Consider the following 267,071-nt stretch of genomic DNA (forward strand, 5'->3'; position numbering starts at 1 on the left):
CATTTTTACTAATTTTTCTCCTTCCTTCCTTCCTTTCTTCCTTCCTTCCTTCTTTTTTTCTTCCTTTCTATTTTCTGTTTGTTTATTTTCCAAGACAGGGTTTCTCAGTAGCTAAGGAGTCAGTTCTGAAACTCACTCTGTAGACCAGGCTGGCCTCGAACTCACAAAGATCCGCTGCCTCTGCCTTCTGAGTGCTGGGATTAAAGGTGTGCACCACCATCACTTGCAAATAAGACGGAGCTTCCTTTGTTATATTTAGCCCTTTGATAGAAAAGACAGCATGGGCCATTCACACTTCCCATAATACTTAGCTCTTCTCCCCAAACCACAGCTTAGTTTGGGACATAACTTACTTTTTCCGAATGGCCTAGAAATAGGCGAGGGCTTGGGGCCCAGTGGGGCCAGGGCTGGCGAGGCTGACAGACAGCTTCCTCACCCTCACTGGCGCTGTGCTGGAGCATGAGGAGGTTTATAGCCTTTAGGTAAAAAATAGCTCTGGACACCTTCCACCAGGAAGAGACTTTAAAGGGAATAAAGGAGTCATTTGCTAAAAGAGAAGAAGCCTACCACATTGCCACTGCAATTTTGGATTTTTTTTTTTTTTTTCAAATTGTGTCAGAAGACATCAAGGCATTCTTGTCCTTTAACTGGGTGACTCCATCCCTGGGCATTTGTCCCCAAGAAACAAATGCTCATGATTTTTTAGCTCAGCCCAAGGGACAAAGCTCTGACTACAGTCTTCTTGTTAGGAAGAGGGGTGCCAAGCAAGCCCCAATGCCCATTTGTGTGTTCACTGAGGCTCACCAAGCATGACGGTCCTGTGCTACCAGCTGTGCTAGGTGATGGCTCAGGCAGAGTGGGTGTGATGCTGACCTTACAGACAGGGTCTGGAAACCAGTCAGAGGGTGAGGGGAATGCAGTGGCAAGAGGAGGGACATAGGAGGAACCAGAAGCTAGAGCTGGCACCGAAGGCACACGTCCCACAGAATGTGACTGTGGAGCTGGGTTATGAAAATGATGACTGGTTAGGAATGACAAGAAGGAGAACGATGGGTATCTGAAGACCTTGTGGTGACAGAGAGCATGCTGTGGTGGGAAGCGTGGTGCTGGAGAGTGACCCAGAGCTCCTGAGCAAACCTGGGCATGGCGGTGTGAGGGACTGTGAGCTGGTCAGGCTGAGAGGTAAAAAAGCTTCCTTAGCCTGCCTGGAATAGCAAGGCCACGGTGGCACCAGCAGTGATAACTGAAGTCACAAGCCAGGGCGGGCATGGCACCTGGTGGAGACATGTGCCATGGCTTCCTGTGAGGTGGAATCAGCTTGCCTTAGGAAGGTAGAGCCGTGAGGTTGATCTTGGAAACGTGAGTCAGGGGAGTTACAATTTTTCTTCTTTGCTGTGTGACTTTCAGAAAGGTTTTCTTGGAGGAAAGAGACAATTGTGATCACCAGTCACTTCTTCAGGTTGTTGGGGTCTAGGAGCACAGCCCCCTGTAGCGCCTGAAGTGAGTGACTGCTTGCAAGTCACTGTGATTGGCAGTTAGTGGGACAAAAAGAGGGCTGAGAGGCATGCTTTCATTCCAGATCAAGGGTAGGGAGGAAGGGCTCCAGGGCTAAGGGAGTAGATTAATTCAGTTTGGGACATGGCGGATTGTGCCACCAGAGGGGTGAGCTCATGGGCACATCCTCAGGGTGCTAACTATTTGGGTTTGAAGAGACAAAGGCAGGTTCAGCTGAAGATGAGGATGTTGGCCTTGCCAAGGCTGAAGAAGTGCCTGGGGTTTTGGGAGCTGAGGTGATAGCCCAGGTGGTGGTGATGGGAGGGACAGCAAGAAGAGGACAGCAGAGCCCTGCAGGGGAAAATGCATTCCTCATAGTAGGGAAACTTTGCGCCTGGTGAAAGACGGTGAAAACTGCGAACGGTACTCAGTATGTGAGGCCGCTGAGTGAGTTACAGATTGTTTAATACGATGCACTCGTTCCGCTTACACACTGCACATCCAACCTGCTCAGGATTAAACGGCCTCCACTTTGGACTTCCGATGTAAGTAACACTTACACATAACTTCAAATATACCATGATCCATGATCTCTATCTTTGTTACCAATCCATGTCCCTGACTCAGAAAATTGTTTATGTGTGTGCATGCATGCCTGTGTGCATTTGTCATGAGCGGGTCTAAGGCCATGAGAGCATCAAGGAACTGAAAGCAATGCAAGCAACCCACAATGTTGGGAACAACGTGTAGATAGAGTGTGTTAACATCTACTTGTGGCTTTGTGTGGCATTCTGAGTCAACAAGGCCATAAAAACAATTTTTCTCTTCTTTGAGACTACAGAAGAAGGCTGGGACAAAAGTTGCTCGTTTCTTTTCATTACACATTTGCTGTGCTGCTCAACATAGAGAGACAATGCCATCGGTCCATGTTAGGTTGGGAGCCCAGGCCCCAGTCCCTCACATCTATCCCAGCTCCCAGGCCTGGTCTGGACTTCAAATCCCAGCAGGCCAGGTCCTGACCCCTCCCTGGGGGTGGGTCAGGACCACTCCCCAGGGTACTTAAGTGATCCCCCAAAAGAAGAACACGTGGTCTCCCATTCTTCCTCCTGGGGGTCGCTGTGGCTTTCCAGTTTTCCCCTCGGGGCCACCCGAGAGCACAGATCTCCCATTAAACCTGGATATTTTTTAATTTGGCTTGATTAGGAATTTTTTGCGTCGTCAGAGAGCTCGCTTAAGAAATATTCCTAACAGTCAGGACTTCTACTTCTATTTTTTATAATAGATTCTTCTTAGACTACTCTCTTAGAGTAGACTTCCTTTAGATTAGAATATAGAAGGCCAAAATTCTTCTGAATAAATTTATGTGGCATTGCCATATGCCATCACCATCACCACCATCAACATTGCCATTATCAGTGCCGTCATCATCATCATCATAGTTCTCATTACTGTATCAGCACCACCACTCTCATCATTATTATCACTAAGATCACCATCACCATTATCATCGGTCCTCATTGTTGTTGTCATCACCATCACTACCATCATCTTATCCTCACCACCATTATTATCATCAGCATCACTACCATAGCCATTAGCATCACCACCATCACCATCATCATTGCACCCACTGTCATCATCACTGTCAACAGCATCCTTATCACCAGGTCCATTATGTCATCACCATTACTATTGCCATCATCGCCATCACTACTGTCATTGTCACCACCATCATCATAATCATCATGTGAGAGTATCGCTCATCATACTATGTACACGAGTCGAGTCATTTATAACATTTATAACAAGCTATAATGGGAAAATACATATAAAATTATATAGCTTGAAACAAGCAAAAATTTCAACCAGCGAAATAGATCTAAAAATTGACTGATAGAAAATATAGGAAGAACATACACTAAAAGCAATTGTGCTATTTTGGGGTAGCAGGAGCAGCTGAGTCTCTTTTTGAGTTTGCTATAATAAGAGTGTACAATTTTATCATTTAAAGACACAGTACTTTTATAAAGAAAAGCAAACAGGGTAGTTGGTACTGCCTGAGAAGGTCTCATTGACCTTGGGTAAATCTACTTCTAATCTGTAGGAGAGGGGGCTGCAGATGCAGCACAGTGGGGGAGTGCTTGCTTAGCATTGGGGTAAATCTACTTCTAATCTGTAGGAGAGGGGGCAGCAGATGCAGCACAGTGGGGAGTGCTTGCTTAGCATTGCTATACCTTGAGTTGGAGTCCCAGATTCTCAGTATTGAAAAACAAAGAAAGAACAAATAAATAAGAAAAATAAAGCAAAACAAAAACCCTGTTGCTAGCAAAAGGGATTTGAAGGAAGCTGTCTCCCCAGGGACAGTGCTCTTGGCTCTCCAGGGCTGACTGCATAGGTAAGTACAGACTGGAGGGTTGGAATGCCCCGGGGTCTGAGGTGTCCCACAGAGGATTGCAAGGTTTAGGCTTTCTTTCTGCCACTGCCCTGACAAGGTCACGCAGGTGCTAGGCTTAGCCTCCATCCCTGCTCACCTGCCTGTTCTGTCTCTGTTACCATCTCCAATCACAGTTCCCATTGCCCCCTAGCCTGAGGGTGTCCCTAACTCAGAGGAAGAAAGGCAGCAGGGAGAGAGAGAGAAAGGAAAAAAGACGGGTTGGCAGACAGACACAGCACTCACTCTGGGCTTATGGTGTAAGTTAATACAGTCTTCTGAGCGCCTTTCAAACTAGGAGTCTCCGGCATCAGTTGTCTATGGAATACTTTGGGGATACTCCTCAAGACTATCCGCCCCTCAGTTTCAGTGTAGCCATGCCAAAAGAGGTCAGGGCATCTCTAGGGTGGTAAAGCGTATGCTGGCTGCTTGGCTAGCCTGAGTCCCACATCTTTCTATCTGACTATCCTGAGTATGCAGGGAATTCTCCCCCACCCCCCTTCAGCTTTCTGTTGATGCCTAAGTCTTGGATCTTCCCCTGCCTGGGAAGGAAGGTAAACAGGAGAGGACTCGCCAGGATGAGAGAAAACCGGTTTCTGAGGATGCTTTCATTGCCATGATCTGAGGGCCTTCTGGTAAACTCATTTGTCCAAAAATATCACAGAGCATGTGACATCACCTTCCCATGGCAGGGAGACATTCAACTTCCTAGTTCAGGTTTGGGAAGTGGGGAGTGATTGGTCTGCTAATGTTATAAGCAGAAATGATATCACCAAATTCTTTCTAGGGTCTTCTATGTTTCCTGCCCCTCCCACTTATTGCCATAGTAACTCACCAACAAGAAGAGAGGATTGAGTCCTCTGTGGGCCCATATTTTGTAGCGAGCTGCGTGGAATCACAACTGATGGAGATGTATAATCAACTCCTATGGCTAAAGTCTGACCTATGCTATGATCACGCAATGATTATCAGCTGCGTGCATATGCGTGAACCTATGGGCAGTGCCCACCTGGCAGTTCGGGGTTGGCAGTCCATGCCTACTTAAGGGCTGGGAGAGGGTTTGCCCGGGGAGAGAAAGAGAAGGAGAAGGAGATAAATTGCTATGAATAAAGTCCTGAAAACTGCTGCAAGAAGAGCTCCGGGTGTTGCGTTTTTCCTTGCTGGTCGAGGGTGGACGCGACAATATTTCATATAAAGTAATTTACAGAAGGCTCACTGACCACTAGGTGGATGCAATCCTGCCAAACAAGTAAGACAGCCACCTAACAAAGGCCAGGATGTATGGCTCCTTTCTCCTTTGTTAAAACTGTAGATCGCCCAGGGAGAGGTGCTTGCCAAAGCTGGTGACTAAGGTGCAGGTGTTTCCTTAGCCCCGCATCTCCCCCCCCCCCCAGAGAGAATATTAATGAGCTTCCACCTTGGTTCACCTGGGGGATAAAAGGTGTTTTGTATGATAAACACAGGTAGATCTTTAGGAGAGACGAAGACTGAAATGTCCTTCCGTGATGACTGTGTGAACTGTGTCTGGTTATTTCTTGCACCTCCGTACTGGTCCAGTTAGGGAAAATAGTTTTCTATGTTGGGGCCCACGGGCCCTGACAGTCTTCCCTTGTCCAGGAACCTGCTCCATTGCTGAAGAACATTTGTCACAGGACCCTGAAGAAGTTGATGGGAACTCTCAGGACAGCAGGAAAGCCTCACCTGCCTGTCCATTCCCAGCCAGTGCTGGAGAGGTGAGAATGGAATGATGGGCCCCCGGCTTCCCTTTCTCTTCTCTTTTAGGTTAGTCCTGTCTGAATGTATTTGTTACTTGTCTCGCTGCCACCAGTTAAGGAAGGGAGGGTTTATTATGACCCACTGTTCAAGGGCTCAGTTCACTATGGGCCGGAAGTCGTGGCAGGCAAGAACATGAGATGGCTCATCACACTATCTGTCGTCAGGGAGCAGAGAAGGCCACCTGCCCAGCTCCCTTGCTAAGCTCGGGATTCCCAGTCCATGGAAAAGTCTACTCGTGGTTAAAATGAATCTTCTTACTTCAGTTAACCTAATCTAGATAATCCCTAATAAATATGACCAGAGATTTGCAATGTGGTATTCCCCTCTGTAGGGGAATCATTATCATTGGTGAAGAAGCTGCTTTGGTCTATGGCAGGGTAGAGTATAGCTAGGCAGGAAATCCAAACAGAGATACAGAGAGAAAGAAGGCAGTCGGAGAGATGCCAGCAGCTGCTGAAGGAGTCAGATGCCAGAGCATTGCTGGTAAGCCACAGGGCACATGGTGATATACAGATTAATAGAAATGGGATAGTTTAAGTTGTAAGAGCTAGTTAATAACAAGCCTGAGCTGATAGGCCAGTTTGCAATTAATATTAAGCCTCAGAGTGGTTATCTGGGAACTGACAGACAGGAGAGAAACCTCCAGTTACAGATTTGTTTCCATGGTGATTTCAAATCCCATTAACTTGATAATCAACATTAACCATCACAATAATTAAATGTGTCCCATATGAGCACTCACCCGAATGGTATGTGCAGAGTACTGGTCCAATAATCGCTGTTGGGAGAGAAAATGTCCAGTTTTCTAGTCACACGGGTCTTAGGCTAAGTGGCTGGCACTCATTCTACACGCTGCAGACTGCACACAGAATGCAGTACTTTCTACCCTTCCCTTAGCATGGTCTCCAGTGGGGGCTGATGATAAGGCGCACATAGAACTGGAGGACATGGATTGAGAGGGTGGAGGCATCTTCCCTGATCTCTGCTCCACCAGCCGTGGAGAAACCCTGAGAAAGCATTTCTGATCTCTAACCGCCTGCTGCTTCATTTTCAGAAAAGACAGCCGGTTTACTCTTCTGGGGGTTGCTGTGCTGTTGAAACTGAATAGACATGTCTGGATGTGGAAAGGAAGTGGAACAGAGGGTACCTCTTTCTGCTGCTGGTCCATCCTGGGAGATGGGCTGGCAATACCCGTGTCCACCCAGAACACATCTAATCCTATTGCACAGATGCATGCAGAATACACCTAAGGCTTGTCACAGCAGCGCTGGTGATGTAAGCAGGTGTTGAACCTTGAGTCAAGAGCTAATAATGTACTTCAAAGACTCCATAGGTCGAGGTACAGGTTACAAAGGGCTCCCCTAGCCTCTTAGGCTCCCTCATGCACATTACAGACATACAAGGTCAGGAGTTAGAAATTTTAAAAAGATAGGCTAGAGAGATGGCTCAGTGGACAAAGGTGCTTCCTGTCAAGCCCAACGAGCCAAGTTCGAGCCCCAGAACCCACAGGAATAAAGAGAACTGACAGGACTTTAATCCCAGCACTCGGGAGGCAGAGGCAGGCAGATCTCTGTGAGTTTGAGGCCAGCCTGGTCTACAAAGTGAGTTCCAGGTCATCCAACATTGCTAGACAGAGAAACCTTGTCTTGAAAAACCAAAGACAGAGAGAGAGAGAGAGAGAGAGAGAGAGAGAGAACTGACAGACTGGCCAGCTGTCCTTTGACATCCACATGTACACTATGGTACACACACCTGCCCTCATTCCCACTAAATAGATAACTATAATAAAAATTGTTTTTAAAATATTTTAAAAGAATTTGGAGGAGGATTTCTCGGAGTGTGTGTGTGGGATGCTCTGTTGATTACACCATCTTCCTTTTATAGGGAAGGTCAGGGGTCATTTCTGTCTTCTCCCAAGTCACATGGGGAACGTGGTATGTGTTCCCTGGATTTGTGGACCGTGACGAAAATTCCAAAGCCAAAAGAGACACACTCTCAGCCATGTGCCCAGATGAAGCTAGTGTTGGCCGTGAGGCACAAACGTGTCCTTGGAATAGAAGTGACCCTCCTTAGAGCAAGAGAGCCAGAGAGCGGTGCCTAGGTTCCCGCCAGCAGCACCCTCTTCAGCCTCAGAAGGGGGACCCTCAAGGGAGGAAGCCACTCCTTAAACATGAAGTCTTTTCCTGGTTCCAGAAGACTGGAGAAATGTCAGGCTCTTTCAGGAACCCTTGAAAGCTCTTCCGAGCCCTCCGCTTGTGCACACGCTCCTCACAGCAGAGACCAAGCACACTGGAATAAGAGTGCTGTCCTCCTCCACGGTGCTGAGGGGAAAGACGGACTGTGTTCTGCTGTCTTGCCACTAGGTGGCGGAATGCATCTGACAGAGGAGCTAACTAAATTTAATTCCGAGTTCAAAGTGAAGCTAAATACCGCTACAGTGTTCAACTTACGGATGCTAAGACACCTACTTGCTTTTTAAGCCTAGAAAACAAATTTGTTTTTATATCTGCGTTACAGAGAATCTTAATTACATCCTTCTCTCCAGTTTCCTGAATACGAGGAAAGACAAGTCAGCTCCTTGTCTCCAGGATGGAGTGAGCAGTGGTAAGCTGTTATTGTGTACTATATGAATAATGAACAAATACTACCTGTAAATCTAACACTGGGCCACTTAAATACAATACCACCGTGATAGTGCTATTTGATACTATTCATAAATAATTACTATATACTATGTACTTAATAATGTTGTGATGGTTGGCTTAAAATATATAAAAACTTATCATTGTCTTCATAACTAATAAAATATAGAATAATACTTTGTAAGTACACATCTTAAGTATGAGCACATGTATATACATCTTTCTTCTTGACTTATAAGCTGTTATATGTGTTATGTGTGACATGTCACCCACAGGCTTTGAATGCTTGGTCCCGGTTGGCGTGCTATTGTGGGAGGTTCTGGAAACTCGAGGAGGTGCAGCACCAATAGAGGCAGTAGCTGCTGAGGGTAGGTCCTTAGATGGCTGGTATCTCTGGTCCCTTCCTTCTTGCTGTTTCCTATTATCAGACAACGAAGTTGCTTCTCCAATCTGTTCCCCTCACCATGACGTTGTCCCCAAATGCTTGGGGTCAAGTGACAGTGGCCTGCAGCCCCTGACACCATAATCTAAGCCAAGTCCTCCCTCCCTGAAGTGGTTTCTGCCAGGCCATGGTAATACCAAAGGAGCCAATATGCAACTTGTCGTGGGTCTCTTTCCCTTCCTTGATATCTAATTAGTCCTTTTACTATCAACTCAAAGTGACCATTTTGCCAGTACGTTTTAGAGTTGTCCCATCTGATGAAGATTTCCATACTGTCCACAGAGCAGAACTCCATCTGCAAGGGACCTAGTGAGCCCTCAGTGTGGGTCATATCTAACTTTAAATACTTTAATTGATACACTTTCAGAAACATAGGTCAATAAGAAATCCACGTTTAAGATTTTATTTCATTATAGAATATATCTGATAAGGGTTCATACAAACGGCTTCATCTTGAGTCACGTTGTTTCCTGGTGCCCCGCCCTTTCACAGCAGGCTAGAGACGGCAAAGGAAATGCCTCCAAAGTTTTCCTCCATCGGTGTGGTAGAGTTCAGGTAACTCGATTCGCTTGTTTGCTTAAGTGGGTTAAAAATCTCAGCATTTGTCCTTAGCTCTTTGTGATTCTTCTGTTTAGAAATCTGAGGTGCAGTCCCCAATGTAAACAATGAATTCAATCTGTCACACAGTGGGTAAGGCTTTCTTGATGCATTTAGACCACCTATGTCCTATTCGGCAGAGCACAATCTTAGTCCATATGATGTGCGCTGTCCATGCACAAGAGTCGGGAAAGGGGGATGCCCTTAGCACCGGGAGCCCCTGAGCTGCTGCACTCCCCAGGCCGCTGCCACACTGAAGACAGTCCTTCTCCGACTTGATCTACTTGGTCGTTGGGTACAAGTGGACAATGTCCAAAGCACGCACAGTGAGGCCCAGCCTTGGGCATTTTATCGTGAGTTACTAAACCCTATACAAGGACAATACTGTATCATGCCATTAATATACAGGGCGGTGGCTAAATGTCTCACCATTAATCAGGGCACACAAACAGAGATGGGCGGCGGGGGTGAAGTTTGTGGAGGTGCTGAGAAACTGGCTGTGCCCCGGGAAGGACAGTCTGTCCAGAGTGTGGAAGCACCGATACAGCCCACTGGAGCCCAAGGGTTCTGTAGTGGAAACCGTTTATTCAGAGAGTACACATTCCCTTTCTTGCCAGCCTCCCAAAGGGAGGGGTTAGTGAGATCTTAGTTACATGACCAAGGAAAGTCTGGTATTTGCATTCCTGATTCAGTTATGTGATTTATCCTTTTAGGACCAATTAATCAATGACCGCAGTTCGGTACTTCATTATAAATATCCGACCTAGCAAGGTGAAGCAGTGAAGACAATATACAATATTTTAAAAGGCATTCTGTGACCATTCTGAAGAGTTCATAGAAGTGACTATAAGGACACACCAGTCCCTTCCGTTGATGCCACTGCCATGTAAACCTTGGGAACTTTCTTTACCCAACATGCATTCTGTCCCGTCTTATATAACAAAAGCGGACACGAAACCGCTTATCTGGTGTGACACTCGCTGGCTCCCCAACTAAGGTAACCGGTAGAGGGACAATTTTCCTGAGGTTTGTAAGAGTTTGTAGACAAAACAGAAATCACAGTGACCAAGCGGAACGTGAGTCTGTCTCCTCGGGTGCCATCTGCTCCCAGAGCTCCCCTGGGGACTAAATGACCCGCCACTGCATGATGCTCGTGTCTTTCCCACCCGTGGAGATAAGGTGGCTGTCTTCACAGAGGAAGTCGACGTTGGTGACATGGCTGCTGTGTCCACCGTAGATGTGGCTTGGAGCCTGGAAAAATATGGCAAGGAGGAAAGCTTAGATGGAGGGGATGGGCATCAGGAATGCTTGCATTTGAGATCAGTCCATAACTCCCTTACTCCCCCGATTTAAGCTGCTCTTGTCTGTGCACCTGCTTCATGTGCAGGACTCAAGAATGGTGTAGAACTAATCCTCCAGGACAGAAGCAAACACATGATACACCTGAAATCAAGTAAGTCAATACCAGAGGATGCACCAGGTATGAGCCAACCCTAGGGTGGGACTAGGCAGTTGCTGGGGTGAGGGATAGGGTCTTCTGGCTGAAGGATGTTCAGATTCACCAAGGCCCAGGAAAGCAATCTAGGCACAGGCATGGTCAGTTCAGCAGGGATGGAGTGGTGTGTGTGTGTGTGTGTGTGTGTGTATGTGCGCGCGCGTGTGCGTGTGTGTGTGGTATGTTGGGGTTCCATATAGCTGCAGAAGTAGACATACCAGATATAGAGAGCTTTGTGGCCACATCTGGGTTGAGGTTGCTCCGAGGGCAGAGGGGAACCTCAGATGTGCTCAGGCAGCAGATTAGTTGGGTCATGCTGGCAGCCCTGACCCACAGTTCATTTCCAACAGGTCAGAGCACAGTGCCAGCCCTGAGGAAGAGTGTGAGTGCCTAAGGCCTTACCCTGAACTGTGAGCAAGGGTAGGAGAAGAGGTGCACTTTGCCAAAGTCATCGCCTGTGCACAGGAGCTTTTTCTCGTGGGCCCGGCAGATGGCGTTGATGTCTGTTCCGTCAGAGCCCTCTGGCCACACTCCTGAAACAGAGCACAGACATCACTGGAGACCCCAGACCCACAGCACACAGGACCTGGTCACCAGCACATCACAAAAAGAAAACCACCTTCAGCCTGGGCTCTAGAATCCAGGGCGAGGAGGATGCTCATTTCCAGCTCCTGCTTCTCTCTGCTTCCTGGTCCAGTCTAGCCTGGGCCAGCCTTGAGAAGCTCTGCATCGTTCCCTACAGCTTTGCTGAGCTACCTGCCTCCGTTGGGGCCCGTCTGGGTGCAATGGCAGAGTACCAACTGCCCTGGTTATGAAGAGGCGGTTTTCCATTGTAGGTTCTTGAGATTGCAGGGGTACCTGGATGGTAGGGGCACTGTTTCCAGGGAGAGACTTTTGGTTGAAAACTTTACATGTGAGGGGGCTGAGTACACCAGCTTCCCAGCAAGCAGCCCTGGTGTAAACCTAGAGGGCTTGAACTCAACATCAGGAAACAGAGTAGCCGCACTGAAGAGACTTACGAAGTCTTATCAGTCTGCTGGCTTCCAGCTTCTCAGATTGTAGCGACTCATGTTAGGCTAAGATGAGCTTTGAAGGAAGTGAAAATTTTAGGCTAAGGATCAAAGAATATAATAATCCTAACAAGTGGCAAATGAATCAAGTGTTACATGGTTCATATAGGTACAACATCCATGTAATCACTGTAGGAGGACCAGCCTGTGCTTTTGGGTCAATTCCTCCCTCATCCTTCTCACATAGCCTGAGCCTGGGAGATGAGAGAGTGTGTATCATGGCCCAAAGCAGTGATAGAGAAGATGGACAAGACTGAAGATGGTGAAGCTGGAACGATGGCTCAGTGGTTCAGGGCCTGGGTTCGATTCCCAGCACCTACATGGCTGCTAACAACTATCAGTAACTCTAGTTCCAAGGGGATCTGACGCCCTCTTCTGGCTTCCACTGGCACCGCACACACATGGTGCATAGTCATGCACACAGACAAAACACTCATACCCATAAACAATTAAAAATATATAAATTCTTAAAGAAAGATTTGAGGTGGTGTGATCTCATACGTTAGAACACATTTTCCATGTTCAAAGTCAATGACATCTGTGGACCCCTACCAAAGACATGGAATCCCAAGGTGCAGGTGTAGGTGGCCCACTCGATGTCCCTTGTGGTTTCCACACTCACAACTTGCTTACAGGCAGATGGGACCCCTGGAAGAAGCAAACAGCCTTGTGATTTTTCAGCCAAGGGCCCCCACCCTCCCTGGGGCCAGGCAGGGTCCTCGGAGCCACGCCCCATCTGGGAAGAACCTTCTCCTAGCCCTGGGAGCAGTGGTGCACAGCTGTCAGTTTGCCAGGGAAGGAGCGCAAATCTGGGCTTTAGGAGAGGCTGCCTTTCAGGGTTCAGTGTCCTTCTCTGAGATGCCCTCTTTTGCTCCCCACCACCAGCATGGCTTCTCCCATCTGTGGCCAGTCTCTGGTCCCCAGCCACCACATGACAGTTGTTATTCTTTTTTGTCTGGTCTGCGGGGTTAGAGAGTGGAGATGTTACACGAGACACACGGCGGTGCGGGGTTAGGAAGGAGACATGGACATGCAGCGGTCCCACGTGGGTGCACTTTAATGGGGGGGTAACAACAGGTGAGGGATGGGTGTGAAGAGACAAGAGGAAAGGGAGGGAGAGAGAGAGAGAGAGAGAGAGAGAGAGAGAGAGAGCTCGTGGCGACCCCTGTTTTTAACGGGGAACATAGGGGCATCTGGGAGAAATGCCCTGCACCTGTGCGGCTTCCAGTCCAGGGAGATGCTGGGAGCTGTAGTCTCCAAAAGGAACAACAGCAGTGTCCTCATGGCAGGCCTGAACCCTGCCTTGCTTCTGGACTGTTCAGCCCTCTTCCAGCATGTACACACACACCACACACAGACACACAACACACACAGACACAGACACACACACACACACAACAGACAGACACACAACACATACACACATGCATGCACATGCTCATCTCTTAGCCTCTTCAGCTCTGAGGCAGGGGTGAAAGTTCATGGAAACCAGTCTCAGCAGGTGCCAAGGCCTTCAGGCTCATCTGTCTGGGTAGGTTCTAGACTCAGGCCCATACCACAAGCAACTGCCTTCTTGTGCACCCGTGTGAGGCGGGACCCGTGGAGAAAGGGCTTCCTCCTGGAACTGGCTGCCTCTCTTCTCTGCCTTTCCCAGGCTCCTTACCAAGCAGGCAACAGGCCCAGGGGAGTAACTTCCTCCCTACCCCTGGCTGTAGGCCCCTCACCTGCATCTGAACCCTGATTTCTTTATTCATAAAAGGGGCCAAGAACTTTCAAAGTGCCAGAAATCACTGTGAATCATGAGAAAGTGTAGGCAAACAGCAGTGTGCATTTGAAGGAACGTTCTACGGGGGGAGACCTGAACACTGTCATATCCCACGGCCCCCTCCATTTTGCTCAGAGCAAAGGCTGCTGTTGGCATCCTTCCTCCTCCCAGGTACTGACTTCAAGAAAGGCTTGAAGAAAAGGAATAGGGCCCCGGGGCTTTTATCCACCCAAGTGGGAGGGACTTCATGGTCTCTGCCTGCTTGGGAGGGTACTTTCACCAAGGCCAGCCATACTGTGACATTCACCCACCTCCAGGATCTCCACATGGGGCTCACTTCTTCCCCAGGGTGGGGAACAAGATCCCTCCCAATCAACCCAATCCAATATCAGGCCCCACCTCACAGAGGACACTGAGAGATGGAGAGGGCCTCGTTCCACACAGACCTGTGGGAGTCTCAGAGCGAGTGTCCTGAGTCATCCAAACCCAGACAACCCTGCTGCCCCGCTACTCACAGTAAAGGATTTCGTAGTCCCCAGAATTGGACACCAGGAACTGTGAGTTCACGGACCAGTCGAGGTGGGTGATGAAGCTGGAATGGCCCTGGGGAGAACACTGGGTAAGTCCCTCGTGCCTTTCAGAATGGAGAAGACACCACGCCACCGTCATGAAATGACCACGTAAGCACCCCCAGGAAACGGAAAAACGTACAGAGCACTTGCCGACTCTTGTGTATCTCCTCCCGTTGTCGCCAACTCCGTAAATGTAGATGCAGTTGTCGTGAGAGCCTATTGCTAAGAAATTCCCATCTGCAGAAACAGGACAGATTATGAATGTGAAGTCACTGTGTTATTCATCACAAGAGAAAAGGGCACTTGCCACCATAGATTCGAACCAAGCAGCCCAATTAACAAACTATCAAAGGGAAATACATTGCTTTTCTTTCTTTTTTTTAAAAAAAAGATTTATTTATTTATTTATTATATATACAACATCCTCCCTCCATGTATGTCCACACACCAGAGGAGGGCACCAGATCTCATTACAGATGGTTGTGAGCCACCATGTGGTTGCTAGGAAGAGCAGCCAGTGCTCTTAACCACTGAGCCATCTCTCCAGCCCAATACATTGCTTTTCAAAGTTCTTGTTTGAAAAATGCCCATAGAATTAGTATATAAGTATAAGTATAGAGTCTGCTGGGTGGTGGTGGTGCACGCCTTTAATCCCAGCACTTGGGAGGCAGAGGTGGGCGGATCTCTGTGAGTTCGAGGCCAGCCTGGTCTACAAGAGCTAGCTCCAGGACAGGCTCCAAAAGCTACAGAGAAACCCTGTCTCGAACCACCCCCCCCCCAAAAAAAAGTATAGAGTCTAGTAAAAGTTTATAAAATCCTTCTTTTCAAACTTTTAAAGTAAAATTTGAAATCTTTATTTTTATTTTATGTGTATGTGTATTTTGTCCACATGAATGTAGGTATGTGCCCCATGTACATGCAGTACCTGAGGAGGCCAGAAGGGAGCGTCAGAACCCTTGGAACTGGAGTTACAGGTAGTTATAAATTGCCATGTCTGTGCTGGGAACTGAACTCATATCCTTTGCAAGAGCAGCTAGTGCTCTTAAACACTGAGTTCTCTCTGGCCCCTGAAATATAATCCTATAAATTGTATATAACCCTTCCCTGGCTGTCCCCTTCCCCACCTTTGCAAGGTGGAGACCCAGTTTTTCAGCCCTGGTTGTCTGAGACTGGGCCTCTGCAGCCACAGCCTTCCTCATAGGGCCTGGGCCCTAGAAGGAGTCCTTGTATCCTCCCGAGGCTCCACCTCAGTGGGTTCACTGCCTATGTCAAGGAAGTCTAGGATGCTGGGCTGCAGGGCTGGTGCCAAGCAAGGAGCTTTCGGTAAGGGTGGCAGAGTCCTCCCTGTAGCCGGCCAACAAACAGCCAAAGTTGATGATGGGGGAGACCCTAAGACCCACCAGGAAGAAACAGGATCTAAAGACTAGTCCAGAAATGCCAGTGTGTCCTGAGCAGGGCCAGCAGGAAAGACAAGGGAACGACAGCAGAGTAGTGACCTCAAGTGGTTGAGAGGGCGCTGAGGAAGGAGTGAGGGATGATGGGTTCCTCCAGCCAGCCAGCCTGCAGGCAAGTCCTGCTCCTACTGATCATCCATCTCTGCCCACAGAGCATGCTGTCTTAGTTGGGGTTTCTGTTGCTGTGAAGAGACACCATGACCACAGCAACTCTTACAAAGGAAAACATTTAATGGGGTGGCTTATAGTTTCAGAGGTTCAGCCCATTATCATCCTGGTGGGACATGGTGCTGGCCCTGAGAGTCCTACATCTTGATTGGCAGGCAACAGGAAGTGAACTGCCTCATAAGAACTTCAAAGCCCATCCCCACAGGGAAATACTTCCTCCAATAAGGCCACACCTACTCCAACAGGCCACGCCTCCTACTAGTGCCACTCCCTTTGGGAGCCATTTTCTTACACACATGTGTAGGCTGCCCTGAAGTCCTCAGTCAGGCTCACTAGGAAGTCCCTGGCACACAGGAAGCTTAGTTAGTTGATCATAAACTGTCCCCATAAATGCACCACAGGAATAAGGGAGACCAGGGCCCTACAACTGGCACACACCATCGCTTTGCCCAGAAGGTCAGTTCTCTCCCCATAGAAGGATTAACACAGGGGGGCATGGACTGCGACCACCAGAAAATGGTATTTTAGGATGCTCTAGCAAAATGTGGAAGAGGGCAAGATCGAAGCAGCCTAAGCAGTCAAGGAAGCCCAAAGGGAGGGGGCAAACATATTTGCTGGAGAGGGGGAAAGAAAGCATACTACAGAGGCTGGGATCCTTGACAGAGTGCCCACACTGCTGGCTCCAAATAGGGCCAGGGAACGTCAGAAGATCCAGTGTCCCTGTCCTGACACCCATCTGGTCATGACCACAGCGCTCTACGCTGACAACCACAGTAACAACCACTTTCCGAGCGGTGGCTGTGGGCCAGTGCTGTCTAAACTCTTCCCACAGGAACCCGAATAAACATTAGGAGGCAGGGGTTGCCAATCCCATATTTTAAGATTAAAACCATAGTGGCCCAGGGTGTATGTACGTGCACGTGTGTGTGTGTGTGTGTGCATGCATACATGTGTGTGTACACGTGCCACACTGCATGAGTAGAGATCAGAAGACAATTCATAGGGAGTTAGTTGTGACCCAGGGTGTATTGTGTGTGTGTATGTGTGTGTGCACATGTGTGTGTATGTGCACATGTATGTGTGTGTGTGCACATGCCATGCTGCATGAGTAGAGATCAGAAGACAATTCATAGGGAGTTAGTTGTGACCCAGGGTGTATTGTGTGTGTGTATGTGTGTGTGCACACGTGTGTGTGCACATGTGTGTGTGCGTGCACATGTGTGTATGTGTGTGTGTGCACATGCCACACTGCATGAGTAGAGATCAGAAGACAATTCATAGGGAGTTAGTTTGCTCCCTAGGGATCCAACTCAGATGGCCAGGCTTAGCAATAAGCACCTTCACCTGTCATGTGTTTCATGGCTGCCTGGGTTCAAATTTCAGTTCTGGTAGCTGAGGCCACTGTGGTGGTTTGAATTAAGAATGGCTCCCATAGCCGGGTGGTGATGGCACACACTTTTAATCCCCACACTCAGGAGGCAGAGGCAGGTGGATCTCTACGAGTTTGAGGCCAGCCTGGTCTACAAAGTGAGTTCCAGGACAGTCAGGGCTACACAGAGAAACACTGTCTCAAACAAACAAACAAACAAACAAACAAAGAATGGCTCACATCAACTCAGATTTCAAGGCTCAGTGACTAGGATTTGACACTATTTGAAAGGATTAGGATTAGGAAATGTGGTCTTCTTGGAGAAAGTGTGTCACTGGGAATAGTTTGAGATTTCAAAAAGCTCATGCTAGACCTAGCCAGTCAGTCTCAGTCTCGCTCTTACCTATAAATCAGGATGTGGCTCTCAGTATTGCTCCAGTGCTGCCTGCTTGCCATGCTCCCTACCGTAATGGTAATGGACTAAACCCTGGCACTGTAAGCCAGCCAATTAAATTCTTTCTCATCTAAGCAGTGCGTTGGTCATGGCGTCTCTTCACAGCAATAGCACTGACTAGGACAGCCACTCCCCAAAGCCTTTGTCCACTGCCCAGGTGCTGCTCCTGGGCTTCTCTGCGACCTTCTAGACATTAGTGCCATCTTTTCTCTCCCACACTCCTCTGTCAGAGAACACATGGTCACCTGCTTTTAGTGGAGCTTCTCAGTAGTGTGCTGCCTGATTTGTCAAAACCATTGGGTTGACAGAGAGCACTGACTCCAGATGGCTGGCTGGCCCAGGGCACTCACATGCAGTGGGCAGTTTGTGATGGGAGGAGGGAAGGCAGTATTACCCAGAGGAAAGCTCCAGGGACTGCCATTGGGATAATAGAGAAGAAATGGAAACACAGGCTCGCTCACATGAACAACTTTTGAGGAAGATGGGTTGCAGGATGATACTCTCTTGTACTGACCAATCGCTGAATAGGATAGTTAGGTAGGAAAACCAAACCGAGAGTGATAGAAAAAAGAAGGGCAGAGTCAGGAGTCGCCAGCCAGATGCAGAGGGAGCAGGAGATGAATGTGCCATGCTAATAAAGGTACTGTCACATGGCAGAGTGTAAATAAGTGATGTAGGAGGGTCATCTGTCTATGTGTTACTTTCATTGGTTAATAAAGAAACTGCCTTGGCCTTTTGATAGGACAGCAGCTTAGATAGGCAGAGTAGACAGAACAGAATTCTGGGAGAAAGAAAGCAGAGTCAGGCAGACGCCATGCTTCTCCTACCCAAGACAGACAGTGGCTAGACTCATGCCGGTAAGCCATAGTTGTTATTCTTTCTGTCCCTGCCCTAGCCACGCCCACTCCTTTTAACTTCTGACCTCCACCCCGCCATCGCTCTCTTTCTGTTTCCTCTCCCGGTGTACACACGGAGCTCTGCCTCTCTCCTCCTCTTTCTCCCTTCTTCTCTTCCCCCCTCTCTCTCTCCCTCCCCCTTTTTAATAAACATTTATGGCTATTTTCTGTGTTTATATGTCTGACCCGCCGCGTGCGTGTCCTCCCGCTGATGGGAGGCTGTAGCCACTTGCTTGGGTGCCGGACCCTAGAGCCGGCGCCCGGCACTGCTGGGACCCGCTGGAGTTTGTGCGGGGCAGGGGGACCTCAGGTATATATATTTTTTTAATATTTATTTATTTATTATATATACAATATTCTGTCTGTATGCCTGAAGGCCAGAAGAGGGTGCCAGACCTCTTTACAGATGGTTGTGAGCCACCATGTGGTTGCTGGGAATTGAACTCAGGACCTTTGGAAGAGCAGGCAATGCTCTTAACCACTGAGCCATCTCTCCAGCCCTCAGGTATATTTTTAATAACAAATGGTGCCGTGACTCGGATGATTCGCCCGCCCCGGACTTCCACCTGGGGCCGGAGTTCCAGCTTTCGGCGCCGTCTGGGACTCAGCTCCCTCCCGGGGCAGAATCAGGACCTGAGTACGACCACGTGTTCCATTTGCCTGGATGCAGCTCCTCCAAACAACAAATCAACTAATCGTGAGTGTCCCCATCTCGGCCAGCTTAACCATCTCTTTTAACCCAAGGGATTGACTGTTGAGCTCCCGGCAACCCTTCACGGTTTTTAGGGATGGGGGGACCTCCAACCGCGGGTTTTCAGGGCCTCGGTTGTTCCCTTCGCTGGCATTCAATCCGGCTTGTCTCCTGTGCTAAGCCTGTGCCTGAGACGGCTGGCCTTAGGCAGCCCCTCAGCCCACCCGTTCCTTTAGGCCCGGGGCCTCCAGTCTTTCTCTTTTTCTTTTTTCATTCTTTTTCTTCCTTCTTTTCGGTGTAACTGCTGCTACGGTGCAGCACGCCGCTACCGTGCGGCCTGACCTAGGCTGGATCCCTCTTGCCCGCGAGTCAATTCAGCTAGGTTATAGCCCGCTCCCCTATGGAATCGGACGCCTTTTCATAGGGCCCGGGGGTTCGTGCCATCTGCATCTCGCCTTAACAGGGAGCCGTTCTCGTTGTAGGCTTGAGGTGCCACAGTTTTTGCGGGTGTTTGCACCGCCTCGATCATGGGAGCCAAGCCATCCAGACCTATCACTCTGGCCTCATGCTTTAATGCCTTCCCTCTCTCTGCCTTTTTACAAATGTAAATCTCACCTGCTGAGAGCCAGTGTGGTCAAGCTCAGACCCAACTTTCCACGAATTCTATACTATAGTTATACCTGATAAACAGCCCTCAACTGCTCAGAGATCTGGGGAATGTGATATTTAAGTATTTAATTATTAAAAACGTTTCACAACAACAAAAAAGAGACAGGTTAGCTCCTAGCAGCAGCTCTCTGCTCCCTCCAAAGAAGTCAGAAGACAGACACACGCAGAACAACGTCCTTCTGCATTTAGCTTCAACTGCAGAGCGCTGACCATTGGGCAAAACTGCCTTTCGTCTAAAGTAAAGACCTCTAGACGTGGACGGAATTACTGGAATCGACAGCCTCGCTGCTCAGGTCAAGGTAGGCCTGTCTTCCTACAGATTTCTTAGCCCACAGGATTCTGGAGCCTGGCAGGCCCTGCGCTAAACAGCAGAGTTCAAGTGCAACCTTCAGTGACCATGGAGGACCCAAAAAGAGTAGCTCTGGGTGCCAACCAAGTAAGTTCTCTGTCATTTTTTAATCAATAACTCAAGTAAAATCTTATCCTTCTCAAAGATCTCTGACAGTTTGACAGCTGAGAGGTTTTGCAAGGTGACCTCACCAAACAAATTTCAAACCAAATTTATCTCTTATGCTACAGTCATTATATGTCTAAAACTTCTGTTTTCACAAACCCAAGGAGTTCTCGTGAGTTCCAGGGAGCCAAATTAAAGAATCCATCTTAAACAGGTCAGATACCCCCTCAATCCCCTGGTCCTAAAATTTTTTTTCCCTTAATTTAACTTTGTTCTTTGTTCTGCCAATACCTTAAACAGGGTAAGAGATACCAGACATTTCCATGCCACAGACATGGGTCAAAAGCAAAGAGACCAGCTATGCCAGGATGTTCCCAGCACCCAGCCTTCTCTCGTGCCCCCCCCAAAGACGACGCCCACAATCAGCCGGAAGCAGTCTTGAGAATTCGCCGCCCCAATTCCTTCAAACTGGAGTGTCTAATTTGCTTTTTATTAAAAGCAAGATGTGGGAATGTTATTCTTTCTGTCCCTGCCCTAGCCACGCCCACTCCTTTTAACTTCTGACCTCCGCCCTGCCATCGCTCTCTTTCTGTTTCCTCTCCCGGTGTACACACGGAGCTCTGCCTCTCTCCTCCTCTTTCTCCCTTCTTCTCTTTCTCCTCCCTTTCTCTCTCTCTCTCTCTCTCTCTCTCTCTCTCCCTCCCCCTTTTTAATAAACATTTATGGCTATTTTCTGTGTTTATATGTCTGACCCGCCGCGTGTGTGCCCTCCCGCTGATGGGAGGCTGTAGCCGCTTGCTTGGGTGCCGGACCCTAGAGCCGGCGCCCGGCACTGCTGGGACCCGCCGGAGTTTGTGCGGGGCAGGGGGACCTCAGGTATATTTTTTTTAATAACAATAGTCAAGCCGGGCGGCGGTGGCGCACGCCTTTAATCCCAGCACTCGGGAGGCAGAGGCAGGCGGATCTCTGTGAGTTCAAGACCAGCCTGGTCTATAAGAGCTAGTTCCAGGACAGGCTCCAAAAGCCACAGAGAAACCCTGTCTCGAAAAACAAAAAAAAAAAAAAAACAAAAACAATAGTCAAGTGGCAATACACATTAATAGAAATGGGTTAATCAAGATGTGAGAGTTAGCCAGTAAGAGGCTAGAGCCAAGGGGCCAGGCAGTGTTTAAATGAATACAATTTGTGTGCTGTTATTTCAGGTGTAAAACTAGCCATGCGGGAGCAGGGTGGGATGAAAAAAAACAGACCTGCTCGCCTCATCACTACAAATAAGGAATCTGGGTTAATTTAAAATGTAAGAGCTAGCTAGTAATAAGTCTGAGCTATTGGTTGAGCATGTATAAGTAATATTAAGTCTCAGTGTTGTTTATTTGGGAAACTGCTACCAGGACAAGAAAACTCTGCCTACACTCCATGTTTGTTTGTTTGTTTTTCAAGACAAGGTCTCACTGTATAGCCCTGGATGTTCTGGAACTCTCTTTATAGATCAGACTGGCCTTGAACTCACAGAGAACCTCCTGTCTCTACCTCCCATGTGTTGGGGTATTAAAGATGTGCACCACCATGCCCAACTCATTTTTTCTTACATTCTCCATAAGTAGAAAAGCATTTGACAAATCTCAACACTTCTTATGCAGAGAGCAATCAGGACAGAAGAGAATGCTCTCCCTACAAATGGTATCTCTGTCCCTAAAGATGAAAGACTGAGAGAAAAACAAGAGAGCCACCCTGGCTACCCTGGTCAATATTTTACTGGAGGAACCAGCTATGCAGTGAAGGAGAAGTAAAGCATCTAGATCTAAAGAGAAGGCAAACTTATTTACAGATGATATCACACTGTATAAGAAAAATCCTGAAGAATTACACACACACACACATACATAAATCAAACATACATACATAGACCACACATGTGCATACACACACATTCCACACACAAACACAACACATACACACACACTATCCATACACACATACACATATATACAAACCACACACACGTACATAGACACACATACATATATGACACACAAACTACACACACCACACATATATACACAAACCATGCACACAAATACATACAAGTCACACATGTATATATAGAAATCACACATACATACATATACATATGATACCCCACCTCTTTAAAACTGATTAGAGAGTTTAGTAAAGGGAACCTATATAAAAGAGCCATATGCAAAATTCAATTTTATTTCAATATACTAGTAACCATCTGAAAATAAAATTCAGAAAAATTTCATCCACAATCATAATATCTAGAAGAATAAATACCAGACAGGTCTGGGAAACTGACCATCTGGACTCATGCTTGCATGGCCCATGCTTTATGGACCGAGCCATCTCCCCAGCCCCCATGAACCTCTGAACTACACATCTGTACTGGGTAAATGGCATGCATCTTGGAAGGACGTGAAGGCAAGAGAGTGATCACTTCAAAACCTGCTGATGGGGTAGGGGCGGGGGTCTCACCCTGACACACTGTTTAATTCTGTTTAAGATTTTCTGTAACATAAGCCAGGAGGTGGTGGCACACACCTTTAATCCCAGCACTTGGGAGGCAGAGGCAGGAGGATTTCTGTGAGTTCAAGGTCAGCCTGGTCTACAAAGTGAGTTCCAGGACAAATAAGGCTACACAGAAAAACCCTGTCTCAAAAAATTAAAGGTGGGTGGGAAGAGAGTGAGGGGAGAGGGGAAGAGATAGAGATTTTTTTTCATACAAAATTAAAACACAGTTGCCCCGTGACCCGAGGGAGGGCAGCGAACGCTACAAACACAGCTATGTTATGCATGCTTAAGCCAGTCCCCCTTGGAGGAGTTGTCATCTTGTCCCTTGTGCAGAGCGGCACTGTTTGTGAAAAGTGAGAGTTGGATCTGACCTGGTGAATAACGCATCACGGACAGCTGCTCGTTTCCGTCGGTGTGGACGGTGACCAAGTCCTTTGTTTCCGTGTCGAACACAAACCACCTGTGGTAAACGTGAGACACACAGTGAGGTATCTGTAAAAACACAAGGCTGTCCCAATGCAGGGCGTTGCAAACGCGCTCAGCTCTTACTCGAGGAAATTCCCCCCCTCCATGCCAGCCTTCCCTTGGGAAAGGAGCAACACACTGACAACCACCAGAAACCCTTCAGAACTTAGCACAGAAGCCTCTCTTGAGATCTTGTTTGCTCTGCCTTGGGCAGGAAGTCCAGCAAAAGCTGGCACCAGGGCCTGTGGTCAGAGGTGCAGCAGAGAGTCATGAGCATGAGGTGGCTGCCCCAGAACTCCGGCCCAGGATGAGGATGAGGTGGGGGACTCCAGAGTGTGGGTAGAGAGTTGAGGGGTACAACAGTTCGACCCCCAATGCTCCCCACTATGCCAGGATTAATCAGTGCTTCTCCTAAGGCCAGGGAGCAGGAAACAAGGTGCGTTAAGCATCAGAGTGATGGAGTTCCCAGGCCCTTGGCTGTGGTCTGGCTGCTGTGGTTTCAGACCTGGATGACAGATGCAGAGATCCTGCCGTCCTGTCTATGTTCGGGATCTAACTATCTGGGTACCCAGGGGGCCTTCAGGAAACCTGTATATTGCTTTTAGCTGAGTATTTGGTCCTGGGACCAAAGATGTGGGAGGAGGAGACAGAGTGTAGGATTAGGTCGCAGGTGTCATCTATTTCATCCTAGGATACTTCAATTCTGAACGTTGTCACCTCCCTGTCAGTAGGTAAGTGATGGCGATGTCTGCCGGTGGAATTAAAACTCTGATGTCTCAAAGAGGGTCCCTGTGTGTGTGGGGGGGGGGGCGGGGGGGAGGGGGTTGGTTTATACACATGTAGTACCAGGAATGGCCAGCAGAGGGTGCCAGACTCCCCCTGGAGATGGAGTTACAGATGGCCGTGAGCTGCCTGATGTGGGTTTTAACTGTTGAACCATCTCTCCAGTCCCTTCCCTGCAAGCATTCTGCAGAAGGACTCTTAAGACACCTTTGCTATGACGTGTGAGTAGTTTTCTTTATAAACCCACAGGTATAAAAACAAAATCAGAGTAGTATGCTTTTAGGAAAGGACGATGGGCGGGAACATCTAAGACTATACAGCTGGGGCTATAACAGACTCAGTCTTCCTCATGCAGGGTTTTGCTCTCAATGATTTTGTCCTTTTCAACCACAGGCTTGAAAACATTGAATGGAAAATTTCGGAAAAAGAATCGTAAGTTTTACATTGTATCTGTTCTGAGGACACTATTTGCTTCATTTCTTCTCTGTGAGGAACCCAATCATTTTATTCCATCATTGGGGGAGGGTGAGTTCATCAAAACTAGACCCTTTGAGACAAAACCATGTGCACAGAACCTCTACAGTCTCAACAGACCCATCTGATTATTGGTCACTGTCGTTCACCGCTCACGTGAGTCACATTACGCCGTGAAGTTTTATCACGGGCGTGGATGAGAGGAAAGAGCTAGGTTACACGAGGTTCTGTAACAACATCTTTAGACATCCAGCAGGGGTCTTGGACCACATCCCTGAGGGCAGACTGCTCTACTGAGTCAAACAAAACGGAAACACAGCCAAACCCTGCCAAACAATAATACCAGCCACAGCCATCACTGGCTAGCCAGCTCAGCAGATGTCCCTGTGTACATGGTTCTTTCAGTCCACCGGTGTTGGTGGCTTTACCATAACGTACAGATCAAAAAGACAGTCAGAGAGTTTATACAAGTGGCCCATAGTTGCACTGATGCTCATAGGGAAGCCAGGGAGTGAGCACAGATCTACTGCCTAGAGTGTCAGAGGAGCTGGGAGAGGAAGCTGAATTGGACGCGAGGCCCAGGATCTGGGCACTTTTGAAAGCTTCTCTAGCTGGGAAAGCAGGCTTCGCTCCTCAGTTTTCTTGCCCATTTCTGCCACAGGCTCTGGATCAGTGGTTCTCAAGCTTCCTAATGCTGTGATCCTTTAGTACAGTTCCTCAGGTTGTGGCGACCCCAACCATAAAATTATTCTGTTGCTACTTTATAAGTGCAATATTGCTGCTGTTATGAGTAATAATGTAAATATCTGTATCTTCCAAAGAGTTCAGGGGTCGCGGCCCCCAGGTTGAGAACCACTACTCTCGGGCAGGCTCCCAGGAGCTCTCTGGAGTTAGAGGCAGATGGAATAGGGTGGGGGGGTGGAGCTGGGGAGGAAACACGCAAACAGACCCATGGCTTTCCTCAAGGTTTCAAATGGGAAGGGCTCAGTTTCACTTTTTGAGTTTTGACTTAATTCTCAGTAAATGAACAGAAAAGATGCCGCCAAAGCTGGCCTGCACCTGCCAGGCCTCTGGGGAGGCTGAGACGTCCAGCTGCTCTCCCAGACTCTGACAGCACAGGCTGTGGGAGGGGTGGGGTGGGGTGGGGGCGGAGCTTACCTCCCAGTCAGTGTCCCGACCGCAACCACAGACCCTGAAGGATGAAAACCAGAAGACTGAGCTGGATCCTAAAATATTTTAAAGGAAGTGTAAATAGACAGCCAGACACAGCAGGTCAGCACAAAACCCACCCGTGCAGTTCGCTTCCCTGGCTACCCTGCTCTGTAAAGCCTCCTTGCTCCCTGGAGGAAATGCGCTGAGATTCAGGTCAGACTGCAACCGCAGTGCAGGCCTGTCCTGGCCGAATCTCTCTGTGGTCTTATAGTCTGTCCTATCCACAGGAGTCACAAAAGGCAGACAGATAAATGCTCTTCTTCTGGGCCATAGCTGGTGTGTCTCACTGACCCCCCGGGCTCAGTGGAAAGTTGGTCAAATAGTGGGTGCCATCTGTCTGGGTACACCACCACCACCACCACCACCAGGGCAGGAGTGGACATCGGAGGCACAGAGGTGCTACCAGATCAACTGAAACCACAGAGCAGACAGACTCGATACCAGTCACACCACCTTCAGCTGATTCCAAAAGCGGCCATCCTCACTAAACTGGTGCTGCTGATACTGCAAACAGAACTCGGGGTCCCTTGGCCTGCTCCCCGACAAGCTGTTTCTATAAAACAGCTCTCCTGAACCACACAACTCTTTTCATAAGGCTAAGGGTTCTTTATCCATCGGGGATGGTGGGCAGAGGGTCGAGGACACTGCAGGGCTGTGGGTTCCAGCCCTGGTCCAAAAGTTATGTTAGGCCAGAGCAATTAGTTAATTGCCTCGTGAGGGCAGAGTGGTGGGGTGTCAGGGTTTTCAGTTGGTGGCCATGCTCACGGGACTGCAGGAGAGCTGCCCTCCCTCGATGCAGTGGGAATGCCTACCCTTCAGACCCTCAACCCTGGGGCTCAGCTGGGGCAGTGAGCAGCACCCTGTGACAGTCCAGACCCAGGCCCAGGCCCTTGCAAATACCAGCAGCTTTGCAGGAATAAATGCACAATCCCGGGCACTGCAAGAAGGCCGTTTCCTTATATGGGTGTGTGAGTTACCAGGAGACAAGTAACCTATGGAGGCTGCCTGTGTTTCACTACAGTGTGATAGAACACAGCCTGGGTTTAGGAGTCAGTCAGAGCTGGGCAACTTGCCACTTATTATTATTATTATTGTAAGTGTTTTGTCTGCATGTATATAAGTGCACCCTGATGCCCCCAGAGGCCAGATCAAGGCATTAAATCCCCTGGCACTGGAGTTCCAGATGGTTGTGAGTGGGCCTGTGGGGGCTGGGAACTGAACACAGTCCTCTGCAGAGCAGGATGTACACTTAAACACGGAGCCATCCCCCACTTACTAACTTAGTGACCTTGACAAGCAACTCAGCCTCTCTGTTCCCCACTTTCCTAGTGAACAGTCAGAGCAAAACTAAAATTCTTCAACCCGCAGAAGAGCTGTAAGAAGGAAGGATGATACGACACATTCACAGCCTGACGAGCCACCAGCACAGGCATGCCAGTCTGGTCTCCGCTGGGGAAGGGACGGGAGACTCTGATAAGAAATCTGCGTTTCCCCTGCAAAGTTCAATACAAGTGCTTTATCTCGGCCACCAAACTCCACAGAGGGGTAAGTGACACCATGTCCTCAGTGTAGCTCACAGCTCTGTTAGATATGTCATCACAGAACACGGGCTCTTCACCAGGCTTCCTCAGCACCTGGGTCAGCTAAAGCCCCTCTCAGGAATTCTGATCACCTGCTTGGAAATGCTAACTTGCTGTTGAGGAAGCTCAATGGTGAAGCAGAATGATATGGGTGAGAACACTGGAGGTATCCTTAAAAAGAAGGTGATTATTAAAAGGTAAAACATTGCTCTTAAACAACTCCTTATCACTGTTAATTTCATGCACAAATCCATCCCAGGTGAGTTTTTATAAGGAAACCAGAAAGGGAGCGTGCACGTTTACCTCTATGATTTTGTCCCAGACAGGCCGGTGACCAACAGCATCCCAGAGAGTGGCATGCTTGTCATGTCCACAGGTCAAGAACTGAGGTTTGGAGGCATGGATGGCCAGCCCCCAGAGTTCATCAGTGTGACCCTACAAAAGAGCCAAGACACAGGGACTCTGAGATCCCACGGACACAGAGGAGCCAACATCAGGTCTGAAAGATCGTCTCATCAGCTTCTTCCTCCCCAGCTTAATCAAGACACAAAACGCAGCTCTGAAGTAGGTCATCCCACTGGGAAACTCCGGGGCCAGCCGCCCTTCCCATGCTCACAGACATCTGCATTAATGGCAGGGTGTAAGAGTTTGGCATTTGCCAAGCTGACAATACCTGAGTGATGGGTGTGAAGTCCCCTGACAAAGTGCCTTGCAGGACAAAGTTTCTAGTTGTGCCTATCAAGATGACATTGCCCTTGCCCTCAGCCACTGTCCGTATCGGGCCAAACTGCTCAGGAATCTGTATGGTAAAAAGTAACATGGAAACAAAGATTTAAGATTTCATACAATTGACCTTTTTTTTTCCCTTGAGAGGTTTCACTGTGTAGTTCAGGCTGGCCTTGAATTTATTATGCAACCCAGACTGGCCTCAAACTCAAGGTAATCTTCCTGATTCAGTCTCTCCCAAGAGCCAGGATTACAGACGTGCACCAGCATTTTTTTTTTTTTTTTTGGTTTTTCGAGACAGGGTTTCTCTGTGGTTTTGGAGCCTGTCCTGGAACTAGCTCTTGTAGACCAGGCTGGTCTCGAACTCACAGAGATCCGCCTGCCTCTGCCTCCCGAGTGCTGGGATTAAAGGCGTGCGCCACCACCGCCCGGCTTGCACCAGCATTTATCTCAGGCATTAAAAATATGTGTAATGCTGGGCAGTCGTAGCGCACACCTTTAATCCCAGCACTCAGGAGGCAGAGGCAGGCAGGTCTCTGTGAGTTTGAGGTCAGCCTGGTCTCTGTAGAGTTCCAGGACAGGCTCCAAAAAGCTACAGAGAAACCCTGTCTCTAAAAGCAAAAAGACAAACAAACAAACAAAAAAAATATTTGTGATGCCCAGTAGTAGTGGCGACACATGCCTTTAATCCCAACACTCAGGGAAGCAGAGGCAAGAGGATCTCTGAGTTCGAATCCAGCCTAGTCTACAGAGTGAGTTCCAGGACAGCCAAAACTCCATAGAGAAAGTCTGTCTCAAAAACAAACAAACAAAAATTGTGTTGCATGTTAACTTTTAATGACAGTTTTATATATATGTGCCCAGAAGAGAAACTCAGTTGTATGGATATCACAGTTAGCTGTTGAGCAAGTGATCAAAACTCTAAACCTGTGTGTTTGTGTGTGTGTGTGTGTGTGTGTGTGTGTGTGTGTGTGTGTGTGTGAGAGAGAGAGAGAGAGAGAGAGAGAGAGAGAGAGAGCGCATATGTGTGTTTGCCTATTAGTGGTGTTAGAGGTGGACCTGGGACTTCTTGTATCTAGGCAAGTACTTTACTTTTTAAACTATAAACATTTTAACTATCTTAAATGAATCAGCAAAGATACAGTCTTAGCAGGGCATCAGGGCACCATGACCTTTAATACAACCCTGGGGAGGCAGAGGCAAACAGATCTCTGCGGGTTTGAAACCAGCCTGGTCTAGATAGTGAGTTCTAGGCCAGCCAGGGCTACATAGAAAGACTCTGTTTCAAAAACAGAGTAGGCGAGGGGGGATATGATTGGCTAATCTATTCTTTACTAGTTAGGCCTCCTGCCTCAGAAGCTGATAAAACTAGAGACTTGTAAGAGTTCCAAAAACCTCCTTTAACTTCAAAATGGCCCTAGAGGAGTGTCATTGTGCATGCTGGTAAGTATACAGGGGGACAGGGAGACATTCGGGATGCACCTGCTAAGAACGGTTCACTCTGCTAAAGTGAAGGGTGTTCTCTTGCTATAGTAAGAATGCGGGGGTAGCTGGGCCCAGGGGCTGTCATGAGGCACCCAGGCCTGGCGTGGTGAGGAGCAGACTGCCCGGCACACAGTCTGTACCTGTGGGCTGTATCTGCAGAGGCCTAAGGCAATGGCTGAGCTGGTGGAGTGGAGTGTGCCTGGACTCCTGGCACATGAGAGGCTGAGAAGGAACAGCTAGGGGTCAGAGGCTAGCCTGGCCTACAGAGTGAGATTCTATGTCAAAGAAGCTTGGGAGACAGCTCAGCTGGTTCTCAGGGACCAGAGTTTGTTTCTGTAGCCCAGGTAAAAGCCAGCTGTGATAGCAAGGAATCCCAGCACTGAGAAGATAGAAGTGGATAAATCCCAGATGAGTGGGCAAGCGCCACAGCTCGGTGAGATGCTGTCTCAAAGAATAAAGTGGATGGCTATTGAAGAATGGCACCAAAAGTTGACACCTAGCCTCCCCATTCACATACACACACACACACACACACACACACACACACACAATTCAAATCTAAAGCTTTTTTTTTTTTTAAAGAAAAGTTATAAAGAAGGGAAGGGATGACATTCTGTGAAGTGGAAGAGCTGCGTGGTGAGAGATGTCTTCTGAGATGCCAGAATTGGTTCCAGTACCTTCTTTACAGTTTAAAATAAGAACGCCCAGAATGTCCATGACTAGCAATGCACGGCACATCCCCTCAAATGCTGATTGAATCTTACTACAAACAACTCATGCTTTTATTTTGGTGCGGGTGCTATCGGATTGAACTCAGCATGTGTGATGTCTTGTCCTGGTGCCTCAGCTTTACTGTCCTCTGAGATGGGACAGCATGAGTGTGAGCAAGAACTTCAAATGCCAGAAGATGGTGGTAACTTATCTACACTGAGGCACAGTGACGATCGAAGGGAAAGAAAGCAGGAACAGAAAAACCAATGTCAAGGAAAGCGACCCCCAATGAAGAACTTGAAACAAAGAATTTGAAGGAAAGACCTAGAAAGGCAGTGTCTAACTCAGACACATAGTGACGTCTGTGCAGAACTGGTCTTCACAAACTGGGTTGCTGAAGATTTTTTAGGCATATCTAAACTCCTTTGTCCAGAAGACTTGGAGTCCAGAACATGCTGGTGACTGTCAAGCATGGTTCTTTAATGGTGAACACTGACAGAGTAACACTGAGGATGGAACCACACCCAACCGTTCAGTAAGACAGACAAGCACTGAGCTTCTCAGAATAATGTGGTGATCCTGTTCCCACAGGTCTCAGTCTGATCCCAGGACTCAGAGTTCTGTAAAACTTTAGGGCACTGCTCAACTAAGGAACAGGAATTAAACTAGATGACTTACCCAGGTCTTCTTGTAATGGTCTGTCTTGTCCCTCCCCCTGATCTTCAGCATCCAGCCTGAGTCCCTTCCTTCTCTCTCTCTCTCTCTCTCTCAGCTTCTGTCTCTCCCTTCTCCCCACTTCTCCCCTTCCCCCTCTGTCTCTGACTCTGTCTCTCTCTGCCTTTCTCTCTGCTCTTCTCCCCTTCCCTTCCATAATCCACTAAATAAATAACCAACCTCACTCTGCATGGTGTGCCTATCTGTCTCTGTCTCTCATCATCTATGCAACTTCCTGCCTGGGACCTGGTTGTCTTCGTGGCCTGCCTTGATCTTGGGACCCGCTGCCCACTGCCCGCTGCAGCTGGGGGACCTGCGGTGTGGTCTCATGGCCCGCTGCCCACTGCCTCCACTTGGGGACCTGCAGCATTTTACTTAAACCATTACACTTTTAAATTTCCTTGCAGTGATAAGTTGGGCAAGCCTGTCCAAAGATGTGTTCTTAGATCTTAGCAAATCTCCAAATGAATTAGTTGTTGTGGGAAATGCTCTTGTACACTGTAAAGATTTGTCACTTGTATTGGTTTAATGAAATGCTGATTTGCCAACAGTCAGGCAGGAAGTTTAGGCAGGGCAACCAGACTAAGAGAATTCTGGGAAGAGAATAGATACAGATGCAGTCATCAGCCAGATGCAGAGGAAGCAAGATAAGAATGCTGTACTGAGGAAAGGTACCAAGCCACATGGCTAAACACAGACAAGAATTATATGTTATTTTAAGTTGTAAGAGCTAGTTAATAATAAGCCTGAGCTAATAGACCAAACAGTTTATAATTAAAATAAGCCTTTGTGTGTTTCAATGGGACTAAATAGCTGTAGGACCAGGCAGGACAGAAACTTCTACAAACAGCCACCAAACATTTGGCAAGAATTTCCACATAAAGCCTGAGAAAGCTTTAAGAAAAAAGGATTCTAGACAGACAAGAACAGAGTTAAGCTGTAACCATCTTTTCTCTGGTAGGCTCTGTTTGCTGGCAGCAAGCAGAGGTATGGCTCCTTTAAGAAGGATCTCCTGACTCAGCAATAGCAGCAAAAACCTTGCAGCTCCTTTAACAGCCTCTGCCACCAAACACTTAAATGCTGTTTCTGTGCAGCCAGCATCAGGCTTCTTGGTAATAGCATGAACCTAGAAACTCTACAGAGTTGTGGCAAAAAATATGGCTACTGCCAGTACCCCTGCCATGAAGCTAGATTCTCGAAAAGCTAAGGAATGAAGTAGAGCCAGCCACCAAAGCCACAGCTTTAACCCTAGCCATATCCCTTAGCAGATTAAAGACTCGTGTGCTCAGGAAAAGAAAGAGATATAGTAAAGACAGATTCAGATTTAAAAAAAAACACCTCTAAATAGTTTAATGTTTTTAAAAATATATGTAGGCTTGGAAGAGAAAAGAAAAAGGATAAAGTCCTTTTAAAAACAATAGAGTAGTTGGGTGTGGTGGTGCACACCTTTAATCCCAGCATGGGAGGCAAAGGCATTATAACATAATGAGTAACTTGCCAGTTGACAACACACAGTCTCACCTCATTTGTTATTTACAAAATGCTTTCTCACATAATAATATACCTATTCACATATTCTTTCTTTCCTTTCATTCAAAGATTTGCTAAGTTTATTATATATATGAATGTTTGTCTGCCTGTATGCATGTGTACCACATGTGTGTAGCACCCACGGAAGACAAAAGAGGATGCCAGATTCTCTCGATTCTCTCAGACTAGAGCTACCGATGGTTGTGAGTGGCCACACAGATATTGAGAATTTAACCTAGGTCCTCTGCAAGAGTAGTAAGTGCTCTTAACCTCTGAGCCATCTGTCCAGTCCTCTTCATTTCTCCACCTCCTTTTTGTTTTGTTTTGTTGTTGTATGTTTTGAGGCAGGGTCTTTCTACATAGTCCTGGCTGTCTTGGAACTCTCTACGTAGATCATCAGGTTTGCCTCAAACTCACAGAAGTTTGCCTCTGCATTTGGAGTGTTGAGTCTTACTGAGATGTACTGTGAGAGACCACAGTTTTGACTCTGTTCCATCTTGACAAAAGGTCAGAGAGTTCAAACCCTTTCTTGTTTCACAAGAACAAATAACAGGATGTTTGGACAAAGGTGTGGCCACTGGGCGCTTTGCTCCTCAAAGGCCAGATGTGATGTTTGACTTAGGGTGTGGTTACGAGGTTATTTTTGAGATATAAGGAAGTAATTAAGCTTGCTTGTTCCTTGTATCATGGTAAGGAAGTCTTTTGCTCCCCCCTTTTGCTAGGGGTATATAGGGGCTATGAGAAATAAATATGGGCTGTTACAGTGTTCACTGGAAGCCCTCCCGACTCTATCTTCTGTCTCTTGTCTATTTCTTTCCTTCATCCTCACTCCCCTTTTCAGGTACGTGTGAACAGGTCGGACAGTCCTGACAATATACATGGCAAATAAAAACTATACATCTTTAAAGTATTCCATGATGTTTTGACATATATATCCAAACTCAGAAGGCTGAAACAAGAATATCCCTGAGTTTGAGGCTAGCCTATGCTACACATGAGCTTAAGGTTATCCTATCCTAGACTATGTAGCAAGACTCTGTATATATATAAAAAAAAACTCACCAAGGTCAAGTCCTTCATGAGCATCTGGAGATACCAGCTGGGAAAAAGACACAAGCTAGAACCCTGAATGCAGATCTCCAACACCCATATAAAAAGCCAGGCACAGCTGTGCACACCTATGGCTCCAGCACCGGGTACAGGTGGAGGCAGGAGGATGGCTGGGGCTTGCTGGCTGCCAACCTGGCTCCACTGAGAGACTCTGTCTCAAGGACTTAAGGCGGAGAGTTATAGAGCACACACCTGACATCGTTTGGCTTCAACAATTATGTGCATGGGCGTGCATTCACACATATTATATATATATATATATATCACATTCTTTCACATAAAAATATATAAATAAAGGTATACTATCAAATAATCACAGAAAGGGAATGTGGTGATATTTTGTTTGTGCTGTAGCAAATGAAGCCTGCCTGAAGATAAGAGTGCTGAGCTAGCCACGCTACTTACTCATGAAGGCCAGGGCCAGGCGGTGGTGGCACACATCTCTAATCTCAGCACTCAGGGAGACAGAGGCAGATGGACAAGTTCAAGGCCACCCTGGGCTACACAAGATTGAATCAGTATAAAAGAGAAACGGAGCCAAGCGGTGGTTCACACATTTAATCCCAGCACTAGGCAGGTGGAGATGAGAAGTGATATGGTTGGATGGGGAAAGGAATATAAGGCAGGAGGAAACAGGAGCTCAGGATTCAGTCTGAGGTTTTGTAGAGACAGAATATCCTATTCCGTCAGAGGAGTTTGTAGCAGTAAGAACTAGTGGTGGCTGCTCTGCTTCTCTGACCTTTCAGCTTTCACCCCCTAATATCTGACTCCAGGTTTTTATTATTAAGACCAATTAGAATTCGCGCTACAAGGGAAGGGACTGTTAATGAAAGCCTTTCTCTACCAAGTAACCATGAACCACAACTTCAGACTACCCCAAACAGTGCCACAGACATGGCGAGTGTGACTCAGAAGCTGGAGAAATCGACAAGCCTTTGCATGCTAGGGAAGGAGTGCTGCCCTTCACACTGATACCAGTTTTGCAGCCCGCCTGCTCCTAACCTGAACTAGAGGGAGAAACCTCAGCGGGGCTGAGGATGCCAGGGGTCTCGCTTTGGCTCCCATGGGAAGACAGTCTGCTTTCTGGTTCTTAGGTGGTGAAATGAACTGCAAAGGACCGGAAATGTGGGAAAGTGTGCGGGCCCTCAGCTGAGAGCCATGGACAAATCAGGCGCCAATGTACCTGGTTCACAGTGATGCTATATGCAAGCAGCATATGGGGACTGGAAAAAAGAGAAAGGGTCCCTTGGAAAATGAAGATTGTTTCTATTAAAACAATGTTCAAAACAGGAAGCATTGAGTAGTCAGAAATTTTATGTGTACATAAACTGCCTCTATAATTTTCCTAAGATTACCCCCCCCATAAAATTCATCTAATTTATTTTTTCAAAGCACTGAGTTGAAGATTCCAAACCATAAGCAGATGCATCAGGTGAACAGGTCCAGGGTCCACACTGGGGTTTACCTCCGTCTTGTGAAGTTTTTGATAGTTTCCATTCCAGGAAATGAGCTTCCGGTCTTTCCCTCCTCCTGACACCAGCGTGCCGTCTCTCAACATACAAAGTGCAAAAATGCCACCCTCGTGGGCCCCTTGAACTGCATAGCTTATCCGATTTGTACCTAAACACACCAGGAAAAGCACCATTAATGGAGAGCGTAGCAAAAGGCTAGCCTCTGGCCATTGCTAGTCCATTTCAGTTTGTTTTAAAGGTCTTATGATAGGTTATGGCGTTATGTTAATACATTCCTAGCAACGACTCAGAGTTTTGACCTTCTCGGAGTCCAGCATGCGTGAACCGGATCGCCTGTAACTGAGGAAAGCACGTGTCGTGGGAGCTGTGTGGCAAGGAACATGGCCTCTGCATGTGTTCTCTCGTTTCTCCCTAGTGGGCTGTTTCCTTCATGCCCACTTGTAGAATGGGGTTACGGCTTACCCTGCAGGGCTGTTCTAAGGGTCAAAAGAGCACTGTCTACAGTAGATACCAAAAAAAATCACCTTGCCATTTTGAAATTATATTGGGAGGCATATCTTCCCCTTCATTTCCAGGCCCAACTCTGAGACCCTGGAGGAAGTGGGGGGTGTCTTCCTGAATCTAGAAAACGCTTGTGAATTCTCATTGGCCTTAGCTGGCACCTCTTCTCCCTTCTCTAACTGTAAGTGACGCTCTCCTTTCTCTAACTGCAGGGATTCAGATCTGACCTGTGCACAAGTGTCTCGCTTAAATTGGTGTCTACAGCACTCCAGCAACGTCTGTCAGGTGCTCTGTGGATCAGAAAAGTTACCCACATAGGTCACAGCTCTATAGCTGTTAATAACGTCTGGGTTATATTTGCTGTTAGCTCTCTCAGCAACGTGATTAACTCCACACAGTATCCTGACCTTAAAAAGTCTTTTACAACAGTATATGCAAAGCCAACAACTCTTAGTGTTCCCCAGTTTTCTTCCAGCCTAACTTTATAGTTTCACTAAAATCACACACACGAGCACACCTATGTAACTTGGAACTTAGTGGTCATCCTGTATGTCACAACAACAGCTCCTTTCTATGAACATCACCTCCAATGCCTTAGTTACAGCACCACTGAACCATCCAATGGCTTTAGGAGAACTGCTTGTTACCTTTTCCCCACACCAAGATGTTGCCACTTGAATCTCCAGTAATGGTGTCCCCATTTTCGGAAAATGTCACGCAAAGGACAAACTTTGGCTTCTCTTGTTTCTGTGAAATGTAGCAAGCATGCACAGACATATCATTTACTGAAGACATCCTTTTATTTGTGCTAATAAAGCTAGGACCCCATCAAGCCCAGCTGGATGGTGCCAGCCAGATTATTGCTCTAAGAGAAAGGAGTTTCTGGCAACCCTAAATGTCTGTGGAATCCTAAAGCTGCAGACAGTTCAAGCACGGTGGCAGTAAGGGGGGCATGAGGGATGGGGGACAGAGCACAGACAATCCCCAACACCATTAGCAAAGCCAGGGTGCTGGTCCCTGGGAACAGGTCTTTGCCTCAGGCTCACTGGAGCTAGCTGCCCCATCTGGAGGTCCTGACTTCTCTTCCCATTTTATAACCAGGGAGCTTTTCAAGACACAGAGGATTTCTCAGCAGACTGGGGAACACCAAGGGAGCATAGCTTTCTCTACACTCATATCTGTCACTAAAACAAACACTAAGGAACTTTCTCGATGCTCCCTTAACACCCACCCAGTCCCTCTCACGTGTCACGCAGGAAAACTGAGAGAAAAAGTACAGTTTACCTCAAACAACCCTTGCTTCTTGTTAAGGGAGTTTCCTTCTAGGGTCCAAAAGTACAGATGTGACTTCCCACAGGTGACTATGATGTTGGTGTCTGTGGGGTGGAAATCCACAGCAAAGACCGCTTCATTCGAACACTTTAAGAAAAAAGAACACAGAGAATCAAACACCATCAGCCTCGAGAAGGGTACTGGGCCTCTCAAGCCCCACTGACTTCACTTCGCATGGTTATTCTGGCTGGTGCCTCTTTCCCCCTTTGTCTTCTGCCCTATGGCTGGTAGCCCCAGGAAGTGCTGGGAAGGCTGAGCAGGGGTATGTCCCCTTGGGTGGTGACATACAGATGTACCACCCCTTCCCTCTCCTCAGTGACTAGGATCTCTAGGGAGGACCCAGGACTCCACACAGCCTATGGCTGCCTTATCCTGGCTCACTATGGCTGCCGTGATTCCCCAGGAGTTCCTCAGTTTGGGGTCTCTTGAGGTGGTTCTCCGACAGCCACATCAGCCCCTCTCAACCCTACTCCTACTTCCAGGACAGGCGTCCCGGTCCACAGTGTCTGGCCCTGACTGTTGCTTCTATGTAATTGTTCAGTTCTATGGGCATGATCCAGTGCCCCTGGCTGCTTCTAACCTGGCACACAGGACAAACACCACACATCCCTGCTGCAACAGTGGACGACAGGGAAGGTCAGGTCTGGACACACATCTGGTTAGAATACAGGTCTGCACCCCAGACACAAGGCAGGGAGCTCGGCAGCTAACGGTGTCTGAGAGCAACTTCCCGTAAGGTACTGAGGCAGTCTGAGCAAGCCTACCGCTGTCCAAGGAGGGCTGAATGATGTTTTCTCTAGGGTTAGGTTAGCTGAGGCACAGATGCCAAGAGGAGAAACGAGAAGTCTGTTCTGTAAAAATAGGAGTCGAGGGGTGCTCTTGACAGAAGAAAAACTTGAGAGCTACAGAAAGGTCAACTCAACATTCTGGGCAGTTGATTAGAGTCCTGACTTCTGGGGTGCTGGCACCCTTCTCTCCTGTAGCCCTAGAGCCTGGCAGGGACTGAGCATACCCCAGTTCTCATCCACCTCACAGGGGCAGCCCGGCACACACTGGGCACCCAGGCTTGTTGACTGAACGAAAGTGAGCAAACAGTGGCTGAATGAATTGAAATTAGGGTTCTCACTAGGAAATAAGTATGAAAAAAAAATCTATAGACCCTGGAAGGCAGGATATGCCCTGGTGGATCTACAGCGGGGCCTCATGAGAGAAGAGAGCTGAAGGAAAGGACTGTCCCCGAGGGTGGGCGGGGCGGTCATGGAGCCTGCTGGCTGTGCAGGCAGTGCCCTGCGGGACGTGGCTTAGCTGCAATGAATGGTTTGAGCAAGACCTTTACATCCGCCAGTCTCTCTTCTTTCTGCCAGTCCCACACCGATAGCACATGGTCGTTGGAGTCGTCCACGGCACAGAGATGACTTCCTCCGTTCTGCCAAGAAAAAGTATACACAGGGAGACGGCATGTGAGAATTAAGTGGGATGAACATGATTTTTAAAAATCAACTTTTTTGCTTTTTGTTTTTCAAGACAGAGTTTCTCTGTGTAGCTTTGGAGCCTGTTCTGGAACTCACTCTGTAGACCAGGCTGGCTTCAAATTCAACAGAGATCTGCCTGTCTCTGCCTCCCCAGTGCTGGGATTAAAGGCGTGTGCCACCACCACCCAGCTATTAATTTTACTTTTAATAGAGTTTGTTGCTGAGATGGGTAATGGGATCGGAAGGTAAAAGCTAACTGCACAAACACGAGGAGCCAAGTTTGATCCCCAGTACCCAAAGCTGGGTTGTGATGGCATGTGCACTTGTAATGGCAACATTGGGGGAGGCAGAGGCAGGTGGATCCTTAGAGCTTGCTGCTAGCCACCCTGGCTGAACCAGAGAGCCCCCGGTCTCCGTGAGAGACGCTGCCTCAAAGACAAGGTGGGCAGCAAGTGAGGAACACCAGGTGAGGCTGACTTCTGGCCCCTGCATGCACACATCTGCATGCTTGCCCCCACCATGTACAGCTGCACACACATCACCCCCAACACACAGAAAGGGTCCATTATATCCCCGATGAAGACAGCACACTCACTGTCTCTGAAGCCTGCTTTCCTGGCTAGACACATGGCTGCTGTAGGATTAAATGCAGGGCAAAACACGAGGGGGCTAAACAAACAGGAGTGTTTGATGTGTGTGGACGATGGATGTGAATGCAAGCCTCCAAACTGAAGTACATCAAGTACGGGTCTGCTGGACCAGCATGCCTTGAGAAAGGCTAGAAGCCATGTGGCTAAAGATGCTTGCTTAGAAACATGCCCTGTATACTTTCATACTTACAGATTTTGAGAACGCGATGCAGGTGACAGCCCGGTCAAAGAAGCCTATGCCAATGACATGCAGAGTGTTCAGTGTCACAGAATCCCAGATGCGCACGTGTGGTGGCAGTTGCTGTTGGAAACGATACAGTCATCGTTTGTGATTATCAGTTAATTTCTTTATTTTGGAACCCTAAAATTATTTTGGCAGTGACTTCAACTTTGTCAAACAAAAAGTCTTTTTCTGCATTTGAGGAGTGCACCTGGGAACTGAAGTATTCCCCCTGGCTGAAGGAGGCGCTGGGTTGTGTGGACAGCTGAGGCGTCAGGAGAAGGCTACCAAGCTTTAAACTTTGACTAAGCCAGCCTCTGGCAACCGTACCAGAGTAACTGACGCCCCCTTTGTATATTTGCATTTCTCTAAATTTTAGAAATGACATTTCACCAAAGATAGCATCATAGTGCAACCAGCAGATTCGTCATCATGAAAGGGTACGGGAATTGTGCTTAACATCTAGGCAGGTTTTAGGTGAGCCCTGTTCTAGTTCAGCCTTGTCTCCAGGTAGTTGGGCACCATGTACCATTATGTGGCTTATCTGGGTTTCCCTGCAGGTCAAAAATCAGCTCAGATAACTGTAACTTTCTCTCTGGTTCTACAGTCCAGATTCAACTCAGATGACAGAAATGGAAATACACTTCCGTGCCACTAGAGGGCAGAATAAAGAGCTTGTTTCTTTTCTTTTTCTTTTTTATAACATGAAGGACTGCTCCATTTTTGTGAGTTCACATAAAAGTCTGGCTTCTGTTACTTCGCTCTTCACGAGTGTAGGATGCTGATGAAAACCAGCATGAAATGGATGGCTAAAACTCGCTATTATGAAAACATCTCAGATGAGGTCACGTTCATGGTTTCTGGTCGAATGTATGTTGATAAAGCTGAAGCTTCCCATTGTGATTGATTTTAGGCAATATGTCACACCAGGACAAGGTGTACAAACAGGGGCTGAAGAAGCTGCAAGAGTTTTGAATAAAACATGACAAACCCACATGGAAGCCAGCTTGGAAGTGTCTGAGCTGCCTGGCCCCACTCACTCCCTCAACTCCTTCTAGCAGCTTCTATAATGAGCACAAGGCACCAACTCTGCCTGCGGAGGAAATGATCGGTGGGCGCTCGCTCACAGCCAAGAGCTTCCCATAACACATGGTTACTTACATATGGGATTTTAACTCTGCTTATTGGATTAATTCTTTTCACGCTTATCACGTATGCAGATAAGAATTTCAAGAACTGATTCTTTGGCAAGACAATGCTGTTTTTAACATGTTGTTGGTATTGTTTGTTCTCTCTCTCTCTTTCTCTTTTTTTCTCTCTCTCTGTTTGATTTTTTTGAGACATGGTTTCTTTGGGTTAACTGCCCTGGCTGTCCTGGAACTCGCTCTGTAGACCAGGCTGGCCTCAAACTCACAAAGATCTGCCTGCCTCTGCCTCCCAAGTGCTGGGATTAAAGGTATATGCCACCATAACCAGTGATAATGCTATTTAAAAATCTGTTGAAATTAAGGTGAGCTCAGGGGTAAGGGGCTTAAGGTCACAATGACACATTCAATTTGCATAAGGAGGACCCAGAAGTTCCCAGATGCTGTAACTACATGTAACCAGATAGATTCATCAGCAAAAATGTTTCTGGGAAGTTGTTGCTGGGTCCTCACACAAACCAGGAAGACAATTAAAAAAATCTCACCTTTCCATCCTTAGACGTGCCTGCAACTTGTCCTGTTGCTATGGTGACCCTGTCGGGATGGACTGCTAGGCTACAACAAAGATATTTATCAGACACCTCCACCACAAAGTTGAGTTTTACTTCTCTTTCATTAACTACAATCTTCCAAAAGTTTAAACACAAGAACCCATACTGCCCCCCTTCCTACAGACTTACCAGAACTCCCCAAACAGTCCAACAACCTTAGACAGGAGGGGCTGTTTTATTATTTATCAGAATCCTCTTATTTCCTCTTGGGAACTTCCAAACTTAAGGAAAGGCATCCTTTGTCGGGAAAATACCACTTCAGTCTCAGAACAACTGCCTTAGGCCACACCCTTTCTTACAAGGCATTTCTGAGTGTGTTCATTTCTATCAATAGGATCACTAGCCAAGGATCCAGGATGAGCACAGATCCATCTACCCATCCAATTGCTCCAAGGTCTTCCCTAAGCTATAAAATGAACTATAGGCATATCAGACTGAGCCTAATGTACACAACAAAGTACACTTTCCTTTATCTAAAACTAAAGACCCAATTTGAAGCCCTTTACATTTGATATGCTAGGAAAGCTTCCTGGAGATTTTTTCCCCTCTGATATCTGGTCAGGCGGAAGTGCAGTGAGGACAAAGAGCAGCAGGAATCTGGCAGCAGAGCCAGGGAGCCCAACGTGGAGAACAGAAAGAATAGCTACACACGCTTTGCCCAGTCTGGTCTCAGAGCCCCCACCCCCTTTCGGCTAAGGCTAGCTCACCTCTGCTCTGACAGCCTGTTTGTGAGGACTCACCACTTGACATCATCATTGTGGCCCGCGTAGTGTCTCTGCAGCTGCTCCTCCACGTTGTAAAGCACCACCACCGATGCGATGAAGTACACTGTCTCCCCCGTCGGGAGCAAGTACAGGTTATTGCGACAGTCTCGCCCCCGGTACCCATAGCTTAGTGGAAGTCAAGGAGAAAGCAGCTTGCCTTTAAGAGCTGGTAAGCCAGCGCTTTATCCCACAGGCATATAAATGCTGCGTAATGATTCCTGCCAGTTTCACCAACTTAAACAAGATCGACGGGAAATGTGCAGAGCGTGGGGGTGCACGTTTTCAATTCTAATTGGATCTCTGTGAGTTCCAGGCCTGCTGGGGCTGCAGAGTGAGACCCTGTCTCAAACAGAACAAAACGAAATACACTCTGTACCTAGTAGACCTTCATACCTACGTGCCTGAAATTAAGTTAACAGTGGTCAGTAAAAATATGAACACATCATCTTGCAGTGCTGGGGACTGAACCCAGGCCCTTTCCTGTGCTAGGTAAATGCTCTACTAATACACTTGAGACATGTGACCATTGTGTAGCCCAGGCTGGCTTCAACTCTGATCTTCTTGCCTCAGCTTCCCTGGCTCTGGGATTACTGATATGTCTTGCTACATGGCACGCCTGGTGAAAACACGTAGTTTTTACAGCATGAAGATTTGTTTGATTTTTAGAAGCTATAAATCTAAGTCTGCTTATACTGTCTGTAATCTAGGAGCTAAATCTTTTCATTAAAAATGACTTTAAGCCGGGCAGTGGTGGCACACGCCTTTAATCCCAGCACTCAGGAGGCAGAGGCAGGCGGATCTCTGTGAGTTGGAGGCCAGCCTGGTCTACAAGAGCTTGTTCTGGGACAGGCTCCAAAAGCTACAGAGAAATCTTGTCTCAAAAAAACAAATAAAACAAAACCCAAACAAACAAACAAGGAAACATTCTTTGAGTAGCGTTTTCTGGATTAAATTTAATAAACTGATTTACTTAAAGAAGAGGCAGATCCCACACATGACATGCGCCAAAACAGATTGCCAAGCAACAGCTAATCCTTTGAGTTCCACGAATGTGATTCCATAATCTCAACTACTAAGTTCTTGTCAATGAAGGCAGGGCAGCATCAACTGACATCAAGAATCTGTCTTCAGAGTGTGACATTAGTCAGTCAGCAGATAATCACCATGTGTTTGAGTGTAAGGCCTTTGCAGGGGGCAAGCGGCTGCTGCAGCCTTCCCCCAGTGAAAATGAGTCGACCACACTGAGTGGTAGAAACAGATCAGCAGCTCTTGTGGGCGGTGGTAGCACATGCCCACAACCCCACTCTCATTCAGGAGAGTGAGGCAGAAGGATTGCTGTGAGTTAAAGGCTTCTTAGTAAGACACTGTCTCAAAAATCAAGAGCAACAAATGGTCTCATCATGATCACTAGAGTCCTAAATTTTACCTAATTTTGATTATTTTCACAAAGCTTGTTTCTCTGTGTCTGTCTAAATAACTGTTCTTTTAGACTGAACATGCGGTATCCCCTGGCCCCCAAACCATTCATCTATACAATGATCATTTCCATATTGTCTTTTCAGGAAGACAGTGGGTGAGCATTTGAACAGGAACCACGATTGTGAGAACTTGCTCAGGAATTGCTTCTCCTACGTGGCCACATTTAAAAACTTGATTTTTTTTTAACTGTAAAATATTTAACTTTTATGAATCTTCTACCACTAGACTTCCAGAAGTCACCCACGACAATCTGGTCAGCAAATAAAGGATACACCCATTCCAGCTTCAGCCGCTTCGTTGGCAGCTCGGCTTTTGCTTCCAAACTGTAAGAATCCACTTGGTCTTTGGGCATGTACATGGTGACGGGGCGGCCTCGGAGAAACATTTTTACATATCCCTCTTCTACAAAAACAATGAAGTGTCAGTGACATATCTCGGCCCCTGAAAGCAAATGCCACACACTGGCTAGTCTGTCAATGCACAAGGGACAATTTCCCTTTTGCACCTTAAAAGTTTTTTTTTTTTTTTTAAAATGCATTTACTTATTTAACGTGTTGGTGGGCGTGGGGTGGGGTCGCATGGCACATGTGAACAACTCTGGAAGTCTGTTTTCTCCTTCCATTGTCTCCTTCCATCGCAGAAGACCCAGGGAATCAAACTCCGGTGGTCAGGCTGTGGTAAGCAGCTTTATGTGCTGAGCCCTCTCACTGGTCCCAGAGTCCCCATCCACCACCACCCCCAGCACCCCCCCCCATGCCAAGTCCTTTTCAGTTACTGTCCATAGGACATAAAAATGAACACACAGGGGCTGGAGTAATGGCTCACTGGTTAAGAGCACCTACTACTCTTCCAGAGGACCCAAGTTAGGTCCCAGTATCCGCATGGGATGACTGACAACACTCGGAGGGATCTATTTTCTGCCCTCTTCTGACCTCCTTGTATACTTGCATACATATGTACATACCCCAACACAGAGACACATACACATGTAAATAAAAATTAAATTAAAGGTCTAACACAAAATTAAGTGTCCTGAAACAAAAGTTTGTGTCATTGTTATTTCTAAGCTTCTCGTTCAAGTTCACACCATAGATAAGGATTTATAATAGAGATGAACTAGATTCTCACAATTATTTCTTGGGACATCTTGGCACAGATATGTTTCTATCATCCGAAGAAAATGTACAGCCCAGAATCACAACTAACTCAAGAAACCCACTTAGTCTGTCATGGAGTCCAATGTATATACAATCTCAGCATCAAACTTTAAGAACTATCCTTTGGTCAGGCACTGGTGGCACATGCCTTTAATGGAGGCAGAGGCAGGTGGATCTCTGTGAGTTCGAGACCAGCCTGATCTATAGAGTGAGTTCCAGGACAGGGTCCAAAGCTACAGAGAAACCCTGTCTCAAAAATCAAAAAAAAAATCCTTTGATATTTAAATTGATTTGTTATAGTAGAGTGTAAAATAAAATAGACTTCTATGTGTCTTTTACACTGTACAGTTTTCAAATTGCCAAGAATGCTGAGTTAGCAGAATGCTCAGTGCATGCAAGGGTTCAATAAAAAAGAAAATGCTAAATTTAAAAAAGTTATTTGAAACAGAGTTTCTCTGTGTAGCCCTGTGTAGACCAGTCTGGCTTCGAACTCACCAAGATCCACCTGCCTCTGCCTTCTGAGTGCTGAGGTTAATTAAAGGTGTCTGCCACCACTACCCAGCTAAATAAATAAATCTTAAAAGCAAAGTTTTAAAATAAAAAAAATGCTTAAAGTGAAACTAGAAATGGAAAATAAAAAGGGAAGACCAAATGAAGAGGGAAGGAGGGAAGAGGGACAGAGAGGGAGGAGGGGGATCAAGATGGGGAGAGTTCTCTAGAATGACATTTCTATTAAAATAATTGTTTTATATTGGAAAATTTATTATTTTTATGTATTAGTATATCCACCATGTGTATTCCTGCTGTCTGTGGAGGCCAGAAGAGAGTACCAGGTACCGTAGGACTGCAGTTGTGAGCCACCATGTGGATGCTGGAACCTGAACCTGGGTCCTCTGCAAGAGTAGCAACTGTTCTTAACTGCTCAACCATCTCCCTAGGCCCCTAAAATAACCTCTGGTATTCTAATAAATAGAAGGTCCATGGTAAAAAATAACAAAACAAACAGAATCAAACCCACGTTGGGTGCTCTAACTAAAGTTTCAAGGCTCCGATGCGAGCAGAGAGAACATCTCCTGGGCTCCTGCTGAGTTCAGAGTCAGACCCTCCATTCTGATGCTCCTGCAGACTGGAGAACTCAGAACCAATGGAACTAAAATAGGCAGGGGTGAATAGCGATACCCGCACAAACCCCACAAAAAAAATCACCCTGGAGAGGACACTGATGAGGAGAAGTTGAGAGGCAATCACAGTACTTCAATGGCTAAGGACTTTCAAACAAGGCTGCATGCAACACCGTTTGTTCCCAAGGGCATGCGCTGCAGATCCCAACGCATGTGCCACTTCGTTTTGGGTTTAATGAAGCTTGACTTTCAGGTAAGAGCCATGAACGCGCTCATCCCCGCAGCACACACTGTCCCAGCCACTGCTCCAGGGATGGTTGGGATGTTTCTTACATGGGTACCCATCCTCCCTGGCTGCATTTGCAGCAATGCTCCCTCGAGTCACCTTGCAGCCCGTTGCCAATCGCAGCCAGCCCAGACTGCCCTTCATCTGATGCTTCGCCCATGATGGTCACTGCCTACTCACGTACTGGCTCTCTTTATCTGACCGCATCTTCTACATCCACCCCATGAGGATTCTGCTCTCAGGCCAGCAGTGTCTCTCGGTACCCACCCTGTCTTCCCGCTGAGCCTTGGCTACAACTCTTTCCTTCCCTTCTCTTCTGATGCTCTTCCCTATCTAACCTCTCACCCAAGGTGCTGCTCTTCCATTGGTGACCACAAACGGAGACTTAAAAAGCAACCACCAGCCCCACCTTAGAGAGCAGGGAAGCAGGGATGCCGGAGTTGAAAGTGAAATGGGAAGCGATTCCGCTAACTCTCTGTCAGATGTGCATCAGCCCAGCCGGGTGGAGGGCTAAAGCCCATATGACGTCATTTCCAAAAGATGGAGAGCCAGTTGTAGGCGCAGACAGTTCACAGTCTACTGGGCAGTCTGTTGAAATCACGTGGTGGTTAGGTTCCAGTGAAGAACGCCCGTGACTGAGGTTTCCTTACCTGACCAGAAAAAAATTACTTCCTAGGCCAAAACAATGTTTAGCTGTGTGCCGTTGTGTACTAGAAACTCAGAGGGCCTACGTCTACAGTCAACACCGACATGGGAAAGCAATGCTGTTTTCAGACATGTTAGGAGCACAACACGCAATCACCAAACCCAGAGGTGCTAGTGGGGGGAGAGGTCAGCGGTGCAGAGCTTCATGCCAAACAGTGGACACTCAAGGGGCTGCCTTCTAGCTCCCTCAGGATCCTTCCAGACCGCCTATGGTCAGCCAATGATGAATGGCAGTCCAAACCACAGCCACGTGTCGAAGCCCATCCCAGTGAATGTCCAGAGGTGCGCTGAACTTTAGACAAATTACAGAAACGTCATGCGAGGAGGGCTCTGCCTGTATGAAAACAGCCTCTGGACTGGGGCAGCAGCCTCGTGCAGAGAGCTGTGGGCCAGGAAGCTCTGCCTACCTTTGCAGTGTGTCACCCGGCGCTTCCCTTGGGGTTTCGGAGACTGAAGGGCTAGACAAAGAGATGGCTGGTACCGCAAGTGTGGTTGGCCTGTCTGGGGTGGGGTGCTCACTGGCCAGCTGCTGGCTGGTGCTACCCTGCCCCCCAGAGGACAATGGAACAAGGGGACATTTCATGTATCCTGACATGTATGTTCAGTTGCACGCCTGTGGGTTTATGGTGATTACATTTTCAGGGATTAATCTTTATTTTGTATGGAAAGGGGAAACTGGAAAAATTAAAATCAATTACACACTCATAATTTTTGCATGTTTAACTATATCTTAAAATACAGTTAATACACTAAAAAAGAGAATGCGGCATCCACTTTCTTATAAAGTATGATTTAGAGAGATTGATGGACAGCTATCTACGAAGTACTGGTTTGTAACTAAGGAAACTGGAGGCAGAAGGGGAGCAGGTATTTTGAACAGCTTTATGAGGGAGAGCCTTTCCCTTGAGGAGAGGACAGAGGAGCAGGGCAGAGAGACAGGGGAATCTTTACTATAGGAGTTCCCACTCTAACCCTTACTGGCCTGTGTGGGTCTGACAAGGGGCGGGGAGGGGTCTAGTCTCAATGCCTGTTTACTGGCAATCCTGCTGTTGGCTGAGCTGCCAATGGCTCTCGTGTTGCACTCACAAACACAGAGCTGTTTCCTGAGGTACCTGAGGCCTGGCTCTGAGGCCACCACTTCCTATTTGCCATTCAGCCGAGGTCTAAGTTTCAGCCCTCCCCCCAATCAAGAAAGAAATCAGAACTTACCTGGGCTGAATGTGGGCTCCTTGGGTTTGCTGTGAAAATAAACAAAAAAATTAGCGGAGGTCCAAGGACACATCATGTTTTTCCTTGGTAGTTCTCCACCTCACAGATGGAGGCGGGGTCTCCCACTGGACCCAGAACTCTGTGGCTGGCCAGCTTGCTCCCGAGGATCTCCGCCTCCCCCTCCCTCATATCCACTCTTTATTGGGCCGTTGGGGATTCGAACTCCAGTCCTCATCCCTGCACTGCCAGTGTTCTACCTGCTGAGCCACCTCCCCAGCCTCCAAACACTTTTTGTAGAGCACCTGGGTGTTCCCTCTCACCACTCCCCAGCCACACGCTACAGCCATTTTCCACATGCATGGTGTGGAAATTATGTACGAATTAGGAAAACAAGGCTAAATCTACTGCAGAAGAAACATGTATATATAAAAATGTTCAAAATTAAGTGAATGAGATAGCAATCCTGTTTTTCACCAAAGCTGTGCTCAAGGAGAGCAGATACAGGCTAGGGGACAGTTGGCTTCTCAAGGTGAGAGTTGACCCTGATGAATGTGTAAGGTTTAAAACTTCCTGCTCTCCCTCTCTCAGACGCAAGGAACTTGTTTAAAATGAGCAGGAATGTCTATTTCCTGCCAAAGAGATATCCACACATTCATGCTTATGGCTGCACTATTCGCAACAGGAGGGATGGGACCAGCTGCCTGTCCATCCACAGAGGGATGGAACTAGCCAGATGTCCATCCACAGAGGGATGGAACTAGCCAGATGTCCATCCACAGAGGGATGGAACTAGCCAGATGTCCATCCACAGAGGGATGGAACTAGCCAGATGTCCATCCACAGAGGGATGGAACTAGCTAGATGTCTACCAACAAAGGGGATAGAACCACCTGAATGTCACTCACAGAGTAATGGAACCAGCTGTCTGTCCATCCACAGAGGGATGGAACTAGCCAGATGTCCACCAACAGAAGGGATGAAACCAGCTGTCTGTCCACCCACAGAAGTAATTGAACCAGCTGTCTGTCCATCCACAGAAGCGATGGAACCAGTCAGATGTCAACCCACAGAATAAAATGTGGTGTAGGCATACAATGGAGTTTTATGCAGCTGCAAAGAGAAATGAAATTTACAGGAGATGGATGGATCTGGAATATTATTATATTAACTGAGATAACACAGACTTAGAAGGACAAACATCACAGAATGGTGTAGTAACCTAGTTGGGTTACTATTGCCGTGATGAAACACCATGATGAAAGCAACTTGGGGAGGAAAGGGCTTATTTCATCTCACACTTCCAGGTAACAATCCATGAATGAGGAAAGTCAGGACAGGAACTCAAGCAGGGCAGGAACCTGAAGGCAGGAGCTGGTCCAGAGGCCATGGAGAGGTGCTGCTTACTGGCTTGCTCCTCATAGCTTGCGCAGCCTGCTTTCTCATAGAACCCAGGACAACCAGCCCAGGGGTGATCCCACCTACAATGCACTGGTCCCTCTGCCATCAGTCAGTAACTAAGAAAATGCCCTATGAGCTTGCCCACAGCCTGATCTTATAGAGGCGTTTTCTTAATTGAGGTGCCCTCCTCTCTGATAACTTGAGCTTGTGTCAAGTTGACTCAGAACTAGCCAGCATGCATGCAGGTCTTTTTATCAGAGTCCTGCTTCCATCATCTGTCTGCGTGTGTGCACGCAGTGGGGAGTGGGTGTAGGCTCCGACATTTCATATGAGACCCCAGAGGGAAAGAGGAGTGGGGAAGGGATAGGAGGGGAGAGAGGGCAATAAAGCATATGCAACTTGAAAGTGGAAAGAAGGCTGTGGGAAGTCAGGGATACGTGGGGGACCGAGAAAAGGGGAGGATAAAAGGGAGAAAAACTAATAAAACACATTTTAGGTGGGCTGGAGAGATGGCGCAGCAGTCAAGAGCACTATCTGTTCTATCAGAGGACCCGGGTTCAGTTCCCAGCACCCACATGGCAGGTCAAGCAAACCATTTGTAACCCCAGCTCCGTGGGATCCAACAGCCCTTTCTCAATGGAGGTTTCCTCTTCCCAAATGACTCCAGCTTGTGTCAAGCGGACACAAAACTAACTAGCACATCACTTTGCTTGGCGGGCATTCTAATGGAGCCATTTCTCCTACAATCCTAAGGTTACATTTTGTCTCCTTAGTTCCTATTTGAAATACAATGAAAAATACTTTAACTAGAAGTCACCTTTTAGACCACACTGTATCAATGGTATTACCCATCACCACCCTTGATTTCCAGGTCACTGCACGCATGTGTGGTGTGGGTGGTAAGGCTACTGCTTGCACGGTGGCTCACACCTGGCTCAGACTTAAGCAGCAGAATTTGCTGTTGGAGAAGCTTTCTAGACTCTGAACTGTGGTCATCAAAATCAGGGCTGTAGAAGCCCTGTTTGGCCTTTCCATCTAAATACCTGGGTTTCCCTTGGGGCTCTATGGCCCTAGGCAAGCCACACTCCTTGACTAAGTAGCCCTGGCCTGTCTCCAGCCTGTAGCTGCTGTCCTGTGTGCTTGCCTGGCGCACTCCAGCATGCAGCACTGGCTCCAACCTTCCTCCTGGACATCAGCTTGCAAATGGCACACAGCTGCTGCTTGTGTCTATACTTGTGGCCACTTCCTGTTGAGGCCTTCTTGGATGTCCAGCCAACACCGCAGTAAGTCCAGTATACCACTTCAGCTCTGTATCAGACTTAGGATAGCCATCTTCCTGTGGCTCACTTGGCTTGTACCCACTATCAGGGCATGAGACTGGTGATCTGTCCAGAGTTCTGATTCCATGTCACTTATGTATTAGCCTCACAGGCAGAGTGAGGACAGGAGAGGGGAGGCTAAGAAAAAGGCAGCAAGGCGAATTACCTGAGGTTATAGAAACAGGATCAAGACAGCCAGATAGGAGATCAAAAGACAAGGAAAGAACTCTTTTCCTCATGATGCTGATCACACAGGTAAAAAGAGGCAGAAGCCTTGGATACTGGTATCAGTGATCCTGGGCAGTTTCCAGAAACAGGAAAATGCAGTTACGGGAGCTGGAGAGGGGACTCTGGCAGCAAAGTACCTGCTGCAAAGTATGAGGACCTGGGTTTGGATCCCCAGCGCCCACACATAGAGGCTGGTGCTGGTGGGGGAGGGACCCAAGGGGATAGAGACAGGAGGATCTCCAGGATGCACTGGCTAGCCAGCACAGCCAGTCAGTGAACTCCAGGTTCAGTGAGAGAGTCATCGCAATAAAGGTGGAGAGTGATTGAGCATTACCCTCTGGCTTACTCATATGTACATATAGGTGAACGCAAAGGCATGCACATGTGCATACGCAACACACATGCACATACACACACACACACACACACACCACGCACATGCACACACGTATACATAGCTATAGACAAGAGGAATCTGAACCCTGAAGGATGCTCAGGTCTCTAGGACTCTGAGAAGAGGGAAGAACTTCTAGGAGCAGTTGATACAAGGTGGGTACCAAAGGTCATGGAAGAGGCACCAAGGGGTACTGGAGGGTTTTGTTCCTTTAAATCAAAGCTGTGCAGCACACTGGGGAAACACAGCCAGCCTCCCTTCAGTAAGCTTTGCTCCTTCATCCACAAGAACCACCTCTGAGTGAGACAGGACAGAGTGCCCACACACTGGTGCTAATTACTTCTCGGTCAGTTTCACCCACGAGAACTCACATTTTCTCTATCTCTGGGGCCCTCTTCTGATGCTCACAACAACTAAAGAAAGCTAGCACCAATTATCTTATACCTTGTAAAGAGGTAAATGGCCCCAGGGCTTGAAGAGTGCCATGATTCTTTAAAGGACCAAAACACAAAACAACGCTAAGGCTAAAGCATGGTGTCAATAATCAACCTCTAGATGGCGCTCTTTACCAGTTTCTTAAACGGTTCTAGGTTTTATGTAATTTCACTCATTCAAGGAAAGCATACTGGGCAGTTTTTTGTTTTTTTTGTTTTTTTTTAATTCCCTGCACTTTGCAAAGTGCTGCAGGATCAGAGACCGAGAAAGGACAATGTCTCTGCCCTCCTAGAGCTCAAGGGAGGTCATGGGTGGGACTGGAGGGGGGCACAGAGGAGGGTAGCAAACCCTCAGCCACAGACACAGGCTCTCTGCAAAACACTACCTTAGATGGTGCCTAAAGAAGGGCTGAGCCCTGCAGGGTGAGTTGAAGTCCGTCCAAACATCGCCATAGCCCCTCCACCCTCCACAGCACCAGAGGGGAGACCACAGCACAAGGAAGTACTGGGAGGTGTCTCAGAGTGACTCAGGAGTTAGGTAAGCTGCCTTCTTCCACGCTTTAAGATGGTTTGAGCACCATTTTATCTGCTCTGGGCTGTGAAGATGAATCTCTTCATGTAGCCCATTCCATTCCCCATCCTGCCTTGCGTCAGGCCAAACACATAGCAGGACCAATTGAAGCAGAGCTGTGGGACTGTATGGTAAGGTGATAGGCATTGTCCAAGTTCCTGATCCCTCTCTTTTCAGGCTGGCAGTAAAAGGCACAGATTCCAAAATGTCTGTGTGATGGTTAGTATTGTCAACAGGACACGACCCAGCAACACCTGGGAAGAGCATCTCTCTGAGGAGTTATCTGAGTTGGATTAGCTTGTGAGAAATTGTCTGGATTGGGTTACCTAGGGTGGGGGAGGGCCCACCCTATCCTGAATATGAGGAGCACCATTTGTGGAGAGGGGCTTGAGCCAGGGCTTGTTCTCTGCTCCTCCGTTTAAAAATTAACGTGTGTGGGTGTTTTGCTAGCGTGCATGCCTGCACACCACATGCACATCTGGTGCACACAGAAGCCAGGAAAGCATGCTGGATCCCCGGAACTGGAGGTACACATGGCTGTGACCTCCCCTCGCCTCACAACACGGGTTCTGGGAACTGAACCCAAGTAGCCCCCTCCCCCACATCCTCTGCTTCTGACTATGGAAGTGATGGGTTTCGCTTCCTCAAGCTTCCACACTGACTTGACCAAAGTGACAGACCCTGACCTGGAACCGTGAGCTGAAAGTTGCTTTTCATCACAGTGACAGACACCAACGGTCCACAAGAAGAGCGGCATCTTTTCTGGGGAGAGGCGGGGTGTGAACAAACATGCGCAAACATGGACCCTGATACTCTGGGACAGAGCAGCAGTAATCACAGTTGTGCATGGCAACGGCAGGCCACCCCGGTGTGGGGAAGCTGGGGGCAGGACCTCATTCAATCCTCATGATATCTCATGATATAGACACTATTTATGCTGAAGAATTCACCTTCCCTTTCAAAGTCAAGTAACTTAGACTCGTAGAAGAAAAAGTGGCAGGGCTGGGATGGAAAATTGGGTGTGAGCATCAGGCTCCATCACTCTAGCCTTCTGTCATCTCACTAGAGAGATAAGCACAGTTGTTCAACAGATGCTTTCTGGGCACCTGCTTGTGCCTTGGCACTGTTTGAGACGGTGAACTAGTCTGACTGGTTGAGAAAAACCTCGTTGGGGTTGAACGTGGTGGCCCATTTCTGAAATATTAGCACTTGGAAGGCTAAGGCAGGATTGTGCATACCAGGCCAGTGCCGCAGTCAGTTCTAGGCTAAGCTGAAACACACTGACAAAATCCTGTCTTTTGTTTTTAAAGTCCCCAACATTCACTATACATAAAAGTTACCTGGGTATTGAGATTATTCAAAACAGTATTTCATTGTGTGTGTGATAAAGAAAATCCTGTTACTACCTAACTGTGTAAAGTGCTCTGTGTACTTGACTGGATGTGTGGGGACCCACCTCTAAAATGAGTCCATCTGCTAACACAGGACTGTGCTTATACAGCAAAACAAAGAGGAGCCAGTGATGTCAAAATTAACCACACTGCCTGCAGGGTGCCCTAGAAAGAAGATCTGGTTGGGAATGAGGAAAGTGCCCCTTGAGTCCTGAATCACTGCTGACACCATGGGAGACTTTCAAGTCCTCTCCTGGGATTTTCAGAAACAGGTAACTTGTATAATAAACTAACTTTTAAAAGAGAGGAAAAAATAACCTGCTGGACAACAAAAGAGGCATGGCAGAGAAGTGTGATGTCAGGGCCCAGGAGAGGATAAGGAGCCAGACGAAGGACCTGGAACCCAGAGCTCAGCACCAAGGTCACCACTAGGATGGCAATACAGAAGCTAAACAACTGAGCCGTTAGCAACTGGAGGAAGCGGCCAGAGGACAAAGTCATGGCCTGTAGAGCCCTAAGGAGGAGGAAAGGCCAGAGAGCCCAGCACAGCTGACCTCGCCACCTGTAGAGCCTAAGGAGGAGGAAAGGCCAGAGAGCCCAGCACAGCTGACCTCGCCACCTGTAGAGCCCTAGGAAGGAGGAAAGGCCAGAGAGCCCAGCACAGCTGACCTCGCCACCTGTAGAGCCTAAGGAGGAGGAAAGGCCAGAGAGCCCAGCACAGCTGACCTCGCCACCTGTAAAGCAGCGGAGCCACCTGCCATGGTTTGGGCTGTACAGCAGAAAGGCATGGCACCTGGGGGGATACTTGTTTTCCTCCACGAATTTGGCAGTGCATACGTATGTGACAACCGAGTTTCCCACAGATGGTTAGACAGTTCTTACTCCACAAAAGCAGCCCATCGCAGCAAGTTGTAGAGACGCAGTGTCTTAATTATGAAGTTGACACATCTTGACCAGTGGCTTTCTCAGTTCCAGCAGCATCTAATGTACATGGTGCCTATAAACTTATAAATAAGCTGTCATTTCTCTCGTATAAAACTTTTTTTAAGTTAAAAAAATTCCTTAGTGGATTAGTGTACTGGCTACATCACGTTCTTCTTTCAGAATGTTATTGCCAACTCCCTATTTAAATTTAATAAGTACTTTGTGGTGACAAGACTCATTATGTAATTATTAATATTCATTTGCCATGAATATTACATAAAGTAAAATATTACATTGCCCTACAATGCTTTTGTCTCGAACGGAAGAGTCGTCAGTGCAGAGATTAAATGCTGTTCAAATCCTGAGGCGGGGTAGAAGCAAGTATTCTTGCATGTTAAACAGTCTAAGATGGAAGGCGAGACTGGCACCTCCACTGACGACTGCTAAAGAAAATGAGATATGGGAGCAGAAACATGGGAGGCCTAATAAAGAACATAGCTCTAAAGAAAAGAAAAACACACCTGCCTTAGGAGAAGTTACTGCGTTCAGGGAATGCTCAGGACGTGCCAAACACTTATTTTCTGCTCAAGAGCGAAGAGTCGCGCAAAGCATACAGAATAGCCCTATAGTTACTCTCACTGATGTTGAGGAATACACACATTGGTGTGACATTCTCACACCAATGACAGCTTTGCACGTGGGGTGTGACACATAGTATTGTGGCTACTAATGTGTGAGGTCTGAGTCCACAGATCTGGGTGACATGGGTGCCCTTCTACCTATGTGCCAAAGGCTGCCCTCAGAGGAAGTGGAAGGGCCTCCAGTCAGAGCCAACTTTTTTGCAGCCGGTGCACGACAGGTGCCTGGCTGGCCACTGGGAGGATCATGAGGTGGGCCATCCATCCACAGAATCACAGTTAGATTGCATCAAAATCTGAGCTGTGTGCAGGGGCCTGGACCATTCATACAGGTGTAATAATTAAACCTGCCAACCCAAAGAAAAGGCAGGTCACTTCAGAAATCATCAATCACTTTCGCCTTATGCTTGAGGAGGAGCTGGCTGAGAAGTTCAAGAAGCCTCACGTGTTGTCTTCTTGGGCCCTGCTGCCCAGCACAGATGACCCTGTACTGAGTGAGCACCAAGCACTGATGATGTCTTCCTAGTTAGCACGGAGTGACAAGATGAGGCCCCAAAGTCTCAAAACCACAGAGGAAAAGCCAGGGCTCTCTCAAGTGAAGGTGTCCAGATCTTTCCACGTACTTTCCATTCAGACTCTCATGGCCTACAGGAACTGAACAGGCAGATCCTTTCAGATGGGAGGCGGCCACCTAAGGCAACTCACTGGAACTCAGCCCCAGCTTTCCTCTGGTACTAGCCTAGAACCCCAGGGTTCCTTAGTAAGCCCCAGGGCCTGGGGTGCAATGCTGGAGCTGGCCAGGAGGGGGCTGCTCATGTGGGGAGAGCAATGAGGAGCTGGGCCAGGCAGTGCCCACATTGCTAGCTTGACCGGATCACTGCCATGGCCCCAAGTGTCCTCTCTGGCAGCACGATGGCCTGGGTGGTCTCTCGGCTCCAATGAGATGGAGGGTTTGGCTTCAAGCGGACACTTTCAGTGGCCAGGATTATTTTTAGAAAATGATTTGCAAACATTCCCATTCTCTCATTTCCAAATCAAAATTCCTTCCCGGAGCATTTCTCAAAAATCCCTTTGTAAATATCTTTTATGGAAATATTTACCCAGGACATTAACCAATGCCACGGGATTTAAAGGATAAAACAGGTCTAGAGCTTACACAATGCGGATTCTTTCTGGAAATTCCTAATCAAAATCGGATGTTCGGACGACCTGCCAAAATCTAGACATTTCAAATCAGCATCAAACACAGCCTGAATTCCATTCACAGCAGCCTCTGGCCACCACACTCTGTGGCCACCTGGCCTCACTGCTAAGGTCTCCCACTCACCCCCTCCATTAGCATGAGATTAGCATAACCCTTCCCTAAGAAGCACTAATACTGAGGAGATGAGTCCATGGTTTCTGAAGTTGTCAGCGGACCGTGAACACAACTTACCATACAATATATAGAGGTGTCAATATTTTTTAAAATTGTTTTATTTTATGTGTATGGGTGTTTGGCCTGCATGTATGTCTGTGCCCACGTGTGTGCAGTATGCAGGTAGAGGGTATCAGAGCTCCTGGAACTGGAGTTACATTCAGGCTGCTGTATGTGTGCTATAGGGGTGCTGAGAATTGAACCCAGGCCCTCTGGAAGAACAGCCAGACAGCTCTTCCTCCTCCTCCCATTCCTTCTACAAAGATCCTTTTCAGAGCTAGAACTGAGGAGTTCAAGCATATCTTACAAGACTGAATTCCCACATAGTTTCAAACTTGGAAGCTTTACAGTCTGTGGTTTGGAACCAACTGTGTTCTGACTAAGCTGTCTCCCTACATGAACATCTAAAAAGAAGCAAGCTTAACCTCTAAAACTGAGCCTCCTTTCCAGACTTCACAGAGCAGAAGTAAAATCAGAGCGCGGTAAGAGCAAGGTCCACACAAGGTGGACAGGCACAGTAGCCTCACCAACACAACACATTCTTAAAACAGGCTGTTAATGCGCCCAAAAGTAACTTTTGTGAGTAAACGTTACTGTGTGAGTCACGAGTATCTCTCATAATCCATGGCAAACAAAAGTCATAGAAACTTTAAAGTCAGGAGTAAGTGCAGGACAGGATACCAGAATGGAAAATGGTTCATAATTCTGGCGTTAGCTCACTATCAAAAACAGCCCCCGAGTGAGTATAAAAACACAGATTTAAACCCGTCTATCCCGGAAAGCACTGCTGATGAGCTTTAAACACTCCAGCAAAATTAATTTCAAGATTAATTTAGGAGGCTGTATTGGTGATGGGAGGTACTGCACCTGGCAATTCAGATCCTCTTCCTGAGCTAATTTCTCAGACACGGCTTTATTAGTATCAGTGACCCAGACAGTGGGGGCTAGAAGTCTGAGTTACAGGTTTTCAGGCTGTGACCTGTGATTGCCAGCTGTCGTCATCCCTGTCCCCCATGTCCCCCCTCACCCCCCACCATTAATGCAATCTCAGAAAGCCTGGAGCTCGGACAGGGCCTCGGGTAATAACATGTCAGAAGGTATTGCCAGCAGGGCCACTTACCTCTCGTTGTTCTTCTTGCCACTGGAGGAACTGCTGGTAGAGCCCGTGCGGTTGCGGCTTCCTCTGGAGTCCCCGGAGCTCTCCCTCCGGCCACCTGGGGACACTCGCTCAGAAGAGCTGGTCCTATTGATGCTGCAAGAAGGACAGGCAGGTGAGAACGAGGCCTCCAGAGGCGACTGGCCTTCGCTGCTGAGCATATGAAGGTACATGGGGTATACACTCGGGCTCTCTATCATACCGCCATGTAGACATTTAAAAGACAGAGGGTCCAAAAGCCTTACGAAGGAGATCAAAAGGCTCCCACAATGTCACCTGGAATTCCTACCCCTGCTCACTGCCTTTGCAACTGAGGCAAGTGACTCAGCTCAGAGTCACAGAGGAGACTGACCCCCTATATACCGTGGGAGGGCTTTGAAGCCACAGACCTGCCCTTGGAGGGTGCTTCAGTCTAGATCAGTGGCACTTAACCAAGGGTGACATTATCCCCCAGGAGACATCTGGTAATGTCTGGAGACATTTCCGGTCACCACTCGGGAAGGAGCTGATACTGATGTGGTTGATAGAGGCCAGAGAGATTGCAGATCACCCTACAGTGCACGGGGCATCCCTCAGCAGAGGGTTACTAGGGCAGCAACAGACCTGGCTCAGGAGAGCTCATGCCAAAAGCACATCAGGGACAAATGCAGAGAGGGTGCCTCAGGTCACGGCAGAGGCATCTACCACAGGTGAACTAACTGCCTTTACTGAGAGTCTGAGAGCACACGTGCAGCCGGCTTCAGGCACACGAAGAGCCGGACTGGAATGCGGGAGCCTGGGAAAGCGCCAACAGGGGCTGGGATGTGTCAAAATTACCCACACAGAAGAACTTGGTCGAGGGTAGCCTTCTGCTTGTGCCTTTTCCAGAGATGCCGTCCCCAGGGGCATACAAAGGGAACACTCACCACTAAGAAACTATACATTTATTTGAAAACAGTTCTTTGGTATGCCTGTGATTTCCCACTACTGAAATGAGAGCCAATTTGCATGCTAATGATGTGATTGTTTTATTTTAACATAAAGATTTGAATCTTAGCTGTAGATCTGATGCTACAGGGCGTCGAGCATCTTCAATGTCTATCAGAACTCACTGATATTCTGGGGCGTCGAGCATCTTCAATGTCTATCAGAACTCACTGATATTCTGGGGCGTCGAGCATCTTCAATGTCTATCAGAACTCACTGATATTCTGGTTGAGTAACTGTGTATGCCAAGAACTCTATTTCACGTAAATTTGTAGTACAAAGCGGCAGAAGTATAGTTTAGGACCATATCAGAAATTGTTGGAAATTCCATGCTAAAACAAAATCTATTCAGTGATTTACAAAATTCAAGGCTGTAACTCAAACAGCAATTCAAAGATTATTTTATTTTTGTTTTTATTATGCATACGCACAGGGTGTGGGTATGGGTGTGGATGTGCACACATGTGCACACCCACGCACATAATGATCACTGGAGGCCAGAAGAGGGCATTGGATCCCATGGTGCTGAAGGTCAGGTAGTTGAAAGTTACCCAGTGTGGGTTCTGGGGACCAAATTCTGCAAGAGCAGCATGTATTCTTAACTACTGATCCATCTCTGCAGTCTCAAACATCAATTTAAAAAATTCACACATTCTCACACCATAGAATTCAAAGAATATTATTAGAGACTTCTGTGCAGAGGAAGGATAGTAAGAAAGTACTGACTAGGCTATTGTGTACCTACAGGAGCAGGAGACTTTGTATATATAGTAAAAACACCACAGTTCATTATAGCACGATTGATAATAACCCAGAGACAGAAACTGGGATTCAATATGAAGATCAGAAAAGCAAAATATTCAGTCACTGGCTCTTACCTTTACCTCAGTCGGAAATGGTGATCCTGCCTCCAGGAATCTCAGAGTGAGACTGTGTGTGAGAGCTGTCTCCTCCCATCTTATATTCCTCTCTAATGCTGGGATTACAGGTGTGCACCACTGGGATTAAAGGCGGGCACCACTATTGCCCAGTTTCTATGACTACTGGTCACCACTGCCTGGCCTGTAAGGCTGGTCAGTGTGGCTGTTTTACTCTCAGAACTTCGAGCAAGCTTCATTTATAAAAATACAAATGAAATATCACTACAATTTATAGCACACAATAGCCTGAAACATGGGCCTAGGTGCTTCAAGCAAAGTTCCCTAGCATTGCAGGCATGATGGCGTACACAGCGAAAAGTGCACTGTGTTCAGAACCAAGGCTGCAGTGAAGTCACACAATGCCACACCAGTGGGTGATGTCACAAATCTCTGCTTCATTATGCATTTAATTGTGAGTTACTCTTTGGCTGCTGGTTGTTCAGAAATCTTTTACGCTTGCCTTTTTACTCATAAAACTTTCATGATCCCTTCATTCAGTCACTGACACTCATACATGCTTGTCACATGCAGTTGAAAGTACAGTCTAGGAGAAAGCCATCAATGTATAGGAATTCTAGGTGTGTGTGGTAGTGCACACCTTTAAACCTAACACTTGGGAGGCAGAGGCAGGCGGATATCTGAGTTCGAGGCCACCCTGGTCTATAAATCAAGTTCCAGAACAACCAGGGCTGTTACACAGAGAAACCCTGTCTCAACACACACACACACACACACACACACACACACACACACACACACACCATATATATCTCAAATAGACACAACAAGGAGCCAAGGGACAGTGAAGACTGAGTGTTCCCCCAAAGCATCCAATAATTTCACTCATTGAAACCCCGATTGTGTACCACTGTTGGAGATGTGGTCCTTGGGGAGGTAATTAGGTCAAGAGAATGGAACGAGTCCTGATGAATATGGTTAGTGCCTTCATAAACGGGGCCCCTGAGAGCCTTTCTCCTCTCTGAGACACAGTGAGAAGCAGGCTGCAAGCCAGAAGAGGACCTCACAGAACCTGGTAAGAGACAGACTCCTACTTCCAAACCATGAGCAGCCAACCACTTCCTCTTCTGTGGCTTGTCAGTCAACAGACTTGCGGTATTGTGGTAAAGCAGCCAAAACTCCCTAGGTGAGCCCATGGCTTGTATGGGCTTCTCTGGGAGCCCCTTACCTCCCTTGAACGCCATTCTTGAGATCTTTCCACACCAGCCAGTCTGGTATCCTCTGCAGAGCCTCACACAGGCCAAAATGAATGAAATAATGAAGCTTCATCCTCTGCTCCTGCTACAGGCAGAGTCGGACTGTTCCGTGCTCAAGAGGAGCCAGTATGGCTGGACACATGGAGCTTGGTGGTTACATGCACGAGCGTGCAACTCACGTCATGGTTGGGACAGGACTATTCATCTGGTGGCTATCGAAGGGTGTCTCTGTGCCACAGATGTAGAGGAGGCAGCAAGAGCAGAGGGAAGAAAATGAGAAAAGCTCCCCACTCTCAGGAAAGTGCCTTTTTAGGAGCAGGTTGAAAAGCTGCCATAGATCAGGTAGCAGAGACAGGACAGAGGACCTGGTAGCATCGCACAGAGAAGTATGTGTGGGATGGAGTAAGTTTATCTCAGGAGCTGTGAAGGACATGCCCCATGGGGGGAAGACAAGCCATCAAATCTCATAAAGTAGTGGGCAGGAGCTGAGGGACCTAAGACAGCAGGACCCCGCCAGGGCCCAGTTCCGGGATGAAACCACCCCTGTGTGTGTCTAGCACAGGCAGTCCCTGCTGGGCTCCTGTCACTCATCCATCTTCCTTTCTTGCCATTCTTTTCCTCCTTGATCTTTTCCTCCCTCAGTCCAGCCTTCAGCCCTCTTCCTCTACAGTAACCTTGTGTTATGTGCCAGCTTTTGAAAAGTCACCCTGTTCTCAGAGTGAGCAAATGTACTCCAAGTGATGGTGACCATGATCATTTTTACACACGGTCTTTCTGGTGACTGCAGGAGCTTTGAATCTGAGTCACCAAGCATCTGACAAAAGGCTCTGTACGGGCGTGCCTAAAGGTCAGCACATGGTTTGTTCTTTTTTTTATGTTTTGTTTTAGAATGCTCATTTTGGGGACAAGAAAATGACATGTCTTAGGACAGCTCGATTTTTCTGAAACCTAAAATTACAGTCTGGAGATCAGAGAAACTGTTATGCCCAGGGTTCACCATCCTCCCTGGATGAAAACCTGTGGGAGCCGTTGAGAGGGCCCTAAGAGACGGCAGCAGCAGAAAGAGACCCAGAGCGTTGCCTCTACAGTGTCCCTGTGGGAGTTCGTGTTAAGTTCATGGCAATTTATTGCCCTTATGGCATTGTGAAGCCCATCTATTATCCAGCTATGGCAAACACTAACCAAACTCGAGCCGGCGCCTGGAAGAGGTGACTATGGATGTTGATGAAGGGAACAGTGGCTGATGGGAACTGGATACTTCCAGTTTTACAGAGATTATTTCACTTAAATCTCACACATTAGCTGCAAGAATATCATCACCCTCGGTTTACAGATGACGAAAATAAATTCAGGGATATCCAGTGACTTGTCTGAGCTCTGGAGAGTGGTTGGGTTAGTGGCTGCAGCCCATGCTCTCTCTGTTGGTCACCTAACCAGGACCTTCCTGCGGGAAGCCTCCTTAGTCACCCAGTAGCGATGTCAAAGGGGTTATGTTCCCGCAGGGCTTTGAGAAACACCAGTTCTGCATATCTGATAAGTTTCTACAATTCCAATATATAACAAAGTGATATAATTACACAGCCTAAGCCTTGCCACATGGGAGGCCCTGGATAAAGCCAGTAAGCCATCATGTTAGAGTGGGGGGGAACGAGGATTACACAGCAGATCTAAACTCCATCGCCTTGGCATTGATCTGTTCAGAGCTCTGTCTACACATAAGCGTGCCAGTGTGGAAAAGCATTTTGTTTTTTAGATTTATTTATTTTTATTTTATGTGTATAAACGCTTGCTTGTGTGTATGTATGTTATTGCAAGAATGCCTGGTGATCAAGGAGACCAGAAGAGGGCATCAGGGTTCCCGGAACCAGAGTTCTGGACAGTTGTAGGCTGCTGTGGGTGCTGGTAACGGAACCTGGACCCCTACAAGAGCAGCCAGTGACCTTAACCACTGAGCCAGCTCTCCAGCCCCAGCAGAAACTGTAATAAGCTTCAGGAAACTGAAGGCCGCAAGCATCAGAACAGACAGACACCATGTTCCACCCACACAGCGCAGCCCAATTCATCACAGCTCTTGTAGGGTATTTGTCATGTGCACATTTGCATCAAAATGTTAAACTTTAAGAAGCAAAGTTACTATTGTCCTATATGCAGGGGGAAAAAAGAAATAAGACATTTCCTTTTGAGAACCAAGAGCCCTTATGGATTAAAGAGGATTTAGGAGGACTCAGATGGAGGACTCAAAACAAAAGCTTGAAGTCATTGCAGCAACAAGGACAGCCAGAGAGAGCGGGGCTGTGACTCGCTGCAGGAAGCTCCCTTTAATCACCAGCAGGGAATATCAAAGACCTTACAGTCCCTCTGGACAGCAACCGAAAACAATGCTCTTTATCTGGGACATGGCAGGGGTACCAGCTTGCAAGAGGCCTCACAATAACACAGCTCATCTCTTGGTGATTGCGGGAGGCTGAGTGTTTTCCGTGCATAAACACCAGCATCTCTTCCCATCTGCTTCTCTGTCCCCACCCCCGACCCCAAACTTCTAAGTCTGAAGAGACAGTAGCTTTTTTATTTCATTATATATGCATTGAATAATTCTTGCCAGTTTGAGTCTCAGATCTGATAAAAAAAATTCTGCAGAGGAGATTGTGACATTCCTCCTTGTGATGAGATAATAGCTCTCAGCCCAGAAAGCTAGAATTGTCTTTCTGTCATCAGAGGATTTGAACTCAAGAAATGTGTTTTTCCAAAATTTCACAAAAAGGCTCTGAATACTTACAATGAGGGGGAATCTGTACCAGAGCTCTAAGACCAGGGTTTCTGCCAGTGAATTAAAAACTATGACCCCACTCAACAAACAGTAGGCACTGACCGCATCTTCGATGCTATGCTGAGTGCTGCAGGGACCAGGGCCGTAGGGGTTTTATGCCCTGCATATTATGACATATCTAGTTCCGATAGACTGAGATGACACTTTAATAATTAAATAAAAATGTTCTTTCCTATCATTATGATAAATATGGATTAAACTGTGTTTTTCAAAAATTCCTTCCTTATTTTGTGTGTGTGCACGTGCTGTGTGGTGCATGTTGGTGTAAGGACAGGTGCGTGCACCTGTCCATGTGTATGTGGAAGCCCAAGGAGTGTGACACGTGTCTTCCTCTACTGCTCTCTGCCCTTCCCCTTGGTACAGGGTCTCTTACTGAACTTGAAACTGAGCTGGCAGGTCAGTGAATCCCCAGAACCTTCCCATCTCAGCCTCCAACAGCGTTGGGGTTTCACGCATGCACAAGTACCCCAGATTTCTTTGTGGGGGTGCTGAGGACCTTTACTTAGACCCTCAGGCTAGTGCAGCAAGCACTCTTACCCACTATGCCATCAACCCAGTCCCTAAAACCTTTGTGACAGAACACGAGTACTTTCCCAGAAACATCACCTTAGAAGAGAAGAAAAACATTGACCGAAATGCATGGTTCCCCTTTCACAGAAAAATGACTACCTGAGATATGGGAATGGCATAGTTTCTGATAACCAGAAGAGGCCAATTGGTTCTCCCTTCCTTAACACCATAACCACCCCTTCTCCATCTTATTACCAACAACAGATGCAAAACCTATATTCCATGAACAACGCCTTGTATTGGATCCGAGTGCAAAGACATATGTGAAAATAGCAGGGTCTCATCCTTCATTCCAGTTAGACCTGGAACTCTTTCTTTCTTTCTTTCTTTCTTTCTTTCTTTTTTTTTTTTTTTTTTAGTTGTAACACTGCTTGACTCAGGCTTCTTATTAATTAACTCTTACATCCTAAATTAACCCATTTCTATTATTCCGTATTTTACCATGAGGCTCGTGGTTTACCAGTGAGGTTCGGGCATCATAGACCTGGAACTCTTATAGACTGCCCCCAACTATACACGCCACTGGTTTGGTGCTGGCGGCAAGCCGACTGTCTCGGCTCCCAAGCACTGAGACGATAGAGATGAGTGGCCCTGCCCACTCTAGAAATGACTTTTCTAAAAAAATCAACTGAAGTCGGATTTTGTTTTTTGGCTCTTTGCATGGCATGTGTTTCTGGCACTGACTTCTGCTGGGCCACACATCCTGTTTTTCCAGAGGGCCATGGGCTGTTTGGAAGTAACAGCTACTTCACTCTTTCGGTCTCAGACTGGCACAGAGCACTTTTAAAATGATGCCTGTACCGGATTTGTTCCTCTGATCTCTGTTCACACTCACACCCCAATTGTTCTCTGTTAACTCCCTACTCCCCAAGCCCCCAAGACAATGAGCAATTGTCTCCTTCTTGTGCACGGGGAAACTGATGGCCTCAGTAGTCTACAGAGTAAGGTGTGACCTACAATATCTTCCGTGGATTTTCTGCCCCTTTTCCCTCTGACAAAATAGAAAGAAAACCTCTTCCCAAGGATTCCCAAACAAGGGAGCCCAGTCCCAGACTAAGTTTTAATTGACAACACAATGCAGGACCGACCGCTGGGGCTGGACTGCTTCCAAAGGGGATTCTGTTCTCGAGCACCAGGCTAACAGTCCCACAGCCTTCTGCTGAAAACAAACACACACCATGCATGCCCCCCAGATGTCCCAGCTTGGTTCATTTGGAGTCGCGATTACAACATTCTTCATGATTGTAAATGTGTTTGTGGAGCCTGGCCTCCACCCTGCTTTAACCTCCACGTTCAAAAAGGCTGGCTGGCTTCTTTCTGCTGTCAGAACCTTTCCTAATGAGAGCCACTTCACCACATCACAGTTAGAGGCGGCTGTTCCTGCCTCCAGCGTCCCCAATGCATGGGATGCATACCCCCCCCCCCCCGGAAGCCCATGGCAGCCAGGAGAACCACAGTCCTCCTCATTCCCAGCACTAAGTTTAGCAAACCACACACATCTAGTCTGAAGCTCCATGCTGAGACCAGCAGAGCAGGTGAATTGCATGGATCACTTTGTAAATTGAAAAGAAAGTCTAGCTGGGGGCGTAGCTCACTGGTAGTGATTGCCTAGCATGCACTCGATCCTGGGTTTGATTCCCAGTGCCACAAAAAGTGTCAATACTATAAATGGGAGGGGGGAGGAGAAGATTGGAAAGAAAGAAAAGGAAGTCTACAGAGCTAGAGAGGGCATGTTTAAGCACACATACTCACATACACTTGCACTTTACACTTGTGTGCATACACACAGCATTGTAGCTATGAGTCATGCTTTTTTTCCCACCTTCTCTCCCTCTTAAGATAATACTGCTGACAGCCCTCACTACCCCAGAGCCCAGAGCCCTTCGTACTGGGCTGAATGAGGTAAAGACCGAGCTACCACCTCACTTCACACCTTGGCAAACCAAAAACAAAACAAAACAAAACAAAACAGAGGGCTGACAGATGAAAGAAACCAATAAAGATCAGCATAAGAGACATGGACATAAAACAGGAAAGCAATGGGAAGGAAAAGTAGCAATCCCAGGAGCTGGTTTTATAAAAAGATCAGCAGAATCCAAATACTTTCAGTGAAACTAAAAGAGGCACAGAGAGAGGAGTTTAAATACTTAACGAGTGAACTGAAAGAATGACCATTGCAACTGACGTCACCCAGGAATATAAAGAATTCTAAGAGACTGCTATGAATAACTGCACGTTGGCAAATTGGATAGCCCAAAGGAAGTGAATACAGTCCTAGTAGATAACCTAATAAGAATGTATCATAAAGAAATTAAAATATGAACAAGCCCCTAATTAACAAGGAGTCTGAGCAGCAATAAAAACACCTCCCAAAGAAAGAAAGTCCCAAACCAATTGGCTTCACTGGAGAGTTCTATCAAACACGGAAAGAAAAATTAGCATCAACCCCCCTCTTCAGAACTGAAGGGGGCAGAATAGTTCTGACTTCCTTCTATGTGACAAGTACTACTTTGATACCAAAACCAGACAGAGACACTGCAAGAAGGCCAATATCCTTGATGAAAATCTATTTAAAAGATCCACATTTAATCCCAGAACTTGGGAGGCAGAGGCAGGCAGATCTCTGAGTTTGAAGACAGCCTGGTCTACAGAGCGAGTTCCAGGACAGCCAGGGCTACGCAGAGAAAACCTTCTCTAGAAAAAAAATGGGGAGAAAAGATTGAACAGAACCAAATGGGATTTATAATTTGAATGAAAAGGTATCTCCACAGATCAGAATCAAACAATGTAATAATTGCAGTAACAGATGAAGAGCAAACATCACACAATCATCTCAGTTGGTGCACAAAAAGCCTTTGAAGGCCAGTGAGGTGGCTTAGTAGGTAAAGACATTTGCCATTCAAGCCTGAAATTTAAGTTTGACCAAGGTTGGGACCCATGTGGTAGGAGAAAACCAACTCCTAGAAGTTGTCCGCTAACCCCACATGCATGTTGTGGCATGTACACACGCCAGTAAAACAATAATAAATAAAATATAATAAAAGTTTTTAAAAAGAAAGAAGTGTTCAAAAACCCTTTCATGATAAAGACACTCAAAAGAACTAGGAACAGAAACTGACTACTTCCCACACAGTAGAAGTCATACAGGAAACCATAGATAATGTGCACAAGGATGGAAGGCTGAAAAGACTCTCTCCAAGACAGGAGAAGAGCAGCAAGGCTCACGGGTGCCGCTAGCATTTAGCATAGTACTAGGAATGCGTGCCACAGCAGTTAGACAAGAAAAGTGAACCATCCACAGTGGAAAGGAAAAGCACACCTCTGTAGACAACACATGCTAATATGCAAATGAAACACAAACTTTTTAAAAACCACACACACACAAAAACTACGTAGGGAGAGAGAAGTCCTGGGTTGGATGTGTATTGTTTGTTCTGGCCATGACCAGGTTAGGAACCTCACTGTCTCAGCCCAGTGACAGGGACAGAGCAGATTCTAACAGGGTGCACGGAAAATGTCCACAGTAGCTCTCTCCTCCAGATTTTTACAAACTGTCCCTACCAAGATTAGCTAAGCATGACTCCCTGTTCAGCTGTACATCATAACTTCACCTCCTTGATTTTCTGCACGTAACAACCCACTTCCTTGTTCAGCTGTATCTGTGTAATAATCTTTTCTCCTTGATGAGTTGTCTATAATAATACCCTAAGCTTCCACATTGTTGAGGCGTCTCTATCCAAGAGCCTAGACCAGTTGATTCCAGATCTTCTATGTATGTATGTATGTGTGTATGTATGTATGTCTTCTGTGTATGTATGTGTGTATGTATGTCTTCTGTGTATGTATGCATGGATGTGTGCATGTATGTCTGAAGGCGTAAGTCACAAACAATCCCACAGCAGTTTGGAATTATGATTAATAAGGTGGTATTTATTTAAAGGGGAAAAAACTTACAGATCACCATCCTAGACAACAGCCCTATGTGCAATCAGGAAGGAGTCTAGTCGCTGGAAGCAGAGCAGGAAGTAAGAGAGAGTGAGGAGGGAAAACGCCGCTTTTTTAAAGAGAGAGACCACACCCCAATGGGCTGGTATCTCAGCGGCTATTGGCTGGAGGAGCAGAAGGACCTCCTGCAACATATGTCTTCTGTGTATGGCTGTCTGTCCCTTATTCATTCCCTCATGGCCCCAGTCCAGTTCATCCCTGGAGCTATGCAGGATGTGGCAAAACAAACAATCCTAGCAAAATTTCAAGATTTAAAAAAAATCAACACATAAAAGTCAGTTGTATTTCCATATGATCTGAAAAGAAATAAAGAAAAGTTTCTACTTATTACAACATTAAAAATAACAAGCTACTTAGGACAAGTTTTCTCAGAAGGTAAGCAACAGGTGCACTATGAAACCATACAGATGTTTGTAGATCAAGAGACTCAGAGGTCAGATTACCCACAGCAATCTCTGGATTCAGTGCAATCCTTAGTAAAACTGCAAAGGCAATTGTGCTAGTTAGCTTTTGTCAACTTGACACACATCAGACAGGCCAGTGGGAATGCCTATATATGGGGCATTTTCTTGATTAATGATTGATGTGGGAGGGCCCAACCCATCATGGGCGGTGCCTCCCTTGTGCAGGTGGTCCTGGGATGTATAAGAAAGCAGACTGAGCAAGAACAGCACTCCTCTATGGCCTCTGCCTCAGTTGCTGCCTTAAACCTCTGCCCTGGCTTCCTTTGATGATGCCCTGTGACTGGAAGCCAAACAAACCTTTTCTCTCCCAAGCTGCGTCCTGGTGCTCATTACAGCAACAGAGAAGCGAACTAGGACCATGCGATTTGCAGAAATCGATAACGCAACCTAACACTCACTCGAAATCTCAAATCCCAATCCCATCACCAAATCTCTCAGAAAAAAACAAAAGGTAGGGGTGAGGGAGGAAATAAAGATGAAGGTCTCACATTTCCTGATTTTAAAACCACAATGATGAAGACATCAAACACTAGCAACAAAGATAGTTTTAGAGACCAGTGGTTCAGAATAGTGAGTCCAGAAATAAACCCTTGCACAAATGGACAAAAGATTGCTAATAAAGGCAGCATGACTCCCCAGTAGACAAAGGAGAGTCTCTCTAACAAATGAATGCTGGGAAACTGGAAATACACACATAAGGAGAATGAGGGCGGAGCTTTGCCTTATAGGATGTCTAAAAATTAACACAGAAGTGACTAATGACCTACAATTAACACCTAAAACCTAAGTACCCCTAAAAGACAATACAGGGGAGAAGACTTAAAGTGTGGGATTCAGTAATGGTTTCTTGAGCTGACACCAAAAGCAAATATATTCTGCTCATTGGACCATAATCTGCACGTCCTGAACACCTCTTGATGTCAAAGCAAAGGATCAGCAGAACGGTAGAGCAATCTAGGGAACCGGCAGAACACACCTGCAAGTCACACACCTAAGTGGTGACCATTCAATATGTGAGGGAGTTCTACAGCTCCATGACAACGCCATAATGCAATTCAAATACGGGGAGGAGCTGAGGCAGGAGAATCACAAGTATCAGGATAACCTGGGCTGTATAGCAAGATATTATCTCAAGAAGCACAAATACGACAAGATAAGCACATATGTAAAGGTGCTGGATAGATTTCTTTGAAGGAGATGTTTAAATGGTCTACAATCATATGAGGAAATGATCTAAGGTGCAAGGGCCAACAAGATGGCTCAGCGGGTAGAGGTATCTGCCTCCAAGCCTGACGGCTAGAGTTCCATCCTGGGGACCTATGTGGTGGAATGGAGAATCGGCTTCTCCAAGTTTCCCTGTGACCTACACTAACAGGCCATGCTCAGGCACACTCACACAAATAAATATAAATATAATAATAAATAAAATATAAAATAAAAATATAATTAAAAAATTGTAAGATCAACTGTAGTTACCCACACATTTAATCCCAGCACTAAGAAGGTAGAGCCAGGAGAATCTCAGTGTCAGTTCGAGGTCAGCCTGGTCTACATAGTGAGCTATGGGCCAGCCAGGACTGCATAGATAGGGGAGTGGGTAAAAATATAATTCAAAACTACATTGAGAGGGACTGGAGAGATGGCTCAGAGGGTAAGGGCACTAGCTGCTCTTCCAGAGGTCCCGAGTTCGATTCCCAGCAACCACATGGTGGCTCACAACCATTTGTAATGAGACCTGGTGCCTTCCTTGCCAGCAGTACATTTTATACTTAATAAATAAAACTTAAAAAAAAAAACTACATTGAGAGATCACTCTACACCCATTGAAATGACAACATCCAGAAGAAAAGAAAGCCAGGTTTCTTGTTTTACATGGTTCATGCCTATAATCTCATCTAGGAGGCCAGGGCAGGAGGGTCATCAGTTCAGAGCTAGCCTTGGCTACAGATGGAGACACTATCCCAAACATAACTAAAACAAACAAGCAAAAAGAAGAGAAACTAACAAATGCTGACAGTTGGGAAAATTCCAACCCTGGTGCACTATTGGCAGGAATGTCAAATGATGTAGTCCTTATGAAAAATTGTCTGAAGATTTCCCAAAAGTTTAACTCAGAATTCCTACATGGTCCATCAATCCTACTGTGGACACACTTTCCAAAGGACCAAATGCCATGACACAGGGACAGCTGTGCCCAGATGTGCTGACGGCAGCACTGTTATAATAGCAGAAACGTGGAAGCAATTCCCTATCTCTCACCGAATGGCGGATAACAAAATGAACCCTATCTATACAGAGTTGATGGAATATCGCTCAGCCTTGAAAACAAAATTTGTGATACACTACAGCAGACATGACCCTGAGGACACTACATTAAGCAAAAGAAACTAGTCACAAAAGGGCAAATGTGTAGCTCCACTCATAAAAGTGTGGAAAGTAGCCCAAAGTGGGCCAGCAAGATGCTCTGTGGGTAAAGACACTTACCACCAAGATGCTCTGTGGATAAAGGCATCTACCACCAAGATGCTCTGTGGGTAAAGGCACCTACCACCAAGATGATGATCAGAGTGCTACCCCCAGGGTCGACATGGTAGGTGAGAAATAGTCCTACAAGCTGTCATCTGACCTTTATATGAACACTGTGGCATGTGTGTGATAGTATATATGTGCGCGCACACACACATACACAACATGTACACACATACACGCAATCACACACACAAACACACACACACATATATACACACATAAACATACACACACAAACACATACACACATGCACACACAAACATACACAGACACACATTCTTCTTTTTATTATTATTGTAGTTAAAACCATAGAATCAAGGGAAAGGGGCAGTGACAGGGGCCGTGGGGACAGAGAGCAGGGCTATTGTTTAATGGATGGAGAGATTACATTTTGTGAGTTGGAAGGCTCCGATCATCTGCTGGACAACAATATACAAATATTCGTACCTGGATGAACTACACCCACAAATGGGTAAGAGGGCAAATTTCATGTTAGGTGTTTTTTTATTACAGTTTTTAAAAAAAGACATAAAGCCATGAAACTCACAGGAAAAAAGTCAATTTTGTTGGTCTTAATATCTAGCAAGCCAGAGTGCTTCCTGCCACTGTCAGATTCCAAAAGTCATTTTGTATTGGTTCTGAAAACGGATGATCCAGGCAAGAGTCAAAAGATATGAACTGTGGCTAAGTGTAGCACTTCAGAGTTTTAAAAAGCACTGCAAAACCGATTCTCTTGAAAATCATTTTTTAAAAAAATGAACGCATGAAACTCTCCAGGAAGAAATGCAAGGAGAGCCTGCTTGGTGATGGGCAGAGCTTTCTGTCCAATCCTATGCAGATTTCAAAGATGACGTCATAACTTTAACACAGCTGCAGCTGCGCATCCCTTCCAGGCCGGACAGAACTGATGGGAAACTGGCTGTACCTCGTCACCTTTGGCCTCCTTACAGCTTCTCCTCCCATCTGAATGACTCACTCATTCCTCAGCTCACTGACCCAAACCTCAGCACACTCCCCAGCTACCACCCAGGAAACAACTGTCAGCACCAGGGACAGCAGGAAGTTGTCCTCTTGGTTCTTACTTTCTCTGAAGTCTCTATCAACACTCTGTGACAGACAGCCAGATGACAACATTGGCCCTAATAAAAGCAGAGCCCCCCAAAAGTTGAGCACTGTCCATGGGCCCCACCGGCACCCTCTTCTTCCATGGATCTCTCAGTGATGGTCACTTTTAATTGACAACCTGACATAACAAAATCAAAATAAAGAAGAGTGTGTGCATGCCAGGGAGAGGGGTACCTAAGCTGTGCTGGTCTGCAGGTGTGCCTGGGCCACATGGTCTGCAGGTGTGCCTGGGCCGTGCTGGTCTGCAGGTGTGCCTGGGCCATGCTGGTCTGCAGGTGTGCCTGGGCCGTGCTGGTCTGCAGGTGTGCCTGGGCCATGCTGGTCTGCAGGTGTGCCTGGGCCGTGCTGGTCTGCAGGTGTGCCTGGGCCGTGCTGGTCTGCAGGTGTGCCTGGGCCGTGCTGGTCTGCAGGTGTGCCTGGCCCATCTGGTCTGTAGGTGTGCCTGGGCCGTGCTGGTCTGCAGGTGTGCCTGGGCCGTGCTGGTCTGCAGGTGTGCCTGGGCCGTGCTGGTCTGCAGGGGTGCCTAAGCTGTGCTGGTCTGCAGGGGTGCCTGAGCCACCTGGTCTGCAGGTGTGCCTGGGCCATGCTGGCCTGCAGGTGTGCCTGGGCCGTGCTGGTCTGCAGGTGTGCCTGGGCCATCTGGTCTGTAGGTGTGCCCATGGGAGATTATCTGAACCATGTTTACTGAGATTAGAAGACCCTGCTTAAATGTGAGCAGTACCATTTCATGGGCTGGGCCCTGGCAGGCACGCATGCACTCATTCCCTCTCTGCTCCTGACTGTGGGTGTGACTAGCTGATTTATGTCCTGCCTTGACTTTCCAAAAGTGATGGGCCGTAACCAGAAACTGTGAACTAAAATCAACCCTTCTTCCTCAGTTGCTCTCGCTGGGGCATTTTATCACAGCAACAGGAAACCAAGCTGGGATAGAGATAAAATGTTCCATGTGTCTCGCTGAGTCTCCTCTGCGTCTCACCTGATGGGTGGGGGACAGTAAGCAGTGTCCCACGGAGCAGTTACTGTGGTCAGAATAAAGTAGACACAGGTCCACAGGGGCACCCACCATATAATGGCAAGCTTCTTGAGTGCGGTGAGTGAGACAAAGGCACCCAGCCTCTGCTGAGACGAAGCATCATCTCATGAAGGAATGAATGCCCTGGGCCCAGATGGTATGGCTGCAGTTCATGGCCATCTTCTTGGGCGGGACCTCAAGAGCAAACTAGAGGAAATGGCAAGTGAGGCTGGTGGCCAGATTCCATTCTAAGTCACAGAGGCAGCAGATGTCGGCCACCGGAGTCCTCTAAGCTCTTCAGTATCCATACCCAGATTCTCAGTGTCCCTGAGGACACTAGCATTTCAGCGAACTCCATAGGTTCTGCTGTACTCTGTGTGTATGTAGGTACATATGTGCTTATATGTGTGTGCACATTCCTGTGAAGCCATGAGGTTGAAGTCAGGAGTCTCCCTTGATTGCTCTCCACTTTATTTATTGAGGCAGGGTCTCTCAGTTGGACCCAGAGCTCACTAGTGGGTTCTGGGGATCTGAACTCTGGTCCTCATTCTTGCTGTCTGCATGGAAAATGTTTTAGCCTGGGCATCATTTCCCAAGCCCTCTAATACATCCTTATGACAAGCCTGTGAGGGAGAGTTTCACAGGAATTCTTCCAAGCTAGCTATACTATAAAATGAATGAGTGTTTAATTTTCTTTGTTTTAAAGATTTATTTATTTATGTATGAGTGCTCCATCTGCATGTATACCTTTATATCAGAAGAGGGCATCAGATCCCACTGTAGATGGTTGTGAGCCACCATGCGGCTGTTAGAAATCAAACTCAGGACCTCTGGAATGCTCCTCTGAGCTATCTATCTCTCCAGCCCCACATTTAATTTTCTGCAGTCTAAGAATTAATGCTGATTATAAGATGCAGCATTGAAATGTAACAGTCAGAAAGTCACCAAAGTTGAAAGTGAACTCTGATCTATCTGAAGGTAACACGGACTTCCAGAATCTTAGCATTAGGTATAATTTAAAGATTTGAGTTTACCCAAATCTTACCAATAAAAGTTAAAAGTTGCTATGGCAATCTGAATTTTTGCTATGTTGCATGTAAGGATGTGGGTTGGAGCTCCAGTTGTCCAGTTATTTTTATAAAAAAAAATAAGTAAATACAAACATCTTGCTACTGTTTCGGCTGAGATTTCACAGGCAATACCTTAACTCTAAAGCAGAGGAACACCGAGTTACTACATCACAGCCTCAACTCAGATGAGACCACAAGCAGCTTATGACAAAGAGGTGCTCCTTCTAAACCCCCAAGGAACTGCTTTGAGAAGTCAAGGGGGTCCTTCATGTAGCCTACCTTTTGGTTACCGGCACAACCATTTCTTTCCTGGACCCCGAGGGGGATGGGAGAGAAGCACTGGGTTTCTTTGGTAACACGGTGCCATTGTTGACGGTGGTTCTTAATGGCAGGGTCTGCCCCAGTGGTCTTGCTGCAAGAGAAACATAGAATAAAGTCAGAACTTTCCCCACAGCAGCAGTAACACTTCACAGAATCCAAACAGCACCACAGAACCCGAGATGCAAAGAATCATAGTTGCACAGAACCCAAGCTGTACAAAACCAGACTTGCACAGAACCCGAGCTATACAGAATCAGAGCTGCACAGAACCCGAGCTATACAGACAGAATCAGAGCTGTACAGAACCTAAGATGCACAGAACCCGAGCTATACAGAATCAGAGCTGCACAGAACCCGAGCTATACAGACAGAATCAGAGCTGTACAGAACCTAAGATGCACAGAACCCGAGCTATACAGAATCAGAGCTGCACAGAACCTAAGATGCACAGAACCCGAGCTATACAGAATCAGAGCTGCACAGAACCCGAGCTATACAGAATCAGAGCTGCACAGAACCCGAGCTATACAGACAGAATCAGAGCTGCACAGAACCAGAGCTGCACAGAACCAGAGCTACACAGAACCTGAGCTACATAGACTTGAGATGCAAAGAACTGCAATTGCACAGAACCTGAGCTGAACAGAACCCGAGCTGCATGGAGCCCAAGCTGCACAGATGACTCCAGTTCTAAAAGCTAACAGCAATGGCACGAGTACGAAGGCAAGTCAGTGGACATTTTCAGCAATGGCGATTTAACAGTGATCCCAAACAGCATCCTCTCACCCTACACAGACAAACTCACAAGCAACGGGAAGCACAAAACCAAATATCTATAGAAGCAAGGTTTGAAAGACTAAGTGATCTCCTCCTGCTGCTCTTCTGCCTGCTGTTCCTCCCACTCCTCCTCCTTCTGCTCCTCCTCCTGTTCCTTCTCCTCCTCTTCCTAACCTTAACCTTTTCTTCTCCTTGTCCTGCTCCCCTCCACTTCCTAGTCTCCCTGCCTCCCAAGCACTTAGATTACAGATGCGCACCACTGTGTCCAGCTGAGATGGGGATCAAACCCAGGGATTCCTGTACACTACATAAGAACTCAACAACCAAGCTATATCCCGAACCTAGTGATGTTGCGGCTGCTGTTTAAGAAACAATACTGTTGCCAGGCAGTGGTGGCGCACGCCTTTAATCCCAGCACTCGGGAGGCAGAGGCAGGCGGATCTCTGAGTTCGAGGCCAACCTGGTCTACAAGAGCTAGTTTCAGGACAGGCTCCAAAGCTACAGAGAAACCCTGTCTCGAAAAACAAAAAACAAAACAACAACACAAATACTCTGACAAAGGCAACAGAGAGGAGGAAAGGGTTTATTTGGTTCGCAGTTCCGGGCTACAGTCCATCACTCAGAGGAAGTCACGGCAGGACTCGAGGAGCTAGTCACGGCACATCCACAGTGAAGGGCAGGGAGGAAAGAATAGATCCACACTGGTGTCTGCACCCTCTCTCCGCTTTACCCTCTCGTACTGTTCAGAATCCCCTGCCCAGGAGATGGTGATTCCCACATGAACTAGGTCTTCCTTCAATAATTAAAAATTAAGACATGGCCATAGGCCAAACTGACCTAGGCAGGGCCTCAACTGAGACACTCTTCTCAGGTAATTCTAAGTTATGCTAAGCTGACAGTTAAAACTAACCATCCCAGGGGCTGGGGAGGTGGCTCAGAAAATAAGAACACTGTTGTTCCCCACATACACACGGTAGCGCACAACCATCCATAACTCCAGCTCCAGGGGATTTATACCTTCCTCTGATCTCCTTGGACACCAGGCATACATGTGGTACTTATACACACACAAAGACAAAAACTTACACAAAAAGTTTTAAAAAATAATTAAACTAAACAATACAAGCATCAAAAGCCTGACCCGTGGGGAAATTGACAAAGTGGACCTCATTAAGAACTTTACAAGTTTGCCAAAGAAATTTAAAGAGGATAGAAACACAAATGAAAGGTTGGAAGAAAATATTTTTAAATTGCATGTCTGATAAAGGACTTGTACAGAGCATAATAAGAACTCTGAAAATGCAACATTAAAAAAAAAGGCCCAATTTAAAAAAAAATAGACAAAAGATCAGAAAAGACACTACACTAACTACCTTCAGGTGCCAAATGAACATATGCAAAGACAGCTAACATTAGGGAACGCGTTCGGGAATACAAATTAAAACAATAATGAAATAGCGGTATACATCTATCGGAGTGGCTGAATTCCCAAAACCAAAACAAAACAACAGTTGCTGGCTAGGCCGGGAGCCACGGAGCCCACATTCATTGATGAGGGAAGTGAAAAATGGCACAGCTACTTTGGAATACAGTTTGGCAGTTTCTTATAAAGCTAAATATAACCTTACCATATGATCTAGTAATCATTCTGATACCAAGTATTTATCTAATTGTCTGAAAACTTCTGTCTCCACAGACCTGCATGTAAATGTTTATAGCAGCCTTAATCACAATTGTCAAAAGCAAGAAGGAACCAAGTTGGCCTTCCATAGGTAAACAGATAAACAAGCTGGTCCGTTCAACAGCAGGTTGTGCCTTAGTGATGAAACGAAATTAAGTGCCACACCCACGGGTCTGAAGTCTGAGCGTTGTGACTGTTAGTATCAACTGTGAACCTGATGGGACCTAGACTCACTGGTTCTGGGCATGCTGGGAGGGTCATCTTGGTTATGTTCATTAAAGGGGAAGACCTGACCACTGTGGATGGCACCATTCCCTGGCTGGGATCCTGGACTGTGTAACACCAGAGAAACTGGGTTCGGTAGTGGCCTGTATCCACTGCTCTCTGCTTCCTGATTGTGGGTACAATGTTACCCAAGCTGCTTCAAGTGTGAGCACCTGGAGGGCATCCTGTTCCAGTGTCCTAAAACTGGAAGAAGGGGAGGGGTCTGAGAATCTATCACCCCGCCCCCTCATCTCACACAGTGTTCTACAGCTCTGGGGACCATACCAAGAACAGCTGGCTGTGGCACTGTCAACCGTGAGTGTCCTCATCTCACACAGTGTTCTACAGCTCTGGGGACCATACCAAGAACAGCTGGCTGTGGCACTGTCAACCGTGAGTGTCCTCATCTCACACAGTGTTCTACAGCTCTGGGGACCATACCAAGAACAGCTGGCTGTGGCACTGTCAACCGTGAGTGTCCTCATCTCACACAGTGTTCTACAGCTCTGGGGACCATACCAAGAACAGCTGGCTGTGGCACTGTCAACCGTGAGTGTCCTCTTATCTTTAACCGTTCTGTCACACCCTTCTCTGGGATTCCCGTCAAGTGTGCGATGCTGTTCTTGGCTGTCAACCTGACATCTGGAATTAACTACAACCCAAGCAGTGGGGTACACCTGTGAGGAACTTTTTTAAACTAAATCATTTGAAGTGAAAAGACCCTCTAATTTTGTTGTTCTTGCCTTGATTTTATTTCAAGACAAGATTTTTCTGTGTATCCCTGGCTGTCCTGGAATTCACTCTGTAGGACAGATTGGACTCGAACCCAGAGATCCACTGGCCTCTGCCTCCAGAGTGCTGGGATTAGAGGTATGCGCCGCCACACCTGGTTGAGGGAACACCCACTTTTAATCTGGATGATTTGAGGTGGTAAGACGTACCTCTAATTCAGGGCACACCTTCTGCTGGCAGCCTATATAAGGACGTTGAAGAAGAAAGCTTGTTCTCTTTGTCTGCTTGCTCTCACTGGCAAGTCCACTCTTTCACTGGCATTGGAGCCTACTTCCTCTAGGATTCCAGAATATATTGAGCCATCCAGCCTTGTGGAGCAACCAACTCCTGAATTCTTTAGACTTTCTGTTGGTAGACAGCCATTTTGGACTACCTGGACCACAGTGTGTAGGCCACTTCAATCAATTCCCCATAAATATATTCATTCCATCAGTTCCATTCCATTACAGAACCCCGACTAATACAAGGCACCAGCAGATTTTTTAAAAGGCAGTATTTGGTTGACATTATGGCTTCGGGTGAGCTTCTCACTTCCTTAGAGTCATGGAGGAGGGGTCGGCTAGACACACAAACCCACGTTCTATCAGTATGCTTTAACAGAGTGGACTCTACACCCAGGCCCCGAGTCCAGGCTAATGCTGTGCCCCTTGGGGCAATAGAGACACACTGTCACCACTCGAACCCTCCCTGAAGGGCTGAGGGAGGGAGCAGTTACCAGAGCCTGGGGAAAAAAAAGCAGAGGCCCCTGAGGACACAGCCACGCCAGGGTACAGGGTCCTTGGGGAATCAGACAAAGGCATGAATATTCTGATCTTTTACTTTCCTTTCCCATCTCCCAATCCTAGAAGGGAGGTGAAGGCAGAGGGAGCTTGTGAGGTAACTCCAACAGAGGCTGGCGGGGAAGGAAGGACCCAGAAGATCAGAGCCAGCTGTCATCACGCTGAGTGCCGCGTGCTGCCGCTGAGTGCCGCGTGCTGCCGCGTGCTGCCGGCTGCCCACTGAGTAGCCTTCTCCATCAACAGCTGGCTTCTGAGAGGTTACACCTGCCACCAGGCCCACACATGGAGGGAACCTGATACAGATGGCTTCCGTATCCACGGATTCAACGCTTGCAGGGTTAGGAAGTGAAAGTCCCTAGCGCAGGGCACAGCACACAGGAGATGAGGTGGCTGACATCCTGGCTTCATTTCTAATGATGTGATAAAGCACCCCAACAAAAAGCAATTTATGGAGAAGGGAATTATTTTAGCTCACAGTTCCGGGATATCGTTCAACCATAGCAGGGGCATCAAGGCAGGAACTTGAAGCAGCTGGTCATTCCACAGGCACAGTCAAGGACACAGAGAGGGGAACGTGTGTGTGTGTGTGTGTGTGTGTGTGTGTGTGTGTAGATAGAGATAGAGACAGAGATAGAGATGCTAGTGCTCCTTCTCTCCTCTCCTATAGTCCAGGACCCCACATCACAGCTCTGTGAGATTCAGCCCCCAGAGCTTCAGACACCTAGTAGCTTCACCCCCAAACTGACATAGTGTAGGGGCCACTGCACCCCTCACCATACATGTCTCCCTATTTCCCGACTTCCTCTTGCTTCTCACTGTGACTTCCCAGCTTTCAAACTGACGATGCACTTCCACTAGAGAAAGCCATACACACTGGGGCATCAGAAACCATGAAAACGTCATTTCTTGCAGGCTTTGTAAACGATCAAATACCATTCATCATCAAGTAAAATAAAAGCCCTAGGCAAACCCTATTATTTCCCCTGCTCTTCAAAAATCAGGAATGTTAGAAACCCAAAGCTTCATTTAAGGCCGTTGGGACACAGTCGCCATTTGGTCTATGTGGGCAGATGAGTAGGCCACGGAATAGCTAAAATGACTGAGTTTCTGGTCTGAAATACCCCAACGGCTTTGCAACTTAGGAGCAAAACTCACTGGAAAGGATTATTCAGAATACAGAGCTGAGGGCAGCACGTGCCTCTGAGGTGGATCTGGCCCTTCAGCACCACGAAAGACAAAGAACAGGCCCTTGCCAAGGGGTGGGAATGCAGCCGAGGACTGGAGAAGACATGGCTTGAGAGAGACCAAGAAGATCCAGTGTTAGACTTAGGCTTGTCCCATTGGCTCTTACTCTTAAATTAACCCACTTCTATTCACCTTTGTGTTTCATGGGATTCATGGCTTTTACCTCTCCTGCATGTCTTGCTCCCTCTGTGTCTGGCTGATGACTCCACCTTTCTTCTTCCCCAAGACCTCTTTGTCCCCAGAAGTGCTGCCTAACCTCTTCCTGCCTAGCTAATGGCCATTCAGCCTTTTATTAAACCAAACACAGTGACACATCCTCCCAGAGTGTAAAGGAATACTCTGCCACAGGCATGTGTACCAGCGCCCAACTCCAGTGGCAATCCAAGCCTGGAGTCAACAAGGAGAGAGAGAGAGAGAGAGAGACAGACAAACAGAGAGAGAGAGAGAGAGACAGAGACAGAGAGACAGAGACAGATAGACAGACAGAGAGAAAACCTTGTTTTTTGACACAAGATCTCTCACTGCTCCAAGGCTTGCCCAGTAGGCTAGGCCAGCCAGTGACCCAGGGACCCATCTCCTGCTGCTTCCCTATAAACTCAGGTCACCTTGTCCGGCAGGAACCACCCTCTGGTCTTCATGTGTGTATGGCAAGCACTTTATTGACTGAGCTACCTCCATGGTTTAAGAAAGGCTTTTTTTGTTTGTTGGCTTGTTTTCGTTTTGTTTTGCTTTGTTTTGTTTTCTGAGACAGTTGTCTCTTTATGTAGTCCTGCCTGTCCTGGAATTTACAGAGATCCCCCTGCCTCTGCTTCCTGGATGCTGAGAGTATAGATGAGTATCACCACACCCAGCCAAGAGAGGCACGTTTAAAGGGACGTTAACACACTACAACCTCAGTGTGTTTTAACCAGAGGAAACTCAACAGCCTGCAAGGGGCAGCCACACAGAAAATCAACTCTGGCGAAAGGTGAGCCACTGTGGTCAGATGTAAACATTAGGACACTGGTACACATGCCTGTGGCAGAGTATTCCTTTACACTCTGGGAGGATGTGTCACTGTGTTTGGTTTAATAAAAGGCTGAATGGCCATTAGCTAGGCAGGAAGAGGTTAGGCAGCACTTCTGGGGACAAAGAGGTCTTGGGGAAGAAGAAAGGTGGAGTCATCAGCCAGATGCAGAGGGAGCAAGACATGCAGGAGAGGTAAAAGCCATGAATCCCATGAAACACAAAGGTGAATAAAGTGGGTTAATTTAAGAGTAAGAGCTAGTGGGACAAGCCTAAGTGAAGGCCCAGCTTTCATAATTAATAACTCTCTGTGTCATTTTCTGTGAGCTGGTGGCCCAAAGACAAACCCATCCACACATACATGTGCTGAGGGGCTTTATGACATCTTTTGATTCTGAAATTTGGAGGCACGGTCACTACAAAGTGCTAGTTAACATAAGCGCTGCTTTTGTATGCCATATCCTGGGAGGGGCATAAAAGAATGGCTTGAATTGAGCAGAAGCCCACTGATACAGATCTCTGTTACAGGTTGTGTTTCCATAGGTTGCAGAGGAGTCTCAAAAGCTGCCAAAGGCACACCCTGAAAGATGCTGAGCAGACAGGCCAGCTACATGCCTTCTGGACTCAGTTTTCTAAAGGGGTCTCTCACATCTCCACCCAGACTGGCCAAGGGGCTGCCATGTACACATGAGTGGTTTACTGTGCTTCAGAGTAAGCTGAGGATGCACGAGGAGATGAGACAGACCCCTCTAGGTTTCTGGATGGAATCCCCAGCAGGGACTGAAGCACTCTAGGTCAGCTTCCTCTATCCAGACAACCCTAACTGTTCTCAGACCATCAGGATGGTCCAGTCCTTGACTCACAGAGTATTTAAGGATCATCTACAAATGTGAACCTCAGCATCACGCTGGACAAATCGCCAACAACACACCGACAAACACTGTCACACTTTGTGAGATTAGTTCAGTGGAGCAGGGCTAAGGACATTTTGATTTGGGATCAGTTTTGGAGAAAAGCACCTGTGCATGAGTGAGGATCTTTAATGCTGCTGTGGATGCCATAACACGCCCACTCCACTGTGGATGTTGCCCCACACCCACCTCTCTGTAGATGTGGCGCCATGCCCACTCACACCCACCCTGCTGTGGATCCTCTACCACACCTACCCTGCTGTGGATGCTAGACCACGCCCATTCCACTGTGGATCCTGCACTACGCTCACCCTGCTGTGGATGCCACACTGTGCCCACCCTGCTGTGGATCCTGCACCACGCCTACCCTGCTGTAAATGAAGCACCACGCCCACCCTGCTGTGGATCCTGTACCACGCCCACCCTGCTGTGGATGCTGCACCACGCCCACCCTGCTGTGGATCCTGTACCACGCCCACCCTGCTGTGGATCCTGTACCACGCCCACCCTGCTGTGGATCCCGTACCACGCCCACTCTGCTGTGGATCCCGTACCACGTCCACCTCACTATGGGAGCTGCTGTGGATGTTGCACTACGCTCACCCCGCTGTGGATGCCACACTGTCCCCACCCTGCTGTGGATCCTGCACCACGCCCACCCTGCTGTGGATGCTGCACCACGCCCACCCTGCTGTGGATCCTGTACCACGCCCACCCTGCTGTGGATCCTGTACCACGCCCACCCTGCTGTGGATCCTGTACCACGCCCACCCTGCTGTGGATGCCGCACCACATCCACCTCACTATGAAAGCTGTATGCTCCCACCCTGCTGTGGATGCCGCACTGTGCCCACCTTTGGTAGGTCCTTTTCTGTTAAGCACAGCTTGTTGCTCCTCTGTGATGTTCAGCCTCCGAACCACGTCAGCCAGCGCTGACTTGAGCAACTGGATGTCATCCTCCTGCATCTGGACTCGTTGCTCCAGAGAGGCGATTCGGTCTGATACCTCCATGCTGCTGGCAGCGGATGCGCTGTCATCTAGACCAGAGAGAAGTGTCAGGTGAGAGAGATATGCCCCATGACAATCTGTACACACACCAGAACGCTGTTTGAGTGTGATACAATCTACCCATCTGAGATACAGGCTTGTTGGCAGAATCACAAGAGACGGTTTACTTTACAGAATTTCCAATCTTCGTTCCACTACTGGCATCTCGCTCTTCATGTGCTAGCCACGTTAAATTGAGGTCTAAAGCGCATTCTATTTTTCTACATGCAAGCCAGTGTGTTTGCTCGCTCAATGGTATCAGAGAACCTCGGGAACCTGAGTAACAACAGACTGTTTACTGCAAGTTCTCAACAGTGCGGAATCCCCTCTGCTTACTTAACCTTTCTCAGCAGTGCTGGATGACAGACAGTCTGTGGACGGAGGATCACACTGCTCATTGGTCTGCTAAGCCTGTAGTCACTCTGCCTCTTGAAACCCAACAGAGGTCTATCTGAATCCTTGCATCCCGAAGATCTCCCACCACACCATGGCCACACAGTCCTAGCTGTGCTGATGGAGAAGCACCCAGACCAAGGTGAGGATGTCAGCATCCATAGGACAGCTCCGTGAGATTCAGACACAGCCCTCAGGGATTCAGGTGCACAGCACCACTCCCAAATTAGCACCAATCTGGGAAATGTGCTTCTACTCTTTGAAGGACAAAGCATCGAGCGATCAAATCTGTCTGTCTGGTAAACAAGCCTTTATGGAACAACCACGGTCATCAGAGTCACAGAGTCACAACTCCTGGCCACTCCACAGGGCTCCGCAAGACCTTCCTCCCTCTCCCACCTTGGTTTTTAGAATCGTCCTCCTCATTGGTCCAAATTTGTACAGTATATATCCACACTCAGAGTAAGACAGAAGTGGCTTGTTGATGATGGGGTCTATAAATTCATGATTGAAAACAACACCACTGCGTCCTCAGCAGGTGAGTGGATGGGCAGACGGACAGATGGACAGGTGAGACTTGAACAAAAATGCTCAAATCAGACTTTCAGTCATATCACCAAATTTGTACAGGAAAAGGCACAATTGAGTATTTTACCAGAAAAGCACCTCAACATCTGCCTTTGAACACAAGTAAAAACCAAGTGTCCCATCTTGTAAGGAGGGTCTCTGCTTCTGCCCCTTGTTGAGGTTTCCCCTGTGAGACAACCCTTGGGCTTTTTGGATCCTGCTCCGCTGTGAAGGTTTGCTTGCTTCCATTTCTGCGGGTGAAGACTCTCAAGAGCACGGCCGGGGAGATGGCTTGGCAGGCGGCACTTGAGTCTGATGGCTTCCCCCCAATACAGCTGGGGAAGCAGATTAGACGGGGGACAACAGAGCCTGCTCTGACCCACACAGACCATTGCCGACAGTTGAACACGTCACCTAATGTCACAGCTTGAGAAGGAGCGTTTTCTCTCACTTCTGTCAAGGAAGACTGTGTTGGACTAGGAATGAGGCGCACAATAAACCGACATAAGTTATCTGTTTTAAAGTAATTTTAGACCCGGTACATCCAGCACAATTTATCCAGGGAAGTCATTAAAATGGAGTCTGTAACAAGAAGCTGAAGAGGTGGCTCAGCAGTTAGGAGCACCGGCTGCTCTTACAGAGGACCTGAGTTCAGTTCCCAGCACCCACGTGGTGGCTCACAACCACCTGTAACTCCAGTTTCAGGGGATCTGATGTCCTCTTCTGGCTGCTGTAGGCACTGCTACACAATGATGCACACATATCACGTAGGCACTCATACATAAAATAAACCTTTGTTAAAAGGTTTTTAAACATATCTTAGTGACTTCAAAATTTTCACATCGGTAAATCATTTTTCTTATAGCGTTAGAGGGAGCATTGTAAAAAAAACAAGCTTTCTCTACACTTTCATTCCTTGGGTTGGGGTTTCTCTGCATTGGTGAGAGGATCTTACCTAGCCTTGGCTGGCCTTGAACTTGCTATGCATCCAAGTATGACTTTAAACTGATACTCTTGATTCCACCTCCCAAGTGCTTGGATTAGATGTGGTCATCACATACGGTTTATGCAATGCTGGGGACTAAACTCAGGGCTTTGTGAGTGCCGGACGAACACTTTACCGACTGAATTAACTCCAAGCCCGCCTCAGGTTCTTAAGGCTTCCATTTGAGACTGGAACTCACTGGATGGGTCACCTGCTTACTTGGGTGGTCTGGGCTCTGTTTACCCAGCACGGGGCTGTCACTGGGCCCCTGAGGAGGTCTCTTCCAGTGTAGAGTGACCACAAAACGGGGCACTGTGCCCACGGTGGTGAGGCACTGTAGAGGCCTGAGCAGGTAGCTTCTCTGCAAGGCTCAGTCAAGAGCAGACATTCTCAGGACCACACATATACACATCCTAGCATTGCTGTGGAATGTTATCTATGAGGAGGAGGGATCCTGGGGTTGTAGAGGGAACAGGGTACGGTAGACAAAGCACTGGTGGGCACAGGGGCATGCGCGTCAGGATTCCTGATCTTCATCATTAACTATCGGACCCTGGCAAGTAACCTGACCCCTCCAGGTCCAGTTCTCCATGGTGTTCTCATGAGGATGAATGTCAATGTGCACAGAACAGCTGATATTAACACATGAATGGCGTGGAGATACTCATGCAGTGATAGTGTGTATTCACACATGGGTGGCATGCCCCTTATCTGAAACGGGTTGTTTCCAGTGTTGACCTTTTTCAGGCTTGTGTTTTATCGAGCGAGCACGGGAACTATCTAAAAATCTAAAAGGCAGCAAGCTGATTCTCTAAAGCCTCGGATTTCAGAGCATTTTATACCTTGAATTTTCAGATTGGGAACACTAGACATGTTGCTCATTGCTGTTACCATTATTGTTATCTCAAAAAACAAAGCCTGACCTTCGGCACCCCTGGTGACAAGCTGCAAAGCCAGAAGTAAATCTGCAAACTGTGGTAACTAGCTGGTGAGGTCACCCAGACTGAAGACACCACTTCTGCTCCCATCTCGGTGACAGCCTCAGGACAGAGTGTGGTCGACGTGATGTCACCCCTCCCATGTAGCACTTGGGGTGGGGGAATGCAAGACAAGGGGTGGGGGTTGCAAGACAAGGACTCACTGAGGGCTAAGAACATCCACACCCAGTCTCCCTCTCCCTCTCCCAGAGGAACACTCCTGACCCCAGACAGGCTCACCAAAGCAGCAACAGGCGGACCAGAGAAAGCAGGGCCCGGATGCGGGTGAGGGAGAACAGGGTTTGAAAGCGGTGACACGGTGACTTGAGTTTTAATGCATTCACACCACTGTAAATCAAAGGGGAAACTGAGGGCGTCATCCACACAGAGCTGCCCTGGAGCAGCTTGGTCAATTTATTAGCTCTTTTGCATTGACCCGTGTTCTCACGTCCTTTTGCCTAACTGTTGCTGTCAAGCTAGAAGACTTCTCCTGAGACTGCAGAATCAGATGCTTGGAAGCCATCCTCAGTGTGCTGGAGCTGCTGGGGGTGGAGGGGGTGGGGTGACAAATGCACAGTCAGACGCTAAGGCCGGGGTTTTCAACCTGTGGGTCACAGTGGTGGGGGGGAGAATTGCATATCAGATATTTACACTACAATTCTTAACAGTAGGAAAATTACAGTTAAGAAGATAATTTTATGGCTGGGGTCACCACAACATGAGGAACTGTATTAAAGGGTCACAGCATCAGGGAGGCTGAGGACCACCACTCTAAAGCAATTGGGATGATAAAGGAAAGAAGACTGAAGTCCTTTCAACCATACAGCCCTGGCTGGTCTGGCACTGCCTATGTAGAGCAGGCTAGACTTGAACTCACAGAGATCCACCTGCCTCTGCCTCCTGGTATTTTCTATTTGAAGTATTATGTTACCTACGAAACTGTCTTCTTGACCTAATAGTTAGAATTGGTTTCAGACTATAGGCCCTTGCCTATGGAAGCCTGTCTTGTAACTGCTGACATGAAATCAGAAAAGTGGTTTAAATAGTTGAAAATCCATCTGCAGGGTCAGAGCCAGCTCCCTGGATGTCTAACATAGGCTTCCTAAAGCACACCGGCACTGGTGGTGCCTCAGCTGCGTGTTACTGCACGGACTTTGCTGGAAGAATAACTTTAAGATCAAGAAATCTAAGTCCTTCTTAGTCTCTCTCTTAGGCCACTGTCTGACAAAGGGCACATGTCTTTAGTCCCAGCAGAGGCAGAGGCAGGCAGATAGGTCTCTGTGAGTTTGAGGTCAGCCTGGCCTACATAGTGAGTTCCGGGAGAGCTAGGGCTACATAGTGAGACCCTTCCTTAAAAAAAAAAAAAACAAAAACAAACAGAAGGAAGACACCAAGTGTGTCAGACAGTGGTGATGAAGACCCTGGGCATCGGGCAGCAAGAACAGTGACCGCTGAGAGGTGGTGAATCAAAGGGTAAGTCTACAGCTATTTCAACATGTGCCTGCAGCTTCCAGAACAGGGTGCATGGGGGGACACAGGAGGAACCTGTGGTGGCTCTATGTCAGGGAGGTAGAACTAGAGATGGCAGGAGGCACACAGGAGAGGAGGATGCTGCCAGGGGGTACTCCAGACACCTGCAGAGGATGCTTCTTTGTGTTCAGGAGTTGTGTGTAAGGGTCACGAAGGAATCTTCCTCAAAACAGACACAGTACAGTCTCCAGAGCCCACGGATGATTGTTCCTACCATTTATGTGTCGATGGTGTCACTAGACTGAACGAAAAAAAGGACCCACTCACGATGGCCCAGGAGCAACAGTGCTCCTATTCAGGAGCAACAGGGGACTGAGGGACATGTTAGCCCTCTGGGAGGAGCTCTGATTCCCGGGAAAGAGTGCCAGCCTCCCTGAGGTGTTCATACACCACACACCCACCTTGCCTGTGCACACAGTCACACCTTAAATGGAGAGCTGGCCGGCCAACAGAGCGTGGTCAACTGCCTCTACTATTCCGCTCCATGCCGAGGCCGCCTTCTGGTCATAAGAATTCACCTTGTTTAATGTAAACTTGAGCAGTAAACCAGGTCTGTATGGCTGTCAGCCTAAAACAGCCCTGTGTGAGTAGTGGGTACCAGTGATACCCTGTCAATTCGTAGCAAGAATTCCGCTAGTGACTGTAAATCTGGGGGCCTTATCCCTGCAGCTACTGTCTTTGTTTCTGTAGAACAGGAGCTTGTCACAATGTCCACTGTTTATCCCACCAGAAAATAGGTACCATGGCTGTTTCTTCCCTACACTTTACCCCAAACCTAGAGTGGGTTCAGCACTCCCTGGCACATGACACACCTGTGTAATGGGATTAAACGGCACAACACACCCCCAGTACTCATGGAGCCCACGATCTGTGGACACACACACTAGGGCATCTGTTTCTACAAAGAACACAACAGTCAGGTTGGGGCTGTGGGGTGTCTTGGTCAAATTCTGTCCGCATAAAGGGTCAGGTTTCCAGAAGAATGTACATTGCCTCCGGTCTCTTGGAAGATCTAACCCAGAGCGCAAACTGTCCATCCTCCAGCCCTCCTGCCGCACAATGCTCCACAGAAGGATCCCCCTCCAAGCCCCAAGTAGAGCTATAGCTGTCATGTGACCAGAGCAAGACTGACACTGTCCGTGCAGGAGGTGGCTGCCTCTGGGGCAGGAACTGGCATAAGCATAGGAAGACCAGCTTATCTACTGGCACCAAAGTCTCTTAAAGGTGGTTTTATGTGGGGGGGGGGGAAATCAAGTAATCATAAAACGAAACTAGTTGTGTATTGTGAACCAGTCTCCCCAGACCTACGCCTGCACCCAAGGGTGTACCAGGGTTAGGAGAGGAGTCTCAACTAGACAGAAAAGGGACCTTGATCTGTTTCCAGGAGGCAAGGCTCTATAGCAGCTCCTGTCACTTGTCACCACACTGACACCAGTGACGATCCAGAAAACACAGATGGATTGGACGGATGACAGCCAGCATGTCTGGTGAGGCAGAGTGGGCCAAAGAAAGGGATGCTGGGAAAGAAGAGGGCTAGAGGGGCTTCAGCAGCCCTAAGCAGGGCCCAAAGACATGAAGACAAAAATAAAAAAGCCACAAGGGAAAACACTCATCTCGTACACACGCGCTCGCTCATGCAGGAGAAAGTGGTGGTCTGTTTTGGGGAGCTACCCCAGTTGGCTCCTCGGTGCTCTTTACCATTAACCTGAGCAGCAGAGTTAGGGCTGCTCAATGACCTTTTCTGAGGAACGTTCCTGAAAGTAAGGGGGAAAACGAGACCAAGCATGCATGCCACTCTAACTGGCTCTGGATGTCCTACCCAAAAGGAATTCAACAAGATAAGTCAGAAAATGAGACAGACAGAGATTCAGGAATGGAGGCATGTCGAGAAATAATTGTAAGGCATGTTAATTCTATCTTTCTCTCTCTCTCTGTCTCTCTCCGTTTTGTTTAATCCCAGCACTCAGGAAGCAGAGGCAGGCTGGTCTCTGTGAGTTCCAACCAGCTTGGTCTACTTAGTGAGCTCCAGGACGGACAGCCAGAACTTAAAAGTGAAAAACAGAAACCATTAACTTGCCTTACATATATGATTATTGTTGTTCAGGTAACTGAATGTCAAGTGTCCATTCATCACTTACCAGGGAACACATGCATGCGTGCATGCTCGTGCACACGCATGGATGGGAGTCTACATTCTCATACATAGTTTCCGCAGTTAATATTCAAACCACCATTTGGACAGAGTCGAGATGGAGCTTAAAGAAGAAAAAAGCAAGAACGGTCCTGGAAGGAGGCAGATCTGGGAAGACAGAGGAAGCGTGCTGCCCACGTAGAGCCTGGAGTCCCTCCTCACAATTAGTCCCTACAGACTCTGATGCTACGAATGCCTGCTCACAAACGAGCAGCCAGAATTTTCATCTCTGTATGCAAGGTCGTCTGTCTGCTCATCACTCACTATTCTACTGCAGACAATGTGGCAGCTTCAAGGCTGTGCGTGGACCTGCGCGTGGCCTCCTGCCCCCACTGGGGGAGCAGTCCAGCCATCTAACCACATGCCCTCTTACTGTGAACAGCTTGTGGTTAGCCACAGAAGCGTTACAAAGTCCATGTATTAACATATGGGAAAATCCTTGAGGATTTTCAGGTCTGCCCCTATTCCACTTTGTCATTTCTGGTAGAATCCTTACAGTGTGCAATCCCTACAGTTGGACAAGTTGGGAGGCCTAGTGCACACGGCGAAAGCGCTGGGAGTCAGAAGGTCTGAGTGCTGCCTCCCTGAATGAGTCACACAATGTTGGGCTCACAGCTAGTCTGGGCTAAAGGATGATGAGCCTCTTCTATGGGACTGCTCAGTGACAAACTCTTAAAGCTCCAACTAAGAGTTGGGGGGATGGCTCAGTGGGTAAAGTGCCTGCCGTACAAGCAGAAAGTATTGAGTTCAATCTCAGCACCCACATAAAATCATCCAAGGCAGTAGCGTATGGCTGTAATCCCACTGCTGGAGAGGCAGATGCAGGAGGATCCTCAGGGTTTACTGGAAGAAAAGAAAAGAGGAGAGGAGGGAAGAAGAGGGGAGGGGAGGGGAGGGGAGGGGAGGAGAGGAGAGGAGAGGAGAGGAGAGGAGAGGAGAGGAGAGAAGAGAAGAGAAAAGTGTATTCTCTTCCTAGCTAATGCGGAAGAGAATAACACCAGTCTCTGGCTGGTCTCCACATACATGTACATATGTACACATACATGCATGCATGCTCACACACAGAGTAAAATCAGCAGGAATGTGGGAAATCCTGTCGCAACAACCAGATCACTTAGGCCCAGCCCTGCCTTTAACCTTCCAGTGTAACCATGTGCCAGCACCTGAAGCAGGTGGCCCCTGGCTGGAAAGCAGGGAGACTTGTTCACAGAGGCTGAAACATGCCTCGGCCGTGCTGTCTTCAGCACACAGCTGCCTCCTTTCACACTCTCCAACTCCTGCCATCCATCCACTCCCGCTCACTGCACACCAATGGCTTAGACACAGCACTTGGAATAATTCTTCACGGGAGGTCAACCAAAGCACAAACACAGCTTCCATTCTGAACTGCCCCAGATCCTTTCCTAAGGTAAGGGTGTGTGAGTTGTGGTTGGGAAGAAGTTTCCTCAGAGAAAGCACATCAGACTGGCAGGGAAAGATCCCTCTGCAAATTTGGCATGAGTTTTGCCCATATGGACAGGTGCGCAGGCGTGGCACCAGCGAAGGCTCGGCAACCAACTAGACAGTAAAACTGAGGCGGACAGTCCAGATTCTGTCTCAGCTGTGACAGTCCTCATCCTGCAAGCTGCCACACGGCAGAGCGGAGCACATGATTCTGGCTCCCCTCCATGCTGTAGTGGAGTGAGCATTTCTTGGGGCATGCTGGCACTAATTACAAGCAAGAGCCACATGCCACAAAGCTCATCCTGAGGAATCACAAAGGCAGAACATACTGACAAAACAAAATACTATGTTAACCCTCTCTCCATCAAAAAAAAAAAACATTTAGAGACAGGCTGTTACGGTTTGAGTCTGAAGCATTCCCCATACACTTAAGGGTATCAATGCTTGGTCTCCAGCCAGTAGCACAGAACTATCTGGGTGTGCGTGGAGTCTTTTGGTAAGGCTTAGCTGATAGAAGTGGGTCACTGGGGGCAGGCACCCAGCAGATAGTCCCGAAACCCAAACCTGCTTCAGTCCTACAGTGGGAATGAAGACCTGTGGTTCTTCTCTTCCCATCTCACTGGGGCCTCTTGTGAAAGATGACAGTGCATGTACCGTTATTCCTCCTATCCTAACCCTGACTATCCAATATCACAGAAATAAAATAAGTCATAAAAACACTTGTGTAATCATTAGTATAGAAAAGAAAGGTAAGATTTCTGAGAGCCATGAAGCCAAAGAGAGATGCTTTCCTCTCAACAGAAAATCGTTCTGCTGGGAAAATAATGAAAAGCCACCACCAGCATTTTACCCACCTGTACAGACCTAAAGACCGAGTTAACAGGACAAAACATACATCACACAGCTGTGTCACCTCGGAGTGTCAGGCTTACCGCGCACATCCGAACCATCTCCAAAGGCTTCCTGAAGAGTTGTAGAGTTTCTCTGCTCTCCTCTGTGTGTGGGAGGGGCTCGGAAGGCCTGGCCTTCAGGGTCCTTTCCTCCTAAGCCTGTCGACCTGCCGGCACATCCCTTGTGACCACAGCTGGCAGGTTCACATCCTCCAGCTTAAACTCATCCACTAGCCATGCTGGGGTCTCCTGCATATGCTCCCCTGCTTCAGAGCTCAGACTGCTGTAGACAACTGTGTGTGTGTGTGTGTGTGTGTGTGTGTGTGTGTGTGTGTAACTATGAGATGTGGTGTTAAACAAATCACCTTTCTTCTACTTTTCCTCCCACCTGTGTCACTTACAGTAATGTAAAACCCGGGAACACCCTGGGCCAATTCCCAATTTCTTATGATTAACATCACATCAATAACCAAGTCCTGTTGATTATAATGTCAACATCATAGATCAGCGAGAGCTTTATCTGTCTCTTGCATCTTCCCAGCCTCCTCCTGGGTTTGCTCCTGGTCATTTGCTGTTTGGGCTCCTCCAGCAGCCTCAACTGCTTTACCTCACAGCAGCCCCATGCCCCTCCCTTTCCATTCCTTCTTATCATGCCAGCAAGATCTTCCTAAAACAAAAGTCAGTCCTCTTGTGCTCTGCTTTCGAAAGTCTGATGACATGGAGAGGCTGTGTGGAGACTGTGGACCAGAAATCACAAGAATCATCTCTGTAATTTCTGATGTGGGTGTCCCCCATCTGAAGGGAAGCACTTGGCACATGCTCCCCGGCTTCAGGCCAAGCTTTAAGTTTGGTGCCCTACCCCAGCTTCAGCATCTACTGAACTGCAGGCAGTTCCCTAGATGCTGCACACTCTCCGCTGCTTTTTGGTCTCTCAGTCCACACACACACACACACACACACACACACACACACACATATATGCACACACACACACATATATGCACACACACAGACATGCACACATGTGTGCATGCATACACACACACCCCTTTCTTTACCTGACCTAATTCTGCTATTTTTCCAAACTCAGCTCAGGTCATTTCCTTCTCAAAGCACTTCTTGTCATCACCAGCAGAAGAGCAAGCTGGGCTGCGGAGCTGGCGGACCCTCACCACTAACTGCACAGAACCCCCTGTATTTATCATGGCTGTTCACATTCATCCAGGGCACCTAGCAGTCAAGGACTGCATTGTTCATGATTCATGTCCTAAGCACTGGGCTCATCCCGTGCAAAGCCATCCATCCCCGGGAGTGTGCCACATGAGTTATCATCTTTTGAGACAGTACAGAAGGTCAAGAACATTTTCCTAATGACACCAAGCTGTCATTCCCTGCGTCACCGTGCTGACATCTGATCTGATGGTGGAAACGCCGGTAGGCAGCACAAGACGGTGGTACCAAGTGCTTAGAGTCTTCATTGCCGCCTACTCACAGTCAAAATGGAAGTTCATTCAGGATGACTCGAAGCTGCACAGGATGCCGACGTTATTCAAGTTCGACCCTCAAGCACAGGTCTCGTTATAAAGCACATCAAGTCCAAGGGTGGCAGAGCCACGCACTGTGCAGCTCAGCTGTGAGCCTTCTCTCGGGCAATCTGATTTCCCCTCAGGACGCCTGTGGACCAGCTGCAAGTATTCACACCAGAGAGTTCTCAGAATGAGTGAGGGGCCAGTGAGGTGTCTAAGTGGGTAGATCTGCCTGCTGCCAAGCCTAGCAACCTGAGCTCCTTGGCTTGCTCACACTCACTCACTCACACAATATAAACATAACAAAGCAGGAGCAGACAGTGTTCGACATCAGTAACACAGCCTTCTGGCGGAAGAAGCCAGAACTTGGCAAACTTGTAGCAGCAGTTTGCTGCCTAAGGACTCTCTTGATGACACGGTGGTGACACCGACCCTCAGAACACACTGATGCTGAACCAGACAGCACATCACAAGTGAATTCTCTACATTACTCAGTGACTGCATGCTTCTCAAGTGGCCTAAGGTGTCACCACAAGATCATATACAGGGAAAGGGTCATTTGAATGTAGGACACAAGACTGAGAACCTGGCACATAGCCAAGCTGAAGGATGAGAGGTGGAACTGTCGGCAGACATGGCTCCATCAAAACCAGCTACCAGGCATATAACCAGACACTGAGAAGGTGGAAGCAGAAGAATCGTAAGTGAAGGCAGGCCAGGGTTACGGTAAATTTGAGGCCAGGCTGTGTTGTAGAATAGGATATTTGTGCAGCTATGTAAAGATGTGTTGCAGAAGAATTGTTTAACTATATACAGATGTGTTGCTGTTTCACCTTGCCTGCCTAAGACACCTGATTGATCTAATAAAAAGCTGCATGGCCAATAGCTAGGCAGAGAAGAGACAGGAGGGGCTGGTGGGCAGAGAGAAAGGGGACCCAACCTGCCAAGGGGTCAACCAGCCAGACAAGGAGGAAGCAGGAAAGCCGGATGGACAGTATTTAGATGAGGTAAACAAGCCTCGGGGCAACACGTAGATTAATAGAAAGGGGTTCATTTAAGTTTTTAAAAAAAGCTAGCTAGAGCCGGTTGTGGTGGTGCACACCGGTAGGATTTGCTGAAGGAGGCAAAGTCAGGAGGATCACAAGTTCGAGGCCAGCCTGAGCTACACATTTTTTTAAAAATATTTATTTATTTATTTACTTATTTGTTTATTTATTTATTTATTATGTATACAACATTTTGTCTGTGTGTATGCCTGCAGGCCAGAAGAGGGCACCAGACCCCATTACAGATGGTTGTGAGCCATCATGTGGTTGCTGGGAATTGAACTCAGGACCTTTGGAAGAGCAGGCAGTGCTCTTAACCTCTGAGCCATCTCTCCAGCCCCTACACATTTTTTTTTAAAAAAAAGCTAGCTAGAAACAAGCCTGAGCTAAGGCTGAGCATTCATAATTAATAATAAGTCTCTATGTCATGATTTGGGGATTTGGGAGCTGGCGGTTCAAGAAGCCTGCTACAAGGCTGGACTGCATAACACAACCTTATCTCAAAAAAACCAGATATACAACACACACGCGTACACACATGTGCTCTCAGAAACAAAAACAAGAACCAGAAACGCAGCTCGGTTGGCAGCATGATTGCCCAGCATGCACTAAGCTCCAGGTGTGATCCCCAGCATCACATAAAACAGGGTGGTGCATGCTTGCAATCCCAGCACACAAGACGAAGTAAGTACAAGGGGAGACTCAGAAGATCAAGGCCAGCCTTAGCCAATCTTATATAATGGTTCAAGGTCAACCTGGGCTCCACAAGATCCTGCCTCAATAGAGTGCGGCAGATGGCTCAGCAGTTAAGAGCATTTCCTGACCTTGTGTAAGAGGTCTTGAGCTTGCTTCCCAGCACCCACAGCAGGTGGCCCACAACTTCTTGTGACTCCATCTCCAAGGGACCTGACACCTTCTCCTCTGAACTCTATGGGCACCAGCACACACATGCATATTCCCAGGTAGACAGACAGACAGATACACACACACACACACACACACACACACACACACACACACACACAAACAAAAGAGACGGTTAAAAAAATCTACAGACCCCTTCCTGCTCTTAGACATTGACTGTGGTTCCTGGTCACAAATATCCCAGTTGTGCCCGCCATTTTGAGCTTTCCAACCTGTGTTTCCTCATTTGAACACAGCACACAGCTTTCAAACCTGGGCCACATGGACAGGTACTCTGAATCAGGAGAAATCCTGTGAGCCAGGAATGGGAAGAACTTCCCTCTGGTTCTCTGGCCCCCAGGTCACCTGATGGAGCAGGGGGGCCCTCTAAGTCTTTGCACCTTTACCTCGGCATCAGAAATGCCCACCTGCCTGCCTGCAGACATTGGTACTGGAGTCAGAAGCCAGCCAGGCATCTGCCCTTGGGTGTTCCCTGGAGTAAGAGGGAAAGGTTAGCGCGAGGACAGGGAGAATGGCATCAGAAGCCTTCCCACTGAAGCACTGCTTTGTGAAGCCTGGCATTAAGGCTGTCAGGCATCTCTCTCCACGGGACCACCCCTCCTCTGCACAAAACACAAAACCCTCATCTCCACCACTTAACGCCAGGCTCCCCAAAGTGATGATCTTTTAAATCATAAGGAAGAAAGAAAAACTGTCAGACACCCTAAAAATCTCATTAGCATTTAAAACTCAACAAAGTAACCTGGAAATTGTCCTTTGCCGGTCCCTGGTGACTTACTTGACGAATCCCCAAGACTGCCAGGTAGTCAAAAGTATCCTTCCTGACTATAGGGAGTATTACAAAAAGATGACTGCAATTTGGCCATCTAAAAGAAACATCTACTCATCCTCCTTTTAACAAAGATAAATGAAAAAAGAAAGCATTGTTAATAGAAGAAAATGGATCAGCCCGTGCTAATCACGACATGAGCGGGCACGTCACTTCTGTGTTAGAAGGTACTCGGTTCTCTCAAATGAAGACATGGAGGGTAGTTGGGCTCGCTGAAGCCGAAGTGGTTGGGCAATGCTGAGCTGTGAGGTGTAGGCACTACAAGAAAGTGCTAGAGCAAACCCATTTGGACCACCCTGGTTCCATCATTCCCCAGCTACCTGACCTGGAGCAATAAGCCTTGCCTCTCAACTGCCCCTGCTGCAAAGCTGTTCCTGATTTTGGCACACACTCACTGGGCATTCATCTGGCTAGGACAATGACAACCCCACCACCACCCCGTTACACAGACACATGCTGGCCCTTCTGCACTAGGGATACAGTCCATATTGGGGATAGGATCGGCGCACCACCTGGTATATTTGGGACAGGATACTCTGTCTTGAGGTACTGGGGCTCAATAGCTTCCGACACAATAGGAAGCCAGCCTCTGCAGGATCTACAGATGCATAGCTTTGGCTCATACCTGAGTAAATCCAGTGTGGATATTCTAGTTTTATGGCCCGACAGTTTAAAGGTGCTGTATAGTGAGACTGGATCTACTGTGCCTCCTTTCGGAGTGAACTCTGACACTCTCTCCTCTCGTGTCATTGACTTTTGGTCTTTTTTTTTTTTTTTCTGGTTTTCACCATATAGACTAGGCTGATCCTGAGCTTGAGTGCTGGGATCCCAAGTGCTGGGATTATAGACATGCAATCACACCCCATCCCCTTTTCAGTTTTCCCTGTTGGAGGAAAAAAAAAAAACAGCATCAACTCTCAGAAGGTACAAAGCCACAGAACATCTGAAGGCAAATGCATGGTTCTCCGTCACCCACCGGATCTTACACAGGCTTCTGACATGTACAGGAAACCATGGCCTTAGGCTTCTGAGAAGGGTCTCCCTACAAATTGACTCGGGTACTAGTAACCTCATGGTCAGTGAACTGGAATCTTGACATAGTGGTACATGTTCTGGTGACACATGACTATTATCTAGCATTTGAGAGGCTGAGGCGGGACCAAGGTTCTGAGGCTAGCCTGAACCATTCAGTGTGACCTTATCAAAACAAATAAATCCACAAATGTATTTGCTTCTATTTTATGTGTATGAGTATTTTGCCTGCATGTATATATGTATACCACGTGCATGCCTATTTCCCTTGGAGACCAGCAGAGGGCAGATTCCCTGGGACTGGAGTTACAATTGTGAGCCTCCATATGGGTCCTGGGAATTGAACCTGGATCCTCTGCAACAGTAGCGAGTGCTCTTATCCTCTAAGCCAGCTCGTTAGACCCTAAGTAAACTTTTAACATTTACTTTGTCTCAATTCAGGTCTGAATTCCATTGTAGTTGAAGGAACTACCAGTAAGTCATTAATGACATGTCTCCATGGTTTTTAATAGGTAAAGATAGTTGCCTTTGTCAGTTTTTTTAAAAAACTTTTTCTGCAACTATAATTTTCATCTGTTTGCTGTGCAAATGGACAGGCCAGTTCATCTGAAATTTTGCCTTGAAGACTTGAGACACATTTGTTTTTGTCCATTAAACCAAAAAGCCAGTCCTCCTTCTGAATGGGGCTGGTCTTTGTCGTGCCCTCATTGAGAAACACAAAATCCTCAGGGCTGGGATTGCAAAGCACACAAAACTGGTTCAGCCTTACCCATAATCCTTTTGCTCAGATGACAGGATTAATCTTCAAGAAGAGGAGGCTAAGAAGAGCCTGGGTCAAACGAGTACTCCTTTCGAGGGTAACACCCAATGTGTTCAGCCCCAACGAGAATGGAGCCCACAGGGTATAGGAGGTTTTATGTTTGTTTTTGGTGGGGTGGGGGTGATCTGCAACCCACTGGTCCACTTTCCCTCGTTAACAACGCCCCAGATAAAATGTGCACTCAGACACATTTTGTCTGCAAAAACCATACAAGAACGATCTGTTTTATAAAGCAAAGACTTTATTAACCAAAGAGTGGGCAGCTCATGCTGGGCACTAGGAACTCAAGATATTCTGAGCCTCTGTCGGAAGGTTTATATTATCCCTTAACCCTTGCTGCCTTGGGTCACCCTTCAGCGAGGGCTGTCTTCCAAATGCCTCTCCTAAATCTTGGCACTGTGAGTCTCTTTGCAAGGAGGGACCCTAGGAACCAAACTGCAGTGACGACTGGGGGGGGGGTGGCAGAGTAGGACAAAGGCGTGTTGGGAAGTCATTGTGCAGCTCTGAGGGGTCACAGCAAGGTTTACAGCTGGGGGAGAAAGGACGGGAACCTCAGTGCTGTGTGCCTTGTCCAGGGGCCAGATGGTCTGTAAGCCAGAACAATCCTCGTCACAATGCATTGGAAAGGAACACCGTCAAGACGGGATTCCAGGAATCGCCAGCTGCACTTTCAGATTTCGGTCTGGACACACGCCCCGGCTTGCCTTCTTCAATCTGTACCCACTTATTTGGGTGTCAGGCACCTACATACTCTAGGAGGTAACTGACACAGCAAGAAGATGTCCCAGCTGCCCAGGCACCCAACAGAACTAGCAGGCCTAAACTACCAACATCGCATGCCATCCACCCCTCAGTCGAATCAAGGCAATGAACAGTTCGGTTTACTCTCACAGTGAGGACGCACAGTTGGGACAAGGTGACTTGAGGTGACAAGGCGAGTGAATGCATCAGAGACTGCATTCCCGGGGGTGTCAGATCAGAGAGGACAGGAACAAGCAGTCATGTGGCCCAGGAGAACCCCCAGTCCAAAACTGTATCTGTGATGTAATCCACTAAGGCTGTGCTGCTGAGGGACAGGACAGTCACCTGTGTAAGCTCATCTGACTGCATATGCGATGAGCCCTGTGAGAGAGCAGGGGCAGGATTCAGAGGCCCTTGGACAGGCATATCTGGATATAGGGATGGAGAAAGAAAAAAATGTCTGGGTATGATGGCGTGTGTCTTTAATCCCAGCATTCAGGAGGCAGAGGCAGGTGGATCTCTGTGAGTTTGAGGCCAGCCAGGTCTACATAGTGAGACCGTGTCTCAAAAACAAACAAACAAAAACACTATGGTAAGAATTAACTTGCCATGCAATCCAATGAAGCATTTTTAAATCGGTAAATAATCATTGTCAATTAAATTTTCAAATAATGACAGGGTAAAATGTGATATTTTGATATACACATATAATGTTGAATGATTAGATCTAATTAACACACCAATCACTCAAACACTCATCACTTTGGGAGTCGAGAACAAAGACGTGTTACTCTTTTAAAACATTCTAGTATTAACTGTGTATTAACCGCTATGTAGATTATGACCACCAGACCAAGGTTTGTAGCTCACAAAACAGTCATTAAGGTTACTTCCCTGAAGACTTTTAAGAAATAGGAACCCCAACATATAGCACAGGAAACTGAGGCAGGTACTATAGGTGGGGCTGATACAGCGAGTTAGGTGGTTTGTCCCAGGCAGGCATGTGAAAAAGAGCCATCGCTTTGGGGTTGATGTGCAGCGAACAGTGCTTATTTCCCCAGGCCTTTGAAGGCTGCAGCACGGAGATGCATGTGGACTGGGAGACCCAAGCCCTCGGTTCATTGTATATGGAAAACACCAACACCCGTCCCTCTGCAGGAATTCGGTGAGGGGGAGCTGAGCCACGCCCACAGAGCTCTCTGGACTGTGGCTCCCAAGCACATGGGAAGAGTCAGAGTCCTCAGGCCACCCACCAGGCTTTGTTTACAGTGGACACACAGATTCCTGCTGAACAAAGCAAGAAAGAAGGAAGGGGCAGGCGAAGGCAGAATCCAGCGAGGTCAGTGGGACCTTCCCGAACCCTGCTTTCTCAGGATGACTGTCCTAGAGCAGGGTTTCTTAAACTCCACCCACTCCAGAACCCTTGTCACCTGAAATATTTTATATGACTGTAGGCAGACAGAACTATAAAACAGGAAAGAAAGTAAACATTTACTGATAATAAACCATAAAGAAAATGTTTGTTTTTTGAGACTAGGTCTCACTATGTAGCCTTGGCTGGCCGGAAATGTGCTTCGAAGACCTGGCTGGCCTCAAACCAACAGAGATCCCCCTGCCTCTGCCTCCTGGTTGCTGAGGAAAAAATTTATTTTAAAACAATTCTTAAACCAGGCAGTGGTGTGGCATGTTTTTAATGCCAGCACTCAGGAGGCAGAGGCAGGCGAATCTCTGTGAGTTTGAGGCCAGCCTGGTCTACAAGAGCTAGTTCCAGGACAGCTAGGGCTACACAGAGAAACTCTGTCTCAAAAAAAAAAATCTTTGGTATACATATAATTTTACCATTTATTTAAACAGAAGTAAACTTGCTTTCTAATGAGACAGATACTTATTTATTTTTACATAAAGAATAAACTCTTAACCTAAAAATCTGCTACTTCTGGACATAAACTAACTTTTCAACATTCTTTTAGAATTGACTGATATTTTGATTTTATAATTGTCATTGCTGGGGGAGCCACTTCACATAAATATATCATACAAAACAGCAGAAGTATGTTTAGGGCCATTTCAGAAGTTGTTTGGCATGTTATCCTAGTCCTAAGCCAAAATTCATTGAACAATTCTTTTTAATAAAATTCAAGTCAGCAACTCAAGCAGCACTTAAAAATCCACCATGCAAGCACTGAGTAACACAAGGCGAATTTGCCCTTTTGCTGGAGAAAGATGTCAGGAGGAAGATGGAAGCCTTTGTTTCCTGTGAGCAAACCAGTGCAGTTCTGCAAGTGCAGGAAGCTCCGCACGCAACCTACAAACAGACTCTGATGGGAGCTGAGCGTCTCGGGCAGTGTTGGCCGTGAGGACGCACACAGTGCAGAGCTCTCCTGACCTGTGGGCGTAACCAAGGCTTTCCATGAAGCTGTATTATACACGCTGGTGGGTGTGGCCAGAAACACCTTGGCCACATTTGCTTTTTAATTATTCTTGGTGGTTGTCCATTCAGGAGCATTTCACTGCCGCCTGTTCTTCCATGAACCCCACGTTTGGTTATATGGGTTGTAGCCTGTAATTTAAACAGCGGGGTCCTAGAGGACGCTATGTCCTAGAGGATGGGTGATTGGTCCATGCCCTCGTGGTTCCCCAAGGGCACGAGTCACCTAAGTGTCAGGTTTTAATAAAAATGTCGCTCAAGTATCGAGCCAGTGTCCACAGGTGAGGAAAGCAGAGAACCTGTCTCGATCACCAGAGCATACTGGTCCCTACACTGAATACTCTTCCCTAAGCCACTGGGTCCTAAAATGCTCTGAATTCTGATTTAGATGTTCAGATGCAAGTAGAGAACATGGAGCCGATACAGCAGAAAGGCCCAGGGTAGCACCCACAGTCACCGTCAAAGCTAGCTGTGCAGAAGGGCCTGGGTGTCACTTGGTGGTGACATACTTGTTTGTATGCACAGGACTCTGGCCTCCTTCTCCAGCACCACAGACAGAGCAAAACCGAACCAAACCCACACCATATGGACAAGCAGAACTAGGAAACTAAGAGGAAATCACTAGAAACCAGATAAACCACGTGTTTCATCTTCCGAGTCTGAAATTGCAGGTAAGCAGTGGTCAGGCTGACTCTGGAGATGTTGGCTGGAACTCAAGACATCTGAGGTGAACCGTGGGTTGGGGAAGGGCCCAGCAAGCAGGTGGCTCCAATAGGTAGCAGCATGTTGAGCGGGGCTCCACCCAAGTGCTGGCCCTGTCTTCTGTGTGGGCTGCTCTAAAGTCCGCAACGGCTTCATCTCCTGGAAGCACTGCACCCAGTGGTCAGATGGAGAGGAACTAAAGACAGAGGAATGCAAGCCCCTCTCCCCAGGATGCTGTCTGAAGATAAAGTGGAGTTTGACAAGAATCCGCAGTAAGCATAAGATAAGGACATTGTTTTAAAGAGTTGCTGTGGGGTAGTCAGGAAGCAGAGGCAATAAGATCACAAGTTCAAGGCCAGCCCTGGCATCGTGGTGAGGCTCTGACCTGGAATAAAAACTACAGAAGAATGGGCCCCATGGTGCAATGGTTAGCACTCTGGACTTTGAATCCAGCGATCCGAGTTCAAATCTCGATGGGACCTCATGTGAATTTGAGATGGCTCAGAGGTTAAGAGCACTGACTACTCTTCCTGAGGTCGTGAGTTCAATTCTCAGCAAAAACTACAGAAGAACGCTGGGGGTGCAGCTCCGTGGCAGAGTGCTGACCCAGCATCCCGGCCCTGGCTCCAAGAAAAAGGAAAACACAGCGAGATCCTATAAATAACTTCTTAAGTTTTATCCAGAATTTTGAATGTTGGTGACCTTAAAACAAGGCATTATTATTTTAAGTTTTTTTTTTAAATCCAGGGTCTAAAGGAAGTCCCTCCAAATTGTCAGAATAAAAGATGTAATTTCCTATATCATATTTCTTCTCCTGCCTTCCCTCCCTCTCTCTCTCTCTCTCTCTCTCTCTCTCTCTCTCTCTCTCTCTCTGACAGTGCCTTGCTGGGTACTCACACTGGCCTCAAATCCCTGATCCTTCTGCATCAGCCTGTGCTGAAAATTCAGTGCCCACCAGGCTCATTTGTTGCTGTCATTGTTTTCTGTTTTTTCCCCCCCAAATACATAAGTAGATGGACAGAGCACTGCAGGTACAACACAGAGACCAAGGCGGCGTGGGACTGTTCAAGAGCCCTGGGTTCTCATCGGGAGACTTGTTATCAGCAAGTGGCCATTTGGCTAAGTGACTGGAAACACATCAGCATGGGCTTCTGTACGAGAAATGTGATGAAATAGGATTCCACTAACCTTAGATTTGGTTATAAAAAGTGAGTGACAAACCGATTTGGCGTGCCTTTTAGCTTCAGCCACTTGGGACGCTGAGGTGGGAGAAGCATCTGAATTCTGGAATTCAAGGCTAATGTGGACAACAAGAGAACCCATCAGGAAACCACCAGCGTGTGTGTGTGTGTGTGTGTGTACTACAATGTAGACTGCTTTGCATTGCAGTTACATGGGATTGTATCTAAACAAACTAGTTAAAAATAAGCATGGCATCATTATTCAATAATGTCCTCGAGGAGGCCCTCCTTTGGCAAAGCACACAGCACTCTGGATACATGCTCTCACTAAATCCCTCCAAAGATGGAACAGATTACTGTCTGCTACACACAGCTTAGCCTGCACTTAGAGGTCATGCTGATCAAACACAGACAAACAACATAATAGATGCTGCTTCCCACCTGGTGTGTATTCACACGTGCATGATCTGTGAGTGTGGGCTGTACACACCAAGTCTGCTCCACAGTAATCAGGACGACTACTTGGTCATTGTGAAAAAGCGTGCTAGGGCCTCATGTGATGAAGACAGTCTGTTCAGGATCCAGCGTTCCCTCTGCCTCTCACAATAGAGAGATAGCACAGCCATTTGAATAAGTTTAATACGGTTTTTCACTCAACAAGTATCCAGGGGGGGCTGTACCACAGGCAAGGCTCGTGCGGAGTAATGGGGACAGTCACATGAAGAGGAGGCATGGAGCACATTTCTCTACAGAGATTCATCACAAACCACGGGCTCTCCCCACTAACCACAGGACAGAGCGGAGCCAGCACTCTTCAGGGTATGTGAATGCCAGCTGGGAAACACGGGACGACCAGAAACCTGTGAGATCAGAGAAAGGTTCACCTACGAGGGAGGTCGAAACAGAGTTCTAAGGAATAGGCATCCATTTCAGAATAGAAACAGGAGAGTCACAGGGGTAAGGTATGACCACAGAGCCACGGCATTCTCGACACACACACTCAGGAGATCCGATAAAGGCTCTGGGTCCCACACTCACTGGATACCCACTATGGGTACTGGGAACACAGACAAGTCAACCCAGTTGACAACGTCCAGGAGACACCTAGTTGTAACAGCCGAGACAGGACAAAGGCCACACTTGTTAACTGTTAGCATTCCCATCCTCGAAAACAAAGCTCCGTCCTTTGAGTGTACTCCACAGTCCTTGTCCCTGTCCTCAGCACAGGGAGACCGACTGTGTGGGCCGCACTGGTAGGCCTCCCTTTACCCAAGTTACAGCCAGCAGGTAGAAAGAGGAGAAAAATGAAGCCAGGAAGCTAACTTCTCGGCTTCCCATGTGAGGTCACATGCGTCAGCTTGCCATGCCTCCATCCACACAGTTCTATCTGAAGCAGGTCTGACAGGTCCAGGGGCCGTCTGCACCAGGTGTGGACACTGTTCTAACTCTGGCTGCACACACCCTCCCTCGGCCTTGGTAAGTGTCTTTATCAAGAGTCCCTTAAGTGGCCCAGCTTGAGGTTCCGTTCTTCATACCTCGACTCTGCAGAATCTCCTCACTGAATCCCCGGAACCACCCGGCCTTGTTCTAGCCAAGAAATGTGTGGTCAGGAAAGATAAGCAGTTCTCCGGGCTCACAGGAATCTCAGCAGTGTAGGACAAAGCCTGGATGGAACCTGCCCCACCTATCTCCATAGACCATGCTCCCAGCCTCTGCAAAAGCCATCTGTGGTCAGTCACAGAGAAGGTTCTAGACAGAACACATGTCCTCTTCTGTGCTAATTCCCAAGGATTATTCATTCGGGGCACGTGCCCCTTATGCCTGCTTATCTCTTTAAATTGCCCTGGAAACTGGAAGCAAAAATCAGGCGTCCGTTTCAGAAAATTGTGCCAACGTGCAAAAGCAATCTTTAAAAAAAAAAAAGAAAGAGAAAAACTCAGAGATATTCCAAGATTGCAGCCTAGATCCTCCCTAGTCCCGGCTCATACATTTGCTGTTTCCTTTCTTAGTGTCTGAGCTAGCATAGAGAGAATGCATGCTACTGGATACTGGATCAGAAAGCAGATGTTAGGGGATTTCTTTAGCAGACATGCATCCCTCGTCAGCTTTCTGAACTGCTAAAATCCCTGTCTGTCCCCCAGTCCCAACTCCCAGCCCAGCTCAGACCCCTGTCACTCCCCTTAGTTAGCCAAATAGCCTTTGTTACTGCTTAGATGGCTGGATAAAACAGGCAGGTCTCGGAGCCAGCATCCCAATGTCCCATGTCATCCCTGAGTGTGGCCTCAGCCTGGCCTGAGTTGGGAGATGAAGCTCATTTACCGCTGAGAATCCAGAGGTGAAACTGCAGTCTTGCATAGGCCGAGCAGAGGTGCATGCGTATGAGCATGCGTGTGAGCTAGCGCATATGAGTTAGCACACACAAGATGTGTCATGTGACAACCAGAATGCATGGGTGTTTGTCCTACTCCACACCAGATGTTGAGTCTTTAGCTAGACACTTGGTTTGGAATCCCATGGCTTCGGGAGAACGGTGTTTTTTGAAGGGCTCCTGAAGGAAATGAACCATTTACAAAAAGACAATGCTACATCATTGCACTCACCCAAGGATCCCAAGTGTCCAAAGTCTCAGGGACCAAGTAGAATGGCCATCCTGGGGAGATGGGTGGGGCAGGGGAGAGAGGGGCCTTATTCAGTGGAGATAGAGTTGTAGCTTGGGACGATAAGCAGAGCTCTCGTAGACAGATAGGGCCTGAATGACCTCGTGTCCTGAGCCAAGTACACAAACATGTTAAGATGGATGGTTCTAGGGCTTTGCCGCAGTGACAGTTTTCTCTGGCTGAGAAAAGCTGGAAGGTAGCTAGAACAAGGTGAGAAGAGAACCTGAAATCTGGGAGAGAGGTAAGAGAGATGGAAGCTTCAACTACAGAGGCGACAGCAGTGACCAACGAGAGATGGCCCACCTTGGCTTTCTCCTGCTTTGGTGGCCCTGGGGACAAGCACTGTAAGCCATAGCCTGTCCCTTCTTTTTTGTTTCTTCGGTACAGGTACAGAAGCCATGGCCTCGAACATGGCAGGTGCGTTCTGACCCAGCTACCAGCCAAGCCCAGAGTTCTAGAGCTTTCTGAGCACACTAAAGCTCCCACCTAACTTTTCCACCCTGAAAAGACGCCACACAGTGGCTGACCCGACAGGCTGTCCTCCGGCAGTTCCTAGTCTCACTGGGGGTTAGGGGGGCACCAAGGCAGCTGTGCTGAATCACATCTGGCCTCAGGAGGGTTTCCCAGGGTGTGCAGTGGGTTCTGAAGCACGAGGAGAGAGCAGTGTGAGGACGGGCTGGGCCAGGGTTGCAGTAAGAAAGAATTTGTGTTAGACAGCAGTGCATGTTCAGAAATTCCCAGAAGGACAAGTGGCTGGGCCCAGAGCTTCTGGAAGGAAAGGCTGCCACTAGCCAGTGGGGCAGAAGGAAGAACAGACACTGAGTTCTGCTGAGCCTGGGTGCCGTCCTAAGGCTCAAGCTGTAAGACTTTTCAGAATTCAGAAATAAGCAGGGTTTCTATTTTTAAAAGTGTTAATCAAATGTAATTTAAAAACAAACAACAACAACAAATATGTGGTCTCAGTTGTCTTCATTTGTTTTTCTGTCACCAAAACACACCACCACAAATTGGTGGGGGTATAAAGAAAAGAGGTTATTTTGATTCACAATCTGGAGGTGCAAGATTGAGGGGTTCCACATAGTGACAGCCTCTTGCTGGCAGAATCCCAAGGCAACTTAGGGCATGATGTGATGAGACACAGGGTGATGTGTGAGTGTGTGTGTGTGTGTGTGGATGCATATGTGCATGCATGGGTATAAGTGTGTGCATGTGTGTGTATGTGTATGCATGTATGTAAGTATATGTGTGTAAGTGTGTGCATGCATATATATAAATGTATGTGTGTACAGGTGCATGTAGAAGGGGTGTGTGCATGTATGTAAGTGTATGTGTGTATTGTGGGGGTGTGTGCATGTATGTGTATGCATTTATGTAAGTGTATGTGTGCATGTTTGTATGTAAGTGTATGTGTATGCATGTGTGTAAGTGTGTATGCATATGGGGGTGTGCATGTATGTAAGTATATATGTATTACACATGTGTATGTGTGCATTATGTAAGTGTGTATTCATGTAAGTGTGTGTGTGTGTGTGCATATGTGTGCATGTCTGTGTTTGTTTCTGTGTGTGTCCCTCCCTCCTCATTTTAGGACTCCATTGTAGGACTCCACGCTAACAACCTCAGCTAATTCTAATTACCTCTCAAAGGCCCCACCTCTAAACAGCGCCATTGCATCACCTTCCCACCCTCTGAATGCCTCGTGATGGAGAATGAATTTCAGCGCATAAAGCCTTGGGAACAGGCATGCCCAACAATATCCATACCCAGGCCTGCTGTACCTAGGTCTGCTGCAGCACACCAGGCGACAGGCAAGCAGGGCTGGCCGGGTAATGTGGTTGTCAACTATTTCACAGCGGAAGCCATCTCCATCAGACATGACCCAGTGTTCAGTAAGACCCAGACACTGGAGCCTCACCTTGAGCAAGCTTCTTAATAAGTTGCCCCCCATCTCCGCGTCAATCAAAATGGACATAGCTAGAGCACACACTCCAGAGATGTGAGTGCCAGCCAAGAGAATGTTTGCCGAGTGTGCAAATAAACACCTGATGCTCAGGGGTACACATGGGTGTGTGCATGTATGTAAGTATATATGTATTATACATGTGTATGTGTGCATTCATGTGTGTGTGTGTGCATATGTGTTCATGTCTGTGTTTGTTTCTGTGTGGGGCTCCAGAACAGTAGGGCTGCTCGCTCCTGCCCTGCTAGATCTGCACACACACACACACACACACACACACACACACACACACAGACACACACACACAAGACACCTGGTCCTTACCTTCAAAATGCCCAACCTCTGCTTGGAAAACAGTCACTCTATGGTGTTAGATATGATTAAGCACACAGTGTGATCGGAACACATTCTGCCACCACCAAATTCTGTCAGCTAGGCAGAGCACGCTCAAGACAGGAGAGAAACAGCACAGTAAGCAGATCTTAACGTCTGGGAGCGGTGAGCGAGCACCCACTCTGTTCCTCTCTGCGGCACTTACCTGGTAAAGCCCTGCCAACCTCCATGGTTGTGTCTCTATTAGACCGCTACCCTCCCTAGGGAGTGGCTGCCACGTTTTAGGCATGGGTGTGGTATGCTTTCCAAGAGACTCCACAGCTTGCAGAACATCACTAAGTGCAGCTGCTGAGCCTTTTCCAACAGCCGGGGCTAAAATGTCCTGTAAGTGCTGTAGCACGAGAGTCCACTGAATCACCTCCTAAAGAGTGTAAATCTCTTGATAGGTCATTTCTTTGGGGGGTGATGTTTAAGTCAAATTCTTTTTACCGCTAAAAAGTCTGGCTTTGCCAGGAGCCACTTCCTTACATCAGTTCCTTTGTCGGAAAATAATGGCTAAGACTGCTCACCACCATATGCTTTGGCGCTGACCTAAGTGACAGCAGCCAGCTAGTGCTGTCCCTCAGGAGAGTGCTGGAGAGCTCTCACCCTACCTTCACGATGCTGGGTTGGTCTTCTGAATGCCCATGTCTACTGGCTCTCCAAGGAGGGGGGACTGCCTGAGTACACACGCTCCCGTGTCTTCAGGGAGGCCCTAAGGGACAAGATGCCCCATTCAGACCTTTTGGCCTGGTCTGCTCAGCACCTCACAGACCAACACTGACCCATGATCTGCTCATCCACCTGCCTCTGCCTTAGAGGAGTCAGCCCAGGTGCTGTCCCGCCTCCCTCTGACCCTAAGTGCAGATGATGTCACCCACTCTAGCCTCTGGGACCCCACCCGTCCTGCGTAAATTACCACAGCCTCCCCTTGGATTTAGCCTCAGGCTCCCCATCCACTTTTGCTTGCTTTTCCAGCCTGCCCTCTCCACTGTTCCAACAGTGACCTTTCAGAACTGAAAATCCAACCAGGGAAGGTGACTGCCTCTAAAGCCCAGGCTGAGGCAGGAGGATCACATGGAAGCTGAAGTTCAAGGCCAACATGGACAAAATAGAGAATTTCTATTTCAAAAATAAAGAAGAAGAAAAGAAAGAAGCCAGAAAAGAAAAAGAACAATTGGAAGTCTGTTCAGGTCATTCCTGACTCAACACTCTCCTATCTTCTTCCAGCTCCTGGGAATACTCAGCACAGAGGCCCCACTCCACTCTGCACCCTGAGCTACCTGCAGTCTGCCCAGGTCTGGATGCCTCCCACTACCCTCACCCCCATTACCCCAGCAGCCTGCAGTGAGTGGGATGGGAAGACAGGCCAAGCTGACACACTGACACCTGCAGCACCTCCCATGGTCCTTAGACTTCTCCGCACAGGCCGCTGCTCACTAAATAACTGAAAACAGTGTTGACATTTTACTCCTGATAAGCACAGTAGGGCTTCCTAAAGGCCAGGGAAGGAGGGCCCAGCGGGTCACTGGAGCCTGGGAACAGTGTGACAATGGGCACAGTGGGGTCCTACATTCTTGTGGCACACAAAGGAAATGGATGGAGGGGACTGAGGCTTGAGGCAGGAGCAGTGGTTAGGGCAGATCCTCCAAACCAACCATACCCTGGGAAACAGGCAAGAGCTGAGCTAAAGCAGAAGGGTAGAGAGGGCAGATGCTTCAGAAGACTCCACAGAGCCAACAGAGATGTGAGGCTGGGAACAAAGAGCCTTCTGTGTGGAGGGAGACCATGCATTTAACATTAGTGTGTGTGTGTTATGTGCGTACTAATCTGTGTCTGTGCATATGTGCATGTGTGTGTTGTACATATGTCTCTGGGTGTATTATGTGTGTTCATGTCCATGTCAGTGCATGTGTGTATGTGTGCACAAACCCATGTCTGTGCATGTGTGTGTTATGCATGTACATGTACATATCTGTGCATGTGTGTGCATTATATGTGTACATGTCCACATCTGTGCATGTGTGTATTATGTGTGTACATGCCCATGCCTGTGAATGCATAGAGAGGGACAGAGATCAGGTGTCTTCCTCAGCTGCTCTCCACCTTCTGTTTGAGAAAGAGCCTCTCGCTAAGCCTGGAGATTGCTGATTAGACTGTTGGTATCAAAGACGCTCTGTCTCTGATGCCCAGTGCTGGGATTACAGAAGCACACTGTCAACCATGCCTTTTCACATAGGTCCTGGTGATCCAAATTCAGGTCCTCATGCTTGCATGACCATCACGTTACCCACCAAGCCATCTCCCCAGCTCTGTATTTAGCATGCACGTTGCCCCGAGCATGTTGCAGGTGTACACTGGAAATCAGCTCAGTTTGTCAAGTAACCTTTGAACCTTCTCCCACACAACAGCCCTGAATAGCATTAAGCTGCCGAAGCCAAAGGGCCGAAGCTGGGAATCCTTGACTGTGCCCAAGAGGCCGTACCTCCTGCAAAGGGTGCAAGGAGCGGAGCACACCATCGGCCCCGGACCACACTCCAACAAAATCACCACCTTTAAGGGCCTGTGGACCCCAGCTGGTTCTCTCTCCCTCTGACCACAAAGCCCCCGTAGGGAACTTCCTTCGAGAAGACTCCAGGTTCTGGTCTTGGTTCTCCTGGCCTCCAGCCATCACATACATCATAGGTCAGACTGCTCTCATCAGTAAGAGTCATTATTCAAGGCCAATGGTTGAAATGTTTTCCAAAAAGCTAGCAGGATAAAGAAAGGTCATCAGAAGTCCAGGATACACTGTGAGCACGTGGTTTTCCACACCGACAGTGTTTTTACAGACAGGTACAGTTCTGAAGAAACAAAACTGGAGGCGTGTTTACCTGGTTTTCTTCTCTGCATGTGTGTGTGGGGGGGGGAGGGGGACAGGGGTCGCTGAGACAGGAGCTCACAGCTTAGGCTGACCTGAGCTCAGACAGACCTAAGCTCCTGGTTGCCCCGCCTACGACATGCTGGGATTACAGGGTAGTCTGCCACCTCGCCCACCTCTGATCTGATTCTTAAATGGGTAATAAATACTATGCTTTTAAAGAAAAACAAAAATCCCTCTCAAAGAATCACTTCTTTAGAGGAAATATGCTGTCTGCTGACCAAACCGAAGACTCTGCCCAGTTTGCATAGAGAGTCCTGCTCGTAGCGGATAATAAATGAGTCTGTGAGTTGTCAGGAGCTACGGGAGGGTTCCTGACATGAATAATTACATAGCACGGAGCGTGGATAACAGACTTTTATTCTTTTTTATTACGATCTTTCTGGAAGCATTCAGACTGCCTCCCCAATATTAGAACCTGTCTCCCCTCTCCTGGCTGAGCCCAGACTGCAAAAAGGGTGACTAATTTTTCTTTAAAGAAAATTTTCTCAGCCCGGCAGTGGTGGCGCACGCCTTAAAACCCAGCACTGGAGGCAGAGGCAGGAGGATCTCTGTGAGTTTGAGGCCAGCTTGGTCTACAGAGTAAGTTCCAGGACAGGCAGAGCAGTTAACACAGAGAAACCCTGTCTCAAACAAACAAACATTCTAATTACAAAACGGAGCAGATTGTGGGTTCTAGGAGAGAGCGCCTTTCTTTGGTGTGTGCAAGGCTTTCAGGTGTTGTTTCCCATATTGTCAGCAATGCAAGTTTTTAGGCAACTAGCTTCAGGGCATGAACAGACCGTAACAGCAGAAACAAAGGCATTATTTCTCCTCTCTCATTCACACTGCAGCCAGCTCTTTCTTCCACATTTAAAGGAATGTGTGAAAGGGACTCACATCATCTCGGGTACAAATAATAACCAATCAGTGATCACTTTTCAAACACGATTTGGGGGATTTTTTTCCCACCCAAACCCTTGGGCTTGTTTATAATGTCATAAAGGCTTGTGGTTTACTAGTAAAATAGATTCCTTGCTGGGTGGAGGGTCTGCACAGCAATTAGGAGTCTTCCTGGAGGCAGGGCACTCACTCTGCACGTTCCCATAGAGGCTTTTCCTTTCTCTGCGCCACCACAGACACAGCCTACCCACCTATGGCGGAGCTCTGCAGCAGCATGAGAAGATGAGAAGCCAGGAAGGCTTGGAGACGCCGCTTCGTGTCCAGCTGGTTCCCCTAGGAGTTCCCAGAGCTTTTAAGTCCATATTAGTCATTTTGAAAATTTGACCACAAGACAGTCACCAGTATCACAAAGATCAGAAGTGACTAAGATTATCATTCAAGAGCTGCCAAAAAGGCTCAGCTGGAAAACGTCCTTGTCGCTAAGCCTGTGACCTGAGCCCAGTTCCCGGAACCCACACAGAGGAAGGAAAGATTCACTCCGGCAAGTTGTCCTCTGCTTTCGGTTCACATGCCGTGGCAGAGGCAAAAAACACACATGCACATGAAAACATGCACACACATGGAAATAGAAATGTATTTTAAATTTTTCAAATATTATTATTAAATCGCTGTTAATTTTTTTTTGGGGGGGTGGGCTCTTTTGGGACTGAGTGTCTCTGTGTAGCCCTGGCTGTTTTAGAACTCACTATGTAAACCAGACTCAAACTCACAGAGATTTGCCTGCCTCTCCCTCCGGAGTGCTGGAATAAAAAGGCATGTGCCACCACTGCCAGGCTCACTGTTAATTCTTAAAGCAGAAATACACGGAAATTAAATTTCTGTCTGGATGCAGTGGTGCGCTTCTTTAATCCCAGCACTCAGGAGGAAGAGGCGAGCAGATCTCTGAGTTCAAGGCCAGCCTGGTCTATGCAATGAGTTCCAGAACAGCAAGAGCTACATGGTGAGACTTATATAAAACAAACAAATAACAAAACAATTCTACATTTCAGAGTGAGAGAAAACTATTCTCAGTAGCGGGAAAGATCACCCTCCAGTGATTCTGAAATCTGAGCAGGCAGGTCAAGGAAGCCTGACTGGCCGTGGTCAGGTAAGAAGAGAAGGCACTGGCCACCTTGGGAAGGTAGGAGGCATACTCTGTCCACACAAGTTCCAGGGAATCTGGCAACGTCTTTCTCAACACCCGCTTCAAAGGCAAGAAGGAAAGTGAAGGCTGTGGGTCAAGGTCATGCCCTTTAAAACCTCCACTGTGCATCCACTCTGAACTGCCAGTGATTGCTGGCATCACACATAGCACAGGTTATATTGGCTTGTAATCTGATAGAACGCTACCTATAGAAAGAAATTCCTCAAAAAAATTATTAACAGTAAGGAAATAAAGGCAAGAACTTTGCCATAATCATGTGAAACACAAGATCTTTAGGCAAAATTAGAGGCAATTATGTAACATGACAAGAGAAGGCGTCATGACGTATCATCTCAGACTGGACTGTTAAGGTGATGTGTCTGGCTCCATTTAAAAATCACGCCAGGGGACCGGCAAGATGGCTCAGCACCTGCTGCCAATGACCCAGTTTTCATTCCCAGGACACACATGGTAGAAAAAGAGAACTGATCCCAAAACATGGCTTCTGACTTTCATATGGGTACCAAGGTGTCCCCAACCATCCCACACAAATAATACAAACATAATTTTTAAAAATCAGCATGTCAGGGCTGACTGCAATGACCCGGGCTGGCCCCTGTCATCACACCACTTGAGATGTGGGCACTGGGGTTCAGGGTTCTATTCAGACTGGACTACACCAGGAGATGCTGTTCTCCAAACCACGCATACACACACATACACACACCCATACACACTCACATACACACACATTCATATACACACTCTCACACATACACACACACACGTACACACTCACATACGCACATACACACATTCATGTACATACACACACACTCACACACACATACAAGACAAAAAAAACAGAAGCAACGTATCTTGAGATTCACATTCACCTGTAACAAGTTAAAAAAGGAACACAGACAAAAAGAAGCAGGTGTAGGTGACACAAACCAGGAAAATTAAGGGTCTAGAACCACAGGAAATGAGCAGTCTTTCTGTCTGTCTGCCTTTCATTTGTTTTGGTGTTTGCTTGTTTGTTTGTTTATTTTCAGGAAAGATCTCTCTATCCTGTCCTGGAACTCACTCTGTAGACTAGACTGGCCTCAGACTCACAGAGATTCACCTGCCTCTGCCTCCTGAGTGCTGGGATTAAAAGCGTGTGCCACCACTGCCCTCCAAATTTTTTTGTTAATGTTTAGCCAAAAGAAGAGTCTAAAAGAACCTTTCATGGGCTTCAAAGTCAGGATGACTCACTAAATCTGATTGTTTTAAACAGGAGATTAAATTTGATTGTTATGGACCCAGGGAGCAAACTGGGGGCCCAATTTTGGCAACATAAAGGACTTGATGGTCTGAGCTGTCCAAAGGAGGAAAGGGTCCCCAAGGGAGTGGTGAGCAGCAAGCAGCCACGACCTGCTCCAGGACCATGGGGGCAGAGGCAGGAAAGAGGGCTCCCTATTTCAGTAACATCTGTCCCATTCACCTTTGAGTTTCTGGGTCGACCTGACGTTGGAGAATCAGCTCAAAGGCCTAAGAAAACAATCAAGGAAATGAGATTGCCTGCCGAGCACCGTGGTGCTGACTCACTGGTGAGTTGACAGACAGGAATATCTAAGGACCTACAGGCACAAAGCAGGACCATTCTATTTCCTTCCCTCTTCGTTCTCTTTTGGGTCTTACTTGTTTTATCCGCGAATGTAAGAAAAGGAGCTTGATAGTTAGATATCAAGAAATTCAAATAGGCTTATCAAAATATTAAACCCAGCATCACCACATGAGCCAGAAATTCCATTCCTTAGTATCTGCCCCTCAAAAGTAAGAACATATGTCCACACAGAAGTGTGTGTTGGTATAGCATTATTTTAACAGAAACAAGGTAGTCTTAATGAAGCCATTATTGTACATAATTAGTATATGGCAATTAAAAATATCTTTGGAGGGCTGGAGAGATGGCTTAGCAGTTAAGAGCCTGAACTTTCAGAGGGTCTAGGTTCAATCCCCAGCACTCATATCAGACAGCTCGGAAACGTCTGCAAAAATCCAGCTGTAAGGCTTCCATAGGCACCTGCAGTCATGGGCACATACCCTCAACAGAAAGGCACGTATGCATAATTAAAACACAATCTTTTTAAAAATGTATTTTTAAAAAACTATCCAGAATCCACAGAAACAGGAAGTAGGTGGTCATGGGCTAGGGACATGGGGTACTACGGGTACTTTTGGTGTAATGAAAATGTTTGCTTCCCAGCACCACAAAAATGAACACAGAAAATAAAATAAGGTTTGTTAGGTGGCTCAGTAGTCAAAAGTGCTTGTCTTCAACACAGATGACCTGAGTTTCATACCTAGTACCCACATAGTGGAAGGAAAGAACATACTCCCTCAATTTGTACTCTGGCCTGCACAAGTGCACGCGTGCGCACATGAGCGAGCACGCACACACACACACACACACACACACGATACATAAATCAATGTGATGAAAATTAAAAATAAATAAAACAATAAAAACCTTTTTAAAAAAGATAACTATGGTTCACTTTTTAAAACACCGCTACCATTACAGCATGAAAAAGAAGTTTGTGGGACCAGGCAGATGGCTCAGTGGGTAAACCATGCAAGCATGAGGACCCGAGTTGGAATCCCCAGCACCTACCATAAAAGTCACCTAGGTACAATGACACACATCTGTAACCCCAGAGCCTGGGAGGCAGGGTGATGTCACCACCCAGCCAGTCGAGCCAAAACAGCAAGCCCCAGATTCGGTAAGAAAGACCCTATCTCAAAAGTGATAGAGACAGAGACACAAGCCTCTGCCCTTCATACACATATGTACAGATGCACACATATGGGCACGCACACACAAACACACCTTCAGAACTTCCTGTTTTTCAGCCATTAGAAACCCAGTAGAGGGGAGACCAGGAACAAAGTCGAGAGGGGAGATTAGGAATCTCATTGCTAAGGGGAGTTTCTCTCACTGGTGTGTCATCTTCTGCCTGTGTCTTGTCACATGGCCATCCAGTTGGTAAGCGTGTGTTGCCTCTTTGTCGGCTGATACAGTACAGCCACAGAACGTTTGAGTCCCTGTCATTCTAGAAAGCACGAAGCAAGCTGGATGTAGGAAAATGTGTGAGCTCACGTATTATCCTGCTGGGATCGGGCCAAAGGCAAGAGGACTCTCTTCCCAGTGCCGCTGATGAAATACTCAAATGCTTCCTTTAGTTCTTCTTGAGGTGGCTTCTCTGTCACACGCTGCTTCAACTGCATCATCGCAGTAATTAACCGAATGGCATTCATTTATATTTTCAGTTAATGGAAACTTACTGAATAATTTCACACCAACACATCTGTTGCTTAAGGCATCCCTGGATAACAGCCGTTTCTGTCCCCCAAAGTCTCTTTGGATCTAAACTTTGGTCATTAAGGTAACCCAAAGAAGAATTAGCCACTGAGGAGTCAACTCTTTAAGGGAAGCAGATCGACAACTCTGTGTGCTGTTCAAAGTGCCAGGATTGTTTGATTTCAAAGCTATTTCCTTCAGGTTGTCTCCGCTCCAGCATATAAGACCTGGGTTCACCTTCCAGCATCCTCACTACCAGCCAAACAGCAAACCAGCATCCCTGAGCTGGCAGCCAACAGAAAGCAAGAGACCAAAACACTCACAAGTAAACCAGATTCACGACGGCAGAACTAAATAACCTGGGTCCCCGACCCCAAAGCACTGCCCCAGTAAAATCCCAGCCCCCATTTTCATATTCAAGATCACACCATCCATCACAGGCCCACATGTGGGACCTGGAAAGGCTTTGTGCCTAGGTGTCACTTCTTTGGAGTCTCATGCCTTCCACAGCCAACATAAGAATTCCACCAGAACCATGCAAAAGGTTACACCTACCTTGGACAGCAAAAGTAGCTGTTCAGACATGATGGATTATCAGACAATTAAGGAAATTATTCAAAGAGCTAATGGAAGAATCTATTCAACCTACCCAGGAGCAAAAACATTCCCAGGAGTCTATACGCTAAAGTACCCCAGTGGCCAGTGGAATACCAAATGCAGTCTATCTGCCCCATGTGAGAATTATAAACTGAAAAAAATCTAAGTATATGCAGTCATTTTTTAAAAAGAAAACCAGTATATTGACTGAGTCAACACATTAGCTCCTCTTCCCCACTCAGAGACAGCTCCGGTTCGCAAACAGGTGTCACTAACAAGAAATGTCCCCTGGATGATAATCACAACTGCAGTTGTTAAAGAGTCTAGAATTTAAAATTTATTCTGACCACGCTTGACCAAATCCTTTAAAAACCCATATTTCCCCCTTTAACTTCCCCCTTTAACAAACTTTTGGAAAAGCAATAGCTCCCAACATGCAAAAAAAAAAAAATGTGAGGTAAACTTTTGTGCATGAATTATCACACACCATGTTCTGATAAAAATATGCAGAGTGCGGTGAAAATCTTTGCCAACCCCGCTGGAGAGACTACAAAATCTTTACAGCATGTTTGATTCTATATGTTTTAAGATGCCATATTGGTAGCGATGTATGTTTCCTTTCTGTAAAAACTGCCACAAACATACTCTCATACACACGAGAAAAATATCTATGACTCCATAAACAAAATAAAAATAAATAGGTATAGCACCTTAAAGTCAGGTCCACCCCGGTTCTAGATCATATTAAACCGTGATGATTCCATCCAAGTGGCCCCAGAAGGATTCTAGAGGTCCATCTGCAGCCAGCCCTGCGTGCATCCTAAAAGGGTTTTGTTCCGGCAGTGATTTGTTTGCTGAGTTCTGCATCCAGCACTGTCCAAACAGATGTGAGTTTGGAAGCGAAAGAGCAACACGTCCCCCAATGCCGAGGTTACCCGGGCCTCCCGGCTCCCGGGCTCCCGCGCGCGCTTTCTGTAGCTGTATCCGCTGGGGCTCCGGGAGCCACAGATCCGCCCGCACCGGGAGCCCCGGGGGTGGGCATCGGGGAGCCCGCAGCCGAGGAGAGGCGCGGCCCGCGGCCCCAGCACAATGCGCCGGCGGGAACCCGGGCTACTTGGCGCGGCCTCGCCCGCGGCCCGGCCTGGCCCTCACCGCTCGGTCCCGTGCCCTCGTCAGCCCGCCCGCGCTCACCGTTGCAGAACTGCAGCAACGAGGACGTGTCGTACAGGCTGCTATAGCTGGAGAAGCCGTCCTCCATGCTGAGGCCGGGCCGCACCCGCTCCGGCCGCTCTCACCCACACACTGCGCCCTGCCGAGCCGCCGCGGCGCTGGCGCTGGGGCCGGCCCTGCTGTGGCTGCCGCCGGTCACCATGGCAACCCGGGCCCGCCGCCGCAGAGAACGAGCACCCGGCGCCCGCGCTGCCCGCGAGGGGGCGGCCTCGGTGGCGTGGCCGGGAGGAGACGTGGCGGGCGGGGCGCAGAGCTGGGTGCGCCTGGGTCCCGCCTGGGTGCCCGCCCTGGTCCCTCCCTGGTCCTTGCTCCTAGGATCCTCAGCCAGAAGACTCCTAGGAGGTGCGGGGACAAAAGGCGAGAAGACGAGAAAGTGAGGGACGCTTGCAGTCCGTCCCGGGACATCGGGGACCCACTTGCCCACTCTCTGTCCCCCACGCGCTGTCCCTGCGCCCCAGGCAGCTGCCGCACCAAACATGGGCAACCATGGTGACGCTTGCCACTGCAGAGCGCCTCCCTCCGGGCCACGTCCTGCAAGGGGCGTCTCTGTCTGCGTGTTCTCTAGCTCAGGGCTTGTAACTCTATGAGAATCCTTGGCCACAGGGGACCAAAGATGCAGAAGGAGGCCACCCGGTCTTCCTTTTCCAGTGATCAGTCCGTGTGATGCTGTCACTTTACAGACTAACTTGTTACATATCCAGAGATCTGGGCTTACCATTAGGAAGAGACCAGGATGTCATCAAAAGAAAATTGTAAGAAAAGCCACAGATCCAAGCCTATACACAGGTTAGTGATCTGAACTTTACTACCCATGGCCAGAAATAAAGATGTTACCACGTGACAAGTGAGGCAGCAGGAGAGAATGCAAGGCTTGACCCAAGGGTGAGCTCTGTCTACTAGAGGCAACATTCTGAAGTTTAAGGTATTAACTTCCATGCCTTGGATCCAATAATCACCTAAAAATATGGAATAGAAAGTTATCAGCAAACTTTACAGGCCTCCCTGGGGCTTTGAAGTCTGTCTTTCTGGAAGTACCCCCACATACACACCTCATTAGACGGCAAGGCTAAGTAAGGATGGGATCTGTCACTCTGGTACCCAAAGATGTAGGCAGAAGAGAGAGGGCCACGACTGTTCCCTGTCCTCGCTAAGGAGATTTAGAAAATAAGATTATTTAGTGGGAAATACGTGGTGGGTGGAGACAGACAGGCCCCAGATGCTGCTGATTCAACTGTAAAGGTGGGTGAAGGAGGACCATGGGGTCAGTGGTACAAAAAAGAAGATCAGGGCCTACCGTCAGCCCAGGAGGTTTGGCCTGGCATGAATGAGGGACTCGTGTTGCAGACTTGTGAGGAATGGGATTGAGCTAAGAGAAAGGGTCCAGATAAGCCTAGAGGGGAAGAATGAGCCAGACTCTGGAGATGGAGGGACAGAAGGAAGTCTTCAGGCAGATGTATGGGTTGGTGGGTTGGAAGGCTGAGGTTGAGTGTGACCTGGACAGCCAGAGTCAGTCCTGCTGTAAAACAGCCTAGTATGTCTGCTGTGCTGAGGGCCCAGTTGGTCAGCAGGAGGAAGGATGGAGGATGGACTGTAGAGAAACTACTGTGGAACACACAGGACCGGAAGGATGAAGGAGGTCAAGTGAGGACAGCAAAACTCCATCAGGAATCTGGCAGCTGTAGTGACAGAACCGGGAGACACTGGCAAAATGATGGTGACCGAACCATAATTGGAGAGGTACGGGGGCAGAGCTGTGGCAGGGCAGAGAGAAGGGAATGCTGAAAGAGCAGCCAGGAAACTGGCAGCTCAGAGGAGGAAGTGGCCTCAGGAAGATGACAGCACAGAGCTTCCTGGAGGTGGGCGCTGTCCTCAGTTCTCTGTAGGGCACCTCTAGGACTCCCAGGCTGGGGAAACCCATGTGCTGAGGGCTCCAGGTGACCTGTGGCATTGTGGAGAGGTGATGTAGATGGAAGGTGGATTCCTAGACACCACAGGTAAAGACTGTGGACGTGCAAGTTCCAAACTTTGGTGGGAAAGGAAACGAGACCAAAGATGTTGGCAAATAGATCCTGTCAAGAGTCCTCATTGCCCTGGCCGGCCAGGTGGGTCCCCTGCATCCGTAAGCGGCAGGTACCATTGGCAAGGCGTTTCAGAATGTAATGAGATGTAATACCAGTGTACACTTGCTCTTAGATCTCCTCCTTCCCATGCTCCCCCCCACTCTGCTTTGCTGTAACACTTTAAGACAATGGATAGCTGGTATAAAGAGCTGAGATGCGGGCTGGGAGGATGGCTCAGTGGATAAGGCACTTGTTACACAAGGGGGAGGACTTGAGTTGGAATGCCCAGAGGGAAGATAAAACTAGCCGTGGTAGCTCCTGCTGGTAAGGCCAGCATCTCTACAGTAAGATGGAGACACACCCAGGGAATATGTGGAAGTTCATGGGTCAGCTGACCTAGCATGGATGGTGGCAGACAACAGAAAAGAAACCATCTCCAACAAGGCGCAAACAGGAACTAACACCCAAGGTTGTCCTCTCACCTCTACACTATAACACAGCATGTCTGAACATACACATATGCACATATCAACACAGACAGTGCATGCCTGAACACACATACAAATAAATACATATATCAAAACAGCCAGTGCATGCCTGACCAACACACATATGCACATATGAACACAGCCAGTGCATGCCTAAACATACACACAAATACTCATATCAACACAGCCAGTGTATGGCTAAACACACATACAAATGCACATATCAACACAGCCAGTGCATGCCTGAACACACATACAAATAAATACACATATCAACACAGCCAGTGCATGCCTGAACACACATACAAATAAATACACATATCAAAACAGCCAGTACATGGCTGAACACACAAATGCACGTATGAACATAGCCAGTGCATGGCTGAACACACACATATGCACATATGAACACAGCCAGGGCATGCCTGAACACACATAAAATGCACATATCAACATAGCCAGTGCATGCCTAAACATACACACAAATACTCATATCAACATAGCCAGTGCATGCCTGAACACACACACATAAATACTCATATCAACACAGCCAGTGCATGCCTGAACACACATACAAATAAATACACATATCAACACAGCCAGCGCATGCCTGAACACACACACACAAATGCACATATCAACACAGCCAGTGCATGCCTGAACACACACATACAAATGCACATATCATACACCCACACACGAGAACAAACTGAGATGTGTTTAAACATAAAAGAAAATGATAATTACAGGCAAATTATGAAAGATGATTCTTTTTAGCTATAGTTATGTTCCTGGTTTGGGGTGCTTTGTGACTATTTGGTTGATACAACGAAAGTCTAAGGACGGAGGGGGGAGATTTGGAGTAAGAAAGGAGAAACACGCCCTGTTCAGCTGCAAAGCAGAGCAGATTTTCTTACAGGATATTATTTCCACTGGAGTGAAATTACAAATGAGAGTCCATTCAGAACTCGGCTAGTTGCTTTTGAGAAAGTAAAGAACATCATTACACTCTTAACCTTGGGGATTAAACAGCCATGGTTTTCCCACAATTGTAAAATCTGGGTCAAGAAAAAAAAAAGCAAAATTTAGAATAATTAGAAGGATATGCATTTTAAGTCAATTAAGTATAATCTAGATAGCATTTTTAAAAGATCTAAAGTATTCAAGAAAAATCTCTAAAGTCTTAATTGATGATGTGTGATTTTTTTTTTGTGCCCAAACATTTTAACAGACTATTATTCCACGTCACTTTGAGATAATTTGTGACCTGAGCCCAGAAAATGTTGTCATCGTAATTAATGAGGTAGATCCTCTAGGACAATGTAACCACAGTGTTCAGTGGGATTAATAGCAGCATTTGTGCAATGTGTGAATAAAGAGAGAGAGAGAGAGAAAGGAAAATGGGTGTTTTGTAGCCTTTATTCATAGAGAAACAATAAGAAAAAAATCACCCAGAAATGTGATGCTTTGCATCCCTATTGTTTCATTCGACACCCTCCAGAAATATCTGCCCAGTGCCAGGCACCACACTTAGGGCTGGGAATGAATGAAGCACAGAGAACACAGTGCTGTCCTAACCACCTATGGCCATAATACCAAGTCACCTGCTCACGAAAGGAAGGAAGAAAGGAAGGGAGGGAGGGAGGGAGGGAAGGAGAGAGGGAGGGAGGAGAAAGGAAGGAAGGAAGGAAGGAAGGAAGGAAGGAAGGAGAAAAAAGAGAGGAAGAAAAGAATGAGAAAGGAAGAAAAGGAAGGAAGGACAAGAGAAAGAAAGAAAGAGTGCAAGGAGGAAGAAGGAAGAAAAGGAGAGAAAAAGAAGGAAGGAAAGGAGAAAGAAGAGAAAGAAAGAGAGAGAAAGAGGAGGGAGGGAGGGAAAAAGGAAGGAAGAGAGAGAAGAAAGAAGGAAGGAAGGACAGGAGAAAGAAGAGAAAGAAAGAAAGAAAGAAGAAAGAAAGGAGAGAAAGAAAGAAAGAAAAAGGGAGGGAGGAAAGGAAGGAAGGAAGGAAGGAAGGGTGAGGAAGAGAGAGAAACAGAAATTTCACCTCTGAGAATATATTTAAAAGAATTAGAAGCAGGGATGTGGTGAGTGTTTTGCACATCCATGTGCATGCCCTCATTAGGTACATCAGCCAGAAGGTGGGTATAAGTAGGCACTGCTGATGGACTAGATAAAAGTGTGAGGTAGCCATGGGATGGAATATGATTTCAACTTTAAAAGAGAAGAACTCTGGCACCTGCTACCACATAGATTATGCTGAGTGACTAAGTCAGTCCCAAGGGTAAGTACTGTAGCCTTCTACTGGTATGACCTTCCTAGAGTCAGCGGGAGAAAAATGGTTGAAAAAGGCTCTGGGAGGTAAGATTTAAGCAGTTGTTGCTTACTGGGGCTACAGTTTCAGTCTGGGACGATGAAAATATTCTAGAGGCCTGGAGACATAATATGACAGTTAAGAGCGTTGCTGGACAAGCGTGAGGACCCAAGTTCAGATCCCAGAAAAAAGTAACAAGTCCCATGCATGCCTGAAACCCCAGCAGCAAGGAAGGCAGAGACAAGAGGATTGCTGGGCCAAGGTGGCTACCAATCTAGTTGTGAGTTTCAGGCTTACAAAGAAATCCTGCCTCAAGGGGACGAAGCCCAGTGATAACCAATTTCTTCCTCTGGCCTCCTTGCAATCACACATATGCACACACACACACACACACACACACACACACACACACACACACACAGAGAGAGAGAGAGAGAGAGAGAGAGAGAGAGAGAGAGAGAGAACATATACAATCCCCTCTCAAAAATAAATGAATCGAGGAAGGAAGAAGGGAAAGAGGGGGAAGGAGGGAGGGAGGGAAGGAAGGAAAGAAGGCAGGAAGAAAGGAAGGAAGAAAGAAGGAAGGAAGGAAGAAGGAAGAAAGAAAGAAAGAAAGAAAGAAGGAAAGGAAGGAAGGAAGGAAGGAGATATTTGAATATGAAGACAGAGTACAGCATCTACCATCCAAAGGGAACTTCTCCCACAGCCCTCAGAGGAAGAGCCCTGTCCCCACCTTGACCTTGGCCTTCTAATCTATAGAATCGCAAAATGATAGAGATAGAGATGTTAAAATCACCTAGTGTGTACATTTAGTTATGGGCATCCTATCCAGCAAATACAGTCATCAGAGAATCTCAGAGCCAAGGATTGGTTAGGATGCAGACTCCAGCTTCCACTCCTGATATTAAAATATGAAATATAAATCAGCTATGATGGGGTACAGCTAATATCCCAGCACTGTGGAGGCTGAGACAGGAGAAGCACACATTTGAAGCCAGTCTGGGCCACATAGTGAAATCCTGTCTCAAAAATGGTATACAATGTTCAAGGGATACACTGTAAGTAAATATATTTTATGCCCACACATAATAAATGTTCTATAAAGTGAGAAGCAGAGAGATTCTTAGCATCAATAAGCAACATTAAGTTGAGGCTTCCTGACTGTCTGACAATTGTAATTGTCCATTTTACAGCATCCCTGGCACACGGACACACAACACAGCCCCTTTCAAAGCTGAAGAGTTCCAGTGATTAAATATATTAATTTACTTTTTTTACATTCTTGCCAAAACATCCTTCATCGATCCTTTTGGTCTAGTTCATTCAGTCTTCCTGCATCATGCCTGGAGCATCCATCTGTTCAGAGATATCACAATAATACCCTGGGCAATGATCTTCCCTGTCTGCTCCATTACTGCGTTAGTCAGAGACTAACTGAACCAACGAGAGTTAACCCATGACCTTTCATTCCGTGCAGACATCTCGGCATAGACCTTATGTTCCTGCCACCCAGGCTGATGTTGGCCTCTAGCACACCCTGTCACACCGTGCCAGCTGCAAGCTTTCGGTCATGCCATCCACTTGAGCACTTCAGACCTTGCCGGCGAGCCCTCCCTGTCCTTAGTCCCCATCTCTTATTGCTTTTCCATCAGCAACAAGACCACCCCATCGGCCAGACCTTGGTGGGGATCCGAATGCACATTCAAACCCATCCCCCGCAATCGCCTATGTATCCCTGATGACAGTGGCTTTCGGCTTGTGGGAACCAAGCGTGTGCCCATCTCTTGGAGTATGTTGAAGAAAACAGGCCATCTGTAGAAACTGATGCGTGAAGGAATGAATGACTCCTCTAGGTAAAAGACAGTTTCCTATCACACACATTAGACTTTCAAACGCCAGAAGGGAGGCTGCATATCTCCAGGATACCTTTCTCCAGTTGCACGCCTAGACATATAGCATGGCCATGGTTTCTAGACTCCTCATCTGCATAAAGGCCCATCCCTAGCACATGATAATCTCACAGGACCCTAGCAGGATGGCCCTGCCTTTAGGAACCAGGATACTATGATCGTACTGCATGAATGAGATTCATGTTAATTTTTATTTAGTATCATTTATATTATTATTATTATTATTTGAGTAGCCAGGGTTTGAATACTGGCTCACAGTAAGCCAAGATCAATCATAATCCTATCATTCTTTCAGATGAACTGACGTCAGATTTCCTCCATCTTGTGCTGAGCTAATTGGTTTTGTTTTTATCTACAGACAGGATTTATCTTTATTCCCGCTAAATGTCATTTTATTGGTTTCCATCCATCATTTTAGCCAACTAAAATCTCAACTCTGAAATCTGGCATCTAGCCCACCAGCTCTGTGACAGCAGTGACTCCCGAGAGAGAGAAATCTCCAATGTCTCTGTCATCCTTGTCACCCTTGAGCACATTAGCAGAGCAGGTGGGGGAGGGGAGAGCTCTGGGCAGAGTACTGGGGAGGACCCTCAGGCACCTCTGCTGATCTACTTATCAATACTCTGATAGGTTTGTCCAAAGAAAGATGAAGTCACCCTAACAGTTCCCTCAGTCAGGGTAGTCGTCCTCACATGGGATGTCAAGAAAAGTCTCTCTGGCCTTGCCAGGCTAGTCTGGTAAGACCATGAATGGGCGGGTCTGGCTCTTAATGGCAGCCTTTCCTGCCAAGCATTTCCACGCTAGCTCTTCAAAGAGCTGTTGAGAGCTTTTCTCAGAACCAATATTAATATGAAACGTATCGTTTGTATTTTCCAGAACACCACTTTTCCTCCTTTTTGGGGAAAGGACGACCTTTTCTCCCCTTCCAGCTTTCTGTAATTCCATCTGGCAAAATTAAACACGGATTGTCAAAATCCAGAGACAGTGCTTGTGGTAAGTGAGCGACCCACCATGGCTCTCTCCTCTCATGGGCTCTCATGGAGGGTGTTTCTTCTGTCCCTTCTCTTTAGGATTTTCATCCCTAGAAGAGAAAAAAGAAACCCAGACTGTACGTACTGGCTTTGGGGGAGCCTAGGCAGTTTGGATGCTCACCTTACTAGACCTGGATGGAGGTGGGTGGTCCTTGAACTTCCCACACGTCAGGGAACCCTGATTGCTCTTCGAGCTGATGAGGGAGGGGGACTTGATCGGGGGAGGGGGAGGGAAATGGGAGGCGGTGGCGGGGAGGAGGCAGAAATCTTTAATAAATAAATGAATTAATTAAAAAAAGAGAAAAAGAGTCCTGGGTCTTTATTCTCCGGCAGCTCGTCTCTTGAAGGTGACTTCTGCATTCCTATAAATCTCAGGGTCGGGGTCAGGGGTCTGTGAGGCACCAACCAGAACACGGAGTCTTTCCTGCCACCATCTTAATCTCACAGCCCTATTACAAAAGTGCTGACCTGTCATATTTCCACAGATAATGTTGCTTGCTGTCTATTTATTTGAAGTTCTTGATGATTTGCATCCATCACATGAACTCGCATGGTCTGAAATATCTGAAGTCAAGTGGAAAATTAAAAGCAATTTGTGGCTGATTTTCTCTTTTTGTAAGATTTATTTTTATTTTCAAGTATGTATATGTGTAGATGTCTGTATGTGGGCTTGTGCCCAAGAGTGTAGCTGCCCGCACAAGACAAAAGAGGGTGTTGTGGACCCTGAAGCTGGAGTTACAGGTAGACGTGGGTGCTGGGAAATGAACTGGGGTTCTCTGCAAGGGCAGTATTCACTTTTAACTGATGAACCATCTCTCCAGGCTTGTAGTTGGTCTTCTATTTTTTTTAAAAAAATGTCCATCACTGTGAGAAGCCCCAGAGCTGTAACATCTAAATTTCCCACATACAATAATACAGGCCCCACAGGGCACTATACATGAATTTCAGCTCACAGCGTTTCAACAAGACGATTTCATCTTGGGGACATTCATTTGTCTGCTCCATCATGTTGCCTGCGGGCTCCACAGCAGCTCTTGGCAGGCTACAGGCTGACCACTGAGACAATCAGCTAATATTAGAGCCATGCTCATCACAGGGGGCCTGGGATCGCCAGGGTCCTGCCTATGTCCTGGCAAATGTCCAGCTGTCTCCCTTTGACTTGCTAAAGTATTCTAGTGGGGGTAATAAAGTGTATGGCCATTCCAGCTGATGTGGGAAGGCTTAGAATCTACACATATTGTGCACTGGAAGACATTACTGATATTCATATGTGCATACTTAAAATGCCATCTGAAGCTGCCTCTAAGCAGCAGTCTCGAAAAATACAGTGAAGTTACTAGAAGTCTGGAAGTTTATCAAGAATGTAAAGAAAACCTACTTATGGAGTGGTTTGGGACTTTCCACCAAGGTCCCACAGGGCCTGCTCATCTTGAGGGGAGCTGTCCAGAGTGAGGACGCAAAGGGATCCACAGAGTCCAAACCAGGGAAGATGTACGGAATCCTCAGGAGGACCAGATGGGGTAAGAAGCAGCGTGTCAACAGGATGCTACCAGGCAGCCAGGATGGTCAGAAGGCAGCACACAGGCATGGCAAGGTAGGTGGGCACTGCTTCACCCGCACATCTGCTTGCTTCACGAATGCCAGGAGCTCACGGGGAGGACATGGAAAATGAAGGGGGTCACTGCTGCCTAGACTTCAGACCTGAGAGCTATACTGTGTGTGTACTTATGGACAAAGGTCAGAGATCAACCTTGGTATCATTCTTCGAGTACCACATACCTTGTTTTTTTTGCTGTTGTTGTTTTGTTTGTTTTGAGGCAGGGTTTCTAACTGACCTGAAATAGCCAGGCTGGCTGACCAGAGGACTTCTGGGTTCAGTGCTGGCTTACAAATTTGGCACCACACCCGACTCTTTTTCTGTGGGTGCTGGGAATCAAATTCTGGTCCTCATGCTCGTATAGCGAGCACATTGCCGACTGAATCATCTCCCTTGGCCTCCATAGGAGCCTTTGAATCTTCCTTCCCCGGCTTCCATTTGTGTTTGCTCAGTCTGCGGATTCCTTCACAGACTTGGCCTCCAGAGGTCTACAGAGCCGTCCTCTGAGCGTGAGAACAGGAGAGCAGAATCAATTCTCCACTGAAAGGCACTCTCTTGAGTAAGAAGTACTTTAGGGTAACAGCTTCTGGGCCTTTGCATTGAGGCACCGAACTCTAGAGTCCGTGATATTCTCAGTTTGGATTGGCTGGACCAACAGATGTGACGACAGTGAGCTCACTCGCAGCATGTGACTCCACACCAGTGAATTTCACAGGCTTTAGCTCTTCCTCCACGTAGAGCAGGCATAACTGTTTCTCTTCTTCCTTGTGTAAAGGTGTTAACAGTATTCAATGTGTACACTACCTGTACACAGTTACCCCTTGCTTATGTGCAGAAGACACTCACAGGACCCCCTGCCAACACCGAAGCCCACGCATGCTCGAGAATCCCGAATAGAAAGCCAGAGGGTTTCCCAGAACCCGCGCACATCCACCTGGTTTGAGCCCAGCACACCAGGCAAGTGCCGTACCCCTGCTTCCCACCCCAGCCCTGTGCTTATGCCACATCCAGGTGATGCTCTATCGCCTCTGCCAAGGTCAGCCCTACATAAATAGCTGTGGCACTGTACTATTTAGAGGTCCCAATATGACAAAAAGACATCCATCTTTTTTATGTACTTTTTTTTCCCCAATAGGTGGTTGACTGAACCTGCAGGCACAGGAACCCACAGACACAGGTGCCCACTTATGTATGGGACTAGTTATGTCACCTACTAAGACTTTATTTTGGATAGTAGGACATTTTATTGTGCCATTTTAAAGCAGCAGGGAAAAAATTATTCTCAAAAGAGAGGCATAGTTTGGAAAGACCATCTGCTTCCGTTGGAAGAGCATACACACAAACTATAGCATGGAGGCATGCTATGGGAATGTTCTTTCTCCCAAATGCTGGTCTTTGTGTCATAACTATTCACATTCTTCTGTGTCCTGAGTGAGCCTGCAAGGCATTTTATTCGTAAATCTTATTGCCATCCCAGTGCCTATTTCATAGGTGATAAAAAGAGACCGAGGAGTTACATACATGCATTCATACATAGAGCTCCCTGTCTCTAATATTATATTTAATTATCCTAAGAACATAGCCCAGAGGTAAGAATACAGCTTCCACACTGGAAGCTAGCTTGTCACAGTTCAGCCCCAACCTAGTCCTTCCTCAGTCAGGTGAAGAGGGGTCTGAGCTCGTAAGTTCACAGCAGTGGGGCCAACCTTGCTGGAGACCTGGAACTTATACCTCTTGTGTGTCGCCAACCTGCCTGAAAATGGGCCATGTGCTGTTCTCTGTACCTGCTCTCGCGCCCTATCTCACAGCTGAACTTATGGCCCCCCTGCCTCTGCCCCTTAGTTTCTCATCTCTCAAGTCTCATCTCAAATGCTACTTACCCCCAAAAGGCCCTCTATCCGCCCCTCCATACATACCCCGCCTCCTCTGAAGTCCCCAACACCCATGTACTGTATATGATGGTCCCTGGGAACCATCTGTGCTTCCTAAGAACAGTGACTAGTCCCCTCTGGATGCTCAGGAGTTAGAGATTGGCCTGAGTTGGATCACACCATCATGCCTAGTGTGCGCCTGATGAAGACGGCCACTCTGCCCTCACCTCTAGGGTAGTGTGCCCGCCTGCTGAAGCTGCATTCCTGGTTAGAGAATGGTTCTCAGTGGATCACAAGATAAAAGGAGAGCATGGGGGTTTTATGCTGTGTGTGTGTGAGTGTGTGTGTGAGTGAGTGAGTGAGTGTGTGTGTTCTTTTAACCAGAAAAGACTCTTTATGATCACTGGACTGGTTTCCATTTTAAGCTAATTAGTAAACTGCATTTTGGCTCTGTAACTGGCTAGCTTAAATTTAGCTCATCTTTTCCCTTAAAGTCAAGCTGTCGGTGGGGTTTGTAAGATTTGCAATTAAAATCGCAACTCATTTCCAAGAGGATGCAAGCTTCCCCTCCCTCTTCTTTCCTATAAAGATAGTTTTGGCCCTACAGAGGAGGGCCCCTGAGTGGACAAAGAAGATCACCCCTGACTAGCAAAACATTCATGAGCCGGGTCAACGCCACCCTTGTTTGCCTTCCATACAAGCAGGACCCGTGCTCACAGCTGCAAAGTGTCCCCCGGGTGTGTAGCTGAGCCCCTATCCTCTACAGCATCCCAGTGGGGTCATTAAAGGTGTGCAGCAACTCCCCCCGCCCCCAGGCTAGCAGTGGAGGGCTAGCTGAGGTCCCCGAGGTACCAGCCATGCATATACTTTAGTTGCTATACACAGCAGGGTAGGCTCTGAGGAGTCTCAGGAGAGAAGCCGACTACAAGCAAGAAAGGTATACATGGGGGAAGCGAGGCAATGTCCAACTACAGAATATTACACAGTCATCATGGCCAACCAGGACACTATAGCTGAGGCTGGGTCCCACTGGGTTCCAAGAGTGCCTTGGAGAGGCGTCTGGACAGGTATGAAGGCTACAGTCACCCAGCCTCCTGCCTCTGACAAGAGTCATTCTGAGAACTAGAGAAGGTCCCCTGCCCCCAGACTCTCACCCTCGGGTCCCCAATCCACAGCCTCTGCACTTGGCTGAGACATTCTGCTCTTCCTTCTACTCCGGCTCCCCTGGAGCTATGCCAGGACCTCTTTCCCTAACCAAATCTTCCTGCCTTCTCCAAGCGTGGTTCAGAGGCTCCCAGTACAGCCCACCAACCCAGCACCCCAGCCCCATGCAAGTCAGATGAAAGATGCGAGTGACCGGTAGATGCTCACCCAGCCTCCTCGGAGCAGAAGAAAGACATCAAGCCTGGTCCTCCCTGTGTGAGCCACCCAGCTGTCCCGCCTCCAAGGGGAGCCTGGAGGCAAGGCAGACGATGAGCAGACTGTAAGCATCTCATGTCCCTCCTGGCCGGCAGTAACCATCCATTACGCAGGCTCTAATGGGACCCGCAGACCCCCCAGAATGCTCCAGGATCAGGGTAGGGGCTGTGGTGGGGGTGGGAAAAGCAATCACCTCAGTTAGCCGCCTCCTCTTCCCATCCAGGCTCCTGCTCTCTGCCACAAGACCCTGTGTGTCTGGGAGGTGGTAAGTAGGGCAGATGGGCTGCCTCAGGGGGCAGACTGCACTTAGTGGAATGAGCTCTGGGGCCTGGGAATTCAGCTGAGCAGAGGGCTGGAGTAAGACCTGTATCTCAGCAGTCAGAGCATCACCCTGGGGAAAGCTGGAACCCCTTTGTTCTCCCAGCAGCTCAGTCCTGAACAATGTCCTCCTTCCCTGGATCTGATACAGGGACTCTGGAAGCTTCTGGGTCCTTCTAACCTAGCCCCCTAGGGTGCTAGCCCAGTGGAAGCTCCTAGTATCTGTCCATGGGTCTTTCAGGAAAGGAAACATGTTTTATGTAGGGGCTTTGCCCTTCCTCTGGGGTTGTTCATCTGGCATTTGAAATGACAAAATAAACTTCCTTGGGCCAGCAAGAGGGCTCAGCAGGTAAAGGAGCTTGCGGCAAAGCCTGACAATCCTGAGTTTGAGACCCTGAGCCCACGTGGCAGGAGAAAACTTACTTCCACGGGTTGATCTCTGACTCCTTCTACATGTGCACTGCGGCAGATGTGTGCAAGTGTGTGTGCCCACACACATTCACTAAATAAATACAACAAAACTTTAAAAAAGTAACCTTCCGTTTAGGAAACCATGGCCATAGGTAGCAGGTATCATTATTGTATATCCATATTTAAATAGCAAAATAAGAAGCTGGAAGTCTTTTGTGTCCCTGCCCTGAGTGTGTGTGTGTGTGTGTGTGTGTGTGTGTGTGTGTGTGAGAGAGAGAGGGAGAGAGAGAGAGAGAGAGAGAGAGAGAGAGAGAGAGGTGGGGAGGGGCGTGTCAGGATATTACAAAAGTCTTTTCGTTGTTGTCTCAATTGAGGAATGAACCCTGAGTGACTTTAGGCTCTGGTTACTGTAGGCCCCAGAGGAAGGTGTTGGGAGGGAGGGTGTGTAATACAGTTGGCCACCCTCTTTATGGGACAGCATGTGACCATTCTGCACCCAGTATGCTCAGAATGCAAAGCCCTCCAGGGCATGGGTGGGGAGGGGAGAAACTGAATTTTATTTCACTCAGTGAGTGCCTCGTTAGGAGCACCTGCCCCTTGTCTGTCAAGCTGCAGAGCACCATGGGTCACACACGGGTTGTGACCCACTAATGGCCCATAAAATCAATTTAGCAGAGACTAAGGGGACCAGCTACCACATGACATATGTGGAACCAGGAAAATTATCAGAATGCACTTAGGGGGGGAAGAGACCTTTGTGCCACCTCTGCCATCCACAGGTACCCTAAGAGCACACAGACTTGGGACCAAATGATAAGAGAGCACCCCACAGCCCTGAGGTTAACAACTGTTGGGGCTCAGCACACCAAAAGAACACTGTGCAACGGCCTTCTGAATACTTCCACCCCTGTACTATGCTGCTCCTGGGCCTGCACAGACACTGCTCTCCGCAGCTATCAGCGGCTAACACCGAGACCCTTAACTGGCCAAAGTGCTGAGAATACATGACTGTTGAGGGTTCCATCCTAAATGGGACATCTGTGTCAACACCCCCCACCCAAGGCTCAGTGAACACCGCCAACTAAAGAGGGACTAGCTGGAGAACAGGGGTAGGGGGTGAAGCGCTGGCTTCTGAAGGTGGCATGGCCATTGCACTCATGAGTTCCCAGACCTGCAAGAATTGGGGCCTGTCGACATTCCATCATGGGTGGGGGAGGGCGTCCTGAGGCTCCAGCCCACGAGGAGGAACTGTGGGCAGTTAATGTTTGCTGTGGGGGAATGGGCATCCCTTTCTTCAGTGACGTAGCCATACATACATCACCTGTGAGTCAATAAACAACCACTATCTTCTGTGTTAGGTCTCAGACCTGGGACAAGTTTCTAGCCTCAGGCTAACAGCAACAGCCATGACAATTGTCCAGAAGACAGCATTCCTTCCCATTCTCCAGCTGTTCCCTCTTCAGTGATGTTCACTGAACCTTGGGGGTGTTGATAACTGGGGTGCCTAAGCTCAGGTTCTCTAGCATCCCTCGGTCCCTACCTGTTACAGGGATGACCGGTGTCTTAATTAGGGTTCACGATTGATGTAAAGAGACACCATGACCACGGCAACTCTTACAAAGAAAACATTTAATTGAGGAGACTTGCTTACAGTTCCGAGGTTCAGTCCATCACGATGGGGAGCATGGCTGCATGCAAGCAGGTATGGTGCTGGAGAAAGAGCCAAGTGTCCTACATCTTGCAGGCAACAGGAAGTTGACTGCCAGTCACACTGAGTGAAGCCTGAGAAAAAGCCCTCAAAGCCAGCCCCCACAGTGACACACTTCCAACAGAAGGTGTAGCCCAGATTAAAGGTGTGCCCTCCAGTCTCGAGGGCTGGATTAAAGGTGTGCCCTCCAGCCTCCTTCAACAAGGCCACACCTCCTAATAGTATACTCAATAGTATACTCCCTATGAGTTATGCAGGCCAAATACATTCAAACTACCGCAGCTGGCACACCCTGCCCCCTACCCTGAACTCTTCAGCCGTGGGCTGGACTGCCCCTTTCCCCAGTGCTCTTCTCTGAGGACCCAGGCATTTGGCTGTATCTTCTGGTCCATGTTTGGCCCTTTGGCCTCTTGGCCATTGTTCCCCTCCCTGTCTCTTCACGTGGCCCAGTTCAGTTTGCTGGTCACGTCCACTCTGGATCTCCCAGATGTCTCTACAGGAGAGCCTGTTCTCTCCCTTATATCTATAATAAAAGCCTCAAACCCTAGGAGCAGTCATAGCCTCCTTTTATGTCTTTCTGTCATTCACCACCGAGTCCTAAAATAAAACATAACAACATAAAAGTAGCAGGAGGAATTGATAGAAAGAAGGGGTTCAGTGGGAGCAGGAGGAGGTGAAAGGGAGTACCAGGACTGTGAGAATCATCAACGTGTGCTGTGTGTGCATATGTGTGTGTGTCTGTCAAAAAATTAATTTTAAGAAATTTTCAAGAAGCATGTGGTGGCACATGTCTTTAATCCCAGCAGTTAGGAGTCAGAGGCAAGTAGATCTCCAAGTTCAAGGCTAGCCAGGGCTCTACACAGAAACTCCATCAGAGAGACGGGGGGAGAGGAAAAAAAGTAAAAGGAAGAAAGAAATTTTCAAGGATTAACCTCATGTATCAAATCTCTCATTTTTGAGGCCTTAAGGCAAACACATCTGTAGCACAATGTGATTAAAATTCTAAGACATGAGCTGCTGTTTGTCCATCCAACCGAGTCAGGAGAAGGAGGCTTAGAGAGTGGGAGGTGATCCACAGACAGCTGGGCCACAGAAGCCGAGCCCCAGGTCTTGTGTGAGTCCCCCCCAGATCCTCTGCCGATCCTCAAGTCACACACACTCTGACACATACTAAAATCCAAACCGAGGTGAGAGTCCCTCCCACCACAGGCAACAGAGTCTGAGGTTTATGTCTAACCAAGTCAGCTAACGAAAGTATCAACGTTTGGGGCTGGAGAGAAGGCTCAGGAGCCAAGAGCAGTTTCTGCTCTCCCAGAGGACCTGGGCTCAGGATAGCCTGTCACTCTGGTGCCAGGGGCTCCAACACCTTCTCCTGGCCTCTGCAGCTACCCACACACATTTTCTGTCTCTCAATCCATCTCTAGTTCTCGGTCCCTCCCTCTCTTCCTCCCACTTCCCCTTCTTTGCGCCTCTTTCTGCAGGAAGATGGACCTCAATTTTAAGGTGGAACCCAGACAGCACATGTTAATCCTAAAATGAACCAGACACTGGAGATATTTGACAAACATTTTAAAGCAACACTTCTAACAAATGTTCTCAGTAAGATAAAGAAAACATGATCCGATCAATATAAAGATAACACGTCTCAGTCAAGAAGTCTAAAATATAAAAGTGAACTGATCGCGGGCATTGTTCACAATAACCCAAAGGTAGAAAAAAATCCAAATGCCTACCATCTGGTGAACAGGTAAACAAGTGTATTATATGCACACATATAAATGCAATACTAATAGAAGCCACAACACGGATGAAGTTGAGACATTACGTTAAATAAGAGAATGCAGACACAAAACACTTCATAGTTTATGATTCCCTTTTGGGAAACTGCATAGTTTGAATGTGAAATGTTCTTCATTCTTCATGAGTGTGAACACTCAGTCCCTAGAGCTCCTTTGAGAGAGTGTGGAACCTTCTGGACATGGGGCTTAGCTAGCAGATGCAAGGCCATGAGGGTGGGCCTTGAGGGTTAGAAGGTTTAGTTCTCCTGATCCTCTGAGATGTAGTAGTCCTTAGGACCGTGAGTTGAACCCCAGCCACCATGCCTTCTCCATGATGACAAACTGAGAATACACAGGCCTGTGAAGAACAAGCAAATCCCCCCCCCAAAAAAAAAGAACAGGCAGATTTATAAATCTATAGATATGAAATAATGAAATAGACCGTGGTTACCAGGAGGAGAAAGTGATTGATCAGGAGAGTGGTTTTCTGTTTGGGGTGAATGAAAGGTTTTGGAGTTAAGTATTGACAATTGTTGTGTAACTCTGGAAACACTGAGAGCCACTGGTTTGAAGTCCTACACAGAATCTAATGAGCATGGTACAAGTGGACGGTGTCGGAAATCAAAGGAGCCACTGGACGGACTCTGTGTCTGTGGAAACGACAGAAAAACCAGCAGATTGGAAGAGAGATGAGTTTAAAAGGTACTCAAAGAAGGGAGGGGAAGGACAGGAAGGAGGAGGGGAAGGGGAAGAGAATGAGGGCAGAAAGGGAGAGGGAAACAGAAAGTCTAGGTGCTGTTGGAACTGGACAGATAGAGCTAACTGTGTGAAGATGGAGAGGCGGGAAGGTCTGAGAACAATAGAGGAGGCAGTGGGGCCTTGTGTGAAATGTGCGGGGGGGTGGGGGGGGCGGATCAAGGAGCTAAGCCCCTGAACACTTCTACACAGAGGGAGAAGTGGGCAAGACGGCATAAATCCTTGTGCTGCCCCACCCCCATCCTGTTCCCTAGCTGGCTTCCCTGGGAGATTCAGCTTCTGAGGGATTTTTCTTTACATTTAAATTAGAGGACTTTAAAATTGCTTAGACCTGACTCTGACTCCCCAGAACGCATGCAAAAACCACGAGAAATCAGGTGTAGTGGCTTGTGCTTGCAATCTCACTGCTAGGGAAGGCAGAGCCAGGTGGATCCCTGAGACTTGCTAGCTGACCAGTCTAGCCAACTTGCTGAGTTCCAGACCAATGGGATGCCCTGTCTCAAAACAAAACAAACAAAAATGTGGACAATGACTTAGGAATGACACCCAAGATTGTCTTGTGAGAACAAACATGCAGGTACATTTGAATAAGTAAATAAATAAATTCAGTGTTCCTGTTTAATGCTCTGGGCAAACCTGCTTACCAAAGCTGGTTGTAGCTGAGGTTAACCCAAATTCTTCCCTACAATTTTGAAGTCTCTTCTTCTAAGGCATCTCAATCAAATACACAGTCCTGCATGAACCCTACCCAGACTCCACCTCTCTGCCAGACCCTTCCAGCCTGTGAGCTCTCCCCCACTACACAGAAGGGTTCTTACTGCTGCTCAGTCCAGTCTGGAAACCGCATGTCCATGTGAAGGTTTCCTTTAGCACAAGGCTCTGTGATGATCAAACTTCCTCACCACTAAGACACGCCTCGGCCATTGTTAGAATGGACCTCACACTCAATGCACACCTACAGTGTGGGGGTAACTGGCACTATCCTTACTCAGTACAAAGCCAGTGGGAATCCAAAGGTGGACCTTTAAATCAGGATGACTCATCCTCCGTCCAGATGCAGTCCAGATGTCTATCCCCTACCCGAGCCTGGTACAGAATGGACTCAGCAAGCATTTCTCGAACCCAAATTCAAACCCAAGTATTTCTTTAGCTTCCGTCTGTAGTCATGTGTGTGGCCAAGTAGAAACCTCAGAATAAACATAAAGTGTTGTTTGTGTCACATAGGATGTCATCGGTGTGTGTGTGTGTGTGTGTGTGTGTGTGTGTGTGTGCGCGCGCGCGCGCGCACGTGTGTGAATGAGCAGAGGGAGGCCACAAGGAAGACAGAAAACAGCAGTAAAGCAAGACCAAGCTCCCTTTACCATCACTTTGACAAAGAACAAGGGATTTTGTGTCATTCTGAGACGGATTTTGTAACTTGCAGACATCCTGCATTTTCTCAGCTGGCTGATTCCAATTCTCCATCCGGTTTACAGAGAAAGAAGCTGAGCTTAGAGAGGATGTGTCCCCCAACAACAGCGACGAGAAAGTGCTGGAACCCAGCCCGGCTCCCACCCATGAGTCCGGCCTCGCTGCCCCTCTCAGCGGAAGCGAGATCCACCACAGAACCTCTCCTCCTTGCAATCTATCTTCAAAGCCCACTTTCCACAGAAGTCCAAGCTTGGCTGTGGACATATGAAGTAAACCCTGAAGTTTCTCCCCAGGCCTTCTTCTCACACGGTCACCATGGCGATGGGAAAATATTATGCAGTGGAGGAATTATGGGAATATGAATCAGCAGAAGCAGGGAGAGAGACCTCTGGAAAGCGGGGACTCCCAGTGGACACGCTGCCTTTTCAAAGTAAACCCCTGCGATGATGGATTGCCCTCCGCTTCCTGGAGGAGCCAGTGCCAGCCTCGTTGCATTAGTGGCTGACCCGCTTGCTCCGTGCAAACACTTCTTACAAGAAAAGCAATGGCCATTTATTAGCGTGATTGCTGCTTGGCAACACAGAGTTATGGAAATCTGCTGGCTTCATTAAATTTTAAACATTGCTCCTTGCCAAGTGAAACAAAGTATTGATGTTGAGCCGGGTAGACATTTAATGTTGTCCAGCAGAATTTCAATGGTGAAGACTTGAAGCCTGATTTGGGGGTTGAGTGCTGGGGTTGTTGGGATGGAACGCTGAGCCTAAGCTGTGGTTGGCAAACCCTCCCCCCAAAACTTCTAGCTGATCTAAGTGTGTTTTTTTTAAAGTTATCTATTGAGTTCCTCAAAATAATAAAAAAAAATAAAATTCTAGTATGAACCAGCAAGTCCACTTTTGGATATACATCAAAGAACTAGAAGCAGGAATGCAAACAGAGCTTTCGCACTCGTGTTCATGGGAACTCTATCCACAGTAGCCAAAGACGGAAACAGCCCAAGTATCTACCAAAGGATAGACATCATCCGGTCTTGTACACTGGGGAACACTCCTGAGCCTCAGAAGATCATGGCGACCCTTGCCACAAGACGAATGAGCCCTGAGGATGCTACACTGAGCACGAGGACAGAGGCAGACAAACTCTCAAGGACAGGAAGTAGAGCAGTGATTACTAGAGGCTGGGTTGGGGCGGGGAGAAGAAGAGTGGTTTAATGGGGACAGAGTTCACACTTTGTAAGATGAACCGAGTTGTGGGAGGCGGTGGTGAGAATTATTCTACAGCAGTCAGAACTCTCCTAAGTGCACAGTGCCAATTTCCACCGTGCGCTTACAAATGGCTAAGACGTCGGTTCTGCTACCACTGTGCACTTTGTCTTAGGGTTAAGATATCCCTTCCGCTATGTATTTTACCACATGAAGAAACTGCTAGTCAGAGCTGAGGATGTAGCTCGGTTTGGAGAGTGCTTGCCCACCCTGCAAAAGGCCCTGGGTTCGATTCCCGGCACCACTTAAACTGGAGTGGTGGTGCTTATCTGTAATCTTAGCTCTCAAACAGGAGGACCAGAAAGTAAGGTCATCCTTGCATCTTTGGCTACATAAAAAAAGTGAGAGAATGAAATTGTCAATAGAGAAATAGATAATACCATTATTCTGATATCTTTATGCATCTCTATGCATTGGCTTGGACCTCTTCTAGCCAGACCACATGTCTTTCAAGCAAACATCAGGCACATTTTATAAAAAACTTGGTGGTTTTGGAGTAGCATTTCATCGGGAAGTCATCAACACCACTCTAAAACTGTATCAGTTTTGATGGGCATGGTGATACAGGCCTTAAACCCAGCACTCTGAAGGCTGAGGCTGGAGGATCTCTATGCGTTTAACAACAGACAGAGCCACATAGTAAGTCCTTGTCTTAAAACAACAACAATAACAACAACAAAAACAAAAACAGAATTGCAGCTTGCAGCTTAAAACTATGCTAAGGACAACCCAGTGGCAGAGGCTAGAAACTGGCCCCAAACCTAAAACACCCATCCTGAGATTGGGGCCACACAGAACCATCTTAAACTGACTGCAAAATCAAGACTAGCAGTCATAGAGTGTGATTAATTACTTCTTTTTTTGGTTGGTCAAAGGATAGGTGATCCAGCTTCTGCCTCAGGAAAGAATGTAGTTTCACACACATCTCAATTAAAGCCTGAATGGACACAGACATGGGACACTGGATTTGTCACCCTCTCTCCCTCTCTTACTCTTTCCAATGACCTCCAGCTTATTCTTTGGGAATGGGCTATAGAGGAGACATCCCTAGTCTTGGGCCCAAGGTGAGTCTCCATTCTCCAAGCACAATACCTTGGCCACAGAGAGAACAGCCTGCATTTTCTGTGACTAATGTGGCCAGTCATGCCTGCTCCTTCCTGATACCCTGACCATCTCCCTCACTGCCCTCAGCATGCCCCCTCTAGGAAGCCTACCCTGAGCCTGCACAGCCTTCATCTGTCCACAAGTCCCCACGCATCACAAGACAGAGATGTCATATCACATGGTGCCTTGATGCTCAAAAGGCTGCTCCTTGGAGCAGGCAGCCCTGGGAGCTGATCAGCAGGGCCAGCAAGTGAGCATCTCTCCAGGATATTCAGAAGTGCTGAAGTCTGCAAGGCACGTTAGACTTTAAATGCATCCTGGAAGTCACTTCGCCTCTAACTGCCTTCCTGTGGGACAGATTTTCTTTGGAGCTCTGCTCCGAGCTGCTGGACCAACTCACTGTACTGGAAGAGAGACTAGATTACTGGATCTCTCTCTCTTAGCTCTTTGTCGACATAGCAGGGTGAGCCTTATCATGCCCAGCCTCCCTCTTGATCTATGCTCTCTTATTTTCCTCACTCCCGAGAACGGGGCTCTGGGGTCCCACATTATATACACACCACCTTTATGCTCACACTCATGCTCTAGGAACTGGGCTCTGGGGTCACACCTTGTGTTCACACCACCTTTATGCTCACACTCATGCTCTAGGAACTGGGCTCTGGGGTCACAACTTGTGTTCACACCACCTTCATGCTCACACTCATGCTCTAGGAACTGGGCTCTGGGGTCACACCTTGTGCTCACACCACCTTCATGCTCACACTCATGCTCTAGGAACGGGGCTCTGGGGTCACACCTTATGTTCACACTATCTTCACATTCACACTTGGACTTTAGGGCTGAGCACAGGACCAGTGTGCACAGTCATTTGTGTTTGATTTCACCATGAACATTTATCAGCTCTTTTTAAAAAAATAAGTATTTGTGCTTCCCCCACAAGAGACCAGTTCTTCTAACCCGGAACTGCTCCATCAGGTCTTCTGATGTAGAAGTGATACTATCAGGTCTTCTGATGTAGAACTGATACTCTAGATCCCAGGTAATTCTGTTCTTCAGCCTCTTCCCTCCATAAGACTCGTTCTTCCAGCCTTGGAGAACTCTCCTATTCTCAGGTAGCATGAGAAGGGGTCCCACACAGTCTGTGGGTGGCAGAGAAGGCATCCTTCAAAACATTCATTCCACTTCTGGTGGCCTCAGAACCAGACAGCCCAGTGGCTCTATCGCAGCCAGGCAGTGTGGGTCAAGAGGCAACACAGATGCACTGAAATCAGACAGAAAAGGACCTGGAGGATAGAGCCCCAGCTCTGGCACCCCACCCAGAGATGTAACAGCATGCAGCCCTGGCCAGGAGGTTTGGGCTTTACCTCTGGGTGTATCTCACCTCTCCCAGAACCAGAGGCTCAGATGCACCCGCCTTTCTGGTAGGCAGAGTGGACAGCCACATCATGGCCTGGACCAGGAAGGGCCTGAGGGTATCACACCCAAAATCTGGCCAGAAAAGCAGCCATGTTACTCATTGCCATAGAGTGGGAAAAGGGACCAGGCGAGTACAGTTGGCCCCTGGTCGTAATTGACAGTGGAAAATCTTCTGAGTCAGTACCTGATGTTCTAGCACAAGGGGTTTGGACTTGGGCTCTGTCTGGGGAAAGTGGTCCATCCAAGCCTAGATGGTGAGCAGAGGAAGGAAACCTGATGGAGGCAGAGTCTCAGAGCTAAAATCCTGTGGGCAAGTCACCTGGCCTCTCTGAGCTAGAGGCGGGTGCCTGTCTGCAAACACCAGGGCCACTGCAAGGAGAAAAGAAACCTGGAGACAGTGCTACTGTCAGGAAGTGAGGGGTGAGACAGAAGGTGTGCAGGGAGGGACTCCAAGCTACTTCAGCGCTCATGAGGGACACACAGGAAGGACTGGGGAGAGGAAGAACGCCGCACGGCAAAGCAGCAGCCATCAGGACTGGCCATCTCCCCTGCCCTTCTCCTTTCCGGGGCTCCTTGTCCCACTACAGGCCACCACCTCCTCCTCCTCCTTCTCCTCTAAGATTCTCTCCTGTCATAGAGCAAGCAAGAAACCATGATGGCCCTGACATCCAAACCACTGCCTCAAAGCATCCTCCATACCATCTGGAGCCCCCAGTCCAACAGCCAAGCGTCCTCTCCTTGCATGCCAAAGGTGGGTGTGGCGGTGCTATGGGACAGATTCCTCTCCTGCCCTGACAGACCACCCATCTCCATGCAGGCCTGTTTTTACAGCAGTGCTGGGAGAAAAGAAGGCTGAGGGGCACACTGTCTGTGGTAAAGTCACTCAGGACAGCTTCAGAGCTGAGCCACGGAACATGATTAGCAAAAGTATGATGTGGTCTGGCATCTTCTAAGCACTTCTGGAAGTTTCCTCAGTTGCTCCTGCAGACTGCTTTGAGGGACTCTATCGTTCATGCTGCTGGGGTCTGTCCTGTCACCAGGCCTCCCTCCCTCCCGGTGCAGTGTCCCAGTACGTGAAGCAACTGGATCTCTCTTTTCTTGCTAGTTTCCAGCTATAAATCATCTTGAACATGCTACTGTGACCATGGTTGCCTGAGGAAACGTGTGTGTGTGTGTGTGTGTGTGTGTGTGTGTGTCAACGGCACATTCTCCTAGATGGATCTCTTTACCCATGCCACACACATCCCTCTACGTACATTTATAAACACACATTGTAGCCAGGGATGTGGTTCAGCCTTGGTTCCAGCTCTGGTTTTGATATGGACTGAGTGCATGCCCAGATGGTCATGTCACCAGTGTGGTGGGATAGAGTCTGCTGGGAGGCCACTGAGGACTCTTCTCTAAGAATGGATTAATATGGCTCTCAGGAGAAGCAGTCATTAAAAAAAAAAAAAAGGCTCGCCAGGAGTGGCGGTGCACGCCTTTAAACCCAGCACTCGGGAGGCAGAGGCAGGCAGAAGTCTATGAGTTTGAAGCCAGTCTGGTCTACACAGAGAGTTCAAGGATAGCCAGGACTACACAGTAAGTCTCAAGAATATAAAACAAGCAAACTAAAAATCAGCCTGCTTCTGCTGACATTTGTGCCCCTTATTGCTATTATAAGCAAACAAACTGACCTAGAAATGATTCAAGCAAGTCCACCTATATACTTAAGAGATCTTCCACAGAGGGAGGGAGGGGGGAGGGAAGGAGGGAGGGAGGGATCAAAGTATAAGCCTGGTCTCTCCCAAGATCTTTGGCTTCCTATGTCTGTCTATCTGTCTGTCTCTCTCCCTAGAATCTTTGGCTTCCTATGTCTCTCTGCCTGCCTCTCTCTCTCTCTCTCTCAATCTCTCTCTCTCTCTCTCTCTCTCTCTCTCTCTCTCTCTCTCTCATACACACACACACACACACACACACACACACACACACACACACCTGCAATTATGATGCCCTTTGCCATGTCTTAGAAAGTCACTGCTACAACAGACTCCAGGTCTTCTGTTACAGTAACAGAACGGACAGAGAGCCTTCAAACACAGCATCCGTCTCCCGGAATGACATAAGCAGTGGACAGTTCAACTACAACGAGCGTGAGCTCCATGGCTCCAAGTCTTTACCCACATATGCTGCTGTCGTCTACATAAAATCTACAGAGAGCAAAACTAAGATGATGTCAGAAGCCTAGCCATGCTCACCTTGGGGTGGGACTGGTAGAAAATGAAGGGCTTCAGGCGCCATGGTACCCTTTTTTTTATCCTTTCTTCTCTGTGTGAACTCCCTCCCGTCACATCTCCCTCCCAACTTCACAGACTGTTTTCTTCTTTTCTGTAACCCACTGGATCCAGTCTGTGCTACCCGTGTGCACATAGTGTGGGACCATCCACTCCACTCCAGCATTGGCCGCCTACCACGGGCCACACCCATCAACCGCACAGCTTCTCAGCTAGGGGTGTGGTCTCTCAAGCCCTTCTATGGTAGACTGCTGCTGGCTGGCAGTTCTGTGTAGACTCCCTGACAAGGTGAGCTCACTTTGGGAAAATCTGTGAAGCCAACACACAGGCCATCTGAACGCTCTGGATGCTATAATTTCTTAAAGTTTATGAGATAAATAAATTTAGAAACAACCCAGCTGGCTATGGCTATTATTGTCACCATGAGACAGAGGAAGACGCTGACAGTCAAGGTCACTGTCTGGTTCAGGGCTCACTTTTGGAGCTGATTTATATAAAGTTCTGTCTATCCCTCATGATCAGAATCTGTCATTTCTCCCTCCACGTCTTCTCTGATTGTCGCTGGCATTCCTGTCATGTCATCTCCACAGACTGATCTGGTGCTGGACTTTGTGACCATCAGATGTCATGAGTTTTTCCCCAGTTCTATCTGACATATCCTTTTCTGTACCCGTCCCTTCCCATCACTTCTTACCCAAGTTAGCTGTATTGGCCCATGAATGTGGTCAATACGCCTCCTTTTAAATCCCCAAACTTACTCTGGGCAGCTTGGCTCTACTGGGAAGAGGGTAGCCGTTCCCGTGACGCACAGAGACCTCTGCCAGCCTGCGTTTGACACCTATCACCCTACTTCATCCACCTACTTCCCTCTGTCACTCCGAACTATGTTTGTCAAACGCCAGCTGTATGACAATAGCAATCAATGACCTACTGTGGGGCTGCCCTGTGTGAATGGGTTTAGGGGTTGGGGGAGCCACACTGATGTAGAGCTAAAAGGATCGAGGTATTAAACCTTCGACTCTGCTGCTGCGAGACTCTGCCCAAGCGACTCGGCTTCTCAAAACCCATTTCTTCTCCTGTAGGGTGAGAGCGTAATGGCAGCCCTTGGTGTTCATTGAGGATGAGTGAGTTAGTGTTTGCTAAGGCTCTTTTAATGGGTGTCTGGTGGGAAGAAAGCACCCCAAAGTCTTGCTGGTGTCGATGGCCTACTAGGACTTATGGCTTCTCATTTTCTCTTTCCCTGCCTGCCTTAGTCTGCTGGAGTCAGGGTTTGCTGTTATGTGGTAGCAGAGGGCAAACCTACACAGGAAGATGTTAAGAGAGACAGCAGTGTTCAAGGTACAAAGTGCCCCAGCTTTATCCTTATTGACTGAGCACGGGCATGGGCCTAGATCCTAGTAGCCCGGCCATGCAATAGGGTTAGTAAGGCGCCCTCCATGGGTTGTCTGGTCCCAGAGAGGAGCTCATTTCTATCAAGACTAACACTGGTGACTCTCACGTGTGTTTGGGGATGAAGATGGGCCCCAGATTGTCTCCAAGGTCCCTCGGAGAGAAGAGGATTATTGTATGCTATAGATCAGGTGGAGGAGGGACCAGGCCAGAGTGGTCCTTGGTTACCAAGGAGACACAAAACTAAAGTAAGCAGGAGATGGGAAGTCACATCCTCTGGACAGAGACTTTCAAACAGCCTGTTTAGTAAGACGGACATGACAGAAGGGGACAGGTGCACATTGAAAGCTGCTTTGTTTGACTTCAGGGTCCACAATCCTTCCGAACATAAGCAGCAGCAACTAAGCTGCACGCGGCTGTGACAGGGATGGAAGGAAGTGGGAGGAGCCCTTTGATGGGCAGATCCCAAGGGCTGGGCCTATAGCTACTTTCGGTTTCCTTTTTCTCTACTTAACTAATTGTCTGGATAGATCTGGCTGATTGCCCACAATTGGAAGCCCTGCCCCCAGTAGAATGGTTTGAGCATAGCCAACAGCTCTTCAAGCATTTACTGTAGACAGTAGACAGTGTCTGAAGGCAGCTTCCTCAGGTTCTGCTGCAGAGGAGGAAGGCCAAGGCCCAGATTGCTGAGCAAGACAGTCCTCCCTTCTCCGAGTGCAGCCCGGTTTGTGTGTACTGTGTCAGGTCCCTCTCCAGGTTCCTGGGAGGGTGGAACGAAAGGGGATGTGAGTCCCTGTCCCTGTGACTATGTCCAGCAGAAACTTTATGTCATTCGGGAGGCACATGAAGAACTGAGACCTGCCACCCAGAGCTGCCCCCGCCCCCCTAGACCCATCCCATAGAGTCAGTGAAATTTGCAACAATGAACAGGCAGAGGAAGGCCCAGCCGAGGAGGGCCACGCCCCCACCATGCATGCCACACAGCCAACACTGCCTGATAGTGTACCATCTGCGCACTTTGCTTTGGCACCTCTGGCTGGCAGGGAGAGAGGACACAGGAAGAGAGAGGTCCAAACACTGGCCCCTCTCTCTACCACAGACACCTGCATTGTGGCAATCAGATCCCTTCCCTCTGGTTCTGCTAGAATCTGGGTTCCACCTTGACGGCAGCACTGGTTCCAAGGTGCCTGGCCGTCTACATCTTAGACACTCTAGTTTGAATAACGTGTAAACCACACATTTGGGTGGGAATTGTGACCTGTGGGGGCCTCTGTAAGATCAAGTGATTTCAGCTTCTAGGAGGCCTATACCTAAACAAGTACAGGCCTGTTCTGACCCCTGATAGCCACTAGCATCCATGGCTGTCAGTGAAGCCACAGTCAAGGAAAACCCAAAGGCTTCACAAACCAGAGTCTGGGGCTTACTTAACACGCCCCTCAGGTCCGTTGTGAGGGAGGGGTGCGTGTGTGCCCAAGCCTTCTGTCGCCTGGGGCTAAATATCAGTCAGCCCTGCCTAGCCTCTCCCAGAGAAGACATGGAATGCATAATTGATAGCCCAGCTATGCATATTCATGAGCTCATTGCCTTCCAAGGCCAGTTGCCTCTGTGACGGCTCCTTGCTTCTGAACCTCTGAGACTGTGACCAGCCTCGGAGAGGCCTCTAGTTCTCAGTATCACTACTGGACTCTGAAACTAACTTGGAAGAAAATTCTCCAGACTGTGCCTACCTGGGGCAAAAAGTGGGAGAGCCCTGGATCCTAATCCCCGTGGCGATGGGTGGAATTCCATGTTCCTCACAGTGACAGAGCCTGGAATGAAGCCCTGTTCAGTCTCAGATACCAAGGCATCCAGACTGAGGCCTCGGTCTTTCAATCCAGCCGGATGCCTGTGGTCTTGTCAACTCTGTACTTGCCACACGCCTTTGGACTGGAGTGAGTTTGGGCTGGAGAGTTACGAGCGCTGGCTGCTCTTCCAGAGGAGCCGGGTTCAGTTCCCAGAGCCCGCACAGCAGCGCACAACTGCCTGTAAGGGAGCTCAAAGTGATCTGACACCCTCATATCGACATAAATGCAGGCAAAACACCGATGCACAGAAAGTAAAATTAAGCAAACCACTAAAGAAGGAGAGAGACTCTGCAACTTGGTTGAAGTCAGTTTAAAAAGTGGGATTTCCTTTCTTAGTGGCCTAGAAAGTAATATGAGTCTCCTAGTCAGTAGGATCCCCCCCTAGGCCACCACTTGCCATACACCTCCTGTGTGCCAGGCAGTGTGCCTGATGCTCTGAACGGTGGAGCGTGAATAAGGTCTGCACAGCAGCTGAGCACAGGCTGGTGCATGCACAGTCAGAGCTTCCTTCCTTTGAATACTCTCCACCTTATTTATTGAGACAGGATCTTTCACTGCAGCTGGAGCACATGATTGATCAGGCTGGCTGACCTACGAGCTCCAGAAATCACCCTGCATCCACTTGCCCTCTCCCCCGCACCCAACTCAGGGGGAGGGAATATAACTGAGGTTATATGAGCATGCCATGTTTTTACATGGATGCTGTGGATCCAAACATGGGTCCTCCCTTGGGCTTGACCACAAGCACCTTACTGATGGAGTATCTCCCCGCCCCCAAGCTTCCTTCCTTCTTGCTCCTAGGAGGACGAGAACTATCCTGTCCTTTCTTCTTTCTTTGGTAGACAAACATTCAAAAAACCCTTATATCCACAATTTACTGAGGCAGCTTTGTGGCTTTGGAAGCGTCAGTGCAGCTGAATTTGAAAATGGGAGTGAAAGAAACCTACAAGTTTTCCCAAACTAGTCACAACCCAATTAAAACATCACACATGAAACCCAAGACAATGATTCACAGAAGGCTCCATCTGGTGAGTCTCACTATAAGCATTTCACATGTGATTCAACTCTGATTTTTTTTCTCATTAAATGCTAAGCCACACACTTTCCGTCACAGTAAAAGGACATTTTAAAAACCTTGTTGCCTATGAGCGTGTGTGAGAACGCTCAGATGCATGCACGAGAGTGTGTATTCACGGACATCTGTCTTGTGAGCACATCCATCTGTGAGGATTTGGGGGCATTTGCATGGGTCCAGTTATGTTGACCTGTGCCGTACCTCGAGCCCTAGCTGGTTTGATCGTTCAGAATCAAAGTTGTAAAATACCTTAGCATTCTTCCGCATGCTCATTTCATACAGGGTCCTGTGAATCCTGCAGCTAGCCTGGGGTGTACGAGTGTGTGCCTGCACACTCGTGTGGGCACAAGAATACACACACCGAATGCAGCTGATCAATGTTTGTGTGTCTTCTTGGGGGTGCAAACTCAAGCAGGGCTCTGAGAAAGTGACTTTTGAAGGGAATAGCATCTCCATGAAAGGTCCAAAGGGGGCCAGGGAGAGGGCTCAGTTTATAAAAATGCTTGATGACAAGCCTGACGATCTGATTCAATACCATGATTTGCTAAGTGGAAAGAGAGAATCAATTCCCTCCAGTTGTTCGTTGACCCCCACTCATGTACCAGGGCATGGCACCCCCACGCATGTATACACACACACACACACACACACACCATACACATACACCACACACATACATACACACACACACACTTCACATACACCACACACATACACACCCACACTCCACACACACCACACACATACACACACACACTCCACACACACCACACACATACATACACACACACACTCCACACAAATACACACACACACACACACACAATAACTAAAACTTAAAATTAACTTTTAGAAATAAGGTGTCCCATGGCACTTGAGAAAGAAGATCTCTGACATAAGGGACTGCACATTCTACCATTCCAGAAAGGGACCTTTTTGTTGTGACTGTTTCAATACATGATCTCACCACGTTGCCCATGCTAGCCTTGAACTCTAAGGGTCAAGAAGTCTTCCTAGCTCACCCTCTTAGTAGCTGGGACTAAGATAGCATCACACCCGGCTTCAGTGTGACATTTGGACAAGCTCCCTGGACCAGCTGTGTCTAACGTTTGGGTTTTAGGTTTGGGCTGGGAAGGGCGATGAAGTAGGCACTCTTTAGAAACGCGCTTAGGATTTCACACAAATTAAAACTGCACGTCCAGGCACACTGTAATCTTACATTCCGATTCCCAGGGGACGCAAGCCCACCAGGAATCCGATTGCAATGATGAGCTGCTAGCCCTGGGGGAAGTCTGACCACAGGCCTCCCTCAGCCTCAGCCAGTGACTCACAGTGCGGCTGGCTGGTCAACCCTCTGTCTCCCACAATCCTGTATGAAGGCCAGGCCAGGACTGCCAGGCTGTGGCTTCTTTAAGAGTGGTCATGCTCCCTGACTCTTCCACACCTGGACCCCTCAGATGTGATTAGCGCTGGGTGGTACCCTAAGGCCCTGTTGCTACTGGGGATGACATTCCTGGCAGCATAGGCAAGGACCTTGGGTACACAAATCTAGAACCCCACACATGCTGACAGGCTCCTTGGTACCCTGAGGGGTCCCCAGCACAACTCACTCCCTGTTTCTTTTGTTCCTAGAAACCACCCCAGAGTCAAGACGATCCTTGCAGAGCCCACTGACTAGGTGGCAGGCAGCCGAGTAGCAGGTGCTACCTGCCAGAGGGTGATGGCGCAGGTAAGGGGCACTCTCAGAATCCTGGTTTCCTCATCACTACAGTATCCCTGCTCTAAGCACGGTCCAGCACTGAGCACTCGCCCAGTTTCCACTTGGTCTCCATGAGTGATCACAGGCACACTCACCCCTTGGGAGTCTAGCAGTGGAGTGACCAGATAACACCACCATGCACCTATGGGGCACCTGGCATTGTCCCAGCTCGGAGCCCACCACCAACCACAGAGAAGTGAGGGTGTTGTGGGTGAGAAGATGAGGCCCAAAGACACACACCATGGGGTCTGAGACGAAACTGTGGCCTTCAAGTAACTCAGCCATAGAGACGCTTTGCCCAGCCCTCAACTACTATAGACCTCAGACTCTCAGGCAGCCCGAGGCCCCCTCTCTCTGCTTGAAACACAGAAGGGTGGCTGGGATTCCAGTGCCAGCCTTTCTATATTATTCATGCCTCCCTTCAGCTGCCAGCAGGGACCTGGCCCAGAGGTCTGGCTTTGCCAGGAAAGATAAGGCGCCAACACCTGACTTGGCTTGTGTACTCCCTCTTGTTCCCGAAAGGACGATGACAAAGGCCTGTTGTTCCTGGCCCTGTGCAGGAAGCCCTACCTCCTCCTCTTCAGGAAAGGGAGATCAACCATTAGTGGGATTGCAGCAGGTTAGGTTTACAGTTTTCCTCCCTGTCCCCTCCTGGGATGCAGCGAGGGCCTAGAAGCAGGCGCTTGCTGGCCTAGAGTCTCTCCTATATACCGGGCTTCCTACTCATGGCCTGGAGAAGCCTATCCAGTGGAGTTAGTATTACATATCCCGAGTGCCAGGAGGAGAAACTGAGGCTAGCGAGGCTGAAGGAATGCTCAGACTCCATAACTGGTGGACGGATCAGCCAGTGCTGCCGTTGCTGGGATGCCAAGCTGAGTCATGTGTCCTCAAAACACGAGGAAAGAGTGAGCTCATGCCCACCCACGCTCTGTCCCGAATAGTCAAGTCAAACAGAAGTCCACAGCAGAGAGTAAAACTTCAAGGCCACCAAAGGGAGTCCCAGTCATTCTGTGGCCATTGCCTGGCCCTTCTTCCTCCTTTAGCACAGGAAGCCCAGCAGGCCACATCCACAAGTCTGACAGAGCCCGCAGGGCCCACAAGGACTCTGGTCCAGAATCGCACATGCCGCTGTGAGATGGCAGAAGGCAGGCTTGAGGGATGGGGTCCCTGCCAAGCTGGTGACACTGCTGCCTGCCATGGAGCTACAGTGATGTCACGTCTCCAGGGGTGGCAGGCAGGAATGCCTGGACACCAACAAACACAGCCCTGTCCTCCCCTGTGATTTCCCACCCCTAGTCACGAAGCATTTCAGAGAACATCAATTGCAGTTCTCCTCCCGTTGACAAATCAGGCCACTCCGGTGTAGCAGGGGCAGTGAAGGAGGGCCACAGGCACTGGCCTAGTAGGGATACTTAATGGACATCTCTATGGCCTGCCCCTAGCCCCCACAGCCTGTAACTGAACCGTGACCTAACCCCACTGCCAATTACACCCTTCCAGCCTCAGTTTCCTTGTCGAAAAACATCATTCTCAGCTGGCAGGGGTGTGTACCAGCAAAGGGCCTTTCCGCATTAGCACTTCCTAAAGGCCTTGAAGGAACCGCAATGATCAAGGGGGACAGGAGATACCAATTCTGAACCTACTGTGTGCCAGGTGCTGGGAAGACCAGAGACTCAGACCCTGCCTTCAGGCCCTATCATCTAGTAGTGGACACCAAACAGGGACCACATGGAGTGACAGATATCACTACACAAAGGAGTCCCCTCCCCATCAGGAAAGGAGAAAGCAGAGGGAAGAAGGGCTAGCCTGGAGCAACCTGGAACTTCAACAAGAGGGGCCTGCACTGGTAACAGCCAGGCAGTGTGACCTGCCTGTCAGTCTCAGTGGCTTGAAGAGTGAGTGTTCGTGTCCTTACTACTGCTGTGGGAAAACTACCCTGACAGCTCCATGGACAAAGGTGGATGGATGCAGGGCTATGCCTGGCTCACGGTCTTCATTTTCTACAGGCCAGCATCCCAGCCCTGGGTGGTCCCCTCGCAGTTAAAATCATGTCCCTATCTCAATTAATGTAATCAAGATAGTCCTTCAGACATACTTAGAGGCCCATGTCCCAGATGATTCTGGATTCTGTTAGATGACAATCAATACTAGCCATGGCAGAGGGTGAGGGTCAGGGCCTGGATCTGAGGTTCCAGAAGTCCTCCAAGAGTTAGACCGTGGAAGGAATATTCCAGCTCAGGCTCTTGTGCTTAGCCCAGTGGGAATCCCCCAGGAAGACTCTACTCACAGAAGTGTCTGGAGCTGGGCTGAGATGGGAATGCCTCTGGAAGCATTGGGGGGAGGGTGTGTGTCTGTATATGTGATGTGCATATGTGTGTGTGGTGTATGTATCTGTATGTGGTATATGTATGTATGTGGTGTATGTATGTGTGTATCTGTGTGTGTATGATTGTATGTGTCCTTATGTGTGTGTGTGTCTGTATGTGTGATGTGCATACATGTGTGTGGTGTATGTATATGTATGTGGTATATGTATGTATATGGTATATGTATATGTGTATCTGTGTGTGTGCATGATTGTATGTGTCCTTATGTGTGTGTATGCAAATCCTGTGCTCACTCATGAACTTCCCTGCTTACTTCTCATGATTATTCTAAGACAGGCTAAAAGGGAAACTGAGGCTTAGGTACAATCACCTGACCACAGATGACAGAGTTGGGAGGCAAACCCGGGACTGTCTTTACTCTCTGTGTCCCTGACTTTCAGCTTCCTGGCCTATGATCTCCTTATTTACATTTAACGCTTTTAAAATGCTGTTTGAAATATGTATTTTCAAGTTTTCTAACTTTTACCTTATTGTTTTGAGGGGGTGTCACAGTGTGTGCCTGTGGAAGACAGAGGATGTTTTCAGTTAGTCCGCTCCTTCCACAGCGACTTCTAAGGATCAAACTCAAGCCGTTAGGCTTAGGTGGCAAGCCCCTTGCCCATTTACCCATCTCAGAAGCCCTAAGATGCACATTTTTTGTGTACGTGTATGTGTGTGTGCGTTCCTGTGTATGCAGCCAGAGGCTGACATTAGCTGTTTCCTCTGCTGTTCTCCACCACTCACTGAACCTGGAGCTAGGCTGGTGGGCAGCAGGCTCCAGTTATCTTCCTGTGTCTGCCTTCGCAGAGCCAGGATGACAGTTCGTGGCTCCACACCCAGTTTTTTACACAGGGTCTGAGACCCAAACTCAGGTTTTCAAGCCTGCACAGCAAGCCCTTTGCTGAGTTGTCTCCCGGGTCCTTCAAATACGTAGCTGTTATTTTAAGGGTGACAGGCTCTATACTTCCTGAAAACGGGCCTATGCGTCCTCTTCCACAGCCCCTGCTTTCTCAGGGCCGTAAATCAGCTTTAAAGAGGACCTGGGGGCAGGGAGAACAGAGACAATGGCATTTGGCTAGCCGCAGTTCACAGGCCAACCAGGGTTCAGGTTCTAGAGGCCATGGGGCAGCAGAATCCCACCCTTGAGGTCACACTGCCTGCTGGGGGCTCTCTCTCTCTCAGCACTTCTGAGCCCGTCTTGTGCACTAAGGGGTCCCAGATGCTTCCTCCTTCAAGGGCCTGACCCTGCAGGAAGGATAGAAGAATAGAAAGGAACTGAAGACTGTCAACTTCAGCTTCAGGCCTCTGCATACACACTCACATACACACCCACACACATGAACACACACGTACATGTGTGTGTGCGTGCAAATGAGCTGTTTCTAAACCCAGAAACAGCCCTATGTGTCCAGAGACGCGCCTGAAGAACTGTGCTGTGACACAGGAGTTCGCAGGCCGTAAGGTACACTCAGGGTGTAGGTGCCGTCCCAGCATCTCCTGAGAGCCTGTCTCAACAGCTCACACGTACAACACGGAAGCTCCCCAGCTCTGTCTGTGAGCACATGTGCTACTCTAGTTTCTTGTGTGAACCGTCCCTTAGACGTCGCACTAGAGACAGAATGGCTGCAAGGGAGGATTTACTCATTCGCTGAGAGGGGCACGGTCCATGACAGAGGGGAATGGAGATGGGAACGGCTCATGGCCGGGGCAGCAAGAGCCTGGGGTGGCTTGCTCATATTTGGTAGATCACGAAGCACAGTTGGGACTGAACCTTAACCCTCAAGGTGACCTCTAGCAACCCATTTCTTCTGGCTAGGTCCCACTCCCATAGGCCCCATAACGTCCCAAATTGGTGCCACCACTGGGGACCGAGTGCTCAGATGCACCAGCCTACAGGGACTCTCTGCATCAGCAGGCTCGTCTCACAGATGAGGAGACAGGTGTCAAGAGAAGTCATAGATCATATGGTGCCAGGTGGCAGAACTCAAGTGCCAATGCCAGTTTGGTTCCTCTGTCCTGCCCTCCTTCCCTATTCTCCACCTGTGGCCCCTTTGGCCCAGAATACATTACTAGGACAGAGAACGAGTCTGGCACTCAGCCTGCCGCGTGAGCTACGAACACCTGGCTCAGAGCCAGGAGTTCTACAGGGTATCACCTTCCTTTCAACTGAATAGATTCGGTGAACCCTCCAGGCCCCTCTGAGACTCTCCCCTCCTCCCAGCCTGGTTCTGTTCCCAGGAACTTCCTAATAAGCTCACTGTTCCCAGGTGGGTTGGTTTCCACTGTGACAGGCTGATTAGGTCCCTCACCTCCGCCCGGCTCAGGTTACAGCTACACAATCAATCTAACCATCGGCACCTCTGCCAGGCTGTGGGCACCCAACACAGAACACAGCTGCACAGCCTCACAGGGGAATGCCCCTGCCTCCAGAGCCCTCCAGTGACCAGCACGACTGTAAAATTCGCTGCCACAAGTCCTCGGGTGTCCAAACTATTTATAAGACGGACACACCAATTCCCCTTGTCAGACACTTGGTGCCAGCCAGTCCTGTCTGCATTCCACCAGGGAGTGTCTGTCTTGGCCTGCCCATCCACAGCCTGGCAGCACTTCAAAGCTTTGGGGAAGATCACCCAGGGCTGCGCAGTCCGTCAGCACCTTCTCTGGTGGCCTTTCTAGTGGGGTTTTGGACACCCACACACATCTCCATGTGTCTGGCCTCCTCTTTGTCCCTCTCTACTACCAGCTTTTGGAGGAAGAACTCCAATGCAGCCTGAAGCTCCAAGCAGCAATGGCCACTGGCAGGCATCTGGGATCAGGACTGCATTGCTTAAACTTGAGAAGCAGACACTGTCATTGTTCCCTTACACAGGTTGGCAAACTGAGGCTTGAGGCAACAAAGCCAAGAAACGTCGGCCAGTGAGTATTTGAGAAAATGCATAGCAGTGGCCAGAGAAGCCAAAGCCATAGAGAGTTGATCATGATCATAATGCAGTTCCCTGTGGAAGTGTGAAACGTGGGGTCTGGGCAGACACGCCAGCCGGCAGTGCTAGTAGAACACAAAATATGCTCCCACAAGTCACGGTCTGGAGGGTCCAGGCGTGGCAGCCAGGCTGTCAGCTAATCGGTCCCCACGGCAGGACTCGCAAAGACATAAAACAAGGTTCTGAGTCTGGCTGCAACAGCAAACTGCATCTTCCCCTAAGTGACAGAGATCTCAGCTGTACAGCATCCAACAGCACACACGTGAGCTATCCAGAGAAGCAGGAAGCAGACTCGAAGCTGCCAGAGGCTGAGCAGAGGGAGAGGCGTGGGTGCTGTAGGGTATGGGATGCCGTCACGTGACCACAAATGCAGAATGGGCAAAATAGAAAGAACCCACGTGTCCCGAAAGGTCTCAAGCTTCCTATGCAGCAAGGATGACCTTGAATTTTTGAGCGTTACCCCTGCATTCTGGTGCTCAGATAACAGGCACGCACCTTGTGGTAAGCACCATCTCACCTGGTTTTATGTGGTACTAGGGACAGAAACCAGGGTTTTATGCATGCTAGTCCCTCCACCAACTAAACCACACCCCCAGCCCTAAATGGTCAAATCTTAGCATATGGGTGATATTTCAAGAAAATAGTTACCCAAAATAATGAGAGGCGGGACAATGGAGGCAGGATTAGAACTCAGGACTTAACCCCACAGTTGTATGTGCCCCTAGCCTCGCCTTGACTGTCCACTCCATGTCCCTATGTCCCCTGAAAAGGCAAGCCTGGAGTCATAGGCAGGAGCTGTCCAGAAGCCATGGGGCTAGCCCTCTGCCCTCTGCCCTGTTATCCTGAGTGTGACTAAGGCCACCAGATACATTTGCTGAAAACCTGGCTACCATCTTTCCTCCTGCCAGGCCTGGCCCAAGTGGAGTCCAGCCTAGCAGGGAGTGGGGACACACACAACCCCATGGCCGTTACACCCGTTATCCCTGGTGGCACCTATCTCCGTCCCCTCATCACTACTGAGACCACTTTCCCAATACACTCAGCAAGTTTTGGGAAGGACGGAACAAAGGACGAAAAGCCCACAGGGAGAGTGGTCTGGGGTTTTGTGGCAAAGGGTCCACTTCCGCAAGCCTCGCTGTCCCCGCGGGGAGGCCCTGCGGCCTCATGCCCACTCTCTACCTGACTGCTGTCTACCAGAGGGCAGGAGAGAGACTCGGCACCTGTGAGGACGTCGGGTGCTGAGCTGGGCCCTCCTTCCCTAAGGCCCTGCAGTAAGGGACAACCCAGGCCTGTCCACAAGCTCCCCATGTCAACCCTGGCCCAGTGCAAATCTGAGATTGACACACGAGTGATCAACAGACACAAATGGGGTACTCTTGGGTCCCTGAAGTGTCCTGGCCTGTGAGCCATGGCCTTTCCCCGCTATATACAAAGCACAGACCATTCCCAGAAGGAAACCTGTCCTCCCTCGGATTCCACTGCCTGGGAGTCACAGCTGGCATTCCTCAGACTCCCTACCTCCCTCTCCTGAACCACTACACCCTGGAGACAGACTGGGGCTGGGACAGCTCAATGTCTTCTAGAAATGTCTCTATATTTCCAGAAGAGTTGGAATTTAGGACCAGTAGAGGAACAGAGGGGCTAGAACTCAGGACCTTCCCTGACAACAATCCCCAAGCCCTAAGTTTTTGGTTAGTTTGCTTGGTCTTGTTTCTTCTTCCTGTAAATGTTAGCATCTGTCTGTTTAATTGTGCTTATCCCAGGTGTCTGAGCTTGTGTGTAAGTGTCACCTGATAGGGTTGTGACAATCTGAGTGAGCAAGCACGGATGGGAAGGAGCGTCTCGAGGTAGGGCACACACACATACATGACAGGAACCTGGTTCTGCTTATGTTTCTCTCTGTAAGGGATTGTGAGCCCTCATGAGGGAGGAGGGCACAGGCAACATCATAGCAGCCCTGGGCAGGATGGAAGGTCCCAATGCCACAGGTGCTGTTGCTCAGCCTATTCTGGTCATGGGGCAGAGCCAGGAGCCTGCTACAGTCCCCAACTGCTCCAGAAGATGGCTGGTGCTTTGGGGGTGCCTCCCTGGCCCTGGCTCAGGCAAAGGGAAGAGAGATGCATTTGTCTTTATGTTGTGCACCTGGCTAGGGTTCTGTGGTGAACACTGGAGGCAATGGGCTCACCCAAGTCCCGGGCTTTTGAGACAGAACTGACTCCAGGCTAGGCCTCCTGCTTCAAACCCAGGTCTCTCCAGGAAGCCCTGTTTTCCAAGGCCACAGGGAGCAGGTGGTTCATCGTGTATGCTTGGTAAATACTATGGCATCAGACAGAGCACTCCCCTCAGAGCGGAGAGCCTGGAAGGGTATTTGTGGCTGTACCAATACTTGACATTTTGCTACTGGAAACGATGAGGTGAGATTCCTAGAAGATGTGGTTACAATGCAAGACCACAGAAGCACTCTGTCCCCAGAGCAGAGCCCAGCTACACATCCAGCCCTATTCCTAGTGACATCATATATCCTTAGGGAAGGGATGAACATCGTGTAGGTTGAAAACTCGTGTGTGGTGTGTGTATATGTATTTGTGTGTGTGTGTGTTACATATATATCAGATGCACACACATGCAAAGGCCAGAGACAGGGTCTCTCACCAAACCATAAATTCACCATTTCTGCTAGGCTGGTCAGCCAATCAGCTGCCAGGATCCTCTTGTCCCTACCCCCGTTGTTGGGGTGATAGGCACACAAAGTCACGCCTGGCTTTTTACATGGGTGCTGGAGATTCACACTCAAGTCCTCACACTTGTAGAGTAAGTGGTCATACACACTGTGCCATCTCCCCAGCCCACAGACTGCACGGTAAAGATCTTCTCTTGTTATAAGGACCAAGATGTATTGTACTCTGCCCTCTGGTAGAAGGCAAATTTTTAATTGAATTCATTGGCTATGCACATGTACTACCAGAACAGTGTTAGGCTGGATGGTTGATTGGTTAGTTAGTTAGTTAGTTAGTTAGTTAGTTAGTTAATTAGTTGAAATAGGGTTTCACTCTGTAGCTCAGGCTGGCCTCAAACCCCTCCTCTTTCTGGCCCAGTCTCCCATGCTGGGATTGCAGGCCTGTGATTATACCAGCTCATAAAGCTGTTCACTGTGACCGAGTCTTCTGTGGATTGTATGCCACCGTGCCCATCAGAGCCACCAAACAGACTACCCTAGAGCTATCACAGACCTCCCCACTGTTTTTCTACAATCATTTTCTTCTGAGCTCCCTGCAACAGCACCACTTGGTCTGTTCTGGGATTTGCCAGTCACACTCCTTTTGCACCAAACAGAAGAGACTTTTGGAGCTGGAGAGATGGCTCAGTCAGTACAGTTTGATGAGCAAGGATGAAGACCTGGTCTTAGATACAGAGAACTCAGTTGAAACCCTAGCAGGGCAGTGCACGCCTGCATTCTCCTTGGTGGGAAGACAGAGGGAAGAATCCCTGGAACCAAAGTGCCAGCCAGTCTAGCCAAATCAGTGAGCTCCAGGTTCAGTGAGAAATGTTGTCTCAAACACATAAGATAGAGAGTAACTGAGAAAAAAACAGTGGGACCTCTGGCCCTCCATATGGCACAAGCATACAGATGTGCACATTGCGTGTGTGCGTGCACACACACACACACACACACACACACACACACACACGAGATTCTTGACCATCAGCAGCCAATGTTTCCCTTAGGTGGGACTGGAACCAAAACTTTCAGAAATTGATGTTTGTTTTTCTTTCCTTTCTCTTTTGTTAGTAACACAAATTTATTGTCTCACAATTCTGAGAACTAGACGTCTGAGATTGACGTATGCTATTCTCGCCTTAGCTAATACATTGCTCCTGTTGCCCTTGCTTCTCTACCTGTCTCTGTTCCCACTTCCTCTTTTCAACTAAAATGAACAGAGAAATTATATTTTGTGTGGTTTATCACATGCACAGGATGTTTTGAAGTCTGCATGCATTGCCTGGATCTAGCAATGAGCAAAAAGACCCCGTCACATGGTTACCCAATCCTGAGAGCCTGTTTCATCTACTCTATTTTTCATGAGTGAGGCATGACACCCTTAACAACCGTGCTGTGTCACAGATCGCGAATGTACTTCCTGAGTCACACTAAGATTCTGTTCCCTTGTCCAAGCTCCTCCCTGCCCTGCTCCCTGCCCAGGCTCAGGTAAGAAGCACGCTACACATCTATGGGTCAGTTCCTTTAGATTCCACAAGAGAGTGAGGTCATGCAGTGATTTGTCTTCTGATACCAGACTCGTCATTATGTTAAGTGACACAATCCCATTCTGTGCTGTCACAGGCGGCTGGCTGGGTTTTCATTTATATGGCTGATTAGCATTCCATTGTAATATCCCACATTACTTTATCCATTCATCCACCAATGGATTTTTTCAATAGTATCTCAAAGTCACAGATAACAAAAGCACAAATAGACAAATGGGATTATATTCCATGAACAAGGTGCTGCACAGCAAGGGAAACAACCCGCAGGGCTAAGGGACCACCTCCCGGAGGGCAGACAAAACTCTGTAAAGGACAACCTGACCTCTGGGCCCTTCCTGTTGCACCTGTGGATCCAGCCAACTGGGAAACAGTGCTCAAAAGCCGAATATCATGCTGTAGCTGACAGGGGCTGTGTAATTAGACCCAAGGTTTTCTCTACTGGACTCATACAGATGACCTTGTCATTTCTCCCTTACCCGCACAGTGTGGCAGCTCTCCATAGCTTCTGCACAGTGGTAGGAAGCGTAAGTCGTCTCGAGATGATGCAAAGACTTCAGAGAATGTGTAAGGTGTACGGAAACACTACAACATTTTATTCAACAACTTGAGAATCCTTAGGGGTATGTTATCTTCGGGGGACATGGAAAAGTCCCCAAAGGAGAACTGTATACATCTAACAAAGGGTTAATATGCAAGACACATAAGAAATTCAGGGAGCTGGAAAGATGGCCCAGGGGCTAAGAGCATGCATAGCTCTTGCAGAGGATGCACATCAGGGGACCCACAACCACCTGAAACTCCAGCTCCAAGAGACCTGACACCCTTTTCTGGCCATCTTAGGCAACCACATGTACATGCAAATGCACTCAGACACACACAGAGGGGGAGGGGGAGGGGAGGGAAAGAGGGAAGGAGGACGAGAGAGACAGAGATCCATCTTAAAAAGTAAGAAAAGAAATCCAAACTGAATGTGGTAGCTCATGCCTATAATCCTTGCACTGGGGAGGCTGAGGCAAGAGAAATGCTGTGGTTTCTGAGGCTAGCCTGGGCTACATAGTGAGTTATAAACCAGCCTGGGTTGCAGCATATAAACCCTGTCTCATAAAAAAAAATAATTAATTAATTAACTTTTTAAGGAAAGCCCCATTAGGTGTAGTGGTACATTCCTTTAATCCTGGCACTGGGGGGGGGGGGGGGGCAGAGGCAGGAAAATCTGTGTAAGTTTAAGGCTAGCCTGGTCTACAGAGTGAGTTCCAGGCCAAGCCAGGGCTACATAGTAAGACCCTGTCTCAGAAACCTAAAAATCAAAATAACTTAAAACGAAAAGGAACAAAGAAAGTAAAAAACTCAAATAACTTGATAGTTAAGAACCAAACAACCCAATTACAAAATGAGCAGCCAGGCCGGGCGATGGTGGCTCACGCCTTTAATACCAGCACTCGGGAGGCAGAGGCAGGCGGATCTCTGTGAGTTCGAGGCCAGCCTGGTCTACAGAGCTAGTTCCAGGACAGGCTCCAAAGCCACAGAGAAACCCTGTCTCGAAAAACTAAAAAAAAAAAAAAAACTAAATGAGCAGCCAGACCTGATCGACGTTTCTCAAAAGGAGCTGTTCAGATGCCATGAGGTATATGCAGACACGCTCAGCACGGGTAATCACCAGAGAAAAGCAAACTGAAATCATAGTAAGACATCACCTTGCACCTGTTAGAATGGCTGGAATCAAAAAGATGAGGGGTGGAGACATGGCTTCACTAGAGAAGGGCACTTTGCCACACAGGCCCAAAAACCTGAGTCCAATCTTGAGAACCATGTAAAGGTGAATGGAGAGAATTCTGAGCGCACACATGTGCTCAAGTGCACACATCCACACATGTGTCATCTACACACATCTGCACACATGATATGCACACCCCGCACACACACATCTGCACACCCCGCACACACACATCATCTGCACACCCTGCACACACACATCATCTGCACACCCCGCACACATACATCATCTGCACACCCTGCACACACACATCATCTATACACATATACACACATGATCTGCACACCCTACACACACACATCATCTGCACACCCTGCACACACACATCATCTACACACATATACACACATGATCTGCACACCCCGCACACACACATCATCTACACACATATACACACATGATCTGCACACCCTGCACACACACATCATCTACACACATATACACACATGATCTGCACACCCTGCACACACACATCATCTACACACCCTGCACACACACATCATCTATACACATATACACACATCATCTGCACACCCTGCACACACACATCATCTACACACATATACACACATGATCTGCACACCCTGCACATACACATCATCTACACACATATACACACATGATCTGCACACCCTGCACACACACATCATCTGCACATCCTGCGCACATACATCATCTGCACACACACACACATATTATCTGCACACACACACAGGCACACACACAGACACACACACACTACAAAACATTTAAAAGTTGAAAGGCAGCTGAGAAGAAAAAGCGCTCATCCAAGGCTGGTGGGAATGTAAGCCAGTCTGGCCACTATGGAAATCAGCATAGAGCTTCCTCAAAAAATTAAAAATAGACCCACCATCTGATCCAGATCTCACTCCTGGGGAAATGGAATCACTGTCTAGGGACATCTGTACTCCAAGCAGTGCGTCAAGCCAGCCAAGAGATGAAGCAGCCTGAGTGGCCATGAACAGACGAAGGGATATTTCTGTGCTTTTAAGTGTAAATTAACATCTGTGGGAGAGCAAGATGGCTTGAAAATTCTCGCCCCTTGCTTTGTGTAATTTGCATGTTGTAAGTCACATGACCTACATCGTGAATGTCTGCTGACCATAGTTTACACCATGCGCTCTGAGACTTCCATAATTAAGGTGGATTACTGTAACGTTACAAAAAACCCTGTAGTGGGGAGAGTCAATAATATTACTATGATTCACTCAAACAACACTTACCCGCCCTGAAGGGGCCTGGGGACGGGGGCAATCTGGGCCTGTAAGAAGGGACCTTTCTGGTAAGGGACCTGTTCTACCTGGACCTGACTGGAATAGACCTTGCGTGAGTGAGAAACCTTCACCACTGTGAAGCAATCTGTGTTTTCCACAGCAACCCAAGTGCATCCTGACTTTCAGTACAGTCAATGAAAACATGAGGTCTTTCTAATGGGCGCCAACCTTGGCATAAAAGTGCGGAGTGCAAGGACCACTGATGGGCTAGTCCTGCCTCAGCAAACAGTTCCTGCACTTTATTTTAACTGTATGCTATCAAGAAGAAAAGAGTCTGTGGTCCCAAATGATAATAACTGTTTTCTCTTCTTTTCTTTTTTTTCTGAGACATGGCTTCTCAGAGAGATCCGCCTACTTCTGCTTCCTGAGTGCTGGGATAAAAGGTGTGTGCCACCACTGCCTTATTTTTTTATTTTTTTAAATTTATTTATTTATTAAAGATTTCTGTCTCTTCCCCGCCACCACCTCCCATGTCCCTCCCCCTCCCCCAATCAACTCCCCCTCTCTCATCAGCCCCAAGAGCAGTCAGGGTTCCCTGCCCTGTGGGGAGTCCAAGGACCTCCCACCTCCTTCCAGGTCTAGTAAGGTGAACATCCAAACAGCCTAGGCTCCCACAAAGCCAGTACGTGCAGTACAACCACTTTGGAAAGCAGTGTGGCGGTTTCTCAATGATAAATGGCCAGGCGATGGTGGCACACGTCTTTTATCCCAGCACTCAGAAGGCAGAGGCAGGTGGATCTCTGTGAGTTAGAGCCTGGTTTACAGAGCAAGTTCCAGGACAGTGGCAACTACACAGAGAAACCCTGTTTTGAAAACCAAGAAAAAGGTAAAAGAGGCTGGCAAAATAGCTCAGGATGTGAAAGTACTTGCTGAAAAAACTGATCAACTGAATTTGATCTCTAGAACCCACACAGTAGAAGAGAATTGACTCCTTTTCCACATTGTCTCCTGACTACTACTATTACATGTGCAACTGTGCGCATATGTGCTCGTATGCCCGTGCAACACATACAAAAAAACAAAAATACAGGGTTCAGTAAGATGTCTCAGTGGGCAAAGGTGTTTCCGTCAAGCCTGGTGAACTTAGTGTAACCTCTGGGACCCACATCCACAAGCTGTCCCCTGATCACCATTTGTACGTATGGCATACACCCAAGCTCACAAACACACATATACATTCAAAATAAATAAATAGATAGATTAAAACAAAACCTCTTGCTGTGTTGATGATGTTCAATTCAAGTTGGTGAGAAATTCCCACACTGAACTCCTAACAGCTTCCTGCAGGCTTGCCCTGTATCTTTTCTCACCAACAGGAAGTCCTCGCATGTGCTAGAGACACTGGAGCACTGCTCCAGCAATGGGAACTCATTCATCAGCTGCCCCGAGTTAAAATCATGTATGAAGGCTGTGCTGAGCCCGCATGAGAGCCCCACTGATGTCCAAAGAAGGGACTCATGCACAGGCATGTGTGGCTAGCCTGGGGGACTCCGGGCCAGTAAGTGTCAAACGCGATAATGGATAACCTCCTTGCATGCAGGAAGAGAAGGTGGTCTATGCCTGGACGCAGGACAATGAGGGTTCCAGCTGTACTCAGACACCGAATCCTGTAAGTAGCACAGAATATGGTCAGGCCAACTATACATCTTTCAGTAATGTTGCCCAATGAGACAACAGAGTGTAGCTTCCAATGCATAGGGTCCCTGAAGTCACGAATCTCAGGGAAGTGCTGTGGAATAACTGTCTTGTATACTATAAAAATCTGATGGAGGAAGGTCATTGGTTAATTAATAAAGAAACTGCTTGGCCCTGATAGGTTAGAACATAGGTGGGTGGAGTAAACAGAACAGAATGCTGGGAGGAAGAGAAAGTGAGCTCAGATGCCATGCTCCCCTCTCCCGGGCAGATGCGATGAAGCTCCAACCCAGGATGGACATAGGCTAGAATCTTCCTGGTAAGTGCACCTTGGGGTACTACACACATTAATAGAAATGGGTAATCAAGCCTACACTAAGGCTACCCACCCAGAGCGGTGAGTGCCTGCCTACCGGGCAGGCCTCAGGGTCCCCTGTAAGGGAGCCCAGGCACCTTCAGCTAGTGTGCCAGGCTTCCTGTGCTCTTCTGGATACCGCCACCCCCCCCCCCACTTGCTCCATTCATCCTTTTGTCCCCGGATCATTGGGCTACCGGGCGGCCCTGTTTAGTTGCTGAGGAATTCCATCTGGACGGGTGAGTGTGTGCTATCCAGGGGCGATTGTCCCGGAAGAGAGCACAACCCCCCCCTCTCCCAGCTCCTTCTGCAGGGCTCTCTTTCTTTCGCACGACCCAGCCCCCCAGCACCCCTCCCCAACCCTGCCCTGCTCTATGCTAGGACCAGTGCTCAAGAACAGTTTTAAGCTCCTACACTAAGGCTACCCACCCAGACCGGTGAGTGGCTGCCTACTGGGCAGGCCTCAGGGTCCCCTGTAAGGGAGCCCGGGCACCTTCAGCTCGTGCATGTGCCAGGCTCTCCTGTGCTCTTCTGGATACCGCTCCCCCTTGCTCCGTTCATCCTTTTGTCCCCGGATCATTGGGCTACCGGGCGGCCCTGTTTAGTTGCTGAGGAATCCCATCTGGACGGGTGAGTGTGTGCTATCCAGGGGCGGATTGTGCCGGAAGAGAGCATAAACCTCCCTCCCCCAGCTTCTTTTGCAGGGCTGTCTTACTTACACACGACCCCCCCCCCCCCCAAGTCTTCGTTTTCGGCAAGGTCCTTTGCTCAGGAACAGTTTTCTGCTCCTACACAAAGGCTACCCACCCAGAGTGGTGAGAGCCTACCTAAGGGGCAGGCCTCAAGGACCCCCGGTAAGGGAGCACATGCACCTTCAGCCTGTGCGGCAGGGTGTCCTGTGTTCTACTCGTCCCCACCCTGCCCCCCAAATTCCCCCTTTTGTCCTCCGGTCATTGGACTACCAGGCGTCCATGTTTTGGTGCTGAGGAGTTCATCTGGACGGGAACGGTTCCTGCTTCTACACTGAAGAGATACACCCAGAGAGTCAATCACAGCAAAGACTGGACCAAGACACCAGGCCTCTCCTGGCTCCATTTGAAGGAAGAGATAGGGAGGCGCCAATGCAAGAATTCCTCCAACAACCTGAAAGGCAACATGACACCACCAGAATCCAGGGATCCCAAAATAAGAAGAATTGTACACCCTACTCCAGAAGAATTAGAAGAAATCGACTCAAAAGTGAACTATATGAAAATAATAGAGGACCTTAAACAGGAGGTGAAAAATTGCCATAAACAATTAGAGATTCCAAACAAAAAGGCAGAGGAAATGAATAAATCGCTCAAAGACACGCAAGAAAACCAAGAGAAACAAGAAAAAGCAATCAAACAGGTTAGGGAAGTGGTTCAAGACTTGAAGAATGAAATGGAAGCAATGAAGAAAACACAAACCGAGGGAAGGATGGAGATGGAAAATCTGGGTAAACGAACAGGAACTTCAGAGACAAGTACTAACAACAGATTACAAGAGATAGAAGAAAGAATGTCAGACACTGAAGATACCATAGAGAAAATAAACACACTGAACAAAGAAAACAGCAAAACCAACAAATTCTCATCACAAAACATTCAGGAAATCTGAGACACAATAAAAAGACCAAACCTAAGAATAATTGGGATAGAAGAAGGAGAAGAAGTACAGCTCAACAGTCCAGAAAATATATTTAATAAAATTATAGAAGAAAACTTTCCCAGCCTAAAGAAAGATATTTCTTTGAAGGTTCAAGAAGCATACAGAACACCGAATAGACTGGACCAAAAAAAAAAAACATCTCCACGCCATATAATAATCAAAACATAAAACATACAGAATAAAGAAAGAATATTAAGAGCTGCAAAGGAAAAGGGTCAAGTTACTTATAAGGGTAAACCTATCAGACTTACACCTGACTTCTCTATGGAAACCATGAAAGCCAGAAGGTCCTGGATAGATGTACTTCAGAAACTAAGAGACCATGGATGCAAGCCCAGACTACTATACCCAGCCAAGCTTTCGTTCACTATAAATGGAGAAAACAAAATCTTCCAGGATAAAAACAAATTTAAGCAATACATAGCCACAAATCCAGCCTTACAGAAAGTAATAGAAGGAAAATCACAAACCAAGGAGTCCAACAATGACCACAATAACTCAAACATCTAGAGACCCTTCACCAGCACAACTCAAAGAAGGGAAACACACAAACTCTATGACTAAAAAAGTGACCGGAGTTAACAACCACTGGTAATTAATATCACTTAATGTCAATGGACTCAACTCACCTATAAAAAGGCACAGGATAAAAGATTGGATAAGAAAACAGGATCCAACATTCTGCTGTTTACAAGAAACACACCTCAACCACAAAGACAGGCACCTACTCAGAGTAAAGGGCTGGGAAAAGGCTTATCAAGCAAATGGACCCAAGAAACTAGCAGGTGTGGCCATACTAATTTCTAACAAAGTTGACTTCAAACTTAAATCAATCAGAAAAGATAGAGAGGGACATTATATACTCATAACAGGAACAATTCATCAGGATGAAGTCTCAATCCTGAATATCTATGCCCCTAATATTAAAGCACCCACGTACGTAAAAGAAACATTACTAAAACTCAAGGCTGCCATCAAACTGCACACACTAATAGTAGGAGAGATCAACATTCCTCTCTCACCTTTGGACAGGTCAATCAGACAGAAACCTAACAGAGAAATAAGAGAATTAATGGAGGTAATGAATCAAATGGACTTAACAGACATATATAGAACATTCCACCCAAATAGGAAAGAATATACCTTCTTCTCTGCAGCTCATGGAACCTTCTCGAAAATTGACCACATACTCGGTAACAAAGCAAACTTCCACAGTTACAAAAAAATATTCACAACCTCCTGCATCTTAACAGACCACCATGGATTAAAGTTAGAATTCAACAACAATGTTACCCCCAGAAAGCCTACAAACTCATGGAAACTGAACAGTCAACTTCTGAACCACACCTGGATCAAGGAAGGAATAAAGAAAGAAACCAAAGTCTTCCTTGAATTCAATGAAAATAAAGAAACAACCTATTCAAACTTATGGGACACTATGAAAGCAGTCCTGAGAGGAAAGTTCATAGCACTAAGTGCCCACTTAAAGAAAACAGAGAAAGCACACATTGGAGACTTAACAGCCCACCTGAAAGCTCTAGAAAAAAAAGAAGCAGACTCACGTAGGAGGAGTAGAAGACTGGAAATAATCAAACTGAGGGCTGAAATCAACAAAATAGAAACACAGAAAACAATCCAAAGAATCAATGAAACAAAAAGCTGGTTCCTAGAGAAAATCAACAAAATTGATAAACCCCTATCCAAACTAATCAAACGGCAGAGAGAGAATATGCAAATTAATAAGATCAGAAATGAAAAGGGGGACATAACCACAGACACAGAGGAAATTCAAAGAATCATTAGATCTTACTACAAAAGCCTGTATGCCACAAAACTGGAAAATGTAAAAGAAATGGACACGTTTTTAGATAAATACCATATACCAAAGTTAAACCAGGACCAGGTGAACAATCTAAATAGACCTGTTAGTCGCGAAGAATTAGAAGCTGTCATCAAAAACCTCCCTACCAAAAAAAGCCCAGGACCAGATGGTTTCAATGCGGAATTCTACCAGAACTTCCAAGAAGAGCTTATACCTATACTCCTTAATGTATTTCACAATATAGAAAGAGAAGAGTCATTGCCAAATTCCTTTTATGAAGCTACAGTCACTCTGATACCAAAACCACACAAAGACTCAACCAAGAAAGAGAATTACAGGCCAATCTCACTCATGAACATCGACGCAAAAATACTCAACAAAATACTGACAAACCGTATCCAAGAACACATTAGAAAAATTATCCATTATGATCAATTAGGCTTCATCCCAGAGATGCAGGGCTGGTTCAACATATGAAAATCTATCAATGTAATCCATCATATAAATAAACTGAAAGAAAAAAATCATATGATCATTTCATTAGATGCTGAAAAATCTTTTGACCAAATTCAACATCACTTTATGATAAAAGTCTTGGAGAGATTAGGGATACAATGGTCATACCTAAATATAAAAAAAGCTATATACAGCAAGCCGACAGCTAACATCAAACTAAACGGAGAGAAACTCAAAGCCATCCCACTAAAATCAGGAACACGGCAAGGCTGTCCACTCTCTCCATACCTCTTCAATATAGTGCTTGAAGTTTTAGCAATAGCAATAAGACAACATAAGGGGATCAAGGGAATTCGAATTGGGAAGGAAGAGGTTAAACTTTCATTATTTGCAGATGATATGATAGTGTACATAAGCGACCCCAAAAACTCCACCAAAGAACTCCTAAAGCTGATAAACACCTTTAGTAATGTGGCAGGATACAAGATCAACTCCAAAAAATCAGTTGCCCTCCTATACACAAAAGATATGGAAGCAGAGAGGGAAATCAGAGAAGCATCACCTTTCACGATAGCCACAAATAGCATAAAATATCTTGGGGTAACTCTAACCAAGGAAGTGAAAGATCTATTTGACAAGAACTTTAAGGAATTGAAGAAAGAAATTGAAGAGGATACCAGAAAGTGGAAAGATCTCCCTTGCTCTTGGATTGGGAGGATCAACATAGTAAAAATGGCAATTCTACCAAAGGCAATTTATAGATTCAATGCAATCCCCATCAAGGTCCCATCAAAATTCTTCACAGATCTTGAGAGGACAATAATCAACTTTATATGGAAAAACAAAAAACCCAGGATAGCCAAAACAGTCTTATATAATAAAGGAACTTCTGGAGGCATTACCATTCCTGACTTCAAACTCTACTACAGAGCTACAGTATTGAAAACAGCTTGGTATTGGTATAAAAAAAGAGAAGTCGACCAATGGAATCGTATAGAAGACCCAGATTTTAACCCACAAACCTATGAACACCTCATTTTCGATAAAGGAGCTGAAAGTATACAATGGAAGAAAGAAAGCATCTTCAACAAATGGTGCTGGCACAACTGGATGTCAACCTGTAGAAGAATGAAAATAGACACATATCTATCACCATGCACAAAACTCAAGTCCAAATGGATCAAAGACCTCAATATCAGTCGAGCACACTGAACCTGATAGAAGAGAAATTGGGAGGTACCCTACAACAGATGGGCACAGCCGATCGCTTCCTAGGTATAACCCCAGCAGCACAGACATTAAGGGCAACATTGAATAAATGGGACCTACTAAAACTGAGAAGTTTCTGTAAAGCAAAGGACACTGTCACTAAGACAAAAAGGCAACCCACTGACTGGGAGAAGATCTTCACTAACCCCGCAACAGACAAAGGTCTGATCTCCAAAATATATAAAGAACTCAAGAAACTAGACTTTAAAATGCTAATTAACCCAATTAAAAAATGGGGCACTGATCTGAACAGAGAATTCTCAACAGAAGAAGTTCAAATGGCCAAAAGACACTTAAGGTCATGCTCAACCTCCTTAGCGATCAGGGAAATGCAAATCAAAACAACTTTGAGATATCATCTTACACCTGTCAGATTGGCTAAAATCAAAAACACCAATGATAGCCTCTGCTGGAGAGGTTGTGGAGGAAGGGATTCCCTCATCCATTGCTGGTGGGAATGCAAACTTGTGCAACCACTTTGGAAAGCAGTGTTTCGGTTTCTCAGGAAATTCGGGATCAACCTACCCCTGGACCCAGCAATACCACTCTTGGGAATATACCCAAGAGATGCCCGATCATATGACAAGGGCATTTGTTCAACTATGTTCATAGCAGCATTATTTGTAATAGCCAGAACCTGGAAACAACCTAGATGTCCTTCAGTGGAAGAATGGATGAAGAAAGTGTGGAATATATACACATTAGAGTACTACTCAGCGGTAAAAAACAATGACTTCTTCAATTTTGCATGCAAATGAATGGAAATAGAAAATACTATCTTGAGTGAGGTAACCCAGACCCAAAAAGATGAACATGGGATGTACTCACTCATAATTGGTTTCTAACCATAAATAAAAGTCAGTGAGTCTATTATTTGATATCCTAAAGAAGCTAAATAAGAAGGTGAACCCAAAGAAAAACATATAGCTATCCTCCTGGGTAGGGGAAGTAGACAAGATTGCCAGGCAAAAAATCGGGATCTTAAGGGTGGGGTGGGAGGGGGGTAAGGGGAGATGGGGAGAGAAAAGTGAGAAGGGTAGGATGGGGAGAACTTGGGGCAACGGGATGATTGGGATAAAGGAAGGTTGGATAGGGGAGCAGGGAAGCACATATCTTAATTAAGGGAGCCATCTTAGGGTTGGGAAGAGACTTGGACCTAGAGGGGCTTCCAGGTGCCCAAGGCGAGGTCCCCAGTTAGTTCCTGGGGCAGCTGAAGATAGGGAACCTGAAATGATCCTATCCTATAGCCATACTGATGAATATTTTGCATATCACCATAGAACCTTCATCTGGCGATGGATGGAGATAGAGACAGAGACCCACACTGGAGCCCTGGACTGAGCTCCCAAAGTCCCAATGAGGAACAGAAGGAGGGAGAAGATGAGCAAGGAAGTCAGGACCAAGAGGGGTGCACCCACCCACTGAGACAGTGGGGCTGATCTATTGGGAGCTCACCAAGGCCAGCTGGATTGTGACTGAAAAAGCAGGGAATAAAACCAGACTCTCTGAATATGGCGGACAATGAGGGCTGCTGAGAAGCCAAGGACAATGGCACTGGGTTTTGATCCTACTACATGTTCTGGCTTTGTGGGAGCCTAGCCAGTTTGGATGTTCACCTTCCTAGACCAGGATGGAGGGGGGAGGACTTTGGACTTTCCACAGGGCAGGGAACCCTGACTGCTCTTCAGACTTGAGAGGGAGGGGGAGAGGAGCGGGGGGAGGGGGAGAAGAGGGGGGGGGACGGGGAGAGGATGGGGGGAGTAGTGGGAGGCTGGGAGGAGGCGGAAATTTTTTTTTCTCAATAAAAAAAAAAGAATAGCAAAACAAATTGAAGAAATGGGTAATCAAGATGTAAGAATTAGCCAGTAAGAAGCTAGAGCTAATGGGCCAGGCAGTGTTTAAATGAATACAATTTGTGTGTTTTTATTTCAGGGCATAAGCTAGCCAGGCGGCCAGGAGCCGGGCTGTGGGAAGAGGCCCGCAGCTCCCTCTACAAAGATCTGTCACTCAAATTGGTTTAATAAAATGCTGATTGGCCAGTAGTCAGGCAGGAAGTATAGGAGAGGTGACCATGCTAAGGATGATGGGAAGGAGAAGAGTAGAGTCAGGAGTCACCAGTCAGATGCAGAGGGAGCAGGAGATGAATGTGCCATGCTAATAAATGTACCACCATGTGGCAGAGCATAAATAAGAAATATGGGCTAATTTAAATGTAAGAGTTAGCTAGTGATAAGTCTGAGCTATCAACCAAGCATTTACACTTAATATTAAGCCTCAGCATGTCTATTTAGGAGCTGCTGGAGGGACATAAACTTCTATTTACAGGGAAGGTCCTAACAAGTCAGACCCTCTTCCCATGTCTGATGATAGACTGGTTTTGAACAGGAAGAGGGGTGGCAAGAGCACTCAGCACAATGCTAAGGATGATGGGACCTGTCAGAGAGAGCAGCCGGAGAGTAGCTCACAGTGCCAATCCTGGCTGACTCATCTGATCTTTCTCTCTTGGGCTCACTTTTCCCCATGCATAGCACGGGGACTGTGAGCTGGAAGTATAGTACGAACCATAAGGGACAGTAAATGGGAGTGACCACACAGGGCTTCTACCTACCTGTACCTGCTCTGCCCCACACCCAGCCTTTCTTGTGATGCAGCTCAGTGATACTCAGGTTAATCCCTTCACGCCAGCTTCATCTGCGTGCTTGCCACATCTGTAGGTACATTTGAAAGAAGGCCACCAACTGCTCTTCCAGACTCCACGTGTACAGGGAACTGAAAGGCGATCTCTCACGGAATCTCCACAACACCCCAAGGTCACAGTGTCCCCTCCCCCTCCCAGATGAAACTAAGATGTCCTGCTGGGTCCTCCCTGGTCTCTTGACCTCCACTATCTTTCTCCAGTGCCTCCGTCCATAGAATCTTAACAACCCAGGCCCCTCCTTGGCTCCAGAGTTTTCACTGATTCCTTACCTATAGAATGAAGCCCGAATGCAGTTGTATTACTAGAAAGGGAGACATCAGACAGTCCTCAACTCCAGAAGGCAAGCAGCCTGGAGCGGAGCCTCAGGGCCCAGAGACCCCTCCAAGAACAGTGTTCCAGAGAGGTATGAGGTTTGGATTCTTTTTGTTTTGTTTTTGAGACAGGGTTTTTCTGTGTAACAATTCTGGCTGTCCTGGAACTAGCTCTGTAGATCATGCTGACCTCGAACTCACAGAGATCCTCCTGCCTCTGCCTCCACATGCCTTTAATCCCCACGGTTTGAATCTTGAATGTCCCTTAGAGGCCCATATGCTGACGACCTGGCCTCTGGTCTGTAGCACTATCAGCAGATGGTGGAAATCCTAGGAAGTGGGACCCAGCGGGAGGCAGTTCAGTCACTGGAGCATGCTCTGGGAGATGCTGCCAGGACCCTGTCCCCTCCTCTTTCTCCCTCAGCTTCCTGGCTACTGTGAGGTCAGCCACTCTGCCACCATGTGTCCCACCATAATGCCCTGCCTGCCACAGGCCCGAGCCACAGTGCTCAGTGATTACTTATAATCCTACAGTGAAGGCAAATTGGCCCTTTCCTCCTTGTGATGTAAGAGTCTTGGGCACTCTGTCACTGTCACAGAAGGCAGATGGATAGTGTTGGGTTCATCTCCTCCTGAGATGCTCACAAGGCTCTGAGGCAGGCTGTCAATCAGCCAGTCAGCAGGCAGGGAAGACAGAACCCAGGCTGCTTTGCTGTCACTGAGTCTTTTGGATCCTGAGATCATGTCACTCCTCTTGCTGTCCTGGGGCCAGCATGCTGGTGTACCTTGAGATATCCAAGGCAGAGAGCGTGGCTCAGACCATCAGAGGAACCCAGGCTACCTCAGTCCTTTTCTGGAACCAGTGGCCTGAGATCACCGTGTTCCAGGGTCACTCCTGGGTCCTCTCTGCCCCTTTCACAGGTTTGCCTGCCCCAAACCAGGGCAGGGACAGCTGTCAGGCCTGTCCTCGAAGGTCTGCACAGCTGTGGTCTGGGACAGCATGGATGGGGGGATTCAGTGCCTCCTAGGAGACACTGAAGCCAGAGCCAGTGTTAGCTAGGATAAGGAGAGGAGGTGGGGCTGCCTTGGTGCCTGCTGAGGAACCAGCATGAGGCCCTGGGAGAAAGGAGTTGGGTCTCCTATATGCCTAGACAAACCAAGTGAGCCTTGGATGCCCCCATCCCCGCCCCAGGGTCTTGGGAAGATATCTCTGAATTGAGGCAGAGAGCCAAGTACTTCAAGAAATAAGTATCTGGGGAGCCTGTGAGGATGTCAGGGGCCCTCTTAGCTGGATCTCTTGACAAAGGAGTGTGAAGCGGGGTGATGTTAATAGAAGAACAACCCTCCCTCCATGACAGGATCAAGAACAAGTATTTCTAGCTGGGCGCAGTGGCACAGGCCTCTAATCCCAGCACTTCTGAGACTGGGAGGTGGATCTCTGTTCAAGACTATCCTGGTCTACAAAGCAAGTTCCAGGACAGCCAGACAGAGAAACCCTGTCACAGACAAACAAAAGAGCAGCCATTTCTCAAGGTAAGAATGGACTGACTGCAGTGGACTTGGCAGAAGTTACATAGGAGGAAGCAAAAGTTCACCCAGCAATCAGACACATACTCAGTTATATACTCAGTTATACCTCACCCCACCTCCATATACTGTCCCCTCCCCTCCTCCGTGGACTCAGTCATGCCCCCACCATATACTCACTTTTGACCACCCCCTGCATACTCAGTTATGGTTACACACACACACACACACACACACACACACACACACACACCATGCTCTCTAGTAGGACAAATGTTCACTCTTCAGGTAAATGACTTGCCCAAGGCAATGAGTAGTAGGGCGGGGATTTGAACCCTGCGCTGGTCTGACTGCATTCACGAATGTCTGATAACACAGTAGGCTGTTCTTAATGCTCAGAGTTGACCAGACCCATCATTTCCCTTCCTAAACACAGAACCGACAGCCCAGGGCCAGGCTACTCCTTCCTACTGAAAGGGACTGGATGTTGTAAGGCCCACACAGGAATGCTGGGATGTGTGAAATAGTCCCTTCAGGACCAGTCTGTCCAGAAGGTGCTAATACAGACCCAGTGAGGGAGGCAGCAAGTCCTCATTTTACCAATGACGAAACTAAGGCTTTGCCAGGCCAAGTGATGCATCCAAGTCACCCCTGTACCCCGGAAGTAGAGTCTAGTCTAAAATGCAGGCATGGAAAAGGCCATGCCTTTGGTGGGCCGGGCAGTTCCTGCTATAAATACAATGCTGACTCCTAGGTAACCTTAGCCTCCCCCAGGCTTGCCCGCCCAGGCAGAAGGCCATAAATCGCAGAGTCTGCACCGCCTGCTGTGCTCCCCTCTCCACGGAATTTTCCGGATGCCCTAACAAGGTACCACATTTTTTAAAACAGGCTCCAGATAATTGGAGGCAGTGTTGAGCTACTTAGCTATCTCTGAAAAAAAGGGGGCTGTTGCTGAAGCCAGGGTGAGATTCCTGGAATAAGGAAGGACCTTACCTGGGTACTGAGCAAAGAAAACGGGGAGGGAGGAGCTTGGTTTAGGTTTCTGCTAGACCCTCTAGCAGTCGGGTGACCTTGGGTGTGCCATCTGCCCCTGGATTTCTGTTTTCTTCGCCCTACGGTGGAGCTGATGTCCCTCACCTCCAGACAGTAAACAGCGTGTCCAAAATGGCCAGGACTAGGAAGGTGTCCTGGTCCCTTCAGCTTATTTCCTGACTATCCAGCCCCCACACAGCCAACTTTGCATTCCTTTATTCCTACCGCAGCATGAAGAGGAGAGAGCCCCTTCATTGGCCCCTTTGAGTAGATGAGCAAACCAGGGAGCAGTGACGGAGGACTAGAGCGTTGATACTACTGTCACCGTCCCTGAAACTGGTCAGGGACAACAGGGAGATCCCACTGCAGCTTCCTGGCTCTGTTGCTGGAGGCAGGAGTCACAGAGAAACCTGAATGTCAGACACGTATTCAAGGCGATCCATTCCTACACAGAGCCTCCTATGCCGCACCCACCGGCCAGTTTGGTTTGCTGTTGTCTGGGTGAAAGGTGTCTCTTGTGTTTTTTTATTGTTTTGTTTTTTTAAACAGGGTCTCTCTATGAAGCTGACGATGGCCTCAAACTTTAAATCCTCCTGCCTCAGCCTCCCTAGCAGGACATGTTTATATTCTTAGACAAGGCACTGTGTCAAACCTATGTAGGGAGGACAAAGACCATCATGTTGTGTTTTACGGGAGAATGGCACTTAGAACGTGCCCAGGGCCTCTGCTGAGCCAGGGCAAAGTGAACCAGCACCGACCCCAGCTCCAGGCCCCAACCCAATGCCCCTCTCCTAGTCAAGGACAAGACAGAGAGGACACGCTGGCCCCCAGGCCCAACACGCATGTCCACTCAGTGCCACGCCATTGCCCTGGCAGGCTAAATATTGTCTTTGCCTTCCTGAAATACTCTACCTACGGGTGGCTTTACAAACTGCTAAAACGAGGGCTGTGTCCCGGGAGCAGGGAGAGCTATTCCGGGTTTGTGTCAGGTGTGGGGCCTGGCCAGCCAGAGACTGCTGCTGGCTGCTCCCCAGGCACCGGGGGGCCTCCACGGCCATAGCAGCAACGCTTGGCAGCCAGCTCTGCTGGCGCCCAATGGAAGCAGGCGAGGTCAAGTCGCTTTTGTCAGCGTCTCTCTCCCAACACATATGCATACACAGAGCCAGGCCCAGACTGTCCATCAGATATCACAGTGCCTTCTGGGACAGCCTGGCATGCCTGTGAATGCCCAAGAATCACCAAGGTGAGGTTTTAGGATAGTCTCTATGGGCCAGAGCCGAGCACCAAGGACGCAACCATGGGGAGATGCCCAGCCTGTGTGTGCCTCTGAGCACCTGCCCTCAGTGCCCTTTTACCCTGTCTCAAAGGAGCTGCTGTACTACCCATGGCACACCGGGCATCAGCAGCTACTTTTGTACATTACCGTCATTTTCACACACTGTGAGTCAGGTACCTAACCACATTCCAATTGACACCTACGGACACTGAAGCTCAGAGAAATCAAACCACTTGATCGACGTCACACAACCTAGAGATCAGAGCCTGGGCCACTTCCTCCAGAGCCCCACAGTAAACACTGGTGATTCTGTTCTCCACACCCACCCTTCTCCAGCCTAGTTCAAGGAAAATATCACAGTTTGCCCACTATTTGAGGCAATCCCCACCGCATATCAGGGCATGTGAGGAAGACCCAGAATCTGACTGCATCTCCTCTTGCCTGTATCCCTAGCCACCTCCAGCCCAGAGGGTTTGGAGGTCTCAGCAAGCTGGTCTCAAGCTGGTGCAGGGATCCTGGACATCCCAGTGGGCTCAGGATCCCAGGAAACCTCCCAGAACCTATGTAATCACTCCAGATTAATGTGACATGCCTTCCCTTGCAGATGGTGTCAGAGGCCATGCACCCTGTACCCACTTTGAAGTCCAGTCCTCTAGCTTGAGTCCCTCACCCTGTGGCCAGCGCTGCCCCTTTTCTAGGCTGACAGTCTGAGAATCTGTTAGAGGCGCAGCTTCCTGCTAAAGCCTACTAGGAAATCAGGGGGTGCGGCCAGGACTGAAACTCAAACTGCCTACGCTGGGCTGCAGCTCCCGGGTGTCAAGCTAGGAGGAAAGGGTCCCCACCTCACTGGTGCCTGCAGCCCGTGGGGGGCCGGGTGCCCTTGGTGACTGGAGACCTTGCCTTTGCAACCGGAGCTATGGCCGGTAAATATAGCTCTGCCACTCACCAGCTGAGGGGCCCTCGCCGTCCGACATGGTGGGGAAGATGGGCAGCCAGCTGGCCACCAGCCTGCAGAGACACTCAGAGCCCTCAACAGCCGTCACCCACCCAGTCTGGCTCGGGACTGCTCCGTGTCCAGCTCCTAGGCAGTGTCCTGCCTCAGCCAGCCTGGCCACCCCCCCATGTTGGGCTGGGCAGATAAGAGCGTGCTCCCGGTGCCAGGAACCTGTGCGATTGGTGGATAATTCTAGGCACTGCCCTCCCCTGCCTGGGGCCTCTCCTCAGCAGCCCCGGAATGTTGCTTGAGAAGCCATTGCACCCCTGGATGCTGGATCAGTCCCCGGAACCCCAGCTCTGGAGATTGTGGAATGCCTATTCCCTCCCTCCTGGTAGTTGGTCCCACCTACTAAGTCAGGACCATTTATGGGCATTTAGTGCAGAGGATAACAGGGGATGCTGCCGGAGAGTGCACGCTGGTACCAGCAGAGCATGGCCACACTTGTCATTTCATCCTGCTTCCCAGACAGCCACATCAGGTCCACGTCACAGACAGGGTTAAGTGACCCTGAAGGGAAATCAGCCCTCTAGGGGTGTAACCGGGATCTGGAGCCAGGCTGTCTGTCTCCAAGGCATAGGAAGCCTTGCTTTTGTTCAGCCAAGAGCACCTACACTTCTGAACACGCACAGGGTGCTTTCTGCTCCACACGTGGGGAGCTGCGTGAAGACGGGAAGTGGGGTGACTTCTGTGCTCGCATGGGAAACACAGTTGAGAGAACACACTGCTACAAGCACTTAGTATGTGTTTGCTATATGCTTGACTAAGAGTCAACTCAGTTCTCTCCTGGTTACCAAAAAGTAGTGGGAAGTTCTGGTGTTGGGCTAGGGCTCCCAGAGGCATCACCCTGGGGCCTGGGGTTATTCCAGGTGTGAGACACACAGGAAGGAAAAAGGGGCTAAGGGCGGATCTGGGAATAAACTCAGAGAGACCCGGAACACTTTCACTCTCTCTGTGGAAGAGTTGTCTGGCTACGACATCCATTCCAGGAATGTGAGCTAGCAAGTGCAGTTGCCAGCAGGAGAGTGGCAGGGGTCTCCAGCACAGGCTGAAAATGATGGTACTGTCCAGGCAGGAAACACATTTTCTTGTGGAGGTATGCATTCAAGGCAGGAGAAGCCAGATGAACTTCCTGGAGGAGGAGCCAGATACTGGTGCTAAAGGACCAAAGCACCTCTGACAAACAGTTCCAGGGCCTCCTGGCAACTCTTGTATGGGTGCTGAGGCCTTTCCTAACTCAAAGACCAGAGGACTGGGGTTACTCCGTTTCAAAGGAAGTCCTTCCCAGGAAAAGCGAGGAAGTAGAGCTACAGGGTCACAGCTGATGCTCACCCCAGCACTGCCCCACTGGTTCACAGAGACTAGCAAGAGAATTCAGACCTGGTCTCCAGGTATGGTCCATACTTTTCCCTGCACCAGGTATTTCCAATTTTTCCCTTCTGTCCTCCTATTCTTGTTTAACAGCCCACAGGCAGCTCAGGGGCTCTTGCCCTGAGCCTCCACTGCCCCTGAATACCACTGTGACTTAGCCTCTCTGTGGTCAGTCCCCAGTCTTCACCGTGTCCATTCCTCGGCCTCTCTGTGGTCAGTCCCCAGTCTTCACCGTGTCCATTCCTCGGCCTCTCTGTGGTCAGTCCCCATTCTTCACCGTGTCCATTCCTCGGCCTCTCTGTGGTCAGTCCCCAGTCTTCACTGTGTCCATTCCTCGGCCTCTCTGTGGTCAGTCCCCAGTCTTCACTGTGTCCATTTCTCGGCTATCCCTTGTTGCTTTGGTGGGTAATGAGCTCATTGCTGTTGGAAGTACATAAGCAAAGCTGCACAGCCTGGTTAGACACAAAGGAAGTTCAAGTATCAGGTGGGGTTGGAGTATATGGAGTTGGAGACCCTCGAGGGTGACTAGCTCCCACTCTGGCCGGGGACTTCTCCAGTTTTAACGCTGAATGTTCTGCCTGTCTCCTGAGAATGTCCTCAGCCCCAGAAAACCAGAACTGATGGCCACACTGGGTCTCTCCCACTAAGGCCTTAATTTTAAGTGATAAAAGAGAAAGCAAACCCAGACCCCCTGGGACTGCCTCCAAAACCCTGGAGTCTCCATCTCCTCCATCCTGCATGTCTCTCCTTCCTCCTTGACCCTGGTGCCAGGTCAAAACTACTTAGTGCTTGCTGAATAGGGTGGGTGCTGGGGAGAAGTCGGAGTAGGACCCTAGGACAGCACCTCACCTCCCAGCGGGAGGAACGCTGCCTTTGGGGTGTGGTGGTTTGAATGAGAATGCCTCCCCCTGCATAGGCTTATATATTTGAATACGTGGTCCCCAGTTGGTGGCACTGTTTGGGAAGAATTAGTAGACATGCCTTATTAGAGGAGATGTGTCACTGGTTTGAAGGTTTCCAAAGCCCATGTCATTACCAGCATCTCTCTCTGTCTCGCCTTGTGATGGTGGGTTAAGATGTGAGCTCAGTCACCGTTCCGGTGCTCTCCCTGCCTGTGGCCATGCTCCCTCCCCTAGTGGTCATGGACTCTAAGCCTCTGCAACCATGAGACCCAAAATAGATGCTTTCTTTTATAAGTCGCCTTGATTATGGTGTTTGATCACAACCACAGAAAAGAAATGAAGACAGAGGGTAAGGGCAGTGGGATAGAAGGGTGTTGGCATGATGCTGGAGAGTCAGACCCGCTCAGAACCTGTGGCCTTGGGCTATGGTGCCCCTCTCTGTTTCTGTTCTTCCACACTAGGAAGCTAGGGGGCAGAAGAGTCCCAAGAGTCCCTGGATGCCCAGCCTCAGGTCTCACCTCCTGCAGTAACTGTTCTGGGATCCTGGGACAGGTTCATTTCACAGGGCACACTTTAGGGCAGAACAGTCCAGTGACTCACTGCGAGGCCCAGGAGACCGCCACAGCTGCAAGGCCCAGGAGACTGCCACAGCTGCAAGGCTCAGGAGACCGCCACAGCTGCAAGGCCCAGGCTGCAAGGCCCGGGAGACCGCCACAGCTGCAAGGCCCAGGCTGCAAGGCCCAGGAGACCGCCACAGCTACAGCCAGGGTGTCAGTGTGGCATGCCCTAGTGTGGGGCAAATGGTGGGACTTAGGGTGGAGAAGCCACAGAAATGCTCACTCTTGGCCCTGGAAGGCAGCCTTCAGTCAGGGCCAGGGCTGGAAGGAGTCTGGCAGCACACAAACCAGGACAGTCTCCAGCTCTACGAGGGCCTTGGGATGACTGGATAAGCCTGGGCCCAACCTTCATATCCTCCCTGGAGGGGGCGGCCCAAATGCCACAAGGAGCTTCTGCCTCCTTCCCTGGAGCCATCCCACCCAGAGAGACAGCCCAGTGTCGGTTCCTGTGTGCAGGCCACTTCCCTTTCCTGTCCTTGGCCCCAAGTCCCTTCCTGTTCTCTTTATTGTAGGAACATGTGTTAGGAGAAAACAAACAACAACTTGATTCTCTTGTCCTTGAGATCATAACAGCAGCGAATGAGCCCATTGCATGTATGAGAATTTGTGGGCATGTGTATATGCATGTATATATGCATGTGTTTGGTAGTGGGCATGTGGAGTGTATATGTGACAATGTGGACATGTGCTCCCATGTGAGCGTGTACATATGTACATACATTTGCCTTCCATGCATACATGTGTACGTGTCTGTGAGGCAAGCATGTGCACACGGGCTATAAGGCTTCTGTCAGCTTATGCTGAAGATGGTTTATCTCCAGCTCACCAGCAACCCGGAACCAATTCCAACAACTACTGGTGAGGTCAGAGCACGATGGCCACTACCAAGGCCCTAACCAGGCCTGTGTGCAGTCGCCTAAGGACCCTAGCTGCTGCATGTGGAGGAAATGACCAGGTCATCTAGGAAATGACCAGAGGTAGGGATGTGCAGAAGGGCCTAGCATATGAAAGAGCTCATGGCACCCCAAGAATGGCGAGAGACCAGCAGGTGTGACGGGAGATGTTGGCAAGAGTTGGGCCTTTAAAAGAGTTGGGGAAGGGAGGGTCACTGCTCACTGGACACCAGTGACGCCCAGCCCCGAGCCTGCCATGGGTGACATGGTCACAGAGGAAGCCCACTTCCTACCTCTCTCCCTCTGCTGCACTCACTTTCTCCAGGTCATCTGACCTGGCCTTGGGTGGCCAGCATCCCCTCTTTGCAGGAGGCATGCTTCTCTCTTAACCCTGGGTGGGAGAGCATACAGCCTCCCCTGGACCTCAGTGGGCAGATCTACACTCAACAGAACTGTGCTTCCTGCCAGGTAACCTTGGGGAAGAGGCCTGACCTCTGAATGTGGGCTGAGCATGGACGGAAGGCTGCTTGGCCAAGGTTTAGCCTGGGAGGTGTGTCTCACATGTTCCACCAACTCAGACTAGAACAGACACTTCCTCTAGCTATGGTAAAGTCAGACACACCGAGCTGCACACAGCCTGAGACACATACACATGAACACACACATACACATACATGGAGACTCACATACATCTTATATACAAAGAGGAAACTATTGGAATATACAGAGACAGTGAGAAACCCAAGCAGACACAAATGTGTACTCATGGGGCTTATACACACATAGGTTCACATACATAGGATTTACATATATGAGATTCATACACAACTATAGGAAGCATATGCATATGGAAAATACACAAGCATCCATGTGTGTGCATGTGTGTGCACACACACATATACACACCTGTGTGCTCCAGCACAGTTTTGAAAATTAACTCCATACACCCAGCAAGCACCCTTGGCCCATCCCAGGCACCTACGTAAAACACTCCATGAGCAGCCTCTAGACCAGGAGAGAGGCCAGAAAGGACAGTTCAGCTGCTGGAGTATCCCTGGGTGGGAGGAGGAGCAGACTGTGGGTTCCTCAGGTCAAAGCCCTGCATCTGGCTTAGGGCTCTAAGAACCACACTTGTGGTGACAGCAGGAAAGGCTCATGGGAAGGCTTCCCACCCTTGGGCCTGCAACAGGGGCAAGGCTGGTGGACACTGAGGCCCCCACACTGCCTTGGGCCCTGTGACAGGGAAAACCCCTTTAAGTTGTGTCCATAGGACTGGGGCCTCACTCACATTCCAGGAAGGCTGAATCCAAACCATGCCATTGTAAGTAGTGCTCAACAGGCCACGAAGGCCACCTCTACTGATGCCCTTCCCGGGGTCCTTCACACAGAGACAGGCCCTTGCCTGGTACAAGGGCCAGCAGAGGACTGATCACAAACTCTGTTCTTGAGCTAAAACCCAGCCAACTTCTGAGGAAGGAGTGAGAAGCAGAAATGGGTCCTTTGACTCCCACCCATCCCCATCCAAGATAAACTAAGGACCTGGCTAGCCACCTGGGTGGACAAGATACTCCTGCTACAGTTGCCCCCCACTCTTAGACCTGCCAAACCCCCTTTTGAGGGAGCTAGGAACTGAACCCAGCAAAGTAGTTACTACCCCATGAGCCAGCACCCAGTGGAATCCCCACTCTCTCAGAGGATCCGAATGCACACCTTACCCCTGGCAGTGAGAATTCCCAGCATGCCTCCTGCTGGGGTAGCCACTGCTTGGGAACCGGAGCAACCCACTGTTAAAGGGTCTCAAGGTGGAGGGGAAGGCAGAGTATAATCTGTCTGCCTGAGTGTGAATACTGGACACTTCTTGTCAGGGGAGAATATAGATTCAGAACTCATGTCCCCCCATATTCTTGTGCCCAAGTTCACAAGGGAGGGACCTTTCAGAAAAAGTCATCATTGCCTAGAGGCAGGCAAGGAGGCAGCAACACTCCAGAGCCCCTGAGGATGGCATCTCAAGCCACACAGAGTCTGGACTCAGGCCCCTCCCATTTGTGATTTCTGACCCAGGATCCCATCTGTGGCCCGTGAGTTCCAGCTGGCTCTTGACCTAAGGTTTTCCCCTTTCCAGCACCCCATAGTCCAAGTCCATCTCTTGGAAAGATACTGAAAATGGAGGGCCAGGTTGTTGGCCAGCAGGACAGCAGCCTGGCGCCTCCCAATCCAAGCCCTGAGCAGACTGTGGAAGGTACAGAGCAGCACCCTGTCATAGTGGGCGAGCAGGCCATGCCAGAGCTGCTCCAGGGTGGCCCCGTGTGGCTTCTCTGGGAACTGCAAGTCTTTCAGAAGCCTGCCCTTCCCTATGGGGAGCAAGCAATAAAGTTGTGTAAGTGCCAACGGGCCAGGGATTCTCCATTCTCCCGCTCCGTGTCGCGCTCCACCCCATGTGAGAACTCGCCTAACTGCTCCACCAGCCCAGAGGTGTGAGTCCTGATGTCTGTCCTTCCTTTTGGATGAGGAAACTGGAGTCCAAGCTCCAAAACCAGTGACTGGTGGGGTTAGGATTTGACCTCTTGTGGTCTGAGGCCCCGCCCCTCACAGACAGCCCACTGTGTGGTAGGGAGTGGCTCAGGAGGTCTGGGCAGGGCATCAACCCTACAGGGGGTGGCAGGGGGCCGGTCCTGTCCTCTATCTCTCCATCCACAGAGATCTAACTCAGGCCTACAGTGTGTGCCAGGAGAGTGTGTCCTGACTCCATATGACTGTGACCCTGACTTTTCCATTTCCTGTCTCCTGGGAGGATTTGAGGCAACAAAGATGTGAAGACTCAGATTCAGCAATTACCAATCCATAACCAGAAGATACTAACACAGGTGATTTGACGCTTCTGGAAAGATCTGATCCTCCAGGTGGGGCCAGGTTGTGCCCCTACAGAGACCTGTGACCCTCTCAGGTAGGTGATGAGGGAGGTGCTTTCCTGTGGGGTCATGGCTGGCATGCATGGGGCAGGCAGTTGGCAGACTTCAGAGGTGCCCTGGGCAGGGTGGAGAAGTCGTGGTAGGACTGAGGAGAGAAAGAGTACCCTGTGACATGCCTAGGGACAAGGCTGGTGGGGACAGTGAGAAGTCAGGGATGGTTTTGCCTGTGCAGGCCTGGCTCTTCTCAGTGAGCAGTGATTTTGGTCAGGGTGCGGGAAAGAGAGAGGCGGGAGAGGATTACAACAGGAGCCTGACCTGCAGTTCCAGATGTGTTCCCAGTCCCCTGCTGAGACCAAAGCTCTCTAATCCCTCAGAAGCTGAGGCCGAAGTCCTCCTGCAGGACAACCTGGGCTGGGGCAGGGACAGTCCAGGAACCCAGGCACACACTCCTATTTCCAGTGTACCCCAAGTCCCAGCTGTACAGAGCAAATCACTGTCTTCCTTAGCCTTGGCCTCTTCTGTCCCTTGAAAACCTTCTGAGGGGCACCCTTAAGACTGCCAAGGACTACAGGAGGTCACATACAAGAAAGACCCTCACTGGTCTATACCTCCCCAGGGCACTTGATGGGTGAAGGCAGTTTGCTCCCAGTGGAGGAGGAGAAGCTCGGACCATTCCCCCTTGGCTGGCCTAGAGCACATGACCTTCCAGGCAGCCTATAATAGGAAGGGCTTCCTCTACTTTGAGATCTGACATGCTCCCAAACACCAGGGTTGCCCAGAGCCTCCTCTGGCTAGGTCAGTAGGTACAGCACTGTGCCCACAGGTGTCAGCAGGTGTCAGCAGGTATGGATGTCAATCCCAACCACAAGCACCAGTCCCATACACACCCCTCTCAATCAAGTTCTCAAGGCCAGGACCCCTCCTGTAATCCCAGAGTCACTCAGCACCCTGCTGCACAGACTCTACCCATAGGGAGCTGGTTCCTGCTACAGCAGGGCCCTTCTGGGAACAGGCAGGCTTCTTGCACAGTGGTATTGCCTGGGCCCTTCTGGGAAAAGGCAGGCTTCTTGCACAGTGGTATTGCCTGGGCCTCTCTAGGGCCGTAAGCAGGCAGCTTCCAGAGCTGTGCCCGCCCCCAAGGAGCAACCTCATCACCCCATCCTGCATCCAGAAGAAAGGAGAACACTGTGGCCTGGGCGGCCATTCATTCATGCAGTCAACACACATTTATTGGGCATCAACTCGGTTCCAGACCCTAGTTAGCAACAGGGGTCTCAGAGGCAAAGTGCACACAGACCCTGCCCCGTGGCACTCACAGCCTGGCAGGGCAGCTGGTCACATGAGCAGACATTCACAATACAGTGTGGTCAGTGTGTTAGAGGTAGCACAAGTGACCGAGGGAGCACAGAGGAGGGACCCTGGCCCGGCCGTGGGTAGCAAGGAGGGCTTCCTGGGGGATGTGTCACTTGAAGATTTTAGGGAGTGAGCAAGAGTTAGGGTGTCTCTTTTGAGGATGTGGCCAGTGCAGAAGTTCAGAGGTTCAGGAGAAACGATGGTGGGTGGTGGCAGTGGCTGGGAGTCAGGCGAGCCCACCAGAAAGGCTGAAGAGCCAGCAGATGACAGGAAGCACTGGGGGTGTGAAGCAGGCGAGGGTACAGGGCCCGCCAGGAGCCATCATGGAAGGCGGCAGAAGAAGGGTCAGGGGTGCCAGTGAGTGGCCATGGGCAGCAATGGGGACCAGTGAGGCCCTGGCCCAAGGAGTCTGAGCCTACCTGGGGCTCAGCAGGGTGGGGGTGGGGGTGCAGGCTGCCAGCCCCGGGGCCTCAGGGTGCACAGCACTGGGTCCAGTGGCTTGAGGGTAGCCTGCTCTTGCAGCCCAAAGCGTTGCCCAGGCACCAGCCGGAACTCAAGCCTCTGAAGCAGCTTGGCCATGACGACCTTTACCTCCATCTGTGGGGGGGGGGGGGGAGGTAGGGCATGGAAAGGAGGGAAGGAGAAGGAGGGAAGGAGGAGGGAGGTGGTAGTAAGAAAGTGAGAGATAGGGAAGCAGAGGAGACACGGGGAAGGAGGACAGAGGGGGAGAAAGAGGTAGGGGAGAAACAGAAGCATAGGCTCTCCTTCCCTTCTCCTGTCAGGCATGCTCAGCTCCACCCCCAGCCCCCACAGCATGGTCCCCACCCTGCAGTTTTTTCTTGGAGGCCCCAGGCCCTCCACCTCCTTACCTGAGCAAACTGCTGACCGATGCAGGAGCGGTGACCCAGGGAGAAGGGGAAGTAGGTGAATCGTGGCCTGCAGGGGAGAGGCCCTTCAGGATCAGTACAAGAAGCAGGGTGTCCACACAACTGTCCCCTCCTACCACTAGGCTGGGGCCAGGAGCAGAGCCATCCTCAGGAAACTGCTGAGCTCTGCCCCGGGGATGACAGTTAGTGTTAATCAACTTGGCAGAACTAGAGGTTGGGAGGAAGCCTGCCCAGTAAAGGATTATCTTGATTGCATTAGTGGGAAGCCCCGCCTGCTGTCTGCGGCACCATTCTTTGGGCAGGGCATCCTGGGAAGATGGAGAGAGTAGGCAAGCTCCGACACAAACATGCCCTATCCTCTCTGCTTCTGTGCTGGCTCTGCCACCTGCTAGCCGCTCAAATCTTTCCCCCTTAAGTCAATTTTGTCAGAGTATTTATCACGGCAACAGAAAAGAAACTTGAGACAGCAAGTGGCCCAATGTCCCTGAGCTGTGATGTCCCCGACAACCCCCTCCCGGGATTCTGGAGGAATGGATTCTGTGGGTGCAGGTGGCTCAGTCCAGAAGCCTTCTCCCACAGACCTCATCATGGCAGCTCACAGAGGGACTTACTTGGGTGCTCCAGGGCTGAAGCGGTCGGGGTTGAAGGTCAGTGGGTCTTCAAAGTAGGTGTCCATCCTCCCCATGACATAGGTGCTGAACTGCCGGGCAAAGGGGCTGGTGTCTCTGGTTCCCAGGGTGTTCCCCTTGCACCTCCCATCCCACTGAAGCACCCCCCTCGGTTGATGTGGCACACAGCCCCTTTCTACCTATTTAGATAGGTGTGACATTCCACTGCCCCCCTGGAAAACCTCAAAGAGGAAGAGAGGGGACACTGTGATATAACCATTACCATCAGGGTGTTGAACCACCCCATGCCTGGCACAGCCCTGTGGCAGCCACAGTGACCCCTGTGGTACAGATAACAGGCTCAGACGCTTACCTGAAGACACCCAGCAACTAAGTGGCCACACACTGAGGCCCGGTGCTGAGAGGCACCTTCCTCCTGACCCCTGGAGGCTGACCCCTCCTTCACCTCAGGCTCACTTCAGCCTTCAGAACAAAAGCTGGGGAAGCTGCAGCCCCACCACCTTCACCTGAACTCATGGTGCCTCCTGGGAGAGCTGGTTCACCCCACACCCTGGGTCTTCAAGAGCTATGCGTCTAGCCCCAGAAAAGCAAGGTGTCCCCTAAATGGGCTATGGGCATGGGCCATGCTGGGCCTGCCCACCTCACTTCCCCGTAGAACAGCAGCCTGGAGCTGAGCTGTGAAAGGGCGTGGCAGAATGAGGCAAGGGAGAGGAGCCGGGGATCACGATGAGCCAGGGGTATTTTCTGGGCATTATCCCACACAGGAATGGATTGACTTCGCACCTGACACCCAATACTAGGTAGGCAAAGATGATCAGGCTCACAGGAACCTGAGGCTAAGGCAGGGGTCTCCAGGAAGCTGGGGTGGGGCCTCCTCTCTATGTCAAAGCCTTGCATGCAGCCTCATCTGGCTTTGCTGCTCATTCCATCCCTGCTCACTAACGGCTCTTCTGAGCCCATGGCTATCTCTCTTAGCCCTGGCGGGGACAGCCTCATGAGCACTGAGTGGGCACACCCACTCAGGATCTACCCACATCCACAGGCAGATCGAGGCAGTGGCAAGTGCTAAGCTGAGTACAGCGATCATTCCTGGGGTGGACAAGGGGCATGCAGAGATGGGTGAGGGGGTTGGGGGTCAAGGGGTATACAGAGATGGGTGAGGGGGTTGGGGGCCAAGGGGCATGCAGAGATGGGTTAGGAGGTTGGGGGTCAAGGGGCATGCAGAGATGGGTGAGGGGTTGGGGGTCAAGGGGCATGCAGAGATGGGTGAGGGGTTGGGGGGCACTGCACACAATGAGCCCAGTGAGCAAGTGAAGTACACACAACAGAACTGCACACAGTTCAGTCGGATGCTACAGGCCGAGGGCAGGAGGAGCCACAGGGAGGAGAAGAGCTAAGAAAATGGGGCGGGGGACTCAAAAACTGGGGAGATTGTCCAGAGGTTAAAGCACTTGCTATGTAAGCATGAGGGCCAGAGTTTGGAGCCCAAGACCATCTTAAAATGCCAGGTGAGCATGGCTGCCCTGTTGCAGCTCCAGCCTCAGAAGGCAGAGGCAAAATCTCCAGAGCAAGCTGGCCAGAGAGACTAGCCACATCTGCAAGCTTTGGGTTTGGCTGAGAGACCCTGACTCAGTGAGTAAGGTGGAAAGGGACTGAGAACGATGGTTCTTGACGTCAACCTCCAGCTTCCACATTCATGAGCATCCACATGTGTGCATACATCTCACATCCATGCGTGTACACATGCACATGCATACACACACACACACACACACACACACACACACACACACAGTCACGGATGACCCCAAGAGCATTCCAGATTTCTCTCCTGCCAGCTCTGGGGGCCCAGGAAAGTGACTAAGCCTCACTGCATGTGGAACACTTCCTTTCTAGACCTGTCTGCTGGACACGTGAAGGGGGAAGAGGACCTGGCAGGGTCATAGGGACAGTAAGGCAAATACAGGGCAGCCAGGAAAGTGGGTGTCATAACAGTAACAGACCCATGGCTATCCTGAACTCAGAGAGAGTCCCACATTGGCCACCCTGGGAACCCACGCACCAGGAGAGGAGTGTTCCCGGGGACTCTGACCCCATCGATCAGGGTCTCCTCCTCCAGCAGGCGAAAGGTGCCCCATGCTGGTGGGTACAGCCTCAGAGACTCTTTGAGGACCTACAGAGGACATGCAAGAAAAGAATGCAGGAGCCTAGGAGATCCCAAGGCCAGGAGCAGTGTGCTCTGTCCCCATCCCATTCCCACTAACACACACCCCGTCCCAGGACGGCCCAGATTCCTAGAATATTACCCTTGCCGTCACTCTTGTGATCAAAGGGCAAGCTGAGGCCCAAAGGAGAAGGACACAGGGGCAGTACTGTGGCCAGAAGGCAGGGCCCCTCTCCTCCCAGAGAATAACTGCCTAGGGCAGGGAGCCCTGGACTTGGCTGAACTGGAGCGGCCTGCTGAGCCAGCTCCAAGGGAAAAAGCTTTGGAACCAGCCTTGCCTGGAGGTCCAATTTCAGTCCTGGTTGCTAAAGGGTCACTTTCCACAACTGGCTGAATACTTGGGGGTGGGAGGACCTCTCCATCCTGCTGCTGAATCCAATGGAGCTTGGGCTCCAAGGAGGACCCTGTTGGCACTAGGTCAACTCCCCACATCTACCCAGAGGCAGCTCGCCCACATTGCACACCTGGGACAGGTACTGCAATCTTCCCAGATCCTCATAGTCCAGGTGCCTCTTGGAACCGACAACTTCATCCACCTCGGCTTGCAGCCTACCAGGTAAGACAGAGAAATTCGCCTCTGGGAGAGAAACCTTTGGCCTTTAAAGCAGAACTTTAAAGCAACAGGTGGAAAGGAGATCAAAGAGCAGGGCATGGGCTCCCAGCAGCACACACTGCCTGCCCCTTGGGAAAGGCAGCTACATCCAGCCCTGGGTCCTTAAACGATCCACTGCTGTTGTTGCTCAGAAGCAGCCTTGGGAAGGAACATACCCCACACAGCCCTTTACAGAGGATGCCCCTCAGAGTGGACTGACAGCAGCTGCAGCCAGAGACAACGGCAAGAACGGCCCAGGGAGGCTGCAGCCTTAGATGGATCTGGACCACTTCACACCCATCAAGACAGCAGTGAAAATAAATACATAAAATTTCAAGACCTGAAAATAACAAATAACGTGGAGCCAAGGATGAGCTGGGAAGTGGGTGTAGCATGGGTGAGGACAAAAGCTGTGTAGCTACCATGGAAAGCAGGGTGATAGCTCCCCACAAAATTAAAATCAGAATTACCTGTGGTAATTCTACCTCAGGGCATAAACCCACAAGCTCTGGAGGAGGTAACTGAAGAAGCAGCTGCATGCCCATGGTCACTGCAGCCAGTGGGCAGCAGACAAGACAGAAGCTGCCCGGATGTCACCCTGCCCAGAGAAGCCAAGCTCCCTCTACCCCATGATGGAGCCAGAGCTAGACTTCCAAAAACAAGGAAGGTAATTTTAAGCTGGGCTCCAACACGCATGCGCCTTGAGGACTCCATGCTGAGTTAACATAACGCAGGCACAAACAGACACACGCTGTCTGATGCTCCTTTTGCCGGACACCTAGATGGGTCAGCACCCTGAAGGCTGGGAAAGTGCAGCTGCTTTACGGGGGCAGAGATTTGAGGTGGGGACAGAAAAGGGCCCTGGAATCAGGTGGTGGCCAGGCTTGCACCACAGTGTCAGTGCACTTGGTGTCCTTGGACATTGAGTTTAAAAATAGTTCAAATGTGACACATTTTCCCAGTATCTGGGATGGAACCTGGGCATTGCGTATGCTAGGAAGTGCTCTGCCACTAGCAACCCCCAGTCTGCCTCAAAGTGCAGATTTCTAGTATATCTATACACACATGTGTTAATGCATATATATTTGTTTAAAATCCAATAAGTGATCTTTTTAGTATTTTGTATTGGTGTTTTGCCTGAATGTTTGTCTATAGAGCACATGCATGCAATGCCTGTGGATACCAGGAGAGGGTCCTGGGTCCCTGGAACTTGAGTTACAAATGGTTCTAAGTCACCATGTGGGTGCTGAAAATCAAACCTGGTTCCTCTGAAAGAGCAGCCAGAACTCTTAACCACTAAGCCATCTCTCCAGCCCCCAATAAGCTATATTATACCCTCACGCCATCTGTCACTTCTACCCTTTGTGCTAGGATCACCAATGCTTATAACAGGTTTGTTCCCCTTCCCAGGAGTTCCTACAGCACCTTGCATGGCCATGGGCTCTGAGTTTGGCTCTGTCTGCTCTCTGACACTCTTGAAGCCAGCTAAGATCTGACCAGCTCAGGCACTACATCCCACCCTTCCCCCACTACCCTCCTTGGTCATGCCACCTTTAGGGCTGCTGGTCAGCCACAGCTGAGATGCTCTGTGCACGATGGGAGGAATGGGCCCACAGTTCTTGTCAGCCTAAAGCTCTTGATCTCTTGGCAAACAAAGACTCAGAACCAACAGTCCCTGGAGGAAATATTGCTGAGCTAGAGCAGTGGGGGGGGATCAATTGGGGTGGAGGGGCAGGGTGTATCCTAGATGGCTTTTCTGGAGGAGTGTGGGCATGTTCTCCAGGAGAAAGCAGAAAGTAAGGCCTGTAGGACAGGAAACAAATATGAAGGTCCTGGGGGAAAGGGAAGCAAAGCCCACTGGAGGGTTCCAGCCATGGCATGTGGGGACAGGGAGCCCTTGAAAAGACATCAGAAGAGCCCTTTACCACTTCCGATGGCAGCTTCATACCTTGCCACGATCTCTGGCTGGCGAGACAGCTCCATCACCGTGAATGCCAGGTGGTTGGCAGAAGTCTCATGACCTAAGGAGGAAGGAGAGTCACTGCTCTAGGTAAAGCTATAGGGGTTTCCCACTCCCTGCCTGTGAGCCCAGGTTCTTGGGAGCAGCCTTCCTCCCACAGCTGTGATATGAAAGAGACGGTCCATCTGTCTGTCTTTGCATTCCCTCTGCTGGCCAGTGGGTGTGTAAGCCTGCCCCATGCCTCAACTTAGATCCTCTAAAATCCACTCCTTCCATCCTCTGCAGCTGTCCCCATTTCACAGAGAAGAAAGCTAAAGGGATGTGCATGGAGACGCACACCTTTAATTCCAGCACTTAGGAGGCAGACGCAAGAGGATCTTTCTGAGTTTGAGGCCAGCTTGGCCTACACAGTGTCTCAAACAAAACTGAAGCTAAGAAGAAATTGAAGTTGGAAGTGTTTGAGCCCAAGTCCCTGCCCTGACCAGGCCTCTGTGTGCCTACCCAAAGCTTTCTGCAACCCCAGAGGCCCCTTCAGTCACAGGGGCTGAAAGGAGACCTCCCCAACCAAAGGCCAGGAGTCCTTTCAGGAGAGCTAAGGTCAGGAAGGATGTCATCAAGTCGACAGGGTCAAAACCCTCTAAGGGTGGCTGGTGGCAGGAGAAGCACTGAGTCACATGAATGCACTTCCGAGGGGCAAATAGCTCAGCAAGTAGCCACCAGTGATGAGCCAAGCCATCTCACAGTCAGCTGGCACAGGGAGGTGAGGCCACCTGCTCCTAGGGTCTCAGCCAGGACAGCCCTGGGCTGCCTGAGCTGTGAGCAGCAGAGCGCCCCCTCCTGGGGCCCCTGGCTCCACACAGGCCAAGGCTCAGTATGGTCTGTGAGGACAGGTGGAAGTGTGGGTAGCACCAGCCATCCCAGCTTGCAGAGGGGAAAATGAAGTTCAGGCTCTCCAGGAGTTCCACACTGGCCCTGGCCTTTGGTTGGGGAGGTCTCCTGTCAGTCCCTATGATACCATGCTTTTGACCTCATGTGGGCATGGTGCCCTACAGTCCAGCTCTGACATAGCCTCTACATGGGCTTCTGCCCCCCTTGCCACATCCCATCCAAGTGGCAGAACCTGTCTGTCTACTTCAGCCATGGGACCATGACTTGTCCCTCTTCTGTTCACCTGTGCCCTCCCAGCACCCAGCATTTGTTTATCTTGTCCCATCTGTGGGGGTCCCTGCTGCACAGGACCATGGAAGTGTCCACACCACAGTCTCACTACTGTGGAGCAGGGAATCCTCATGGTGGGGGAGACAGCCCTCACCAAATCAACTTGGATAATATGGCCTCACACATCAGGAGGAGCTGGCAGACATGAGGATGCTTTCCACTTGGGCAATTGCTGAAAGCTTCTGGGAGGAGGAGATACCTGCCAGATTGCGGGTGGGGGGAGTAAGAAGGGGCTTTCTAGATCAGCAATAACCCAATAAGAAGATGAACAAATGATGTTCTTGGCACACATCTGATTAAACCTGAAATGAGGGAATCCTAAATTTATAGCCAAGCTCTCCTGAGCCAAAGCAGTCAGCTTCTCAAACAGCCCAGTCAACAGCTAGGTCACCAGGACAGCAAGCAGACAGGCTCCTCCCCTGTGACCAGCAGGGAGCTAGGCTCACAGGGTTAAGGTACTCGGAGCAAAGCTTGGGTCATCCACACCACAAGTTACGCACCCGCAATGAAGAAGGTAACAAAGTTGTCCAGCAGGACCTGGTCATCCTGGGCTCCCTCTTCAGCTGAAAGGCAAGGACACGCTCAGACCCACGGCAGCCCTGGCTCCAACTCACGGAGCACCATTTTCTCTGAAGCCAGAGGCAGGGGTGAGGAGTGTGGATGGTGGGACCTGAGCACTCCCAGCCCACCCAGCCCAGCTCCTTGGTGCCCCTGCCCGCACCTTTGAGAATCTGCGTGAGGATGTCGGCAGGCACGTCCTCACCCCTCTTCAGGGCCTCGCGGCGGCGCTGCACCCAATCCTTCCCCACCTGGCGCAGCAGACGGATGCTCTCTCGGATCTCCCGCAGCTGCTTTCTCTTCCCGGGCATGAACTGAAGGAAAGCCCTAGCTCAAGACGGCCCTTAAGGTCCGCAGTTCCCTCCCCAGCTCCCACCCAGAAATCTATACAGCAATGTGCCAGGGAGAACGTGAGAAAATTCTAGAAAAGACCAAGCAGCCGGGCAGACCAGAACAAGATGACAGGCTGTGTCCAAGCATGAGCTTCCCCCTCCTGCACCAAGTCCCTAGAAATGATGGGAGGAGAGGCCCTTCCACCTCCATGCAGCGCTGGGAAGAAAGGGCCCCTGAAGGAGGGAGACAGTGAGGGCTGTACTGGGAAGGAGAAGTCAGGGCCGGGCCAGAGGGAAGTGAAGAAGAATCAATGGCTGAAAAGATGGGGTGGCGTTTGGGGCTGCAAGCTCAAAGACTGAAGGCCCCCAGGAACAGATTGGCTCAGGAATCACCTTTCCCCTTTCTTCCTCTTCATGTCTGGAATAAGGAAGTGATAGCTGGAGCTACAACAGCCATCTTATGACAATGGAGTGAGGTGCTGAGGACAGTGGAACACAAAGACAGAAGAGTCCGGGAACATCTGACATGGTGAAGTCATCATAGCACCCCAGAATGCCTGCTTTGGGGATCGTTTAACACAAGACAAAAATTAACTCCTGACTTACATTAAGCTGCTTTGATTTTGTCCTTCCATTTTTAGGTAAAGCATGCAAATCTGGATTCAGAAGTCATTTTGGACACACTGGCACCCAAAACACATTCTGAAAAAGCCACTGAGGGTGGTGCATCGGCACACCCAGAGGCACGACTACCACATGGTTACCACGGAAGAGCAGGCAGTACCTTCGCCAGGGTGTTACGGGATGCACTGATACCCTCCAGCATAACCTTCACTGCCTGGGACAGGGGTTTCTGGGCACCCAGGAGCATGCTGGTCTCCATCCCAAAAGCTGCCTGTGAGGAGAGAAAGCTGAAGTCAAACCTGGAGACACAGGGAACGGCGCATCCACACAGAGACTGGCACACGCACCTGGAAACCTGGGCCTTGGCTGGACCACCCACACCTGACAGAGACCCAGGAAGAGTCCCACCCCACAGAAAGTCCTGAGGCATTAGTGGACAGTTTCCGCCCCACCTCCACCCAATGCTGTTTCTCTCTGAGCTGCAGCCTTCCTTGGGGGTGCGCGCATGCGCGCGCGCGCGCGCGCGCGCGCGCGCGCACACACACACACACACACACACACACACACACACACACACACACACTGCACTGTTCACAACTCCGTGGCTGCCCTCAGACATGCTTTGTGCTATCTGATTACCAAGTCTACTGTGACTGGCCCAGCCATACCCCACAGGGGTGCAGAGGATAAGAAAGACAGGAGGGCCAGCTGAAGTCAGTCCCAATACTCTGGGGGTGTCTTTCTGGAGATGAAGTCAGAACCCCAACCTCACACTAGGTCATTTTGAACAACCAAGGAGACAAAACATGAAAACTATGTGGAGCACAGAAGAGGAACAGCTGAGCTTATAGAACGAAGAAGAGAGAAGAGGACCCCCCGCCGTGCCCCAGCCTCACCCCCTGCTGGCCAGCACCACCCATTACCTTGGCCAGGATATCGATGGTGGCACAGGTCAGCATGTCCTGCATGGACACCGGAGTCTGCCCGTCGGCCTTGGCTTCTAGGATTTCCACCAGCTGCTCTGCCTTCTCGTTGAACGTCTCCATCAGACTAACCAAGGAGCTGGGAAAGCAGTACAGGAGTCCCCTGGCTGGCCACCCTGTCCCCTGCACTCTGGCCCTCCAGCCTCCCAAACTAACCCCAGAATGAGACTGGAGTTAGAGCAGCTGAGCCCAGCCCTGAGTGGACACCGTGCCCTTGCCCTCATCTGAACGGTTTCATAGGTCCTCTGCCAATGTGGTACCCCCACTCTGACTCCAAAGGGACATGACAGTGCTGAACTTCTGGGGTCCTCTATGGTCATAAACAAGCGGTCCTGACTCCCTTCCTGCCCCTCTATTTGCACTGTCTGTTCCCCTACAGGCCTGTGCCAGGATACCATTTGAAGTCTTTGGTTTTCCCATTTCACTCCTGTCCCTGAGCAGGTACAGGACCTAAGTCTATATGGAAATGAGACCCCAGAATGCCATCTGCAACTCAGCTCCCAAAGGCACTGCATTCTCTGCCCTGGCACATGCTCCAGGCACAACCTCTAGAAAGGTTTATGGAAGGTAAAACCCCAAATTCAAAAACAGCAACCACGGGAGGCAGGAAGGGAGTGGCTGATTTTCCATTCCATGCTTTTTACCAAGAGAAATGATGATTACAGTTAAACGCGTTTAATAGTAAGCTGAGAAAAGGGTAATTTTGCCCTATCCTTTTAAGGTTTATATATTTTTATTTTATGTGTATGGGTGTTTTGCCTGCATGTATATAAGTGTGCCACACACATGCCAGGTGCTGGTACTTGAGTATACACATGCATACACGCACAGGGACACACATGAGGAGGTCAGGGATAACCAGGTCCTCTGCAAGAGCATCAAGTGTTCTTAACCACTGAGCCACCGCTCCAGCCCCCTTTGTCCTATATTCTTAATCTGGAAATTTACCTGGAAATTTGGAATTATTTCTAAATAGGAAACTTTTTAAACATTAGCAAGGAAGTATGAAAGAGAAACAAAAAGAACATTTTCTTGATTGGGAAAGAAACTTCTCTGGGGCCTCACCTGCTTGCTGTGACTCTCCCCTGACTGCAGCCAGCTAAGCATTTTTTTTTTAATTTTTCTTTTTTTTTAAATTTATTTATTATGTATACAATATTCTGTCTGCATGTATGCCTGAAGGCCAGAAGAGGGCACCAGACCCCCTTTACAGATGGTTGTGAGCCACCATATGGTTGCTGGGAATTGAACTCAGGACCTCTGGAAGAGCAGGCAATGCTCTTAACCTCTGAGCCATCTCTCCAGTCCCCCAGCTAAGCATCTTATGCCCAGCCTTCCTCAGAAGCATCTCTTGGTACCCTTCCTCTGACTCCCCCCTGACTGCAGCCAGCTAAGCATCTTATCCTAGCCAGACTTCCTTGGAAGCACCTTTTGGCACCCTTCCTTGCCAGTCTCAAAATCTTGGAAGCAACTGTTGCTCTTAGGGGAAGTAAAAACTCCAACCCCTAGGGAAGGGAGGGGCAGACTCTGTCCCCCTAATGACATCTGTCTGCAACAGCACCCTCCTGCAAAGAACAACACTCCAACCCGCTATTACACACAAGTCCCTCCACCGTCCTCCCTCCTGTCAGCTCCTGGACACCTGACCGGCTTCCAGAGGGTCCTCAGGATAGTCTCTCTCAGGCACCAATACATGTACCTAATGCTTTGATTTCTCTTCATCTGCTCACATGGTCTGTGGGGATGCATTGAATGACCGTTCTCTTTCTTTTTAGCCATCAGCTTGGTGAACTAGGTGGGCAGTGTGTGGCTGGCCAACGCTGACGCTCTGGCCATCACTGTAAGCAGAACCAGCTGCTGCAGTGCAGCCCCAGCGCTGTGGTCTTTTGTTCTTAGCACCTATTTATTGACTGTGTGTATATGCATGTGCACAGCATACATATGCGTGGGTACACATAGAGAGGCAGGAGGGTAACCTGGGGGAATTGGTTCCCTCCTTCCACCAAGTGGCTCCCAGGAATCAGACTCAAGTTGCCAGGCTTGGCAAGCAAGACTCACTGAGCCATCTTGCTAGCCCCAACACTCATCTTTCTGGGAGAAAAACAAAACAAAACCAAAAAGCCCTACACCAAGGTTTTCTAGTAAAAGTAAAATCCAGGAAGCAGGGAGTGCAAGCGTGAGCTCACAGTTTTGTTTAAAGTGTGCGGTGACATTCTGTGGGGATGACGGCTGGAGACTGAGCCATTGCCGCTCCTATATTTCCTTCATTGGTGAGTGAGGACTTACCCAGCCTCTCGGTGGTCCATAGTCTCTTCCCTACAGCCTAATAAGGTAGGTGTTAAAAGAAATAGTTCTCTTAAGATGGCATCTTAACATCTGGTGAGAGCTCCCCAAAATGCAAATGAGCATCTTGCCACCGAACGGCCACCTTAGAGCGCCAAGATGGCATACTTGGTGCTGTGTGTGTCTCAGAACAGTGGCCTTTTTGTTCACGGGTATGGGGTGAATGCACAGTGTATGTGCACAGGCACATGGGTGTGTGGGTGTGCCCATGCACATCTGTGTGAGTGCGTGTGGAGTCCTGAGGCTGGCAAGGGTGTCTTTCCCTACTGTTCTGCACCTTCTGTGTGGATGCAGGGTCTCTTACTAAATCCAGAGTTCACTGTTTGAGCTAGTCTAGCTAGCTAACTTGCTCTGTGAATTTTCTGCCTCCATCTCCCAGGGACTGAGATTACAGGTGAGCCTCCACCCCCACCCAGATTGGGGGGCCTAAATTATGGTCTTCATGCTTGCATGGCAAGAACTTTACCTGCTAATCTATTCCCCAGCCCCCAGAGATGTCTTTCAGTGCCTTGGGAAGCACGGAATGAAATTCAGTAGTAGTCAGAAATGGGTCTTTGCTGCAGGAGTCAAGAAGACTGTCCTGCAGCTTTCCGTTTTTAGCATTTATTGTGGAAGAAGCAACTTGCAGGAATTGGTTCTCTCCTTCTAAAAAAAAAAAAAATGCGTCTAGGAATTGAACTTAAGCTTGGCGGCAAGCGTCTCCACTGTCTGAGCCAGCCCATTGGCCCAATCCTAATGTTATGACCCTGTGGTTAGAGCCGTCTGGTTTGGAATTGATGTTCCCCTCGTAACTGGGGCAGGGACCACGTACTCAGCTGGCTTGTGCAGCTGGCTCTCAGTCTCCACTGTTACTCCTTTTCATCCTCACTTTGGCAGCTTGCCAGTCAGGTCCAGACTTGGCCAATTCCTCCGATCTCTCATGGGCATTCTTGAAGAGTTTGTGGAGTACCTTGTGCTGCGTGGGCACACAAGTTACGGACAGGGATTTCTCCTATTTCTTGGACTCATGATCTCATGAGAGTAATCGGTGAGACAGACAGTACTGCCTGGGTGTGGCAGGAGCCATGGTAAGGGTATGAGCTCAGCCCTGGGGAGGGATACCTCAGCTGGGTATCAAACAGGCAACAGGAATTCCCTAGGGGAAGTACACTGAGACCGTGTAAACAAGAACACAATAGCTCCAAGGTGGTGGGAGTAAGAAGCTAGCAAAGGTGGGGCAGACTAGAGTGAGGGGCTGACCTCCATCTTTCAGTTAACAAGTGACTCACTAAGGCCACCAGGCAGTGGGCTGGGACAGGTCTGAGTTTTATTGACATCTGTCCCACGCAGTGAGGAGGATGCATTGAAGGAAGGAGATGGGAGTCAGGGAGGTCACAGGAGAGGCTACATGCACACAGACCCCACAGATTATTCATACTCTAGAATTTAGAGGGACCTTACAGCCAGAAACCTTAATGGGCCCCTCAGCTTACACCTAAACAAAGTTAGGTGTATCTATGGGGCAGACCAGCAGCAAGTACCCTGGGTGTGACTGTTACTCTGTGGCTACAAGAAGACAGACTCGAGTCTCATCCTGAGATAACAAGCAAGCCCAGGCATCAGGATACTGTGCACAGTGACACTCAGGAGGCAGAGGCAGGCAGATCATTTGTGAGTTTGAGGCCATCCTGGTCTACACAGTGAGTCCCAGGGCAGCCAGAAATACATAGCGAGACCCTATCTTAAAAAACAAAACAAAGCAAAACCAAAAAAACAAAACAAGAAAAGGAAATCACATAAACCTATACACACATCATAGAATTAATAACAAATACAGATGTATGCATATATCTGTATAGGCAAGTATCTATAGAAAACAATTAATGTATAAATATATACATGAATGCACTTTTCTTGTTTGAGACTGGGTCTCTTGACATGTGGTCCAGGCTAACCTAGAACTGCAGTCTCAGTCCCCTGGGTGCTGGAGTTACAGGCAGGCACTACCATGCCCAGCCTAATAAACATGTATATACATGTATACACAAAGACAGATAACGAAACTATAAATCAAATCATGGCTCTAACAACAAGTCAATATGAGTAAAAAGTATTTTTTTATAAATTTAAAAGAATTTTTTCCTAAATTTGAAATTTTATCAAAGTAAAACTTTACCTCTCTCAGAATGTTGGACACACACTCGGCATGCTACGGCATGACTACCAATGGTATTTATGCCCAAGGGAAACAAAGGCACATGCCCACACAAAGCCTGTGTTGATGTGTCCTGGTGGCACTGCTCGCGAAAGCTCCATAGTGGAGACAACCCAATGCCTGCTAGCTGAATAAACAACATGCTGCAGCTATGTGGTGGAGCACTATTCAGCAGTCAAAGGAACTACATATTAGTACAAGTTTCAACCTCATTCTCAGTGAGAGGAAACAGACATGAAGGAGCACACACTGGGATGACCCATATATGTGATATGTCGAGAATCCAGACACAGTTAGTGGTAATAAGAATTAAGGAGTGATGGTGGCACTAAAAATTGTTGAATGATATATTTCAGTATATGGAATGTGATGTACAACTCAATAAAAGAGCTATTTTCAAAAATATCATCAAGAATTTTATTAAAAGTTGAATAAAATAAGAAACCCAGAGTCTGGGTGGGTTTGTTTTGGCTAGCAGGGACTCCACCCTTGTCCCCACCTCTGGCCGTTGGGGTCATACAGCCCTTGTTCCCCAGCTAGCCATATGGGGGTCTGTCTCAGCTATCCCTTCGCACCTCTGGTGTCCCCAAACATCTCTTCAGCTGGGTGAAGCTCCTAAATGAGGTCTCCCCACCAAAGAGCCCTCTCCAGCCAGCACTACCCCTAGCCAAGCAGGGCCCCTCCCAGCATGCTCACCTGCGGCTGAAGGCCAAGTCCATGACTCTTCTCTGCTTGTACCAGCGCCCATAGTCACATTCAGACACCAAGCCCTGGCCAAACAGTCTGCAAGAGACAGGAATTGGGTGCCAGAAGGAAGGTGGGCACGGGGTCACCTGTGAGGTGATGGCTCCTCACACTGTGGATGGAGCCAGTTCACGGTGTCAGTGTGGGTGAGGGAGTCCATTTAGCACAATGAAAAGGAAGTGTGATGTGTGTTTCAAAACATCATGGACATCCTACAAACCTGCCATTTTTACAGATCAATCTAAATAAAGAAATGAGCAAGGTGACCCTGTGTCCCAGCATCAATAAACTCCCATGCTACTGTCTGTCCCCAGAGGGGAAAAGGCATTAATGCCAATGACAAGAGCGGGGTGGCCATGCACAGGGTAGTCATCGTGCGTATAGCTCCCGGTGGAGCCCTCCTTCCTAGGGTCCTTACCTCTCCCCAAACACAGTCTGAATCGCCCGGTACATCTTGGAGTCCTTGTTGTACTTGGTGGACATCAGGAACTTCTAAATATCCCCCCAAAACAACACAGTCCATGAGAGGCTGCCCTCAACAGCATGCTGACACCAGCTCTGCCCCGGCCCCAAAGGGAACGCAACAAATACATGGCCTAGTAGACTGTCACACACCCAGGAGCCTGTCTTTAAGAGAGCAGTTGTAGAGGGATATAGAGAGGGGTCCAGAGATGCTGGGACTTGTGCTGTGACCACAGCTGGAGTGGGCATGGGACCTTATACCATGCCTTCCAAAGAAATGTGAAAGAGGCCCACACTGGTGAAGCCTTTGACACACAGGAGAGACCCTCAGAATACATGCTCTGTCATCAGCCCCAAGCCAGCCTCAGAGGAAGAAGGACTTTCTGGGGGAAGGGAAAACTTGCCTCTCAAGAGCTATGTGGCATCAATATTGATGTTACCCAACAGCCTCATGGGCAGTGGGGCCCAGTGAAAATGGCTTGGGCTGGGCTCAGCATCCTGCTCCATATTTGCTAATGCCACCACCCTGGATGAGTTGGTCCTGTCTGAGAATGATGGTGAAAGGTGCCTGCCTGGTCCAGGTTGTAGTGGGGAGTAAGTTAGCTCTGTAGCAAAAGAGCTGAAAATGGTGCCTGGTACACAGCAAGCACTCAATAAATGCCAAGGACACGCCAACATCCTGCAGTTCACTTCCTACTCCACCGACCCTCAGATACACAAGCTGTTTTATGTTCATCTTACGCACAGATGGAAAAACAGAGATTGGAAACTAGCACACAGGACTTGGGATGCCGCTGAGTTAGAGTGCTTGCCCGGTGAGCACAAAGCCTGGGATCCGCAGTGCCCAGGGAATGGTGGTGGACACCTATAATGCCAGCACACAAGGTGGAGGCAGGACAGTCAGCAGTTCAAGATCATCCTTGGCCTCATAGTGAATTTGAAGCCAGCTTGTGCTATGTTAGACTCTGTCAAAAAACCAAAACAACAAAAGCTGAAGAAAGGTAATGTTTGGGTGGGTACAGGTAAACCAGGCAATCTGCAGCCAGGTGAACGGAGAGAACTCTGGGTTCTAAGGTACACCCCAGCTGTGATGTGTGAAGTGGGGCGGGCAGTGGAGTCGACAGGGCCCAGTCAGAGACTAAGTTTCCAGGGCTACTAGCTTCTGTGGACTCTGCCCCGGGGTCTCACACCAAGCTTTCAGTTAACAGGAATCCCCAGAGGTGGCTGACTTTGTACCATGAGAGACGTCAAAGTCTCTCATCCAACCCAGAGACCTCAGTCCCACCCCACACACTTCAGTTTATAATTCAAGCTCTGTCATCACCCACCTGGCCAAGACCATGCCAGCAAATGTCACCTTCCTACTCTTCTCAAAGGTCCCCCACATCTGTGTACCCTCCTCCACTAAACTAGAGTCCCCACCATGGAGATGTCACCCCCAGGATCTCCCACAGCCTGCTGTCCCAGAGGCTGAGGATCCATGACTGACTCTTGAGCTGAGCTTTGGGGGTGGGAGACATACACAGGGAAACCCCCACACCTTACCTCTTCCTCTGGTCACCTCTACTAATGTCACAGGTGAGGCAGTAACAGCTAGGGACTTACTGCTGCAAATAACCAGAAAAGTTGGCAAAAGGAAATGTATAAAGTGCATATTTTCAGATGCTCGGACAAGCAATGCGGGATTGTGGAGCAGAAGGACAGAAAAGTAAGGCAAGGACGGGCACGGTGACCGAGGGCCATCCTAGCTCTCCACCCAGCCAATTCCAGGACGAAGGCACTAAAGGAGCCCCAGATACAGCCCAGCAGCCTGCTAAGTGGAACAGTCAGAGGTTAGGCTCCAGGCAGGCCACAGGAGGCTGGCAGTTTGAGGCCAGCACTCTGAAGCGGAGCTGTGTGTGGAAAGAGCTCCTGAGGGCTGCATGCTGCTTCGTGAACACGCATGTGCGCACACACGGTGAGACTGTGAAACCTGAGCTGACAGAATGAATGGGCAGCCATCGGCTTTGAGGGTTTCGGGGCTCACACACACAACAGGTGGCTGAGGTTGCCTGGCCCAGAGCACACCAACCTCAGACACAAGCTTCAGCAGAGGACAGAGTGGCTCTTCCCTCACAGAGGGGCTGCCTCAGCCCAGAGTCAGGTCTGTTCTAGCCTCACTACAGACCCTCAGTCAAGGCTGGAATGGACCAGACTCACCTGCAAGGATGGAGTTTAGCATCCTGCAGCAAAGCAAAACAACGACTAAAAAAGAATTCCTTTTGAGACAGGGTCTCACTCTGTAGCTCAGCTGACCTAGTGCTCACAATGTAGGCCAGGCTGGCCTTGAACTCATACAGATCTCCTGCCTCTGTCTCCAGAGTGCTGGGATTAGAGGAGCGCACCACCACACCAGAGAAATTTGTATTTTTAAGTGATTTTATCTTTGTTCTTGATGTCATGGTTGTCCAATCTGTCCCCTGATGTGTCCATGAAGTTCTAGTTTTGGGCTTGAGTTGAGCTCAGTGGTGGCGCCCTTGTAGGACCCAGGCCTTGCCCAGGCCTTGGGCTTTATTACCAGCATTACCAGAGAGATACAAAATGAAATCCACTAATACTGCGCTGGAAATATGGCTCAGAGGTTAAGAGCACTTACTGTTCTCACCAACGACCTGAGTTCAATTCCCAGCACCTGAGTCAGGTAGCTCACAACTACCTTTACTCCAGCTCCAGAGGATACAAGCCCTTTTCTGGATTCTATAGGCATCTGCACTCACATGTACAGACCCATATAGAGATGCACAAATACACACGTAGTTAAAAACAAATCTTAAACACACACACACACACTGAATTGTACTTTGTCTCTCTCAGGGTCACCACAGCCACCCTGCATGCGGAGAGCCACACTCACAAGTACACTATGGGAACAGCGCCATCTACTGAGGCGTTGCTGTGTGCCAGACATGGATTAGAGGGCTTGCACATATCAATCCAGTCCAGTTCTTAAGTCATCTTGTGAGAGACTGTTGTACAGGTGAAGAAGCAAACTGGGGCCCAGAAAAATGAGGCCGCTTGCCCCAGGTCATATCTGAGTTCTTTTGTGTAGGAGGTGGGTGCCTGCGCCTGCCCTTGCACCAGTATGGCCATGGCCATCTCTGGGGAGATTAAACTTATCGTGTGGTTGGAGTACACAGAGAAGCCTGTAATAATACATCAGTGCTTGGAGAGGACTCACACAAGGTTGGCTAGAAGGGAAATATTGGTTCCTAGAGCCCAGTGTTACCCACAAACCAGGGAAAGGGAAGGACAGCACAAGGGAGCCATGTCCTACCTTGACTGATTCAGGACTCGTGACAATGACTGAGGTTTTGTGGAAGACATTGACTCTCACAACAGGACCATACTTCTTTGCCCTGGGAACCAAAGTGAATGTCAACTCCCCAGGCCTGAATACCATGAACCCTGGCTCAGCCAGTCCCCACTGTCAGTAGGAGCAGAAACATCACATTCCAAGAGACACTCAGCCCTAGTTGCAAGAGCTTCTTCTGGGGCCCAGGAGGCTTGGTGCAATGCATGTGTCTCTTCTTTGTTGTTAACTCATCGCTAAGTCAAGACTCCCTTAACCTCACTTTTCACACCATGAAAGGAGAGTTGAAATACCCTCCTCTGCCCACAAAAGCTTGTGCCAGGAATTAAGCAATATCATGTGATTAAGAAGTGCTTTGAAAGATAGACAATAACCCCTCAAACAATGGCTTAGAGAGTCTAACAGCTGTTCTAAGGTTCTTCAGTTGTTCAACAAAAGTCTTGGCTTCACATTGCCTCATCTGCCTCTGTGCTCAGGGATGCTGCCGAGGCAGGTGTGCCCTGGGGAAGGTCAGGGGCTGGGAGTACCCAGCTGGGAAAAACTGACCTGGGGTACAAACTGGGAGTGAGTCGGGGCACGGTAGGTAGCCTGGGAGTTTCTGTGGTGGGTTAGACAAAGTGGGGTTCCCACTGAGAGATGCAGGGTAAGAACAAGAGACAAGTTGGAACTCACCAATCCAAAAACACATCTTGGAGCACACGGCCACAAGCTTCGTCCTTTTTCCAAAAATAGGGGAGATGTCCAAGAAGGAAGCTAGAAGAAAGGGAGACATCAGGCCTGGTGGTGGCCACTCTCAAAGAGTACCCTTCACCCTCAGGACCAGGTGAGTTGGTCTTGGGAACTGAGGCTGGGGGAGGCATGGTGCTGGCTTGAGGGCACCAGGCCAAGGTGCCCAGTGGTGCAAAGCCTGGTGCAGTGGGTACCAAAGGCTTTCTTAGAGAGCAGTCTTACTTCCGTCCCCTTTGTGAGAGGTCCAAGGCTGGCATTGGGGAAGGACTCAGTGGCCTTTGACACTTATGGGATATTCACTGCATACCAGGCCCCACACTAAGCCTTACCCATGGTCCTGAACATCACCTGGCCAGGTTACACACCACCATAACCATTATCGCCATTGTTTACAGGTGGGGTAGAAACAGCCGTGGGGAGGCCATTTGCCTGAAGTGTACAGCAGGCACCAGGATGAACCCATGGCTTCCCTTCAGGGGACGGTATATGTCGTCTTCAGTGTGAGGAACAGATCCTAAGCACAGCTGCTTGTCACACACGGTGTGATTTATTGCTCTTTGCCACTGCAGCCTCTTGGATGAATTGCAGTGACATTACAGTTGGAGAAGTCTAGGTCATAGAACCCAGGAAGAGACCAAAAGAAAGTAAATCTATCATGCCAGAGAGTGCTCACTTGGCAGCACATATACTAAAATAGGATGCCAGAGACTCGGCGACACAGAAAAGAAACCAGGCTGGGGATGTGACTTGGTTGGTAGGGTGCTTGCCTAGCATACATGGGTTCCACGGAATTCAGGAATCACATTAACTAGGGGAGGTGGTGCATATCTGCAGCCCCAGGACTCGGGGTGGGGTGGAGAGGAGAGAGATTCCAGATGGGGTGGTAGATAAATAGAGCAGAGCAGCAGAGCCACAGAGACAGGTGGGGTGACATTTAATACAGAGAAGGTACATCCCCTTTACAGGGTCACTGAGAGAGAACCCAGCTGCTAAAGAGATCGCCATGTGCGCATGAGGAAAAGGTGAGGCATGGTGGGCAACTCCCTGCAGTCTCCATGCTGAAGAGGGCGAGATGGAGCTCACTGGCTACTAGTGTAGCCAAACTGGCAAGATCTAGGTTAGTGAGAGACCTTGCCTCAAGAAATAAGGTATAAACCAGGCAGTGGTGGTGCACACCTTTAATCCCAGCACTCACGAGGCAGAGGAAGGCGGATCTCTGTGAGTTCGAGGCCAGCCTGGTCTACAGAGCGAGTCCCAGGACAGCCAGGGCTACACAGAGAAACTTTGTCTTTAAAGAAGGAAAGAAAAAGAAAAGGGAAAGGTATAAAGTGGCTGAAGAAGACTTCTGACATCCCTGGCCTCTACATGCACACACTTGCATACACTACACACAAATGACGCACAACACATGTATGCACACATGCATACATACACATGCACACACACACACATCAAGGTGGCTTGTGAGTTGAGACACAGAAGCTGTGAGAGATTTGGTCACATGAATATAGGAGGGAGGACCACTCCAGGCAATGGGAACAGCAGGTACAATGGCCCTGAGGTAAGTCCACGCTTGGACAGCAAGGAGATGCACACACTAAAGCAGAATGCTGGAAGATGGCATCACCAAGGTGGGAAGGCAGACACTGGCGGACATTGTGGACTTTGACCCTGGTGGAGTGTGGGTCATTGGTGGGTTTCAAGCAAAGCAGATAGAGGGTCTGATGTGGTCGTAAATGAATCCTTTATAGCCACACTGGAAGTGAGGGCAGGTCAAGGCCCAGACAAAATCAGAGGCACTAGCAGCCAGAGGGGTTGAAAGGTAAAGAGCAGCATACCAGGGCAGTGCCAGAGAGAGATAAAAACAAAGCCCAGGTACAGAGGTGCGGGTCAGTAAGACAGAGACCTTCGGCCTGGACAACTAGCTAATGAGGGAATCCACCTTTTCCTCAGGTGATGAGCCATGCCTATGGGCTGAGAGCCATCATAGCTACTCTACAATTGTGCCAGGGCCTTCTCAGGGCCTGTCTATAAGAGCAGGACCCATCAGTGACCCTGCTTCCTCAGACAATGCGACATCTGTGGGACATGTACTGAACACAAGCACCAAGAGTTGTACGGAAAGTTGTGCCTCAGTTTCCCAGAGGTTCCTCACTTTTTTGGCTTAGCTCCTTTCTCTATGAGCATCCTCCATAGAGAGGACCTGACCCATGAGCTACTTTCTTTTCCTTTCTTGTCCCAGAACCAACAACTTGAGACAGGCAGATGAAGTCAGAAGCATGGCTGTGAACCTGCTAGTCTGTGCCAGTCAACGGCCCAACACAGAAGGGCTTACAGCAACGGATTCAACCTGTGGGCCACAGCCCCACAGAGGTTGCAAATCAGATTGTTTACATTATGATTCATAACCATAGCAAAGTTACAGTTACAAAGTAGCACATAACTTTATGGTTGGGGGGTCGCCACAACATGAGGAACTGTGTTGAAGGTCACAGCATTAGGGGGGTTGAGAACCACTACCGTAGAGGAAAGGGACTCAGAGCTAACATCTGGAGTTCAGAGGAGACTCCATGCTAAACTCAGGGTGGAGGGTTCACAGGAAGTTGATGTTCCAGCCAGTACCCAGATGAAGCCACAGGGATGCATGGAGACAGAAAACAAGTGACCAAGACTGAGCAGGTGCCACCAGGTAGGAAGAAGCAGAGTGAAGTGAGCTGAGAAAGTACCCCACTCTGCAGGGGCAGGGGTGGGGTTAGGGTTGGGCTCCTGGAGCTGGCTTTGGCTTCAGCAACATGGGTAGAGAGGCAGGGGCCCAAACTAGACAGGAGTGAGTTCAGGAGTCAGTGGTAGAGAGCCAGGGGCCCACAGACAGGGTCTGCTAGAGAGTGTGCTTTAGGGGGCACAAACCGGGGGCGACAAGAGGGTGGAGAGACAGGTTTTCTCGTGGCAGAGATCGGTGCAGCACATTATATAAAGATGGGGGAGATAGAGAAGAAAGCGGGTGGTGTAGGCAGTAGGGGTGCTGCTGGAAGGGCCGCTGAACGGGGGAGGAGGGAACAGGCTGGCCTTGGTCAAGGCATCAGTGGTCACTCGCAAGAGCAGCTGGAAGCTGCCCGTTGGCCATGGGGCAAGGGTGGGCAACAGAGGTCAGGACAGGAATTTCCACCCAGTTACTCTATTTGCCGGAGGAAGTAGGAGGCGAGAATAAAAACTGAGCATGCGATTGGAGGGGGCGGCATCAGGGCTGAGGGAAGACAGGAAAGCAAGAAAGTTGCCTGGAGAGGGGGTGGGTGAATGTACTAGGGCAGGAAGTGTAGGGCAACTGAGGTCACTGCCAAGAGAAAGGTGAACCTTCGACATCACATACTATGGAGCTGCATTTCCAGAACCATCTATTCATCACTCCTAAAACTATGCATACTTGGGGATGGTGTTCTCAAGTCACCTCTGTGAGTTTGGGTCCTCTTTCTCCTCCTGGGCCTGCCTGACCCCAAAATTTACACCTAGGTCAACTGCAGCCTGGGAAGGCCAGGCAAAAGAGGGAATCTGAAGGCTGTTGTTCCTTCTGGCTCCAGCAGGGGGCGCAAGGGAGAAAACAAGCAGGAAGACCTGGCTCTAAAAACAAGCAGGTTAAGATTGTCTAGGTGAACACTGGGACTCCACATAGACAGAAGCTACTTGTCTTAGCCCTGGTGACAGATTGCATAGGGCATGCAGGGCAGGAAGGACAGTCAGGGCAGGCAGGGCAGGGCAAGCAGGCAGGAAAGTGGGCAGGCAGGGCAGGCAGGCAGGCAGGAAGGGCAGGGAAGGCAGGGAAGGCAGGGAAGGCAGGGCAGGCAGACAGGCAGGGAAGGCAGGGCAGGCAGACAGGCAGGGAAGGCGGGGAAGGCAGGGAAGGCAGACAGGCAGGGAAGGCAGGGAAGGCAGGCAGGAAGGGCAGGGAAGGCAGGGCAGGCAGACAGGCAGGGAAGGCAGGCAGGGTGGGCAGGCAGGAAAGCCGGCAGGCAGGGCAGACAGGAAGGCAAGCAGGAAAGCCGGCAGGCAGGGCAGACAGGAAGGCAGGCAGAGCAGACAGGGCAGGCAGGGTAGGGCAACACTTCCCAGCAAAATGTTTTCCCCATAAGAGTGACTGGTCAGGTGAGTATCCAAAGGTTCTATGGATTTGGGCAGAAAAAGAGCAGTACCCAACTGGAGGATCCACTGTGAGGCCACCAAAGGGATATCATTACAGTGGCTAGGAGCAAGCTATCTACCACAAATGTGTGAAGGTAAGAGCCATGTTTGTGTCGTGTACCAGAGGTACCTAATGCTCAGCTGTAAACTCAAGATCCATTGGATGGTACCACATAACAGGACCAGAAGTGACAGTCTCCCATGACTAAGTCCTGTATGTGCTTTGTAGAATAGTCCTCATCCTAGCCAACTTATGAGCCAGCAATTCTGAGTGGGAAGAAAAGACTAACAAATTCTCCACCAGACCATCCAGGAAACAATGTCAAGACATCTATCCAAAAATTAATAAAAACTAGGTTAAAGAAGACCTTTCGTCATCAAGTCATACCCACTGAACAGGACCAGGCAAGCAGGGGCTGATGACTACCTCAGAGGCAGAGAAATAAAGATGCAGGAAGTGTTTGTGGAGAGTCGGGATGCTGGGCTTCAGTCTTCAGCAATTACATAGACCAGGGCAGTGGGATGCTGTACTTAAAGCAGAGAAGGCACACTGCGGGAGGGCCTCCTGCAGAGTAAGGAGGATGGAGGGCAGGGTGGGGGTGCAGCAGCTGCCTCTTGCACACAAAAAGCTCCTTGCTTGCAAGCTGGCAGAGCTCTGGAACACCAAAGGGCAGACGCTGTAACGCAGGTTTCCTACCAACCACGGGATGAGCAGGCTTTAATTGCCAGAGCCTCTCGTTTGTGCTGGAAGACATTCCAGAACTTTCATTTAGTTTTATATTTGACCACCAATCCAGTTTAAACCCAAGATCTTTGAACTTTGCATTGTTCAGTTCACCTACTAAAGAGTCTAATCCGGTTATGGTCAGTCTCTTCACACTGCTCCGCCCTCAACACACCTGCAAGTTCCAGGTACATTCTGGTGTAAGAGATGGAGAGAAAGACAACATAAACAGAGAGATATAGATTGTTTGGGTTAAGATTTGTGTTTGTTTCTGCAACTTAACACAAGCTAGGGTCATCTGAGAAGAAGAAACCTCAGTTGAGAAAATGCCTCCATCATAGTGGCCTATAGGCAAGTTTGGGGGACATTAGGGATTGATAGGGAAAGGACCCAACCCACTGTGGGTGGTGCCATCCTGGGTTGTAAAGAAATCAGGTTGAGTGAGCCATGGGGAGCAAGGCAGTAGGCAATGCTCCTCCATGGTCTCTGCTTCAGTTCCTGCCTCCAAGTCCTTGCTTCCAGGTCCCTGCTCTCAGGCTCCTGCCTTGATTTCCTCAGGTGATGGACTGTAGCCTGCAAAGTGAAGTGAACCTCTTTCTCCCAAAATTGCTTTTGGTCATTTTTTTTTCTTTAATCACAGCAATAGAAGCAAACTAAGACAGACACATATTGCTCCAGAGATGACCCTTGAAATCGTGCTAAGTGAAAGAAGGCAGACAGAAAAGGTTCCAGATTGTATAACTTCATTCCCGTGAAGTGTCTAGTACAGGCCATCCACGGAGACAGATGCAGACCAGTGGTACGGATGCTGGAGCAGGCAGACAGGGCATGCTAGACAACAGATACAGGATTTCTTCTTGGGGGTGAGAGAAATGTTCTAGAATTACTGATGATGGTTATGTAACTCTGAGGCTCAGCTAAACACTTTCAAAGGCTAGATTTTAAAGTATGCACATTGTATCATATTTGGGTTTTTTTGTTTTTGGTTTTGTTTTGCTTGTTTGTTTGTTTTAAGAGAGAGGGGCTAGAGTTTACTTCTGCCTTCTCTGGACCACCAGTTCTGAGAGCCCTGAAGCCCCTGAGTTTAGGAGAAGAGACTGTAAGAAAAACAGAAGCTTACTTGCTTCTGAGAATGGATGTGGATGGCTTGGAAACAGAACAGTCGTGTGTAGCAAAACCTGGAGACTCTGCTACCATCCAGCTCTGAACCATGTGCGTGCACCAGATGCTGCTGGGAGAGACGTTCGGGATGCCACATGAATGAGACAGACACTTAGCAAGAGATGGCACAGTGACTTACAGATCTATGAGATGACTATAATACATCCAGAGGTCCAACAAAAGGGCCCCTTCCCTAAGGGGTTAGCATTCTAGTCAAGCCATGTTGGCCAGGGGAAGGCCTATTTAGGTGGGGTAGAATGCATAAGTATTGATTAAGCAAGGCACAGGGGTCCCAGGGAGACCCCCCCCCAAGGTCAGAAGGAGGGCACAGGGAGGGCAGAGAGCCAAGGGAAGAGAAAAGTTGTCTCCCTATGTCACCAGCCACAGGGGTTACTCTTGAGTCCAGAGCAGGAATTCAGGCAGCCATGACTGGAGATGGTACCTTCCAGAATGTTCATGTCCAGAGGTCTTAAAAAAAAGTGTGTCTAATACCACTGTTTATTTGTTTACTCAACAAATATTTATTGAATAAGTGCAACATGCCAGGCACTGGGGATACACAAGCAAACACAGCATCTCTGCCCTCCTGGGGCTCACATTCTGGGATGGGGACAGTCAACAGGTAGGAGGAAGGGAACTTCAGGGATAATGTCCCTTGTAAGTCACCCAGGGCTGGGCAGACTTCACACAGTGACTGGAGACAGCCTGTTTGATGTGAGATCAAGAAGATAGCCTCCACAAGCCCGAGAAAGAGACTAGAAAGATCCAGTGGAGGGATGTAGGGGACAGGCAGGCTGGGGCAAAAGGGACAAGAGGGGACAGGTATTGTGAGGGGCTGTGAACTCAGCAGGGGCCTTGCTAGCTTTGCAGTATGCTTCATGTGGGATTGGATTTTTGAGTTCTAAAGTGATGGGAAGTCCTTGGTCACTGCCGTAACACAGTGATTCTATCCTTCAGAAAGCTTTCGCCTGACATGGTGGTGCATGCCTTTAATCCCAGCACTTGGTAGGCAGAGGCAGAGGGATCTCTCTGTGAATTTGAGGCCAGTCTGGTCTACATAATGAGTTCCAGGGCAGCCAGGGCCATGTAAAGAGATTTTGTCTCAAGAAAGAAAAAAAGAAAAGAAAAGAAGGGTTAGCTTTGAATGGGGGCCACTGGTAAACTGGGTGAGGGCCAGGAATGGAAATTCTGAGGACAAATGAAATGTCCCAGGACAGAAACAAAGACACAGGGAAATGTGACGAAAGTACAGTGCTCTGTACTTGGACAAGTGGCCCTGTCCAAGTCCCAAAGTTAGCAGTACCCACTTTGAAACCAAGCTGACCTGGGTTTAAATCAAGGCTTACCAACTGTGTGACCTTGGGCAGGTGACTTCGCCTCTGCGCACCTCAGTCTCCAGGTCTGAACGATGGGGTCACAGCAGCGCCTACCTGACAGGACTGTCGCTGCCGTCACATTTGTGCGGCCCAGCCAAGCGCGGTGGGCGCCCAGCAGCTGCTGCGGCTGTGAGTAATTTGTTACTAAGAATAGTTAGCGCCCCTCTCCGGGCCTGCGTCTCGGAGCTGGCCGCGAGTACACGGCGAGACTGGACCCCCGGCCCGGACGCGGGCTCGGACTAGACCCTAGTCTACCCCCCGGATCGAGCATCCCAGCCAGGCCCCCACCCCCACCCCCCGCTCACCTGGGCCGCGGCGGCCCGGGGATGTGCTCATAGCGGCTGCGAGCGCGATGCACGAAGGTGCAGCAGAGGCCGAAGGCGAGCAGGACGGCGCTGCCGAGGAGCAGCAGCCCCGGGCTCATGGCTCCGGGCCCGGCCGGGTCGGCGCCGGGTGCCGAGGGGGCCGGAGGCCGCGACCGACTTGCTGTCAGCGCCGCGCGCCGCCTCGGCCCCAGGCCCCGCGCTCGCCAGCACCGCCCCCGCCGCTCGGCTCCGCCCCCGCAGGCTCGACCCCGCCCCAGGCACGAGGACCCGCCAACCACGTCTCCGCCTCCGGCTTCAGCTCGCGGAACCCGCCCCCGAACAGCCACGCCCTCGTCGAGGCCCAGCCCCAGCCGCCACGCCGTTCCCGCCCAGAGCAGGAAGTATTCACCAATCACGACCTCAGACTTCAAGGCCACGCCCCTTACATCTCCCTTAGACTCAGGCTCCGCCCCGAAGTTGGCCCCGCCCAGAACGCGTTGTCCTGGCAACTTCGCATCCAGGGCGCACGCTGCCCAGGCGGCGGCGCAAATCCAGCCCGCTGGCTCCGCCCCTTTGGCACCTCCAAATGCCTCTCCGCGTGTGTTCCAGGCCTCTTCGTTTCTCGCGCAAACCTTCTGGAAACCCTACCCCAGCCATCCAGTACCCGTCTTACGCTGACTGTTCCAAAACCTCTCCCTGGAACCGCAGCGCAACAAAGTTGGTCATCCCTAAACGTCCTTGCTCTGCGCCTCCACTGCGGGCCAGTGCAAGCCGTGTGCCCACCGTGCGTCTGCGTCCGCCCGGAGGCGGGATGCAGGAGTCCCCAGACCCGGAGAACCCCTGATCCTGACTGTGGGTAATAGTCCATAGAAGTGTGCTGGTGTGTGCTCCACCTTTTCATCTATTGTGAGCGCGGAGCGCGCCTCCGTCTCACTTCCGAGTTTTAATTCCCGTCTGATGGGGGGGGGGGGGAGTGGGGGGCTCAATGTAGCCTGCAGTGGATGGGAGGTCCAGATGTGCACTCTCCTAGACAAGATAAAGAGCCTAGGGGCTGGGGAGTGGGGGTTCTGAAGACCTCAGAAGCAGCTGGATTTCCGCCTAGGGTTAAGGTACTAGAGGGATTTGAAGACTGGAAAACAGGAGAGAGCTGTGTACCTACATTTCCAGGTATAGCAGGGCCAGACCCCAGGAGAGACATGACACAGGTGACAGCTTTAGAAGCTGTGCTCAGTACCGAAGATTTCGGGCTGGAGAGGCCACCGCAGCCTGTGCAGGTCCAGAAGCCAAGCGTCCAAACCCGATCTGGGTCGAAGAGCTCTGGGGGACGTGGCTTGCCACTGCGCCCTCGTGTGGTAGCGAGAAGCAGTCGCAGGTGCGCAAATGGGACCTCGGATGGCCCCTGCTTGGGGGCAGAGGAAGGTCAGCCAATCTGGTTTAGCCATTTGGAAAGCTCCTGGATTGTGTGTGTAGGTGGGGGGGGGGGGGGGGGATGTGGAGGGAGAGGCGATGTGGAGGAAGAGAATGAGGCTTCGAAGAAGGTGTAGACTTCTTGCATGCTTTCAGGTGAGTTGAAACTAGACAGAAAAAGGTGTGGTGAGGATCAAAAGTTCAAGGCTAGGTAGGCACGGTGACACACTCTTTGATCTCAGCAATGAGAAAGCAGAGCAGGCCAGGGTTACATAGACAGCCAGGACTACATGGAGTGTCTCAATTTAAAAAAACAAAAACAAAAACTAGGCCTTGACAGTTCAAGGCCAGCCTGGGGAGCTTAAGAGTCTGTGATAAGACTTTAAAAAGGGTGAGAAATCTCGGTAGTGGTAAAGTGCTTGTCTGTAAATATACAATGCAAGGTCCTGGGTTCATGCTCCAATAGTGGGGGTGGGGGGCAGAGAGTATGCATGGTCACCTTAAGTGACCGTTTATGTAGCCCCACTCTGAGCTTAGAAGACCTCCCAAGCTGTGTAAAGCTAACTTTGTGTTGCCTTGACTGTCTGGACACTGAACAGAGACTCCCTGGAAGCAAGGCCAGATTCTGATGGGCTGTGAGCACTCTGAGCGGTGCACACGGGAAAAGCCAAGCACATCAGGCAACACTTGGGACCTCTGGCTCAGCAGAGCCGGCTCACCCCACCATCTCCCCCTGTTCCTGGTTAGGGTGTGTCAGTGGTGACCCTGTCCACTCTGTTCCTGTGCCTCCATCCCCATCTGAGGCTCCTAACTCTCGAATTAGTTGGGGGGCTGCTTCACTAAGACTCTAGGTCACACTGCCTGCCACCTGGCCCTTCCCTGGGGTCTACACTAATACCACCCAATAAGGTAGCCACAGGCTAGATGAGATTATCAATTGAAAGAGTCACAGTCCAACTTGGGATAGGCATATGTGTAAAATACATACCAAATTTCAGAAATTTAATAGCCAGAATTTGTGCGTTCGTGTGTGTGTGTGCTCGTGCGCGCGCGTGTATGTGTGTGTGTGTTTGTGACAGGAAAGGGTGTCAGGTGTCCTCTATCACTTATCCCTATTCCTTGGACACAGTTCCTCCATGAAACTGGGACTCACATATTCTCAGCTAGGCTAGAAGCCAGTGTTGTGGAATATTACTTCAAGTATGTAAAGACGTGCTGCATTTGTTTACTTAACATTGTATGATGTGCTGCCTTGCCTGCCTAAGGCACCTGATTGGTCTAATAAAAAAACCAAACAGTCAATAGCTAAGCAGTAGAGGGATAGGTGGAGGTGGCAGGCAGGGAGAGGAGGAATCTAGGAGAGAATCGGGGGAGAGAGAACAATGGAGAAAGAGGGAAGAGCTCAGGGCCAGCCAGGCAGCAGCCAGCCAACCAGAGAGTAGAGCATACAGAAAGAAAGAAAGGTAAAAAGCCCCAGGGCAAAACATAGATGAAGAAAAACGGGTTAGATGAAGTTATAAGAGCTGGCAAGAAAGGAGCCTAAGCTAAGGCCGAGCATTCATAACTATTAAATTAGTGTCATGATTTGGGAGCTGATTGGGGGCCCAAAAGGAAGCCTGCTACAAGCCAGCAATCACCAACAATCCTGCCTCTGTTCCCCCTTGGAGCTGGGTCACAGGTATGAACAGGATAACTGGCTTGTCTCTCTTCCCCCTTAGAGCTGGGTTATAGGTATGAACAGTATGCCTGGCGTGTTGAGTGGTTGCTGGATCTAACCACAGTCCTTGTGCAGTAAGAACTCTTAACTGCTGAGTCACCTTTCCCGTCTGGCTGAAGTTGCTTTTAAGTCACAAATACTTTTTTGTGTGCCCACACATTTGGAGATCAAGGAGACAGGCTTAGCTATCCATTCTCACCTCATCTTATTTTCCGGGACAAGCTTCCTCATTGACCTGGAACTTTATCAAGTAGCCTAGGCTAGCTGGCCATTGAGCTACCAAGGGTTTTGCCAGTCTCCAACTTCCATCTCACCATTGCTGAACTTTCAAGTGTATGCCACCGTGCCAAGCCCTTTAGAAGTTATTCCTGGGGCTGAGAGATGGCTCAGAGGTTAAGAGCGCTGACTGTCCAGAGGTACTGAGTTCAATTCCCAGCAACCACATGGTGGCTCACAACCATCTATAATGAGATCTGGTGCCCTCTTCTGGCCTACAGGAATACATGCAGACAGATGCTGTATACATAATTAATAAATAAATCTTTTTTTAATATTTATTTATTATGTATACAATGTTCTGTCTGTGTGTATGTCTGCAGGCCAAAAGAGGGCGCCAGACCTCATTACAGATGGTTGTGAGCCACCATGTGGTTGCCGGGAATTGAACTCAGGACCTTTGGAAGAGCAGGCAATGCTCTTAACCGCTGAGCCATCTCTCCAGCCCCATAAATAAATCTTTAAAAAAAAAGAAGTTCTTCTTAAGTCATTAGTATTTAAGTATGTATGAGTGCCCATGTATATTTACATGGGATCTGGGGGTCAAAAGCAGGTTCTCCAGTTTATAAGACACTACCAATAAAGCCATTTCTCCAGCCCTAGTATTTTATATTGGCTACCTGTTAAAATATTTTGGATATGTAGGATTAAATAAAATATTTCGAAATGAAGAGGGGCTGGAGAGACGGCTTGGCAGCTAAGAGCACTGAATGCCCTTCTGGATGATACAGGTTTGATTCCCAGCATCCACATGGTGGCTCATAACCACCCATAACTCCAGCTCCAGGAAACCTGATGCCCTCTTCTGGCCTCAGCAGAAACGAGGCACGAGCATGGTGCACAGACTTACATGCATGCAAAACACCAACACACATAAAATATTTTTGTGGGCTTTTTTGTTTTTTTGCTCTTTGTTTTGAGGGTTTGTGTAGCCCTGGCTGCCCTGGAACTCACTCTGTAGACCATGCAGACTCTGCCTTCTAAGTGCTGGGATTAATGACATGCACCACAACTGCCCAGCTGATAAAAAATTTTTTTAATTAAAGAATAAAAAATATTTTGCTGTTTTAACATGGCCTCTGGAAACTGAATTGCCTCCATGGGTCACATCCTTCCATTGGACGGTGGAACCCAGACAGCAACCCCAGCGCACGGCCCTTAGGTCACCGCATTCCCATCACAGAGGAACTCAAGTAACAAAACCTAGGCCTGAGTCAGAGTCAAGATGGGGCCCTGACAAGATGTGGTGCTCCTGCAAACTAGCACTGTAGATGCTCCCTGTCTTAGGGTTTCTATTGCTAAGATAAAACACCATGACCAAAAGCAACTTGGCGAGAAAAGGGTTTATTAAAGCTTACATCTTGTAGTCCTTCATCCAGGGAAGTCAGGGCAAGAACGCAAAGCCTGGAAGCAAGAACTGATGTAGAGGCCACGGAGGAGGAGGAGCGCTGCTTGTTGGCTTGCTCCCCCATGGTTTGCTCCACCTACTTTCTTACACCACCCAGGAACACCCACCCAGTGGTGGCACCGCCCACAGTGGGCTGTGATCCTCCCACACCAATCATCAATCAAGAACATGATCCACAGGCTTTCCCACATGCCAATCCGGTGGACTCATTTTCTCAACAGAGGTTCCCACTTCTCAAATGACTCTAGCTAGTGTTAAGTTGACATAAAAACTAGTCAGAACATGCCTCAATGGAGTGCCGTTTCTCAGCAGGAGCCGTCAGAGAGATTCAGCAAAGGTGAATCTGGAGCCACTGACTGAGGAAGATCGGGGATGGGGGAGGCACTGAGAAAAGACAGGGATGGGACAGGCATAGGGGAGACACTGAAGAAGGACAGGATGGGGGAGACACTGAGGAAGGACAGGCAAGGAGCAGCCACTGAGGAAGGACAGGGATGGGGGAGACACTGAGGAAGGATAGGACGGGGGAGACACTGAGAAAGAAGAGAGATGGGGGAGACACTGAGGAAGAACAGAGATGGGGGAGACACTGAGGAAGGACAGGATGGAGGAGACACTGAGGAAGGACAGGATGGGGGAAGCACTGAGGAAGAACATGATGGGGGAAGCACTGAGGAAGGACAGGGATGTCACCAAATCAGAACTGAGATTTCTTTACAGAAGATTCATGGAATGCATCGGTTACATCTGTAATGCTACCTTAAGTCCAGAAATCTTATTACCTCCATTTTCTCACAAGGCTCAGAGCAGTTAAGTGACTGGCTGTCCTCAGGCCACACAGGACTAGAAGCACCTTCTAGTCTAATGTAAGAGGTGGACACAGAGCCAGGCAATGGCAGCACAAGCCTTTAATCCCAGCACTACGGAAGCAGAAACAGGCAGAGCTCTGTGAGTTCGAGGCCAGCCTGGTCTACAGAGCAAGTTCAGGACAGCCAAGGCTAAACAGAGAAACCTGTCTCAAGAAGCCAAAACAACAACAACAAAATAATAAAACAAAGGTGGACAGAGGTGTCTTAGGAGTTGAAGGTTGAAAGAGCTATCTCAGCTAATCCTGACAGACCCAGTATACCTGCACAGCATACTGTCATCCACGCTCAAGCCTCTCCCTCGGATCAATAAGCAGGATAGACTGTACAGAAACTCTGCACCTCGACCTGGAACTGCAGAGCGAAGACACACAGGGCACGGGCTCCACGGCTCTCGGGCCTTGTGACTGCACGGCTTTGCTCCAGGAAGTGATGTTTTCTTTTTCTGTCATTTCCTTAACAGTTCAGGAACTTTCTTATTTATTTATTTCAGAGGACAACCAGTGTGGAGAGGGGCAGAGCGGTGGGGGTGAGCCCCAGCTCCCTTATGCAGGCCTCTGCTCAGCTGCGGTCAACAGGAGCCGACATCTGAACCTGCACCAATTCCCCTGCCTGGAACACAGCACGGGCCTGTTCAGATCAGAACCCAGTGTGGGAATGACAGAGTTGGGCCACCAAGCTCATCCAGAGCCCTGGCCACAACTGCCTGACACAGGCCACATCCTGTCCTCCCTGCCTGGTGACTCGTTTGTTTCCCTGGCTCTACCCCTATCTGAAGCTAAGTTACAGCTATCGGCATCCTGGCACAGAGCCACAGGTGAGGCCTTCTTCCATGAACAAGGAACTCTCTTCCCACAGAGCCCGAGAGAAGCTGCAGGCCCCGCCCTCTTTGCTCTGCCCCCTCATCTTGCATCCCAGTTTCCAGGTGTGTGGCAGGCGACAAGAGGAGGGAGGGAAGGATTGCAAGTAGTTGAATTGTTGACACAGCTGATGAGTAGTCTTGACAGTCCGAAGGCTTCTTAGCCCATAGATGGGGTGGGGGGTATCTGAGGATCCCCTGGGAGTCTGAGGATCCCCTGAGAGGTGATGAAGACAGTAAGGCGATAAAAGTAGACCCCACCATCTCCAACTGGAGCCCAGAGGTTGAACAGAAGCTTAAAGGTGCTTCTGTCTCATGAATAGGTGACGGTCAGAGTCTTCAGGGATGGAGGGGACCCAGAAGCTTGTCCAGGGTGCTTGCAGAGCACAGCAAGTGGCCTTCGAGGTCCTCCAGGCCCTCTAGTCCACTCTCTGTCATGGACGCTTGATTCCCTTCAGCAGCCTGATTCCTGGTGTATGGCAAAGGCCCCCTGACCCTATAAGATTCTTCGCTCTGGCTTTCAGGCTGCCTGATCTTTTTTTTGCGGTGCCTCTGACTGCTGCGTCGCCTGCTCACACTGACCATGTTTCTCCGACCACGCTCCTGTCGGTATGGAGCCTGTCACTCAGCCCTGGCAGGGGAGGCCTAGCCCTTTCCCTCAGTCTAACACTGTAAAGGCAGCCAGCCTCCCCCATCAAGTGCTGTTCCAGAAGAGTAGCTGCCCTCACTCTCAGAAGTGCTGAGAGGTAAGAGATCTTATCCACAAACCACACACACACCCAAGGGAGACACAGAGGTCATATGCAGATGAACCTCCACGGCAAGTGTGCGCTGCACGGAGTGCCCACAAACCAAAGGGGCATTCCCGGCTCAATCCTCCCAGGGTGGCACAGTCAGATGAGGCCAGGCTACAGGTCCGGGTCTCGGTGGCTGCACTCGACGCCAGCGTCCTCTTCGTGCTTGCAGTTATGCGTGCCCACGCCAGCGTGCGCGCACTCCAGCAGGTTGCGCTCACTGCCCGTGCAACGCACGTCGTCCAGCAAGATCGGTAGCGAGCGACCTTCGCCGAACTCCGCGCGCTTGACTGCTCGCACCGCGTGCGCAAAGCCCAGCTGGCGACACACCACGGTGGCCGCTTTGGTGTCCCAAGCGTCATCGCACACCGTACCCCAGTGGCCTCCTACGAACACTTCCACGCGCCCGCGGCCGGGACTCAGGCCGGCGGGCCGTACCAGGCGCACGGAGCCATTCTGGGGCGCGGGGACCGCGGTGCTGGGACGTCCCCGCCGTCGCCCGCCTCCCTTCCGGGCCCCTGGTCGTCGGGTGGGCCGTGCGGGCTTTGTGGGACGTATGGTGGGTGCCGGGGGAGCAGCTGTGGGGCGCTTGCGGCGGGGCGCCTTAGTTGGGGCTCGGGCTGTGGGGCGCGGTGTGTTCTCTGGTGTCCAGATGAACTCTGCGCAGAGGAAAGGCCTGGGGTCAAAGGGAACCTAGCCTAGCTCAGGTATCCACCCGTGCAGCCCAGCCTGTGCCAGAAAACCAATCCTAAGGAAAGATGCCTGGTCTGGCTCCACTCAGACCCTAAGATTAAGGTGCCTTTTGATGGGCCAACTGGGTTTGACGGATCACCCTGACCTCTAAGGATGCAAGCTCTGTCAGGCACTTCTTCAGCAAGCCCTGGTTGGCCGGGCAGGCAGTGTGTCCAGTCCCAAGCTCTGCCCTCCCAGGAGTTCCCAGGCTAGTGGGAAGTTCCCCAAATTCAGGCGCAGTAAGGGAGATGTCTAGACAGTTTACAGGAGCAAGGGACTCATTGCTTCCTGCCCTCAGTTTTCGATGAGGAAACTAAGGCCAGAACGATGGAAGCCAGCGATAGCTTCAGAATGAGTCTCAGTACAGTCAGGGCTGCACAGAGAAACCCTGTCTGGAAAAGCCAAAACAAAACAAAAAAGATTGGCAAGGGCCCATTGCACTGTGGGTGGTGCCAACCCTGGGCAAGTGGTCCTGAGTTATATAAAAAAGTAGGCTGAGCAAACCATTAGCAAGCAAGCCAATAAGCAGTATTCTCCATGGCCTCTGCATCAGTTCCTGCCTCCAGGTTCCTGCCCTGCACTGTTCCCTCAGTGATAGAGTGTGACCTGAAAGTTGTAAGCGGAAATAAACCCTTTGTTGCTTTTGATCATTGTATTTTATCAAGGCAATAGAAACCCTAACGAAGACAGATGGATTGCTGGATGGATGATAGCTGGGGGAATGAATGGGTCAATGGACGGATACTGACTAGATGCTAATGGCTTCCTGGATGAATAGTGTCTGGATGGATGGATGGATGAATGGATGGATGGATGATTAGATGTATATGGTTGCTGACTGGCAAAATAGATGAGTAATGGCCAGGTGGATGCTGGGTGGTCGGGTGGGTAGATGGATAGGTGGGTGATGAATGGATAGATGGATTCATAAGCAATTGGATGATGGGTGGGTAGATGAACTGATGTTTGGACGGATGGGTAGGGAGATGAATTGATGTTTGGATGGATGATGGCTACGTGGATGATGATGAACGGATTTATGATTGAGTGGATGGATAGTAGATTGATGAACTGACAGATGAATGGATGAGTGGATGGTGGATAGGTATATTGATGAATGGGTGGACAAGTAGGTAGATGGATAGGTGGATCAATGAATAGATGGGTGGGGCTGGAGAGATGGCTCAGTGGTTAAGAGCATTGCCTGCTCTTTCAAAGGCCCTGAGTTCAAGTCCCGGCAACCACATGGTGGCTCACAACCATCTGTAATGAGGTCTGGTGCCCTCTTCTGGCCTGCAGACATACACACAGACAGAATATTAAATAAATAAATATTTTTTTAAAAAAATGAATGGATGGGTGGACAAGTAGGTAGATGGATGATGATAGGTGGATCGATGAATGGATGGGTTCATGGATGACTATTTGTGAGTGAATGAATGGCTGATGTGTTGACGGATTGAAGGTGGATGAATGGGTGAGCTGATGGACAGACAAATGGATTTACTTCTTCTCTTGTTATGCAAAATAATCTTACTATCCCAAGCCACTGTTCCCAATGGAACAGTCCCCTCTACCCTTTTACAAGATTCTATCCCAGGCAGTCATTCACAGCCTTGAATGGCCTTCAGAACACAGGGTTTACTCATGGCTCTCTCTGTCCTGAACCAAGAGGGTTAAAAGTGTTCCACCCCCTTACAGATAAGACATCCTCTCTGTGTGCTCCTCCCAAGAACTCTGAGTGTCCCTTGCTTGATACAGCTATCCTTTTCTTGCCACATCCTGCCTGAGGCTGCAGCCTCCTACGGTTGCCTTCACTGCCTGGGACCTGGTTGAAAGATCTGTCAAGCAAGATGCATTGTGCTTGCAGGTCCATGGACACTGGCTGGGGGTCTAATAGGTGTCAGACACGGTGCTAGGTACAGGGGCTGTGGAAGCATTCTTGGTCCTTCTGGGGCCCCGCCTGACCTGAGGGGTAGCAGGAGCTCCTTCTCCCACTAGAGAATACTTACTTTCCTTGGGCACAAAGGGGATGAGACGACTCTTCACCTTCACCTGAGCAGGGTGTATCTTACACTTCCCTGGAGGTGCCCGTCTGCCAAACACACACAGAAGATCAGGACTGGGAGTCAGCCTTGAGCATCCTGCACCCTTGCGCTCTATCCTCCCACCCCATCACCTTCCCTTGCAGCGAGGCAAAGAGGGTAGGGGCCAGACAGGTATGATCAGAGCCGTAACTAGTGTCCAGGCACTGAATACCTCTTACCAGGGGCCCTGCAGCACCCTGCCCCTCTGAAGCCCCCCACTCCACATTGCCCACCGTGATCCTTTGATGCCCCATTCCTGCCCACCCCTTCTACCGCAGGCCTTTGATAAATCTCTCTCTCTGCCTCTAGTTTCTGGGTTTCTGATGGCACATGGGACTGTATGGAGAAATATGGAGCTAGTTAAGGCAAGCTAAAAGACTTAGTGCTCAAAAGGGAAGAGTCGTGGGAAGCTGACTTCAGCAGGCCCAGCACAGCCCTGGGGACTGCAGTTCAGAGAAAAGAATCAGAAAAGTTGCCAGGGTGTGAACAGCCTCCTTCCCCATCCTGCAGAAACACAAAGACCAGAATTCCATCTTAATTAGTTTTTGGCTGTTGATCTGTGATTCTTTGAATGGGTCCGACCCTGTTCTCAGACTGCCCCACGTGGGCCCAGGACTTCAATGGGGATTCCGACAGCCTGGGATTGAAATAGCCACATGATGAGGTAGCCTCCTGATAGACTTGGCAGAGGAGGGGACATGTGCTTCTGCAAGCCACACAGACTTCTCAAAGCTGGAGGTGTAGCCATCTCTACTCTGACCTCCCATTGGTTAAGCAGAGAAGGGTGTTGTCTCTCAAGGAAATTAATTTTTTAATTAAATCTTTGTACGTTATGCTGCAAAACACCACAGTGGCTCTGTTTGGGCAGTGAGCTATGGCCCCAGGACCTTCCTCCCTATCTTCATTTTCCACATGTCTGCTACCAGGCCCCTGAGGTATGGCTGCCAGAACACACATTTCTTCCAAAAGACATAAATAAAAGGGAGGACTTCTACCCACTTCTGCCTGCCTCTAACCCCAAAACCTTGAGGAAAAAAAAGTCAAAGTCCTGCTGGCTCCTCTCTTCATATGCAGGGACAATGAATCAAGAGGGAGGGTGTTGAAAAATCAAAGACCAGGAGCAGCTAGGGTGACATCTGGCAGGAATTAGGTGTTTAGTATAAGTGACAGGTCCTTAGAGAATCATTCTTTTTTTTTATTTGTTTTTCTTTATGTGTGTGAGTGTTTTGCCTACATATATGTCTGTGCGCCACATGAGTGCAAGGCCAGCAGAGGGCTCTGATTCCTGAAACTGGTTCCAGATAGCTGTGAGCTGTCATGTGGATGCTGGGAACCTAACCTAGGTCCTCTGGAAGAGCAGCCAGTGTTCCTAGTCGCTGAGCCAGCTCTCTAGCCCCAGTGTTTCTTTATTTCTTTCTTTTTTTGTTTTAATGAAAATAACATCAGCTTCCAAGAACTGTGAAAGATGATGATGGCTCAGTGACTCAGCAGACCATGGCTAGCATCCCTTTGAGAGTGATGATGGTACCATGTGATGATCCTCAGGGACGAGCCAATGAGATGAGTGCAAGGCTGACTGTGGTCCAGGCATGAAGTCACCAAGATGAAAGCGGATGGGAACTTGTGAAAAACAAGATGGAGGTGTATAACGGGAGAAAGTACGCTTATGGCTTTGTGAAAAGAAGTTACATCATGACCCAGGGGGTGGTGGTGCCTGCCTTTAATCCCAGCACTCGGGAGGCAGAAAAAGGCAGATCTCTGTGAGTTCGAGGCCAGCCTGGTCAACTGAGCGAGTTACAGGATGGCCAGGGCTACACAGAGAAACACTGTCTCGAAAGAAGAAGAGGGGAGGAGGAGAGGGATAAGGGGGAAGAGAAATGGGAGGAGAAGGATAACGGGAAAGGGAAGGGGGAGGGGAGGAAAGGATGAGGGGAGGAAAAGGTGGAGGAAGAGAAGTAGTTGTGTCATTAACTGATCAGTTTGTACTTCTGTAAGACATGAAACAACACACACTGTGTGTGAGGAGCAAGGAGGCTGAGAAGCTCCCATTTTGGCCCGGAAACAATAAGAGTGATGAAAACATGTTGGCTAAATGAGATGTGGGGTCCTGAGACCAAGAGGGAACATATACTGGGCATGAGAGCATCTGAGAGTTAGAGGCCTGAGGACTCAAAGCCAGCCTAGACCACACAAGACCTTGTCTTAAAAATAAATAAATAAATAAAACAAAAAAATAGGTGTGGGGGGACTAAAGCAATTTTCATAAAACCTGAGAGCCCCTGGTAGGGTGGTGCGTACCTGTGATCCCAGCCCTGAGGAGCTGAGGCAGGAGGATTGAAAATCTCAGTCTAGCCTAGGCAACATGACAAGATCCTATCTCAAAACAGCAAAGCAGGCACCAGGGAAATGCCTCAGTGGATAAGTGCTATCATGCAAGCCAATAATGTAAGTTCAGAGCTGCAGCACCCATGCAGAGTTGGCTGCAATCCCACATCCGTCATCCCAGCCATCCAACCACGAGATAGGAGACAGCTAGGAGAATGGTCCAGAAAGGCTTGGGCCTTCTAACCTGGAGACTAAGACCTGAGAGGTGTCCTCTCCGTGGCATGCCATGTGCTTGCCTGCACTCACATACATCACACACACGCACATATACATACGTGCGTGTGTGCACACACATACACACACATGGAAGGGGAGTTAAAAATTAGTAATAAATTTAGTCAGGTGTGGTAGTACACTTCTTTAATTCCAGCACTCAGGAGACCTAGGTAGGTGGGTCTCTGTGTGTTCAAGGCCAGTCTGGCATACATAGAGTTATAGGACATCTAGAGCTACATAATAGAGAGAACCTGCATCCAAAAAAGAAAGCTAATCCAGGGGCCTGGGGAGAGACTCAGTGGAAGCACTTATGGCACAAGAGTGAGGACTGGAGTTGGGAACCCAGCACTCCTGTAAATACGAGGTGGGCATAGCAACCTGTTTGTAATCCACAGGGAATCCCTGAAGCCAGCTGGCTAGCCAGACTAGCAAATTATGAGCTCTGGGTTCAGGAGAAAGACGCTGCCTCGATATATAAAGTGGAGAGGAAAAGAGGGAGACACCCAACCTTGCTGACCCCTGGCCTCCATATGCACACCCACACACGTGCATCCACATACATGCAGACACATACACCTAGACCTATACACCACACACACACACACACACACACACACACACACACACTGACAATTACCTGTTCAAGAAAATGCTCCTCCAGAAGCCGTACATTTAGAGACTTATGAAAATACAAAAGACCTCCCCAAACATTAGGCTGCCACAATGGCCCCCTTGCCATTGCACACTTTCAACCCCGTGAGAATGTGTGTTATACAATGACCTTTCTGGCCACTCTCCCTCTGGATTAGTGTTCTCCTCGGCAATGGCACCACTCACTCCTGGAAGTGCCTCATGCTGTTCTGTAGTCAACATTGTCTTCTATGCAGACAGCAACACAAAAATAAACTGGAGAGGGGCTGGAGAGATGGCTCAGCAGTAGTTAACAGCACTGATTGCTCTTCCAGAGGACCTGGGTTCAATTCCCAGCACCCACACGGCAGCTCACAACTGTCAGGAACTCCAGTTCCAGGGGATCCAACATCCTCACATAGACATACATGAAGGGAAAATGTCAATGAACATAAAAGTAAATAAATCATAATAAAAAATTTTAAAATGAACTAGAGACATAACTCAAGACCTTGTGTATTCTAGACAAGCCCTCTACATTCCTAGTCTGTCCAACCCCTTTTCTCTCTCTCTCTCTCTCTCTCTCTCTCTCTCTCTCTCTCTCCTCACTAAATTACCTAGGCTAGTTTTTAACTCTCAGAAGCTGACCTCAGACTGGCAGCTTCTTCCTTCCCCAGCCTCCTAAATAGCTGGGGTTACAAGTATATAACCCTATGCTGGCTGAAAATCACTTTTTTATGTTTGGTATGTATGTGTTTTAGGATTTCTTTACACCTAGTGTGTCTCAAAGTTTAGGGTCATTGGCTACTCTGAGGGAGAAGCAAAGAATCTATAGGCTAGGAAGGGGGTTCCAGGAAGATCATCATCCAATCATTCATTAAACACACCCTAGTATCTGCTCTGCAGCATTCCCAGGACCCGAGGGGTGTGACGGGATGAGGAGACACAGCCTTCATCCTAGAGACTCTGGACAGGTGAGATGCCATGGCCAAGTGACGACAATAGAGAGAGGACCAGGTAGGACGGGAGAGCAAGTGCGTCAGGGAAGGCACCTGGAGGCTACAGGGTGATACCCACGGGGCGCGCTGCCAATTAGGGCGGGTTAGGGGCCCCAGCTTCATTCTACAATGGAGAGCCGAGAGGGTTTAGTTGTACACAGAAGGAGTTGGGGTAGGCCTTGAACCAAGGAGGGGATGTCACAGCAAAAGCTGAAGCAAGGAGATTGAGGTGGGGATGTGGGAGTAGGAGGAAGAAGGGGAACTTACTGTCTGCAGTAAATCCATTGTCTCTTCCTAGCCTGTAGTTCAGGGACTCACCTGGAGGGGTCTATCACTTTGTAGATGACCCCGCGTGCGGCTGTGGCACTGGGCATGCCCGTGGACATGAAGTACAGCTCCCCTTTAGATGGGAAACAAGGCAATGAGAAAAGTGTCTGCAACCCAATGGAGACAATTCTGTCCCACTCAGCCTCCCCTCAGGCTCAAAGGCTGACCTCCCATCCCGACCACCAGCTCTGAGGGAGTGTTGGGGCCACCTATCACCTCAGCATGCCTTTGTTGTCTGTGGCACAGTACCCAGGTGTCTCATCCTGCTTAGGCCCATAGATGGAGGCTCCCACCTCCATCCAGCATTACCCTGCTCCCTGCTTCGATGGGGTTCAGCCAGGCCTATTCTGATGGCTATGATCATCTGGAAGCTGGGTCCCTATGTCCTATGTATGCACAAGGACAATGCTGAAGCTGCCAGTGCTGCCTAGGGTGGCCCTGTCCTCTTGGTCTCTATGCTGTGAATGCCTCTGGGGCAGCAGAAGTCCTTGTAACATCATGATGTGTCCAAAGCACACCTAGAGAGCCTGGGAGCCGGAAGAGGCTGTTTTGATCCAGCTGGCAGCACTGATATTTTACAGGATCCAGGGCTGGCCTTGGGCTGGCCAGCTCACTGCGCCTCCTCCTGGTTTGGTCACTCTGTGTCACTCAAATGACTGAGGAAGCCCTCTTGAGAACTGCACCTTCCTTCAGACTCTGAATTGGGATGCTGCTTCTAAATCATATTAGCCCCCTACTGACCAAAAGAAAAGCTTCCAAGGGCTTGGTGAGCTTAGGAACCTCCGTGGGGCCTGAGGGGTGGGGGGAGGCTGGGGCTGCTCTTTGGGAAACTTACATTCTAATGGGGGTGGGGGAGTGTCAGTTCAACAAAGGTTTCCCAGACTAGGCCCTGGGGGCTTTGGGCACTGGGCCCTGCAGGGGATACCCCTCCAAAGGCTGTGGTGAGTGTGAGCGTTGCCTAGAAACTTCAACAAGCCTGCACCAGGGCCTTCTGGGGGCCCCTGGCCTTTTGTCTGGGAACAATCCCAGGGCCAAGGACAAAGGCAGGAGACTAGAGTGGGATCCAGCCTCTGTGGTCCCTTCTTCTCTCCCTTCCCCCTCTGTCCCCTGCTGGGAATGTGAACTCCAGGAACAGGCTAGGAGGCTGTGCCTGAATGCTCTAAAATGTCAGCTTGGTTCCCTCAGTAGATCAGACACATCTGCCATAGAAACCCACCTCTTCTCTCACCTGCCTAAAACTCCATACTGCAGGTCTTCCCCGACCCTGCTAACGCTGGGGACTTGTGCCCATTACATCTCCAGCTCTCCCATCAACACTGCCGTGGGGGTGGAGGACAGTTGCTTCCATATAAGAAAAGGGAAGCTCCAGACGGAGGGTCTAGGGCTGATACAAGAATGCGCCAGGGAAAAGACCAAGCCCCAGAACACGCCCTTCCCCAGGATGAAAGTCATTTCGCGCTTGAGCTTCTTTAATGGCAGAAGCCAGAAAGATGACCAGGGCTGGTGGCTGGTGACAGTGCCAAGCATTGGCAAAGGATGGCGGGGTCTCGGGATGCTCACCGGCCTCATCCTCTGCAAAGGAGATGATATGTGGATAGTAGTTGTTGATGAGGCCTGGGAAAGCACATGTCTGCCCCCGGCCCATGCAGACCTCACTGTACTTCCACTGCCCCGTCTCTGGGTTCTCGCGGAGGGACATCAGTCGCCTGCAAAGAAAGATAAACTATGAGGTCATGGTTAGTGTGCTGCACAAGGGAATCCATCTATCCACTCGTCCACCCATTCATCCACCTGTCCATCCATTCATCCTTCCATCCATCCGTCTTTGCATTCCTAAGAATGACCCGGATTTTCTCCCTGAGGAAAAGACCTGTTTGGCCCACTTCTAAGCAGACACATACAAACGGGAACTCCTTTTACCAGTTAGGAAGAGTGTAGGCCACTTACCCACTCATGAAATCGCCAAAAATGTAGAGGCCGTTGAGGTTGGGGTACTCGCAGCCCCGGTACACATAGCCCCCAGTGACTGATTTGCCCAGCTTGTGAGGGTAGGCGAAAATCGGCAGCACATCATCTGAAGGGCAGGTGAGAAAGTGGGTTCATCCTGAGGCCTAGTGCTTCACAGACAGTCCTGAGCCACGCACGGAGATGGCGTGGTCTGAGCGAGAAAAGCTCTCAAAGGGGCATAACCGTATTTTTAGGGGTTCAGCAGGAGGTGCGTGGTGAGGAGGAACCTAAAATATTGCTCGAAGGGAGCCCCAAAGTACAGGGAGGTAGGGAGTGGGAAAAGTCAGTCCTGTGATAGAGGCAGGGGACAAAGCTATGTGGAGGTGGGGGAGGTGGGGAGATGGGTTCCAGGGAGGGAGTGAGGCAGGAGGGTCTCCGTGGGGTGGGATCTGGATTGGAGTTTCCCTGAGAAATGGGGCAGATCTCGATCTACGGGCCCAGGGAGGAGTGGAGATGGTGGATAGGTCTGGGGTTCTGGAGGAATGCTGATCCCAGTCGGGAAGTCCCCAGTGTGATGGGATGGGACAGACTGGATCCATGTTGAGGGTCTGCGCAGGGGAAAGCTGTGGGCAGATCTAACGAGGGTGGGGGGTGGGAAGAGGACCAGAGGGATCCTATTTGAAGGTCCCCAGGGACGCGGTCACCGAGGGAGGCGTTGGCGCACAACTTGCGATCGTAGCACTCGAAGCCCTCGCGAGCACGCCAGCCATAGTTGCGGCCTCTCTCCACCAGGTCCACCTCCTCGTACTTGTTCTGGCCCACGTCCCCACAGAACAGGCGCCCACGGCCAGTGCCAGACATCGGGTCTCCGCGGTCGAAGGAGCAGCGCCACATGTTGCGCACTCCCAGGGCGTAGACCTCGGGCCGCGCTCCGGGGTCGTCCACGAACGGGTTGTCGGGAGGGATACGGTAGAGCGGGCCACGCTCGTTGCGGTCCACGTCGATGCGCAGCACCTTGCCCAGCAGCGCCGACCTGCGGCCGGGGCGGAGAACGCCAGCTGGTTACACTGGGTCCGCGCGGGGGGCAGGGACGGTGAGTCCAGCCCTGCTCAGCCATCTGCACCAGCCCTCTGCACACCCTCCTGCGTGTCTGTCCCGCACTGGCTGAGCAGCTCTAACTGCTGGAAGCTCTAACTCGCCACCTATCCCTGCACTGCCTCCTCACAACTGACCTTTCAGGTCAGAGCTGTCCTTTATAGGGGAAACCCGAGCTAGGATAAGCCACCAACCAACCTGGTTCTAGAAACCCAAGCTCTTCACCACAACCGTCTATGGAATGCCGCTATTCTAAGCTATAATATTGTAGGTGCTTCTGTTCACGTAGTTATGCTATAACGTGAAGATTGTACTAGAAAAATATCTCATATTTACGTTTTTCTCATAGTCAGTCAGGTGCTCCCACATAGCAGGGGTCCACAAAGTGCGGATATATCAAATAGTACCAAGTATAGTTGAGGGAGAGGGAACACGTGCTCTAACCTCCTGGCGGCTCTGGCGGGGAGGGGGAAAGTAGCTGATGGCTTCATTGATCACATGAGCAAAGTGATTCACAATGGGAAACATCTAGATGGTTCTCAACCTGTGGGGTTGTGACCCCTTTGGGGTAGAATATCATATATTTACGTTATGATTTGAAACAGTAGCAAAGTTACAGTTGCGGAGTGGTAATGAAATAATTTAATTTTATGGTTGGGGGGGGTCATCACAGCATGAAGAACTGTATAGAAGAGTCACGCCATTAAGTAAGTTGAGAACCACTGACCTAGAAGATACCTGGAGTTAGCAGGATGGGAGCAAAGCTTTTCAGAGTGGTTCCTGCTGTGCCCACTCAGGGCATCCTTCGCCCTCTGTTAGCACATGGGCGCTGACTCCTCCCTCCAGCTTGCCCAGCAAGGCAGAGTTGATGCAGCTCACTTAGGTAACACATTTGTGTACCTGTCCCTGAGACATGGCATCAGAACCCAGTGTTTCCCTCACAGGTGTCCTGTCATAGTGATAAACAGGCCAGTGGCAATGGTTCATCTCTGTAACCAGGCACTCCAGGCCCCTGCCTTCACACCCCACATCCAGCTCCAGGATCTACAGACAAAAACTCCTAGAAGCAAAATGATGCTTTTTTTTTTTTTTCGAGATAGGGTCTCGGGCTAGAGAGATGGCTCAGTGGTTAAGAGCATTGCCTGCTCTTCCAAAGATTCTGAGTTCAATTTCCGGCAACCACATGGTGGCTTACAACCATCTGTAATGAGGTCTGGTGCCCTCTTCTGACCTGTTGACATACACACAGACAGAATATTGTATCCATAATGAATAAATAAATAAATATTAAAAAAATAAAAATAAAAAAAAGAGAGACAGGGTCTCTCTGTGTTACTTTGGAGCCTGTCCTGGAACTAGCTCTTGTAAACCAGACTGGCCTTGAACTCACAGAGATCCGCCTGCCTCTGCCTCCCGAGTGCTGGGATTAAAAGCATGCGCCACCACTGCCCAGCCAAAACGATGCTTCTAACTTCAGCTCAATTATCCAAGAACCCTCATCTTGTTCTTCAGCTTCAGCTCCAAGCACACAGCCAACATGAAAAGGTGGGATATTTCTCACTGTCAAACAGGGATGCACAAGCCACAAACTGGAATCCATACGCCCCCACTACTGTTACTTTCTGAGCCAAGAGAGCCTGTACATTTGGGATAGGAGAAGCTGGCTTCGTGGTTGGAGACTGGTTCTTCAGTCTGGAGTCCCTGCACAGCCCTGCGTGCACGCACAATTCTCCATGTGTGTTTATGTGCATGCACACACCCGTGAGAGGAGGGGGCCAGGCCATTTGCTCAAAATAGGAAATAGGGAAATTAAGATGAGATTGCACTCAGCAAAACAAACAAACAAACAAAAAACAAATTAAAAAGGAAGAAGAAAAGAGATTGCACTCAATTTCTGGGTCTCTTATGGGAGTAAGAGACCGACTCTAGCTGCCCCTTTGTCATGGGAGTACCTACCTGACCCCAGCAAGGCCCAGCAGGCCAGAGCTCACCTTGGAGAAAGTCCCATCTTCCCAAAGGCTCACTGCTGTCACTTCTCTGATATCTGTGACAATAGGCACTGTTCCTGATCCTTGACAACCACTGGCACCTCCTTTCCTCATGACAGTCTCCCACGGAGCTTGTCATTGTCCTCGCTAATCAATGGGGGTAAGTGACTTAGCTGGGGTCCCAGCTAACTGGGGCTACTACCCTGCTCTGTGGTAGTGGCAGCGGCTCTCCCTCCAGAAACACAAGAAATTCTGTGTGCAAACCGGAGCCTCAGCCGAGCAGAATCAGGGCATACTTGTTTTGCGCATTTCCAAACTTCCCAAAGGGGTCTCCAGCCATCCCGCCATCTCCAGTAAAGATGTAGAGGTAGCCATCATCCCCAAAAAGCAGCTGGCCCCCATTGTGATTGGAGGCTGGTTCTTCAATCTCCAGGATTATCCTAAAGAAAGATAAGCACCTGCTCAATAAAAACATCTTCCAAATGGTAACCCCAGACAAGAGTAAAACCTTCTCTCAGATGCCATTCCGCAGTGGGAAAGGCTTTCTCTCTCTTGTAACATGTTGTTTTTCACAACCTACAGGTAGGTTGAGTAGGGATCATTCACATCACTGTGTCACGGAAGGACCTGGGTGCTCGAAGAGGCCAAGTGGTACCCACTCAAGGGCACACAGGCCATCAGCATCAGAGCTGCGGCCAGGACTCTGAACCAGTGTTTTCCAACTGCTTCCCACCCCTGGTACCCGACGGAAGATTGTCATTTTCTCCATTTCCCATTGGTGAATCAGAGCACGGTTGACATGTTCCATTGGCTGTTAGTGACGAGCTGTTCAGGACAGTGGGATGGACCCTTTATCCACACCCCCTGGGACCTCTTTACTGCCACTGGAAGAAACTTTCCCTGTACCCAGTCAGCTGGCTTCCCATCAGGACTTGCCATGGATCTGGGAAAGCAGGAGGAAAGGAGACACTGCTATTCTGTCTTGAGAAGCAGCAGGTATAATGACATGAGAATGACCACTGTGGACATCTCAGCCAGTGGCAGAACTCAGCCACACAAACTCCTCCAGTTGGTTCCTCCGCCCCAGCAGCTACCACATACCGCAGTTGGTGATCTTAGGTCACTGGCCCTCCCCCACCCTTTTGCAGCCCTCTCTTTGTCAAGTGGTTAACCCCTATACTAATCCCCCCCCCAAAAAATGGGTCCCAGAATGATCAGGTTCAAGAGGACCAGCCACTGCACTGACCTCATTGTCAGTTATGAAAGCAGAACAGGAAAAAAACACAAAAACAAGACACAGAGTCAAAGCCTTTAGACCCCCGTCTTGAGTACTTCCTTCATCATCAACACAGGAGCGTTTCCATGGTGAGGTTGATGCATATGACCCTTACACAGCCCCAAGCTCAGGGTCATCAAAGCAGACCCAATGCAGTCTGTGGGTCACCCATGTGCCATGTGTGTGCAGGTATCCTCAGAGGCCAGAAGAGAGCCCAGATCTGCTGGTACTGGAGTTACTGGTTGTTATGAGCTGCTCGGTATGGGTGCTGGAAACTGAATTCGAGTCCCCCAGAAAAGGAGCAAATGCTCTAACTATAGAGCTCCCTCTTCCGTTCCTGGATGTTTGTTTGTTTTTAGGAAGGATTTCCCTATATATCCCTGGATTCCCTGGGAGCCCTAGAACTCACTGTGTAGACCAAGCTGGCCTTGAACTCACAGGAATCCACCTGCTTTGGACTCCATAGTGCTGGGACTAAAGGCTTATACCACCACACCTGATTTTTTTTAAGGCGGGGTCTCGAGTAACTTAGGCTAGCCTGGAACATGCTATATAGACATAGATGACTTTGAACTCTGGATCCCCCGATCTGATTGCCTCCACTTCCTAAGTGAAGCAATTACAGGACATGTATCTGCCACTCTTGATTTCCAACTTCAGTTTTTATCACAAGTCACTTTTAATGTCACTGTTGGAGAAACATATATTTCATCCTCCATCTCCCCTCTGTCTGATCCCTGGGACAAACTTTCTCCCACTGTGGTCTCCCAGGCTTGAAAATTCTGTTTTCCTTCCCCACCCCCCGGCTGCCAGATATCTCAAAAGTCAAAATTAATTGCAACAAGATAAGAGGTCTATCAACCCACAAAGCTACTGTTTTGAGGGTGTTTCTCTTTTTTTATATGTCTCATGTCAACATTTCACAGTTTCATCAAATATAAGGTGTCCTTTTTTTCGCCTTTTCACCAACACACCTGAGCCTGGTCTTGTTCTTACTTGCTCTTTACTTAGGGGTAGGGACAGGCAGCATCATTTAACTACATTTCCCATGCTCCTTTGCTAGCTGAACAATCTCAGCCAATAGAAAGCATTAGGGGAGTCAGGTGTTGAGTTGGTGTTTGTGTTTCTGGCAATATCTATACAATAGCAGCCCTTCCCCCATGATTCCAGTCTGATTGAGTCCCAACCAGACCTGCCCCACAGTTCTGGGGCCTCACTTCTCCCTGGGTCCCTCCATCCATAGGAGGCCGCAACTCCCTCCAGTGGCCCAGACTCAGTGCCTCCTTTCCCAGGCTGTCCTTCCAACACTAGCGACCAAGACTCTAATTTTCAGTATCCACTTCTGCCTGAGAGAGTCTCTGGAGCAGGGTGACCAAGCCAGGTTAACTTCTCCATGAAATAGTTGGGCATAAACAACAGATAGTAGGTTCTCAGGCACTGGGGGGCCTAGAGGTAGGAGCAGATTAAATGGGGTAAAAGCTGGGCAGGGTCACCACGGCCTGCAACCCCAGTACTCGGGAGGTAGAGACAGAGAATCAAGAGTTTAAGACCAGTCTTTGACACATGGGAGGTTCCAGGTCAGCCTGGGCTATGCGAGACCCTGAAGGGGGGGGGGGGGGGACAGACAGACAGACAGACAGACAGAGACAGAGAGACTTATAGTCTGGGCAGGAAAAAGAGCCCCAGCTGCCGGAAGACAGAGAATGGGGAAAATGCTGGCCATAGGGACAGCAGTCCAGCAGGCCCAGTAATGGGATGTACTTTTTGGGCCAGACCAGGACTCCAGCTTGGATACTTCCAAGCTGTGTGACCTAACAGGTCACTTCCCCCTCTGAGTTGTGACCTCATCCAGTTTTATGAGTCAGATGAAGCGACTATCTCTAGAGCCTGCAGCAGAAGAGGAGAGAAGCATCTGGCCCAAGAGGCCAGAGGCAGGGGTCAGGGTATGACCCCACACCAGGTCTGTTTTGCAAATTCATTCTTCCCCAGCCCCAGAGCATGTGATTCAGGCCCCCATGGGGGTGTTAAATAGTCACAGTATTTAAAACAGACTTGCTCGAGCAGCCACAACTGTGTGTGTGTCACGCAGCCTCCCACGTGACCACCCAGCCCTCCCTCGGCTGGGGCTCCCAGGAAGCCACCTCTCTGAGCCATGATCCACGGTGTTCTCATCATCCTCTGAGACTTTGAACTCGCTGATACGGATCCACTCTCGGAAGCCGACCGCCACAGAATAGTAGACATAGAGCTTGCTGGGACGTGGGAAGCGGGGGTGGAAGGCAAGGCCCAGGAAGCCACGCTCATCCCCTTCCCAGGGGGACGTGAGCACTGCTTGGCTCACATTCAGGAAGGGCTTCTCCAGGCGAGAGCGGTCAGGCAGGTAGGTCCACACCAGCCCCACCTGCTCGGCCACGAAGAAGCGGTGGCTGCCATCCCCAGCATGTACCATGGCAACGGGGTTTCGAAGCCCATTGGCCACCTCCTCCAGACACAGCTGCAGGCAGCCCTTGGCATCAGCCACTACACGGCCCAGGTTTGAGTTCAGGTTCTCGTTGACCAGCAGGCTTGGGAAACAGTAATCGGTGTCATCTAGGGACAGGTAGCGGCATAACTTGGCCCTGTTGCTCTCCAGGGCCCAGAGCTCACGGTCAGGGGAAAGGTGTCGAAAAAGGCCTCGGCAGGTCTGCCACATGTCCAGGCAATAATCGTCACAGAGGCCAGGCACTGTCCGCAGTGGGGTGGCCGGATCCTCGGCGTCATAGAGGTGGGCTGCATAGGGCGAGCATTCCTGTAGGGACAGGAGGGCTCAGAGATGCTAGGAGGAGTGTCCACACCTGCACAGTCTACGCCTAGCTTTTGTGTCACCATTCAAGGGTCACCTCCTAAGATCTGACCTTCCCCTCCACACCTCCTTACCACTACTTCCTGGCCTCTGACTACTCAGGAAAACAAAGCACAGACACACAAAAAATAACTTTACCATGAGCCTTCATTATAGCAAAATATGGCATTCTGTTTGTGTATTGTCTGTCTTCTTTAGAATATGCACTCTATCAGAGCAAAAAATGTTTTCTTTGCCAGGCTGTGTGGTACACGCCTTTAATCCCAGCACTCAGGAGGCAACAGCAGGCGGATCTCTGGGAGTTCGAGGCCAGCCTGGTCTACAAGAGCTAGTTCCAGGGCAGGCTCCAAAGCTACAGAGAAACCCTGTCTTGAAAAACCATCTTCACTGCTATATCCCAGACCCTCACATAAACCCAGGGCACAGTAGGCCACAGCAAATGGTGAGGGGATGGTGAAAACTAGTCTACCTTACCAGCCTTCTGGCCACCTCAGTGTAACTGTCGAAACACTCCTACTAGTCATTCAGTGTTTATGAGTACTTCACAGGGGGGAAACTGAGGCTCAGGGCTCCCAGTGTCATTCAGTAATATGCTCAGTTAGTAGCATGTGGAGGCATCTGAGTTTAGTTTCAGGTCTACCCTACTCTCTGCATAACCAGACAGCCAGCACCAGCACCTGCGTGAGTATGGGACCCACGCCTCTGTCTTCCAGGATATTCCAGGCCATCTATCCCGCCCTCAGCTCCTGTCAGTAGGACCCTGGAGCTGTCCTCCCTGCAGCTCCCAACACAGAAGTCTGTGAGATTAATGGATCTCCTTGGGTACCGCCTGATCAGAAAGCCTCTCAGGGTCCTTTCCCCAGCTCTGCCTTGGGTAGACCTCATCGCTTTTTCTGCCATACAGTTTCCCCATTTGAGAGAGGCTGTGAACCTCATTCAGGCCACCATGGACACTATATGGGAGGAGAGTTACTGCCTCAAGAAGCAAGTCTATGAGTATGGATAGGTAACATGTCCGCCTTCCACCCCACCCAACATAGTCTTGCCATGTGACTGGTCCTTTTGGAGTCAGTCACATGACTGCTTCCCAGACCATCTCCCTGCTGGGCTCACAGCAAAACACTCCAGAACCCAGGCTCCTTTTCTCTGGTGTAACAGACCCTTGTTGATACTCCCCCCAACCCCAGGGCTGACTCAGTTCCCCAGAGTTTTAGAGATGCAATTCCTAGATAGAGAAGATGACCACAATATACACTGTCTGCTCGTACAGGAAACTAGGCTGGGGTTGAAGCAGAAACCTCAGTAGAAAGCAAGAGAACAGCAAACTTCAGAGCTGTGTTCCTAACTCCAGGCCAGGGTTCCTACTGTAATAGCTTCAGTAGTTCCATGGGCTGTCTGTCCCCAGGTCCCTCTATGGCTGGGCACTAAGTCCCACCTGACAAGTTAAGGGCCCTGTGTGTTCTTGACAGTTCTGCTCACTGCCCCCATCTAAAGTGTCATCTTTCACACGCTCCACCCTGGATTCCGTATGACAGGCCGGATAGCCAAACCCCAGACTCTGTACAGAACACACGGAGGGCACAGGAGCTCTGGGGACCTGGTGAGGCCTTTGGCCCACACAGTAACCACTGAGTCTAGCAGCGTCTTACATATAGTTTCTGTATTCTTTCTCACACACAGTATGAGTGTGGGGCTCAGACCAGAGCTACCCAGAATTAGTAAAGGACAAAAGGGGCAGGAATTGCTGCTGGCAGAGAGGGTGGGCAGTCACTGGACCTTGTGTCCAGGGGTAAGCAATGAAACATCCACAGGAACAAGGCGCCTATCATCTGAATGCCCCAAGGTTGCCCCAGATCAGTTACTGACACTCATGACTCATGGCCTCAAGTCATGCCCCCCCACCCGGAGCAACCACACTCCGCCAGGAAGACTGAGTCTTGCACACAATGTTCTCTCTTCGGGATGTTCCTTCCACCCTCACTTCCACATCTGGCAAACTCCTATTCATGATGTAAGGCCCAACCCACAAGTCTCCTCCTTCCTCCTTTTCCCAGGGTAGGCTCCTGGCCCTTGGATGCTCATGACACTCTGTCTCTGACTCACACATAGATTTTTCACCTGGTAATCTGTCATCTCCAGAAGCAACTTTCCTCTCCTGCCATCACCTCTGCTTCACAAGAGGTGGCCTGGCTGCTCGGCCTGGCCATGACTCAGTTATCTAGTTGCCTGCCTGTCCACCCCACAGACTGTGGGGCCCTTGGGGGCAGGCATCCCAAGATCCAGCACACGATTTGACTTCAGGGCTGGAGACAGTGTTATGAGGTGACTACAGGAAGGGCTTTGGAGTCAGAGTTTATGCCACATGTGTTTGGTAAACTCCGTACTTTTCTGTGCCTATGTCACCCTCTTTAAGGTTGGAGAGAACTCCAGCGCATAGAGTTGTTGTGAGCAATGATCTGAGACGTCATGTGCCTGTTCAGTAAATGTTCAAATAAGATGAACCCTGAGGGAGTAACTCAATGATCACTCTTCCAGGCTGTCCCAGATTTCCGAGGGCCTTTGGCTACTTGCCCCGGAACCTTGGGAAAATCCCTTGTTTGTGTGTCTGTCTGTCTGTCTCCCGAAATGAATGGAGAGGCTTTGGAGACTAAGTCTGTGACTTGCCAACTACCTCTGGGCCCAGAGCACAGAACCAACTCCTTGCTTGCCCTGGAGACATATCTGTCGAGTGCCAGAGTCTGCTAAGCCCTGCTACAGATCACAATTCAGTAACTCAGCTGATGAACTTTTGCGTTCAGCTACTGAGAAGTGAACCACGTGTGAGCCACACACCAGCCACAGTGAGGTTGCCATCTGCAACCAAAGCCTGACATGCTTTCGCAGAGGAAGGCAAAGCCTCAAGAAGGGGCCTCCTGCCTCCGCCAGACAGTGGTGAGCTCTAAATGGTCCCTGATGGAAACCTATAGGTAAGGTTCCTTGAGACTGGTGGCAGTGACCGTGGTGCTCCCACACTCTCCCAGGGAGACCATGCCACAGCCTTGGCAGACTGTCTGATGCAAGCTCAGTCCAGACATGAGGTCACCCCCAGAGACGTCTCCCTGGAGGTATGAGCAGACGCTCTACCACAGGCTGCTCAGGCCAGGCCATTTTGGGAAGGTTCCCGAGGAAAAAGAGGTGTCTCCTGCCAGCAAACACCCTCAAGATTGGTTCCTTCCTCCTCCGGGTCCTGTCCAGCCCAGCACATGGTAAATACCCTCTAAGTAAAGGTGACCTGGGTGCTGCAGGAAGACCAATGGGCCTGTTCGGGTGGCCCTCCAGGCTGCAGAGAGAGGTGGGTGGTTCACCACACACTCTGGCTCTCTTGGGGTGCACCAAGTGGAGGCTTGGGAGCTACAACAGGAACAGAACACTAGAGTATTATGCTGTCCTTTACACCCTTCACCTTTTGTCACCCAGGTGCCCTCTCACAGGGCCATGTCACCCCTGAACAACTGCCCACCTTTTCTGAAGCAGCCACTGATTCTCACCCTCTCCCTGGACTGGCAAGAAAACAATAGAGGAATTATCTATTAATTTAATCCCAATTAAACCGCTCTACCTGAGTCATTTAATCTTCATGGCATGGGGTCGGGGGCAGAAATCTGTCCCTGTTTTAAAGATAATGTAACTGAGAGACTACCACGAGCCTCTTAAGTTCACAATCAGGAGAAGCAGTGATAGCAAACCCATCAGGCCTCTTTATCTCGCTCCTCTAGCCTGCCCCCTGCTGGCTGGGACTGGAACTTTGTACTGCTTGGTAGGGCCCCTTCCACTGATGAATCCCTTCACTTCACGGTCCTAGGGGTTAGGGGACAGCCTTGGGGTTTCCCTGCCAGGCTGGCATTCCTGCGATCAGATCAGTCACGCAGAGGAGCCCAAGGGGGCTGTGGTCAGACACTCTACATTAACAAAAGCAAAATGGTAGTTCAGTGTAGATCAAAGTAAGGGCTCCACCATCAGAGGGGAGATGAGATGGGTAACGGAGGTCTAGGGAGGGAACCTCTCCCAGGTGAGAAGCCCGACCAATAGTAGAACGGAAAGGTGAATGTTTTAAGCATGTACAGCCCTGCAGGCCTTGGTTCACCCTGGCCCTGAGAAATGGACTCACAGACTGCTCCACTGGGTATGACTGAGGATGGGTCCTTATTGGGATCAGCAGTACGAAGACTGTCCACACAGTCACGCTCCATATTTTGGTCACATCCTCTTCCCATCCATCCTGCCTTCCTCGGTCTAGCAAAGACTTCACCCTGGTACCTGACAGGGGCAGGGCTCTCTGAGATGGGACACCGGATGCAGATTACAGGACGTCCCAAAGAATGGGACTCTCTACTCTCTAAGAGGAATTGAAGTTCCTAAAAGACCCAACATCTTTGCAAAGCAAATGAATGACAAGAGCTGCCCTGAGATGCCTGGTGCCAGCCAAGTCATTCCCTCTTGGATAACCAAACTCCAAAGTCCGGTACCTACTTCTAACCTCCGCCTCAGTGGGGTTGTCATCGCCTCAAAATCCAGGACCCACTCCTGGAATCTCGCCCTTATAGGGATGCCATCGCCGCTCCGGCCCTCTCCCCCGCCCCTCCCGGCGATCAGGGCCCCGCGTGTCCTGCCACCGTGAGCCCGCTCACCTGGCACAGCAGATCCAGCGCGTAGCCGGCACACGTCGCCCACATCCCGGCGTCCAGGCGAGCCTCCAGGGCCCGGAAGCGCCGGGCCAGCGCCTCGTCCTGCTCCGCAGTGCAGCAGCCGAAAGCGGAGTACTGCGCGCAGAAGCTCAGCGGCTGTGGCGGCCGGAAGGGCGGCCTGAAGTCCAGGCACTGCGGGTGTGCGGCGGCCAGCAGAGCACGTAGAGCCAGCAGCGCCCCGGGCCCGATCCCGGCCACAGCCCATGGCCCCGCCATCCGCACCGCTGTCTGCTGAGAGAGAAGCAGAAGGCCAGCCAGCCCCGCCGGGGCGCCCCCGGGAGCCGCGAGCCGCGCCCCCGAAGCGCCCGCCTCCTGCCTCGCGGCACCCTCCCGGACTTCTCGAGGGGAAGTTGTTGGACTCGCCTTGCAGGCCTCGAATCCGGGGACCCCTCTCCCTGGGGGTCACCCCTGCTTGGGAGCACTCTGCAGGACTGGAGAAGCGGGGCACAGCCTGGTTCCCGCTCTGCGGGCAGCCCCCTCCTTTTAGCCCAGAGTCTTTCCAACAAGAGCAGTGACCTGGCGTCTGGGAAGCCCCAGTTGCCCAGTTTCACAGTTCCACCTCTGAGTCTCAGCTTCTTCTCTTGGGGCGCTACTTACCCACCAAGGAGAAAGAACCCCAAAGCCCAAGGCAGGGACTAGTCCCACCTCTCTGAGCCAGACAGGAACTTTAGCGGAGCATTTCAAAATGGAGGTGTGATGCAAAAGACAGGTAGTGTTGCCCGGGACCTCACAAGAAGTGAAGGCTGAGCCTGGGATGGGAGGGAAAAGGCGGCAACCCCACACAGTCCATCCTTGGCTCTGCCCATGGTTCTCCCCTGGCCATGGAACTCTCCATCAGCAGCCCCGAAACCCATGGGCCTTTGTCCTTTCCACATAGGAAGCGGGCTCCACCCGCAGCTCTCGCCTCAGCTTCACCCCAAGAACGCACACGTGCACTGCCTCATGGGCCCGGAATTCCATAACACCAAAACCCCTGGCACTTGCCCACAAGGACTCCAGCCCTGGCTTCTCCCTGGAGTACCCATCCTGTTAGTTCTGTCGCACACATTCACATGTCACATGGTCTTCACCACCAAGCTCAGATACCCATTCTCTGCTGTTTCAATCTGTCTGCCCGAGTTGGTTAGTGCGGTTAGTGTCGCTTGGATTCCACAGACCTGTGGTCGGAGTCTGGAAGGGAGTTGGGGTGGCAGCGATGAGGCAAAGCCTTCATATAAGACCAAACATCTCTGAGTATTTAAGAGTGAGCACATTTAACTCACAACTGATGACAAAGAGGTTGAGAAGCCACGGGGGGAGGGGGGGGCAGTGAGACAGTGGCATTTCCGACAGCATCAGTGGTCCACAAAGTCCCTGATGGCAGGAGGTGGCTAGACAAGAAATTATGACCAACAGCTGCAGCTGGCCACTCGAGGGTGAGGGGGGGAGACAGCAGGGGAAGAGCACCCCATTTCTCCCTCCTCCTGCTCCAGTCGGTATTTTTTAGAAGCTGAACTGAACATGAATGGCTGAATAGGAGTCTGGAAAATATGGTCTTGGTGGATGGGTGGCAGCACAAAGTGTCTGGCAACTGCAGAACCCCTGGAAAATGAAGGCACAGGCAGGGAAGGACGTGGGCACAGTTCCAGGTTGGTGGTCAGAAGAGGGTGATGATAATACAGCATTTGGGAAAATTCCTGGAGACTGGATGTGGATGAAGATGAGCAAGAAGCTAGGGGTGGCACAATCTTGGGGTCATGTTCTTGCAAGTTTACCTCTAGGAACCCATCCAGGGTCTCAGGAAAGTCCCCTTGTGGTTCTGGCAAGAAGAGGGAAGAGGGCTGTCAGGACGCTGAAGCAGGCTGTCTCTCCAGGAGAAAGAGCTCTAAGACTCAGCACAGGGAGAGAGGGCAGCCCTTAACATTGGTGACTCCATAAAAGGTCTGTCAACTCAGACACAGTGTGAGGTCCACAGCCCAGAGACATAGTGTTAGAGACATCCCTTCTCCCCCATCAGCAGGCCCCAGTGTAGGCAGTGGGTAACAGCTGCCTACGCTGCAGGACACATCTGTCAGAGGAGCAGCGTGTAGGAACCTCAGGCAACAGGAGCAACTGTGCAGACACTGTGGGTGCCTCAGGCCTCTTGCACCCCATTAGAGGCTAAATCCTAGCTAGGCTCATATTATGTCCTCACTCCAAAGCTCTATGTCCCTCAGTTTGCATTGTCCAGGACATCACATCTGCTTTCCCAAACAAAACAGAACAAACAAACTAGCAAAACAAATAAACCAAGGCATGATGCAAGGTTTGAAGAAAATTCTGACTGAAAAGGCCAAACTTCCACGACACATATGCTCATGCTGTGGGACAGGGAATTCGGGAAAATGATGATTCAGATGTTGAGACTCCGTTGTAAACAGGGAACTGTGGGGGAAGAGATGGGTGATGTAAACACAGACGAAGCTGTCAGATCGAGGAGTGGAAGGCCAACTGGGGGAGGCCCTGGCTTCCATCCCCAGCAAAACATGCTTTGCAAAAGCAAATTAAAGGGGCTGTAGAGACAGTGTAGTGAGTAGGTGATTCCCTTGAGAGGATGAAGCTCTGAGTTCAACCCCCAAATCTGGGGGGAAAACCCAGGCATGATGGCATACATCTATAATTCCAGTACTGGAAAGAGAGAGTCTGGTGGGTCTGTGGGGTTCTCTAACCAGCTAGCCTAGCCTACTTGGTGAGTTCCAGGCCAATGAAATAAACAAAAAACAAAACAAGATTAAAGATCTAACAGAGGACCGGTGAGACAACTCGTTAAGGAAAGATAAACCCCATCTAGCCTGAATTCAATCCCCGAGACCCACATAAGGAGAACTGACTCCCACAAGTTGTCCTCTGAACCTCCCCTCATTTCACACACGCACACGCATACACATGCACGCACACGCACGCACATGCACGCACGCACTCACACACATGCACAACATGCACACACTGTGGCGTAAAAGTAAGTAAATGTAGCCAGGTGGTGGTGGCGCACGCCTTTAATCCCAGCACTCCAGAGGCAGAGGCAGGCGGATATCTGTGAGTTCAATGTCAGCCTGGTCTACAGAGCAAGTTCCAGGACAGGCTCCTAAGCAACAGATAAACCCTGTCTCGAACCCCCCCCCCAAAAAAAGTAAGTAAATGTAATTAAAAAATTAAAGATATAGTAGAAACAAAAAGCATTGTAGCCAGGTGGTGGCGCACACCTTTAATCCCAGCACTTGGGTGGCAGAGGCAGGCGGATCTCTGTGAGTTTGAGGCCAACCTGGTACAGAGCGAGCTCTAGGACAACCACAACTGCTATATAGAGAAACCTCTCTGAAGGAAAACCAAACCAAACAAACAAACAACACACACACACAAAGCATTGTAACAGAAATAAAAATGTGCCGGGTGATCTCATGTCTGTGTGTGTGTTCTGCCTGCGTGTATGCCTGTGCACCACATGCATGCCTAGTTCCTAGGAGGCCAGGAAAGGTGGGACTGGAGTCACAAAGAGTTGCAAGCCACCATGGGCGCGTTGGGAAGCAACCTTGCTCCTCTGGAGGAACAACTAGTACTCTTGACCTCTGAGCCCCTCTCCAGTCCTCAGGTGAACGCCTAAGATTCAACGCTGCTGCTGAGGAAACATCTGTGTGCCGCAAAGAGGGATAAAAGTCGGAACAAACAAGCGGGGGACAGCGAAGGACATTTCAAAAGCTCTCACACATGACGAATCGGGAACCGGAAAGAGAACAGAGTGAGAAAGGAGAAGAAACGTCTGAGGTAAAAATGGTCGTCTTCTAAAACATAGAACGGACACCAAAAGATAGATGCAGGTGTCTAAGAAGCCTACGATTTCGTAAATAATAAAGAATCTACAGAATTGTATTGCATTCAAACTGCAGAAAACCCAGAACAAAGAGATGTCTTCAGGAAGTCACCGATGTGGGTGGGGTGGGGGCTGAACTGTAGAGTGACAGGAAGAAGCACAGTGAACTATCACCTCCTAAGAAGCCTGGGGGTCGGGGAGACAGTTGGGGGTACACAGAGCTCAAAGAAAGAAATCTGCCCACCTAGAAGCCTGTGTCCATCTACCCATCTACCAGACCTGAGGATCTGTGTTCAATCCCTGAGACCCGCATGTTAGAAGATGTGAACCAATTCCTGCAAGTTGCCCTCTGACCTCCACATGTGCACCACTGATTGAATAAATGTACAAAAAAAATTAAACTTTTAATTTAAAAAAGCCTTTTAACTGATAGTGGATAAGAAACCGGCCCTGATTAAAATAATTTTATTAAAAAATGTTTAAAATGCATGTGTGTGTGACCAAGGGTGTCTGCACTTGGGTACCCTTAGAGCCCAGAAGAGGGGATCATATCCACTGAAGCTCGAGTTTGTGAGGTTGTGAGCTATCCAACATGGTTGTTAGGAACTGAACTCCAGCCCTCCAGCCCCTGCAAGAGCAGCAAGCACCCTTAATCCCTGAGCCATCTCTTCAGCCAACTTGTTTTATCTTTTGAGTGGAGAATTGGGTAGAGGTGAGGCCAAGCCACTGTTGTCCTACTCCAAGCCAGCCCCATAGATTTAGGGCTCCAGGACACCATGGGGGTCCAGGAAGACTTCTGACATATCCAGGGGCCCAGTGGGCACTGTCAGCTACCTCAGCTAGGACAGGTGGGCCAGTAAATCTGTACCCAAATGCCTGTCTGGCTAGAATTCTCAGTGTGGGCAGCGTCCACAGACCAGCCACTAATTACAGGCTGGAGGGCTCTTCCCCCAGGAATGGGAGCTACTGGGCCACCAGCCACCCCATCTGGGGAGAAGACAATGGTCCATTCATTTGTCAATCCATCCTCGGGTCAGGCCTCCTCTGGCCACTTTGAGCCAGGGGTTGCAGGCCTTGCACGAGGTCAGCCCTGGGACTTCGGGGTGAGCTGGCAGCTACTCCACTACTCCGGACCCGTAGGATGTGGATCAAGGCAGGCAAGGAGCCAGACAGGAGCCCACAGCTTTTATAAACATTTCACATGTGTGGAAAATTACTAAGAACAGAGGAAGGAACGCCTAAGAACACACTCCAGACTTTGCCAATGGCCGTATTTAGTCATATTCCCTTCAGATGCCTGAATTAAAAATAAATAAATAAACAAACACCACTTGATGATCTGCGTACCACATTGTGAAATGTGATGTATTTTAGCATTTAAGAACTCTGTGGGGTTGGAGAGATGGCTCAGTGGTTAAGAACACTACTTCCGCAGAGGGCCTCGGTTTGGTTGCTAGCATCCACATGGGGCAGCTCACAACTGTAGTGATATTTTGTTTGTGTTTTAACAAATAAAGCATGCCTGAAGAACAGAGAAGCAGCGTACCCAGCCACTAGAGAGACCTTTTACCTCTGCCGAATCCTCAGACCAAAAGGGCGATCCTGTCCTCAGACTGCCTCCTCTGATTTCATCTCAGACTGCTGCCTCAGACTGCACTGAGTTCTCTCTTCTTCTGCCTTACATTCCTCTCTCAACCCAGCCAAATCCTTTCCTGTCTCCACCTCCCTAGTCCTGGGATTAAAGGTGTGTGCCACCACTCCCTGGCCTCTAGTGGCATAGCTCTGCACTCTGATCTTCAGGGAAGCTTTGTTAAAAAACACACAAAATATCACTACACACACCTGCCTATAACTCTAGTTCCAGGAGATCCAACACCCTCTTCTGACCTCCCTGGTCACCAGGCACACGTGGTGTACAGACATATACACCATCACATACTCATATACATAAAAATAAATAATAAACTAGGTATGGTGGCAGACAGTTTTGATTCCATCACTTAGAAGGCTGAGGCCACTGTATTTTTATAAATTCAAGACCAGCCTGATCTACATAGTAAGACACTGTCACAAAACAACAAAAGCAATCTTTAGAGAAAAAGCAATTTTAGGGCCTGATGTGGTGGCGCATGCCTTTAATCCCAGCACTAGGGAGGGAGAAGCAGGAGGAGTTTTGAGTTCCAGGTCAACCTGATCTACAGAGCAAGTTCCAGGTCAGCCAGGACTACAGAGAAACCGTCTCAAAAATATATTTGGGGATATGTGTGTGTGTGTGTTTGTGCGTGTATGTATATGTGTTTATGTATATATGGGGAAAAATATATATATGAAAATATATTTATGGGGGAGAAACACTAGGTGGCCAGTGTTGTTCTTAATTTCTGGCTGGCTTTCTTGTCTGCGGGTTAGAGGGTAAAGACATTACGCGAGGAAGAAGACACAGATACAGATACGCAGTGGTCCCACGTGGGTGCACTTTTAATGGAGGAGGGGTAACAGACAGGTAAAAGGTGTGTGAACACAACAGGGAAGGCGGGGAAGAAGAGAAAAAGAGAGAAGAGAGAGAGGCCGGGGTCGTAGGACCCTCGCTTTTTAACGAGGAATACAAAGGCTTCTGGGAATATGTCCGTAGTCCAAGAGAATGCTGGGAGCTGTAGTTCCGCAAAGGAACAACAGCCAGTAAAATGGTCCAGAGGTAATGCCATTTGTCACCAAGTCAAACAGTCTAAGTAGTATCCCCAAGACCTGTATGGTAGAAGGAGAGTTGTCCTCTGATCTACACACACACACACACACACACGCACACACACACACACACACAGTAATAAAAAATGATTTTTTTTGGTTTTTTGAGACAGGGTTTCTCTGTGCAACTGCCCTGGTTGTCCTAGAACTCACTCCGTAGATCAGTTTGGCCTTTAACTCACAGAGATCCACCTGACTCTGCCTCCTAAATGCTGGGATTAAAGGCATGCGCCACCACCGCCCAGCTATCTTAATAGAAAAAAATTAAATTATTTTTCAATTTTAAGTATATGGGTGTTCTTCTTGCACATGCAGTCCTTGCGTGCCTGGTGTCCAGGGATGCCAAAAGAGAGTATCAGATCCCTTTGAACTGAAGTTACAATTGTGAACTGTCATGTGGGTACTGGGAATGCAATAGCAGCCAGTATCCTTAACCACTGAGCCATCTCTCTAGACTCTAATAAAAAGTTAATTTAAAAAAAAAGCACTTGGGGGCTTGGGTGTGGCTTAGTAGGTAGAGTGCCAATGTTGCATTCAGGAAGCAATGGGTTCTAATCAAATAAAATGGGCATGATTACATATCCTGTAGCTTCCGTGGGAGGCAGAAAGATCAGAGGTTTGAGGTCAACTTCAGTTACAAAGCAAGTTTGAGGCCAGCCTGGGATATTTGAGACCCTGAGAAGAAAAGAAAGAAAGAAGGAAGGAAGGAAGGAAGGAAGGAAGGAAGGAAGAAGGAAGGAAGGAAGGGCAATAGTAGCACACGCCTGTAATCCCAGCACTCAGGAAGCAGCGGCAGGCGGATCTCTGTGAGTTCAAGACCAGCCTGATCTACAAAACAAGTTTCAGGACAGCCAGAGCAGTCACACAGAGAAACACTGTCTCAAATATCAGAGTGCAGAGCTAAGCCACTAGAGGCCAGGGAGTGGTAGCACACACCCATTAGGCCAAGGCCACCCTGGGCTACACAAGACTGAATATGTCTAAAAGAGAAACACAGCTCATACAAAGGTGATCCCAGTATTTGGGATCATAAGCCTTTAAATCCCAGTACTAGGGAGGTAGAGACAGGAGTAATACGGCTGAGCGGAGAAAGAAATAAAAGGCGTAGCCGGGCGATGGTGGCGCACGCCTTTAATCCCAGCACTCGGGAGGCAGAGGCAGGCGGATCTCTGTGAGTTCGAGACCAGCCTGGTCTACAGAGCTAGTTCCAGGACAGGCTCCAAAGCCACAGAGAAACCCCGTCTTGAAAAACCAAAAAAAAAAAAAAAAAAAAAAAAAAAAAAAAAAAAAAAAATGGGGAGAAATAAAAGGCGTAAGGAAAGAGGAACTCAGTCTGAAGTTTGGTGGAGACAGTTGCAGACTAAGTAAGAATCACCCCTGCAGTCAGAGGATGAAGTCTGAGGAGACAGTCTAAGGAGAGGATCACCCCTTGGGTCTGAGCATTGGTAGAAGTAAAAGGTCTCTCTAATGGTTGCACTGCTTCTCTGATCTTTAGCACTAATCCCTATGTCTGACTCTGGGTTTTATTAGTAAAACCAACTAGAATTCGTACCATAACTGCTTGTCTTCCAGAAGTCCTGGGTTAAATTCCCAGCAACCACATGGTGGCTCACAATCATTGCTAGTGGGATCTGATGCCCTCTTCTGGCATAAAGGTTACCTGCAGCTAGAATACACATAAAATAAGTTAATGAATTTTTAAAACAAAGCACAAAGTTTGAATCCTGTTTCTACAGTTGTGTGCTTGTACCTGCTTACTTTCTCTGAGCCTGGACTTACTGCTATGCTACATGACAATAAAAAAATAAAGATTGCTCAAGGATAGCCTAGCTTAGAGAGCATGCTCAAAAACACAGAATTTGTCACCAAACCCCTGGCTGCCCCCATGCCTGTCCATTAGCATTGTGACCACGTGTTCTGACCCTGAGAAGATCCTTGGGCGTATGGCCATGCAAGATGCCTCGAGAACACAGACATCCCCTGCCTCTTCTTCTCATGATGTTCTCCAGAGATGACCCCTCCAGCCAGCAGTGTTTGGGATCCTTGGCACCACTGAGGACAACACAGTGGTTCTCCCTGCCACCTAGATCTCTGCTGGGCTACAGGGTCACTGCTGTAGTAATCCAGCCCCCCAGCCCCCTCCCCTGCAGCCCCACATGCTTAACAATCTACTGCTCAAGAATCAAAACCTCCAATTTTAATTTAAAACTTGGGGAAAGGAAAACAAAACAAAGCAGAAGGCAGAGATGGATGTTTGCAGCCTTGCTACCTGGCTGTGTCACCTTGAGCAGGACTCACACTCCTGCCCACAGCACCTGTCCCTGGGTCCCCCGGTGGGGGTCACACAGACCCTGACTCTCCAGAGTCCTCGCTGGTACTCTGTACCCCACACGAAGCCATGTCCTTCTTCCTCACTGTTGCTTCCCTTTCCCCATCACATCACAGAGACCACAGTGATAAGTCATAGTGGGATCCGGAAATGGAGGAGCCAGACTGGGGATGTGGCTCAGTTGGTAGAGTGTTTGCCTAGCATTCATGAGCCCCGGATTTGTTCCTGGCACTGTATAAACTGGGCGTAGTGGTGAGCATTTTATCTTAGCTCTCAGGCTGCAGAAGCAGGAGGATGAGGGACTCAAGGTCATTCTTGTCTGCGTCGCAAGTTTGAGGCCAACCTGAATCACTTAAAACCTGTCTGAAAAACTTTGTTTTAAGTGGAGGGCTCAAATTTTGAAACTAGGGCCAGTAGCCTGCCAGCAAAGGCCACAGTGGAGTTGGTGGCAGTGGACGGCTCCAGTCCAGGTACCTGTCTCCTAGAATGGACCTCTGACCCACACCCTAACACCAGAGCACAGTAGCACTGTACTCCTCTCCCAGTCTTGTCAAAGGCTGCTCTGCAGGAAGGCTCGTACATGTACAGAGCTGCTTACCTCAGAGACAAACAGCGAGCTAGGACCCAGCCCTTCCTGTCTCTAGAGGCCAACTGCACCGTGTCCAACAGGAGCGTGTTTCATCCTAGAGTCCCCTTCTAGTTTGCAGGGTCTGGGCCATTTCTATGAATTTCTATTTTCCCCTCTGAGACAGGTAGTCCTGGAATTCACTGTGTAGACCAGGCTGGCCTTGAACTCACAGAGAGCCTTCTGCTTCTGTCTCCCAAGTCCTGGGACCTCTAAGCCAGGCTCCTATGAGTTTCTTGTAGTAGAGAAAAATGAATGGGGGTAGGGGAGATCAGGGACAATGGGGGAGGAGGGATAGTCTGACTCTCTTTTTTATTTTTATTTGTGTGTGTGTGTGTGTGTGTGTGTGTGTGTATGTGTGTGTGTGTGCAGTGCCCACTGAAGCTACAAGATGATATCACATTCCCCTGGAGCTGGAGTCCCAAGTTGTTCTAAGCTGCTGGACATGGGTGCTGGGAACTAAATTCTGTTCTTATCAGTTTTTAACAGCTGAACCCCCTATCAGGATGAATGGACTCTTCTGCCAGTCATCACAGAGCACATCAGATGCTCTCAGAGCCTAGGTCCACCCTCTGTGGCCTGGGAAGGGAAACTGAGGCCCAGGGAAAAAGATCCCCAGCCTACTGGGAACATAACTCTGCCCCATAGCTGGTTTTCCCTTGACTTGACCTACCAGGCTGTCTGGATCCCAGCTTCTCCCATCCCCAGCTCCACCTCTCACACCCTGTGCCCTGCCTCTCACACCTGCTAAATTCCTTCATTGTTCCCATCTCCTGGCAGCCAGGCCTTACCCTCCAGAGCCCGTGGGACCAATCAGGCTGTAATTCAGCCTGCCAATGCATGCCTGTGTGGATCCTTGATTTTGGGAGATGCAGCCAGGCTCAACCAGGAGCACACAGCAAGCAGCCTTGCTCTGGCTGCTTCCAAGGGATGAGCTGACTCTGGGATTTGTTTCCCTCTGGCTGTTTGTCCAGTCTATAGACAGGGAGCTGCAGAGTTGGAAATCACAGGGTCTAGGAGGCTTGAGTCCAGGAACCAGGACAGAAGAGTAGCTCCCTCTGAGCTGGGAGCTGGGGAGCTGGTGTTCAAGGGACATGTGCAGAGTGACCTCAGTTCCTGAATAGCTGCATAATTTAAACTTAACTCTGTTTAACTAACAGGCTGACTCCAAGAAATCTATCCCTCAGCCTCAGCCTCCAATTGAGAGTCTGACCCCTCACTGTCTGCTCCAGTATTTTCCCATCTATAGAATATGGCATCTCAGTGTTTTTCACCAGAGCTGGGGTTGCAAAAGTGTCCTGTGGTCAGGTAATGTCTTAGTGTTTCTATTGCTATGAAGAGACCACGACAACTCTTTTTTTTTAAATATTTATTATGTATACAATATTCTGTCTGCATGTATGCCTGCAGGCCAGAAGAGGGCACCAGACCTCATTACAGATGGTTGAGAGCCACCATGTGGTTGCTGGGAATTGAACTCAGGACCTTTGGAAGAGCAGGCAATGCTCTTAACCGCTGAGTCATCCCTCCAGCCCCCACCATGGCAACTCTTAATAAGGAAAACATTTAATTAGGGCTGGCTTACAATTTCAGAGGTTTAGTCTATTACTGTTATGTCATGTTGGGGGATATTTGATCATACTGCGAACCCTGAGTTTGCATTCGTGTTAATTAAATAAAATTAACCTTGGGTCAGGAGGCTGAGTTAGCAACTAGTTGACAGAAAGTAATCAGGACATCAGAGGGCATCCAGAAGAGATAGAGAGATGGATGCACCAGAAGGAGTGGGGAGGAATTTGGAGTGGCGTGCCTTTTTGGTTTGTTTGGTAGAGTGGAAAGATACTCTCTTTGGGAGAAGCCAGCAAGTTGAGAAGGTTAACTAGGTGCTATTCAACCTCTCTGAGCTAGCAGGTTTTCACCCCAGCCTTTGAGTTTCGAGCTTTATTTATAAATAGGTATAGAGATTTAGTTAAAGCTACCTTAACGGCAGCAACAGAACCACTGCCTGCAGAAATGGACTTCACACCAGGCTGTGGACTGAGCAGCCCGGCCGCTGCCGGAGAAGCAGGCCGGTAACTGTGGAGTCGTGATTCCTGGCTGAGATAGCAGTAGATTAAGGTGCAGCCACCGTGCTGAGGCTAAAACAATGGCAGGAAGCATGGCAGCATGCAGGCAGACATGACGCCAGGGAAGGAGCTAGAGTTCTACTTCTGGATCGGCAGGCAGCAGGAAGAGAGAGCCATGCTGGGCCTTCTTTGAACCTCAAAGCCCACCTCCAGTGACACACTTCCTCCAACAAGGCCATACTTCCAACAATGCCACTTCCCGTGACTCTGTGGGAGTCATTTCCATTCAAACCACTGAAGGTGGTATTGAAAACACCCCATACGAAGTCCTCCTAGACATTTAAGACATAATCTAGCTCACTAAGAGCCCTGAAAGGGACTGGAAAGATGGCTCAGCAGTTAAGAGCAATTGACCTCTCTTCCAGAAGACTTAGTTCAATTCCCAGCACCCATATAGAAGCTTACAACTAACTGTCTGTAACTCCTGTTCCAGGGATTCTGACAGCCTTGTGCGGTCAGATGTGCAGGCAAACCACCAAAGTATATAAAATAAAAATGAATTATTTTTAAAAAAAAAAAAAGTCCTGAGACTGCAGCGACTTGTTTATGTATTTGCTTCAGTGAGACTCACTTCTCCGGGTGCAGGGGGTGACACTCTCCTGGCTTCAGTCTCTATCAGAGCCCTGCAACAAGGAACAGCACTGCCACCCTGGGAGGGGTGGAGAGGGGAACAATTTCCCGCCCACTGGTGCCTCCATCCTGCAGGGGCTTGTGTGCACAGGTGCATGCAAAAGCTCTGGCTGCTGAGAAGTCCTGGAGAAGACTCACAGGCACTCTGAGCTCAGATCTCCTGGGGCCTCTGGCTGGAGCTTTGCCAGACATGCCTGAGGGGAAGGCCAGCCACACCTCCTCTTCTCACACTCCTCTCCCGGAGAAGGCCGTGCCAGCTTTGCGTGTGTCCTTTGGCATCTCTGGACTTTCTGGCAATCCTGGGCTCCAGGCTTGCATGAGGCCCTGCCTTGACTCCACAGCCTGTGTTCCTCTCACACGCCAGGGTTGTCTAATCCTCTTCTGAATGGTGAGCTTGCAGGAAATGCCAGCCAGGAGCTCAGAGCGCCGGATTCAAAGCCAGAACTCTGAGAAACACACACCTGGGAGTCGGGCCTAAGTTCTGGCTGCCGTTCTGCTGATAGGAACACTGAAGCAGCTATTCTGTTCTGCAGCGAAGATGGCCCTGTAGAGAAGGCAGGCTCAGGGGAACAGCTCTCCATCTAATCTCCCCAGGTGTGGTCCCAGCTGCCTGTAATACTTGGCTTAGGAGCCTGATAACACCCCAGATGGCATCTGTATCCTTTTCTGGGTTTCAGGGGCACCTGACTGAGTTTAGCCTTTCCTCTCTTCTGCAGGTGCCCACTGTGAGGCCAATGCTTTCACTGGCTGTGTGGTGTGGCCCTGGGGTCACCAAGGTAAGGTTTTCTGCATCACAGATTCCCGTGGTGTTCTCACAGGATCTCTTTTCAGTAGCCTTCCTCCAGCGGGGAATGGGGCACCTGTCACAAGCCTCCCGGAGGAACCTAGTCTGGATGTCGCCGTGTCTCAGCAGAGGCTGCTGGAGGAGTGATCTCTCCTTCTGAGGCCTCTGGCCTTGTATCTTCTATGTATTCCTATCATTCTAGGAGGAAATCAGTCCCTCGTGTAAACACAGCAGGCGAGTTCTCCAACCGCTTGGCCAGACTTGCCCAGGCAGGTTCAAATCCCAGTCCAGAGTGGAACCGAGGCCCCCAGTGGAGACTTTTCCCACCTCGTCTTCTCCACTCATACATAAATAGAAAGGTGTGTGTGTGTGTGTGTGTGTGTGTGTGTGTGTGTGTGGTGTGTGTGGTGTGTTCATGGTGTGGGTTTGGAAGCCCCACATCAAGGCTGGAGAAATACGAACCACACCACCAACTCAGGGTCTCTCTCAAAGGATTGCAGTAAATTTACCAACACGCTACAATGCCAGCATGAAGAGAAACACTCAAGTTCAAGTCCTGGAGTAAGTCTGACATAGTGGTTGTAACGCATTTAATCCCAGCACTTGGTTTTTTGTTTTTTGTTTTTTCGAGACAGGGTTTCTCTGTGGCTTTGGAGCCTGTCCTGGAACTAGCTCTCTAGACCAGGCTGGTCTCGAACTCACAGAGATCCGCCTACCTCTGCCTCCCGAGTGCTGGGATTAAAGGCGTGCGCCACCATCGCCCGGCTATCCCAGCACTTGGGATGTAGAGGCAGGCAGATCTCTGTGAGTTCAAGGCCAGCCTGGTCTACATACTGGGTTCCAGGACAGTCAGTAAAGTACTTGCTGGGTTAAGTCCCTCCGCACCACATAAAAAGTGTGTGCGCTATAGTCCCAGTGCTGGGGATCCCTGAGCCCACCAGTCTAGCCTAACCCGTGAGGTCTAGGTTCAGGGGGTGACTGTCTTGGAAAACAGGGTTGGGGGTTGGAGAGATGGCTCAGCAGTTAAGAATGCATAGTGTTCTTTCAAGGACCTGAGTTCAATTCCCAGCATTTATATCAGGTAGCTGACAACCGACTGTAGCTTCCAGCTCCAAGAGATCCGATACCCTCTTTTGACCTCCACACTCAAGTGTACAGACCCACACACAGAAGCACATACATACCATTGGGGGGGGTCTTATTTTATTTATTTATTTATTTATTTGAGACAGGGTTTCTCTGTGTAGCTTTGGAGTCTGTTGTGGAACTCACTCTGTAGACCAGGTTAGAGATCCGCCTGCCTCTGCCTCCCGAGTGCTGTGCACCACTATCACCTGGCATACAGTTTTTTAAAAAATTATACGTATTGGGGGGTGGGAATGAGGTGAGTGGTTCAGGAGGATGTCTGAGGATGATCTCTGGCAACCCACACATGCAAACACACATGAACACATGCAAAGCCACATACTAACAAACACACACACACACACACAGAGTGTATAACTGAATCCAGGAAAAGTGGGTCCTTCTGACCCTGTCAGTCACTGCACAGGTGCCCAGCCTCCCTCATGCGAACCCCTGAGGGATGACATGAGTCTGGCCTTACAATAGTGAGTTCCAGAACAGTTGGGGCTATGTAGAGAGACTCTGTCTCGGTACCTCCCTTTTAAAAATCCCTATCCATATGATTTTTGTGTTCCAATCTTTCTTATTTCACAGAACAATAGATGCTAAGTGGCCTGACCGTATGGAATAGTCCCCTCTAGAGCCTGCTTGTGTAAAGGAAGGACCCTCTATTAGTAGAGGCCAGAAGTGAGCAGACTATGACAACTGGCTGCAGCAACTCCTCCAGCCACTAGGGGGCCCTTTGGTGTCACCTGATCTCGCTTGTAGTCAAACTAAAGTCCGAGGTGACCAGAACAGAGAAGAGAAAGAGGATGCCCACGCTGGGCTCTGCATTTCAGAAGCGCCTGCTTCCTGGTGCCACCCTTCACAGTGTCGGGCAGCTATGGGCACTCTGAATTCAGGGAGACCAGAGCTCAGAAGAGAGGGAAGTTAAGGGGGACCCATCAGATGTTGCAGCCTCAGAGCTGACAGAGGCTAGGAGGTGATGGGAGGGGGAGTTCAGAAGTTTGGAGCCAACATGTCAGAAACACCTGCATCCCACTCAGTTCTCCTGAAGACAGAAAGAGTTGAACTTCATAGTCTTTGTAGCTGTTCTCGTGCAGTAGAGAAAACTGTTTCCACACAAATCCATAGTCAGCCTCCCTGTCCCATCCCATCCTGTGCCATGTTTTCAATACCTGGGGACCGCACACTCTGCCTGGAGACCTGGGCTCTGCATGCTTAGGCAACTCCCCTTGCATGACTGAGCTAGCCTGGCATCTCCTGAGCCTCAGTTCACCCAGCCACCCTACCTCTGCCTACAGAATTAGGGGCACCCTGTCCTCCTGAGGGTCTTCCGGTCTCTTCCCAAAGCCCAGCTTTACCTCAGAGGCTCTGCCCATCCACTTCTGTCAACTCAGCCCTAACTGCACTCACCCCAGCCGCTGCTTGGCCTGTGGGGAGGGGAAGGCTCTGGAAAGCAGGCCTGAACTGGGCATTGTTTGTACCTGTGACAAAAGGAGGGACCAAGGGTAGGCATTTCTGATCAGGAAGCTCTGGTGGTGTGTCACCTTGGCATGGGAATTGCAGGGAAGAGGCGAGGAATAGAAGGGGAACCTTTGGCTACTGCTGAGTACCCAGAATCGTGACCACAGCAGGATGATGACTTTGGCCCCTCTCTGTCCCCGACTCTGGAATCAGACCAGGCTCCTGTACTGCTGGGAGTTTGAGGGGTGAGCCCTGGGCTGTCACAGTCACTAATTACCTGGTTCTGCAGCTGGGGCTTTGACCTCCAGGCCCACAGAAGGAGCAGGACAGTGTCCTAGAAGCCTTAAGAGATTTCCATCTCTTCTCTGAAGTAGGAGCTAGCAGGACAGTGTCCCAGAGGCCTGGGATAGGCCTTGAGGTGTCTCTGTGTCTTTTCTGTCATAGAAGCTAGCAGGAGAGACCAGAAGATCAAGTGAGAATTCCTGAAGGAACAGATAAGAGGGAGCCTATGTGTCAGGCTCTGCTATGGCCTCTGGGCCTGGGAACTAGGAAGCCTGTATCCTCATAGCAACCAGGCCTCTGGTTTTATCAGCCACAAATGTTAGCGGGGCCTTAGGACTGAGTAGTCACAGCAGCCACACATTTTACACCCTTGAGGCCAATCATCCCCATGGGCCAAATCAGCTGCCCAATTGGTCTATAGTCATTTCTCTATAACCCATTTTTGCTCCCAGCACCAGGAAGGACAGAAGGTTCCATTGGTTGTCCCTGGGATAACAGACAGGGCTGAGCCCTCACTTGGGCCAGGCACAGGTTCAACTCATGAGTTCTATAGTACAACCCCTAGATTGAGTAACCTGCTGAGGCGGTTTACAATGTACGCCTGCAGCCAGCAGAGGGCGCCAGACCTCATTACAGATGGTTGTGAGCCACCATGTGGTTGCTGGGAATTGAACTCAGGACCTTTGGAAGAGCAGACAATGCTCTTAACCTCTGAGCCATCTCTCCAGCCCCCATCAAAGACTCTTGCACAACTCTCTGGTTTTTATGAAGGTTCTGGAGGGCCAAACTCAGGTTGCCAGGCTTCCATGGCAAGTGCTTTTACTGAGTCAGCTTCCCAGCCTGAGTCTTCGCTCTTAACCAGAAGGAGTTCTGCCTTTGGAATGGAATAAGGGTGAGTAGCCTGGCAAGCACAGAGAGAATTTTTTTTAAATATTTATTTATTTACTTATTATGTATACAATATTCTGTTTGTGTGTATGCCTGCAGGCCAGAAGAGGGCACCAGACCTCATTTCAGATGGTTGTGAGCCACCATGTGGTTGCTGGGAATTGAACTCAGGACCTTTGGAAGAGCAGTCAGTGCTCTTAATCACTGAGCCATCTCTCCAGCCCAGAGAGAATTTTTTTTGTTGTTGTTTTGTTTTTTTTTTGGTTTTTGCTTCTTATAAGACAAGGCCTCATTATGTACCTCGGCTGTCCTGGAACTCGCTCTATAGACCAGGCTGGCTTCAAACTCACAGAGATCCACCTGCCTCTGCCTCCCAAGTGCTGGGGTTAAAGGCGTGCACCACTACATTGGGCTGAGGATTACGTTTTCTGAAACCACTATCTCTAGTTGGACGTTCAGCATCCGTGTTCATGAGCCAACCCTGTGCGCATCACCAGGTATACCTGGAAAGATAGACGAAGGCAGTGGGGGTGAGGCCACACTCCTGGCTAAGGCTCTGGTTAAGCCTCCAGCTTTCAGCTTGCCCCTGGTGCAGGTAGGGACACGAGCTTGCCTACTTCTCGGCCCCAATGTCACCCAGACATGTTTGACTTGAGCCCTACCCTCAGGAATAATGATAATTACGACTGTTTTAGATAGGATTTCTGTTGCTGTGATGAAATGTCATGACCAAAAAGCAAGTTGGGGAGGAAAGGGTTTACTTGGCTTACACGTCCACATTACTGTCCATTACTGAGGGAAGTCAGACAGGAACTCAAACAGGGCGGGAACCTGGAGGCAGGAGCTGATGCAGAGGCCATGGAGGGGAACTGCTTACCTCACTGACTTGCTCCCCTGAGTTACTCAGCCTTCCTTCTGAGTTCTGGGATTCAAGGCGTGCACCACCACCACGGGGCCTGCATTAGGGTTTAGTGAGTCATGGGTGGGGCCATTCCTGGGCTGGGTTCTATAAAGCAGCCTGTTCTACAGAAAGGGTACCAGGACAACTAAGGCTACACAGAGAAACCTTGTCTCAAAAAAAAAGGGGGGGGGGGAGAAAAAAAAGAAAGAAAATGCCTTAGAAAATGCCTCATAGCTGGATCTTAGGGAGGCATTTTCTTGACTGAGGGATCTCTCTTTTCAGATAACTCCAGCTTATGTCAAGTTGACATAAAACTAGCCAGCACGGCCGAGCAGTGGTGGTAGTGGGTCTCTGTGAGTTTGAGGCCAGCCTGGTCTATAGTGCGAGTTCCAGGACAGGCTTCAAAGCTACACAGAGAAACCCCACCTCAGATAATCAACAAAAAAAAAAAAAAAGACTACCCAGCACACCCACACCGATCGTTGTTCTAGGAACTCCATTGTGAGAGCAGCAATGGCATGGAATGTAGCTGGCATGGTGGGCAGGATACCAACTCTGCACTAGGCGGCCATGAAATCACGTCTGATAGTTGTCAACTTGGCAGGTTCTAGACCCGCCTAGGAGATAAGACTCCAGACACACCCAGGAGGTTAGCCCAGGAGGGTTTATTTTTATTATGTTAATTAAGGTGGGGGACCCTACCCCAAAAGCCAAGCCAGAAGCAGCCCTGTCCCTTGTGCTTGGGCCCTGGACAGCATAGGAGGAAGTGTGCTGAGTGCCACTGACCACTGCTCTCTGCTTTATGATTATGGAGGATGCCCTGTGACCAGCTGCTTTAAGCTCCCATGGTGGACTGTACCCTTGAACTGCAAGCCCAAAGACGATGTCCCAGCCACCACGAACTCTGTACTTTATACCAACATCTCCACTCGATAGCCCTATTTCCTTGTCTCTGAAGTGAAATGAGGCAGCAGAGAGGCAGCAGGCAGAGCCTTCACGAACAGATCCTGAAGCAAAATCCAGAACGGGCCAGGAAGGCAGGTCCGTAACACAGAGTGCTTCTCAAGTGACCCCACCCAGCATCCCCAAGCAACTTGCTATTACAGGTTCCCAAAGCCACACCTTGCTTGCCCGTCCCAGGCAGACAAGTGTTTTCATTTCCCCTGGTGACAGTGAAGGTCAGCAGCAGACCCATTTCCTCCTTGAGACACACATCAGGTTTGGATGCTAATTACTTCTCTAGACAACTCCCCATCAAGATGGAATCCAATAGACTGAACAGGCATATGCTTTTGGCTTGAGAGAAGGGCACAGGTCAGAGATTCATTGAGAAATTCTGGGTCTAGCCTCTGAATGGGTGAACAGAGGGTCCGAGATGGAGAAGGACAAGAGACTCTGGGGCCTGCAGAGACGCCTCCCACCTCTGTCTGCCTTCTCCCTTCAGATCTCAGGCTGGGAAAACAAAGAAGAGGGAGCTAGTTCCTACTGCTGCCAAGGACAAGGGCACCACTCAGAGGGCAGGGTGACAGAGGCTGTAAGTGCCTAAGTGTGGCTGAGGGAAAGAAGAGACTGATTTGTCATTTGGGAATGAGGTTTGACCAAGGTGCTGGCTCACATTACCACCTAGGGGTAGACGCCAGAAGGAAGAAGCCTGAAGTGGTTGCTAAATCACACAGGAGCTGTCAAGCTGAGTCCCTGTGTCCTCGAGACTCTTGTGTCAGGTCAAGTCAGATTCCAGGGAGCAGTAAACCACAGAGGAGTGGCTGGGTGCCTGGGCCGATTGAGTGCAGAGAGTCAGCTCTGGTTCAGGTCTTGACTCTGCCCAGCACTCGGCAACCTAGGCCCTGCCTTTCTACTCTCTCCTGGGGACCGGGAGCTTCCATCCCGTCAGGCTGCCTGGTAGACCCGAAGACTGTGAGAGGTTGAGTTCCTTCTTATTTCCACTCAAGAAGAAAGCAAAACGCTTCTTTCTCTAGACAAAATATTTACGTTTTAGTTTTCCAAACTATTTACAGCTTTGGCCGGGCATGGTAACATATGCCTGTAATCTTAGCAGTTGGGAAATGGAGGCAGAGCAAGGTCATTGGTGGCTGGCTATACAGAGAGTTTGAGGTCAGCCTGGGCTACATGAGACCCTCTTGTTTTGTTTCTCCAGGGGTGAGGGCAGGTTCTGAGACAGGATTTCTCTTTGTATCAGCCCCGGCTGTTCTGGAACTCACTCTGTAGACCAGGCTGGCCTTGAACACACAGAGATCCACCTACCTCTGCCTCCTGAGTGCTGGGGTTAAAGGCATGTGCCAGCATACCTGGCTTTCTTTTGTTTTTAAGTGAGAGGGTTGGTGCTATAGCTCAGGGGTGGTACACCCGGGGTTCAGTCCCCAGAACTTGTTAAAATGCATATTTTACATCTTAATGGAGACCCTTGTGTCTAGTAGGACCACAGATTTTAGAATTCTGGGGAGCAGAAAGGTGTCGTGGCTTGCACTCAGAAGGCAGAGGCAAGAGGCTCTCTTTAAGTTCTAGGCCAGCCTGGTCTAAAGAGTGAGTCCCAGGACTATATAGTGAGGCCCTGTCTTCTACAAGTAAATAGAATTCTGAGGAGTATGCTGAGCCAGACTGAGACAATCTCTCTGTAGGCAAACCTTAGGACAACAGACCCAGGGAGGAGGCATCAGCTGCTGGTTGCAGGCCTCTGGTTCCTACCCTCCTCCCCCTCAGCTCGGTTTATCTGCCTTCTTCCCAAAAGTCACCCAAATTCTCCTAGACTGAGCTCATTTCAGAATCTCAAGTCTGAAAGGCAATGACTCCCTTGGCCTCCTACCACGAGGGATTGTGGCTCTCTCAGAGCCTGCCTTAAAGGGTAATGGATGGTCAAAGAAATGCAGAATGAGGCTGTCTCTGGCAGCTCACATCCATATTAAATCACACCATCATTAAAATGATAAAGGCCAGGGCTGGCAGGGCTGTGGGAACTCATGCCAGGCTCACTCCAGTCTTTGTGCCGTCCCTAGCTCCCCCTTCAGGCGCTGCATCCTGCACCCCTCAGTAAAGTCTTCCTAACTCTCCAATTTAAATCACGCCCCCTCCAGTCCCCTGTGCCCATAGCATGGGGTTTGTGATCATTTCAAAACTCTGCCTTAGCTCCCAGCCAGACTAGGAATGTGAGAGCAGGGAGCAACTTTGTGGACAATCAGATTCTTTATTTTAGCCAGAGTTTAATAGGCTCTGGGATTGTTATTAACATTATTATTGTGCTAAGTTCATTTAACACTTGCTTACGAAATCAAATCTTTAGCGAAGACTCTGTAGTCAGTTTGGCAGAGGCCCTGACTCCATATCCAGTCACTATCACTCACAGCCCCCAGAGGGGTCAGGTCGACCAGTCCCTGTCCTTGGGAACAATCTTAAATTGATTTATCCCAGCAGGTTCCTCCTGTAGTTCCCCACCTGTGGACGCCCACCCTCCTCCAGCTGTGTGCCATCTCTTTCCCTCACTGTCAGACACCACTGCGGCAGTCCTGCCCCTGAACTTGGCTAGTCCTGCATGAAAAGACTTCCTGTCAATGCTCCAGCAAGTGTCACTAGATTGTAGTATGTTTTTGTGGATCTTCATTTTATAAAGAAGAAACTGTGACCTCAGAGAGGTGCAATCTTTTGCTGGAGTCTGATCTGGATCTTGAGTTCTTTAAACAATACAGCGATGCCTCTGCGGGGCTCAGCCCTGGACCAAGATCTGGGAACCCCCAGAACTCTGGGGTAGAGGGTGGGCCAGGCAGATGAGCAAACAAATAGGGCCAGTGTAGTACACTGTTTCCCGTGGTTTGTGAGCCTGACTTAAAAAGAGCACCAGGAAGGACTTTGTAAACCAGTGTCTCAGCATAGAGTCAGTCAGGCGGGAATAGAGGCCAATGCGTGTCCTGCAAGCGAAGGCAGAGAGACGGACAGCAGCCACCCCAGGAAGCAGGCTGTTCTTGCTGCCCTGTAGGCAGGTTAGAAATTGTGGGCATAGAAGAGGTCATGACCCCTGGATAGAGTGACCCAGAGACCATGTTTTTCAGAGCAAGCTAGAGTCGGAAGGACTTTAAGCCCTGCTCAATTCAGTCAAGCACCCTGAGGACAGAGTGGCAGAAGGCCTGCTTATTGGATATGCCAAGGGCAAGGCCCCAAGGATAGACATTCGATTTCTAGGAATAGAAAAGGAGACTGAGAGGAACAACGACATTGAATGGGAGGAATAAGTTTGACCTGGATCCAGATGCCAAGGCTTTCCCTGCCTTTCCAAATTATCTTTAAAAGGTGAATCTCTTGAGACCAAGATTAGTCTGTGCTCTGAGTCATACAAAGTCTAAGAATGGGGGACAGGGAAATGGTTTAGTGGGTAAAGGCACTTCCTGCTAAGCCTGACCATCCAAGCTCCAACCTTCAAGCTCACGAGAGAGAAAAGATTCCGGCAAGTTGTTCTCTGCTGAACTCCTGTGACTGATTGTTCCCCTCCCCCATGCTTGTTTGTTTTTGGTTTTTCAGGACAGGATTTCTCTGTGTTAACAGTCCTGGCTGTCCTAGAACTCACTTTGTAGACCAGACTTTGTTGAAATCACAGAGATCCACCTGCCTCTGTCTCCCAAGTGCTGGGATTAAAGGCATGCGCCACCACCACCCAGCAATGGTATGTATTTTAAATTGTTAAAAAGGTAGTTCTTGGGCTGGAGAGATGGCTCAGAGATTAAGAGCACACACTGACTGTTCTATAGGTCCTGAGTTCAATTCCCAACAACCACATGGTGGTTCACAACCATCTGTCATAAGATCTTGTGTCCTCTTCTGGCCTGCAAGGGTACATGCAGACAGAACAGTCTTTACATAATTAATAAATTAAAAAAAACAACTTTCTCACAGCCCTTCTTCATGACACGCCTGAGATTGCACTTCAAGGCTATCGTCCTGCTGCAGCTAATGAATAAATCTTAAAAAAAAATGTAAAAAGATAGTTCTCGCTGGGCCGTGGTGGCGCACACTTTTAATCCCAGCACTCCGGAGACAGAGGCAGGCGGATCTCTGTGTGTTTGAGGCCAGCCTACAAAGTGAGTTCCAGGACAGGCTCCAAAGAAACTGTCTCAAAAAAAAAAAAAAACAAAACAACAACAACAACAAATAGTTCTCTGAGAGAATGTCTGTGGTCAGTGGGCCTTGGATGGGTGCCCCAAATCACGTGGGATTGAGGCTGAGACTCCCTGAAGAGGTATTCTGTGTCTTTGAACTAGGGTTATAAGGGCTGCCATGTAGCTCACAGCTGCTGGCATTAGCCCTGCCCACATAAAGCCCTCAGCCCACCAAAGGACGGCTTTCCAGCTGCCCTCAGACCAAAGAGGACCACCTCCAGGTGAAGTGTAGTTTTGGGTGGATCGTGGACGAATCCCCTTCTATGAGAGGGTAGGGAAGGCAGTGGTCTGGGCTTGGGATAGGCAGTAATGGTTGGCAGGACTGAGTGAGTGCAGACAGAAGGTGAGGACCTGACTGACAAAGAGCAGGCGCTTAAGGTGGTGTAGCCTCAGGAGGTCTGAGAGGGCAAGGGGGAGTCGGCCACCTTCAGCGGTCCAGGCAAGCTCTGAGAGTCTGTGTCTCCTTTCCCTCAGCTACGAAGGGGACATTGATCCACAGAGAGTGAACTCTGTGTCTACAAGAAGCCCCTCACAGTCAGCCCTTCCTGCCTTTGCCCTTCATCCCCGGGAACTGGAAACTTCCTCTCTGGAAAGGCAGACACTGGCTTTGCCTTTTAGAGGATTCAAGTCTCATGAGTGGGGTGCATGCTGGGTCTGGCTCGGTGGGATCTATTGAAACCCCCAAACACTCTGTAGGTGACCTTGGGAGGGTGGCCACCCACCTCAGCCCTGCCCTATGCTCCTCCGCAGGTAAAAGGAACCAATTAGTCTCACATCCAGGCAGCTGTCCAGGGACCAGGAATAGTGAGCACCCTCTTCCTTTGGATCCCTGGAGTCCAGAGCCTTCCTTGCTATGTCTTCCCTCAGTGTTCCTTTCGTGGGTAACCCTGTCCACGTAGTAGTCATCCAAAACTGATTTCAGTGATGGAAAGAAGGGTTGCCTCTGGGAGGGGCCTGCGTACTCTCTTTCTCCGGCATGCTTCTCAGCCCTGGGACCCAGCTGGGATCCAGGCTTGGGGTGAGGAGTTGGGTGGGAAGAACTCCCTAAGTCTGGGCCTCCCTAACCCTCCGCCTGCCATTCTGGTCCAGCCGGTCAGAGGGGCAGGGGTGGGGGTGGGGAGGCAGTAGTCCTTTGTTGTCTAAAAGGACAGAGGGATTATCTGCCACTGGGCCTTCAGCCTCCTCTCAGCCCTCCCCGTGAAAGCTGCTGACAGTCCTACCTCCCTGGGGAGCTGCAGGACTGACTGCCTTCCTGCTTTCTGTGACCTCCATGAAGAAAAAAAATCATCACCGGATGGCTGAGCAATCCAGGCGGGCCCTAGAAAAATGACATTGAGTCACCTGGACGCTCATCGCTCTGACAGCCATAGACGCACTGGGCCGCTAATTAGCTCTTACAGGAAAGGACCCGATCTGTCATCTTCCTCCGGAAGTACCAGGCGGGATTAGCTGCTGCTCCCCGAGGCTGGAGCCTCATCCCAGGACAGGGGACTCTGAGGGGTTCCTGTATTCCTGTGAGGAGTGGGAAGACAGCCGTCCTTCCACGGGGAATCTCACTTGTGGGAATTAGTCCCAGTGGAACAACCCACCCAGGAAACAGAGCTGCACACGAGCATGTCCCTTCAGGTATTATTTATTAATTCCAGCCTTGAAAATGCCGCTGCTGACCAGCGCTGGGGAGGGGAAGCAGTCAAGACTGGCAAGTTTACCAATCTTGGAGTTCTGACTTATGAGGAGGCGGGGAGGCTACGGTGTGGGAAGTCACGACTTTGTCACCCTGGTATCTGAACTTGCACGTCTCAGTCTCAGCCAAACTTGCCTTGGCCCTAAACGCACCTATTTCTGACCCAGTGACCCACAAAAAAGATCTGGCCACTCAGCTGCCTGCTCCTGCTTACCCTTACATCTGACAACTCTGGTTAGATCATGGCTTCTAGAATGCATTTAGACCTTGAGTCTTAGCGGCATTTGTCAAATGGACCTAGCATCAAGACTCTGGCTGGGTGAGGCGCTGTCACCAACGACACAGCCCTTGTCTCCCTTTCCCCTGTCCCCAGGCCACCCCAGTCAGCTCTGACAACACCCCGACACTTGGGAGCCTGGTGGATGATATTTCAGCACCATCTTCTCTGGCCAGAATCAAGAGGTGTTCCTGGGGTGGGGGTGGGGTCTGTGAGCTGCTGCTGTGTGGTAGAGGGGCCTAGTGGCCAGGGTCCAACCTAAAAGCCACAGCAGGACTAAGCTCCACAGGAAGTACAGGCTGGGTTCCCGCTGGGGCCTTAGGTCTGGGTGGAGCGGGTAAGCAGTGGGGACATCAGATGGGTGGTTATGTGCAGCTGGTGAAGGTAGAGCTGGGGTGGGGGGTGAGGGGGGACCTCAGAGCCACCGCTCCTGCACTTTCTGTGCATACTGGTGCAGAGAGTAGTTGGGGA

General features: G+C 49.2%; 3 protein-coding genes and 1 non-coding gene across 8 annotated transcripts; 1 reads left to right on the forward strand and 3 right to left on the reverse strand.

The window, feature by feature from the left end:
- Positions 1–9,161: 9,161 nt before the first annotated feature.
- On the reverse strand, positions 9,162–177,595 carry Eml1 (EMAP like 1). 4 transcript variants are annotated; one of them, XM_041633159.1, is made up of 23 exons: positions 177,519–177,595; positions 83,085–83,267; positions 74,735–74,867; positions 57,717–57,848; positions 47,883–47,911; positions 47,081–47,131; positions 43,677–43,806; positions 41,902–42,051; positions 41,096–41,165; positions 39,376–39,486; positions 38,394–38,489; positions 37,016–37,150; positions 36,379–36,478; positions 35,224–35,378; positions 28,156–28,281; positions 27,786–27,917; positions 25,849–25,916; positions 23,340–23,428; positions 14,424–14,521; positions 14,228–14,315; positions 12,500–12,595; positions 11,280–11,410; positions 9,162–10,633 (listed from the first exon to the last, which is right to left on the reverse strand). In XM_041633159.1, the coding sequence occupies exons 1-23, from the start codon at positions 177,544–177,546 to the stop codon at positions 10,508–10,510; spliced, it is 2,457 nt and encodes an 818-aa protein (XP_041489093.1). In that variant the 5' UTR covers positions 177,547–177,595; the 3' UTR covers positions 9,162–10,507. The 4 variants fall into 4 exon arrangements, with proteins under 4 accessions (XP_041489093.1, XP_041489095.1, XP_041489091.1 ...); XM_041633161.1 differs by lacking the exon at positions 177,519–177,595 and adding an exon at positions 131,508–131,526; XM_041633157.1 differs by lacking the exon at positions 177,519–177,595 and adding an exon at positions 118,591–118,797.
- Trnaq-uug lies at positions 102,712–102,783 on the forward strand. The gene has a single exon. It is a non-coding gene; the product is annotated as a tRNA-Gln (tRNA).
- A 7,874-nt stretch (positions 177,596–185,469) lies between the features above and the next one.
- On the reverse strand, positions 185,470–213,497 carry LOC121434402 (cholesterol 24-hydroxylase). 2 transcript variants are annotated; one of them, XM_041633309.1, is made up of 15 exons: positions 213,179–213,496; positions 205,383–205,463; positions 204,675–204,756; positions 201,318–201,391; positions 200,852–200,938; positions 195,559–195,697; positions 194,796–194,906; positions 193,843–193,993; positions 193,622–193,684; positions 191,892–191,964; positions 189,816–189,900; positions 189,190–189,300; positions 187,110–187,198; positions 186,481–186,547; positions 185,470–186,208 (listed from the first exon to the last, which is right to left on the reverse strand). In XM_041633309.1, the coding sequence occupies exons 1-15, from the start codon at positions 213,295–213,297 to the stop codon at positions 186,038–186,040; spliced, it is 1,503 nt and encodes a 500-aa protein (XP_041489243.1). In that variant the 5' UTR covers positions 213,298–213,496; the 3' UTR covers positions 185,470–186,037. The 2 variants fall into 2 exon arrangements, with proteins under 2 accessions (XP_041489243.1, XP_041489244.1); XM_041633310.1 differs by lacking the exon at positions 189,190–189,300 and having other exon boundaries at positions 213,179–213,497.
- Positions 213,498–217,645: 4,148 nt separating this feature from the next.
- Hhipl1 (HHIP like 1) lies at positions 217,646–242,024 on the reverse strand. Its single transcript, XM_041633412.1, has 9 exons — positions 241,696–242,024; positions 236,328–236,974; positions 233,207–233,350; positions 230,532–230,860; positions 229,828–229,954; positions 229,441–229,586; positions 227,872–227,953; positions 223,250–223,332; positions 217,646–221,164 (listed from the first exon to the last, which is right to left on the reverse strand). The coding sequence occupies exons 1-9, from the start codon at positions 241,966–241,968 to the stop codon at positions 220,620–220,622; spliced, it is 2,376 nt and encodes a 791-aa protein (XP_041489346.1). The 5' UTR covers positions 241,969–242,024; the 3' UTR covers positions 217,646–220,619.
- Positions 242,025–267,071: the final 25,047 nt, after the last annotated feature.

Source organism: Microtus oregoni, unplaced genomic scaffold (assembly GCF_018167655.1).
Source record: "Microtus oregoni isolate MIOR12 unplaced genomic scaffold, Mior012 000043F_ref0000047, whole genome shotgun sequence".
Taxonomy (NCBI): Eukaryota; Metazoa; Chordata; class Mammalia; order Rodentia; family Cricetidae; genus Microtus; species Microtus oregoni.

What these genes read in the sequence shown, in the direction of transcription:
- Eml1 (XM_041633157.1), bottom strand. Translation starts at nt 118,657, where the DNA reads ATGGAGGACGGCTTCTCCAGCTATAGCAGCCTGTACGACACGTCCTCG. An exon ending in CATCTTGGTGTGGGGAAAAG is followed by an intron (nt 35,379 to 36,378) that starts GTAACAAGCAGT and finishes TGGTGTGTTTAG; the next exon opens with GTACAAATCGGATAAGCTAT. An exon ending in CGTGATGCGTTATTCACCAG is followed by an intron (nt 14,522 to 23,339) that starts GTCAGATCCAAC and finishes CTGTTTCTGCAG; the next exon opens with ATGGGAATTTCTTAGCAATA.
- LOC121434402 (XM_041633309.1), bottom strand. Translation starts at nt 213,297, where the DNA reads ATGAGCCCGGGGCTGCTGCTCCTCGGCAGCGCCGTCCTGCTCGCCTTC. An exon ending in CCGGGAACACTCCTCTCCTG is followed by an intron (nt 187,199 to 189,189) that starts GTGCGTGGGTTC and finishes TTTGCCCGGCAG; the next exon opens with TTCAGCACCTATGTCATGGG. An exon ending in TTCAGCCCTGGAGCACCCAA is followed by an intron (nt 186,548 to 187,109) that starts GTAAGTCCCTCT and finishes TCTCCCCTGCAG; the next exon opens with GCCACGATTCACCTACTTCC.
- Hhipl1 (XM_041633412.1), bottom strand. Translation starts at nt 241,968, where the DNA reads ATGGCGGGGCCATGGGCTGTGGCCGGGATCGGGCCCGGGGCGCTGCTG. An exon ending in TTTGGAAATGCGCAAAACAA is followed by an intron (nt 230,861 to 233,206) that starts GTATGCCCTGAT and finishes CCCCGGCCGCAG; the next exon opens with GTCGGCGCTGCTGGGCAAGG. An exon ending in TTTGGCGATTTCATGAGTGG is followed by an intron (nt 229,587 to 229,827) that starts GTAAGTGGCCTA and finishes CTTTCTTTGCAG; the next exon opens with GCGACTGATGTCCCTCCGCG.